Below are 229,772 nucleotides of genomic sequence, written 5' to 3'. Positions count from 1 at the left end.
TCATATTTCCAGAAAAATGAAATTCAAATTTTTTAGTACTGTTGTTCTCCCAGGACAACACAATTTGATTTTTGGGGGATATCACCTTTTCAGAAGAATGAAATTCACTTTTTTTTAGACCATTGTTCTGCCAGAATGACACCATTTGATTTTTGGGTGATATCATATTTCCACGAAAATGAAATTCAAATTTTTTAGGATGGCACAATTTGATTTTGGGGGATATCACTGACCCAGGATGAGTAGATTTGATTTTTGGGGGATTTCACATTTCCAAGGAAATGAAATTCAAATTTTTTAGGATGATTGTTCTGTCAGGATGGCACAATTTGATTTTTGGGGGATATCACATTTTCAGAAAAATGAAATTCACGGTTTTTAGGACCATTGTTCTGACAGAATGGCATTATTTGATTTTTGGGGGATATCATACTTCCAAAAAATTAAATTCAGATTTTTTAGGATGGGTGTTCTCCCAGGATAACATAATTTGATTTTTGGGGGATTTCACATTTCCAAGAAAATGAAATTCAGATTTTTAGGATGGTTGTTCTCCCAGGGTGACACAATTTGATTTTTGGGGATATCACTCATCCAGGATGAGATTTGATTTTTGTGGGGGCTCCCATCCTCCCAAAATGATACATTTTGGGTTTTTTGAGGGATATTGCCCTGCTGATGTGCTGTAATTTAAATTTGTGTGGGCAATATGAATTTCTGGGGAGAGCACCAGACAATTTGAATTCTGAGTGAGTCATAACCCACCCAGAACAATCAAATTCGATAATTTGGAGGGACAACACCCAGCCAGGCTTATAGAATTTGATTTTGGGGGGGTTCATTATCCTCCCAACATAATGCAATTCCGTTTTGGGGGGGCACCACCCATCCAGGATAATGGAATTTTAATTTTGGGGGATTATCCTCATTCCAGGACAATGCAAATTGATTTGGGTGTGGGCAGCATTGACCTCCCAATGGGATGAAGGGATGAATTTCAATTTTGGCAGGGATAGAACCCAACCAGAACAATCCAGTGGGATTTTTGGGGGTGTTATCATCACCCTTCCACAATGGTGAAAATTGAGTTTTGGGGAGGGGGTCTGGTGGATTTGCAGGACAATGGGATTTACTTTTGTGGGGATCATTGCCCTCCCAGGATGACGGAAATGGATTTTTTGGAGGGTTCCGTCCTCCCAGGACGATGCAATTGGACATTTTGGGGATCACCACCCTCCCAGGACAGCACAATTCACTTCTGTGAGGGGGTTTATCAGCATTACAGGGATTTTTTTTTTGGGAATGCAACTGGATTTTTGTGAGGTTCTCCCAACACCCTCCGCCTTCCCCAGCCCCACCCGCCCTCTCCATAACCCCATTGCCCAAACTCATGATTCAGCAATCCCAAAAAGCCCAGGGGGCAAGTGACAAACTCCTTTTTGAGTGGGAGAAGAAGAAAAGCCACGCCGACGGCTCGCTTCCAAAAAATCTCCAAACCTCCCCAAAAAATCTCCAAACCTCTCTAAAAAATCTCCAAGCTTCTCAAAAATATGTTTATTATAAATTTTAAAAAATCTCAAAACCTCCTCTTGTTATAAATAAAAAAAATCTCCAAACCTCCCCCCAAATATTTTTATTATAAATAAAAAAAAATCTCCAAACCTTCTTTTATTATAAATAAAAAAAAATCTCCAAACCTCCCCAAAAAATCTCCAAACCTCCCCCCAAATATTTTTATTATAAATAAAAATAAATCTCCAAACCTTCTTTTATTATAAATAAAAAAAAATCTCCAAACCTCCCCAAAAAATCTCCAAACCTCCTTTTATTATAAATAAAAAAAATCTCCAAACATCCCCAAAAAATCTCCAAACCTCCCCCCAAAATATTTTTATTATAAATTTTAAAAAAGTCTCAAAACCTCCAAACCCCCTTTTATTACAAATAAAAAAATCTCCAAACCTCCTTTACTTATAAATTGAAAAATCTCTAAACCTCCACAAAAAATCTCCAAACCTCCAAACCCCCTTTTATTAAAAATAAATAAAAAAATCTCCAACCCCCCAAAAATATTTTTGTTATAAATTTTAAAAATCTCCAAACCTCCTTTTATGATAAATAAAAAACCTCCAAACCTCCCCAAAAAATCTCCAAACTTCCCAAAAATATTTTTATTATAAATTAAAAATATGTCCAAACCTCCTTCAATTATAAATTTTAAAAAATCTCCAAATCTCCCAAAAAAATCTCCAAACGTCCCCCAAAATATTTTTATTATAAATTTAAAAAAATCTCCAAACCTCCTTTTATTATAAATAAAAGTCTCCAAACCTCCCCAAAAATATTTTTTATTATAAATAAATTTTGAAAAAACCTCCAAACCTCCAAATCTCCTTTAATTAAAAATAAGTTAAAAAATCTCCAAACCTCCCTAAAAATATTTTCATTATAAATTTTTAAAAAATCTCCAAACCTCCCCCAAAATATTTTTGATTATAAATAAATTTTTAAAAATCTCCAAACTTTCAAACCTTCTTTTATTAAAAATAAATAAAAAAAATCTCTAAACCTCCCCCCAAAAATTTTTGTTATAAATAATCTGCAATAAAAGGTTAGAGCATTATTATTATTATTATTATTATTTATTTTTATTTTTATTTTTATTTTTTATTTTTATTTTTATTTTATTTTTATTTTATTTTATTTTTATTTTTATTTTTATTTTTATTTTTATTTTTATTTTTATTTTTATTGCTGCTGTTGTTACCAGCATCAATGGGAGTGTCAACTGAGCTCCTGCAACCCTTTCCTCGTGGATTTGGGGATATTCTCCCTATTTTTGGGGGCGATACAGAGATTTTATGGAAAACCTTCCCAAAGCCTCTGCCCTGGGTGGATTTTCTGTCGGTGCTGGGTCACCATCCCCCTGCTCCTCCCAATTAAAAGAATTAAGGGGAGGAAATTGGAAATGCAGCTCCTGCTGCCCCTGGTCGGGAGCAATTAAATCCCGTGGGTTAATGAGCAGGATTTAATGAGGAGAAGGGAAAGGCTCCACTCATTATGTGGAAACGGAGACAGCAGAGTGGGAGGCTCAGACCCCCCAGAAATTTGGGTGACGGGAGGGTCTGGCTGTGGAAAAGGGGGATCAATGCCGGTTTTGCCATGAAATTCCCATTTTTGGGGTTTTCCCAAGGTATTTTCGTGCCATATCCCGGTATTCTGCAGGTTTAAGGGTTTGAAAGCCGAATTTGAGGCTCAGAGGGGTCCGGAATCCACTGATGGCCAAACTGGCTCCGGTATCTCTGCAGGTGGATTTTCCTTCCCCATTCCCAGGGATGCAGATGGGATGGGGGCAGGTGAAAGCCCTGGGGATGTGCCAAAGGGTGGCCAGCCCCATCCCAAACATCCCTGCTGGAATCTGAAATGCAAAGAGCTCTCAGAGCTTTAAACCCGTAAACCAAACCTTAGGGGTAAACAAAGGATTTAACCTGAAACCTGAGAAAATGCTTCCAAACTTAAGGGCCGAAAGGGAAAATGTAGGTTTGAACTTTAAAGTAGAGACATGTTAAGCTAAATAAAAGAAAGGTTAAAGTTTTAGGATTTAAAATATAGGAAAAAATAAAGTAGGCACAAAAGTAAAATAAGATATTAAAATCAGTACTGTAAGTTTATATGTCATAATTAACTAAGAAAACTTATACTATAAGTCCATAAAACAAAATATTTAAAGATTAAGTCAAAAATGTAATTTTCCTCATTAACTGTGCTTTATTAGTTGATAACTCCTTAGAGTCTTGTAACTTAAAGTCTTGTAACTTTCTAAACCATGCAGTAACAATGTAAACCAAACTCACCCTTCCCACCTCTGTAAAAAATGAGAAAATAAACCACATCATCAAAACCAGCTCAAAGCTCCACCTCTTACTCATTCAAAATTCCTTCAAAAATCCTCACGATCCCCCTGCACCTGATCCCACATCCTCCCACCCTCCACCCACCTGTGTGAGCCTCTCCTGCCCTGCTCCTGCTCCCAGGCTTCCCTTCCCACGCAGTCCTGCGCAATCCCAGTGGCATCCAGTGCAATCCCAGTGCAATCCCATGCAATCCCGTGCAGTCCTGTGGATTCACCTGATGAAATGCTGTGCAATCCTATCAATAATCCCATCCAGTCATCCCAAGGAATCCCATCCAGTCACCCCATGGAACCCCATGCAATTCCCATGCAATCCCATACAACCACCACAAGGAATCCCATGCAATCCCATTCAATCCCATGCAGCCACCCCATGCAATCCCATGTTGCTCCTGTGCAATTCCCATGCAACCCCATCCAATTACCCCATGGAATCCCATGCCATTCCATGCAATCCCATACAACCACCACAAGGAATCCCATTAAATAACTTTCGAGCATCCCATGTAACCATCCCATGCAATTCCCATGTCATCCACGCAACCCCACGCAATCCCCCCATGGAGTCCCGTTAAAGAACCTGCAACCATCCCATGCACTTCCCATGTTATCCACACCATCCCATGCAAGATGATGAAACTGCATCCAGCCATCCCATGCAATCCCGTATTGTTCCTGCGCAATTCCCATGCAATTCCATGCAATCACCCCATGCAATCCCACGCAATCCCATCCAATCACACCCTGGAATTCCATTAAATAACTTCCAACCATCCCATGCAATCATCCCATGTTATCCACGCCATCCCATGCAAGATGATGAAATTGCATCCAGCCATCTCATGCAATCCTGTGTTGCTCCTGTGCAATTCCCATGCAATTCCCATCCAATCACCCCATGGAATCCCTTTCAATCCCATCCAATCACCCCATGCAATCCCATTAAATAACTTGCAGCCATTCCATGAAACAATCCCATGCAATTCCCATGTCATCCATGCAATCCCACACAAGATGATGAAGTTGCATCCAGCCATCCCATGCAGTCCTGTGTTGCTCCTGTGCAATTCCCATGCAATTCCATGTAATGCCATGCAATCACCACAAGGAATCCCATTAAATAACCTGCAACCATCCCATGCAATTATCCCATGCAATTCCCATGTCATCCGCGCAATCCCAAGCAAAATGATGAAATTGCATTGAGTCATGCCATGCAATCCCGTGTTGCTCCTGTGCAATTCCCATGGAATCCCATGCAATCCCATACAACCACCACAAGGAATCCCATTAAATAACTTGGAACCATCCCATGCAATTTCCATGTCATCCACACAATCCATGCAAAATTATGAAATTGCATGCAATCCCATGCAATCCTGCGTCGTTCCTGTGCAATTCCCATGCAATCCCATTCAATGACCCCATGGAATTCCATGCAATCCCATACAACCACCCCATGGGTTGGAATGGAATCCCATTAAATAACTTGCAACCATCCCATAAAACCATCCCATGCAATTATCCCATGCATTTCCCATGTTATCCACGCAATCGCACGCAGGATGATGAAATCGCATGCAATCCCATGTTGCTCCCGTGCAATTCCCATGCAATTCCCATGCAATCCCAAAATCCAGCCCCCACGGGCAGCAGCTCTGCGGCACCCTGGGACGGAGCCCCCAGCACTTCTCAGCTGCATTTTAGCACCGAATTCCTTGCATAAGGAGGAGATAGGAAAATGCAGGAAAAGTGCTTCCCAGCACGTCCCGGCACGCCGGAGAACCGGCCCGGCTGCCGGCGTCCCAGCGGGATTGGGGGATGCTCAGAACATCCCAAAAGGTCTGAAACATCCCCCATCGGGGCTCCCTGGGGGCCTCAAGCCTCAGTTTTGGGAGTATTTTGAGCAGGGACAGCAGGATGGATCCACATTTTTGGGAATGTCAAAGGCAGGTCACCCCGGATCTTGTCGGGGCTCGCCCATTCCCACTCAGCCTCTTTGATCCCTTCCGCCCTTTTCAGGCTCTGAAATTCCTGTGGTTTCTGAATTTCGCTCTGTGCTCCCCAACCTGGGATTTCAGATGGATTTTTTTCCCCCTCTTTTCCACGTTTCCCGGTGCATTGAGTGGGATCAGCATTTTAGGGCTTCACCCCCCGATTCCCACGGACCTCCCAAAAAACGTGGGTCAGCCAAAAAAACTCTCCCCTCCCACAACCAAGGTCAAATCCTGGCAACACCCTCCCAAAACTGCTCCAGAGCTGCTGGGACCTGCCCTGCTTGGCCACCAGAGCCCCAAAATTTGTGGGGTGGGGTGGGGTCAGGTCAGGGCTTGTTGGCGCCTGCTGCAGGAGATGAGGCTGGCTCGGGAAGCGTCAAAGTGAGGGCTGAGTCCAGGGAAGATCATGACGTGGATATGGAATGTCATGACGTGGATATGGAATGTCATGACGTGGATATGGAAGATCATGACGTGGATATGGAATGTCATGACGTGGATATGGAATATCATGATGTGGATATAGAAGATTGTGGCATTTCCCAGTGGGAATGGGGCAGGGGCCATGGGGGATAAAGGAGATTGCAGGGTGAGGGATATCCATGGGGTGAAGGACACGCATGGAATGAAGGACGTCTCTGGGGTGGAGAACATCCATGGGGGTATGAAGGACATCCATGGGGTGAAGGAGACACACATGGAATGAAGGACACACACATGGAATGAAGGACACACATGGAACGAAGGACACACATGGAATGAAGGACACACATGGAATGAAGGACATCTCTGGGGTGGAGAACATTCATGGGGGAGATAAAGGACATCCATGGGGTGAAGGACGCATATGGGGTTAAAGACACATTTGGAATGAAGGACATGTCTGGGGTGAAGGACATCCATGGGGTGAAAGACACCCATGGGGTGAAGGACATCCATAGAATGAAGGACACATATGGAATGAAGGACATCTCTGGGGTGGAAAACATCCATAGGGGAATGAAGGACATTCATGGGGGAATGAAGGACATCCACGGGGTGAAGGACATCCATGGGGTGAAGGACATCCATGGAATGAAGGACATCCATGGGGTGAAGGACATCCATGGAATGAAGGACACACATGGAATGAAGGACATCCATGGGGTGAAGGACATCCATGGGGGGATAAAGGGCATCCATGGGATGAAGGACACATGTAATGAAGGACATCTCTGGGGTGAAGGACATCCATGGGGGGTTGAAAGACATCCATGGGATGAAGGACATAGGGTGAAGGACACACACATGGAATGAAGGACACACATGGAATGAAGGATGTCTCTGGGGTGGAGAGCATTCATGGGGGGATGAAGGACATCCGTGGGATGAAGGACACACACAGGGTGAAGCACACACATGGAATGAAGGACATCTCTGGGGTGGAGAACTCTCGTGGGGGAGATAAAGGACATCCATGGGGTGAAGGACATCTATGGGGTGAAGGACACCCATGGGGTGAAGGATATCTGTGGGATCAAGGACATCTGCAGAGTGAGGGGCATCCATGGTGCCAAGGACATTCACTGGGTGAACAACACCTGTGGAGTGAAGGAAGTTCAGAGAATGGAGAAGATCTGTAGGGTGAAGGACCCCCATGGGGTGAAGGGCGTGTGTGGGGAATGGAGGACATTCCATGGAGCAATGAAAGATGTTCCAGGGGGTGACAGTGGGCAGATGCCCTGGAGCAGGGTCCCACCCAGGGGTCCTGCACTGGGGACACCTGGGGATAGGTCACTGTGGGGTGGGGTTGGATTTTGGGTGAGGATTTTGGGTGAGGCCCCGGCCAGGGTCCAGCAGTGCTTCCAGGCTGTGGGAGCAGCAGGAGCAGGAGAAGCAGCAGGAGCAGCTTGGTCTTCATTGATGACCTGGATGAGGGGACTGAGTCCATCATTAACAAATCTGCAGATGACACCAAGCTGGGTGTGAGTGTGGATCTGCTGAAGGGTTGAGGGCTCTGCAGAGGGCCCTGGACAGGCTGGATCCGAGGATGAATCCATGGATGTGAGGTTGAACAAGTCCAAATCCCAGGTTCTGCACTTTGGCCACAACAACCCTGCAGTGCTACAGACTGAGGGGACAGCAGCCAGGCAGAAAGGGACCTGGGGACACTGGTGGGGACAGCAGGCTGGACATGAGGCAGCAGTGTGCCCAGGTGGCCAAGAAGGCAAACAGCTCCTGGCCTGGCTCAGGAATGGTGTGGCCAGCAGGAGCAGCAGCAGCAGGAGAAGCAGCAGAAGGAGCAGGAGCAGTAGCAGGAACAGGAGAAAGAGCAGGAGCACAAGGGGCAGCAGGAGCAGCAGGAGCAGCAGGAGCAGCAGGAGAAGGGGGAGAAGCAACAGGAGAAGGAGCAGAAGCAGGAGCAGCAGGAGCCAGAGCAGGAACAGGAGCAGAAGGAGCAGCAGGAGAAGCAGGAGAAGCAGCAGAAGGAAAAACAGAAGGAGCAGCAGGAAAAGCAGGAGAAGCAGGAGCAGGAGGAGCAGGAGCAGGAACAGGAGCACCAGGAGCAGAAGGAGCAGAAGCAGGAGCAGCAGGAGCCAGAGCAGGAGAAGCAGCAGCAGCAGCAGGAACAGGAGCAGGAACAGGAGAAGCAACAGGAGCAGCAGCAGAAGGAGCAGCAGGAGAAGCAGGAGAAGGAGAATCAGAAGGAGCAGGAGGAGAAGCAGCAGCAGCAGCAGCAGGAACGGGAGCACCAAGAACAGAAGGAGCAGCAGCAGCAGGATCAGGAGCAGCCGGAGCCAGAGCAGTTCCTTCCTCATTCCAAGCCCTTGCCCGGGGCGGGGTGGGCGTGTGCCGGCCTGACACAGCGCTGGGCACTGTCTTGCCCGGGAGCTGCCTCCTCCCTGCCTCCTCCCTGCCTCCTCATCCTCTCTTTGCCCATTTCTTGGGATGCTCCAGAGCTGGATCATAGAAAAATATCCCCCAGTACTGGCGAGCAGCAGCACGTCCCAGACCTTTCCCCAGGGTCACAACCACGGCTGGGGCTTCTCCCAGCTCCTGTGTCCCCCACATCCCACCTGCTTGCTCAGGAGCCAGATTTTAGGGAATTTGCTCCCAAAAACCCTCCCAGATGTTGCTGCCAGCCCCTAAGCCGTGGGTGGCAGTGCTGGGAGCTCACCCAGCCCCAGGCCCTTTTTGGGATTTGGAAGTTTCTTTCCCCACATCCCAGAATTGGGGTCCCTTTGGGGCCCCTCTGTTTTACAAGATGACCAAAGGAGAGTGGGAAACGCTGGGGGCTCCGGTGGGGGCTGGCACTGCATGGCTACACTCCCTTTGCACACTCACCCCTTTGTACACTCACCTCAGTCTGCTCTCACTCCCCTGGCACACTCACTGCCATTCCACACCTCTCCCCCTTGCACACTCATTCCCTTTTTCCACTCACTCTCCCTTTGTCCCTCTCTCTCCTTGCACACTCGTTCCCCTTCCACCCTCACTCCCTTGCTCATGCACACTCCCCTTGCACACTCAGGCCTTCTGCAGCTCGGTGCCCTTCCAGGATTGTTCCCCTTGCACACTCACTCTCTTCCACACTTGCTCCTTGTGCACACTCACTTCCCTTGCTCGGTTCTTTCCTTCACACATGGTCTCCCCTTGCACAGTCCCCATTCCCTCGCACACCCCCATTCCCTTCTCTCCCCATTCCCTTCTTCACTCCCATTCCCTCGCACACCCCCATTCCCTTGCACACCCCCATTCCCTTCTCTCCCCATTCCCTTCTTCACTCCCATTCCCTTGCACACCCCCATTCCCTCGCACACCCCCATTCTCTTGCACACCCCCATTCCCTTCTCTCCCCATTCCCTTCTTCACTCCCATTCCCTTGCACACCCCCATTCCCTTCTTCACTCCCATTCCCTTGCACACCCCCATTCCCTTGCACACCACCATTCCCTTGCACACCCCCATTCCCTTGCACACTCCCATTCCCTTCTCTCCCCATTCCCTTGCACACTCCCATTCCCTTCTCTCCCCATTCCCTTCTTCACTCCCATTCCCTTGCACACTCCATTCCCTTTCACACTCCCATTCCCTTGCACACTCCCCATTCCCTTGCACACTCCCATTCCCTTGCACACCCCCATTCCCTTGCACACTCCCTGCCTTGCACACCCGCCCTTCACAAGGAGCCACAAGGCCAAACAAACCCAGGGCAAGGTTCAATTCCCTTTGCCCCCAGAATTCCCAACCCTCCCCACCCCAAAGGCAGAACTGGGGGGCGCCCCCTGACCCCTGGGACCAGAGTTGGCTTTTGGAATTCCCAATTTGGGGTTCCTCTGACAAACCCCTGATTTAGGATCCCTTTGACAAATCCCCGATTTAGGGTGCCTCTGCCAAACCCCAGATTTGGGGTCCCTCTGAGAAATCCCTGATTTGGGGTCCCTGTGATAAACCCCAGATTTGGGGTCCCCTTTGGGGTCCTTCTGCCAAACCCCAGCTTTGAGGTCCCTCTGACACATTCCAGATTTGGGGTCCCTCTGACAAACCCCCAATTTAGGATCCTCCTGACATATCCCAGGTTTAGGATCCCTCTGACAAACCCCAAATTTGGGGTGCCTCTGACAAATCCCTGATTTGGGGTCCCTTTGACAAATCCAACACTTTGGGGTTCCTCTGCCAAACCCCACATTTGGGGTCCCTTTGGGGTCCCTCTGCCAAATCCCTGATTTAGGATCCCTCTTACAAACCCCAGATTTGGGGTCCCTTTGGGGTCCCTCCGACAAACCCCACGTTTGTGGTCCCTCTGCCAAACCCCGGGTTTGGGGACCCTTTGGGGTCCCTCTGTCCCACCCCACATTTGGGGTCCCAGGTTTGGGGTCCCTCTGACAAACCTCAGATTTTTGGTTCCTCTGACAAACCCCAGATTTAGGATCCCTCTGAAAAACCCCAGATTTGGGGTCTCTTTGGGTTTCCTCTTACAAATCCCACATTTGGGGTCCCTCTGCCAAACCCTAGATTTGGGGTCCTTCTGAGAAATCCCCGATTTGGATCTCTCTGATAAACCCCAGATTTGTGGTCCCTTTGACGAATTCCAGATTTGGGGTCCCTCTGACAAATCCCAATTTAGGATCCCTCTGATAAACCCCAGATTTGGGATCCCTCTTACAAATCCCACATTTGGGGTCCCTCTTACAAACCCCAGATTTGAGATCCCTCTGACACATCCTAGATTTGGGGTCCCTCTGCCAAGCCACACATTTGGGATCCCTCTGACAAATCCCAGATTTGGGGTCTCTTTGACAAATCTCCAATTTAGGATCCCTCTGACAAACCCCAGATTTGGGGTCTCTTTGACAAATCCCAGATTTGGGGTCACCCTGACAAATCTCCAATTTAGGATCCCTCTGACAATTCCCAGATTTGGGGTCCCTCTGCCAAACCACACATTTGGGATCCCTCTGACAAATCCCAGATTTGGGGTCCCCCTGACAAATCTCAATTTAGGATCCCTCTGACAAACCCCAGATTTGGGGTCCCTTTGGAGTTCCTCTTACAAACCCCAATTTAGGATCCCTCTGACAAACCCCAGATTTGGGGTCCCTCTGCCAAACCACACATTTGGGGTCCCTTTGGAGTTCCTCTCACAAACCCCAATTTAGGGTCCCTCTGACAAACCCCAGATTTGGGGTCCCCCTGACAAATCTCCAATTTAGGGTCCCTCTGACAAACCCCAGATTTGGGGTCTCTTTGACAAACCCCAGATTTGGGGTCCCTCTGCCAAACCACACATTTGGGATCCCTCTGACAAACCCCAGATTTGGGGTCTCTTTGACAAACCCCACATTTGGGGTCCCTTTGGAGTTCCTCTCACAAACCCCAATTTAGGGTCCCTCTGCCAAACCCCAGATTTGGGCTCCCCTCTGTCACGCCCCACATTTGGGGTCCCCGTTCCACTCCCCACATTTGGGGTCCCCCTGCCGGCTCCCGAGCCCCTTTCCCACGCTGCCCCCCAGGGTTATTTTCGCTGCCCCCCGCAGTGGGAGCTTTTCTCTCTCTTCCCTTCCCCTGCCCAAGGTTTCCTCCCGGCTTCCTGGCCCGCCTGTTTATTCCCAAATCCCAGATTTCTTTGTTTGCCCGGCAGTAATTTTCCACCGAGGCTCCAAACCTCTCCATTCCCACATTGCCCACCTGAAAAAACCCCCGTCCTGCTGAACAAAACTATAATTTCCGCGGGGTTTTCGCTTATTTTTCCCTCCGAGTCCTGAAAATTCAGTTCCCCGGGTGGGAAAATAAATTTGGGAGAAAAGAGCAAAAATATCAAGGTATAATACATGCATTTCTGCATGGAGGATCTTGCCCAAACAATCAAATTTTCCAAAAAAATTGGGAGAAATTATCATTTTGCGTCCATCAAGAATTGATTATTATCAGGATTTGGGGCAGCAGGGAACAGTGGAAGGGTAAAAGTAAAACAGTGGAAGGGTAAAAGGGTTGAAGTAAAGTATTTTATAAGTAAAATATTTATTGTGGATGAATGTATAGAAAGATTTGGGCAGGTTTGGCATTAAGAAGCTGCAAAATTTGATATAAATATATCTACTCTCATGTTAATTGGGATTTCTTCACAAGAAAGCCACAATAAAACACAATAAAAACTGAGTTTTTGGGGTCTTTTTTCACAATAAAAGGCTGAAAAAACATAAATATATATTTAAAAGTAAATGTAAGGTATAATACATACATTTCTGTATGGAGGATCTTGCCCAAACAATCAAATTTTCCAAAAAAATTGGGAGAAATTATCATTTTACATTAACCAAAAATTGCTTGATATCAGGATTTGGGGCAGGAGGGAACAGTGGAAGGGTTTTAAAGTAAAATAAGTAAAATTAATAAAATTATTAAGTAAAAATCTATTATAGATTAATGTCTAGGAGGATTTGGGTAGGTTTGGCATTAAGAAGCTGCAAAGTTGGATATAAATATATCAATTCTCTGGTTAACTGGGACTTTTTTTTTTCCCCAAGAAAGCCACAATAAAACACAATAAAAATTGATGTTTTGGGGTATTTTTTGAAATAAAAAGTTGAAAAATATAAATATATATATTTTAAAATACATATAAGGTATAATACATACATTTCTGCATGGAGGATCTTGCCCGATCGATCAAATTTTCCAAAAAATTTGGGAGAAATTATCATTTTGCATCCATCAAAAATGGATTGACATCAGGATTTGGGGCAGCAGGAAACCGTGGAAGGGTTTTAAAGTAAAATATTAATTATAGATGAATATATAGGAGGATTTGGGTAGGTTTGGCATTAAGAAGCTGCAAAATTTCATATAAATATATCAATTCTCTGGTTAATTGGGTTTTTTTCACAAGAAAGCCACAATAAAACACATAAAGCACAATAAAATAGAGGGGTTTGGGGTATTTTTTGAAATAAAAAGCTGAAAATACGTAAATATATTTAAAAATTCATATAAGGTGAGTTGAGGTCGTTTTTCTGCTATGGCATTGCAAGATTAGATAAAATCCATCTTTTGAGGGTATTTGTGTATTACAAAGCCATGAAAGTCAATATAAAAAAATATATAAGAGAGATATGAGGCTCCTTTTTGCACTAGAAAATTGTAAAATTAAATACAAATATAGAGAGGGTTTGTGGTGGACATGCAGCAGAAGGCCAAAAAATTACACATAAATTTAAATATATGGAGGGTCTGAGGTCTTTTTTTGTGTTAGGAAGACACAAAAATTATTCAAAAATAACGATTTATATAGGATTAGGGGCCTTTTTCACAAGAAAGTTGGAAATTTATGTCTGTATTTAATATATGAGATAAAAATAGCATTAATATGTCATATAAATATAGTATTAAACTGATAATACTATAGATAATACTATATAGTATAAATATAACATAATATAAGGTAATATAAGGTAATGTAATGTAATATAATATAAGGTAATGTAATGTAATGCAATATAATACAATATAATATAATTAATATAATATAATATAATATAATATAATATAATACAATATAATATAATAATGTTCTATATTATATTACAATATTCTATATTATATTCTATGACAATATTCAGGTTATATTACAATAAAATTCTTTGCAGTTGCGTGGAGTTGGCAGATTATATTACATATATTATATGTAATATAATATATAATTATATTACAGTATTCTATATTGTATTATATTACAATATTCTATATTATATTGCAATATTATATATTATATTATATTACATTATTCAGATTATATTACAATGGTTTATATTGTAGAATATTGCAATATAAAAATAATATAAAATTGTAATGTAAAATATCTGTCAAGTGCTTGGCAGATTCAGATATAATATAATATAATATAATATAATATAATATAATATAATATAATATAATATAATATAATATAATATAATACAATATAATATAATATGTAGTGTGATAAAATAATATCATATAGGATAATAAAGATAATAAAGATATAATAAATGTATAATAAGATATAATACAGAAGAATAGAATAGAATAGAATAGAATAGAATAGAATAGAATAGAATAGAATAGAATAGAATCATTATCCATATTTCCATATTAATATAATACTGCCTAAAGATGACTAAAACAAACAGAATTAACAACATTTACTCCATAAATACTCCCAAAACTCCACATTTTAATCTTTCAAATCCCATGGAAAAACCTCTCCATCCTTTGGTCTCTTTTCCCAAGGAAAAGTGGAACAAAACTCCCAGCTGGGAGAGGGGTGAGCCCATAACCCCAACAGCACCGGCTGCCACTGCAGGACGTGATTTTTGGGGTGGATTTTCCATCATTTTTCCAAAATTTCCCATCTAAGTCCCTGTGATAGGGGGAAAATCTGATTTATTTTTGGTGTATTTTCCATCATTTTTCCAAATTTTCACCCTTTGAATTCCACCAGTGTGGGGGTGTGGAAACCCAGGGCACAGGGAATATTTCTGTGTCTGCTTCCCCAGGGCAGCACTGACTCTGACCCTCATTCATGGAGAAAGTTTCCTAAACTCCAGAATAGACTGGAACCCACAAATGTGTCAAATAGATTACAGAGAGCAGTGTAGGTGTATCACTTGGTGAGAAATTGAGGTTTTGGGATTTTTAGTGTGTTGTGGATGGCAGCAAGGTGGAGGGCACAGGGTGCTGTCCTGGGTTTCTTCTTCATGCTTCTTCTTCCTCCTTCTCCGTGGGTTTGGGTGGCATTTTGTAATTGGGGCAGAAAAGTCCCCATTGCAGCTCTTTGGGATCAGTTATTGGGTTAAAAGGGAAAATAATCCAGGTGTCAGCTCTTAATTGATAAAAGATGAAATGATAAAATTGTCAGCTCTTAATTAATAAAAGCCCTTGTACCAAGAGATTGTTGGCCATTTTGTGCCTTCTAATGAAAACCTGCAGAACTGATAAGGAATAATGAACACCTGAGTGTGAACATGAGTTATTGTTTCAAGTGCTTTCAATCCAGACCCAGAGATGCTGATAGTTCCCCAGCCTGACTCATTCTCCCAGTTTAGGTTTTGGGATTTTTAGTGTGTTGTGGATGGCAGCAAGGTGGAGGGCACAGGGTGTTGTCCTGGGTTTCTTCTCCATGGGTTTGGGTGGCATTTTGTAATTGGGCAGAAAAGTCCTCATTGTGAGCTTTTGAAAATCAGTAATTGGGTTAAAAGGGAAAATAATCCAGGTGTCAGCTCTTAATTGATAAAAGATAAAATGATAAAATTGTCTGCTGTTAATTAATGAAAGACCTTATAACAAGAGATTGTTGGCCATTTTGTGCCTTCTAACGAAAAGCTGCCCAACTCACAGCAGTGAGACTGTTTCACTGACAAGAAATAATAAACAGCTGAGTGTGAACATAAAACTACTGTTTCAAGTGCCTTAAATTCAGACCCAAAGAAACTGATACTTCCCCAGCCTCATTTTCCCAGTTTAGGTTTTGGGATTTTTAGTGTGTTGTGGATGGCAGCAAGATGGAGGGCACAGGGTGTTGTCCTGGGTTTCTTCTTCATGCTTCTCTTTCCTCATGGGTTTGGGTGGCATTTTGTAATTGGGCAGAAAAGTCCCCATTGGGATCAGTTATTGGGTTAAAAGGGAAAATAATCCAGGTGTCAGCTCTTAATTGGACAGTTTATTCTGAAAAGCCCTTATACCAAGAGATTCTTGGCCATTTTGTGCCTCCTAATGAAAAGCTGCTGAGCTCACAGCAGTGAGACTGTTTCACTGATAAGAAACAATAAACATTATTTTGTGAACATGAACTGCTGTCTCAGTGCCTTCAATTCCAGAGAAACCCACAACTGGGGGAATTTGACTTTTTAATTTTGATTTTCCATGCCTTGGGGAAGTTTGATCCATGGGTTGCCCAGCCTGGAGAAGGGCTGGGACCTCGTGGCACTCATGGAACCTGCCCTGAGCGCTCAAATCCCACTGGAATTGGGACGTTTTTGGGAAAACTTTCCACATCTTTTCCACCATTTCCTCTTTAAATAGCACTGAGGAGGAAACTGGGAGTTTGAAGGTGAAGATTGTCCAAATTTTTTCTGAAACTTCCCCCTCAGATCCCACTGAGGAGGGCAATCGTGACCTTTTGAGTGGATTTCCCATCGTTTTTTCCAAAACTTCCTCTTAAATACCACAAAGAAGGGAAATTGCGACTTTTGGGGTCAGATTTTCAAACTTTCACCCAAATTTCCCTTTTGAGCCCCAACAAGAGGAGGAATTTGATTTCTGGAGGAGCATTTTCCACTATCTGGGAGAAATTTTTTTGGGGATGTTCCTCCAGCATCCCACCAGCTGTGGGTACCACAGATGACGTGGGCAGGGACACAGGAACCTCAGCATCATCTCAAATCCCAAATTCTGCCTTTTTTTTTTTTAGGGAAAAGCCTTTTCTAAGAGGTCGAATCCACGATGGAATTTTTTTCTCAGGTATTTTTGGGCTCTGATTCCCCGCCCAGGGCGACGCTCGGGGGCCTGCGTTGTTTTCCTCTTCCCGGAACAGCCGCAGAACAAACTCCATAAAAAAAAAAAAATAATTAATAAAAAATAAAAAATAATCAAATCAAACCCGTCAGGGGCCATTCCCGGGGCAGGAAAATTCCAGAAACCTTGAGGGGGGGAGGTGAAAAAAAAAAAAAAAATGTTTATTTAATTTAGGAAACTGCAAAAAAAAAAAACCCTCCCCGTGCTATTGAGGGCGGGATGTGGGGGGAACAAAGGGCCGGGAACCCCTGCGGGGAGGAGGAAGAGGAGGAGGAGGAGGAGAAGGAGGAAAAGAGGAGGAAGAAGAGGAGGAAGAAGAGCAGGAGGAGGTGTGGGAGCTCCTGGTCCCAGTCCTGCCCTCCCCGGAATTCCCTTGGCAGCAAAGGGAAAAGCGCAGAGGGGGGACGGGGAAACAAAAAAATGGAATTAATGGAATTCTCGTGCTGGGTTCTGGTCTGCAGCCTTGGAGTTTAATGGGGTTGGGATTGTTTTATTTCGGTTTTTATGGTTATTTATTTTCTATATTTTTATTTAAATTCAGAAATTTTTCATAGTTTTATTTAAATATTAATTTTTTCTATATTTTTATTTAAATATATTTCTATATTTTTTAAATGTTCGGTGTGCTTGGGTTTTTTTAGCTTTATATTTTTTAATTTCAGTCTTTTGCTTTTAATAATTTTTAATATTATTTTAATTTTTATTTGATTTCTTAATATTAGTTTATAATTAATTTTATCCTTTTTGTGGATTTTTACTCTTCCATAATTTTTCTATTATCATTTTATTCATTTTAATATTCCTTTATATTGTATAATGAGTCTTTACATTCTTTTGGGTTTAATTCATATTTTGTATTCTTTTATATTTCTATTCTTTTTCTTTTACATTTTATTCCTATATCTTCTCATTTTTATATTTTTCTCATTTTTATATTCTTTTTCACTTCCATTCTTTTCCCTTTTTATCCATTTTACTACCTTATGTGTCCATTTTTATTTGTAATTCATTTATTATCCATTTACTCTGCATTATTTTGGAGTTTTGTTATTTTATACTTTTTTTATTATTATTTTATATTATTTTTATTTTTCCTTTCATTTCTTTTTTTGCATTCACATGATTTTATCCGTCTTTTCCTGGCTTTATTTTCCCATTATTTTAATTTTCTATTCTTTATCTCCTTATTCCCATTTTTACCCTCCTGCATTTTCCCTACATTTTCTTCCATTATTTTCATTTCTCTTTATTGTCTTTTACACTCTTCGACTCCTATATAATTTTCCTTCTCTAGTCCTTTATTCAGATTATTTCTTATCTTTTCCCCTTTATTCTGCCACTAAAACATTAAATTTTGCCTTTTCCCAAACACTTTTCAGGATATCCAGATTTAAAGGAGCATTTTCCATCTGCCGCTTCCAATCCTTAGAGTGTTCAAGTTTAATAAAATAGGGGGGGAAATCCAGTTAAAAACCCATTTAAACCAGTAAAATAAACAGTTCCCAAATAATTTAAATTATCATTAATTGTAGTTGTTATTGTTGGTGGTGGTGGTGGTATTATTATTATTATTATTATTATTATTATTGTTATTATTATTATTATTACTCCTGCAGAGATGGAACTCAGTGGGGACCCTCCTCGGGGGGACAGGAAAAAAAATTATTTATTGGGTGGCACAGTGCTGTAAAAATTTGATTATTGGAGAAAATTGGGCTGGGAAAGTGAATTTTTGGACCACTCCAATGGTGCTGAATACACAAATCTGGTGGGGGGCTTGAGATGGACAATGGGGACTCCTGGAGGAGAAATTGGTTGCTAAAATGAGTATTTTTGGGGGTCCCAAGTCTCCAAATTAGGGTGATTTGATATTTCAGAGCTGCAAAATGGGAATTCTGGGGAGCCCCACAAAGCCAAAAACATTGGGGGGTGTGGGGGACCCCAGGAGGGCAAAATTGGCTCCCTGTGGAGATGCAGAAATCAGGAAAATGCTGCAAAAATTTGCACCTTTTGGGGAGGATCCCAAAGTCACAAAAAAGGGTCTTTTGGGGCACCCAAACTGGGATTCCTGGGGGGCTCTGTGCTGCAAAAATGGATTTTTCAGGGGAGATCCCAATGCTGTAAAATCAGATCTTGTTGGGGACCCCGTGCTGGAAAAATGGGAACTTTTGGGGAGATCCAGAAGTGCAAAAAAGGGGAACCCCAGAGTCCAACCCTGATCTGTTTGGCAGGGATCCCCCACTGTAAAAAGGGATTTTCTGGGGGTCTCAGGAGTGCAAAATTGGTGATTTTGGGGAATCCAATCCTACAGGGGACCCCCAATGGGGGATTGTGAGCTGCAAAACTTTGGGGGGAATCTCAATGCCACAAAAAAGGGTCTTTTTGGGGACCCCAGTAGTGAAAACTGGGATTCTTGGGGCACTCTGTGCTGCAAAAATGGATTTAGGAAAACGCCCTCCAAATTTGCCTGTCAGGGAAATCAGTAAAATGCTGAAAATCAGGAAAATGCTGCAAAAATTTTGCACCTCTTTGGGGGGATCCCAACACCACAAAAAAGGGTCTTTTGGGGGACCCAGACTGGGATTCTTGGGGGATTCTGAGCTGCAAAAATTTTTGGGGGGAATCCCAAAACTCATTTTCCTGTAAGACCCCACACAAAAAAAAAGAGTTAATTGAGGGATCCTGCCCTACAATCCCCCCTATTGCAATTTAATGTGGTTAACTCTTGGGAGGGAACCCCTAAATTCCAATTTTGGGGATCATCAAGCAGATTTTGGGGCATAACCCACCCTGACAAAACCTTTTTGCTCCAGATGGGGATTTTTGCTGCTTTTTTTGGCTGTGATCGGAGCTGGGGCTGAAGGAATCACAGGAATTGCAGGAATTACAGGATTATCCACCGAAATCTCAGCCCTGAGCCCCAGGGGGGGTTTGCCAGCTCCATCATTTCCCAAAATTCAGATTTGGAAAGGGCAATGTCCACTTGGGGCAATTCCCTCGTGTGACAGGGCGGGAATTCCTCCCAGGATCTGGGACCCTTCGGCCCCAAAAGGGAAATTTGGAGGGCGTTTTCCTAAATCCATTTTTGCAGCACAGAATCCCGGTTTTCACTCATGGGGTCCCCCAGAAAATCCTTTTTAGTGGCATTGGGATCTTCCCAAAAAGGTGAAAATTTTGCAGCATTTTACTCATTTGCAGCATTTTACTGGTTTCCCTGACAGGCACATTTGGAGGGCGTTTTCCTAAATCCATTTTTGCAGCACAGAGTGCCCCAACAATCCCAGTTTTCACTCTTGGGATACGCCAGAAAATCCTTTTTTGTGGCATTGGGATCTCCCAAAAAGGTGAAATTTTGCAGCTCACAATCCCCCATTGGGGGTCCCCTGTAGGATTGGATTCCCCAAAAACACCAATTTTGCGCTCCTGAGACCCCCAGAAAATCCCTTTTTACCCTCACAGATCCCTGCCAAGAAGATTTTTGGACTCTGGGGTTCCCCTTTTTTGCACTTCTGGATCTCCCCAAAAGTTCCCATTTTTCCAGCACGGGGTCCCCAACAAGATCTGATTTTACAGCATTGGGATCTCCCCTGAAAAATCCATTTTTGCAGCACAGAGCCCCCCAGGAATCCCAGTTTGGGTGCCCCAAAAGACCCTTTTTTGTGACTTTGGGATCCTCCCCAAAAGGTGCAAATTTTTGCAGCATTTTCCTGATTTCTGCATCTCCACAGGGAGCCAATTTTGCCCTCCTGGGGTCCCCCACACCCCCCAATGTTTTTGGCTTTGTGGGGCTCCCCAGAATTCCCATTTTGCAGCTCTGAAATATCAAATCACCCTAATTTGGAGACTTGGGACCCCCAAAAATACTCATTTTAGCAACCAGTTTCTCCTCCAGGAGTCCCCATTGTCCATCTCAAATCCCCCCACCAGATTTGTGTATTCAGCACCATTGGAGTGGTCCAAAAATTCACTTTCCCAGCCCAATTTTCCCCAATAAAGCAATTTTTACAGCACTGTGCCACCCAATAAATTAATTTTGTGGAAATTTGGGAACACTTTTGGAAACCAGGATGCCCTTGGTGCCAACCCTGAGCCCCATCCTGGGAATTTGGGGTCTTCCCTTGAATTTGGGGTTTTTTGCACATCTGGGACCCTTTTAGGGAATCTGGGATCCTTTTTAGGGAACATTTGGAAGATTTCTTAAGTTTTGGGGCACTTTTAATAAAACAGGGCTCCTTATTTTTAAACCCGGGACCCTTTTTAGAGACTCTGGTGTCCATTTTAGGGAACCTGAGGTGTCTTTTTTTCAACCCTGGAACCCCAATTTTTGGGCCTTTTCTCACATTTGGGGAGGAGAGTTGGGGATCAGGATTCATTTTGTTAAAATTCAGAGTTATTTTTGTTAAAATATAGTAAATAATAAATACAATATAATAAAATAAATATATAATTTTTGTTCGCAAACCTTGGACGCATTTTAGGGAACCTGCGGTGTCTTTTTGCAACCCTGGAACCTCATTTCCCAAATCAAAACCACTTTTTCCAACAATAATGCCCCATTTTGTGACCTTGGAGCAGCTTTTCTTAAACCTGAGGAGGTTTTTTTTTTTTCAATCAGGGCTCCTTTTCTGAAATTTTGGGGATTTTCTTAAACCTGGAACCTCGTTTTTCAAATCTGGGACCTCGTTTTTCAAATCTGGATTGAAAAAAAAATTTTCTTTTTACACCCCTGGTGTCCATTTCTGCAAATCGGGGACCCCTTTTTGCACACCTTGGACCCATTTTTGGGGATGGTTCTTAAATCTGGGAGGTGTTTTTGGAAATCAGGGCTCCTCCTCTCAAACCTGGGGGGATTTTTCTTATGCCTGAAGATCCCTTTTTATGAAATTGGGATCTCTTTTTGGGAACCTGAGGTGCCTTTTCTTAAATTGGGGTGGAGTTTTACAAGTCTGGGACCTCAATTTGCAAACCTGAGACCTCCTTTTCCAAATTTACCACTCCATTTTGCGAAATTGGGGTGCTTTTCCCCAAACATGGAGCCTCCTGCATCCAAACATGGAGGAGGGTCCCTGGTTATGAAAGAAATGGGATTTGGGGGGCACCTTAACAGATAAAACACGGATAAATTTATGTTTAATACTTTGGTTAAACTCAAAAGGCTGCGACTTCTCGTTATTTCTCTCTGTTTACCTTGGAAAATTAAAATTTGGATGGATTTTTTTGCTCAAATTCACCTTGGAAAATTAAAATTTGGATGGATTTTTTTTGCTCAAATTCACCTTGGAAAATTAAAATTTGGATGGATTTTTTTTGCTCAAATTCACCTTGGAAAATTAAAATCTGGATGGATTTTTTTGCTCAAATTTACCTTGGAAAATTAAAATTTGGATGGATTTTTTTTGCTCAAATTTACCTTGGAAAATTAAAATTTGGATGGATTTTTTTTGCTCAAATTCACCTTGGAAAATTAAAATTTGGATGGATTTTTTTTGCTCAAATTTACCTTGGAAAATTAAAATTTGGATGGATTTTTTTGCTCAAATTCACCTTGGAAAATTAAAATTTGGATGGATTTTTTTCGCTCAAATTCACCTTGGAAAATTAAAATTTGGATGGATTTTTTCGCTCAAATTCACCTTGGAAAATTAAAATTTGGATGGATTTTTTCGCTCAAATTTACCTTGGAAAATTAAAATTTGGATGGATTTTTTCGCTCAAATTCACCTTGGAAAATTAAAATTTGGACGGATTTTTAGCACTCACCCCCATTCAGGGACACACTTTCTCATTTCCAGGCAGGAGCAAACCCTGATTTCCCCTCAAGCCCCTTAAAACCAAGCCTAAAAGCTGCAGGGGGCTGATTGAGGGCAGCGCTGGGGATTGAAATTCCCATAAACCTGGCGCTGGGATTTGGGGGCACGTGCCCCAGCAGGAAATATTTTCGAGCATCTATAGCTGAATTTTACTGTTTAATTCATAATGGGGCCATTCTTTGTCAGGAGCTGCTGGGGGATTATGCAGGAGGCAGCTGAGCTTGGGGCTGGATTCTTCTTTTCCAATCAGCTCCTTTGCTGGGAAAAGGGCTTGCAAATTTATATATTTGTATTTATAAATATTATGTATTTTATATAAATATATATACTTAATTATATATTTAATTATATATATATTTAATTATATATTTAATAAATATATATTTGTATTTCATAGAAACATATATGTAACACTCCCTCTCTCTTTGTATATCTACTAATTATTAGTAGCATTATTAAAAGTAATATTAAAATATTACTATTAATAGATTACTATTATAAGTAGTAATATTAAAATATTATTAAAATAATATATTATTAGTTATATATATAATTATTATATCATTAGTTATATATTATATAATATAAAATATATTATTAGTAATATTAAAATATCACCATTAATATATTACTATTACTAGTGGTAATATTAAAATATTATTAAAATATAATATTATTAGTTATATAAAAATTACTATATTATTAGTTATATATTATATAATATCCAATATTATATTATTAGTAATAATAAAATATTGCTATTACTATATTACTATTATCAGTAGTAATATTAAAATGTTATCAAAATATTATATTATTAGGTATATATAATTATTCTATTATTAGCTATATATTATATAATATTAAATATTATTAGTAATATTAAAATATTACTATTAAAATATTACTATTATTAGTAGTAATATTAAAATATTATTTTAAATATTATATTATTAGTTATATATAATTATTATATTATTAGCTATATATTATGTAATATATTTTTCTTAAATATTATTAAAATATTACTATTAATATATTATTATTACTAGTAATAAAATATAAATATAATATATAATATATAAATATAAACATATATAAATATAAAATATAGAAATATAGAAATATAAAATATATAAATATATTTATATAAAAATATATATATAAATATATGAATATATAAATATATAAATATATAAAATATAAATGATCCCTTAATATATTTTTATATAAAATATTAATTCTACATTATGTATTATTTCTATTTCTATAATTTTATTCATAGAAAATTAATTTTTATTCATATAAAAATTAATATATAGAAAGAAAAAATTATATTTTTTCGCACAGAGATTATATGCATCATTTGCAATCACTGGGGGAATTTAAACCTCCCCTCCCCAGGAGTGCAAAAATCATAAATACCATAAAAATCTCCCTTTTTTTTTATAATTTCAAACACCAAAGTGAACCCAGTTCTTTGGGCATCTTCCCCCTGCACGCCCTCCCAGGCCGGGCTGTTAATCCGTGCTGAATTCCCTCTGCTGGGAAGGCTTTAGCAGCAGAACCCTCAGTGCCCACGTTGGTGTGGATTTTCATGCCAAGCCGGATTGGGAGGCGGGCACTGGGTGCTGCCCTGACCCTCACAGAGCCCGGACGTGCCATGGGATGGGAGGGGGGTTTATTTACATTAAATTTCTCCCGCTGGTGCAAGGGGCTGGAAAATCCAAGGCGACAGCTCCTCCGGCGCCTTGGCCCCGTTCCGACCTGTTGAGCCGAAATAATTCCCAGGGTTTTTGTCTGAGTGAAAGGCGAAGGAGGGAAGGAGGCTGGAAAAGGGGGGAATTTGGGGATCTCCAGGCAGTGTGTGGCTCGTGTTGTGGTGTTTTGGAGCGTGGAATTGAGGTAAATTTGGGTTTTCCTAGAATGGAATCCCACTCTGGTTTGGGTTGGGAGGGACCTTAAAGTTCCACTCCCTGCCATGGGCAGGGACACCCTGCACTATCCCAGGCTGCTCCAGCCTGGCCCTGGGCACTGCCAGGAATTTATCCCTGTGTTCCATGCCCAGCTGTAAATCTGGGAATGAAGAGAGGATTTGCTTCCATGCCCAGCTGTAAAATCTGGGAATGAAGAGAGGATTTGCTTCCATGCCCAGCTGTAAAATCTGGGAATGAAGAGAGGATTTGCCCCTGCGTTCCCATGCTCAGCTAAATTTGGGAATGAAAGGAGGATTTGCTCCCATGCCCAGCTGTAAAATCTGGGAATGAAGGGAGGATTTGCTCCCATGTTCTTGTACCAGGTGTAAATCTGGGAATGAAAGGAGGATTTGCTCCCACGTTCCTGTACCAGTGTAAAATCTGGGAATGAAGGGAGGATTTGGCCCCATGTTCCTGTACCAGCTGTAAATCTGGGAATGAAGGAAGGATTTGCCCCTGGGCTCCCATGCCCAGTTGTAAATCTGGGAATGGGGCACTTCCAGGTAGGGTTGTGTTTCACAGACATCTTTAATGAAAAATCCTTTCCTCAGGATTTTTCCTCCTGAGAAGCTGAGAGGGCTCAGGAACAAAATGCAAACAATGGTTATCTGCTGCTGTGGAATGCAACAGGTGCATCTGGGATTGGTCTCATGTGGTTGTTTCTAATTAATGGCTAATCACGGTCAGCTGGCTCAGACTCTCTCAGTCACAAGCCTTTGTTATCATTCTTTCTTTTTCTATTCTTAGCCAGCCTTCTGATGAAATCCTTTCTAGTATAGTTTTAATGTAATATATATCATAAAATAATAAATCAAGCCTTCTGAAACAAGGAGTCAGATCCTCGTCTCTTCCCTCATCCTCAGACCCCTGTGAACACGGACACAGAATTGGTTCTGTCCGGTTGGGAACACCCTCCTCTTCCTCACCACATCCCAGTCCAGCTCCCCCACATCTCCCAACCTGTGTTGCCCTGGGTGTCTTGGTGTCCCTGCTCTGCTCCTTCTCCCATTTCACCTGGCCTGGGAGGGTCCCTGCTTCCCACACTGTCCCGAGAATGTGACACCAACCCAAGGCCTGAAAGTCTTGATTGGCCACTCTGTTAACATCTCACTGCTCGAGGAGATCTGGAACCTTCCATGGTCATGGGGCTGTGGCTTCTCCTGGTCAGCCTGGTTGTTATCCCAGCTTCGCCTCTCCCATCCCTCTCCCCGGACCAGCGCAGTCCATCCAACCCTACATTACTCACCTCTTCCAGTGGAGAGAGCAGGAACTCCCGGATGACTTAAAAGGAAGCCAAAACCCTCTTTCAAAGGGTGGGAAAAGGAAGAAGCCAAGGGGTAGATAAATAATCACAGGCCAGGAAAGAAAAGAGGGAGGATGTGACCCCATGGGATGCGTGGTGGGAATAGGATCTCACCTGGCATCACATGGCCAACCTGGGCAGCTCCTGGTGGGAGCTGGAGGGGAAGGGCTGGGCTGTGACCGTGTTCACAGAGGTCTGAGGATGAGGGAGGAGATGAGGATCTCACTCCATGTTTCAGAAGGCTTGATTTATTATTTTATTATATATATTATATTAAAACTATACTAAAAGGATAGAAGAAAGGATTTCATCAGAAGGCTGGCTAAGGATAGAAAAGGAAGAATGATAACAGCTTCTGTCTCAGAGTCCGAGCCAGCTGACTGTGATTGGCCATTAATTAGAAACAACCAACATGAGACCAATCACAGATGCACCTGTTGCATTCCACAGCAGCAGATAACCATTGTTTACATTTTGTTCCTGAGGCCTCTCATCTTCCAGGAGGAAAAAATCTAAGGAAAGGATTTTCCATAAAAGATGTCAGTGACACTGGGTAGGGCAGGGGATGAAGGTCCTGCAAGAAAAGCAGCGAGGCTGGGCTGGAGAACCAGAGCTGTGAAAAGGAGCAAATGCTGAGGATGAGGCCAAGCTGGAGATGCCCATTCCTTTGGAACTTTGCACATTCCTGGCTCTTTTCTGCGCCCAACGTGAAGAGGGTGAGGAGGCTCTGTGGCCCATGTGGGCTTAACATCAGCCAGAAAGCAAAGCTGGAGGAGAAACTCCAGCAGGAGCAGGCCAGCTGTGGGCAAAGCAAAGGAGAAGAGTTGATGCCAGAGGAACCAAGGCAGGTGATCATGCCCAAATCATGGATGGATGAATCCCAGAGACTTTGGAGGTGATCATGTCCAAATCATGGATGGATGAATCCCAGAGACTTTGGAGGTGATCATGCCCAAATCATGGATGGATGAATCCCAGAGACTTTGGAGGTGATCATGTCCAAATCATGGATGGATGAATCCCAGAGACTTTGGAGGTGATCATGCCCAAATCATGGATGGATGAATCCCAGAGACTTTGGAGGTGATCTTGTCCAAATCATGGATGGATGAATCCCAGAGACTTTGGAGGCGATCATGCCCAAATCATGGATGGATAAACATGGGGATGGGGGTCTCCAGCATATCCCAAAAGCAAGATGGCCAAGCAAATTCCTGAGGTGCTTCAAGTGGTCCCAATTAATTGTTAATCATTAGCAGCACTTCATCTCCACTAAAGGAAATCGGATTTTTGCCAATTTTGGTGGTTTATTGAGGAAAACGCCTCAATAAACATTGAACTTTATTGAGGAAAGCACATCCTGAGATTCCCAGGATCTTGTTAAGGGCCTGGGAAGCATCTCCAGCAGCACCAAAGCACCATCACATGTCCCAAGCCATGGTGACGATGGTGGAGAAGGCCCCAGATCTCTGTTGCTGCTGGTGTGGAGGGATAAACACCCTGGCTCCACAGGAAAAAACCCACAGATCCATCTGCTTCCCAAAGAAATGCTGATCCACCAAAGATTTTGGGATTTCAGCTTTATATCCTCATTATAACATGAATACAAGGAGGACTTTGCTGTCAGAGAGGTTTCCCTGCACTTTCTCCTCCTGGGATTGGTTTGGGGGACGTTCCTGGCTGGAAGGGAGCTGCCCAGATGAGTTCCCCAGGATTCACCAATAACAACACCTTTCCTGCTCCTGGGAGAGCCCCAAACACCAGGAGCAGGTTTCTCCAGGACGTTTCTCCAGGACGTTTCTCCAAGGGCACAAACCCACGGCCAGAGGTTCCCACACACCCACGGGTGACTGGGCTGGTTGTGGGCTTGGGTGAATCATCAGCGTGGGTGAAAATCCTCTGACCCATCTCCTCTCCCCTTATTTTGGATCACAGGGGTGAAACCGAGAGGTTGGGAAGATTCTCAGACCAGTTTTTGTGCAGTTTTCCCAAACCCATCCCAGGGTTTTTTATCTCAGCGTCTTGCTCCAAGATTTGGGATTGCAAATATTTCCAGTGAAATGCATTTCCACATCCCTGATCCATTGCAATTTGGGCCTTGATATTTGTAATTTTTCAGGGGGTGATACTGAACATCTTCATTAGTGCAAAATGGGATCCAAAACCACCCTCAGGTCCCGCTGTAAATAGCAAAAAGCTCCAAAGGAAAGTGATATTCCAGCAGGAGTAGCCCCAGTAAGAGAAAGGAACACCAGAAATATGGAATATTTGCAGCTCTCCAACTCAAATCCATGTAAATTTGTTGGATTGCTTGTCCAACAAGGTGCAGGGTGGGTTTGTGTTGACATTTTCATGGAATAAACGTTGGGAATGGGATGATCTGGGCAGGTGTAGGGGCTGCTTTCCTCTCTCTGTGTTACAAACCTGTGACAGAGGCTGAAAGAAGCATCAAATTCACCCAAAACGGTAAAGATGCAAATAATCCCCTCCATTTATGTTCATATTTATTAATTCTTTAATTTCTGTCCCACCCCAATGCCAAGCCCGTTGTAAACCCATTGTAAGGCTATCACAAACCCGTTGCAAACCACTTGCTAACCTATTGCAAGCCCACTGTAAATCCATCACAAGCCCATTGTAAATCCCTTGCAAGCCCGCTTGTTGTAACCTCGTTGCAAGCTTATTGTAAACCTACTACAAGCCCCTTGCGAGCCTGTTGCAAGCCCCTTGTAAATGCATTTCAAGCCCATTGTACACTCATTGTAGGCAGTACTTGCAGGCAACCCCTGATGAAGGAGAGGAATATCATGCATCCGACTCCATCTTATCAGAAGGCTAATTAATTCCTTTATTATACCATATTATATTATATTATATTATATTATATTATATTATATTATATTATATTATATTATATTATATCATATCATATCATATCATATCATATCATATCATATCATTATTATATTATATTACATTACATTATATTACATTATATTACATTATATTATATCTAAACTGAATCTGCCAAGCGCTTAAATGTATTGTAATATAATATAGAATATTGTTATATTATCTGAATATTGTTATGGAATATTGTAATAGAATCTGAATATTGTAATATAGAATATTGTAATATAATCATATATAATATTACATATAATATATGTCATATAATCTGCCAACTCCACACAACTGCACAGAATTTTATTGTAATATAACCTGAATATTGTCATATAATATAATATAGAATATTGTAATGCAATATAGAACATTGTAATATAATCTGAATAATATAATATATTGTAATATAATACATTGTAATATAATCTGAATATTGTAATACAATCATATATTATACATAAAATATGTAATATAATCTGCCAACTCCACACAAGTGCACAGAATTTTGTGAATGTCACACACACACACACACACACTTGGCCCTGACAGGCCAAGGAATCAAAACCCCATCACTTTGGATAAACAATTCCATATTGCATTCTACTTTTGCACAAACACAGCCACAGTGAATGATACGAGAATATTCTTGGGAAGAATTGCGCCTTGCTTTTCTCTCTGGAGTTACACCCTTGCGGGCCCATTCCCAGCGCACTAGATCCCGTTGGGAGCAACCCCAGCAGCAGGGGAAGGAGCAGGGCTGGGATCAAAGGCTCCCCGCTGCTCCGGGCTCATTTCCCAGCCTGGGCTCCCCTCCCTGCCGGCTCCACTCACAGGAGGCTCCAGCGCTTCCGTCAGGCTCCGTCCCGCGTCACCAGCACAGCCCCAGAGCCCCCCGGAGCCCCCCGGGGATTTTCCACCCTCCCAGCGGGCTCTTTGATCCCCCACCAGGGCAGCTGCTCCTCCATAAACCGTGGAGAGGGAAGGCTGGGGTGGGAAAAGGAGATAAACCCTTCCTCTTCTCCTTGAACCATGGAGAGGGAAGGCTGGGGTGGGAAAAGGAGATAAACCTTTCCTCTTCTCCTTGAACCATGGAGAGGGAAGGCTGGGGTGGGACAGGGGGACAAATAAACTCTTTCCCTTCTCCTTAAACCATGGAGAGGGAAGGCATGGATGGGACAGGGGGACAAACCCTTCCTCTTCTCCTTAAACCATGGAGAGGGAAGGCAGGGGTGGGACAGGGGGATAAACCCTTTCTCTTCTCCTTAAACTGTGGAGAAGGAAGCCCAGGGTGGGACAAAGGGATAAACTCTTTCCCTTCTCCTTAAACCATGGAGAGGGAAGGCTGGGGTAGGATAAGGAGATAAACCTTTCCCATCTCTTTAAATCATGGAGAAGGAAGCTCAGGGTGGGATAAATAAACCCTTTCCTTTCTCCTTAAACCACGGAGGGTGAAGCCCAGGATGGGACAGGGGGATAAATAAACTCTTTCCCTTCTTAAATTATGGAGATGGAAGGGTGGGGCGGGACAGGGGGGTGAATAAACCCTTTCCCTTCTCCTTAAATCATGGAGGGTGAAGCAAAGGATGGGGTAGGGGGACAAATAAACCCTCTCTCTTCTCTTTAAATCATGGAGAGGGAAGGCTGGTGTGGGACAAGGAGATAAACCCTTCCCTTATCCTTAAACATGGAGAAGGAAGGCTGGAGTGGGACAGGGGGACAAATAAACTCTTTCCCTTCCCCTTAAACCATGGAGAGGGAAGGCATGGATTGGACAGGGGAATAAATAAACCCTTTCCCTTCCCCTTAGACCATGCCAGGGTGGGACAGGGGGATAAACCCTTTCTCTTCTCCTTAAATCATGGAGAAGGAAGCCCAGGGTGGGACAAAGGGATAAACTCTTTCCCTTCTCCTTAAACCATGGAGAGGGAAGTCCAGGGTGGGACAGGGGGATAAATAAACCCTTTCCCTTCTCCTAAAACCATAGAGAGGGAAACCTGGGGTGGGACAGGGGAATAAACCCTTTCCCTTCTCCTTAAATTGTGGAGAGGGAAGGCCGGGGTAGGACAAGGAGATAAACCCATTCTCTTCTCCTTAAACCATGGAGAGGGAAACCCAGGGTGGGACAAGGAGATGAACCCTTTCCCTTCTTAAATCATGGACTGGGAAGCCCAGGATGATACAGGGGGATAAATAAACCCTTTCCCTTCTCCTTAGATCATGGAGAAGGAAGCCCAGGCTGGGACTGGGGGATAAACCCTTTCCCTTCTCCTTAAATTATGCAGTGAGAAGGCTGGGGTGGGACAGGGGGATAAATAAACCCTTTCCCTTCTTAAATCATGGACTGGGAAGCCCAGAGTAGGACAGAGGGATAAATAAACCCTCTCCCTTCTCCTTAAACCATGGAGAGGTAAGCCCAAGGTGGAACAGGGGGATAAACCCATTCCCTTCTCCTTAAATTATGGAGAGGGAAACCCAGGATGGGACAGGGTATAAACCCTTTCCCTTCTCTTTAAACCATGGAGAAGGAAGCCTGAGGTGGGAGAGGGGGATTAATAAACCCTTTCCTGGGATGGGCTGAGCCCAGAGGCAGCCTTGGGAGAGCAGGAGCGGCCTGGAGGCTCCCAGGACAAGGGACAAACATCAGGACCAGGGTTTGGGTTCCTGGGATGGGCCCATGTGGAGAGAAGGCATTGCAAGCCCATTGCAAACCCGTTGCAAATCCTGTTGTAAGCTCCCTTTAAGCCCATTGTGGACCCATTGCAAACCCTTTGCAAGCTCTTTGCTGTTTCACTGGGGACCTTTGAAACCCTTTCCAAACCACTTGCAAACCCATTGCAAACCCATTGCAAACCTGTTTCTGTCCCATTGCAACCCCCTTGCGTAAATCCATTGCAAACCTGTTGCAAGCCTGTTGCAGGTGTATTGCAAGCTCACAGCAAGCCAAGCTCTCCTCTCTCTTTTTTCTCATGTCCCATTTGCAAGAAGCCCACCAAGCCCCCACTCCCCAATCCGAATCTCCCACTAAATTCTCTTTAATGATTTTTTCCCCCGCTGGAAGAACAACGGATGGAGGAAGATGTTGGGAAGGATGAAAGTTTGACAAGGAAGTCTCACAGATATGTGTGCTTGGCAGAAAGACTTTTAAATATAGAATCTGAAGAAGGAATAGAAATGAAAGCAATTTTGATATAGAAGAAAAGGATTGCTGAGCCATTCTTACTGGATAACCAAGGAGGCAAAGGGTGTGTTAGTTAGAAGGGGTTTTATGGCTTAGAGCAAAGGATAAACCCACCTCAAACAAGGAGATGTTTTTACCAAGCAGAAAGATACCACAGGCAAACAAGTCAGCAAAGTTGCAAACAGAAAAAAAAGTCTCAGAATTTTCCACTGAAAGAAAACTGAAAAACAACTTCTAGCTCAAACTGTAATGTACTGACTTTTATATGCAGGGGTTGACAGCTGGCTTGCAAGCAAAGCTGAGTTAATAGAAGAAATAACTATTGATGATTTTTAAGTGTATTTGTAGCAAAGAAGAAAATGCTGTTAGCATACCTATGTACACTTGCCTCAAGTTTCCATTAAGCCACAAAAGCTACAATTACTAAAGGCATTGCAAATAGATACTCGTGTATCTATGTTTTTATTCTTAGTTACATAAAAACACACATGAAAGAAGTTACATAAAAATGTACATGAAAACACATAGAACAAAACTTTTTTCTTCTTAGACCCTGATCACATGTGTAGGTCACGTCCAGCCTAACATTAACACTTTTAGTGACTGGAGAACAGTAACATGAATATGGTAATTATAGTAGTTATTATAGGCTATAGATAATAGTTAAGGTATAGATTGGTTCTACTGTATTAAGATGCTCAGCAAAGAAAAGTATAGAATGCATTGTAACCAAAAGAAAAAAGGTCTCAGAATTTTCCACTGCAAGAAAACTGAAAAACAACTTCTAGCTTAAATTGTAATGTACTAACTTTTAGTGATTGGAGAATAGTAACAAGAATATGGTAATTATAGTAGTTATGATAGGCTATAGATAAAAATTAAGGTATAGATTGGTTCTGCTGTATTTACATAGCACAGGCAAACAAGTCAGCAAATGCTGCAAATAGAAAAAGGATCTCAGAATTTTCCACTGCAAGAAAATTGAATAACAAGTTCTGGCTTAAACTGTAATGTACTAACTTTTAGTGATTGAAGAATAGTAACATGAATATGCTAATTATAGTAGTTATGATGGCCTATAGATAAAAGTTAAGATTGGTTCTACTGTATTGCACAAGTCAACAAATGTTGCAAGTAGTAAAAGGGTCTCAATTTTCCATTGCAAGAAAACCTAGCTTAAACTGTAACGTACTAACTTTTAGTGACTGGAGAATACTAACAAGAATATGGTAATTATAGTAATTGTTATAGGCTATCGGTAAAAATTAAGGTATAGATTAGTTCTTATGTATTAACATAGCACAGGCAAACAAGTCTGCCAATGTTGCAAGTAGAAAAAAGGTCTCAATTTTCCACTGCAAGAAAACTCTAGCTTAAACTGTAATGTACTAACTTTTAGTGATTGGAGAATAGTAACATGAATATGGTAATTATAGTAGTTATGATAGGCTATAGATAAAAATTAAAGTATAGATTAAGTATATATTATATACTTAATCTATTTTTATATATATAATCTATATATATATCTGTATATATATACACTAAGTATATATAACCATATATAAAGTATGGTTCTACTCTATTAAGATAGCACAGGCAAACAAGTCTGCCAATGTTGCAAGCAGAAAAAAGGTCCTTAATTTTCCACTGCAAGAAAACTGAAAAACATCTTTTAGCTTAAACTGTAATGTACTAACTTGAACTGTAATGTACTAACTTGTAGTGATTGGAGAATAGTAAGAAGAATATGGTAATGATAGCAGTTATTGTAGGTTATAGATAAAAATTAAGGTATATATTCGTTCTTATGTGTTAAGATGCTCAGCAAAGAAAAGACTATAATGCACTGGAACCAAAAGAAAAGTATATCATGCGTTTGTAACCAAAACCAAAGGGTCTCCAGGCCTAAAGGGTCTGACAGACCCTGTGCTGCTGTGACTCCGGCACACAATAAATTCCATTTTAGGAGCGCCCGCGTCCCGCATCCTCCCCAGCCGCCCCCCGCATCCCCCGGTGCTGCCGCCCCGCCGGCTCTGCCGCCGCCGCCGCCGCTCCCGCCGGGCCCCGGGGCCTCGTTAGGGCTCATTAGCGAAGATCCCGTCTCGCTTTTCCGGGCTGTCAGCGCCCATTACCGTCCGCGACCCCTGGGCCCGTCCCGCGGGCTGGGAACGGGACGGCAGCGGGAGGATCAAAAGCCGCGGGTGTCCCGCTCCAGCGGGGCAGAATAATTTAATAGAGAAGCTGATAATTTATTTGTACAAGGGGTTTTTTCTTGCTCTTACGAGGGTTTTTCTTATTTTATTTTCTTTGCAATTACCAGTCTCGATTCAGTCCGTAAATCTCTCTGCCAGCCCTGTCCGCTCCCATTCCACCTCCGCCGCCAGGAAAACTGGGGTGTTTTTTTTGTTTTTTTTTTTTTTTTAATTTTATTTTAATTAAGCCCCAAAGTTTTTTTGGCAAATTCCGCTTTTTCTCTTTCCAGGGAAATGAAGATTTACTGGAAAGGCCGGGATGGGCAGGATGCCGGTGTGTTACCACTGCTCTCTGCTGGAGCCGCTGCATTTCCCGCAATAGGAGCCAGGCACTTCCCGGCTGGAGCAGGGAGAAGGAGGAGGAGAAGAAGAAGAAAAAAACCATGGTGCTGATGCAACAGCCTCCCAAGCATGCCCAGCCATGGAAAATCAGGTGGTGGGGAGATCCATTATCCTGGGCACAACATTCAGTGTCCAGAGATGCCACCCTCTCCTGGCTCTGCCACCCTCTGCACGCCATTGCCAGCCTTTCCCCAGCACACTGCCCTCTCCCTGGCCTTGGCACTCCATCCCCCTCACCACAATTTCCATCCTCTCCTTGGCATTGCCACCTTCTCCTCGGCGCTGGCACCCCGTCCTTGGCATTGCCACCCTCTCCCTGCCACTGCCACCCTCTCCTTGGCAATGCCACCTTCTCCTCGGTGCTGGCACCCTCTCCTTGGCATTGCCACCTTCTCTTCAGCATTGCCACCCTCTCTGCAGCGCTGCCACCCTCTCCTTGGCATCATCACCCTCTCCCCAGCATCATCACCCTCTCCTGAGCATTCCCATCCTCTCCTCAGGATTCCCATCCTCTCCCTGGCATTCCCATACTTTCCCTGGCATTCCCATCTTCTCCAAGGCATTCCCACCCTCTCCATGGCACTGCCACCCTCTCCTCAGCATTCCCACCCTCTCCCCATCATCATCACCCTCTCCCCAGCATTCCCACCCTATCTCTGGCATTCCCACCCTCTCCTCAGCATCCTCACCCTCTCCTCAGCATCGTCATCCTTTCCTCAGCATTGCCACCCTCTCCCTGGCATCCTAACCCTCTCCTCACCATTCCCATCCTCTCTATGGCATTCTCACCCTCTCCCCAGCATTCCCATCCTCTCCTCAGCATTCCCATCCTCTCCCCAGCATCCTCACCCTCTCCCCAGAATCATCACCTTCTCCTCATCATTCCCACCCTCTCTCTGGCCTTCCCACCCTCCTCCTGGCATTGCCACCCTCTCCTCAGCATCATCACCCTCTCCTCAGCATCATCATCCTCTCCTCAGCATTCCCACCCTCTCCCTGGCACTGCCACTCCCTCCCCTGCATTCCCACCCTCTCCCTGGTTCCCTGTGTGCTCCCAGGCTCAGGTCCCACTGGGGAAGGTTTATTTGCCCTCAAAGGGCTGCACTGGGTGCACTGGGAGCAGCTCCACAGGGTGAGAGAGCCCAGCCCAGCCAGAGCTGGGATTCCTCTGCGAGTCTGGGTCCAAGCGAAAATCCTTCAAGGGAAAATCCCTCAAATGCAAATCCCTCACGGTCTGTGAACTCCTGGGGCCTCTCTGAGGCCTCACTGGGGCCTCAAGGGCTGCTCTGCGGTGCAAGGGAGCAACAGGACCTGCAAGGATATTAAATACACCAACATTTAATGCCCCAGCCCTAAATATCCCAGACTAAACACCCTCATGTTCAATGCCCCAGCCCTAAACACCCCAATGTTAAACACCCCAACAGCAAAAAAAAAAAAAAAAAAAAAAAAACCAAGCTAAACACCCTGACATTTAATGGGCCAGCCCTAAATGCCTGAATTTTTAATACCCTAACACTACGTACCCCAAAGTGAAATATCCTCATGTTTAATGACCCAGAGTTAAATACCCCAATGTTTAATGCCCCAAAACTAAATACCCCAGAGTTAAACACCCCTCACATTTAAAAACCGAAAGCTAAGTGTCAGATGTTTAATACCCTAGAGCTGAATTCCCCAATGTTCAATGCCCCAACCTTAAATATCCCTGAGCTAAACCCCCTGATTTTAATGCCCCAAAAATAAATACCCCAGAGCCAAACACATGCATGTTTAATGTCCCAATAATAAATACCCCAGAGCCAAACAACCTCATGTTTAATGCCCCAATAATAAATACCCCAGAGCCAAACAACCTCATGTTTAATGCCCCAGCCCTAAATACTCTAAGCTAAACACCCTGATATTCAACATCCAAAAGTTAAACAGCCAAGGGTTGACATCTCAGAGCTAAGCTCCCCAGTGTCAAATGCTCCAATCCTAAATAACCCACACCTAAACATGCCCATATTTAATGCCCCAGCACCAAGTGCCCCATAGCAAAATTGGTTAATGTTTTAAGCACTGATCTAAATGCCCCAACAATAAATGCCCCAAAGTTACTTGCCCCAAAGTTTAGCACCCCAACACTCAACGCCCTGATGTTAAATACCCCAGAGCTAAATTCCCCTTTATGCTTTGATCTAAATGCCCCAATGCTAAATGAGCTGCTGCTAATTACACCAACTCTTAATGGCTCAGTGCTAACTGCTCCAATATCTCATGTACTGATGTTTAATGTCACAGAACTAAACACTCTGATGTTTAATGTCCCAGAGCCAAGTGCCCCAGTGCAACATTCACCAGCATTCTAAACACTGAGGGTAAATACCCCAGGATTAAACACACCAGTGTTAATCACTGATGTTTTCATGCTGCAACACCGAGTTCCTGGGGCTAAATTCCCCCATTTTAATGCCCCAGAGCTCAATGCCCTATTGCTAATGCCCCAACTCCAAAAGCCCCAGGGCTGAATGCTCCAATGCTTCATATTCCAGTGCTAAAAGCCCCAACACCCAGAGCTAAACTGATGATTTCTGTGTTGATCAAAATGCCCCAGTGCTCAATATCTCTACCCCAAATGCCCCAGAGCTGATTGTCCCCTGTTTAATGCCCCAGGGCTCAGTGCCCTGATGGTAAATGTCCCGATCCTTAGTGCCCTTTTCCTGAATATCCCCATGACAAATTCCCCAGGCACTAAATTCCCCAAACATTAAATACCCCAGGGCTAAATGTCCCAGAGCCAAATGCCCCGATGACAAATTCCCAAGGCACTAAATTCCCTGGGTGCTCACTGTCCCAACAGTAAATACTCCACATTCAATGCCCCAGAGCTCAGTGTCCCAATGCCAAATTCTCCAGGGACTGAATTCCTCAGGCACCGAATTCCTCAGGCACCAAATTCCCCAGGTACTAAATTCCCCAGGCACTAAATTCCCCAAACACTAAATACTCCAATGCTAAATTCCCCAAGGACTAAGTGCCCCAGAGCTCAATGCACCGATGTTTAATGCACCAACATGAAATATCCCAGAGCCAAATTTCCTGATGCCAAATTCCCCAGGCACTAAATTCCCCGAAAACTAAATACCCCAATGCTAAACACCCCAGGGACTAAATTCCCCAAATCCTAAATACTCCAATGCTAAATTCCCCAAGGACTAAGTGCCCCAGAGCTCAAGGCACCCATGTTTAATACACCAATATTAAATATCCCGGGGGCAAATGTCTTGATGCCACATTCCCCAGGCACTTAATTCCTCAGGCACCAAATTCTCCAGACACTGAATTCCCCGGAGCTAAATGCCCTGGTCTTTAATGCACCGACACCAAATACTCTGGAGCTAAATGTCCCAGAGCCAAATGCCCCAATGCCAAATTCTCAAGGCAATAAATTCTCTGGTATTTACTGTATATTTACTGTCCCAACAGCAAATAGTCTGGAGTTCAATGCCCCAGAGCTCAATGCACCAAAGTTTAATGCACCAACATTAAATATCCCAGAGTCAAATGCTCTGAAGGCACTGAATTCCTCAGACACCAAATTCTCCAGACACTGAATTCCCCGGAGCTAAATTCCCTGGTGTTTAATGCGGCCGACACTGAATACCCTGGAGGCAAAAACCTGGTGCCAAATTCTCCAGGCACTAAATTCCCTGAACGCTAAATGCCTCGACATTAAATTCCCCGAAGTTAAACATCCAGGTGTTTAATGCCCCGGAGCTAAATACCCCAATGCTAAATTCCTTAGGCACTGAATTCCCAACGCTAAATTCCTCAGGCACCGAATTCCCAACACTAAATTCCTCGGGCACTGAATTCCCAATGCTAAATTTCTCAGGCTCTAAATATTACAGGCATTGAATTCCCAGCTCTAAATTCCTCAGGCACTGAATACTCCAGGCACTTGATTCCCAATGCTAAATTTCTCAGACACTGAATTTCCAACATTAAATTCCTCAGGCACTGAATTCCCAACTCTAAATTCCTCAGGCACTAAATATTCCAGAGATTGAAATCCCAATGCTAAATTTCTCAGGTACTGAATTCCCAACACTAAATTCCTCAGGCACTGAATTCCCAATGCTAAATTCCTCAGGCACTGAATATTCCAGGCACTGAATTCCCAACACTAAATTCCTCAGGATCTAAATATTCCAGGCACTGAATTCCCAACACTAAATCCCTCAGGATCTAAATATTCCAGGCACTGAATTCCCAATGCTAAATTCTTCAGGCTCTAAATATTACAGGCACTGAATTCCCAACTCTAAATTCCTCAGGCACTGAATTCCCAACACGAAATTCCTCGGGCACTGAATATTCCAGGCACTGAATTCCCAACACTAAATTCTTCAGGCACTGAATACTCCAGGCACTTGATTCCCAATGCTAAATTTCTCAGACACTGAATTTCCAACATTAAATTCCTCAGGCACTGAATTCCCAATGCTAAATTCCTCAGGCACTGAATTCCCAACTCTAAATTCCTCAGGATCTAAATATTCCAGGCACTGAATTCCCAATATTAAATTATTCAAGCTCTAAATATTCCAGGCACTGAATTCCCAATGCTAAATTCTTCAGGCTCTAAATATTCCAGGCACTGAATTCCAAATACTAAATTCTTCAGGCATTGAATACTCCAGGCACTGAATTTCCAACATTAAATTCCTCAGGCACTGAACATTCCAGGCACTGAATTCCCAACACCAAATTCCTCTGGTGCTAAACACTCCAGGCACTGAATTCCCAACGCTAAATTCCTCAGGCACTGAATATTCCAGGCACTGAATTCCCGATGCTAAATTCCTCAGACACTAAATATTCCAGGCATTGAATTCCCAATGCTAAATTCCTCAGGCACTGAATATTCCAGGCATTGAATTCCCAATGCTAAATTCCTCAGGCACTGAATTCCCAACGCTAAATTCCTCATGCACTGAATATTCCAGGCACTGAATTCAATGTCCCAGTAACTTTCTGCTCATCCTGCTTCAAACCAGTGAAAAAATTCCCAGCACAACCAAAAGCAGAGGCTCCGTTTTGGGATATCCCCCCTCATCCCAGAGTTTAATCAATTTTCAGATTAATTGGGGGTTTTAATTAAACCAATGATGGTTTGAAGCTGTACAAGGCAGTGCGTTCCCAGGGTTGGTTTGGAATCCAGTGGGATTTGGGCTGAATTCCTGGATGGAACCCACAGGATAATAATGAGCTGATAAATATAGCAAAAATAAAAATAATTTAAAATTATTATTATTATTATTAAATTAGAAATAATAATTTTTAATGCTGTTAAATCAAGGACTTCAGCTGCAGGGAAGTGAATGGATCCACCAGTGCTGGTGGGGCTGGGGTGGTTTGGGATGGATGGGATGGTGGGGCTGGAGCTGACACCAAGTGGATGGAAATTGTAATTCCTGATCTGGGAGCAGAAAATGGAAGATTTGGGGGGAAAAATTAGGGATAACCACAAAAAAAAAAAAAAAAGGGAAAAAAAGAAAAAAAAAAAAGGGACAAAAAAACCCACAACAACAACAAACAAACAAAACCAAACCAAACAAAACCAAACCAAAAAACTCTTCAGACCAGAAAAAAATTGTCCTAAAAATGCCAATTTTGAGCATCCAGAAGAATGAGGTGGAGGGTGAGAGGGGGCTGGGATGGGATGGGACGCAGAGCCCACGTCAGCACGAGATTTCCTTTGGAAAAGTACCCAAATCCACGGCAAATAAATGGAATAAACCCCCAATATTCCCTTGGAATATTTATGTAACCTTGGTCTTAAGAAGCCTTTTTTCCTGAAAAAAGGTATTTCTTTACAAAAAAGGCACTTTTTTCCCACCAGAAAATCACCTCTTCTTCCTCAAAGCACAAGTTTTATTCCAAAAAGCTCTATTCCTGCAAATAAAAGAACACTTTTTCCCCCCAAAAAATTACTTCTTACCCCAAAATTTGTTTTTTCTCAAAAACAATTTTATTTTTAAAAAAAATAAAGCACTTTTCCCCTCAGTTTTTCCCATTAAAACCTTTTTTGGCTTTATTTTTCCCACCAAACCCCATGTTTTTGTCTCCAGAAAGACCTTTTTTCACAAGAAGTTGTTTTAAAAAACAAACAAACAAAAAACCTACTTTTTCTTTTTAAAGCTTTTTTTTTTTTCTCAAAAAAGCACTTTTTTAGTCAAGAAAAAAGGGGTTTTGTCTCTCAAGAAAAGTGTCTTTTCCAAAAACCCCTCTTTAATTAAAAAAATGGCTTTTTTTCCCAAACCCATTTTTCCTTGTAGAACATAGAGAATTTCTTTGTGGAGCTCTAAACTCCATTTTCTGCATTTTCTTTTCCTGTAAAAAATTGGCTATTTTGGTTTTTTTAGAAGCAGTTTTTCTATCCAGAAATCTGTTTTTTCCAAGAAAAAAAGCCCCTTTTCCACCCAAAGCTTTTCCTTAAAGAAGTCCACTTAAAAAAAAAAAAAGACATTTTTTCCTCTCAAAAAAGTGCCTTTTTCTAAAAAAAAAAATTAAAAAAAATAAAGCTTTCTTTTTTAAAAAATAAAATCACCTTCTCTTTTTCCTAAACCCACATTTTTCCCTCAAAGGATTTATTTTTTAAGGTTTTCCCTCAAAGGATTTTTTTCTTTTTTAAGGTTTTCCCCTCAAAGGCTTTTTATTTTTTAAGGCACCTTATTTCAGAGAAAAAAAATCATCTTTTTTTCTACGAAACTCCTTTTCCCATAGGATAAAAAGCCTTTTTTTTCCCCAAAAAAGGAGGAAAATGAAAAAAAAAATTAATTTAAATTTAATGTAATTAATTTTGAAAATAAAAAAAAAATCTTTTTGCAGAAAAAGATTTTCTATAAAACTCCTTTTCCCAAGGAAAAAAGCCCCCCCTTTTTTTTTGTTTTTCCACAAAAAAAGGGGGAAATGAAAAAAAAATATAAATTAAATATAATTTAATTTAAATTTAATGTAATTAATTTTGCAAATTTAAAAAAAAATTATAGAAAATTCGACTTTTTTAATGGACTTTTGATAGAAAATCCGATTTTTTTCCTTTAATAAAAAAAGGGATTGGTGCTGTAGGGGCCGGGCAGGCCGGATATGATCCGGCTCCGCTCACATCAGAAAATATCCGGCCCCATTGTTCGGGGCAGCCGCGCCGCGTCCGTGCTTTGTCCCCTTGGGATCCACATAAATATTTGGAGAGCCCCAACGAGCGGGAAGAAGGACGAGAAATTTCATTTTTTTTTTTCCTCTCCGCCCACCCCCCTTCCCCCCTCCCCAAACTTTTTATTATTTTTTTTTTGGGGGGGGCCAAATGTGACTTTTTGTACCTTGGGACGGAAATTTCCGGCTGGAAACCCAACCCTGCTGCCTGGTGGGAGGCTGAATGGGAGTCCTGCTGGTTGGGAACAATATGGATTTGGGATGAAAAGGTTTTTCCAGGCCGGTTCCCCGGAGAGAAGCGGATCCGCCGTGGCGCGGTGCCCGCGGGATGCGCGGAGAGAGGCGCTCCCGGGATTTGGGGGTTCCATGGGGAGAAATGAGGGGTTCGCGTTGTGATTCGCACCCTCTGAACGTGGGAGAAGCAGGGAACTGAGATTCTTGATAATGAGGTTGGGACAGACATCTAAAGTCTTGATAATGAGGTTGGGACAGCGTGGAGCGAGGCGCTCCCGGGATTTGGGGGTTCCATGGGGAGAAATGTGGGGTTCGCGTTGTGATTCGCACCCTCTGAACGTGGGAGAAGCAGGGAACTGAGATTCTTGATAATGAGGTTGGGACAGACATCTAAAGTCTTGATAATGAGGTTGGGACAGCGTGGAGCGAGGCGCTCCCGGGATTTGGGGGTTCCATGGGGAGAAATGTGGGGTTCGCGTTGTGATTCGCACCTTCTGAACGTGGGAGAAGCAGGGAATTGGGATTCTTGATAATGAGGTTGGGACAGACCTCTAAAATCATCAATTCCTGTGCTCTAACACCTCACGGTCCCATAGCACCGCGTCCCATGTCCAGAATTTTTTTAAACACTTCCAGAGATGTGTTTAAACCTTCAAAATAATTCTTATCACATTTGCTGTGCCTGTGTTTGTTCACAAGTGGAATTGTTTACCTGGAGGGAATTGATCAGTTACCTGGAGGGAATTGATTAGTTACCTGAAAGGAATTGGCAATTGGATTCTGATTCCAGTTATCCAATGGATAATTGGATTCTGTGTGTTTTGATTCACTGACCAATTAAATCCAGGTTTGTGTGCGTGTTGGGACTGTCACTCACAGCCACAAGATTCTGGGCAGTTGAGTGCTTGGCAGATTCAGTTTAGATGTAATATAGTATAGAATAATATAATATAATATAATATAATATAATATAATATAATATAATATAATATAATATAATATAGTGATTAATTAGCCATGGAGTTCTCCTCGTCATTCCTCCCTTCCACACGGGGTGGCCTTGCTCCGATAGAGAGCTGCCCCCTGATGGGGCTGGGATGCAGGGCAGGGATAAACCCCATCCCAAAATATTCAGGATTCAGGGATGAGGGGACATGGAATGGGGGATCTATCCACCGAGGAGAGGGATGCAGGGGTGAGGGGGGGAATGGGAAATGGGGATCTATCCTGGGGAAATGGGGATTCAGCCCATCCAGGGGGAAATGTGAAACAGGGATCCATCCCAAAGGAATGTGAAATGGGGATCCATACAGGGGGAATGTGAAACAGGGATCCAGCCCATCCAGGGGAATGGGAAATGAGGATCCATCCTGGGGGAATGTGAAACTGGGATCTATCCAGGGGGAATGTGAAATGCAGATCCAATCCATCCAGGGGAATGTGAAATGAGGATCCAGCCCATCCAGGGGGAATGGGAAATAGGGATCCATCCCATCCAGGGGGAATGTGAAACAGGGATCCACTATCCCAAAGGAATGTGAAATGGGGATCCATCCAGGGGGAATGGGAAACAGGGATCCAGCCCATCCAGGGGAATGGGAAATGAGGATCCATCCTGGGGGAATGTAAAACTGGGATCCATCCAGGGGGAAGGTGAAATGGGGATCCATCCCATCCAGATCCATCTCATCCAGGGGGAATGTGAAACAAGGATCCAGCCCATTCTGGGGGATGTGAAACAGGGATCCATCCAGGGGGAATGTAAAACTGGGATTCATCCAGGGGGAAGGTGAAATGGGGATCCATCCCATACAGGGAGAATGGAAAATGTGGATCGATCCCGTCCCAAAGGAATGTGAAACAGGGATCCATCCAGGGGAATGTGATACAGGGATCCATCCCATCCAGAGGAATGTGAAATAGGGATCCAGCCCATCCAGGGGGAATAGGAATGGGGATCCATCCAGGGGAATGTGAAACAGGGATCTAGCCCATCCAGGGGGAATGGGAAATGGGGATCCATCCAGGGGAATGTGAAATGGGGATCCATCCCATCCAGGGAGAATGGAAAATGGGGATCCATCCCATCCAGAGGGACATGAAATGGGGATCAAGCCCATCCAGGGGGAATGGAAAACGGGGATCCATCCAGGGGAATGTGAAATAGGGATCCATCCCATCCCAAAGGAATGTGAAACAGGGATCCATCCAGGGGAATGTGAAACAGGGATCCATCCCAAAGGAATGTGAAACAGGGATCCATCCCATCCTGGGGGAATGGGAAATGAGGATCCAGCGCATCCAGGGAGAATGTGAAATGGGGATCCACCCCATAAAAGGGGAATATGAAATGGGGATCCCTCCCACCCCAAAGGAAGCCTCAGCTCCAGGATGAGGGATGCCAGTAGCCCGTGGCCTCCAACCACGGTGGCTCCCAAGCTCTGTCCCACGGTCACCAGATGTGGCTTTTTTGGGTTGGAAAAGGCAGGATTTGGGGCCATGCGCTGGTCTGAGGTGGTTGTGGGTGGTGGGGTGAGATCTGGGGCAGAAAAAGGGAAAAAAGGAAAAAAAAAAAAAGGTGGGGGAGGAACAGAAAACAAAGAGAGGAAGGGGGGAAAAAAAGGAAAAAGAGGGGAAATAGTGGGGAATGGGGGGAAAGGGGGAAAACGGGGGATAAAGGGAGGGGGAAAGGGAGAAGACATTTGAGGGAGAGAGGAAAAGAGGGAGGAAAGAAGGAAAATTGGGGAAATGGGAAAAGCAAGGGAGAAGGGGGAAGATGGGAAAACTGGATGTAAAACATGGGGAAGGGGAATAAAGGCAGGAAAATGGGGAGGAAGAGAGGAAAAACAGGGAAAAGTGGAGGAAAATTAAAAAAGGGGGCAGGGGATAAAAGGGTGGAAGAGGGGTAAAGCAGGAAAAGAGGAAAAATAAGAAACGAGGAAAGGAGATGGAAGGGAGAAAAAAAAGCAGGAGAAACAGAGGAAAAACAAGGGAAAGGAGGAAAAGGGGATGATAGGAAGGAAAAACGGGAGAAAACAGGGAAAACGGGGGAAAGGGGGGGGGAAGAAATGAAGCTGGGGAAAACAGAGAGAAACAGGAGAAAAAGAGAAAAAACAGAGTGAAGTAGAAGGGGAAAACGGGTAAATGGGGGGAAAGAGAGAAATCTGGAAGGAAATCCGGGGGGAACCAGGGGTAAAGAGGAAAAGCGGGGCCCGAGGGACCGGGAGGAGCCCCGGCGCCTCCTCGCGGCAGCGGCGGCGCGGCCCCCGAGGGGTCCGGACGGGCCCCAGAGCCCCCCCAGGGCCACCCCAGAGCCCCCGGTACCCCTGTAGTCCCCTAGTGCCCCTATAGCCCCCAGTGGCCTCATAACTGCACTCAGTGCCCCCATAGCTCCCCCCAGTACCCCCATATCCCCACATTACCCCCATGTCCCCCAATAGCCCGCCCAGCGCCCCCATAGCACCCCAGTGCCCCCATAGCCCCTCAATGGCCCCATAAGTCCTCTCGGTGCCCCCATAGGTCCCTACAGTACCCCCATATCCCCCCATAGCCCACCCAGTACCCTCACAGCCCCCCAGTGCCCCCATGGCCCCCCAGTGCAGCCCCTGAGTGCCCCCCTGATCCCTCCCAGTACGCTTCCCTGGGGTCCCCCCCCCACCTCAGTGCCCCCTATGGCCCCCCAACTCCTCTCCTTAGCCCTTACAGCCCCTCAGTCTGCCCCAGAGCCCTCACAGCCCCCTAACACACCTTAAAGCCCCCCCTGACTGCTCAGTGTCCCCCCATATCCCCCTCAGTGTTCCCAGCATGGCACACAGGGGAATGTCCCCCCACGTCCCCTCCCGGTGACCCCGGTGCCGGGAGCAGATCCTGTCCTTGCATGGCCAGCTGGGTTGGGGACACCCCGAGTGTCCTAGGGGGGCACGGACCCCAGCTCGGGGGGGCTTTGGTGGCCGCGAGTGACCCACGAGGGCATGGGCACCAGTGCCACCCTCTCCTGGCGGCGCCGACCCTGAGCATGCCCGGGACAACACGGGAAGCACCGGGGATCGGTGCCACCCCCTCCCCGCGGCAGCCATCGGTAACGACCATGGGCACCTCCGGGAATGCCAACCCCGACAGCTCCGGGGCCGGTGCTGCCCACCCGGTACCTCCTGCCGGTACCGGCCCCGGGAAACACCGGGCACGGGCGGCACCAGCCGGTGTGTGCCCTCAGCATCCCCGCAGGAAGCACCGGGCACGGGTGGCACTGATCGGTGTGTGCCCTCAGCATCCCCGCAGGAAGCACCGGGCACGGGTGGCACTGATCGGTGTGTGCCCTCAGCATCCCCGCAGGAAGCACCGGGCACGGGTGGCACTGATCGGTGTGTGCCCTCAGCATCCTCCGGGTGGCCCCGGGTGACCCCGGCGGCGGTGCCACCGTACCCAGGCAGCCGCATCCCGCCCGGGGCAGCGCCGGGCTGACTCGAGCGACCCCGTGCGACAGCGGTGACCGCTGCCATCAACTCCACGCTGCGTCTTGTCGCCCGAAACGGCTCTCAGCATCCTCCGGGTGACCCCGGGCGACCCCCGGTGACAGCAGGGACTGCCGCCAGCATCCCCAGGCCGCAGCGCCCCGCCGGGCCTGACTCGGGGCAGCCCCGGGATGGCTCCTGGAAGCACGGCCGGGCGGATCTCCGTGGTTCCCCGCTGCCGAGCCCCGCCGGTCCCGGTCCCGGCCCGCTCCCCTCGGGCCCATCCGCGCCCCCTCCTCTCCCCGTTGCCATGGCGACCCCGCTCCCCCCGCCCCCCCCAGCGGGGTTGCCATGGCGAGCGCGAGCAGCGGGCGCGCGGCGCGCGGTGGGCGGGGCGCGCGGGGCGGGCGGGGCGGCGATTGGCCGGGCGGCGCCACGTGACGCGCGCAGGAATGCAAATGAGCGATGGCCTCGCGCCGCCGCCGCGCCGCCGCCTGAGGGAGGGAGGAGGGAGCGGGCCCGGCCCGGCCCCGCCGGGACCCCCGGGATCCCCGCAACCCCCGCTCCGGGACCCCCCGGCGCCCCCCGGGCCATGGCACAGCCCGCCCGCCGCCTCCGCCTCGCCCGGCCCGGCCCGCAGGTACCGCGCGTGCCGCCGCTACCGGGCCCCGGCGGCTTTGTCTGGGCCGGGGAGGGGGGGGCTGGCTGAGGGGAGGGGGGGCCGCGCATGCGCACCCGCCGTGCCTCAGTTTCCCCAGCCGGGGCCGTGGCCCCCGCCGCTCCCCGCCCCCCGTGGAGCCCCCATTTCTCACCCCATCCGTGTCTCCCCTCCTTCCCTTTCTCCTGCCCCCTCCTCTGGTTCTGGACTCCCTTGTTATTATTATTATTACAGTTATTATTGCCCACCGCCCACCATCATATTCCAGTGCCCCCGTGTTATCTCTGGCCCCCTATACTATGTCTGACCCCCTTGCCATCATGTCCCACTCCCCATCTCCTACCCCCTTTTCTGATTTTGCACCGTTAGTATTATTCCCACTCCCCACCATCATGTTCCAGTCCCTGCTGTTTTATCTGACTCCCCCTTTATTAAATCTGACCCTCTCTTTTCTTTTCTATCCCACCCCAGTAGTGTTTTCCACCCCTCACCAGGATCTTGCATCCCCTCTCTTATTCTGCACCCCCTTATCATTCCCTATGTCATATCCTGCTGCTCCCTGTCCTGCACCCCTTTATTATTATTTTATCAATCATATTCCAGTGCTTGCTGTTACCTCTGCCCCCCAGTGTAATATCTGACCTCCCTCACTTCTATCCAACCCTGTCATTAGTGTTTTCCCCTTTTTCCCATTATTTTGCACCCCCTTCTCTGCTTTTGCTTCCTCTTATTATTTTTCCCACCCCATCATCATTTTCCAATCCCTGCTCTTTTATCTGACCCCTCTCTTTTCTATCCCACCTTCCCACCATATCCCACCCCTCACCAGTTCCTTGCATCCCCCCTTAATCTGAACCCCCATATTGCTCCATGCTGCTGCTCACCGTCCCATCTTCCCCCTCTAATCCCACAACCTCTCTGTGTCCCCATTCCCTACCCCCTCATCGTTTGTCCCCCCATTTTGGGCTCAGCTCAGGCAATTCCAGCTCTTCCTGTCCTGGCTGTGGGACCTCCCCATGTTCCCCCACCCCAGCAGTGCTGGGGTCCCAGCAGTGCTCAAAATCTTCCCTTTTTTTGTTATTTTGGGTGGGTGGAATGGTTTGGGGGTTTGACCTCTGGGTCAAAAGTGAGGTGACCCCCATGTGACACCCCAAATTCCCTGGTGGGGTTTGGTGTGGGTGGGAGCTGTGGGGGGCTTTGCCCACCCCTGGGGGATTGAGTCCAGGTGGGCCTGGTGTGGTCCCTCTGTGTCAGTCACTGCAGTGACCCCGTGTCACCTCGATGCCACCAGAGCAGGACAAGCAGGTGTGTGGCTGTTGGGTGGGAAAAGGTGCCCAGAGCCTCTCCAGCTGAGGGTGAGCGTGCCACGGATGCAGAGCTGAGGGTGGGCAGTGTCACAGGCCACATGGACACGTGGCTGTCCCACCCTGTGCTCTGCCACAGTGGCGTCTCAGGGGACAAGGCCAGGACATCACTGCTGCCACGTCCCTGCTGTGCCAGGCTGGCATGGCCTGATGGGGCCGTGCTTGGCATGGTGACCAAGGCCACCCTCAGTGGCTGCTGTCCATAGTCTGCAGTGTCACACACTCTTGTCCCTGGTCCCGCTGTGGTGGCACTGCAGGGGCTCAAACAGGTGACATGGGTGGAGTGTGGTGGCCGTGGGTGGCTGTTGGTGACCATGGAGTGTCATGGCCACCACAGTGGCCGTGGTGACAGAGGTGGCACCCACAAACCCCCCTCTCTGGCCCCCACAGCACTGTCCCCATCCTCCTCCTGTCCTGTCATGCTGTCTGTCCCACTCCTGCCATCCATTCATCCCTCATCCATTTCCTCTGTCCGTTCCTCCTTGCATCCCTGCATCCCTCTCCTGTGTCCATCCAGCCTTTTTTCCATCCCTTCCTCCCTTTTGTGTCTTTCCATCTGTCCATACTTCCTCCCTCCTGTTTGCTCTGTTCTTCCCTCCATCCCTCTGTCCATGACTTTCCTGCTTTTTTTCAGCATTTCCTTCCATCCTCGGATCCTTTCCTCATTCTGTCCATCTTTCTATCCATCCATCCATCATTCCTTCCTTCTGTTCTCAGAGCTGTCATTCTGTCTGTCATTTATTCTGTCTGTCCTCTTGTCCATCCTTCCTTCCATCCTTGACCCCTCCTTGTCCTTGCCTTCCATCCTTGACCTCTCCTTCCTTTTCTATTTCCTGTCCTTCTTGTCTCTTCTTCCTTACTTACTTCTCTCTGTCCTTATGTCCATCCTGCCTCCTCCCCTCTATGTTCCTTTTTGCCCATCCATCCTTCCATTTGTCACTTTCCTTCTCCTGTTTCATTCTCTCTGTCTTTCTGTCCTTCTACCCTTTCCTAGTTCCATAACTCCCTGGGTTTCTCTCTTTCCTTCCTCTCCTCCCCTCATTTCCTTCTCCCCATTCATCTCTTTCCTACTTCCCTCCATTCCTCATTTCCTTTCCTGTCTATCGCTTCATCCCTCTCTTCCTCCAGGCCATCCTTCTGTCCATCCCTACCTCCTCCCCTCCATCTCTCTGCCTTCCAGCCTTCCCTCTGTCCATACTTCCTCTGTTCTGTCCGTGCTCCCTTTCCCCTTTTTCCCTGGGGCACTGACCTTACTTTAGTGGAGGAGGATGAGCACAGGGTCTCCCATCATTCTTCCTCCTCCTCCTCTGTGCTTCCAGCACGATGGTTCCCCTCACTGTGTTCTCCTCCCCAGCTCTAGTCTGACCCCGTTGCACCGGCCCGGCCCGGCCCCGCCATGGAGAATGAGCAGCTCCCGGCCCCAGCCCCCGCCAGCAGCGCCGGCAGCGCGGCCCCGGCGCCCGCCAGCAGCGCGGCCGCGCGCCCCGCCGGGCCCCAGATCTCCGTCTACAGCGGCATCCCCGACCGCCAGACCGTGCAGGTACGGGGCTGGGGGCACCCGGGGGCTGGGGGGCACCGGGGGGGTCGTGGCCACATTTCCTCCCCAAAGGTGATCCAGCAGGCGCTGCACCGGCAGCCCAACACGGCGGCGCAGTACCTGCAGCAGATGTACGCGGCTCAGCAGCAGCACCTCATGCTGCAGACGGCCGCGCTCCAGCAGCAGCACCTCACCAGCGCCCAGCTCCAGAGCCTGGCCGCTGTGCAGCAGGTACGGGCGCCCCGTGGGCACGGGGGGTGGCTCGGGGCTGGCACAGCCCTCACCCTCGGCTCTCCCCCAAGGCGAGCCTGGCGGCGAACCGGCAAAGCAGCTCCTCGGGGGGCAACGGCACCCAGGCAGCCCCGGCGCAGCAGCCCACGGTGAGTCCCTCGGCCTCTGGCACCCGCCCAGCCACCGTGCCCACCCGTGCCAGCACCCCGACCTTGTCCTGGTGCCCGTTGCAGATCAACCTGGCGACGTCGCCGGCGGCGGCGCAGCTGCTGAACCGGGCGCAGAGCGTGGGGCCCGGCGCGTCGGGCATCGCTCAGCAGGCCGTGCTGCTGGGCAACACTGCCTCGCCCGCCCTCACCGCCAGCCAGGCCCAGATGTACCTGCGGGCACAGATGGTAAGGGTGGGGCTGCACCCAGGACCATTGGGGTGCCCATCATCCTGTTGTGGGGTGACGGGACCCACAAAGGGCACGTGGCTGTGACACTGGAGGGGTGCTCATTGCATGGCATGCCTGGGACCCATGGGGAATCCGTAGGGTGCTCAGAGTCTATGGGGTGCCCCCCACCCGACTGGGGGTCCAAGGACCCCACAGGGTGCCTGTCACCCTGCTGTGGGGCGTGTAGACTTCATGGGGTGCCTTCACTCAGCTGAGGGAATTCAGCCTCTATATAGGGTGAACCCCATCCCACTGGGATGCCCAGACCCCACAGGGCACCCAGAGCTCCATTGGGGGTACTCAAGCAGGTGCTCTTTGCCTTTGGGGGGACGTTGGGACCCTATAGGGTGCCCTCCCCCACACTGTTCCTACCCTACATAGATAGAGAGATACCCATGTGCCACCCTGTAGGGGCACAGAGGAGGGACACACACAGGGTGTGCCACCCCTGACACGGTGAGCCGTGCACCCACTCTCCCTGTCCCCAGCTCATCTTCACACCCACGGGCCCCGTCAGCGCTGTCCGGCCCGAGAGCCCTGCGCCGGCCCCTCCGCCGGCCCCGCCACCTGCCCCACCACCCAGCACCCCTCAGGTGAGTGTCCCCACCCCTGGCAGCCCCCAGAGCCTGCCCCGGCACCCCTGACCCGCTGCCGTTGCAGGTGCACAGCCTGGCCCTGCGCCCCGCCGGCCCCCACCTCCCTGCCCTGGCCATGAAGCCCCCCGGGGGTGCCCCTCCCCGGGCTTGCCCCCCCCGGGGGCCCCCGCCCGAGCCCCCCGCCGAGCACCTCAAAAAGGCCGAGGGGCACGAGGGCCGCGCCCATGGCCTGGCCCGCAGCGCCGCCCCCGCTGCCACCCACCCGCTCGTCACCCCAGGTAAGGGGCTGCTCCGGGGAGGGACACCCCGGGGTGCTGGGGAGTCACGGGCTGTTCGCTCTGACACCGGTGGTGGCCCACGCTGGTGTGTCCTGCAGCTGTCACTGTCTGTGTTTGGGACCTCCATCCCCTCACTGGGCCCCGCTCGGGAGGGTCTCAGCACCCATAGGATCCCAGGGGGCTGGGGCAGTCAGGGTGTGAGCCAGGGGACGCCGTGGAGTGCTGGAGCCTGGGGTGCTGCACTGCCATGGCTCCCAAAACTGGGGACACCTGAGTGCAGCTTCCCGCAAGAGCTGGCAGAGCTCATTGTCCGAGGGCACCAGAGGGAACAGACACAGAGTGAGCAGCAGCCTGCTGGGCGTGGGTCCCGTGGTGCTCAGGGGCATCTCTGTCCCCGTTGCTGTCCCCACAGCCTACGCCCCGCTGCAGCCCCCCCAGTTCCTGCAGCAGCCGCCGAAGCCGATGCAGCCGCAGCCACCGCAGCAGCAGCAGCAGCAGTTCGTCATCCAGCAGCAGCAGCAGCAGCAGCAGCTGGGCCCCCGTGGGCAGCCTCCCTCGGGCCCCCCCAGCACCCCCCAGCTCCAGCCCCTGCCCCCTGCCAGCCCCGGCCCGGGCCCCCAGCCCAAAACGGGGGTGCCCCAGGGGGCGGGGGGCGAGGGTGGCCCCCCCAACGGGCACCCCGGCTGCCACGCTGCCCCCCGCAAGTTCCAGCACGCCTCGGCTGTCATCCTGCAGCTGCAGCCCGCCGGCCCCACGGTGAGGGGCCCCCACATCTCCCCCCAAACCTTCATCATCAGGGGCCCCCACACAACCCCCAAAGCCTTCACAAGCCTCCCCCCAAACCCTCACAGTGAGGGGCCCCCAAACATCCCCCCAAACCTGCATCAGGAGGGATCCCCAAACCTTCATCAGGAGGGACCCCCAAACATCTCCCCCAAACCTTCATCAGGAGAGGCCCCCACATCTCCCCCAAACCTGCATCAGGAGGAGCCCCCACATCTCCCCCAAACCTGCATCAGGAGGGGTCCCCACACATCCCCCAAACCTGCATCAGGAGGGGTCCCCACACATCCCCCAAAGCCTCCCCCCAAACCCTCACAGTGAGGGTCCCCCAAGCCCCTTGGTGGAGGGAGGGAAGGAGGAATGGGGGCACGGGAGTGGGAGTGGGGGGTGCTGGGTGTCAGCTGTGTGCACACGCGTGTGGGTTGTGCAAGTGCACAGTCCCTGCACACGTGTGTGTTCCTGAAATGTGCATGGGGGCCCAGCTGTGACATCTGTGTGCAGGTGTACAGGTGTGCACGCTCGGGCCACGCTGCACATGTGTGCCTGCTCCATGCACACCTGTGCACAGCTTTGCCCCATCCGTGGCACTTTGGTGGCCGTGTGTACCTGGTGCTGTGACAGGAGGAGCATGTGGCTGATCCGTGTGTGTGTGCATGTGTTTGATCTTGTATGTGTGTCCTGGACCCACACACGTGTGTGTGCACAGCTTTGCCAGATGCATGCACGTGCATGTGTGCATATGTGCATGTGTCTGCTCCCTGCATGTGTGTGCACACGAGTGCAGATGTGCTTGCCTGGCGTGTGTGTGCACCTGTGCTTGACCCATGTGTGTCTGGCCTGTGCGTGTGTGTGACACTCATGTCAGCCCCGTGCACGTGTGTGTTTGTGGAGGTGTGTACAGGCTCCTCGCACACATGTGCAAATGCAGATCAGGTGTGTCTGTACACGCGTGCCCATCTGTGACACACGTGTTTGCATGTGCATGCCCGCTCTAGGCACATGCTTGTGTGACCCATGGACAGTGTGCACCCTCCAGTCGTGCAGGTGCATGGCCCCGTGCCACCCGCACCCACACCTGCCCCGAGCCCCGCACGTGTGTGTGCACACCTGACCCCGGCCCGCGCGTGTGCACACCTGACCCTGCCCCACGCGTGTCCGTGCCGCCACAGCCGTCCCTCGGGGTCCCCGAGGGCGCCCGCCGGGACCCGCTGCCCGTGCCGAGGAGCGCCGAGAGCCCGCCTGCCGCCCCGCCGCAGCCCCCCGCCCTCTCGCCGCCCGCCGCCCCCCCGGGCCCCGACACCCCCGAGGGCGAGCGGCCCCTCACGCACGGTAAGCGCCCGCCCCGCTCCCACGGGCACCCACTCGCGGGGTGCTGCACCCCGAGCCCGCATGCAGCGGGGGCCGGTGAGGCCGGGCAGAGCTGCGGGAGCTCGGGCGGGGCTGCGGGAGCCCTGAGGGGAGCTCGGGCAGCGCTGAGGGGCGCTCGCTGAGCCCGGGCCTGCGGGCCGGGTGCGGCGCCCGCCGCTGCCGCTAGGGGGCGCATGCGCGCCACGCTCATGCACAGAGCGCACCCGAGGGGCGGGGCTGTAGCCACGCCCCTTTCTGTAGGCGCGGCAGTGGCGCGCGGGCTGGGGGCGTGTCCACGTCTGGAGGCTCCCCCCGGCTGCGTCGGGGTGCAACCGATGTGGGGGCGTGTCCACGCCCGTGCAGTCCCGCCCCTTATGGAGCGAGGCCCCGCCCCCCGTGGCGGGGGCGCGGGAGGAGGCGCCTTGTTTGGGTGGGCGTGTCCGAGGCTCCGGGCGCGCGCGGCGGCAGCGCCCGCCAATGGGTGCGCGGGGGCGTGTCCGCGGCAGGCCCCGCCCCCGCCACCGCCTTTGTCCCCGCTCGGCCCTGGCCCCGCTCCCGGCGCCGCTCCCGCCGCAGCCCCGGCCCGGGCCCCCCGCCATGGCCCCCCCGACCCGCTGAGCGCCCGGTGAGTGAGCGCCGACCGCGGCGGCCAGGCCCGGCCCGGGGCGGCGGCGGCGGCGGCTCTGACCTCACTTCCGCATCCGCCCCCGGCCCCGGTCCGGCCCCGCGGCCCGGGCGAGGGAGGGGCGGGGGCAGCGGGAGCCGCCGCCGCCGCCGGACAAAGGTGATGGGGGTGCCGGGGTCCGCGCGGCCCGGGGCGGCCTGGAGAGGAGCGGGGCCGGGCGGGCTGGGCCGTGGCCAGCGGGCTCCGCGGGGCTGTGCTGGGATCTCACGGGCGCAGATCGGGCCCTGCCCGGCGGTACCGGGATGTGCCGCGGCCTGAGCGGGCGGTTCGGGCCTCTCTGGGCTGTGCTGGGGCAGATCGGCGCTTTCCGGGCCGGATCGAGCCCTGTTGGGGCCTTTCTGGGGCACATCGGGGCTTTCCGCCGCGCACCGAGCCCCGCCGGGGCAGCCGCGGCCTGGCCGGTGCCTCCCAGCGCCGCGCCGGGGCTGCCCCGCTCCTTCCGCGCTCTGCGGCTGTGCCCGGAGCCCCGCGGGTATTTTGGGGGCCCTTTCCCCCCTTTGGCACCCCCCGGGGCCGGCTGGGCGGCGCTGGGAGCGGCAGCAGCTGCTCCCCGTTCCAGCTGTATGGAAATCGCGGCCCCGCGTCAGCGGCGGCGTCAGCGCCCGCCCCTCGCCGCTCACCGCGTGTGCCCCGCTGTCCCCAGAGCCCCCCGAGCGCCTCCATGCGCAGCCCCGCATTCCCGGGATGACCTCGGGCTCCGGCAGCGCTGCCGCCACCGTCGCCGGCGCCGCCCCCCACAATGGTGAGAACAAACCGCCCCAGGCCATCGTGAAACCCCAGATCCTCACGCACGTCATCGAGGGCTTCGTCATCCAGGAGGGCGCCGAGCCCTTCCCGGTAACGTATCCCAATCTACCGGGACCGGGGCTGGCCTTTGGGGCGGGGGGAATGGGGTACACGGTTAGGCCTGAACCCCCAAATCCATCCCTGCTTCGTCATCCGGGAACGGGCTGAGCTGCTCCCGGTGCTCTCCGTGGTTTATCCCTGTGGTTTATTCCGTTACCGAGTGTTTTGTCATCTGGGAAAGGGCTGAGCTGCTCCCGGTGCTCTCCGTGATTTATCCCCGTGGCTTATCCCGTTACCGAGTGTTTGTCATTCGGGAAAGGGCTGAGCTGCTCCCGGTGCTCTCCGTGGTTTATCCCTGTGGTTTATTCCGTTACCGAGTGTTTGTCATTCGGGAAAGGGCTGAGCTGCTCCCGGTGCTCTCCATGGTTTATCCCTGTGGTTTATCCCGTTACCGAGTATTTTGTCATCTGGGAAGCGGCTGAGCCCTTCCCAGTAATGTATCCCGATGTCCCTGCCCTGGATTTGGGAGGTTTGGAATGGAGCACCCAGCACCGTGAAGCCCCAAATTCTCACCCATTTCATCGAGGACGTCATCCAGGAAGGGACAGAATCATTCCCAGTAATGAATATCTCTGTGCACCCTCATTCCTGAATTTGGGGTGTTGGGAATGGGGCATCCACATTGCTGTGAATCCCCAAATCTTCACATTTTTGAGTTCCTTATTGTGCAGGACGGGGCTGAGCCATTTCCAGTAATGCATCCCCTGCACCTGTCCTTGTTCCTGGATGTGGGAAATTGGGAAGAGGGATTGGGAATGGGATGCCCAGACAATCATGAGCCCCCAAATCCTCACCCATGTTATTGAGCATTGAGGAAGAGACGGAGCTGTTCCAGTAACATTCCTGGAGCTGAGAGACTGGGAAGGTGGGGTTGGGATTTGGGGGGCTGGGAATGGGATGCCCAGACAATTATGAGTCCCCAAATCCTCACCCATCTCATTGAGCATTTCCATCATCTGAGAAGAAACAGAGCTGTTCCAGTAACATTCCTGGAGCTGAGAGGTTGGGAAGGTGGGGTTGGGAATGGGATGCCCAATCCTGAGTCCCCAAATCCTCACCCATCTCATTGAGCATTTCCATCATCTGGGAGGAGACAGAGCTGTTCCAGTATCATACCTGGAGCTGAGGGATTGGGAAAGGGGCGTTGGGATTGGGGATTGGGAGTGGGTCACTTTGACAATGATGAACCCCCAAACCTTTGCCTGTGTTATTGAGCACTTCAGCAGCCAGGAAGGGGTAGAATCATTCTTGGTAATGTACCCTCCTCTCCTTATCCTTGCTCCTGGATTTGAGGGGTCAGGAATGGGTCACTCCAACAACAGCTGGACCCCAGATCCCCACCCTCGTCACCCAGGGAGGTGCAGAGCTGTCCCTGGTACCTGTCCTCACCCCATCCCTGGGTGTGAGGGGTGGGATGGGCCGTGCCAGCCCCGTGGGCACCCTCAGGGCTCCCTGGGGCACAGGTGCAGCCAGGTGTGTTGCACAGGTGGGCCGCTCCTCGCTGCTGGTGGGGGCCCTGCACAAGCAGTATGCACAGGAGCTGCTGCCAGACAAGCTGCCAGCACAGGACAACACCACCACCACCGACTCGGACATGGAGGAGCCGTACCTGCAAGGTAGCGCCCGGGCCCTGGGATCCCCCCTGAACCCCGAGATCCCCCCGAGTGCCCCCCCGGCTGAGCTGGCTGGTTTCTCTCTCTGGGTGTCCCTCCACGCCCCCCAGAATCCAAAGAGGAGGGGAACCCCCCCAAGCTGAAGTGTGAGCTCTGCGGCCGCGTTGACTTCGCCTACAAGTTCAAGCGCTCCAAGCGCTTCTGCTCCATGGCCTGTGCCAAGAGGTAACCCCAAAACCCACCCAAACCCTCCTTGTTAGGGTAGAAATAACCCTTAAAACCCACCCAATCCCTCCTTGCTGCATAGAGGTAACCCCAAAACCCACCCAACCCTAAATCCATGCCATCCCTCTTTGCTGGGGCAGAGGTAAGCCCAAAAGCCACACAACCCCTGCTTGCTGGAATAGAGGTAACCCCAAAACCCACCCCTGTTTGCTGGAGTAGAGGTAGCCCCAAAACCCACCCAACCCCTCCTTGATAGGGTAGAGGTAACCCCAAAACCCACCCAACAATCCCTCCTTGCTGGCGTAGAGGTAACCCCAAAATCCATGCTGTCCCTTCATGGCAGGGTAGAGGTAACCCCAAAATCTGCTCAGCCCCTCCACAACCGGATAGAGGTAGCCCCAAAATCCACTCAGCCAGGGTAGAGGCAACCCCAAAACTCACCTGACACAGCAGATGTAACCCCAAAACCCATCTATACCCTCTTCAGTGGAGTAGAGGTACCCCAAAACCCTTGACAAGAGTGGAGGTAGCCCCAGAAATTACCTGCCAGGGTAAAGGTAACCTGAAAATCCATTCAGCGTGGGAGAGGTAACCCCAAAATCCACCTGCTTGGGGTTGTGGTAACCCCAAAATCCAGCCTTCCCCTCCTCTTTGGTGGGGTAGAGGTACCCCCAGAGTTCCCCCAGTGGGGTGGGGACCCCTCATGCCCCTGCTCCGTGCAGGTACAACGTGGGCTGCACCAAGAGGGTGGGGCTGTTCCACCCCGACCGCAGCAAACTGCAGAAACCAGGAGGGCCCCCCCACGGGCGGCGCCGCAGCTGCAAGGGGACCCTGCCCCCCCTGAGCAAGGACAGCAAGAAACAGGTGAGGGGACACGGGATGGACACTGAGGGCAGGGCTTGGCCTTGGGGCTGGCATTTGTCCCCAGTTTTGGGTGGGCTCTGAGCCTTGGGTGTGTCCCTGACTTTGGGGGCACAGGGTGGGTGCTGAGGACAGGATTTACCCCCAGTTATGGGGACACAGGGTGGGCACTGAGGACAGGATTTACCCCCAGTTATGGGGACACAGGGTGGGCACTGAGGACAGGATTTACCCCCAGTTATGGGGACACAGGGTGGGCACTGAGGGCAGGGTTTGTCCCCTCTCAGGTTTGGCCTTGGGGCTGGCATTTGTCCCCAGTTTTGGGTGGGCTCTGAGCCTTGGGTGTGTCCCTGACTTTGGGGGCACAGGGTGGGTGCTGAGGACAGGATTTACCCCCAGTTATGGAGACACAGGGTGGGCAGTGAGGGCAGGGCTTGTCCCCAGCAGGGTTTGGCCTTGGGGCTGGCATTTGTCCCCAGTTTTGGGTGGGCTCCGAGCCTTGGGTTGTCCCTGGCTTTGGGGGTACAGGGTGGGCACTGAGGCCGGGTTTTGCCCTCAGCTGGGGGGACATGGGTGGGTTTGTCGCTGAGTTTTGGTGACGTGGGGCAGGTGCTGAGCCTGGGGTTTGTCCCTGAGTTTTGGGAACACAAGGAGGGCACTGAGGCTGGGATTTGTCCCTGAATTTTGGTGACATCGGGCAGGTGCTCAGCCTGGGGCTTGTCCCTAAATTTTGGGAGCACAGGGTGGGTGCTGAGGCTGGGGTTTGTCCCTGAGTGTTGGTGACACGGGGCTGGTGCTGAGGCCAGCACTGCCCCCGCAGCCCCCGGGGTCTGTCCCAGCGGGGTCGGTGACGGCGTCGTTGCAGCTCAACCACAGCCAGGAGGATTCCAGCCGCTGCTCGGACAACTCCAGCTACGAGGAGCCGCTGTCGCCCATCTCGGCCAGCTCCTCCACGTCGCGGCGCCGGCAGGGGGAGCGGGAGCTGGAGCTGCGGGACATGGAGCTGCCCGAGCGCGACCTGCCCGGCCTCGGCCACCGCTTCCTGCCCAGCGAGCCCAGCAAGTGGAACGTGGAGGACGTTTACGAGTTCATCCGCTCGCTGCCGGGTGAGGAATGCCCTGGCATGGGCGGGGATCTACCCACAGATACCCAGTTTTGGGAGGATTTGTGTTCGTCAGAATGTGTTCAAGGAGGGATCTGCTCAAGATTGAGGAATGTCCTGGGATGGGTGGGATCTACCCACAGATAGCCAGTGCTGAGGTTTTGAGTTCCTCGGGATGTGTTCATGGGGGAATCTGCTCAAGATTGAGGAATGTCCTGTGATGGGTGGGGATCTACCAGAGGTAGCCAGCGCTGTGGTTTTGGGAGGATTTGTGTCCCTCAGGATGTGTTGATCTACTCAAGGACAACCCCAAAGTTGGGGTTTTGGGGAGAGATTTATTCACAGAGAACCCCATATTTTAGAGTAGGATTTACAAACAGATAATCCCATAAATTTTTGGGGGATGATTTGCTGATTTTTTGTTTTTGGGGGATGATTTACTCACAGATAACCCCATAAATATTTGCGGGGGGTGATGGATTCTAGTTAGAAACCCATTCATATTTTGAGGGGAGCATGGGGACTTACAAATAAACCTAAAGGATAATTGGAGGAAGCTATTTACATACGGCTTCCTAAATAAGATTTTTTGGGGGATTCAAGCCCCTGAGTGTATTTTTTAGGATTATGAGGGGGATTCAAGCCCAGAGAAGCCTCTGGGTGTATTTTTGGGGGCTGTGAGGGGGGTTCAAGCCCAGAGAAGCCTCTGGGTGTATTTTTGAGGATTATGAGGGGGATTCAAGCCCAGAGAAGCCCCTGAGTGTATTTTTGGGGGCTGTGAGGGAGATTCAAGCTCAGAGAAGCCTCTGGGTGTATTTTTGGGGGCTGTGAGAGGCTTTGCTGACGCTGCCCCTCCCCACAGGCTGCCAGGAGATCGCCGAGGAGTTCAGGACGCAGGAGATCGACGGGCAGGCGCTGCTGCTGCTCAAGGAGGATCATCTCATGAGCACCATGAACATCAAGCTGGGCCCCGCCCTCAAGATCTACGCCCGCATCAACATGCTCAAGGACTCGTGAGGGGCGAGGGCACGGGACCCCAACTTCCCCCAGGGGACCCCTGACCCCCCAATGCGGCCCCGGGGAGGGGGCAAAGGGGGGGGAGACACTTGTGAGCACACCCCGCCCCCCCTGCCCCCCCGGGGGGTGTAAATAGCCCGTAGCTCTAGAGCCCCCCCACCCCTCACCCAGCTTTGGGGGGTCACCCCCCCTTCTCCAGCAGGGAGGGGGGGTCCCCACGTGTCCCCCCGTGTCCCCCCCAGGCGAGCAGAGCCAAGCAGGACGGTTGTTGCCTTAACGTGTGCTCCCTCCCCCAGCTGGGATTGGGGCCCCCGCAGGGAGGTTTGGACGCCCCCCAAAAGGGGTCAGGGAGAGGTGGGGGGCGCGGAGGAGGCGTCACCCCCCCGTTCACACACACCCCCCGCACTCTGGGCTGGGTTTGGGGGTGCCCAAGCAGAGGACAGTGGTGGGGGTCCCCCCCCAGGCAGGTAAGGACCCCCCCACTCCCCCCTCAGCCAGCACGATCTTTTTAAGAAAAGAAAAGGAAAAAAAAAATTTGAAAAAACCACACATGGTCCCACCCCCCCTTTCCTGTTTTTTGTTTTTGTTTTTAATAAACACTGAAAAAAAAAAATCAAACCTGGGACTCTCCCAGTTTTCTTCACTTCCCACCTCCAAATTTCTGTTCTAAACTAAGGGATGTGTCCAATGCCACCGAGGGGGGTGGGACTTCTGTGGGCAGTGGGGACATTTTGTGTGACCTGGGCATCCCTCCTGCCCCCAGCTGGGAGGTGGGGACATCACCGTGGTGACAGTGGCACCCTCCACACCTCCAGGTGACCCCCAGGGCTTAGGGGGACACAGGGTCCCCAGGTCACTGAGGTGGGAGGTGGTGGCCTGTCCCTGGAGATGTCCCGGGGCTGTGCCATCCCTGGAGCTCATCACTGGATGTAGCATCTGTACTGAGGTGTCCCCAGAGCTGGTGGCAGTGACACAGCCATGGTGCAGTGTCCCCAAGCACTGGTGTTGATAAGAGTGTCCCAACCACTGATTAGAACAATGGTGAGGTGTCCCAAAGCTGTGGCCACAGTGGTGACATATCCTTGGTGGCCATGGAGATGGTACCCACTGTGACATGTCCCTGAGGCTCTGTGGTGAGCCCAGAGCTGAGGCCACCATGAGGTGTCCCTGGAGGTGGTGACAGGGTCCTGGAGGGTCCCCAGGTGGCCACAGTGAGGTTTCACCAGAGCTGTCGCCATGGTGAAGTGTCCCAGGCTGCAGTGAAATGTCCCCAGCAGTGGTGGCAGAGTGACCTGTCCCCAGAGCTGTGGCCATGGTGAGGTGTCCCAGGCCAGTCTGTCCCCAGAGCTGGTGTCCCCACAGTGGGTGACCCACACCCCCAGCAGGACCAGGAGCCCTGTGCCACCTCTGTCCCTGTGGAAATTGGGGACAATTCCCCCACAGCTTCCCCCTCCCCTGCTGCAGCCCCACAGGGACCAGGCCCCCCCTGTGTCCCCAGATGTCCCCACAGGGGAGTCCCCTCCCCCCATCTTTCCCCACAACGCCCCAGTTTCATTAATTCCCGGTCTGGTCTTTTTTTTTGTTCTCTTTTATTCTCTTTTTTTGGAAAGGGGCTGGGCTGGGGGGGTTTCATTCCTTTTCCACACTGTGAGGCCGTGGCCTGCCCAGCTTCTCCAGGAACCACAATGCAGGATGGGGGCGGCAACAACAGGGGCAACTTTTTGTCCATTTTCTCCTCTTTTTCCTTTTTTTTTTTTCTTTTTTTTCCCTTTTTTAATAAGGTACCAACTAGCTCTAGGGAGGCCTGGCCTGGCTGGGCAGCGAGGAAAATAAAAAAGCCCCAAAATTTGGGGGAAGGGGAGAAAAAAGGGGGGGCTAAGTGTATAAGAGGCATATTTACACAGTATTAACATGCTGACAAAAAAGGTTACAATATTGATATCGTACAACATTGAGGGGAGAAATAATGGGGGGGTAAAAAATAAGGGGAAAAATAATAAGGGGGGGATAAAAAATAACAGAGGGGTTAAAAATTAATAAAAGGTAAATAAAACACCCTGAAAAAAAAAAAAAAAAACAACAAAAAAACCCCAAAGAAACGCTGAGTTAAGGCTTAAAAAGTGTATAAAAAATAACACAGTTAATATCCAAAATGAACCAAAAAGTACAGAATATAGATGAGTTTGGGGGGAGAGCCCCCCGGCTCTATACAGGGGGTATGTACAGGCAGGCACAAGGCAAAGCAGGGGGACCCCCAGACCCCCCAAAACTGGGGCTGCGGAATGGGGGGGCCGGCACCGGGGGGACGCAGCTCTGCCCGCGGCTTCGCCCTCGAAAGGGACCCCAAAAGAACACAAAAAACCCCCAAAATGGTTAAAAATCAACCCCAAATGGAGGTGCTTGGGCCCAGAGTCTGTGGGGGGGGTGGAGGTGGGATCTTCTCCCCCCCCACCCCAGCTGCTTTTTGCTCCATCCACGGTTCGTTTTTGGGGTGAATTTCTGGTCTTTTTAGCAGCACCAAGTTCTTGGCCAATAAATATATATATATATATATATATTTGTATCCAAAAAATGGGGGGTGGGGCCTGGCAGGGGGGACACCCCCAAACCCCACTGCCCCCGCTCCCCCAAAAAAGAAACCAAACCGCAGAGATTCAAAGTGCTCTGAAACCGTCTTTGGATGTCACCAAACCTGCGGGAGCCGGGCAGGAGCACGGCCCGGGCGCGGCCCGCGGCGCTGGGGGTCTCGTCCTCCTCCTCCTCGTCCTCCTCCTCCTCTTCCTCCTCCCTCTCCTCTTCCTCCTCCTCACGCTGGGGGGGTGCTGTCCCCTCCCTGCCTAGATGAGGGAGATCCGTACGGGAATGCCGGGTGACTCCGTCCGCTGCGGCGAGTGCTGGCTGACCAGGTGCTCCACCACCGTGTGTTTGGACATGTGCTTCATCAGATAGGTCTCCTGTGGGGGGCACACAGGGTGGGTGAGCGGGGGGCTGGGGGCTCTGGGCACCTTTGGGGGCATCCCCCGTGCTCACCGAGGTGTAGGCACGGCCGCACATGCTGCAGCAATAGGCCTTGGCGTGCTTGATGGCGTGCGCAGACAGGTGGATCTGCAGCGAGGCCGAGTCCGTGTACGCCCGGTAGCAGTTGGGGCACTTGTAGGGCTTGTCCTTGTTGTGCTGGCGCTGGTGGGACTGAGGGGACACAGGGAGTCAGGGGGGGACCACGGTGACCCCGTGCCCCCTGCCCTGGGTCCCCCCACACACCCACCTGGAGGTTGGAGAGCTGGGTGAAGGCCTTCTCGCAGCCGGGGTGCGGGCACTTGTAGGGTCTGTCGCCGGTGTGGATTCTGGGGACACACCATTGTCATTGTCACCTCCCCTTCCACCACCAGGGCCAATCCCACACTGGAGTGGGGGGTTACAGTGGGCACAGCGACATCTGTGCCCCAGCAGGTGACAGGGGAGAAGGGGGGGAGACATGGGGTGGGGGGTTATGTCACAGATATGTTTTATGAAAAATCCTTTCCTTAGAAGGAAGCTGAGAGGCCTCAGGAACAAATTGTAAACATTGATTATCTGCTACTGTGGAATGCAACAGGTGCATCTGGGATTGGTCTCATAAAGTTGTTTCTAATTAATGGCAAATCACAGTCAGCTGGCTCAGACTCTGAGCCACAAGCTTTTGTTATCATTCCTTCTTTTTCTATTCTTAGCCAGCCTTCTGAGGAAATCCTTTCTTCTATTCTTTTAGTATAGTTTTAATGTAATATATATCATAAAATAATAAATCAAGCCTTCTGAAACAAGGAGTCAGATCCTCTTCTCTTCCCTCATCCTAAGACCCCTGTGAACACCATCACAGGGTTACAGTGGCACAGTGACATCTGTGCCCCAGGAGGTGACAGGGGATAAGGGGGGAGACACGGGGCTGAGAGATGGGGATTGGGAGAGGATGGAAGAGCTGGAAACCGGTGAGTGTGGAGGAGATGGACTGGCATGTGTGGACAGATGACATGGTGGGGACAGCTGAAGGTGGTGGGGATGAAGAAAGTCGTGGGAAAAAGCACAGTGGAGATGGCTGAGCATGGTGGGGGCAATAAAGGTAATGCAGATGATGAGCATGGTGAATGTGGTTGGAAGGAAGGTAGTGGAGACAACGGAGGTGGTGGAAATGTTGAGCCCAGTGGGGATAATGAGGGCTGTGGTGTCAGACTGGCATGGTGGGGATGATGAAGGTAGTGGAGATGATGAGCATGGAAGTGCTGACAATGATGAGTGTGGTGGAGATGATAAAGGCAATGGGGACAGCCAGTGTGGGGGGGAATCCATGAGTGGGAGTGAGGAGTGTGGTGGAGACAAAGCGCTGGAGATGATGGGGGATGATGATGATGGAGATGATGGCAGCAGGACCAACAAGCAGAGCAGGGCCATAAAGGATGTCAGGAGAGATTGCTGGGTGTGGGTGCCCCTCCCTGGCAGCAGGACCGAGCGTCCCCAGCCCCTGGGCGGGGCGCTCACCGGGTGTGCTGCTGGAGGTGGGAGAGCTGGCGGAAGGACTTCTCACAGTAGGAGCAGTGGTAGGGTTTGACGCCCAGGTGGATGCGCAGGTGCTGGGCCAGGTAGGAGGCGTTGGCGAAGGACTTGGAGCAGTGGGGGCACTTGTGGGGCTTGGCCTCCGTGTGCGACTTGGAGTGGATCTGCATCTCCGACTTGGTGAAGAACGTCAAGGGGCAGACCTTACACCTGGAGGGTGTGGGGGAGAACCCCGCAGGGACCGGGCTGGGGTGGGGGGCTCCCCGCCACGGCCCCCGGCCCCCGCAGCGGGCGGGGGGGTGCCTACCTGTACGTCTTCCCCTCTTTGGCCGTCTCCCCCGAGGCCAGGATGGGGTAGGGCACCACCAGCACCGGCGGCCCCGAGGGGTTTTCCGCCTTGATCTTCTTGCGGCCCCGCTCGGCCTTGGGCGCCCCCAGCAAGCCGTGGCCCTGGATTGTCTTGATGGAGTCGAGGAGGGGGGGGCTGGTGATTCCTGAGATTAGGGTGGGCGAGGAGGCGATGAGGCGGCTCTGGCTGGTGGAGGTGGGGGTCGAGGGGGTGGTGGTCCCTGTTCCCGGGCTGGATTCCGAGGTGCTGACGGCCGGTGCACGGGACGCCAGCCCCAACCCTGGTGGGCAACGTGACAGAGCGTTAGTTCTGAGGGGACCCACACCACCCTCTGCCCCCCAGAGCGGCAGGAGCAGTGTCACAGTACCTGTGACGGTGCTGGTGGCCGGCCGGGCGTGCAGGGCCACGTCAGGCTGGGGCACGGCCTGGGGGTGCAGCCCTGGCACCTGCTGCAGCTTCGGCAGGGACATGATGGACTGGCTGCTCTCAGCAGGAGAGGGCGGCACCAGGAGGGGCTGCTGCGAGGCCACCGAGGTGGGAGGCAGGTGAGGGGGGCGGATCTTCTCCGCCATCAACTGCTCCTTGATTTTGTTGATCAGGACCAGGTTGTCCAGCTGAGGGGGGAGAAGGCACACGGGTGGGTGAGGGCAGAGGAACTGGGATCCCTGGCACTCCCAGCCTCCCCCTCAGCGTTCTCCACACCCATTCACCCTCCCTCCCCCCAGAATCCCAGTGCAGGGGTCCTACCTGGCTGGGCATGGTGGGCGGGGGCGGCCAGAAGTAGGGGTTGTTGAAGCGAGGCTCCGCCATCCTGGGGAGAGAGGGGGGCGGTTATGGGACATCATCCCCCTGCCCTTCCACCTTGAACCCCCAAAACAAACCATCACCCCCCAAGAAGCAAGACCCAGACTCTGAGCAAAAGCAGGGAGCTGGTGAGGGGGGCAGGACTGGGGAACCCCCCCCCGAGCATCTTCCCTGATGAAAATTCCTGTAGGATCAGGGGGACACCAAGCACCTGCCTGCCCAAAGACCACAAAACACTGGTGAGTGCACTAGGACACTACATGGAAAAGGAGGAAGCTGAAATTTGGGGAAAAGCCCCAAGTCTCCCAAGCTCTGGAAGCATTTGTCCCATCCAGGAAGGGATTGGAGGTGGATGGGACACTGCCATGGGAGAGAACAAGCACAGCAGCACACTAAACCCAACAGCAATCCCAGCTGAATCCCCCTAAAATCCCCCTCCAAAGCCAAGTGAAGTGCCCGTGACACCCAGAGCAGCTCAACAGGAACACCAGGAACCAGCAGGGCTGGGAGATTTATGGAGACACTTGAAGGTGTTGGGAAAACTCATCCTAAATCCATCTTTGGGTAATGGGAAACAGCTGGAAGGAGGCAGCAAGAGGATGATCCCATCAGAGCAGCCCATGGCATCACCAGGCATCACCATCCCAGCAAATCCCACTATGGGGCATGAGGGTAAGCATCTGTAGGATCCTGATGGGATGTATGGGAGAGGGTCCCACAGGAGCTCTGGCTCCAAAATAAACCAGGCCATGGCAAGGAATCCAGGAGAAACTAGAGCGATGCCTCCAGCAACGTGCATCCCCAGAAGCTCTGGGGGCTGGCAGGATTTGGGGATGATGAGCTTTCCTCCTCTTCCTCCTCACACTTGCTGCCCCAGGGTTCACACACACTCTGAGCTCCCCACAGGCAGGTGGGCAGCAGGCAGAGAAAGGAAATTCTGTTCCCACCAGAATGTAACATGCCAGCAGCTACCCTGAAGAAGCTGTGGGATGGACCATGCCCATTTTGGGGAGGAAACCAAGGCAGGGAGGGAGGAACCACCTGCCCCTTGTGCTACAGAGCAGCCTGGCACAGGACGAGCTGTGTTCCAGGCTATCAAGGAATGGGAGCAATTTCTCAACACCACAGACTGTCCAGGACACCACCCAGGCATCAGCTCTGGGAGTTCCCCTTCCCAAGTCTTGAACCACTCCAGGTCACCTCCCCCTGCTCAAGCACCAAATTTTAGGGTTTGGAAGTGATAGCAGGTCCAGATTCCAGCGGCACAGGGGGAGCCACAGAACAGGAATTCGCTGGGCATGTTAAATGCACCTTCCCAAGCATGGATGCAGCCACTGCCAGCTCCTTTGTGTAATTATATATGTACCCACAGGCCGCCCACAGCGTGCATTTACCCACTGGCTCCGTGTTGTGTGTGTATATATACACACATATAGATCTCTTGGGATGATGGGCACGGGATGAGGGATGCCAGTGCCAGCATGAGGGGCTGGACACCAGGGAGAAAAGCAGAGCTGGCAGCAGGGAATCCCTTGTACAGAGACAGGCAGGGAGCAGGAGGGCTCTGAGCCCCCCAGGCAGGACCAAGCACCCCGGCAGCAATCCCCCAGCCACCCCAGAGCAGCCGTGGGAAAACAGGAAACTGGAGCTATGATTAGAAAAGGGTTTTTTGGAGCTGATCCCCCATCTCAGCAGGTGCCCCGTGACCTCTGTCCTTCCCATCCGTCCATCTGTCCATCCCTCTCCCTGTCCCGACAGCACGCTGGGCTCCAGTGGAGCCAGCAGCAGCACCCAGACAGATCAAAGCCACCAGCGTGGCCCCCAAACCATCACCAGGACACAGCACCAACCCTACACCAGTCCCAAGATCCTTCCTGCAAAGCTGGAAAGGCACAAAGGGTATTTTGGGGAGAAAAGCACAAATATCACGTGTTTCCCCACCCCCACCTGAGGAGGGCTTACTAAAGAAATGAGAAATTATTTGCAAAACCACCACACTCGGAGCTGGATGAACAAGAGGGAAGAAATGGTCGGCGTTGCCAAAATAATTCTAAAAATCCCTGTTCCTGTCCCGATTTAATGTTACAAATTGTGCAGTGTTTCTCTGTCGGGAGCGGCGTCCCCTTCTCTGGGGCTGGGAAACGGAGTGGGAGGGGGAAGAAGGCAGATGGAAAAAAAAGTATATATATACATATATAAAAACTCCCTTTTTCTCTATTCTCAGCTAACTATGAAAAATGGAAGCTGACATGCAGCAAAGGTGGAAAAAAAAAGAAAATCCATTAAAATGGAAATGATGAAGGGTAGGGAATGCTGCGGCACGTCTCCTCCCAGCTCTGCAGGGCACAGGGGGTGGTAGGGCTCTCTGTGCCCCCCCAGTTTTTTGGCTGGGCATCTCTTGGGTAACATCTCCAGTGGCGTGGGGTCCTGTGGTCCAAACCATGGTGGGAAGAGCCCCTGACATCCTCCACAGGCACCAGATTTGGCTGCTGAGGGGTTGCCAAAGGTCATCCCCAGAGACAAGGTGGGTGCCCAAAGCATGGTGGAGACCCAAGCAGCCCAGCCAGAAGAGAGGGATGTGGGAAGAGCAAGCAGGAAAGATGCACAGAGCCCCAAAACCACGGGGCTGAAACCCAAACTCCCCAGAACAGCACAGCACCCGGCATCACCGCTCAGCCGGGCCAAGGAGGGGAAGCAGCAGCAGCAGCACCCTAAAAAGAGACCAAAATCCTCCTGGCCTGCACACCCACGGGGAGGGAAGAGCGGGAGAAGCCGGCAAGCCAGGGCTGGGGGTGGTGGCGAGGGGACAGCGGGGGCGGTGGCAGCAATGCCGGGGCCGTCGGGGTCGGTGGTTGGTACTCACAGGGTGGCCTCTGGAGCCAGGTGGGCGCAGCTGCCTGGGGAGACGTGTCGCTGAGGCTCCAGATTGATGGGAGGTAGATGATGGCACGGGTGGGCACGAGCTCACTAGAGCCTTCCAACTTCCTACCCAACTGCCGCTAAGTCAAGCTACAGTTCTCTAGGGAACGCCTCTACCTTGGCAGCCCTCTCTGTCTCGCCTTCGCTGAAATAAAAAGAAACAAGAGATTTCTTTTCACGCCACCGCCGGGAGAAAAGGGGCAGCTCCCAGGGACCGGTGAGCGACCACCAACCTGGTACAGCCTGAAAGTGAGGGGGGTCTGGGAGGAGAGGGGAGGGATTCGGGGTGATCAGAGCAGCACTTGGTAGCTAAATGTGTCCTCGACCGAGCAAGACAGCGAGTTTGGTGTCCCCAAGTGTCCCAGCAAGAGCATCAGGGCACAGGTCCCACCCCCCATGGCAAGCGGCGAGTGCAGGAGAGCGAGCCGGCGGCGGCCACGGACGGCGCACGGGGGAGAACCGAGCCGGGGCATGGATGTACCCTGAGCACTCCCCACCAAACCCCAGCACGCCCTTCCCAACACAGCCCACACACACCAGGGATGCTCCCTGGGCCGGGGAACCCAGCTCTGCCTTCCACCGTGCCTCAGTTTCCCCCCCAAAACACAAGGCCGTGGTCGCTGTCCCCTCTTAAGAACAAGTTTCCCTGGGGTTCACCTGGAGCAGGAGGAGTTTTGGAGGGAAAGCAAGTGCCCATCCACAAAACCTGCATCCCAAAGCCAACCAGCATCTAGCACCATGCTCAGGGAACACACATCCCTCCTGCCCAGAAGGACTCACCCCAAGGCGAAGGGGGCAGAGGCAGGCATGGCTGTGAAGCAGGAACGCCGGGCGAGCCCCCTGTGGCTCGGGGAGGGGGTGGCCTGCACGCCACAAGAATTCACCCAAGATGGAACCAATTAAACCCCCGGCTTCCGCCCCCCGAAGGGCCCTGGGCTGGGGCTTCTCCTTCTGCATTTCCAGCAAAACCAACCCAAAACGAGCCCCCAGCCTGGAGCGAGGGTCCCCGCGCAGGAAAAGGGGTGCACGGGGCAGGGTGAGGAACCAAGCACCAGTGGTAAGCGGGAGGGGAGGCAAAGCCACGCTGGAGACCCCAGCTCAGGGGTGGAGGAGGGGGAAACCAGGGTGGCAACACTCCCAAAAGATGGGGGCCAAGGCGGTGTGACCCCAAATCCACAGTTTGGGTCCAGTGACCCAGCAGAGGGGACATGGGGACAGCCCGCAGGGAGACCCAGAGCCCATGAGGTGACACACCAGACACAGGGCACACATGCCCCACAAAACACACCACTCCCCAGCCTGAGGGGGCCCTGCTCCCCCAAACCTCAAATACACCCACACCCCCCCAAAAGAGACCAGCCAGGCACCCTGCAAGGCAAAGGCAGCACCACAAATCAGCCAGGGGCGAATGCCCACCCCCAGCAGCACAGGGGGGTCACTCCTGGGTGACAGCACGCAGGGAAACCGAGGCACAGGCAGGGGATCACCCTGAGGAGGGAGTGAGAGCACCGAATCCAACATGCACTTGTCCTGACATCGTGCCCAACGACCAAAAATCCACATTTTTAAGGGAAAAAGCAGAAGGTGTGGGGGGGTTGAGGGTGAACATTATTATTTTATGCATATAAAGGCACATTGCTTAAAAGGGAAATATCAAGGGGGTCACACATAAGCTGGGAGTGGGGTCCCCTCTCTGCAGAGGGGGTAAACAAGGAGTCCCTCACACCCCCAAAACACCCCAAAAAAACACCATACCCCCACTTATATAGAAATATACACACACACATATAATACCTGCATTCTGGTGTGCACATACATATTATTTCCACAAGCACACGCACATAATCCCATGCATGCACACCGTTGCATTAGGCGCTATTTTAAGCTGCAAACGTATAAAAGCAGCGTTTTTTTGTTGGGTTTTTTTTTTTTTTTTCCTTTTTCCTCCCTGTGATCCCCCTCCATCCAGCCATCATGCCCACCTCTGCGAGTACTGGCGTTGCTTCCCCTTATCCGCGTCCATCTCCAGCTCTAGCTGAGACCGGGTGCTGCACGTGGGGCGTTTTTCTACGGGGGGACAAGGAGGAGGACAACTTCACACACCCCGAACCCCCCGCCAGCCCCCGGCGCGCGAGATCCCACAGCGGAGGAACAAAAGCGAAGCGGCTCCGACCTACCCGACCCGTGGGAACGTGGGGTTTTGCCTGAAAATAGAGAGAAAACAACAAAAAAAAAAAAAAAAAAGGAAAATAAAAACAAAACAAAAAAATAAAAATAAAAAATAGTGGTTTTTTTTTTTTTTTTTTTTTTTTTATAGCCCCGCTCGCCCCCTGAGCTGTTGGGAAAGCTGAGGGATGGGGAGCTGGCTGGAAAAGTGGGGGTGAAATCCATCCCCTTGCCCTGGACCCTCCGCCTCTCGGCAAATCGCACGCCGTGAGGGACTTAAAAAAACTTTTTTTACCTCTCTGCTAAAATATCACTTTATAATCTCAAAGGCCTCGGGCTCGAAGCCGCTTTCACCTGCTCCATCCTCCCCAGGTTAAAAAACCCGGCTGCTATCCGAAGGACCGCAGGCTTGGGGGGGGAAAAAATAACCCAACAAGGAGCATCCTCCAACCTTGAAGGGAGAAAAAGAAATCAAAATCATCGAATTCATCATTCCTGGGTTCAAATCCATCACTGTGGCCACGCCGGCTCTAAGCTCCCCCCCCAGGACCCCGACGTGGCCGGGAGATTATGGATGTATAAATAGTATATGGCTAAATATATGTTGGAGAGGGACAGACAGACCTCTGGGACACAGCCACAGAAATTTGGGTCCCTCGCTAAAGCTGCCGCATTCCTGCCAAAAACGCCATGAAAAAAATATCTCCCCCCCTCCATTAGACCTTCCAGCCAGCGAGACCACTTTTCTAGACAAAACCAGTTAATGCAGAAAACAGCGAAGAAAAGGAGGAGAAGAGGAAGGAGAAAAGGAATTAAAATGGTGAAAATTATAATAATGGTGATTATGATGATGGTAATGATAATATTCAGTCCCTGCGCTGCTTCTGCCACCTCCTGTAAGCAAAAAAAGTCAGAAAAAAAGCCAAGAATGCATTAAAAAAGCAACCCCCCCCCCTCCAAAAACATGCAACATCCACAAAAATAGGTACGTTCGGCTGCAATTAACTTTTCCATTAGACCATCCAGAGGGAAAGAAAAAGGGAAAATCCTGGTAAATGGGTATTTTCCTCGATGTCCCCCCCCTCTTTTCCCCGCTTTTTTTTCTCTCTCTTTTCCTTCTTCTTCCTGCTTGGAGGGGGGTTGGTGGAATAATGATGATAATAATGAAAAAAAAAAAAAAAAAAGAGGTGGAAAAAGGCGAAGTTTGGTTAAGTGAAGTTGAAATCCTCAACCTGGGAGGGGATTTGCGGAGGGGGGGGGGGGGTTGCCAGACAAAAAGGCCGGGGGATGGGGGTGGAAGGGGGGGTTTGGGGAAGGGGGGGTGGGCCGGCTGGGTGCTCCCCCCACCCCCCCTCCATCCGCCGCCTCTCCCACATTCTCAGACGTTTTTATTAAAATTCGCAGACAAAAGGCAAACAAAAATGGCAGCCCCGGCTTATTTTTAAAACGCTAGGACGGGGACGCCATGTTCTGCAGGGCTGAGGGGAGGGGGAAGGGGGGGCGGTGAGGGGGGAAAAAAAGGAGGGAAATTTTTTTAAAATATTGATTTAGATGAAAAATGAATAAAAAGCAGCGCGGGGGCGGGGGGGGGATGGGGGGAGTGTGTGAAGGTCCCCCTTTTCCCGCTTGCCCCCGGGGTGAGGGGGATTTCGGGGGGTTTTGAGGTGTTTTGGAGAGGGAACGGGGGGGTGGAAAGGGAGGGATGAGGGATATAAGAAAAAAAAATAAAGCGAGGGGGGGAAAGTAAAAAAAAAAAGACACTTCCTATACCGACAGCCATGGTGCCCCGCCGTCCCGCCGGCTCCGCCGCACGGAGGAAGATGGAGCCCCGCGCCGCCCCCCCGCCGCCGCCCCCGCCTCCGGCCCGCCCGGCCCCGCCGCCGCCACCGCCCGCCCAGGGACGGGCTGGGCTGAGCTGGGCTGGGGCACCCCGGCCCGAAGGGCTTCCCGGGGCCCGCAGCCCCCCGAAACCGCCGCAGCCCCCGGAGAGCTCCGCGAAGCTCCGCAGCCCCGGCTCCCTCAGCCCCGGGAGGGGTGCCCGGTGTCCGCAGCCCTGCAAGTCCTCTTGGCTGCCCAGGTCCCCTCAGCTCCCCTCAGCCCCCCAGGGCTCCCCAAAGCTCCGCAGCCCCCGATTCCCTCAGGCCCGGGAAGACGCCTCAGTACCCACAGCCCCCCAAAGCGCTATCGGGGCTCCTCAGCGCTATCGGGGCTCCCCGGTTCCCTCAGCCTCCAACACCTTCTCACCCGGTCATTCCCCTCGGCCCCGGCAGGGCTCCCCGAACCTCCGCAGCCCCCCAAGGCCCCTCAGCCCTGTCGGGGCTCTCCGGTTCCCTCAGCCTCCAACACCACTTCATCCAGCCGGTCCCCTCGGCTCCGGCAGGGCTCCCCGAACCTCCGCAGCCCCCTCAGCCCTGTCTGGGCTCCCTGGTTCCCTCAGGCCCCCAAATCTCCTCAGCCCTCTGGTTCCCTCAGCTGCCTCAAGTCTCCTCACCCCCCGGCTCCCCTTCCTTCTCAGCCTGCCCCACTCCTTCAGCATCGCTAGCCTACCCAAATTTTTGCAACCCTCAAATCTCAGCCCACTCAAATCTCCTCAGCCCACTCAGTTCACCTCAGTACCCCCAAAATCTCCACAATCACCCCTTTTCCCTCAGCCCACCCAAAGTTCCTCAATCCCCTGTATCTCCTCAGTTCTCTGACCCTGCCAAGTCTCAGATCCCTCAAATCTCAACCGCATGGTTCCCTCAGCGCCTTCAGGAATTCTCAGTGTCCTCACATCCCCAAATCTGCTCGGAATCCCCCAAAATCTCCTCAAAGCCTCCAAATCTCCTCAGCCCCCCAGTTCCTCTTATGCCACCCAAAGATCTTCAAATGCCCAGATCCCCCTAGATCCTCAATTTCACTCAGACCCCCAAATCTCAGAGACTCCCCAGATCTCCTCAGATCCTCCAGATCCCATCAGTTCCTTTCATTCTCCTCAGCCTCCTCCAGCCCCCCCAAATCTCCTCATCCCCCTAGTTTCCTTAGCATCTCCAGGACTCCTCAATGTCCCCAAATCCCTTCAGACCACCCCAAAATCTCCTCAGGCCTCCCAAATCTCCTCAGACTCCTCAAAATCTGCTCAGACTCTCCAAAATCTCCTTCTCTCCCCTAAAACTCTTCCACCCCATTCCCCTCAGCTCCTCCAAAAGCTCCTCATGCTCCCAATTCCTCTCAGCTCCCCACAAGCTGTCACCCCTCCATTTCCCACACAAATCTCCTCACAACTCCTGATTCTCTTCAGCCCCCTTGGTTTTCCTCAGCTCCTCTCAGTTCTCCTCAATCCCCCTGAACTCCCTTAGCCCCCCAAATCTCCTCAGCCCCCCACAGGTCCCAGCCCTTCTTAGTTCCCCTAATACCCCACGCACCCCAGTTCCTCTTATCCCCCAAATTCCCCTAAATTTCCCCCTCTCTGCCCCCCTCTCTGCCTCTGCCACCCTCAGCCCCTCTGTGAGGCTCCACAGCCCCATCAGGGACATCCCCAGTCCTCCTCATCACCCTGAGGATCCCCAACATTTCCCAGGGGTGTCCAGCCCCTCTCGGGGTCTCCCCCAAACTCAGGGTCCCCCCAGCTCCTCTGTGGGTCTCTTGCAGCTCCCTAAATCCACAGACACTGCACACAGGGGAAGGAAGAGTGGGGCAAATCCCATCCATTCCTCTTCTCCTAGGTCCAAGGGATTTACCCTAGAGCTTCTGAGTTTTCACTTTTAAAATTACTTTAAAAAAACAAACAAACAAAAAATTAAGGCTCTTTGTCATGTTTTCCCAAAATGTTCTGTTACAGAGGAGGATGGAGAGGAGAAGGATGTCCTGAAAGGAAATGGTGCCTCTGAGAGAGGTGGGAAATGGGAAAGGATTTGGGATGGGATGGGATGGGATGGGATGGGATGGCATGGGATGGGATGGGATGGCATGGGATGGCATGGGATGGCATGGGATGGCATGGGATAGGATGGGATGGGATGGGCACCCAAGACACGGAGTGGACATCCCTTTGCAGCTGCCTGGGGTGTCAGAACCCCTGGAACACGTTCTGGCCACAGCAATGGAGCTGGGACAGAGGCACCATCCCCCGTGGGACCTCTGGGCCTGTCCCTGGCTCTCCCCTCATTCTCTGTCACCCTCCAGCTGGGATCCCCCGTCTCCCATCACTTCCCCATCCTGGAAGGTCCCCAGATCCATTAATTATCCATAACTCAACCAAGAACCTAAGCCAGCAGCTCCAAAACTCCCTTTTTATCTGATTTTCGGATATTGACACCCAGAAGTTGCCACCCAAAAATGGAACACTGGGAGGGCCTGGATCCCCCCAGAGCTTCCCTAATGTCTGATTTCACCCTCTCTGGGTTAATTTCCATCAGGGCTTTCACTTCTGCTGTGGGATTTTTTTTCCCTGTGATGAAGAAACTGGTGGTTTTAAACCTCGGCACCAATTTAGGCATTTTCTGATTTTTTTTTTGCAGGGGCAGTGGAGTTATCCAATCCCAAATCTGCACTGGGAGGAGATGGCGTGGGTCACTGCTGAACTTGTGGGATCCACCAAGGATTGGCGAACATCTCCTGGGATTTTCCTTGTTGGGACTGGCTGGGAGAAGTGACACTCCAGGCTTTTTTTCCAACTCTACTTTGGGTGGATTAATCTTGGGTGTGGGAAAGGGGCCCCTTTCCTGGGAAGGTGGTTGGTATGCAAGGAAAGAAAAAAAAAAAAAAAGAAGAACAACAAAACCCATGCCCAGCTCCATCCCAGAGGCTGGAAAATGAAGGAAATTAGTGCTTGCCTGCTGAAAAAAAATATGATTCCAAGGCTGGTTTTGCTCCCAGGATAGATCCAACCACGATTAAAAGGAGCAGAAGGTGGGAGTGGAAGGAAATCATGCTGGAATCACCACCACAGGGTTTCTGCAAAGCCACAGGGCTGTTAGACCTCCACAGAGCAGTGTGTCCTTCCCATTCCACCAGCACCAGATCCATACAGGATCTTCGGCAGGCTCAGCAGAGAAAAGGAGATTTTTATGGGTTTCCATTCTATGGGTTTCAAACTGGGATTTTCTGGTGAGAAATGTGGTCCTTGAGTGGTGACACTGGGATCCTCTAGAACTTTTCCAGTGTTCCCAAAGCCTGTGGCACTCCCATGGAAAGGGAATTCTTTGGGAAACACCTTCATCCCACCCACCTACTTGTTTCCTTCCCCAAAAATCCCTTGTTTTACATAAAAACGTGGTTGAAAGCACCTACCAGAGTGGGCTCCCCTGGGATGGGTGGGCACAGCAGGCATTAGGGATGCCAGTATTCCCAGTGCCAGCTATCCACATGAGGGAAAAAGTTCATTCCAGGCTTCTTGGCATTAGCAACCCCAAAAAGTAGGTTTTTCTCCCTGGATTGGCAGCGATGGAGAGTACAAAGGGCACAGTCTGATGCTGGTGTGAAGCAAACATGGAGGTTTTGGGCTGGAAAAAAAAAAAATCCCCTGAGGTGCCAGAATTTCCCATCTCCCTGCAAAGGGGAGAGCCCTTGGGCTCTAATTAGGTAACGAGTTAATTAGGATTAATTAGTTACTGTTTGCAAAGCACTGCGGAGATGAGAACTGGCGGTGTGGGGCGGCTTCCTGCTTCCTCTATGGAGGAGTGCAGCATCCTCCTCAGGAAAGGGGGGTCCACCAACAAGGTTGGGATGAAACCCAGCGGGGTGGAGCACTCCAGGGTGCTCCCGGCACTCCAGCAGGGATGGATTTCCGTGCCAGGATGGACTCACACGCGCCAAGAGCCGGAGCAGGCACGTCCCGGCGTGCCCATGCCGCCGGCGGCCAGGGGGAACATTCCAGCACCGCCGGCTCCTCGGGGCCTCCCTCCCTTGCCACCGGCATTCCCGGCACACGCAGCACACGTGGGGAGCACAGACAGGTTTTTCCCTGCCCGCCGGCTTGGCCGCATCACCCAGGCTCTTGCCACATTGTGGGATCCTCCAGCCTGCTGGAACCGCAGCAGGGAAGGGCCGTGTATCCCGTAAAAAGATTGGGAATCAAGGCATGGTGCAGCCCCCCTGGCTCACACAGGGTTTACCAGGAGGTAACAAAGCCAATTTACTAATTAACTGGGATTAATTTCCCTGTTTGCCCAAACCACGCTGTGGTTTCCCTTCGTTGCCCAATGATCCGCCAGGGTGAGTGTTGGCAGTGCTGGCTGAGTGCCACGTGCTCCAGTTGGGATGATGCTCTCCATTGCCCCAAATTCCTGGAAATTTCACCCAAATGCTTAGGGTACAATTAAATAACTCATTAACTACATGGGATGGGATCCTCTAGCCCTGAATCTGAATCTGGGGTGAAAAAATGATTTTTCCTTCTTTCCATGGTTATTTGATACCATTCCAGCTGTTCCTCAGTCCCCAGAGGGTCCCAGAGGGGAGACATGACCTGAATTCCTAAAGCAGGAAAACAAGCAGGAAAAAAAACAACACCATGTGGGTTTGTTATATTTTTTTAGCTGTTTCCAAGCTTTTGGGGCCTAGCAGGAAGAGGAGCAGAGCGGATTCCCTGGAAGGGGATGGGGATAAATGGGATATGGGGTGTACCTGGGTTTGGGGGGAGGCAAGGGGGTGCCAGCAGTGGGAGGGGGTGATCCAGCAGTGAAAACCAAGCAGTTTGTTCCTGTTGGCTGTTGGCCAGGCAGTCACGCCTCTTCCCAAATATGCAGCTCAACTTGCCCTCAGGAACTGTGTCCCCTTCCCCACTGCTCCCTCCATCCTCCAGCCCCCCTTACCCCCACCCCAGGGCTCCTTCTTTGTCTCTCGGGTTCCTCAAGTGGGGAGTTAAGGATCCCTGGGGATCCCAGGGGGTAGAAATGTCATTATGGGGCAGGCAGTGCTGCCACTGGTCCCAACTGGTCCCACCATGGCCAAGCATGGTGATGACACAGCAGATATCTGCCACCCAAAACTCCTCTCTGCAATTTTTGACTAAATGGGTACATTTGGGGTGAAAGCGGTGTTCTCTCAGCAATAGGTTTGGGGAGAAAGCAATGTTCTCTCAGCAGTAGGTTTGGGGGGAAAGCAGTGTTGTCTCAGCAATAGGTTTGTCTGTGTCAGCTGTGGGGTCACCTGGCTCTGGTCACTGGTAGGTACAGAAAACTGGGAGGAAGAGAGGGATAGAGGGGCAGGAGTACAGGAAGGATAGACAGGATGGATAAACAAATGGAGAGACAGAGGAATAAGAGAAATGGGTGGATGGGAGAGCAAGCGATGGATGGATGGATGGATGGATGGATGGATGGATGGATGGATGGATGGATGGATGGATGGATGGATGAGAGTCCAGGGACATGGACAAATGGATGGATGAAGGTTTTAAGGACCGCATGGGGAAATGGGTGGACAGGATAACAAGGAGATCTGGAGGGATTGATGGAGGGCCAGAGGGAGGGAGGAGTGGGTAGAGGGATGCACAATGGGAGGCATGGATGATTGGACAGAGGGATGGACAGAGAGATGGGTGCATGGACAGATGGGTGGAGAGAGGGACAGGACAGATGAATGGATGGATAGAGAGATTAAGGTCTGGAAGGGAAGAAGGTTGGACAGGGGACCGAGAGCTAGGTGGAAGGATGGATGGAAAGATCAGAGGACAGAGGGACAGAACGACTGACGGACAAATGGATGGATCAAGGGCTGGACAGGGAAATAGCTGAGTAGAAGAGAAAGGGATGGACAGAGGGACAGACAGGGATAGAAAAAGGGCTTTAGATCAGGATGGGGAAGGGTCAGTGGCCGGCTGTCCGGACAGACGGACAGCACACGGCTGCCTTGGCCGTGGCCCCTTTAAGCGCCCCCCCGCGGGCGGCGATGGTACGCGCCGGCGAGGCCGCGCCGCGCGGGGGACAATGGGGTGGGGGCGGGCCCACTGTGGGCGCGGGGGGGGCGGGCAGGAAGTGCAGCGCGGCCGCGCCCCCTCTCGCTCGCCCACCCCCGGCCCGTCGCGGCGGGGCCGCTCTTGAGGCGGCGGCGGGACAGCGATCCCAGCGGCACCGGCACCGGAGCACGGCACCAGAGCAGCACCGGGCACCGGCTGGGTGAGGGCACCAGCGCCGGCGGCTGAGGGAGGCGCGGGTGGCATCGGACGGGGTTGGCGGGGACCGGTCTCGAACCCGGGCTCGGCCGCGAGCGGGGGGCGGCTCGAACGCGAGGCTCCGTTGCAACCCCAGCCCCGAGCCCCCCAAATCCACCCTCAGCCCCGAGCCCGCCTCGGGCAGCCTCGTCACGGCCCCCAAATCCGGCCTGAACCCGAGCAGCTCAAATCCAGCCTTAATCCTGACTGCCCAGAGCCAGCCTGAGCCCCGGACCCCCAACCCCAGACCCAGCCTCAGCCCCAGACCCCAACCCAGCCTCAGCCCCGGACCCCAACCCAGCCTCAGCCCCACCCGCCCCTGTGCCCCTCATTCAGCCCCATCCCTGCCCCCCAGCACTCTGCAGGCTCAGCCCCACTCCCCAATATCCCCGGTACCCCCGGTGCCCCTGTCAGACCATGCTCTGTATCTGATTCGCCCCCAGCTTCGCTCCTATTGCAACCCTATTGTGTCCTCTCCCAGCATTGCTCTGATCTATCCCAAATCCGCCCAACTACATCCTGATGCTCCCGTTATCCGCGTTGCATCCTAATCTCCTAATGTAACCCCTCCAGCCCCCCCACCCATTGTATCCTGACCCCCCAGTTCCCCCTCCCTGCACTGCAACCCTGTTGCAGCTTGGTCCCCCATTGTAACCCTACATCCTCCTGTTGTGGCCTGATCCATTCCCCACAGTGAGACCCTCTGAGCACCCCCAATTGCATCCTGACCCCCTCTGTTCCCCCCTTTGTAAATCCTCCAGCCCCTTATTGCCTCCTGACACTCCCATTTCCCCAACTGCAGCCCCTTCAGCCCCCCTTGCATCCTGACCCCCACCTTGCCCCCCATTACAAACCCTGCACCCCCCATTCCCACCTGATCCCCATCCCCCTTATTATCATTATCCTCTTCCCTACTCCCCCATTTCTCCCCACCCCAAGTCCCCCCACTTATGCCCTCCCCATCAATCCCCATTCACCCCCTCAAGCCCCCGCTCACTCTCTCACCCTTAACTTCCTCCCACCCCAAACCCTCATTGAGCCTTTCCCCCTACAACTTTTCCCCCAGCCTCTTCCCACCCCGAGCCCTCTGCTCACCCTCCCAAGCTCCCATTCTTCTCACCTTCATCCCAAGGCCTCCACTCACCCTCTCCACCTTCAACCTCCCCCCATCCCTTTTACCTTCCCACCTCAAACCCTCTCATTCACCCTTTCCCTATCAACCCGAGGCCTTCACTCACCCTCTCCCCCACAACTGCTTCTACCCCAAGCCCCCCTTTTACCCCCTCCCCTCATTCATCCTCTCTCCTCCACCCAAAGCCCCCCATTCACCTTGTTCCCCCATGGTCCCCCTCCCCACAATCCCCCATTCACCCTAACCCCATGTCCCTCTCCCCAGCCCCCCTAACCCCATCCCCCTCTTCCCAGCCCCCCCTGACCCGGTACCAGTCTTTCCAGGTCCCCTCACCCTGTGTCCCTCTCTGCAGCCCCCCCTGACTCCGTGCTCCTCTTCTTGGCCCCCCTGACCCCATGCTGTTGTCCCCAGCCCCCCCTGACCCCATGTCCCTAACCCTGCACCCTTGACTCTGTGTGCCTCTCTCCCCTTGACCCCGTGTGCCCCTCTCCCCAGTGCCCCCTTGACCCTGTTTGCCCCTCTCCCCAGCCCCCCGACCCTGTTTACCCTTTCCCCAGCCCCCCTGACCCCATGCTGTTATCCCCAGTGCCCTCCCGACCCCATGCCCCTCTCCCCAGCCCCCCCTGACTCTGTGCCCCTCTCCCTGGTCCCTCCTAGCCCTGTGCCCCTCTCTGCAGCCCCCCTAACCCCATGCCCCCTCTCCCTGGTCCCCCCCTGACCCTGTGCTGTTGTCCCCAGCTCCTCCTAACCCCGTGCCCCTCTCCCCTGACCCTGTGTGCCCCTCTCCCAGCTGCCCTAACCCCAGCCGCCCTCCCATCACCCCTGACCCCATGCCCCTCTCCTCAGCACCTCCTGACCCTTGCCCCTCTCCCCAGCCGCCCCTAACCCCATGCCCCTCTCCCCTGACCCCGTGTGCCCCTCTCCCAACACCCCCCGACCCTGTGTGCCCCTCTTCCCAGCCCCCCTGACCCCATGCCCCTCTCCCCTAACCCTGTGCCCCTCTCCCCAGTCCCCCTAACCCCGTGCCCCTCTTTTCTCACCCTGTGTACCCCTCTCCCAGCACCCACTAACATCATGCCCCTTACCCCGTGCCTCTCTCCCCTAACCCCGTACCCCTGTCCCCAGCCTCCCTGGCCCCCCCCTGACCCCATTTATCCTCTCCGCAGCCCCAGCCATGGCCTGCAGCCTCAAGGACGAGCTGCTGTGCTCCATCTGCCTGAGCATCTACCAGGACCCGGTGGGGCTGGGCTGCGAGCACTACTTCTGCCGCCGCTGCATCACGGAGCACTGGGTGCGCCAGGAGCCGCAGGGCACGCGCGACTGCCCCGAGTGCCGCCGCACCTTCCCCGAGCCCACGCTGGCGCCCAGCCTCAAGCTGGCCAACATCGTGGAGCGCTACAGCGCCTTCCCCCTGGACGCCATCCTGGGCGCCCAGCGCAGCCCCTTCCCCTGCAAGGACCACGAGAAGGTGAAGCTCTTCTGCCTCACCGACCGCGCCGTGGTTTGCTTCTTCTGCGACGAGCCGGCCGTGCACGAGCAGCACCAGGTCACCAACGTGGATGACGCCTTTGAGGAGCTGCAGGTGGGTCCCTGTCACAGACATCCTTTATGGAAAATCCTTTCCTTAGGGTTTGTCCTCCTGAGAATCTGAGAGGGCTCAGGAACCAAATGTAAACAATGGTTATCTGCTGCTGTGGAATGCAACAGGTGCATTTGTGATTGGCCCATGTTGGTTGTTTCTAATTAATGGCCAATCACAGCCCAGCCTTTGTTATGATTCTTTCCTGTTCTATTCTTAGCCAGCCTTCTGATGAAATCCTTTCTCCTATTCTTTTAGTACAGCTTTAATATAATATATATCATAAAATAATAAATCAAGCCTTCTGAAACATGGAGTCAGATCCTCGTCTCTTCCCTCATCCTCAGACCCCTGTGAACACCATCACAGGTCCCTGTGGGGTTCCCTGCCCCAGGTGGCTCCTTGGGGCTGCTGTGTCCACCTGGTCCCTCTCACATCTGTGGTTGTGCCCTTCCCTTTTGTCCCTGTGCCCATCCTGAGCCCATGGGCATCGGTCTTGTGGCTTCCTCCCATGTGCCTGTCCCTGCACCCTTTCTTCTGTCCTTGCACCCCTTCTTCCATCCCTGCACTCCTTTTCCCTATCAGGGGCAGCCCCGTGCCTTCTTTCTGTATGTCTATCTGTCCCTGCACCCCATCTGTCACCTTTAGGGTCACAGCACTGTGAGTGCTCTGAGGGTGACAGGGACAGCCCCAGCACCAGGACCACTGCTCCCACTGCCTGCCCTGAGACCCCACATGGTCCCTGGGGTCCCCTCCAGGCTGGTGTCACTCTGTGAGGCCACTGGTCCTGTCCCTGCTCCTGCCAGACACTCATTATGGAAGCAGAGGCTTCTTCCTGTGGCTTCTTCCAGTCCCTCTGTCCCTGTACTGCTTTTCCTTCTCAGGGTCAGCCCTGTGCCCACGTCCTGTCATTCTGTCTGTCCCTGAAACCCTCCTGTCCCTGTGGGGGTCATCCTTGTGCTGTTTTCCTGTCTGTCCCTGTGTCCCTGCACCAATTATTTTCTTGTCAGGGTCAGTCCCATGCATTTCCCCATCAGTCTGTCTGTGCACCCCTCCATGGGGGTCACTCCTGTGACTTCCTCCTGCCCACGTGTCCCTGAACCCTGTATTTCCCTGTATTCCTTCTTTTCCCTATTGGAGTCAGTGCCACGGCTCCCTTCTGTCTGTCTGTCTGTCACTCCCTCCTCCTCTCCTCACTGGGATCAGCTCCATGCCTTCCTCCAGTCTGTCTGTTCCCACAGTCCTTTTGTCTGTGTTGGGGTCAGCCCCATCCATCCATCCATCCCTCCCTCCATCCCTCCATCCATCCATCCATCCATCCATCCATCCATCCATCCATCCATCCATCCATCCATCCATCCATCCCTCCATCCATCCCTCCATCCCTCCATTCATCATCCATCCATCATCCATTCATCCCTCCATCCCTCCACACTGCTCCACACGTTATCCCCCTGGGATCCCCCTTCTCCATCCCCACTGGGAATCTTTGGGAACCCCCAAATCCCCCCATGGCTGAGCTGTCCCCCAATCCAGGACCTTCCAATCCAGGACCTGTCACCCCCACCCCAGGCAGGACCCTCATCCCACAGAGGCCACCCATAACCTGGCCATCCCACAGCCCCATAACCCCATGGCTGGTTTGGGTGGGAAAGCTCCCTGTGGGATCCCTTTTTTGCCCCAAATCACCAATTTCTGGGTTTTCCCTCCTGTCCCCAGCGGGAGCTGAAGGAGCAGCTCCAGGGGCTGCAGGAGAGCGAGCGTGGCCACACAGAAGCCCTGCAGCTCCTCAAGAAGCAGCTGGCTGAGACCAAGGTACGTGTGAGGACACCACTGTCACCCCTGGGAACCCTGGGGACCCTCTCTTTTCCCCCCAGCCCTTCACAGCCCCCCAAAGCAGAATTGGGGTCAACCTCATTGCCACCCCAATGACACCCCAACCCTGACCCTCACCAGCCTGCTTTTGGAGCTTCCAAACACTCCAAACTGGACAATTTCCTGGATTTCCCCCATTTTTTCCTTCTGTGGTCCCCCAATGGGGCTGCTCATCCCTCTGTAATTTCCTGCAGGGCTGCTTTGATTTATCTTTTTAATTAATTTAATTAATTATCTCTTCACTCAGGGGTTCAGTGTCCAGTGAGGTTCAATTTTCTCCCCGTCCCCACCAGCAAGTGAGGTGGGGCTTTTTAGGTTTTTGTTTTTTTTTTTTTTAGTTTTGGTTTCCGGGTTTTTTTTTTTTTTTTAAGGGGGTTTTAAGGTGTAATTTGAGGAATTTTAGAGGATTTTAGGGTTTTTTTTAGGCTTCCTAAAAGATCTCTTTAAAGGTTCTTTAAGAATTCTTTTAAGACCTCCATAAATTTTTGTGAGTTTTTTTCAGGGTTCTTTTGGAGATTGTTTTAAGGTTCTTTGGAAGGTTCTTGTAGGGTTCTTTTAGGTTTCTTGGGAAGATTCCTTAAGGTGCTTTTTTAGGATCTTTGGGAGGTTCTTTTAGGTTCTTCAGAAGGTTCTTTTAGGGTTACTTTAGGGTTCTTGAGGGGTTCTTTGTAAGGTTTTTTTTTTGAGAGGTTTCTTCTAAGGTTCTTTTAGGTTTTTTTGGGGAGGTTCTCCTAGGGTTCTTTTAGGGTTTTTTGGGAGATTCTCCTAGGGTTCTTTTATGGTTTTTTTTAGGGAGGTTTTCCTAGGGTTCTTTTAGTTTTTTTGGGGAGGTTCTCCTAGGGTTCTTTTAGGTTTTTTTGGGGAAGTTCTTCTAGAGTTCTTTTAGGTTTTTTGGGGAGGTTCTTCTAAGGTTCTTTTAGGTTTTTTTTGGGGAGGCCCTCCTAGGGTTCTTTTAGGTTTCTTGGGGAGATTCCTTAAGGCGCTTTTTTAGGATCTTTGGGAGGTTCTTTTAAGTTCTTGTGAAGGTTCTTTTAGTGTTTTGTTTGTTCTTTCAGGAGTTTTTTTTAGGGTTCTATTAAGTTTTTTTTCTGGGGAGGTTCTTGTAGGGTTCTTTCTGGTTTTTTTTGGGAGGTTCTCCTAAGCTTCTTTTAGGGTTTTTTTTGGGGAGGTTCTCCTAGGGTTCTTTTATGGTTTTTTGGGGAGGTTCTCCTAGGGGTTCTTTTAGGTTTCTTGGGGAGATTCCTTGAGGTGCTTTTTAGGTTCTTCAGAAGGTTCCTTTAGGGTTACTTTAGGGTTCTTTGTGAGGTTCTCCTAGGCTTCTTTTAGGGTTTTTTGGGGAGGTTCTCCTAGGCTTCTTTCAGTTTTTTTGAGGAGGTTCTCCTAGGGTTCTTTTAGGCTTTTTGGGAAAGTTCTCCTAGGCTTCTTTGAAAAGCTCTTTGGGTACTTCTTCCAGCATCCTCTCAGTCCATTCTTTAAGCACACACTCCCAAACCCACCCTTGCATCCCGTGGAACTCCCTGCTCCGATACCCTTGTAGACATTCACTTGGGGGATTAAGGACCTCCTGGCCTGACCAGCCGATCTTTGTGCACCCCTAACCCCCCTTTGCACCCCAAGTCCTCAGCCAAGAGCCTGCGGGGGACCATCGGGGAGGCGTTTGAGCGGCTGCACCGGCTGCTGCGCGAGCGGCAGAAGGCCATGCTGGAGGAGCTGGAGGCCGACACGGCGCGCACGCTCAGCGACATCGAGCACAAGATCCAGCGCTACAGCCAGCAGCTGCGCAAGGTCCAGGAGGGCACCCAGATCCTGCAGGAGCGCCTGGCCGAGGCCGACAAACACGTCTTCCTGGCCGGGGTGGCGTCCCTCTCCGAGAGGTGGGTGGTGGTGAGGGGGTGGCGGTGTCACCCGTGTCACCCCTGCCTCCGTACCGTGTGTTTTTATTGGAATTAATACCCATATGGCCAGGTGGAACGTGCCTGGGCTCGTCTGGCCCTTGCTGCTCAACCAAAGGTGGAAACTGTGGTGGTTTCACCTCAGAGACACCTTTGGCTAAGCTGGATGTGTGGTGTTTCACCTCAGAGACACTTTTGGCTAAGCTGGATGTGTTGTGTTTCACCTCAGAGATGCCTTTGGCTAGCTGGGTGTGTGGTGATTTCACCTCAGACGCCTTTGGCTAGCTGGGTGTGTGGTGTTTTCACCTCAGAGACACCTTTGGCTAGCTGGATGTGTGGTGGTTTCACCTCAGACGCCTTTGGCTAGCTGGATGTGTGGTGGTTTCACTTCAGAGACACCTTTGGCCAGCTGGCTATTGCAGCTGGGCACCTGGGACAAGTCCAGGCATGCAGGAGCTCTGGTGGTGGTGGGATAGAGCTTTTCCCCATAACAGGGTCTGGTCCTCAGGTTTACCTCTGGTGGAGAAGCTTTGAGGTGATGGTGAAGGAAAGGAGTCAGTTCTGATGGAGGGTTTGGATCCAGAGCTTCATTCTGGCCCACAGGCCTCTGAATGCAGCACCAGCTCCAACAGAACTCCCTGAGCCCGTGGTTGCTGCTCCTTTTAACCCTGGGGAGAGGGGCAGGGAAGGGATAGGGATCCCACCAACCAGGTAAGGGGGGCGAGTCTCAGGGGACAAATGACACCTGGATGGCCCAATGTCTCCCAGGGCTGAAAGGCATCTTTTGAACTCTGCCAATCCCTTCTGGAATGCCAGGATTGACAGACAGCACTCAGCAGGGGCAAGGGAGGGGGAAAGGAGAGGTGATTGGCACCTGGGGAAGGATTGGGAAACTGAGGCAAGCTCTGACATCACACAGCAGTGTTCTTCTCCACAGGCTGAAGGGGAAGATCCACGAGACCAACCTGACCTATGAGGACTTCCCCACCTCCAAGTACATGGGCCCACTGCAGTACACCATCTGGAAATCCCTCTTCCAGGACATCCATCCTGGTGAGGACATGGGGATGGGGGAGTGGAAAGGGATGGGGAGGTCACCGGGGACAGGAACACACCAGTGAGGGATGGGGAAGGGGACATCACATGTCACTGACAGGGGATGGGGACATTGCTGCTGAGGGTCCGGGGTGTCAGTGATGAGGAGCAGGGACACACCAGTGAGGGACAGGGAACATCACTGAGGAGCTGGGGTTGTTCAGCCTGGACAAGAGGCTTAGAGGTGACCGTATTGCTCTCTACAATTCCTGAAGGGAGGTTTGGGTTTTTTGGGGAGGTTCTTCCAAGATTCTTTGGAAAGCTCTTTGGGTAGTTCTTCTAGGATCCTTTCAGTCCATTCCTGAAGGGAGGTTGCAGACAGGTGGGGTTGGTCTCTTCCACCAGGCAGCACTGACAGAACCAGAGTCTTGAGCTACATCAGGGAAGGTGTAGGTTGGATATTAGGAAAAAATTTTCACCAAAAGAATAATAAAGCACTGGAATGCTCTTCCCAGGCAGGTGGTAGAATCACCATCTCTGGATGTGCTTAAAAAGGCTGGACATGGCACTTGGTGCTAGAGTCTGGTTGAGGTGTTAGGGCACAGGTTGGACTCAGTGATCTTGGAGGTCTCTTCCAACCTCATCATTGTGTGATTCTGAGACAAGGGATGAGCATGGGGACAGGACACCCCAGTGAGGGATGGGGAAGGGAATACCACCTGGGAGGGAATGGGATGTCACTGACAAGGGATGGAGACGAGGGTTAGTGCAGCCCTTGCAGCATTGCTGCCAAGGGTCTGGGACATCAGTGATGAGCAGGGACACACCAGTCAGGGACAGGGGACATCACTGACAAGGGATGAGCATGAGGACAGGAGACCCAGTGAAGGATGGGGAAGGGGACGTCGTCTGGGAGGGAGCAGGATGTCACTGACAAGGGATGGGGACATTGCTGCCAAGGGTCTGGGACATCAGTGGTGAAGAGCAGGGACACACCAGCGAGGGACAGGGGACATCACTGACAAGAGATGGGGACATTGCTGCCAAGGGTCTGGGGTATCAGTGATGAAGAGCAGGGACGTAGCAGTGAGGGACAGGGGACATCACTGACAAGGGATGAGCATGAAGATAGAACACCTCAGTGAGGGATGGGGAAGGGGACGTCATCTGGGAGGGAGCAGGATGTCACTGACAGGGGATGGGGACATTGCTACCAGGGGTCTGGGACATCAGTGATGAGGAGCAGACACACAGCAGTGAGGGACAGGGGACACCACTGAGGACAGTACACCCCAGTCAAGGATGAAGAAGGGGACATCACCTGAGAGGGAACAGGATGTCACTGACAAGGGATGGGGACATTGCTGCCAGGGGTCTGGGACATCAGTGATGAGGAGCAGGGACGGGAAACATCACTGACAAGGGATGGGGACATTGCTCCAAAGGGTCTGGGACATGAGTGATGAGGAGCAGGGATGGGGAACATCACTGACAAGGGATGAGCATGAGGACAGAACACCCCAGTGAGGGATGAGCACAAGACCACCCTGCTGACCTCCCCGTGCCGCTCGTCACCCCGGTGGCACCTGGGCTGTCTCCAGGGCTGCACTAACCCTCGTTCCCCCCCCGTCCCTGCTGTGGCAGTGCCAGCAGCGCTGACCCTGGACCCTGGCACTGCCCACCACCGCCTCATCCTGTCGGACGACTGCACCATCGTGGCCTACGGCAACCTGCACCCGCAGCCGCTGCAGGACTCGCCGCGCCGCTTCGACGTCGAGGTGTCGGTGCTGGGCGCCGAGGCCTTCGGGGCCGGCGTGCACTACTGGGAGGTGGTGGTGTCCGAAAAAACCCAGTGGATGATCGGCCTGGCCCACGAGGCCGTCACCCGCAAGGGCAGCATCCAGATCCAGCCCAGCCGCGGCTTCTACTGCATCGTGATGCACGACGGGAACCAGTACAGCGCCTGCACCGAGCCCTGGACGCGGCTCAACGTCAAGGGCAAGCTGGAGAAGGTGGGCGTCTTCCTGGACTACGACAAGGGGCTGCTCATCTTCTACAACGCCGACGACATGTCCTGGCTCTACACCTTCAGGGAGAGGTTTCCCGGCAAGCTGTGCTCCTATTTCAGCCCTGGCCAGAGCCACGCCAACGGCAAGAACGTGCAGCCGCTGCGGATCAACACCGTCCGTATCTAGGGGGGGTTTTGGGGTGTCCCCCCCGGCCCTGGCGGGTGTTCCCCCACTCCAGGAACTGGTGCCGGTGCTGGGCAGGGTCTGGCGTTGCGCCTGCTGCTCTCGGTCCTGTGCTTCCAGGGAATCCCAGTGCGGGGGGCTGGGATCGGCAATAAAGGATTTGGAGAGAAGGGGCTGGGTGGTGGAGAGCCCCAGGGTGGGGGGGCTGGGCTGGGGGCACCGTGGGGTGACATGGCAGGGGTGTGTCACCGTGCTGGGGTGCCACGCTGAGCTGGGGACATTGTGGCACTGTGCCATGGCAGGGGTGTGTCACCGTGCTGGGGTGCCACGCTGAGCTGGGGACATTGTGGCACTGTGCCATGGTAGGTTGTGCCAGGGCAGGGATCTGTCGCCATGATGGGAGTGCCACAGTACTGGGGGCATTGTGCCCTGCTCTGTGCCATGGCAGGGGTGTGTCACCATGCTAGGGGTGCCACACTGTGCTGGGGACATTGTGGCACTGTGCTGGGGACATTGTAGCACTGTGCCATGGCAAGAGTGTGTCACCATGCTGGGGGTGCCATGCTGGGGGCATTGTGGCACAGTGCCATGGCAGGGGTGTGTCACCATCATGGGGGTGCCACACTGTGCTGGGGGCACTGTGGCACTGTGCCATGGCAGGGGTGTGTCACTGTGCTGGGGTGCCACACTGTGCTGGGACATTGTGCCCGGCTCTGTGCCATGGCAGGGGTCTGTCACCATCATGGGGGTGCCATGGGTGTCACACCCATGTGTCAGGGATCACCATGCCGTGGGACATGTCCTGTGACACATGTGCCACATGTACAGCCCCGTGCTCTGCTGTGCCATGCCGTGGCCTGCTGTGCCATGCCATGCCATGCGTGCTGTGCTGTGCCAGGCTGTGCCAGCGCTGGCAGGGCTCTCTGTGTACTGCAATGTCCAGGGGCTGTGTGAGAGCTGGGCCGTGCAGGGTGGGCTGTACAGAGGGGCTGATCTGTGGGCAGTGGGCTGCACACAGGGGGTGCTGTGTGCCTGGATGTGGTACAGGGGGTGCTCTGTGGTGTTTTGGGGGGTCTCTGTAGGGATATGGTGTTTGGGGTTATGTGTAGGGGCTGGGCTGTCATATATGGACGTGGGTCCATAGGGGTGTGGTGTGTGGAGGGAGCTGTGTGGGGCGGTGGTAACGGGGTGGGCTGTACAGTAGGGTGATAGAAGGGGCTGATCTTTAGGGCCTGGGCTGTGCCAGGACTGTGGTGTAATAGGGGAGATGTGTGGCTGTGCAGGGGATGGGCTGTATATGGAGGGATGGGGATGTATAGGGGGGGGCTGTTTATAGGAACACGGGGTAGGGGGTGACGTGTAGGGAGTGGGGGGGATGTGTAGGGGGTGGCACACACCAGTAAAGGAGCACTGGGATGTGTGTAGGGAGTGTCACACACTAGTAAAGGAGCACTGGGAGGCTGTCACACACCAGTAAAGGACAGTGGGGCACTGGGGGGCTGTCACACACCAGTAAAGGAGCACTGGGGAGGATGTTTAGGGGGTGTCACACACCAGTAAAGGACAGTAGGGCACTGGGGGTTGCACACAACATTAAAGGAGCGCTGGGGATGTGTCCCACACCAGTAAAGGAGCGCTGGGGATGTGTCCCACACCAGTAAAGGAGCGCTGGGGATGTGTCCCACACCAGTAAAGGAGCGCTGGGGATGTGTCCCACACCAGTAAAGGAGCGCTGGGGATGTGTCCCAGTCCCACACCAGTAAAGGAGCGCTGGGGATGTGTCCCAGTCCCACACCAGTAAAGGAGCGCTGGGGATGTGTCCCACACCAGTAAAGGAGCGCTGGGGATGTGTCCCACACCAGTAAAGGAGCGCTGGGGATGTGTCTCACACCAGTAAAGGAGCGCTGGGGATGTGTCCCACACCAGTAAAGGAGCGCTGGGGATGTGTCCCACACCAGTAAAGGAGCGCTGGGGATGTGTCCCAGTCCCACACCAGTAAAGGAGCGCTGGGGATGTGTCCCAGTCCCACACCAGTAAAGGAGCGCTGGGGATGTGTCCCACACCAGTAAAGGAGCGCTGGGGATGTGTCCCAGTCCCACACCAGTAAAGGAGCGCTGGGGATGTGTCCCACACCAGTAAAGGAGCGCTGGGGATGTGTCCCACACCAGTAAAGGACAGTGGGGCACACTAGGAGCAGTTCCCTTCCCCGCCCGCCAGGCGGCGCTGCGGGGCCCGGCCCGTGCTCTCCGCGCGTGCGCCCAGGGTGGGCAATCGAGCACCGAAAAGCGGAAGGGGTGCCCTGCCATCTTGCCCCGGGCACAGCCCCTCCGGTACCGGGGAACGCGGGGGGGGGCACCGGGGGCTGAGGGAGCGAGGGGCGTGAGGGGCTCGGCTGCGGCAGCGACGGGGCACCGGGGCCTTGGAGGGGGCTGAGGGAGTCCGGGGGCTGAGGCGTCCCTGTGGGCCTGGGAAGGAGCTTGTTGGGTGCTGGGGGTTGCGGGACTGGGGGGGCTGTGGGCACTGAGGGTGGGGGGGTTCGGGCGGGTTGTGATTTATGAGGGGCTGGGGAGATGGAGAGGGCTGTGAGGGGCCTGGGGGCCTTCAGTGGTCTCGGTGGGCGATGGGGTGCAGGGGGCTGTGAGGGTGGAGAGGGGCTTTGGGATCGGGGTGTGTGTGAGCTTGGGGGTGCTCTGGGTGTTGTGGGGCGAGGTGTGAGGAGATGGGGCCGCTGAGGGGAATGGGGGGTGACGGGGAGAAGCCTTGGGGGGGCCCTGTGGGGCTCAGCATAACTGTGGGGTGGGTGTGAGGCACCCGAGAGGCTCCGGGTGGGGTTGAGTCTCTCCTGTGAGGCTTAGGATGCATTTGGGGTCACCCCGGGCCCTCAGGGTGGATGTGGGGAGTCCCCTTTGGGGATGCCATTGGGGCACCCCATGAGAGCCTCGGCTGTGTGGGGGTGTCAGGGCCGGGGGGTCCCTGTGGGTGGCTCCGGGACCTCCGGTGACCCCAGCCCGGGCCGCAGCCATGGATCCGGGCGCGGGGGCGCGGAAGGAGCGGCCGAAGCCGCGGGAGCCAGCGGCTCGCCTGGAGAAGGCCAAGCAGAGGTCGGCACAGCAGGAGCTGAAGCAGCGGCAGCGGGCGGAGGTGGGAGCGGGGAATGGGGAGGGACCCGGCCCAAGCCGCGGCCGAGCCCCCTTTGCCATCCTAACCCTTTCCCCACCCCAGATCTACGCCCTGAACCGGGTGATGACGGAGCTGGAGCAGCAGCAGTTCGACTCCTTCTGCAAGCAGATGCAGGGATCCGGGGAATGACAGCCAGCCCGGCCTCTGCCCTACCCCCCCTTTTCTAATCCCCCGGTATTTATTATCAAATCGCCCTTTTTGTATCAATAAAATCTCTGCTGGTTCTCTGTCTCCCGGCTCCTGCTTGCTCCGGGTGCGAATGGCCTGAGGCCAGAGCAGCTGCAGTGCCGGGTGCCGGCTCCAGGCACGGCCCCACCCCGCCATTCCCTGGTTCAGGGAAGGGTCCTGCCCTCCAAAAGCCGGGGGTTATCCCGAGGGGATCCAGCAGGGAAGGGTCCTGCCCTCCCGGAGCCGGGGTTTATCCCAATGGGATCCAGCAGGAGCCGCATCCCGCAGCTGCTGCAGCCGGCAGAGCCTCCCCGGGGATCCCGAGCGTTCCTGCAGCGCCAGGTTTGACCTTCGCTTCCTTCCTCCGCCCACACCCTCTGCTCCAGCCGCTGCTGTCCGGCGGTCTCCGGCTCTGCAGAGACTTTGGATCGAGTCCTGCTGCCCCCCTTTCCCTGCCCCAGCTGTGTCGCACTGAGAGGGTGAAAATAAACAACGTTTGGGATGTGGTGTTTCCCTGCAGCCACGGGTTAAGTGGTGAATTCCAAACCGCTCCCAGAGAATCCCGTGTTGGAAACCCTCTGAAAGTTTGATCAGCATCTTTCTCCTCCCAGCCAGGGACGGCCCTCCTTGTTTTTGGAGTGTGAACCTCCCTTTGTAATTAATTCCCACTCGGCCACAGTGTGAGGGATCCCTAAACTTCAGGTTTCTGTGCAGAGAAGGGCTTGGGGGTCTCTTGTCAGGATAAACTCTAAACTTCCCATTTCCCAAGGATTTGGAGCTCTCTGCTGTTGGGGGGATGTGGTTTCCCTCAATCCCTCCAAAATACAGGGATTTTGGGGCTTCCCTCAATCCCCACAAAGGAAAGGTGTAAAATTTGTGGGGGTTTTGGGGCTTCCCTTGATCCCCACAAAGGATTGGCATTTTGGGTGTTCCCTCAATCCCCACAAAGGAGTGGGATTTTGGGAGTTCCCTCAATCCCCACAAAGAAGAGGGATTTTGGGGCTTCCCTCAATCCCCACAAAGGATAGAGATTTTGGGGCTTCCTTTGTTCCCCACAAAGGACAGGGGTTTTGGGGCTTCCATCAATCTTCCAAAGGACTGGGATTTTGGGGCTTCCCTCAATCCCCACAAAGGATAGAGATTTTGGGGCTTCCTTTGATCCCCACAAAGGACAGGGGTTTTGGGGCTTCCCTCAATACCCACAAAGGACAGGGGTTTTGGGGCTTCCCTCAATACCCACAAAGGACAGGGGTTTTGGGGCTTCCATCAATCTTCCAAAGGACTGGGATTTTGGGGCTTTCCTCCATCCCCACAAAGGATTGGGATTTTGGGTTTTCCCTCGATCCCCATAAAGGACAGGGATTTTGGGGCTTCCATCAATCTCCCCAGAGGATTGGGATTTTGGGTTTTCCCTCGATCCTCACCAGGGACAGGGATTTTGGGAGTTCCCTCAATCCCCACAAAGGATTGGCGTTTTGGGGCTTCCCTTGATCCCCACAAGGGACAGGGATTTTGGGGCTTCGCATCAATCCTCACAAAGAACAGGGATTTTGGGATTTCCATCAATCCCCACAAAGGATTGGGATTTTGAGGTTTCCCTGCAGCTGAGCCTCTCTTTCTTTACCTTAGCAGCCACTCGGATTCAGCAGGAAGAGTGAAGGGAGGAAGCAGCACCCGAAACAAGGACGAGGATGAGGATGAGGAAGGCTTTACTAGGCTCTAGGGAGGGCTCAGGCCTTGCAGCTCCAGAGGGCGAAGGGGAAGACGATGTAGGACGTGGCCCAGGCCAGGCAATAAACCGCAGCCACCGCCGTCGGCGCCAGCAGCACGGCCGCCACCCCTGTGAGCAGGACAATCCTTGGCCATCCGCTCTCCCTGCCCTTTCACCCCCATCCCCAGAGCTCATCCCCGTCCTTACCTCCAGCATAAACCAGTTTCTTCCAGAGCTGTGACTCCAGCACCCTGTCGTGGGGGTAGCAGCCGCAGTCGGCCATGAACAGGGTCATGGCGGTGGCGGCCACGCGCAGCAGGGCCACGTGTCCCCCGGTCAGCAGGAAGGTGCTGGCCAGCAGCGCCGAGGCGTAGGGGCACGGCAGCCCTCGGTAGGTGAAGGGGATCCCTGGGGGGCGGCAGCACTTCAGTGTTGTTGTAGTTTTTATACTTTGTAATACTCTGTAATAGTTTTGGTTTTGTATCCCCGTATTTTTCCCAAATGGTTTACCCCGCATTGTACCCCTTCCTTTTACCTGTGTAATCCCTTTCCTTTGCTGAGATCATCCCCAAATCCCCACCCTGGCTCTCTATCAATCCCTCAGCATCCCATCCCCTCCATCCAGAACTTTCAGTCCAGGATGTTGAGTGATTATCCAGAGACCAGGAGTCAACCCCCAAGTGTTTCTCCATAGGCTGTTCTAATTATCCATTTCCCAGTATCCATTCCTTAATTTTTCTTATTGGTCAGTAAAATGTTATCTATAGTAAATTTCTTATTGGCTAGCAAAAAGTTATTTCTTTAGGTTTCCACCTCCCTTTAAATGTAATTTTGGCACCTCTCTAAGGCTCTCAGCAGGAGCCCCCTAAGGTGTAGGTGCTCCTTTGGATTAACCCCTGCTGAGAGTCAACCCCTTCATCTTCATGTTCCAGCATCTCTTGAGCTGCAGGTGATCAGCCTGGCTGCCTTTGGTACCCCCAGGGATCAGCCTGGCTGTCCTTCTGTCCTTCTGTACCCCCAGGTTCAGCCTGGCTGTCCTTCTGTCCTTCTGTACCCCCAGGGATCAGCCTGGCTGTCCTTCTGTCCTTCTGTACCCCCAGGTTCAGCCTGCCTGCCTTTGGTACCCCCGGATCTGGCCGGGGTCCCCTCAGTGGCACTCAGAGGGACTCAGTGGCACTCAGACAAACCAGAACACAATGTGGGGGCTCACAGCCCAATCCCCCCCCTTTTAGGGGCTCACTCACCGCTGGAGAAGAAGCAGAGGCGGGCAAACACAGCCAGCACATAGGCCAGGCTCAGCAGCCCGCCCAGCACGCCCTGGGGCTGCAGCAGCAGCGCCGTGCCCAGCCCGAACGTGGTGAAATCAGCAAAATCATCCAGCTTGGCACCTGTGGGGGCAGCGAGGGGCAGTGCCAGGTGGGCACCGGGCACAGGGGACGCCCATGGGGTCAGCCCTGGCCCCGGGGGGATGCACTCACCCAGTGCAGAGCAGGCGTCGAGCTGCCGGGCCACGGCCCCATCGGCCAGATCCAGCAGGAAACCCAGGAGCAGCAGCCAGCAGGAGTACTGGTATTGCCTAAGGGGGGACACCCCACTTCTCAGACCCTGCTCCCCTCTTTTTCACCCCATTTCCCCCTTGTTTGCCCCATCGTACAGGGTGGAGGTAAGCCCAGCCAGCAGGTTGGCCACAGAGAGAGCAAAACTGGGGTGATTTCCACTTTTCATCCTATCTTTGCCCTATTTGCCCTTTTTTTTCCAGCAGAAGCAGGGTGATCCCCACTTTTCAACCTGCATTTTCTTCTTTTCCCCTTTTCTGCCCTGCCCTCTTATTTTGGATGGAGGAGAACCTGACCTCCAAGGTTGGCCATAGAGGGAGCAGATCCAGGGTGACCCCCACTTCCCACCTCTTTTTCACCACATTTACACCTTTTTCACCATATTTCCTCCTTTTTCATCACATTTCCCCCATTTCCCAGAAAAACTGGGGTAATCCCCACTTCTCAACCCTCTTTTTCACCCCTTTTCAGCCCATTTCCTCCATTTTCCCCCCTCATCCTTTGATGCTGCAGAGGCCAAAGGTGAGGAGAGAGCCAAACCACAGTGTCCCCCACTTTGCATCCCCTTTTCCCCCATTCCCTTGTTTTTCCAGCAAAACCAGACTGGCTTTCACTTTTCTACCCAATTTTCACCCTATTTCCATCTTTTCTCCCCCTTTCCAGCAAACCATGGCAAACTGCACTTTTCTACCCAATTTTCACCCTATTTCCATCTTTCCTCCCCCTTTCTCCAGCAAACCATAGCAAACTGCACTTTTCTACCCGATTTTCACCCTATTTCCATATTTCCTCTCCCCTTTCCCCCTTTTTCCAGCAAACCATGGCAAACCACACTTTTCTACCCGATTTTCACCCTATTTCCATATTTCCTCTCCCCTTTCCCCCTTTTTCCAGCAAACCAGGACAAGCCACACTATTCTACCATCTTTGCCCTCTCATTTCCCCCTTTTGCAGAAAAACCAAGCTGACCCCCATTTCTGTGCATCTTTTTCACCACATTTCCCATTTTTTATCCCATTTTTTCCCCACCTATTGAAACTGTGGAGTCAGGAGAGGACCCTGCCCACCCGCTTGGCCACAAGGGGAGCGCATCCAGTGTGACCCCCATTCCCCAGCCCCGATTTTCCCCCCGTTTTTCCCAGTTTTTCCCCACCTGTTGACGCTGCAGAGGATGGAGGAGAGCCCCGCCAGCAGGTTGGCCACGGAGATGCCGTTGGCCGCGTTTTTCCGCAGGAATTCCAGCGCCCGGCCCCGTCCCGCCTGCTCGCTCAGCACCAGCTTCTTGGTGGACTGGAAAATACCTACAAACCCCCCAGCGTGTTCCAAACCACGGAGGGGCTGCAGCCCCCCCAAAAAAAACAAAACATAGCAGGGTCGGTGCAGGGGTTCCCCCTCCTCAAACCAAAATCCCCCAAAATCTCTTTAGGAAAGCAGCAGGGGATTGATTCGTGCAAGCTCTGCTGCTGAGCTCCCCACCGGCGGCCAAAAAAATGGAATAAAAGAGGCCAACAAAAAAAAAAAAAAAAAAAAAAAGCAAAGAAACGAATAAAAGAACTGTAAAAATATAATAAAATAAAGACAAAATCAAGCCAAACCCAAGCTTAGACTAAAAGCCAACCCCGGTTTAAGCTCTATGGATCTTATATACCTATCGGGCTAAGCTTTAGGGAAAGAATTTAAGGGTCCTGTCCTTTGCCCCCCGCCTTTGCCGTGTCCCAAAGCCAGGCAGATCCTTCATCTGAAAGAAAACAGCACGTCAGAGCAAGACAAACCCCCCCGAGCGCCCTCAGAGCCCCCCCAGAGCCGCTCCATCGCCGGAACGCCACCAGAAACAGCTCCCCAGGTGGGAAAAGCCCGGAAAAGCCGCGGCAGAGGAGCCCAGGAGGTGCCGGGGGTCGGCGGCTCCGAGCCGGGAGCGACCTTTGGACACCGCGCCCGGAGCGGGGCTGAGCCCGGGCTGAGCCGGGAAAATCCCCCCGGATTCCCGCACGGCCGCCGCGGATCTTTGGGGCCGCGCTCCCCGCCTTTGTCCCTCCATTCGGGGTGAGTTTGGGGATGTTGGAAAGTGGAATTTTAGGGATTCGCCGTCCCTTTCCCATTGCCGAGGAGCCGGGAATGTTCCGGAGCTGCGGCAGCGCCGGCTCCAGGCACCTGCGAGCGTCACAAAGCCGGGCACGGCCGGGGCCCCCCAGCTCGCCCGATCCTGGCGTTTGTCACCCCAAAATCTCCGTGCTGGGATGGGAGGGAATTCCTTAACCCTGCGCCGCTCCCGCTGCTTTTATCACTACTTTAGGTGGGGGAAACAAGGTGATTTTGGTTCTTCCCAGGTGCGTTAGGAGGCGCAAGGAAAAGGGGTTCAGCCACCACAAATTCGAAGTTAACCTATTTTGGGGGGGGCTATGCATGTATTTTACAATTTTCTGCCCCTATAACCCTAATTTTTCTCCTAACCCCTGCCAAATGATGATTTTTAGGGATGGGGGACACCTCGCCAAAGGGCCGAGCGGCATCCAGGTGACACTTACCGACCGGCGGTGACACCATCCACATGGCGGCGGCGGCTGCGGCAGCGGCGACAGTGACGCCCCGGCCCGGGGAAACTGAGGCAGGGGCCGCTCCGTGGGGCTCCGCGCGGTGCCGCGTTATATAAGGAAAAGCCTCTCGGGCTGAGTCACCCGGCGGGGGTGGGTCCGGCCAGAGGCCACGGACACGGACACGGGGGGTTCGCAGCCGCTTGGCACCACCGGCGAGGGAGGAGCTGCCCCGGGGGGCCGGGGGGCCATGCCAGGCTCGCCGTGCCCCTGCCAGCCTCCCAGCGCCCCTGCCAGCCTCCCGGTGCCCACGCCAGGCTCGCAGCACCGGTGCCAGGCTCGCAGCGCTTGTGCCAAGCCTGCGGCGCCCGTGCCAGGCTCGCAGCGCCCGTGCCAGGCTCGCAGCACCCACAACGGCAGGACCGGGCTGGCAGCACCCATGGGGCGCTGATAGCACCTGTGTCACACTCGCAGCTCGGGTGTCTCGCTGATAACACCTGTGCCAGGCTCACAGCGCCCTTGTCACTCTGCTGACACCTCTCACAGCGCCCATTCCAGGCTCACTCCTCGCCTTCTGCAGGTGTGGACCCCCCGTGCCACGCTCACGGCACCTCTGCCAGCTTTGCAGCCCCTTGGGCAGGCTCACGCCACCCACACCCAGCTCATGGCACCCATCCCACACTCCAGCACCCATCCCACACTCATGGAGCACATGCCAGGCTCTCAGGGCCCATCCCAGGATTGCACCATCCGTGCCAGGCTCACAGCACCCATATCCTGCTCACAGTACCCATGCCAGGCTCACAGCACCCCTGCCACACTCACAGCACCCCTGCCAGGCTCACAGCACCCATATCCTGCTAACAGCACCCTGGCAGGCTCACAGCACCCCTGCCACACTCACGGCACCCATGCCAGGCTCACAGTGCTCACACCATGCTTTGTATTGCCCATGCCAGGTTCAAGGCACCCACCCCACACTCACAGCACCCATGCCATGCCCACAGCACCCACGCCAGGTTTACAGCACCCATCCCACACTCACAGCACCCATGCCATACTCACAAAACCTCTGCCAAGTGTTCACCACCTGTATTTGTGTCCTGCTTGTAGCACCCATGGCAGCCTCACAGCCCCACACCAGTCCCAAACACCCACACCAGTGCCAGGACACCCACACCAGTGCCAGGACACCCACACCAGTCCCATGTCACCCACACCAGTGCCAGGACACCCACACCAGTCCCATGTCACCCACACCAGTGCCAGGAAACCCACACCAGTCCCAAACACCCACACCAGTCCCACAACACCCACACCAGTCCCAAACACCCACACCAGTCCCACAACACCCACACCAGTCCCACAGCCCCACATCAGTCCCACACCAGTCCCAAACCCCACACCAGTCCCACAGCCCCACAGCAGCCCCCTGGCACTGCCACACACCTGTCCCTGCACCCACTGCCACCACAGCATGACTGCACCCAAAAGGTGCCACCACCCCGTGCCACCCCACCCCAATTCCCACCAGTGGCACGGGGGTACAGCCGGTGCCCCCCACCCTCACCCCCTGCCCTGGGTCCCCTTTCCCGCCACCCTGGGCCTGTGCCAGGTGACCCCAACTTGTGCAAGGGTGTCACGAGCTGGGGGAGCCGAGCCTCCCCCTGGCCCCGAGCAAAGGGCCGGCGATAGCGAGGGGGCTGCGGGGCGGGCGACACCGCCAGGGCCACCAGCGGGGGAGCAAAGGTCCCCGAGGACACGGTGACAAGGAGCCCATAAAACTTATACAGCCCTGCAGCTGGAATTTTCCACCCAGACGGCAGCGGGAATCGGGGGTGCTGCAGAGCCCCGGGGTGGGGGGGATGGCCCCGGGGTGCCCCGTTGGGGGGTCCCAGGGTGCCGGTGGCAGCGGGGACACCGTGAAAGGGCTCTTTGTTCCCGGTCACGCGCCGGTGCCGGCCGTTGCGAGGAGACGGCCGGGCCAGGAGGGCCACGGCCATGGGCACCGGGCCCTGGGGCACCCCGAGGGGGCTGTGCCACTGCCTCGGGGGGGCACGGGATGGCACTGGGTGCCCCATAGGGGACATGCGGGTGTCCTCAGGGCACACAGAGCCACCGCGCCGGTGTGTGTTGGGGTGCCCATGGCAGCAGGTGCCCATGGCACAGGGCACTTTGGGGTGCTGTGTCACCTGAGTGCCACCCCTGTGGCACCCGGGTACCCATCCCTGTGGGATCTGGGTGTCTGAGGGTGCCATCTCGACGGCATCTGGGCACCTGTGGGTGTCTGGGCACTTCTCAGGGTCTGTCCCCATGGTGTCTGAGTATCTCTGGGTGCCCATCTCTGTGGCACTGGGGTGTCTCTTGGTGCCCATCCCTGTGGCACAGGAGTGTCCTGGGTGCCCATCCCTGGGAGAATGGGGTGTCTTTGGGTGTCCATGCCCATGACATTGGGGTGCTCCCAGCACTGTCTGCTGGCAATGGTGCAGCCCCTGCTGCCCCCAGACCCCTGCCCAGCACAAGGACCACAAGGACACACTGGTGCCAGCTGTTGGTGTTTATTGCTTTATTTGCCCGATGCCAGGCCAGGGGGAGTTGATGACAAGGACGCTGCCATGCTCAGTTGTTGTTCATGGTCTGGAAGGGAGAAGCTTCTAAGACAGGAGGACAGCGCCCCAACACCCTGACACCCCAACACTCTAATAACCCAAAACGCCAGCAGCCCATCACCTCAGCACCATGGCATCCCAGCACCCCAGCAGCCTGGCACACCAGTGCCCAGCACCTCACACCCCAGCACCACGGCTCCCCAGAACCCACAGTCCTGGTACCGCATTGCCCTGACACCCCACTTCCTTGGCACCCCAAAACCCAGAGCCCTGGTACCCCATCACCCCAGAGCTCTGGCAAACCTTTGTCCTGGCACCCCCGAAACCTGGTGCCATGGTGCCCTGGCATGCCAGCAGTTCAGAGCCCTTTTTCCTCAGCTCCATGACTCCCAAGCACCCCAGTGCTGTGGCACATCTGTGCCCTGGCACTCTGGCACCCCACTGCCCTGGCACCCAGCAGCCTGGTACCCTGGCACTCCAGCACCCCAGAGCACTCTTACCCTGGCACTGTGGCACTGACACCTGGCACCCTGGCAGTCCCATCCTCTGGTACCCCAGCATCAGAGCACCCCAGCAATTGGTACACCAATGACCTAGCACCATGGCAGACCAGCAGCCTGGCTCCTTTGCCCCCTGGTGCCCTGCTACCCTGGTACCCCATTGCCCTGGCACCTCAATTCCCTGGCACCCCAAAACCCAGCAACATGGTACTGGCATCCCAATTCCCCAGCCCCATGGTACCCAAGTTCCCTGGCATCCTGACACCATGATATCCCATTCTCTGGCACCCTTGCCCCCTGGCAGCCCAGGATCCCCTTCCCTGCGCCCACCTCAGCAATCCAGTCCTCGAAGGCGGACACGCGGGTGAACACCGTGGGTTTCTTGGCAGCGTTGCAGCCCAGGGCAGACACGAAGCTGGCGATGCCGTGCACCTCCCAGGTGCCATCCTCAGCCTGGCAGTTCAGGGGTCCCCCGGAGTCGCCCTGAGGGGTGGGGTGAGGCAGGGTCAGCACCACAGTGGGTCTGGGATGTGCCCCCTGCCCCCGGAGCGGTACCCACGTTGCATCCGGATTTCTCGGCGCCGCCGGCGCAGATCATGGTCTTGCGGATGGCCAGGGCGCCCCACCAGTCGGGCTGGGTGCAGTGCTCATAATCCACCACAGGCAGCTCGGCCTGCTGCAGCCGGTCCGGCAGAGTAGACCCCCCAGCTGTGGGATCAGAGCATCGGGGTGTGCACATGGCCATCCGTCTGTCCATCCATCATCCATGGATCCATGGATCCATCCATCATCCATCCATCCATCCATCCATCCATCCATCCATCATCCATCCATCCATCCATCCATCCATCCATCCATCCATCCATCCATCATCCATCCATCCATCATCCATCCATCATCCATCCATCCATCCATCCATCCATCCATTATTCATCCATCCATCCATCCATCCATCCATCCATCCATCCATCCATCCATTATCCATCCATCATCCATCCATCCATCCATCCATTATCCATCCATCCATCCATCCATCCATCCATCCATCCATCCATCCATCCATTATTCATCCATCCATCCATCCATCCATCCATCCATCCATCCATCCATTATCCATCCATCATCCATCCATCCATCCATCCATCCATCCATCCATCCATCCATTATCCATCCATCATCCATCCATCCATCCATTGTCCATCCATCATCCATCCATCCATCCATCCATCCATCCATCCATCCATCCATCCATCCATCCATCCATCCTCCATCCCTCCCTCCACCTTCCCATCCATTTCCCCACCTATCCCTCTGTCCGTCCCTCCTCCCCGCCCCCTGCCCTCCGTCCCGGCTGTCTGTCTGTCAGTCTGTCTGTCCGTACGCACTGGTGAGCAGTCCCCAGCCGCTGAGCACGCACGGGTACCCGTTGGGCAGCACGGAGCCGGCGGGCGGCAGCCGCCCCACCTGCACCTGCGCCGAGAGCACGGCCGGGCGCTGCAGCTTCATCAGGGCGATGTCATTGCTGCGGGGGGACAGAGGTCAGAGGGGCGGCCGGGGGTGGCACGGCCTCCCCAGCCCCCTCCGCAGGGACCCCGCTCACCCGCAGGCCGCGCAGAAGCTGAGCCACTTGGGGTGCACGAAGATGTCGTCGGAGTTGACGGGGATGCGCTGCTCGGAGCCCTCGCCGGTGCTCATGTCGTACTCGCCCAGCACCACCTGGTACGTGCGGGATTTACTGCGGGGAAAGGGGGAGTCAGGGCCTGCGGCGCTCCCTCGGCACCCGGGAGCCTTTCACGCACCCACACGCTCTGCCCTGCACCCTAAATCCCCTCCATGCGCCAAATCTGCACCCAAACTCACCTCACTGCACCTGAACCCCATCTCCTCGGCACCCTGAGCCTATTCCTGCACCAAACCCCAGCCCTGCGCCCAAACCCCAGCCCTGCACCCAAACCCCAGCCCTGCACCTCCCCGCGCACCCACCCCGCACCCAAACTCGCTTCCCTGCCCTCCGAGCCCCCTCCCTGCCCCCATCCTGCACTGCACCCATCTCTGCATCCACTTTACATTTCTCACCCCATCCCTGCACTCAACGCATGTGGCAGCTCCTCCCTGCGCCGGGAATGCCCTCCCTACTCCCAGAACTCCCGTCTTGCGCTCAGGACTCCCTCCCTGCACCCCTCCCGTACCCAGAAGCCCCCTGCACCCCCATGAGGCCTCTCCATGCACCCCTCCGTGCACCCCACATCCCCTCCTGCTCCCATCCCTGTGCCCTGCGCTCCTCCCGCAGCCCTTCTGCACTCCCTTCAGCCCAGACTCCCACCACACCCACCTCTCCAACCTGCACCCTTCCCTGCGCCCTTCCTGCACCATCCCCGCACCCCACACTCACCCCCCTATCCAACACACCCCCAACACCCAACTCTGCACCCCGCGCCTCTTCCATGCAGCTCTCTGCGCTCCTCCCTCCCTGCAGCCCCATCTCACAGCCCCCATCCCGCATCCTTCATCTCTGCAGCCCCATCCCGCAGCCCCACTCCCGGTGCCTCCATCCCTGTGCCCCATCCTTGCAGCTCCATCTCACAGCCCCCATGCCAAAGGCCAAAGCCCCGTCTCGGTGCCCCCATCCCGGTGCCCTCGCCCCGGTGCCCCCATCCCGCAGCTCCCATCCCTCAGCCCCCATCCCCATCCCTCAACCCCCATCTCCATCCCGGTGCCCCCATCCCGGTGCCCCCATCCCCATCCCGCAGCCCCATCCCCATCTCCCATCCCCATCCCGGTGCCCCCATCCCGGTGCCCCCATCCCGGTGCCCCCATCCCCATCCCCATCCCGCAGCCCCCATCCCGGTGCCCCCATCCCGCAGCCCCCATCCCTGTGCGCCCATCCCGCAGCTCCATTCCCCGCGCCCGGTCCCGGTGCCCCATCCCGCAGCCCCCATCCCGGTGCCCGGTGCCCTCACGAGATGCAGTGCGCGGCCGTCATCACCCAGTTGGCCGCGATCAGGGTGCCCCCGCAGGTGTGGCGGAAGGTCCCGTCCCGCTCGTACTGCAGCGAGATCTGGGGGGGCAGAGACACGGCTGGGTGCCACCGACCCACACGGGTCCCCCTGTCCCCCCGTCCCCCCTGTCCCGCTGTCCCCCTGTCCCCTCTGTCCCGCTGTCCCCCTGTCCCCCCGTCCCGCTGTCCCCCTGTCTGTCCCCCTGTCCCGCTGTCCCTCTGTCCTCCCATTCCCCCGTCTCCCTGTCCCCCTGTCTGTTCCCCTGTCTGTCCCCCTGTCCCCCCGTGCCCCTGTCCTTCTGTCCCCCCGTCCCGCTGTCCCCTGTCCCCCTCTCTGTCCCCCTGTCCCTCTGTCCCGCTGTCCTTCTATCCCCCCGTCTCCCCGTCCCCCTGTCTGTCCCCTGTCCCCCTGTCTGTCCCTCTGTCCCCTGTCCCCCTGTCCGTCCCTCACCTGCCAGGGCCAGCTGTAGGGCTCCGCATCCTGCCCGTTGACCACGCGGGACTCGGGCAGCACGGCGGCGCGGGCACCTGCGGGACACGGGGACACGGCGGCACCGTCACCCCCCGGCATCCCCCAGCCAGCCGAGCCTGGGGACACGGGGGGGCTCAGGGGACACCTCACCGCCGGCCACCAGCAGCAGGACAAGGCTCAGCAGGGCAGCCATGGCTCCGGTGTGGCTGTCCCGGGGCGCCCGCCCGCCTTAAATCCCCGCGGGCACCCAAGGGCACCGCTGGGAACGGGCACCCGGTGCCCAGCTGGGTCCCGGAGGGGTTAAACATTAACCTGGGCCTTGGGGGGACGTGGCACTGGCACCCGGCCAGCGGGGACCCTGCAGGTCCCGAACCCCCTGTCCCTGCTGCTGCCGCTGCCCCCGTGCCCCCTGTGTGCCCCCAGAGTGCCCCATGCCCACCCCATGCCCTCACAGCCCCTCTGAGCGCTCCCCCAGTGCACCCCTTAGCCCCAGTGACCCCCACAGTCCCCACAGCTCTCTGTGTGCCCCACAGTGCCCTCTGTGCCTCCCTGAGCCGCCAGGACCCCCCTGTACCCCCAGAGTCACCACAACCACCCCCTGTGCCCCTGGTGGCCTCCAGCGCTCCCCACCCCCTGGGCCCCACAACCATCCCTGTCCCCCCCATTCCCTGCACCCCTGGTGTGCCCATATGGCTCCCGTACCCTTCATGGGCTCAGTGCCCCTCACACCCTCCCCTCCTGCACCCCCAGGGCCCCCACAGCCATCCCAGGTGCCCTCCACAGTGCCCACATGGCCCCCATGGACTGTACGGCCCCATACGTCCCTCCTCCCACACCCCATAGCATTTCCATCTACCCCTGTGCCCCCACGGCCCCCCCGTCACCTCTGCTGCCCCCACAGCCCCCTCCAACCAGCCCCGTGCCCCCCATGTTCCCATAAACCCCCCATGGCCCCCACGTACCCCCCCTCCCACAGCCCATGGTCCCTGTGCCCCCCACATGCCCTGTGCCCTGACCCCCCTGGCCCCCTCCCAGAACCCACAGCCCTCACAATCACCCCCTAAACCCTTTAAACCCCTGTGCCCCCCAATATCTGCCATGCTTCTTGTGTTCCCCATGTACCCCCCGTGCTGTCCTGTGCCCCAATGACTCCCCCTGCACCCCTATAGCCCCCCTAAATCACTTTATGTCCCTGGTGTGCCCTATAGACCCTATAAAGCTCAGTGTCCCCATGGCCCTGAGCCCCTGGTACCCCCATAGCCCCTGTACCCCCCTGTGCCCCCATAGTGCCCTCTCCACACCCTGGTGCCCCCATAGATCCCCCCATGCCCCCTCACAGCCCCTATAATTCCCTGGTGCCCCCACAGCCCCCCATGGCCCCATTGCTCCCAGAGCCCCCCATGTCCCCCCATTGCCCCCAAACTCCCTCACACACCCGGGGGGGGTCCCCACGCACCCCAGAACCCTTGTGGAAGTTCCCACAGGAGTTCTCCGTGTCCCTGCAGTGTCCCCACACGCTCCCATGACCCTGTACGAGCCCCCAGAGGTGACACCTGTGGCCCTGTTAAAGTTCCCAGGGGTGTCCCAAGGTGTCCCCAAGGGCTCTCATGTCCTTGTGAATGTTCCCAGGGGTGTCCCTGCAGTGTCCCCACACGCTCCCATGACCCTGTACAAGTCCCCAGAGGTGACACCTGTGTCCCTGTTAAAGTTCCCAAGGTCCCCACACACTCCATGTCCTTGTAAAGTCCCCAGGGGTGTCCCCAGGTGCTCCCATGACCCAGTAGAAATCCCCAGAGGTGGCCCCTGTGTCCCTGTTAAAGTTCCCAGGGGTGTCCCAAGGTGTCCCCTGCACCCCTATATCCTTGTAAATGTTCCCAGGGGTGTCCCAAGGTGTCCCCAAGCATTTCCATGACCCTGTTAAAGTTCCCAGAGGTGACACCTGTGTCCCTATTAAAATTCCCAGGGGTGTCCCAAGGTGTCCCCATGCACACCAGAACCCTCATAGAAGTTCCCACAGGAGTTCTCCATGTCCCCTGCAGTGCTCCCATGACCCTGTACAAGTCCCCAGAGGTGACACCTGTGTCCCTGTTGAAGTTCCCAGGGTATCCCAACGCGTCCCCATGCGCTCCCACGTCCTTGTAAAAGTTCCCAGGGGTGACCCCCATGTCCCCTCATGTCCCCATAACAGTTCCTGCAGGTGCTCCACAGTGACACCCCCGTGTCACCCTGCAGCTGCCCAGAGGTGGCCCCCATGTCCCCACACACCCCTGTGTCCCCATAGATGTCCCCACAGGTGCTCCATGATGTCCTGCACCCCACGACCCTGAAAAAGTCCCCAGGGGTGTCCCCACACACCCCTTGTCCCCATAAAAGTTCCCAGGGGTGCCTCCCCATTCTCTCCCCACACTTGTGTCCCCATAAATCTCCCGGGAGTGTCCCCACGGTGTCCCCACGTGTCCCTGTGCCAGTTCCCACAGCTGCCCCACAGTGTCCCCATGCGCCTCCACGTCCAGGAGAAGTTCCCAGGAGCGTCCCACGGTGTCCCCAGGCACCCGTGTGTCCCAGCAGAGGTTTCCACAGGTGACCACCCCTGTACCCCCATGTCCCCCATGTCCCCACGCACCCTCGTGCCCTCCTGGAAGTCCCCAGGGATGTCCCCACACAGCCGGGTCCCAGTTTAAGCTCTCAGAATTGTCCCCTGTGTCCCCGCCATGTCCCTGCAAAAGTCTCCAGGGCTGTCCCCCACACCCAGTGCACGTTCCCAGGGGTGTCCCCATGTGTCCCCCCGTCCCCCTGGTGTCCCTGCAAGCGTTCCCAGGGGTGTCACCCCACGTCCCCACACACGCCAACATAAATTCTCAGAGTTTCTCCCCGTGTCCCTCCGTGTAAATGTTCCCGGGGTGTCCCCGTGTCACAGTCCTCAAACTCCGCGAGACCCCAGAGTTGTCCCCCGGTGTCCCTGCGCCCCTCCGTGTTCCCCGTGCCTCCCGTGTCCCTGCAGATGTTCCTGAGGGTGTCCCCGTGTCCCTGTACAAGCTCCTGGGGGTGTCCCCCTGTCCCTGTACAAGTTCCCAGCGGTGTCCGTGTGTCCCAGTGCCAGTTCCCGGGAGTGTCCCGGTGTCCCGGTGCCATTTCCCAGTGGTGTCCCCTTGTCCCAGTGCCAGTTCCCAGGGGTGTCCCCATTTCCCAGTGGTGTCCCCTTGTCCCAGTGCCAGTTCCCAGGGGTGTCCCCATTTCCCAGTGGTGTCCCCTTGTCCCAGTGCCAGTTCCCAGGGGTGTCCCCATTTCCCAGTGGTGTCCCCTTGTCCCAGTGCCAGTCGCCGAATATGTCCCGGTACAATCACTCGGGGCTGTCCCAAAATACAGTGCCAGTTTCCGGAGGTGTCCCCATGTCCCCGCACAAGTTCCCGGGGTGTCCCAGTGCCACTTCCCAGGGTTGTCCCGGTGCCCGTTCCCGGGGGTGTCCCAGTACAAGTTCCCGGGGTGTCCCCATGTCCCCGTGCCCGTTCCCAGCCGTGTCGCGGTGTCCCGGTGCCAGTTCTCGGGAGTGTCCCAGTGCCATTTCCCAGCTGTGACCCAGTGTCCCAGTGCCATTTCCCAGCTGTGACCCAGTGTCCCCGTGTCCCAGTGCCAGTTCCCAGGGGTGTCCCAGTGCCCCGGTACAAGTTCTCGGGGGTGTCCCTGTGCCAGTTCCTGGTAGAAGTTCCCAGAGGTGTCCCCGCGTCCCTGTGCCGGTTCCTGGGGGTGTCCCACGTGTCCGTGTCCCAGTGCCACTTCTCAGGGGTGTCCCTGTGTCCCAGTGCCAGTTCTCGGGAGTGTCCCCGTGTCCCTGTACAAGTTCCTGGGGGTGTCCCCCTGTCCTGGTGCCACTTCCCAGATGTGTCCCCCTGTCCCAGTGGCAGTTCTCAAGGGTGTCCCCGTGTCCCAGTGCTAGTTCTCGGGAATGTCCCTGTGTCCCTGTAGGAGTTCCCGGGGTGTTCCCGTGTCCCAGAGCTCGTTCCCGGGGGTGTCCCAGTGCCAGTTCCCGGGAGTGTCCCCATGTCCCTGTAGGAGTTCCCGGGGGTGTCCCCGTGTCCCGGTGCCATCCCCAGCCGTGTCCCGGTGTCCCGGAGCCATTCCCCAGTCGTGTCCCGCCGTGTCCCTGTACAAGTTCCCGGGAGTGTCCCTATGTCCCTGTAGGAGTTTCCGGGGATGTCCCGGTGTCATTCCCCAGCCGTGTCCCCGTGTCCCCGTGCCCGTTCCCGGATGTGTCCCGGTGTCCCAGTGCCATTCCCCAGCCGTGTCCCGGTGTCCCGGTACAAGTTCCCAGAGGTGTCCCGGTGCCATTTCCCCGGATGTGTCCCCATGTCCCGGTGCCATCCCCAGCCGTGTCCCCGTGTCCCCATGTCCCGGTGCCATTCCCAGCCGTGTCCCGCCGTGTTCCGGTACAAGTTCCCGGTGTCCCCGTGTCCCGGTGCCATCCCCCCAGCCGTGTCCCCGTGCCCGTTCCCGGATGTGTCCCCGTGTCCCGGTGCCATCCCCCAGCCGTGTCCCCGTGTCCCCGTGCCCGTTCCCGGATGTGTCCCCGTGTCCCGGTGCCATCCCCAGCCGTGTCCCGGTGTCCCCGTGTCCCGGTGCCATCCCCAGCCGTGTCCCCGTGTCCCCGTGTCCCGGTGCCATCCCCCAGCCGTGTCCCCGTGTCCCCGTGCCCGTTCCCGGATGTGTCCCCGTGTCCCGGTGCCATCCCCCAGCCGTGTCCCCGTGTCCCCGTGCCCGTTCCCGGATGTGTCCCCGTGTCCCGGTGCCATCCCCAGCCGTGTCCCGGTGTCCCCGTGTCCCGGTGCCATCCCCAGCCGTGTCCCGGTGTCCCCGTGTCCCGGTGCCATCCCCCAGCCGTGTCCCGCCGTGTCCCCTTCCCCCCCCCCCCCCCGGTGTCCCCCTCGGGCGCGCGCTGCGCGGCCCCGCCCCGCGGGCCGGGGGGGGTACCGGGGGGGGGCGGGGCGGTCCCGGGGCGGCGGCGCGGCCGGAGCGGAGCGGAGCGAGCGGGGCGAGCTCGGCGGGGCCGTGCGGCGATGGGGCGGCGGGGCCCGGCGGCGCTGCGGACCCTCCTGCTGCTGCTGCTGGGGAGCCTCGGGCCGGTGAGTGCGGCTGGGGGCGCCCGGGGACCCCGAACCGCGCTGGGGGGTCCCGGGAAGGAGCTGGGAGTTGGGGTCCCGCCGAGGAGTTGGGGAGATCTGAAGGATTTGGGGGGTGTGAAAGGAGCCGGGGGCTCTACCCGCGGATTTTGGGGGCTCTGAAAGGAGTTGGGGTCTCCCCCTACGGAGCTGGGATCCCCAAAGGAGTTGGGGGTTGGGGTCCTCAACAGGGTCCCGCCAAGGAGTTGGGGAGATCTGACGGATTTGGGGTGCCTGAAAGGAGCCGGGGTCTCCACCCGCGGATTTGGGGGCTCGGAAAGGAGCTGGGGGCTCTGAAAGGAGTTGGGGTCTCCTCACACGGAGCTAAGATCCCCAAAGGAGTTGGAGGTTGGGGTCCCGCCAAGGAGTTGGGGAGCTCTGACGGATTTGGGGTGCCTGAAAGGAGCCGGGGTCTCCACCCGCGGATTTGGGGGTTCTGAAAGGAGCTGAGGGCCCTTGCAGGAGCTGGAATGTCCCCATACAGAGCTGGGATCCCCAAAGGAGTCGGGGTCCCGAAAGCTGGAATTCCTATAGGAGTTGGGGTCCCCTACAGGAGTCGGGGTCCCCTACAGGAGTTGGGGTCCCCGGAGCGGGACTTCTATGGAGCAGTTGTGAGCCCCCTTTGGTTTTGGGGTGCCTTGAAGTATTTGGGGCCCTTATAGGAGTTGGGGTCCCGCCAAGGAGTTGGGGAGATCTAAAGGATTTGGGGTGCCTGAAGGGAGCCGGGGTCTCCACCCGCGGATTTGGGGGCTCTGAAAGGATCTGGGGGCCCTTGCAGGAGTTGGGGTCTCCTCACACGGAACTGGGATCCCCAAATGAGTCGGGGTCCTGGGAGCTGGAATTCCCGTCCCCTACAGGAGTTGGGGTCCCCGGAGTGGGAGTTCCATGGAGCAGTTGTGAGCCCCCTGTGGTTTTGGGGTGCCTTGAAGTATTTGGGGCCCTTAAAGGAGTTGGGGTCCCCACAGGATTTTGGGATCCCCTAAAGGATTTGGGTACCTCGGAGCTGAGGTCTCCTGCAGGAGTTGGGGTCCCCTGCAGGAGTTGGGGTCCCCTAGAGGAGTTAGGAACCCCTCTGGGAGTTGGGGATCCCTCTGGGAGTTGGGGTCCCTCACGGAGTTTGTGTCTCTCGAAGGACTTGAGGATCCTTGTGATCCCGGAATTGGGGTCCCCCAGGACACCAAGGAGATGTGGGGGTCCCTGTTCCTGAAGGGATTGGGGGGTCCCTCCTGTACCAGGGGGTCCCTGGCCTCCTGCCCCCCTCCCCAAGGGACTGGGGGTCCCCCCCTGTACCAGAGTCCCGTGGAGACCCCAGGGCCCCCCCTGGGAATTGCAGTGTCCCTCCAAAGTATCGGGGGGTCCCTCTCCCCATGCCCTGCCCCATCTGGGAATGGGGGATTTGGGGTCCCCCTGCCTGTCCTCTATGGGGCGTGAGGTCCCCCATGGACCGGGGGTGCATGGGGTCACCCACCCCATATCCCTATGGTACTGGGGTCCCCGTGACCCCCGTGTGAGGGCCCCAGTCTGGGGGGGGGGGCTCTGTCACCCCCCATTCCTTCAGGGAATTGGGGTCCCCCATGACCCCGGAGTGGGGATGGTTCCCATCACCCCACAAACCCCCCCGTGGCGGTCCAGCCCCCCTGTCCCCACCCCCTGCCCTGGGTAGGGGGGTCACCCATAGGGACACTCCTATCCTGCTTTTGGGGTCCCCCCCGTGCGCACCGCACCCCATCCCCCGCCCCGGCTAAATTTAAAGGGTGATGGTGGCGCCGCTCACCCTAAAAATAACCATCCCAAAATACCCGCCCGGGGGGGGGCGCCCCTGGGGGGCTCCCCACCGTGCTGGGGGCAGCGGGGCGGGGGTGGCACCTCGGGGTGGCACCGATGGGCGGGGGGGTCCCGGTGGGTGCGGGCTGGGGGGCCCGGGGGCGGTTTGGGGTTGGGCGGGTGCCCGGCGTGGAGAACAGAGGGGGCCTTGTGCTCGGGGCCGGGCTGCCAGCGCGGCCCCCCCGCTCTCCGTGGGGCTCCCACCCACGCCCGGGGGGGGACAGAGGGGGGGAGCCCCACTTTGCAACCCCCCACCCTTCATTCTGCTGAGAAACGGGGGGGGGGGGGGGATTTGGGGACGGAGCAGCCCCATGACCCCCCTGGCCGCGATGCTGGCCCTACATCCACGTGTGGGGGGGTGTTCCCATTCCCACGCGGCCCACGGAGGGTGGGCGCCACCTGCACGGGCTGCGAAGGGTTAATGCGGTGGGGGGGGGAAGGGGAGGGCGAAGCAGGAATGCGCGATAAGATCAGCGTGCCCCGGGGGGAAGGGCTGGGGAAGGGGGGGACACCCCACGCACGCTCTGCACACGCGTGTGCCCGGGGCACGCGCGGCCACGGCGCTGCTGGGGGGGCTCCTGGCACACCTGGGGGCGTTTGGGGACACCTGGGGGCATCTGGGGCCACCTGGGAGCGCTCGGGGCCACTCGGGGACCCTCCGGGCCCGCGGCTCACATGGCCTCTCGCCTCCGGCTCGTTCCCATCGCCAAAGATGGCCCGGCTATGGGATGAGGAGGAGGAGGAGGAAGGCGGGGAGGAAGGTCAGCTCAGACGCTGGGTCCTTGCCAGGACTCCTGGGTTTCCCCTCTTGCCATGAAAACCCGACACTGCCCCAAAAAGTCTTGTTATGTCACAAATGAACCTACTCCCCCCCAAAAAATCCCTCCTGAATATCTGCCTATACCCCTACCCCCAAAAACCCATCTCCCCCCATACCCACCTCCCCCCCACAAAAAAACCCCCATATCCCTTCCCCTAAAAATCCATTTCCCCCCCAAAAAACCCTGCCACTCATCTCCACCCTCCAAAAATCCATCTCCACTCTCCAAAACCCATCTCCCTGCCCAAAAACCCATCACTCCCCCTGCCCAAAATCCCATCTCCCCCCCAAAACATCCCCCCTAAAACCAAACTCTCCCCTCCAAACCCCATTCACCCCAAACCCTCCCGTTCCTCCCCCCGCTATCCCGAGCCGTCCCGGGATAAATTAGGCAATGCCAGCAGGGAGGAATGCAGGGGGGAGGGGGCAGGGCAGGCGCATATTTGGGGCCCCCCTTTCTGCCCGGCCGTGCCGGTGACCCCGCAGCTGTTTCACCCCCAAATCCCGGGGGCGGATGGGGGGGACGGGGGGGTCAGAGCAGCTGTTTCTGTCCCCCCCCCTTCCCCTCGGGACCAGCATCCCACAGCTGTGCTGGCAGCCCCCCCAAACCCTGGGGTGACCCCAATGCCCCCCAGCCCTTGGGGACCCCCGGCAGTGGGGAGAGGGGAATTTTTTCATGGGGGAAGCACCTTTGAGCATGACCTTGGGGGGAACAATAAGCCAGGGGGGGACTGCTATTAATAACCCCCCCCGGTTATTATTCTTGTGCTGCGTCACCTCCTCTTCCTCACCCGGATGAATTAACGGGGGGGGGCACATCCAGATTTGGGGGCCACTTGGACATTTGAGGGGCCACATCCAGATTTTAGTGCGGGAACACCCAAACTACCGGGGAACACCGAAATAAAGGGGGGGGGGAGGTGTGTGAGGTTTTCCCCCCCAATTTGGGGCGCACTTTGGAAGCGGGGGGTTGGCAGCGTGGTGCTTCCTCACCCTCCTCTTCCTCGCCCCCCTTCCCCGCCGAGTTTTCCCCAGGGTGCGGGGCAGGATTTGGGCCGGGGAGTGGAAAATGTGAGCGGCGGCGGCGGCGGGGCCGTGGCGTCCGGCCGGGCGCGGTGCCCCGGCGGCAGCGGGGGGGTCCCGGCTGCCGGGGGGGGCCCGGGCGCCCGGGGCTGCGGGGCCGGGGAGCGGGAGAGGCTTCCGGTAACCGGAGAGGGGGGATCGGCCCCGACCCTGCGCCGACCGCGCCGGACACCCGGCCCGCGGCTGCGCTTCCTGCGGCCGGGATGGGGCTGGGGAGCGGGGCTGGGCAGTGGGGCACGGGTGGGGAGCGGGGCTGGGCAGTGGGGCACGGGTGGGGAGCGGGGCTGGGCAGTGGGGCACGGGTGGGGAGCGGGGCCTGGCACCCACGGGCCCGGGGCACGGGTGGGGAGCGGGGCTGGGCAGTGGGGCACGGGTGGGGAGCGGGGCCTGGCACCCACGGGCCCGGGGCACGGGTGGGGAGCGGGGCTGGGCAGTGGGGCACGGGTGGGGAGCGGGGCCTGGCACCCACGGGCTCGGGGCACGGGTGGGGAGTAGGACCTGTGCACCCAGGGGCGCGGGGCACGAGTGGGGGAAATTCCAGGGCCTGGGGAGCAGGGGCTGGCACCCACAGGCTCAGGGCACGAGTGGGGGCGATTCCAGGGTAGCCAGGGGCTGAGGAACAGGGGTGGCACCCAGGAGCTCAGTGCACGAGTGGGGAGCGGGGCTGGGCAGTGGGGCACGAGTGGGGGACGATTCCAGGGCATCCACGGGCTGGGGAGCAAGGGTGGCACCCACGGGCTCGGGCCACGAGTGGGGGCAATTCCAGGACACAACCAGGGCAGGGGCTGGGCAGCCAGGGGCTCAGGGCACGAGTCGGGGGCGATTCCAGGGGCTGGCGAGCAATGGTGGCACCCACGGGTTTGGGGCACGAGTGGGGAGCAGTGACTGACACCCACGGGCTTGGTGCATGAGTGGGGAATGATTCCAGGAGCTGGGGAGCAGGGGTGGCACCCAGGGGCTTGGGGCACGAGTGGGGAGTGATTCCAGGGCATCCAGGGGCTGGGGAGCAGGGGCTGGACACTCACGGGCTTGGTGCACGCGTGGAGGGCAATTCCAGGGCACCCACGGGCTCGGGGCACGAGTGGGGAGTGATTGCAGGACACCCAGGGGCTGCGGCGCCCGGGCTGGGCACCCACGGCCTTTGTGCATGAGTGGGGGGAAATTCCAGGGGCTGGGGAGCAGGGGCTGGGCACCCACTGGCTCAGTGCACGAGTGGGGGTGATTCCAGGACACCCACGGGCTCGGGGCACGAGTGGGGGACACGGTGGCAGTGCCCCCGCACACTCCATGTGGGGACTGAGCAGCCACCCCCGTGGGGACAATGGCAGAGCCCCCACTCGCTGGGGACACGCGTGGGGATGTGGGGTGAGCACCCAATGCACATCTGGGGAGCGGCAGAGCCACCCCAAGCGCACACGGCCCCGTGCCTCAGTTTCCTCTTGCACGGGGGCCGGGCTGGCACCCACGAGGGACCCTTTGGGGTGTTGAGTCCTCCGGTCCGTGTGACAGCGTGGCCCCCCCGTGTCCCCCCGTGTTCCCCCCGTGTCCCGTCCCCCCCTCGTCCCGCCTAATCCCCCGGCGCTTGTTTGCACAGCAAAGTGCTGCAGCGACGGATTCCTGCCGGGGCCGGGGCGGGGGGCACCGGGCTGGGGCACACCCGGCTGGGGCACACGCGTGTGCATGGCCCCGGGGCACCGGGCACACCCGGGCACCGGGCTGGGGCACACCCGGCTGGGGCACACGAGTGTGCCAGGGCGCGGGTGTGGCAGTGCCAGCGTTCCCTGGCACCTGGAGGTGTTCACAGCCACCTTTGGGTGTGACTGTCGCCGTGTGTGTGCTGTCACACGCGTGGTGCTGCAAACACGCGCGTGTGCACGGCCGGCCGCGGGCGCGCCTCGGTGCTGGTGCAAACGCGCGTGCACGGCCACATGTCAGCGTGCACGCGCGTCCCCGTGTCAGCGCACACGTGGAGCAGTGCAAACACGTGTGCACACGCTTCCCGTGTGGCTGCACACCGGGCTCCGGGGCACTCTCCCCAGGGCCTGCACATGCACGTCCCGGTGCCGGCGGTCCCGGTGATCTCGGTGCAGTCCCGGTGATCCCGGTGATCCCGGTGATCCCGGTGCAGGCAGTCCCGGTGATCCCGGTGATCCCGGTGCCGGTGGGGGCAGGAATGCCGGGGGTGTGTGATGAGCTCATCCCGCTCCCTTCTCCCGGTGACGCCACCGCACAGCCACGCACCCCCACCCCCGTCCCCCCCGGGGTGACGTGTCGCATTCCATGGTGGCCCCGTCCCACGGTGGCCCCGTCCCACGGTGGCCCTGTCCCCAGGTCACCAGCAGTGCCCATGCCTGGGCCGACGCCTTCCCCGAGGACACGGTGGCCGATCACGTCGGGGACACGCAGGGACGGCGCTACTACCGACACCTGTCAGATGACGAGGACCTGGTGGCCTCTGGAGGTGAGGGGACAGCAGGGTGGGTGGGTGGGTCCTGATGCCACCCTGGGTGCCACTTGCACAGTGGATGGCACTGGGACCCTGTGGGAGTGGTAGTCACTTTGGCTGAATGTCACCGTGGATGGGTGTGACATACATGGGGGTTGTTACCATCAGCTGGTGCCACCACGGGTGCCACTCACTCACCTGTCCCCACTGCAGATGGGAAAGGGACCTGATGGCACCCAGCACTAAGGTGGCACTGGGTATGTGGGTGCCACCCTGGACGCTGCTTGCACTGTCCTCATTGTTCTTGATGCCACTGGGACTGGTGGCATCTGGTGATAAGGTGGCACTGGGTGGGTGGATGTCACAGCGAGCGAGTGCCGCTCGTGCTGCCCCAACAGAGATGCCACCAGAATTTGGTGGCAGACAGTGGCAGGGTGGCACTGAGGGGGTGAGCATCACCGTGGGTGTCACCGTGGGTAGAACCACCCTGGGTGCTCCCATGTTGTCCCCATGGTGGATGGCACTAGGACCTGGTGTCATGTGGCAGTAAAATGTCACCAGGTGGTGGCTACCATGGATGTGTGGATGACCACATGGTCCCCATTGTGGGTGGCACTGCGATCTGGTGGCATTTGGTGGCAGTGGGTGCTACCATGGGTGGGTGGATTTCATCGTGGGCGGGTGGGTGCCACCATGGGCAGGTGGGTGTCACCATGGGCAGGTGGGTGTCACCATGGGCGGGTGGATGTCACCGTGGGTGGGTGAGTGCCACCATGGGTGGGTGGATGTCATCGTGGGCGGGTGGGTGCCACCATGGGCAGGTGGGTGCCACCATGGGCAGGTGGATGTCACCATGGGTGGGTGGGTGAGTGCCACCATGGGCGGGTGGATGTCATCGTGGGCGGGTGGGTGCCACCATGGGCAGGTGGATGTCACCGTGGGTGGGTGGATGTCACCATGGGTGGGTGAGTGCCACCATGGGCGGGTGGATGTCATCGTGGGCGGGTGGGTGCCACCATGGGCAGGTGGATGTCACCGTGGGTGGGTGGATGTCACCATGGGTGGGTGGGTGTCACCATGGGCGGGTGGATGTCACCGTGGGTGGGTGAGTGCCACCATGGGCGGGTGGATGTCACCATGGGTGGATGGGTGTCACCGTGGGTGGGTGCCCACGCATGGGGACCCCGCGGGCGGGTGCCACCCTCACGCTGTGCCCGTGGCAGATGGCAGCGGGGAGGATGGCAGCGGTGTCCCCTGGCCACCAAGCGTCAAGGCCCCGCCTCACAGCAGCGGGCTGGCACCCACCGGTAAGGGGACACTGTGGATGGCACCTGGCCCCGGGCTGGGCCCCACTGCTGGCACCGCTCTCAACCTCTGTCTCCTCTTCATCCTCCTCCTCCTCTTCCTCCTCCTCCTCCTCCTCCTCCCCGGGGGCAGCGCCCGGGCCCCGCCCCGCGCCCGCGGGCATGGTGGTGGCCGAGCCCGAGGACGACCCCCCGATCAGTAAGTGACACTTTTTGGGGACCCCCCTTTTGCTGCACCCCCACTTTTCCTCCTCCTGTGCTTTACTGGGTGGGATCCCAAATCCCTGTGGGGATGGGGTGGACACAGCTGGGGATTACAAGGAACATCTGGACGGGGGGGTGTCACAGCTGGGTGGGGGTCACAGCTGGGCGAGGGGGATTTTTTGGGGGTGCAGGTGTCACCCCCAGAAGTTTTGACACCCCATCCCCAACTTTGGCACCCCCCACCCCCAGTTTATTTCCGGGCTCTGGTGAACTTCACCCGCAGCATCGACTACAGCCCGCGGCTGGAGGACCCTGACTCCGAGGAGTTCCGCGAGATTTCCGAGGCCGTGGTGGACACGGTGAGCGCTGGGGGGCACTCGGGGGGTGCAGGGGTGGGGGGCACCCGAGGGACCCTTTGGGGGAACCCGGGGGACCATCCTGAACCCTCATTTCCGACAGCTGGAGTCCGAGTATTACAAAGTGCCTGGGGACCAGGTGGTCAGCGTGGTCTTCATCAAGTGAGTGAGGGGGATTGGGGGGCTTTGGGGGGCTTGGGGGAGCCCAGGGGGGTTTAAGGGGTTTGGGACGTTGGGAAAAGGTGGGGCAGGGGGGCCTGGTGGAGCAAGGCATCATCTGGGGAGATTTTGGGGTGCAATGAGGAAGTTTTGGGGTGTAGAAGGAGCTTTTGGGCGTTTTGAGGATGATGGAGATGTTTGGGGGTGATGGGGCAGATTGGAGGTGAAGGGGATGTTTTGGGGTGCAATGAGGGGGTTTTGGGATGCAGTGAGGGCTTTTGGGGTGCAATGAGGAGATTTTGGGGTGCAATGAGGAAGTTTTGGGGTGTAGAAGGAGCTTTTGGGCGTTTTGGGGATGATGGAGATGTTTGGAGGCCATGGGGCAGAGTGGAGGTGAAGGAGATGTTTTGGGGTGCAATGAGGGTCTTTTGGGGTGCAACGAGGAAGTTTTGGGGGGCAGCAAGGAGCTTTGGGAGTGCAGGGATTTTTTGGGAGTGACTGATGCATTTGGAGGTGATGGGGCAGATTGGAGGTGAAGGGGATGTTTTGGGGTGCAATGAGGAGATTTTGGGGTGCAATGAGGGGCTTTTGGGGTGCAATGAGGGAGTTTTGGGGTGCAGCAATGAGCTTTTGGGAGTGCAGGGAGGTTTTGGGGATGATGGAGATGTTTGGGGGAGATGGGGCAGGTTGGAGGTGAAGGGGATGTTTTGGGATGCAATGAGGAGATTTTGAGGTGCAATGAGGAGGTTTTGGGGTGCAATGAGGAAGTTTTGGGGTGCTTTTGTGAGGACGGAGAGGTTTTGAGGGTGTTGGGGTGGATTGGCAGTGATGGGAATGTTTTGGGGGTGCAAAGAGGGGCTCTTGGGTTGCAGTGAGGACATTTCAGGGTGCAATGAAAAACTTTGGGGAGTGCAGGGATTTTTGGGGTGACTGATGCATTTGGAGGTGATGGGGTGGATTGGAGGTGAAGGGGGTGTTCTGGGATGCAATGAGGGGCTTTTGGGGTGCAATGAGGAGGTTTTGGGGTGCAATGAGGAAATTTTGGGGTATTTTTGTGAGGACAGAGAGGTTTTGAGGGTGTTGGGGTGGATTGGCAGTGATGGGAATGTTTTGGGGTGCAAAGAGGGGCTCTTGGGTTGCCGTGAGGACGTTTCAAGGCGCAGTGAAGAGCTGCTGGGATTTTTGGGCTGACTGAAGCATTTGGAGGTGCTGGGGTGCATTGGAGGTGACGAGCAGTTCTCGGGGTGCAGTGTGGGTGGTTTGGGGGCTCAGGGCCGGTTTGGGGGTGCAGTGAGGCCGCTCTGGGATGCTGACCCGCTGTCCCCCAGGCAGCTGGACGGGGACGTGTTCGTGGAGCTGGACGTGGGCTCGGAGGGCAACGGGGACGAGGCGCAGCTCGGGGGGGTCCTGCGGGACCTGCTGGCCGGGGGCTCCATCGCCTCCTACCTCACCTCCCCGCTGGGCTTCCAGTTCCGCCGCCTGGGAGCCGGTGAGACTGGGGGGCTCTGGGGGGGTTTTGGGGGGTTTTGGGGTGCTCTGGAGCAGTTTGGGGTTGGAAACCTCAGAGCAGCGCATCCCAACCTGCGTCGCTCTGCTGGCTGAATTATATGGGTGGGGGGGATGTTTTGGGGTGCCCCCCCTGACCCTGCGCCCCCTCCCTGGCCGCAGTGACGCCCCAGCCTCGCGCCTGCACCGCCGGGGAGTTCTCCTGTGGCAGCGGGGAGTGCGTGGCCCTGGAGTATCGCTGCGACCGCCGGCCCGACTGCCACGACGCTTCTGATGAGGAGGGATGTGGTGAGGCAATGGGGCACCCCAGAACCTCCTCTGTCCTCACCAACCCTCCCTGCCCTCATTGCCCACCCCATGGCTCTGATACTCCCCCTCTGCACCCCCCTTTCCTGCCTATAACCTTCCTATTGTCTCCTCCTGCACCCCCAGTTCCCCCTTAACCCCCTGCTCCTATTTTAGTCCTACACCCCCATAAACACTCCTCACACCCCTTTTTCCCCCCATATAACCCCTCTGCACGCCATTTTGCCCCTACACCCTCCCATAAGGCCACCCCTTGCACCCCTCGCATGCCCCTTTTGCTCTCTATGCCACTCTGCACCCTCATTTCTCACTTTGATCCCCCTGCATCCACATTTTACCCCTATGCCCCCATAAACATTCCTCACACCCCTTTTTTCCCCATATAACCCCATTTTACCCCTACACCCCCATAAGGCCCCCTTGCACCTCTCCCACACCCCTTTTGCCCCCTATATCCCTCTGCACCCCCATTTCTCACTCAATTCCCCCCGCACCCCCATTTTACCCCTATGCCCCCATAAACACTCCTCACAACCCTTTTTTCCCCCCATATAACCCCTCTGCACCCCATTTTGCCCCTACACCCTCCCATAAGGCCCCCCGTTGCACCCCTCGCACGCCCCTTTTGCCCAGAATACCACCCTGCACCCCAATTTCTCACTTCAACCCCCCTGCACCCCCATTTTATCCCTACACCCCCATACACATCCCCTGCAACCCCTTTTTCCCATATACCCCCTTATACTCTACTGCCCCCTCGTTTCCCCCCAAACCCCTGCACTCCATGAACATTCCCCACACCCCTTTTGCCCTCTGTAGCACTCTGCACCCCCATTTCTTACTTTAACACCCCTGCACCCCCATTTTACCCCTATGCCCCCATAAACATTCCTCACACCCCTTTTTTGCCCTTTATAACCCCTCTACAGCCCATTTTGCCCCTACACCCTCCCATAAGGACCCCCTTGCACCCCTCGCACACCCCTTTTGCCCTCTATGCCACTCTGCACCCCCATTTCTCACTTTGATCCCCCTGCACCCCCATTTTACCCCTATGCCCCCATAAACACTCCTCACACCCCTTTTTTTCCCTTTATAACCCCCCTGCACCCCATTTTTCCCCTAAACTCCCCCATAAGCCCCCCTTGCACCCCTCCAGCCCCGAGACCCCCCCTCTTCCCCCCTAAATCCCCCCTAACCCCCTGCACCCCATGAACACTTCCCACAGCCCTTTTGCCCTGTATACCCCTCCACACCGCTCTGCACCCCCATTTCTCACTTTAATCCCCCTGCACCCCCATTTTACCCCTATCACCTCCATAAACACTCCCCACACCCCTTTATTCCCCCATATAACCCCCCTGCACCCCGTTTTATCCCCATGCCCCCATAAACACTCCTCACACCCCTTTATTCCCCCATATAACCCCCCTGCACCCCGTTTTATCCCCATGCCCCCATAAACACTCCTCACACCCCTTTTCCCCCCATATAACCCCCCTGCACCCCGTTTTATCCCCATGCCCCCATGAACACTCCTCACACCCCTTTTCCCCCCATATAACCCCCCTGCACCACATTTTTCCCCTACAACCCCCCCCATAAACCCCCCTTGCGCCCCTCTCCTCCAGCCCTAAATCCCTCTTCCCCCCTAAATCCCCCGCTAACCCCCTTTTTCTGCCCCCAGAGCCGTCCCCACGGCCGCCCCCCAGCACCGCCCGCCCGGCCGCCACCACGCGCCCGCTGAGCACCACGCCCGTGGGCACCACCCCGGCGTCCCCCCTGCGCCCCTTCACCCCTCGGCCCCCCAGACCAGCGCCCGGGGGGTGCCAGGGGGGCGAGGCCGCCTGCAGGGACGGGCGCTGCGTGCCCAGGGATTACCTGTGCGACGGAGAGCGCGACTGCGCCGACGGCTCCGACGAGGACGCCTGCGGTGGGTCTGGGGGTGCGCAGGGGATTTGGGGGGCTCTAAATAGCTGGCAGGGCATGGCTTGGGCTGGTGGGCTCCGTGCCAGGCTGGGAAGGGCTGGTGGGGTGATGGGAGATGGGGCGGTCAGTGTTGGGTCACCAGATGTGTCCCCGTTGGGCCCAGTCGTGGTGAAGTAAAGTAAAAATCAGCTTTAATGATGGTCTGGGTGAGGGCATTGAGGTCCACACCAAGCTGGGTGTGAGTGTGGATCTGCTGGAGGGTTGAGGGCCCTGGACAGGCTGGATCCAAGGGATTAATCCATTGGTGTGAGGTTTAACAAGACCAAATCCCAGGTTCTGCACTTTGGCCACAACAACCCTGCAGTGTTACAGGCTGGGGACAGCAGCCAGGCAGAAAGGGACCTGGGGACACTGGTGGACAGCAGGCTGGACAGGAGCCAGCAGTGTGCCCAGGTGGCCAAGAAGGCCAATGGCTCCTGGCCTGGCTCAGGAATGGTGTGGCCAGCAGGAGCAGGGCAGGGATTCTTCCCCTGTGATGGGCAGCACCTCCAGTGCTGTGTCCAGTTCTGGGCCCCTCAATTTAAGGAGGACGTGGAGGGGCTGGAGCTTGTCCAGAGCAGGCCAACAAGGCTGGTGAGGGGTCTGGGACACAAGAGCTATGAGGAGCAGCTGAGTGAGCTGCTGGGCTCCTGACCCTGGAGAAAAGGAGGCTCAGGGGGGACCTTGTCACTCACTCTACAACTCCCTGAGAGGAAGGTGCAGCCCAGTGGGGATGAGCTCTACTCCCAGAGAATGAGGAACAGGAGGAGAGGACACAGCCCTGAGGTGTGCAGAGAGGTTTAGGCTGCACATTAGGAAGAAGCTCCACACAGAAAGGGTGGCTGGGCACTGGAAGGGGCTGCCCAGGGAGGTGGTGGAGTCACCATCCCTGGGAGTGTTTAAGGAAAGCCAGGATGTGGCACTTAGTGCCACGGTCTGGGTGACAAGGCGGTGTTGGGTCATCAGTGATCTCAAAGGTGTTTTCCACCCTGGGATTTTGGGGTTCTGGGTGCTGACCTGCCCCGTGCCCCCCCAGGCACCCCGTCCCCCTGCGAGCCCAACGAGTTCAAGTGTGCCAACGGGCACTGCGCCCTCAAGCTGTGGCGCTGCGACGGCGAGAACGACTGCGGCGACGGCTCCGACGAGAGCGACTGCCGTGAGTGCGGGGGCTCGGGGACACCGTGGGGACACTGTGGGGACACGGTTGACACCGTGTGTCACCCCCTGCAGCCACCAAGGCGCCCGGTGCGGCCTGTGGGCCGGCGGAATTCCGGTGTGTGTCCAGCGGGACCTGCATCCGAGCCAGCTACCAGTGCGACAGGGAGCCCGACTGCCCCGACCGCAGCGACGAGGTTGGATGTGGTGAGTGACACCAGAGGGGACATGGGGACCACGGCTGGGCTGGGGATGGTGTGCCAGTGATGCTGTGGCACCAGGATGGGGACACTGTGCCCGAGCTGTCCTCAGGGTACGGGGCTGTGTCTGAGCTGTGCTGGGGAGCCTCTGCTGTGACACCAGGCTGGGGACACTGTCCAGGGGCCTCGTGCCACTGTAGAGGGCTGGGGACATTGTGTCATGGTGTCAGGCTGGTGGCACTGTGTTTAGGGACATTGTGCCATGGCACTGGGCTGGGGACTCTATGCCCAAGCCAGTGCCACAGAACCATACTGGGGACACTGTGTTTGGTGGTGCCCGTGGTGGTGACAGTGACTGGGTGCCAGTGGCAGTGTCCCTGTCCCCCGTGGTGCCGTGGCGGTGACAATGACTGACTGGGTGGCGGTGGCAGTGTCCCTGTCCCCCAGGCGGTGACAATGACTGACTGGGCGGCGGTGGCAGTGCCCCCACAGGTGGTGACGCTGCCGCGGGAGTCGGTGAGGGCGGTGCCAGGCCAGACCGTCACCTTCACCTGTGTGGCCACCGGTGTCCCCACCCCCATCGTCACCTGGCGCCTGAACTGGGGACACACCCCCAGCAGCCACAGGTGGGCGGGGACGGGGGCGGGGCCTAAGGGGTGCCGGTTGCTGATTGAAGGAAGGGGCGTAGCTTGTCATGGGAGGAACTTGTGATTGGCTGCGGTCTGTGAAGGGAGGAGCTTCTTTTTGGGGTGGGGTCTGTGTGGGTGGGGTTTGTTTGGGGGCTGAGGTGCTGGGACCAGCCTGGGGGCGGGGCTTATGTGCAGGGCGTGGTCTGAGTGGGCGGGGTTTGGCAAATGAGCGTTGTAATTATGATGTGGGCGGGACTTTTGAGGTGGGAGGAGCTTGAGATAGGGGCGGGGTCGGGGTGTAATCCGGGGTCATGCGGTCGGAATAGGCTCCTGGGCTGGGGCTGGGCATGGGTGTACTGGGTATGTGGGGCACTGGGTGTGCGGGGCACTGGGTGTACTGGGTGTGCGGGGCACCAGATGTGCCCAGTATCAGGTGGTGTGGGTGTGCAGGGCACTGGGTGTACTGGGTATATGGGGCACCGGTTGTGCCCAGTATCAGGTGGTGTGGGTGTGCAGGCACTGGGTGTGCAGGGCACCGGTTGTGCCCAGTATCAGGTGGTGTGGGTGTGCAGGGCACTGGGTGTACTGGGTTTGTGGGGCCCTGGGTGTGCAGGGCACTGGGTGTCCAGGCTATTGGGTATACTGGGTGTGCAGAGCTCCAGCTGTGCCAGGTGCTGCGTGTGCCGGGCACAGGGTGTGTGTGGCTCCCGGCTGTGCCGGGCTCCGCTTGTGCCAGGCTCTGGGTACCAAACGTGCCCCACAGGGTGTCGATCGTGAGCGAGGCTGGGCAGGGCACCCTGACAATCCGGGACGTGAAGGAGGCTGATCAAGGCGCCTACACCTGCGAGGCCATCAACACCCTGGGCATGGTGTTCGGCATCCCTGACAGCATCCTCACCGTCACGCGCCCCGGTGAGCCACCCCTCCCTGCTCCGTGCCACCAACCCCACCGTGGCACTGTCACCATCACCCGCTGTCTCATCTCCCACAGGGCCGTGTCCCGAGGGCCACTTCCAGGTGACAGGGACATCCCGCTGCCTGCCCTGCTTCTGCTTCGGTGTCACCACCTCCTGCCGTGCCACCACCCGGCACCGCCACCCGCCTCCACCTGCGCTTCAACCGCCCCGACGACTTCAAGGGTGAGCTGTGGGGACAGGGGACAGGGGCTGGGCAAGGACAAGGGACGCAGCAGGGGCTGAGCGTTTTCCTTGCAGGTGTCAATGTGACGGTGCCAGCAGCGCCATCCGCACCGGTGCTCTCAGCCACCCAGCTCCACGTGGATGTGGGCACTGAGGAATTCCAGCTGCTGGACCTGTCTCGCCGCTTCCTGGCGCTGGACGCCTTCTGGGCACTGCCAGAGCCCTTCCTTGGGGACAAGGTGATGCCGGGGCAGGGGCAGGGCTGGGCACACCGGTGGCACGGCCGCTGACAGCCCGCTGTGCTGGCAGGTGGACGCCTACGGGGGAGCGCTCAGCTACGGGGTGCGGTACCGGCTGGGCCGGGGGCCCCCCGAGCCCACCGCCCACCCCGACGTGCTGCTGCGGGGCCACGGGCGGCAGCTGCGGGCACGGGCTGGGGACACCCGGCCTGACGTCCTCAACCGGCGGCACGTGCCCCTCACCGAGGTGGGTGTGAGAAGGGGTGGTGATGGTGGTGGTGGGGAGGTGGTGTGGGTGGTGATGGGTGGGTGATGATGATGGTGGTGCTGATGGGTGGGTGATGCTGGGGATGGGTGGGTGATGATGGTGGTGGTGGATGAGTGCTGCTGGGGATGGATGAGTGATGCTGGGGTTGGGTGGGTGATGCCAGTGGTGATGAGGAGGATGGGTGGGTGATGATGCTGGGGATGGGTGAGTGATGATGAGGATGGGTGGGTGATGATGCTGGGGATGGGTGGTGATGATGAGGATGAGTGGGTGATGATGGTGGCGGTGATGAATGAGCAATGGTGATGGTGGTGACGCAGAGAGGGGGTGGGTGACACTGGTTATACTGGTGGGTGGCTGAATCCAGGCATGGGAAGGAGATACTGATGAAGGGCGGGTGGTACTGGTGGCAAGTGGGTGATGCTGGTGGTGGTGACGGTGGTGATGAAGATAAAGGGTGGGTGGTGCTGGTTTTACTGGTGGGTGGGTGAATCTAGGGATAGGAAGGAGATATTGATGACAAGTGGGTGATGCTGGTGGCGAGTGAGTGATGCTGGTAGCAGTGATGTTGATGATGGGCACTGATGCCAGTGGTGGCAAGTGGATGATGCCAGCATTACCATCACCCTGCTGTGACACTGCTGTCACCATCCTGTCAGGATCACTGGGAGGACGAGCAGGGTGCCCCTGTGAGCCGGGAGCTGCTGCTGCTGGTGCTGCAGGGGCTGGAGGGCATCTTCATCCGGGCAGTGTATGACGGGCGCATGGCCAGCGTGGGGCTCAGCGACGTGGCCATGGACATCACCAGCACTGCAGACACCAGCCTGGGGCCGGCTGGGGACGTCGAGGAGTGCAGGTGAGCACTGGCAGCACGGTCAGGGGCTCAGTGCCACTGCTGCTGTGATGCCACTGTCACACTGCTCTGTCCCCAGGTGCCCCGTGGGCTACACAGGGCTGTCGTGCCAGCGCTGTGCCCCCCGTTTTGAGCGGGTGACAAGGGGACCCTACCTGGGGACTTGCTCTGGCTGTGGCTGCCACGGCCACTCCAGCACCTGTGACCCCGTTTTTGGGCACTGCTTGGTAAGGATGAGGGGTTGATGAGGTGACAAGGGCACAGGGACACAGCACAGGATCACCACTCCCCTCTGACCTGTGTCCCCCTCCCAGAACTGCCAGCACAACACGGAGGGTCCCCAGTGTGAGAAGTGCAAGCCTGGCTTCTTCGGCGATGCCACCAAGGGCACAGCCACCGCTTGTCACCCTTGTCCCTGTCCCTACACAGAGCCATCTCGCAGGTGGGTGCCAACCCCAGGGACCTGCCCCTGATGTCCCCGCCCTGGTGTCACCATCATTGTCACCCACAGGTTCTCGGAGTCCTGCTTTTTGGACACAGATGGCCAGGCCACCTGTGATGCCTGCGCCCCTGGATATGCTGGTCGCCGTTGTGAGAGGTGGGTGGGGGGGGGTCCCTCCCCGTCCCTCCCCATAACGCCCCCACCTGACACCCCCACCCATCACCCACCCATCACCCACCTATCACCCCACCCATCCACAGGTGCGCCCCAGGCTACGAGGGAGACCCCATCCAGCCGGGTGGCAAGTGCACCCCAATTGGTGAGTGGAGGGTGCTGGTTGGGGGTTCCCTGCACCCTTGGGTGCCCCCCATCCTCACCCTTGCTGCCTGCAGGCCAGGAGCTCGTCAAGTGTGATGCCCGCGGGGGCCAGGACGAGGCGGGTGGCACTTGTCGCTGCAAGGTGAGGGCAGGGGGCTGGGGGACAGTGGGGCAATATTGGTGGGGACAATGAGGGGGAAAACAGGGGGCTGGGTGTTGCCATCCCCCACTGCACCAGCCTGGTCCAAGGTACCCAGTCCCTGCCCTAGCAGCCATCTTAACTCTACCCCATGGCACCCAGATTCCCTGAGGCAACCAGTCCCACTCTCCCATGGTAGTGAGTCCCACCCCTATGGTGCCCAGTCCAATCCCTGTGGTGCCCAGTCCAATCCACCCAGCACCAATCCCATCCCCTGCCCCATGGCACCCAGCCCAACTTCCCCAGAAGGACCCTCTCCAATCCCCCATAACACCCAGTCCGATCCCTGGGGCACCCAGTCCAATCCCCCCAGCACCAATGACAATGACAACCCCCCCATGGCACCCAGTCCATCCCCCATGTGACCCACTCCAATCCCCCATAACACCCAGTGTGACCCCCATGGCACCCAGTCTGGTCCCTGGGGTACCCCATCCCACCAGCCCCCCCAATCCATCCCACCCGCTGCCATGCCATGTTGTGCCAGTCCCACCCATTTCCCTGCTCACCCGTGCCCATCCTGTGTCCCCAGTCCAACGTCCGTGGCCGGCTCTGTGACTCCTGTGCCGCTGGCACCTTCCACCTGAGCGCTGCCAACCCCGCGGGCTGCCTGCCCTGCTTCTGCATGGGGCTGTCCCGCTCCTGCGCCAGCTCCGCCTGGCACCGACACCAGGTACCCACGGGACAGGCCGGGACAGGCTGGGCCATCCTGGGCCATGGCCTGCCAGGTCTTGTCATTGTCTTGATGTGCCATTCCATGCCATGGCGTGTCTTGTCATTATCTTGATGTTCCATGCCAGGCTATCCTAAGCCTTGTCATTGTCTTGACACATCATTCCATGTATGCCATGTCTTGTCATTGTCTTGATGTGCCATGCCATGCCATGCCATGGTGTGTCTTGTCATTATCTTGATGTTCCATGCCATGCCATTCCATGTCTTGTCATTGTCTTGATGTTCCATGCCATGCCATGCCATGCCTTGTCATTGTCCTGACATTCCATGCCATGGCATGGCATGTCTTGTCATTGTCTTGCTGTGCCATTCCATGGCATGCCATGCCTTGTCATTGTCTTGATGTACCATGCCATAGTAGTGCCATGCCATGCCATGCCATGCCATGCCATGCCATGCCATGTTGTGCCATGTCTTGCCATGTCTTGCCATGTCTTGCTGTGTTGTGCAGTGACGTGCCATTATACGTTGCACCATGCCATGTGGTGCCGTGCCATGCCATGCCCACCACAATCCCTTTGCCAGGTGCTGCTCAGCTCTGAGGACTCGGCCCCGCTGCCCCTGGCCAACCTGTCGGGGTCGCGGCTGGCAGGGGCAGTGCCACACTTCGTGTCCCCGCGGGAGCTGCGCTTCGACGCCTTCCGAGAGCTGCCACGGGGCGCTCACTACTGGGTGCTGCCCGCACCCTTCACCGGGGACAAGGTGACACAGCCGCTCTGGGGACACCTCTGTGCCTCTCCGTGTCCCCACCATGCAGTTCAGGGAGTGGGTGGCCCCGAGCCATGCTGAGTGTCCCCACAGGTGACAGCGTACGGCGGGGAGCTGCGCTACACGGTGACACACCGGGCCCCAGCTGGCGCTCCTCTGCCCTCTCGGCACCCTGATGTGCTGCTCCAGGGCAATGGCATCCTCCTGGAGCACTTCTCCAGTGCCACCCCCCCGGCTGGTGTCCCCACCACTGTCACTGTGCCCATCCGTGAGGTGAGAGGGTCCCTGTGTGACACCCACAGAGGGGTCATGGAGGGGTGCTGGGGATGGGTGGTCTGGGGGCCCCAGGGTCAGACTGGCTGCCATGGGGAGGTCACCCTGGATGCCCCAGGGTGCAGTGGGGGATGGCAGCCCCCATGTCACCCCGGTGTGTGGCACAGGCCGCCTGGCGCCGCGCAGATGGGCACGATGCCACCCGCGAGCACCTCCTGATGGCCCTGGCCGACGTGGACCTGTTCATGATCCGGGCATCCTACTCAGAGCAGCCAGAGGAGAGCAGGTGAGCTCCTGGTGGGGACAGGAGGGGACACAGCAGGGTGGCAGGGCAGTGCTGACGGGACATCCCCTCTGGCCCCGCAGACTGGCCGATGTCACCCTGGACGTGGCAGTGCCACACGCCACCGGCCGCCCGCCCGCGCTGGAGGTGGAGGATTGTGCCTGCCCCCCTGGGTACCGCGGGGCCTCGTGCCAGGTGAGACCCTCGGGTCCCCTCACTGCCACTGCGGGGATGCTGAGCTGTGTCCCACCCCCTGCCACTGTCCCCTCTAGGACTGTGACACCGGCTACACCCGCAGCAGCGCCGGGCTCTACCTGGGCACCTGCGAGCCGTGCCAGTGCCACGGCCATGCCAGCGAGTGCCACCCTGACACCGGCGTCTGCCAGGTCAGCTGGGGACACCCAGGGGACTGCCCAGGAGCTCCCATGGCAGGGACACCAGTGCCATCACCCCCTTTCTTTACAGGGCTGCCGGGACCACACGGAGGGTCCCCAGTGTGACAAGTGCCAGCCTGGCTACTACGGTGATGCCACCCGCGGTGACTGCCAGCCCTGTCCTTGCTATGGACCCCACGGGGGCACCCAGTAGGTGCCATTCCCTGGTCTGTCCCATCCCTGAGGACACTGCCTGGGTGTCACCTGTCCCTTTGTCCCCTCCACAGGGTGACAAAGATCTGCTTTGAGGACACGGATGGGCAGCCCACGTGCAGTGCCTGCGCCCCAGGGCACAGCGGGCGCCTCTGCGAGAGGTGACAGGGACACTGGGCTGGGGCAGGGGGTGTTTTTGGGGTCACTGCTCCTCTCACTGCCTCATTTGGGTTTGTCCCCCCATAGGTGCTTGCCCGGGTACGTGGGGGACCCGCTGCGGGGAGAGCCGTGCCGAGGTGAGTGTCACAGGGCAGGACAAAGTGGTGGCACTGTGGTGGCACTAAGAGGGGTTGTGGCTGACTGTGTGTCACCCCTCAGTGCCAGGTGTCCCCGGTGCACAATGCCAGTGTGACCCACGAGGCAGCACCGGCGAGGGCTGCGATGCCAATGGGCAGTGTCACTGCAAGGTGAGCCTTGTGCGTGTGTCCCCAACCCCAGGCAGGGTGACAGGGCAATGTCACCGCGCTGTCTTCCCCCGCAGGCCAACGTGGAAGGTCCTCAGTGTGCCACGTGCCGTCCCCACCACTTCCACCTGAGCGGGGATGAGCCAGCGGGGTGCCTGCCCTGCTTCTGCATGGGCATCGTTCAGCACTGCACCAGCACTGCCTACGCCCGCGGCACTGTGAGCGAACCCTCCTGTCCCCACACGTCCCCAGGGTGTCCCCACCTGTCCCACACCCCTCTCACCCCTCGATCCCGCAGATCCGGACGTCCTTTGCCGCGGGGGATGCGCAGGGGTTCGCCCTGGTGAACCGCCAGCGCAGCACCCGCGTGGACAGCGGCTTTGGGGTGCAGCCGGGGCACCCCCAGCCCCACCTGAGCTACGAGCGCTTCGGGGAGCTGCCCCCTGACTCCTACTACTGGCAGCTGCCACCTCTGTACCAGGGGGACAAGGTAATAGGGTGAGCCCGGGAGGACAGGGGTGCCCATGGGAGCCATGGGAATGCCCCACCAGGGGCTGCACCCCCTCCCCATGGGCACCCCGGGCACTGTCAGGGAAGAGGTTGGGCACAGCCTCCTTGTCTCTGACCTTCTTTTTTTTCTTCCTTTTCCCCTTTCCCTTCCCTTTTTCCTATTTTTACCTTGTCTTTTTCCCCTTTGCCCCTTCTGTTTTCCCTTTTCCCATTTTGTCCTAATTTTTGCCTTTTTCATCCCTACCCTGTGCCATCCTCTGTTCCCATCATCATCCCCATTCTATTCTTTCTCCTCTTTCCCCATCCCCTCCCCTCCCCCATCCTCTTCCCTTCCTCATCCCTACCCTCTTTCTTTCCCTTTTCCCCTTCCACTTTCCCCTCTTTTCCTTCTCCTCTTCCTCATCCCTATTTCATCTCATCACTTTTCCCGTCCCCATCCCTGTCCCCATCATGCCCATTCTCTTCCCTTTGCCCATCCCATAATCCCATCCCATAATCCCATCCCATAATCCCATCCCATAATCCCACCCCATTATCCCATCCCATCCCATAATCCCATTATCCCATCCCATTTTCCCATCCCATTTTCCCATTATCCCATCCCATTTTCCCATCCTATCTTGTCTCATCCCATCCCCCCATCCTGTCTCATCCCATCCCATAATCCCACCCCATTATCCCATCCCATCCCATCCTACCCCATAATCCCATCCCATTTTCCCATCCCATTTTCCCATCTCATTTTCCCATCCCATCCCATCATCGCATCCTATTATCCCATCCCATTATTCCATCCCATTATCCTATAATCCCATAATCTATAATCCCACTATCCCACTACCCCGTTATCCCGTTATCCCATTATCCCTCTGTTCCCAGGTGGGCTCCTACGGCGGTCGGCTGCGCTACACCCTGACCTTCACCCCGGGGGGACAGGGAGCGCCCCTGCCCGACGCCGACGTGCAGATCACAGTAAGGGGGTGCTGGCTGGGGTGGCACAGGGGCACACCGGGTGACACCAGGACCCCCTGACCCCCTTGTCCCATTGTCCCCCTTGTCCACAGGGCAATGACATCACGCTGGTGGCCTACCAGCCTGACCTGTCCCCGCGGACCCCCCAGGCCTTCGAGATCATTTTTCGGGAGGTAGGAGGTGCTGGGCAGCCTTTGTGCCCAATGTCCCCCTTTGCCACAGCGTGTCCCCTGCTCACCCCCTGTTCCTGCAGCAATACTGGCAGCGGCCAGACGGGCAGCCAGCAACACGGGAGCACCTGCTGATGGCACTGGCTGACCTGGATGAGATCCTGATCCGAGCCACCTACTCCACGAGCACGGCCGCGGCCGCCATCGCCGACGTGGCCATGGACACGGCCGTGCCCCCCCAGCCTGGCCTGCCCCCCGCCCCCGAGGTGGAGGAATGTCGCTGTCCCCCCGGGTACCACGGGCTGTCCTGCCAGGTGAGCCCAGCCCAGCCTTCCCAGTGTCACCCCGACACCCCCATGACCTCCCTACCCTCCTCCCCACTAGCTCCTCATCATCCCCCAGCAGCCCTGGGTGACCCTCCATCACCACCATCACTCCTTTCATCACTGTCCCCATCATCAACCCCAGCATTCCCCGATCATGGCCGGTATCACCCTCCATCCCCCTATCCCTCCATCATCCCCCATCATCACACCCCATCATCATCCCTCTACCCTCTCATCCCCCATCAAACCCACCATCACCCCACCAGCCTCACCCCTGTGACCCCTCCATTCTCCCCACAGTATCACCCCCTCATCACCTTCCATCACCCTCCATCATCCCTCCATCATTGCACCATCATCATCACCAGCAATTCCATCATTGCCCATCAGCCCCCAGCATCCCCCCAGCACCCCCTATCACTCTCCCATCACCCCCCATATCACACCACATCATCACCCCCCATGACTCCACATCATCCCCAGCATCAACCCTACATACTCCCACCCAGCACCACCCCCAGCACCCTCCATCAACCCCCCCACCCAGCCCACCCATCATCATCCATCCATTCCCAGACCCCCCATCACCTCAGTATCACCCCCATCAGCCCCATCATCCCTTAATTCTCCCTTCAGCAGGGAGGATTTATCCCATCATTCTCCATCATCCCATCAGCCTCCCCCCATCATCACCATCACTCCCCCACCCTCCCCCCAGCATTGCTGCCATCACCCCCATCACTCTTCATCACCCCCAGCACCCCCACCATCATCCATCTGTCCCCCAAGCCCCCTCCCAGCCCTGCCCAGCCCCGTGCCCAGGCTGTGGGGGTGCCAGCTCTGTCCCTCCTGCAGGACTGTGCCCCCGGGTACACGCGCACGGGCGGGGGGCTCTACTTGGGCCACTGCGAGCTGTGCGAGTGCAACGGCCACTCCGAGAGCTGCCACCCCGAGAGTGGCGCCTGCTCCGTAAGTCCCCACGTCCCCAAACCTCCTGGGGGGAGCTGTGGTGTTGGCCCAGTCCTGACACCCCGATCTGTGCCCCCACTGTCCCCCAGGGATGCTTGCACAACACGGCAGGGGACTTCTGTGACCAGTGCGCCCCCGGCTTCTACGGGGACGCCACCGCCGGGACCCCCGAGGACTGCCAGCCCTGCGCCTGTCCCCTCCCGTACCCCGAGAACCAGTGGGTGCCTGCACTGGGCTGGGGGAGCTGGGTGCCAGGGAAGGGAACTGCCCTCACCTTGGTCTGTCCCCGCAGGTTTTCCAGGACCTGTGAGAGCCTGGGCGGCGGCGGGTACCGCTGCACCGCCTGCGAGCCGGGCTACACCGGGCAGTACTGCGAGCGGTGAGGCTGCTGGCACCCCAAAACCTGCCCCACAAACCCACCCCATGGGCTCACCCTCAAACTCCATCCCCATATACCCATTGCCAGAACCAACCCCAATATACCCCTCCAAAAACCACCCCGTGGGATCACCCCCAAACCCCATCCCAGTATACCCCTCACCAACCCAATATACCCCTCTATAAACCCACTCCATGGTCTCACCCCGATATACCCACCCCAAAAACCCATCCCAATATACCCCTTGCCAGAACCAACACCAATATACCTTCCAAAAACCCACTTCATGGGCTCACCCCCATATACCCACTCTGCTCTACCTGCCCTGATGTGTTCACCCCCATATATCCACCCCAAAACCTCACCCTGACTGAGTCACCCTTATATACCTATCCCCAAAGCCCACCTTCATTGGCTCACCTTCACATACCCTGATGGGCTCACTCCCATTTATCCACCCACACATTCCCACCCCAATACACTCCTACTGTACCCACCAATGTGCTCACCCCTATGAGCTCACCCCAATACATGCATCCTAAAGAACTTCTGTGTACTCACCCCGACATATGCACCCCAATTTATGCATCCCAATATACTCACCCTGACAGCCTTCCCCTTACAGACCCACCCCTAAGTGCTCCCCAATATACCCATCCTAATACACCCACCCCAATGTTCTCCTGCTTCACCTTCCCGATGTACTCACCCTTATGAGCTCACCCCAGATTTTTGCCTGACATAAGCACCCCAATACACAGTGCACCTACCCCGATGGCCTCACCCCAGTGGAGATGCCCCAAAGTGCCCACCCTTATACCCACCTTGATGCACCACCACCCTGCTATACCCATCTTGATGTGCTCACCATGATGTGCTCACAATGATGTGCTCACCCAAAATGCTCATCCCCATACACACCCCAAAGCACCCACCCCACCTTGAAGGCCTCACCCCAGTGGAGACACCCCAAGGTGTCCACTCTCATACCCACCTTGACACAGTCACCACCCCACTATTCTCATCCTGATGTGCTCACCGTGATGTGCTCATCCCGATATACCCACCCTGCGTACCCCAAAATGCTCATCCCCAAAGCACCCATGCCAGCCCACCCACCCCATCTTGGTGGCCTCACCCCAGTGGAGATACCCCAAAGTGCCCACCCTTATACCCACCTTGACACAGTCACCACCCCACTATTCTCATCCTGATGTGTTTGTGCTCACCGTAATGTGCTCACCCCAATCTACCCACCCTGCGTACCCCAAAATGCTCATCCCCAAAGCACCCGTGCCAGCCCACCCACCCCATCTTGGTGGCCTCACCCCAGTGGAGATACCCCAAAGTGCCCACCCTTATACCTGCCTTGACACAGTCACCACCCCACTATTCTCATCCTGATGTACTCACCGTGATGTGCTCACCCCAATATACCCGCCCAAAATGCTCACCCCGATATACCCACCCAAAATGCTCATCCCCATACACATACAAAAGCACCCATCCCAGCCCACCCACCCCACCTTGATGGCCTCACCCAAGTGGAGATACCCCAAAGTACCCACCCTCATACCCACCTTGACGCAGTCACCCACTATTCTCATCCTGATGTACTCACCTTGATGTGCTCATCCCATTATACCCACCCTGTGTACCCCAAAATGCCCATCCCCATACACCCCAAAGCGCCCACCCCAGCCCACCCACCCCACACTGATGGCCTCACCGCAGTGGAGATACCCCAAAGTGCCCACCCTTATACCTGCTATACTCATCCTGATGTACTCACCATGATGTGCTCACCCCAATAAACCCTGTGTACCCCAAAATGCTCATCCCCATACACACCCCAAAGCACCCGCCCCACGAGGCTCCCTCAAACCCCCATTGTTCCCCGCAGCTGCGCCCCCGGTTACACGGGTGACCCCACGGTGCGGGGCCAGGGCTGTGTCCCCGCGGGGCCGCCCCCGGCGCTGGCCGTGCGCGTTCACCCCCAGCGCACGGCGGTGCCGCAGGGCAGCGCTGTCACCCTGCGCTGCCACGCCGCCGGGGACCCGCCGCTCTACTACCACTGGGTGCGAGAGGACGGGCGGCCCCTGCCCGAGGGTGCCCAGAGCCGCCACCAAGGTACTGGGTGGCTCCGGGGGTGGGGGGACATCGGGGTGTCCCCAAGGTGTGAGGTGTCACCTGTGTGTCCCTCCAGGTGAGGAGCTGCACTTCCCCAGCATCCAGCCCTCTGAAGCCGGCGTCTACGTCTGCTCCTGCCGCAACCTCCGGCACAGCAATGCCAGCCGCGCCGAGGTCATTGTCACCGGTAGGTCGTTGTCACCGAGAGGGGGGGACATGCACGGAGGGGAGGCAGGAGTGGGGCTCACCTCTCTGTATGGGCGCAGAGACCCCTGACAAGCCCATCACCGTCACCGTGGAGGAGAAGCGGGTGCAGCGGGTGCAGCCTGGCGCCGATGTCACCTTCGTCTGCACCGCCAAGAGCAAGGTGAGGGGAAGGGGGCACAGCATGGCAGGGGGGCTGCAGGGCACCCCTGGGTGTGTGCAGGGATATTCAGGGTGTGGAGACACCCCTGGGTGTCCACCTGGTCCTACAGAGCAAAAGGACACCCAAGAATGTACTCATGGGGACATCCAGAGCACAGGAACCGCTATGCCCATATGGGCCCCTCAAGCCCTCTTGGGTCCTTATGTAGCTCCATTGGATATCGTCTTCCCTTTGCCCATCCCATCCCGTTATCCCATCCTCTTACCCCATCCCATTATCCCATCCCATTCCATCCCATCCCATCCTTTCCCTTTTGCCCATCCCATCCCATCCCATCCCATCCCATCCCATCCCATCCCATCCCATCCCATCCTCTTCCCTTTGCCTATCCCATCCCATTATCCCATCCCAGGTGCCACCTGTCCCACAGCTGGGCATGTGCCCTGCCATGTGCCCATCCCAGCAGCCTCAGACCTCCCCATCTTTGCCCCCCAGTCTCCTGCCTACACCCTGGTGTGGACTCGGCAGAACCATGGCACGCTGCCGGCGGGCGCCGTGGACTTCAACGGGATCCTGACGCTGCGCAATGTGCGGCCCCAGGACGCTGGGGTCTACGTCTGCACCGGCTCCAACATGCTGGACATGGACCAGGGCACCGCCACGCTCTACGTGCAGGGTGAGCCCCCACACTATGCCTCACCCCGTGCCCGTGGGGTGGTGGGCAGCACCAGGGTGATGGGTGCACACAGTGCCAAGGCAAGGTGTGGTGGTTGCACTTGACCCCCAGGTGCTGGGTTTGATGGGCACGCTTGCTGTTTGGAGGTTGATGCCCAGATGCCAGGGTGATGGACACAGTCAATGCCTGGATACCAGGCTGATGGGTTTGCTTGGTGCCCAGTCCTTCAGGTGATGGGCACACTCACCACCCTGGCTCTGTGGTGATGGTACCCAGATGCTGGGGTGATGGGGACATTGAATGCCCAGACACTGGAGTGGCGGGCACACTTGGCACCCAGACACTGGGGCAATGGGCAGGTTTGGTGCCTAGATGCCAATGTGATGGGTAGGTTTGGTGCCTGCACGCCAGGATGGTGGGCAGGTTTGGTGCCTGGACTCCAGGGTGATGGTCACACTCCCCTGAGACCCACTCCCTCCTGCAGCTGCCTCAAAGACTCAGATGTTCTATGGACCCGTTGAGTTCATGGAGGGGCACAGACCGGGTAAGTCACCAGGGGACAGTTCCTGGGGGTCCGCATGCTCCCTCACCCACTGCATGCCAGGGCTCCACGTGCACCCTGCTGCTGGCTGTGCCACGCCGCCCCGCTTCCAACCGCCTGGGGACAGCACTGGGGAGCCTGGCCAGCCCTAAGCCCCCAACCCGGGTCTCACCGCAGCTGGCACCGCCAGCGCTCCCACCGCCACCGTGGAGCCAGCCCAGCTGAGTGTGGCACCGGGGCAGCCGGCCGAGTTCCGCTGCGTGGGCACCGGCAGCCCCCAGCCCAGCCTTGAGTGGCTCGGTAGGTGCCCGCTGGGGACAGGGGGACACCGGGAGCGGGTGGGGGGACACAGCGAGCAGGGGTGATGGCAGGCCGTGTCCCTGCAGGTGCGCTGCCACCACAGGCCGTGGTTCAGGGCGGGACGCTGCGGTTCCCCGCGGTGGAACCCGCCAATGCCGGGCAGTACGAGTGCCGGGCACGGAGCAGCGCCGGGCAGCACACAGCACGAGCCTTCCTCCACGTGCAAGGTGAGTGGCATCACCATCGTCCCTTTTATCCCCATTATCTTCATCATCAGTCACCCCACTGTCCCCATCATCCCTGTCATCTCTGTCATCCTTGTCACCCCATTGTCCCCATCACCCCCATCCCCATCACTTCCATCATCTCCATTACCCCAATCATTCCCATCACTGCTGTCATATACATCACCCCTGTTGTCCCCATTGGCCCTGTCACCCCTCTTGCTCTCATCATCACCCACCATCTGTATCATCCCCATCATCCCCATTGTCCATCCACATTGTCTCCATGGCGTGCGTCATTCCTGTCATCCTCATCATCCCCATAACCCTCATCTCCCATTGTCCATCCCCACCATCCCATCATCTCATCACCCCATCATGACCACCATTGTCTGTGTCACCTCCCATTCACACCCTTCATTGTCCCCACCATCCCTGTCGCTCTCATTGTCCCCACTGTTCTCTTCTTCCCTTTCATCCCCATTGTCCCCTCATCTCCATCATCCCCCATCATCCCCCATCATCCTTCATCATTCCATTGTTCCCATCACCCCCATCATCTTCATCATCTCCATCATCTGTGTTCACCCCATTGTCCCCATTGCCCCCAACACCCCCATCACTCCCATAGTCTCTGTCATCACCATGATTCCACTGTTCCCATCACCCTTATCGTCCTCATCATCTCCACCATCTCCATCACTCTCATTGTCCCCCATCACCTCCATCATCCCCCGGTGCCCTTCACCCTCATCGTCTGCATCACTCATGTCACCCCCATTGTCCCCATCCCGCCACTGCCCCCAGCACCTCCCTGATCCCCCTCCCCACAGGAGCAGGCACCCCACAGGTGCAGGTGAGCCCGGAGCGGACGGAGGTGCAGGAGGGCTCCACAGTGCGTCTCTACTGCCGGGTCTCGGGGACCCCCACTGCCACCATCACCTGGGAGAAGCAGGGGGGCACTCTGCCGCCGCAGGTGAGCGGGGTGCTGCCACCCGTGGGTGCTCCAGGGGGTGTGGCTGCACCACAGGTGCCACTGACACCCACCCTCGTGCCACAGTCCCGCGCTGAGCACGGTGACATCGCCACGCTCGTCATCCCTGCTGTGACACCGGCTGATGGTGGCATCTACCTCTGCGTGGGCACCAGCGCTGCTGGCACGGCCCATGCTGCTATTGAGGTGGCTGTGGTGCCAGGTGAGGAGGGTGAGGGACACCAATGGTGTTTGGGGATGGTTTTTGGGGGCTACAACCCACCTTTGTTGCCCCTTTTGCTCCCCACAGGGGCGGCACCGCCTGTCCGCATCGAGTCCTCGTCCCCATCCGTCACCGAGGGGCAAACCCTGGACCTGGACTGTGTGGTGGCAGGACCCAGCTCTGCCACCGTGTCGTGGTACAAGCGTGGCGGCTCCCTGCCCGCTGGCCACCAGGTAGGGCACAGCAGGGTGGGCAGCACCCCAAACACTGCCCTGTCCCCTGCTGTGTGACACCAAAGCGTGATGTCGCCAACTGCAGGTTTCAGGGTCCCGGCTCCGTGTCCCCCACGTCACTGCAGCTGATTCAGGGGAGTATGTGTGCCGGGCCAGCTTGGGGACCGCTGTCCGGGAGGCATCTGTCATTGTCACTGTCGTGGCTGCATCAGGCGCATCCTATGGTGAGACTGGGCTCAGCAGCACTGCAGGGAGCAGCTGGTTCCCAACAGATGGTCACAGCTCTGTCCTCCCCTGCAGGACCACCTGCTTCAGGTGTCCCTGTCCGGATCGAGGCATCCTCATCCACCGTGGCTGAGGGACAGACCCTGGACCTCAACTGCGTCGTGGCCGGGCAGGGACAGGCCACTGTCACCTGGTACAAGCGCGGGGGGTCCCTCCCAGCCAAGCACCAGGTAGGGGACACAGAGGGTGATGATGTGAAGGGTGGCTGGGGTTGATGCAAGCTGTGTGCAAGCCCAGGTGTCTCTGGTGACCCCTGTGTCACCTCCCCACAGGTGTCTGGCTCCCGGCTGCGGCTGCTGCAGGTGACAGCGGCCGACTCGGGCGAGTATGTGTGCCGGGTGACCAGCGGGGCCACCAGCAAGGAGAGCGCGGTCATGGTGACCATCCAGCCCAGCAGTGCCAGCGCCTACTGTGAGTGGGGACAGGGGGTGGCAGTGCCAGCAGGAAGTCCTCATGTGTCACAGCACTGAGCCATGGCTCAGGTGCCCATACTGGTGAGGTCCTCATTGGTGTCACCTTCCTGTCTCCAGCCCCAGCCCCGGGCAACACGACTCCACTGCGCATCGACTCTCCATCCTCTGCCGTGGTTGAGGGACAGACTCTGGACCTCAACTGTGTCATTGCCAGCCCTGCACAGGCCACTGTCACCTGGTACAAGCGTGGGGGAACCCTCCCAGCCAAGCACCAGGTAGGGGACACGGAAAGGGGATGTCACCAAAGGGGGTGGATGCAGTTGACCAACAGCTCTGGGCAAGCCGAGGTGGCCCATCCAATTCCTGTTGGTCCATGCAAGGCCAGCTGGCCCTGAGCAAGCCTAGGTGACCTGTGCGAATGCAGATGGTCCTATGGAAGCCCAGATGGCCACTATAAGGCCAAGTGACCCCATACAAGACCAGGAAACCCCATGCAAGTCCTGGTGGTCCATGAAAAGTTAGGTGACCTATGGAAGCCCATGTAACTCATGCAAGTCCAAGTAGCCCATGAAAGGTTAGGTGTCCCCATTCAAGCCCTAGTGGTCTCATTCAAGCCCACATGGCCCTATGGAAGCCCAAGTGTCCCCTGTGACCCCCATGTCCCCTCCCCACAGGTGTCTGGCTCCCGGCTGCGGCTGCTGCAGGTGACAGCGGCTGACTCGGGCGAGTACGTGTGCCGGGTGACCACTGGGGCCACCAGCAAGGAAACCTCCATCATGGTGACCATCCAGCCCAGCAGTGCCAGTGCCTACTGTGAGTGGGGACAGGGAGCACGAGAGGTTACCCACGTGAGTGTGACACCGCTCCCAGTGTCCCTGGGAGGGTCACACACATGGTGGTGGTCACAATCTCTAACCCACCTCCTGTCCCCAGCCCCAGGCAGCACGACCCCACTGCGCATTGAGTCGTCATCCCTGTCATCCCCTGTGACTGAGGGACAGACCCTGGACCTCAACTGTGTCATTGCCAGCCCTGCACAGGCCACTGTCACCTGGTACAAGCGCGGGGGAACCCTCCCAGCCAAGCACCAGGTAGGGGACATGGCAAGGGGATGTCACCAAGTGGGGAAGATAGGGATGACATACAGCTCTGGGCAAGACCAAGTGGCCCATCCAAGTCCTGGGGACCCCATCCAAGTCCTGATGATCCCATGCAAGGTTGGCTGGTCCTGGGCAGGCCCAGACGGCCCCGTGACTATGGTAGCCTGAGTGACCCCATGAAAGACCAAGTGATGCCAAGGAAGCCCAAATGACCCCATATAAGCCCAGGTGGCCCGTGCAAGCCCAAAGTGGCCCTGTGCAATCCCAGATGACCCCTTGCCAGAGCTGATGGCCCCTGTGCCCCCTCCCCACAGGTGTCTGGCTCCCGGCTGCGGCTGCTGCAGGTGACAGCAGCTGACTCGGGTGAGTACGTGTGCCGGGTGACCAGTGGGACGGCCACCAAGGAGATCTCCATCATGGTGACCATCCAGCCTAGCAGTGCCAGCACCTACCGTGAGTGGGGACAGGAGGAGGTGACTGAGGACTGGGGGGCAGTGCTGCAGTCCTTGAGGTGACCCTGCTGTCTCTGTGTCCAGCTGTTGGTGTCACCCCTCCGGTGCGCATCGAGTCCTCGTCCTCCTCCGTGGCTGAGGGACAGACCCTGGACCTCAACTGCATCGTGGCCGGGCAGGGACAGGCCACTGTCACCTGGTACAAGCGCGGGGGAGCCCTCCCAGCCAAGCACCAGGTAGGGGACGCTGAGGAGCATTTTGGGGTGGAAAAGGGATTTTTGGTGGTGTTGAGGGGTTGATGTGCCCGTTCTCATGTGTGTCACCCCTCCAGGTGTCGGGCACCCGCCTGCGCATCCCCCAGGTGACAGCAGCTGATTCAGGGGAGTACGTGTGCCGGGTGACATCAGGCAGTGCCACACATGAGACATCCCTCATTGTCACCATCCAGACTGGAGCTGGCTCCTCTTATGGTACTGGGATGGGTGAGGGGTGACATAGGGACATGGTGAGAACACTGTGGTGACCCTATGGACCCCACTGCCACCCCCAGCTGTTGGTGTCACACCACCAGTGAGGATCGAGACCTCCTCTGCTGCTGTCACCGAGGGACAGACGCTGGACCTCAACTGCATGGTGGCAGGACAAGGTCACCCCCAAGTCACCTGGTACCGGCGTGGGGGGGCTCTGCCTCCAAACAGCCAGGTGGGACATGGGGGAGGTGGCTTTGCCCTGCAGGCCACAACCCTGCATCAGGTGCTGATGTGTCTCCAACTTGTCACGTCCCCAGGTGACAGGGACCCGCCTGCGCCTTGCCCAAGTGGCAGTGGCTGATTCAGGGGAGTATGTGTGCCGCGTGACCCTGGGGAGCGTCACCCAGGAGGCATCTGTCATTGTCACCGTGCCCAGCAGTGCCAACAGCTATTACAGTGAGTGTGAGAGAGGGCAGCGCTTGGGGACAGTCAGGTGTCACCTTGGTGATGAACATTCCCTTTCCCTGTCCTCCCCCAGCCTCTGGCATCTCCCAGCCCCTCCGCATCGAGTCCTTGTCCTCGGCCATCGCCGAGGGACAGACCCTGGACCTCAACTGCGTGGTGGCAGGGTCTGGCCCCACCACCGTGACGTGGTACAAGCGTGGTGGCTCCCTGCCTGTTGGCCACCAGGTAGGTGGCAGGGGAGGGTCACTCTGAATTTGTCCCATCTCCTGCTCTACGGTGCTGACTTGTCCCCTAACCATTCCCTCCAGGTGTCAGGCACTCGCCTGCGCATCCCCCAGGTGACAGCAGCCGACTCAGGGGAGTACGTGTGCCGGGTGACATCGGGTGGCATCACGCAGGAGACATCCCTCATTGTCACCATCGATGACGGAGACAACCCATCTCACTGTGAGTGCCACCCTCCTGGGGACAGGGTCCCACTGGTGTCAGGGACCACTGGGGCCATTCACCCTCAACCCTGCCCGTGCAGCCACCGGCATCACGCCACCCATCCGCATCGAGTCCTCGGCGTCCTCTGTCACCGAGGGACAGACTCTGGACCTGGACTGCATGGTGGCCGGCCAGGGACAGGCCACCATCACCTGGTACAAGCGTGGTGGGGCCCTGCCAGCCAAGCACCAGGTGGGTGGGGACACTGGTGGGGTGGGGGATGCTGGTTGCTGCGCGTTGCTGGGTGATGCCACCACCTTCTGCTATGATGTCCCCAGATCTCGGGGTCCTGGCTGCGGCTGTCCCAGCTCTCGGTGGCCGATTCAGGAGAGTACGTGTGCCGGGCTGACACGGGCAGTGTCTTCCGTGAGGCCAGTGTCTCTGTCACTGTCACCTCCCGTGACAGCTCCAGCTACCGTGAGTGCAGCCACAGGGTGAGGGAGGATGCAGAGGGGAGATGGGTGATGTGAGTGACCTCGTGGCCTCTCTGTGCCTTTGTCCCCCACAGGTTTGCAGAGCCCCATCATCTCCATCGACCCTCACAGCATGGCGGTGGCACCAGGTGAAGATGCCACCTTCAAGTGCCGCGTTCACGATGGCGCCCGGCCTGTCAACATCACCTGGCGTATGGGGCCTGGCCAACACCTCCAAGGTATGGCGGTCCCCAGGGTGGCCCTGGCGTGGTCCCCAGGGTGGCCCTGGTGCTGATGGCTCCTCCTTGCCCAGACAATGTGAAGATCAGTGCCAATGGCTCGGTCATCTCCATCAGCGGTGCCCATGTGGGCAACCAGGGCGCCTACCACTGCGTGGCCTCCAACCGCTTCGGCGTCGCCAGCAGTGTCGTCAACCTCGTGGTGCAAGGTATGAGGTGGCCAGGGTGGCCCTGTCCCTTTCTCCATGTGCTCCAGGTGTCCTCAGAGCACATGTGTCCCCATCCCCATGTCCTCCTTGTGCCCTCAGGGTGGTCTCCCTGTTACCATGCTGGTGTCCTCCATGTCATCCATGGTGTCCCTGTCCCCATCTCCTTTCCATGCTTCAGGTGCTCCTGGAGTGGTGGTGCCCATGTCCCCATGCTGGTGTCCTTCTAGGGGCCCCAGGAGTTGTGATGTCCCCATCCCCATGCAGATGTCCTCCATGGGCTTTGGAAGCTCCTGAGATGTTGTGTCCCCATCCCCACACACGTGCTCATGTCCTCCTATGCTCCCAATGCTCCCAGGGTGATGGGTGCCCCTATGGCCAGGCTCCTTCCAGCTGCCCTTCATGGTGGTGTCCCAGTCCCCACCCCAATGCCCTCCTCCTTCTCCAGGTGCCCCCACGGTGTCAGTGATGCCACCAGGCCCCGTGACAGTGAAGGAAGGCAAATCCCTGAGCCTGGAGTGCCTGGGCCGGGGCGAGCCACGGCCGCTGGTGCGCTGGAGCCGGCTGGGCTCCCGGCAGAAGGTGGAGCACCAGACGCTGCTGCACATGGACAGCCAGGCCATCCTGCAGGTGAGGGGGCACAGTGAGGCACTGTCTTGGTTTGGAGTCTGCTAAGGAAGGCAGGAGCCTCCCCTGAAATGGAGAATGTAAACCCTCCCCACCCCTCTGAATTGCTATAACTTCAATTAAGGGGCTCTCAGGCAAAAAATATGGGAGCAGGAAATAACAGTTTTTTAATAGGGAAAGGAAAAAAAAATAAAGGATAAAATAAACAATGCAGTAAACCAAAACAACACTGACAGAGTCAGAACCCAACCTGACACCCTGTGGGTCAGGGTGTTGGTGGCAGTCCCATTGGAAATGTGGCTGCAGCCCTCCTGCAGTGTCAGGGGTGGTTCTGCTGGAGCAAGGGGGTCCTGTAGAGAAGGATGTATTCTTCCTCTGAAAATCCAGTGGAAGAAGAGGCAGCTGCTGTTCCTCTGGGGAATCTTGTGGAGAAAGCTGTGCTGGTGTCTCAAAAACCTCTGGATTATATCTGGGTAGCAATGCTTGGCTCCTCCCTCTGGGCGGAGCATCTCCCAATGGGATGTTATAGTTCTTATCAGTCATGCAGTGACATTCAAGAGCTGTTATCAGCAATGTCCCCTCCAGGGGGAGGTGTGATTGTGGTCACTCAAAGAGAGAGATAAAGCAAACTGCCCACTTGACAAAGATAATCTGCCATACAGATGGTAATAGAAAACAACTTGCATTGCAATCTTCAACAGGCACCCAGGAGTGCCTGGTGCTCACCCCTACCCTGTTTCCCCCAGCTCTCACCAGCCAAGCCGGAGCACGCCGGCACCTACGTGTGCACAGCGCACAGTGCCCTGGGCTCAGCACAGGCACGGGTGGATGTCAGTGTGGAGTCAGCAGAGCGGCACCCCGGGGCCCCCGAGGTCACCGTGCCATCCGCCGTCACCGTGGTGGCCGGGGAGACCGCCACGCTGGTCTGCATTGCCAGAGGTATGGGGAGCCTGGAGGGAAATGTACAGACATCCCTGGAGAGGGGATGTTCTGAGCAGTACCTGGCACCACGGTGATGGGCACGGTGTGGTCGTAGGTGACCCAGCACCTCGGATCGAGTGGTCGAAGCTGCGGGCACCCCTGCCCTGGCAGCACCGCGTGGTGAATGGCAGCCTGGTCATCCCTCGTGCTGCACAGCAGGACTCGGGCCAGTACATCTGCAATGCCAGCAGCCCCCTCGGCTCCACCGAAGCCTTCGTCACTCTCGATGTGATGAGTAAGAAGGGGACAGTCAGGAGTTGGGGTGCTCCTGGGCTCCTGCTGCCACCTCCGCTGTGGCCATCACCTGTCCTTCCCCCGCTTGTGGCCACCTCCATCACCACCTTCACCCTTACATCCAGCCCTTCCTCGTGGGACCACGCTGCTCCATTGCAGCACTCATCCTTCTCCTCCTCTCAAGTTCCTCTCAAGCTCCATCACCAACCCTTCCCATGGGTGTGTCCACCTGCCTGTCCTATCCGTGTGCATGTCCCTCTCCACTTCTGCACTCTCATCCATCCATCTATCCATTCATCATGGATCCATCCATGGCTCATCCAAGCTCAAACCCATCTTTCTATCTTTGTTCATATCTCTTCTTCCGTCTTTTCCTCATGGATCCGTCTCATTCATCCCAGCACACACCCATCTCTCTGTCTCCTTACTCTAACATCCTTCCTTGTGGACTCACCCATCAGTCATCCATCACAGCTCATGTCCATCTCTCTATCTCTGCTCACACCTTTCCATCTATCTTTTTCTTGTGGATTCATCAATCCCAGCACACACCCATCTCCCCACATCCTTTCTTTTCCATCCATTTTTTCCTCGTGAATTCACCCATCCCTCATCTGTCATAGCTCACATCCATCTCTCCATCTCCTCTCACACCCTCCATCCATCCCTTCCTGGTGGACTCATCCGTTGCACACCCACTCCAGCTGACATTCCTCTCTCTGTTTCCTCTCACACCCCTCCATGCATCTCATCCTTGTGCATCCACCCATCTCTCATTCATCTTAGCGCGTGCCATCTCTCCATCTCCTCTCACACCCTTCCATCCATCCCTTCCTAGTGCATCATCCATCCCAGCACATGCCCAACTCACCATCTGCTCTCAAACTCTGCCAATCACTGACCCATCCACCCACATACCTGCCTCTTCCTTGTGGATTCATCCATCATTCAACCATCCCAGCTCACATCCATCTCCTGACTCTTCTACACATCTCTTCTTTGTGCATGCATCCATGTGATCCATCCCAGCATACACTAATTTCTCAATCTCCCCTCAAATTTATCCATCCTTCCTGGTGCATTCATCCATCATTCAATCCTTCCATCTCGCATCCAACTCTGCATTTCCTGACTCCTGCATCCATCTTTTCCTTGTGTATCATCTATCTCATCCATCTCAACACACACCCAACTTGCCATCTCCTCTCAAACTCTCGAATCATCCATCCATCCATCCATCCATGAATTCCATCCATGGTTTCCATCCATCCATCCATCCATCCATCCATCCATCCATCCATCCATCCCTTCCTTCCTGCTGATTTCATCCATCACTCCTGCCGATCCCACCCATCCATATCTCTGTCTCCTCTCACTCCTCTATCCACCCATTCCTCATGGGTCCATCCAGCTCTCATCCACCCCAACACACGCCCACCTCCACACCCCCTACACCCCTCACCACCACCCTCCTTGCACCCTTCCACCATGGCTGACATCTCCCCTCATCCTGCAGCACCTCCGTATGCCACCATCCTCCCGGAGGATGCGGTGGTGCGGGCCGGTGACGCGGTGCAGGTGCAGTGCCTGGCCCACGGCACGCCCCCACTACACTACACCTGGGACAAGGTGAATGGCAGCCTCTCAGCACGCGTGGCCCACCGTGCCGGCCTCCTCCGCCTCAGCCCCGCCGCCCCTGCCGATGCCGGCACCTACCGCTGCCTCGTCACCAACCACGTCGGCACCGCCGAGGCCTTCGCCCGCCTGGATGTTCATGGTGAGCCCATCCCAGCCTGGGTACTGGTTGTGCTCCACATTGGGTGCTGGCAATTGCTGATGGGTGCCCTTGGAGCTCTGCATCCTGCCCAGGTGATCCCAGTGCTCTCCGGTACCGCCGGGGCTCCACATACCCCTGGGTGCTGCCGTTGGGTCTGCATCCCACCCCAGTTATCCTGGTGTTGCTGGGTACCACTGGGATTCTGCACCCCACAGTGCTGCTGGGTACCACAGGGGCTCTGCATCCCTTCCAGGTGATGCTGGTGAAGGTGGGGACATTGCTGGTGGTCCCTTGGTGGTGCGAGTGACACCAGGGAGCCTCGTCAAGGGGGTGGGTGGCACTGCGGAATTCGCCTGCTCTGTCTCCGGGGACCCCCGTGCCCATGTGGAGTGGCTGAAGGAAGATGGGGAGCTGCCCCCCACCCACAGTGTGCGGGATGGAGTGTTGAGGTAAGGAACATGGGATAGGGAGGTGGGGCCCCCTCGCTGGTCCCTCGTGGGGTCCCTCACCCTGGTTGTGTCCCCGCAGGATGCCGGAGCTAGCGCCGGGGGCGCAGGGCGTGTACGTGTGCCGGGCCAGTGGCCCAGGCGGGCAGGCAGAGGACAGGGCCACCCTCACTGTCCAGGGTAGGAGCATCACCCCAGCACCAGGGGACACGTCTACCCCCTGATCTGCCCCACACCACCAAGGGCACCCCAGGACCCCCATGTCCCCCCACTGAGGGGCAACCCAGCACCTTCCATCTCTCTACACACACACAGGCACCCTGATAGCCCCCAATGCCCATGGTGACCTGAAATCTCTCCTCAAGCCTACAGGCACCCCAGTACTCCCACCCTTCCCCATGCCTGTGGACACCCTGACACAATCAGTCTCCCTCCACACCCAGGTACACCCCAGTGCCCCTTATCTCTTCCCACAGCCATGACCACCCTGGTACTCCCCAAGTCTCACATTCTTACAAGGACTCCCAACACCTCTGACCTCTCCCCATTCCCACAGCCACCCCAATTGTCCCACATCCCCTCAGGAACCCCTTTTCTCCCTATCTCCCACTCTGTTGCCAGACTGCAATGCTTCCCTGTGACGGAGGTTCACCCCAAATCCCCACTGTCCCCCAAGCTCTCCCCAGGGCCCTGATCAACATCCGGACCGCGGTGCAGACGGTGCTGGCAGGGACAACAGTGGAGCTGGAGTGCCTGGGCCTGGGGGAGCCCCGTCCCCACGTCACCTGGAGCAAAGTGGGGGGCCGCATCCGCCCCGGGGTGCTGATCCGTGCCGGCACCCTCACCATGGAGCAGGTGGAGCGGGCAGATGCGGGGCAGTACCGCTGCACCGCCACCAACGCCGTGGGCACCGTCCAGTCCCACGTCATCCTCCACGTGCAAGGTGAGCACGGGGACGCAGAGGTGGGGACACACAGCGTGTCCCTGCAGGTTGGTGACTCCTCTGTGTGTCCCCAGCCGCTCCTCAAATCGCCGGGCAGCCGGAGGTGAAGGAGGTGTCCCTTGGATCAGCAGCTGTTTTGCCGTGCTTGGCATCTGGCTTCCCAGTGCCGGAGATCACCTGGAGCAAGGTACGGTGGAGGGGTGGAGGGTGGGCCTGGCAGGGGTTGTGGGGGCTGTTTGGGGGTGCTGAACCCCTCTGTTGTGCCACAGCTGGATGGGGAGCTGCCAGCGGGTGCCAGGGTGCAGGGGAACGTGCTGACGCTGCCGGCCGTGCGCCCCGAGGACGCCGGTGTCTACACCTGTGTGGCTGCCAACCACCGCGGCCAGCAGACAGCCTACTACGTGTTGAAGGTCCAAGGTGAGGACAGAGGGATGGATGGATGTTGGATGATGGATGGATGGATGGATGGATGGATGGATGGATGGATGGATGGATGGATGATGGATGGATGGATGGATGTTGGATGATGGATGGATGGATGGATGGATGGATGGATGGATGGATGGATGGATGGATGGGGGCAGGGGTGGTGTGCCCCGTCCCTCCTTACCCTCCCATTCCTGCAGAGCACGTGGTCCCCTATTTTGGGCAGTCGCCCCGCTCCTTCCTCCCCCTGCCCACCATCAAGGACGCCTACAAGAGGTTTGAGATCCTCATCACCTTCCGACCTGATGCTGCTGATGGTGAGCCTGTGTGCCCCAAGTGTCCTCTGTGTCCTCCTTCATGTCCCCTCCATCATTTCCCCCTCCCTTCCCTGCCTTCATCCTCCCCTCCTCTCATGCTCCACTTGCCCTCCTTATCTCCCATTCTCCATTCATCTGAGAGCCTCCAGTTTATGGCGGATTTCTGCTCCATTCTGGGAGGATTTCGGGGTCCCCTAGGATGTGTCCCCCATCTCAGGATGGGGACTGTCCCATCTGACCCCCTGCCACCCCTCAGGTCTTCTCCTGTACAATGGGCAGCGGAAAAACAGCGGCGCCGACTTCATCTCCTTCGGGTTGGTGGGTGGACGCCCCGAATTCAGGTGAGACCTATGAGAGGGTGTAGGGGAGAGGTGGGAGATGGGTGCCAGCACATGCCCACACCCCTTGTACCCTCATAAAACCAGGTTTGATGCTGGTTCGGGCATGGCCACCATCCGGCACCCCACGGCGCTGCGGCTGGGCGAGTACCACACGGTGCGGCTGCTCCGCAACCTCACCTGGGGCTCGCTGGGCCTGGACGGGCACCCGGCTGTCAACGGCACCTCCCAGGTACCACTTTGGGCGGTGGGGAGGGGGTCAGGGGGCTGGAGCTGGTGCCCACCCTCGTGTGCCTGCAGGGGAAGTTCCAAGGGCTGGATCTGAACGAGGAGCTGTACCTGGGCGGGTACCCCGACATCGGCGCTGTGGCAAAGACGGGGCTCAGCCGGGGTTTCATGGGTGAGTGAGGGGTTTTGGGGGGCACCAGGCTGAGGGGGTGCTGGGCATCATGTGACAGTTCTGCCCATCTCCACCGCCCCACAGGCTGCGTGCGCCAGCTCCGCATCCAAGGCGAAGATGTGGCCTTTGGGGACATGGACCTGCAGGCACACGGTGTCACCAATTGTCCCACCTGCCAGGACCGGCCGTGCCAGGTGAGTTTGGAGGGGAGGAGGTGATGCCCACCCATCCCTGCCCATGCTGACACCCGTGTCACCCCTCACCCAGAACGGCGGCGTGTGCCAGGACGACGAGAGTGGCACCTACGTCTGCCGATGTCCCCACGGCTTCACTGGCAGCAACTGCGAGTACTCACAGGCCTTGCACTGTCACCCGGGTAGGTGACGCCACTCCCTCCACGGGGACATCATCCCAGGTCCCTTCAGGATGGGTGCTTATGGCTTCTCACCCCACAGAGGCGTGTGGGCCTGATGCCACCTGCGTCAACAGGCCGGACGGGCAGGGCTACACCTGCCGGTGCCACCTGGGCAAGACTGGAGAGAGGTGCACCGAGGGTGAGCGACACAGGGACACTGCTGGCACCATCCTGGGACATGGGGACATGGTGGGGACCACCCAGGGAAATGAGGACATGGCTAGGACCACCTTGGTGAAGTGGCTGTGGGATTGGGGACCACTCCAGGGAGATGGGGACATGGCTGGGATTGCCCTGATGACATGGGGATGGCATGGGGCTGGGTACCACCTTGGGGACACTGGCAAGAGGTAAGGACCAGCCAGGAAAATGGGCACCATGGGGATGGAGGCTGGGGTCCCATCCTGGGGATGTAAGTTGGGTCTCACCATGGGGTTGGACGTTGGGTGACACTGTGGGGTTGGAGGTTGGGGATAGAGGCTGGGGATGGATGGATGGATGGATGGATGGATGAATGGATGGATGAATGGATGGATGGATGGATGGATGGATGGATGGATGGATGGATGGATGATGGATGGATGGATGGATGGTGGATGGATGGTGGATGGATGGATGATGGATGGATGGATGGATGGATGGATGGTGGATGGATGGATGGATGGATGGATGGATGGATGGATGGATGGAGGATGGATGGATGGATGGATGGATGGATGATGGATGGATGGATGGATGGATGGATGGATGGAGGATGGATGGATGGATGGATGGATGGATGGATGGATGGATGGATGGATGTTGTCCCACCCTGGGGATGAAGGCTGTGGATGAGTGTTGCTCTGAAGATGGGGCTGGAGGTCTCACCCTGGGGATGGTGAGGTCCTACACTGGGCACTGACTGGGATGTGCAGGTGAGGTGGTGAACGTGCCATCGTTCGATGAGGAGGGAGCCTTCGTCTCGTACCCGCCCCTCACCAACGTGCACCACGAGCTGCGGCTGGAGGTTGAGTTCCTGCCCCTGGCTCCCGATGGGCTCCTGCTCTTCAGCGCTGGCAAAGCCGCCCCTGTCGAGGACTACGTGGCCTTGGCCATGATCGGTGGCCACCTCGAGTTCCGCTACGAGCTGGGCTCAGGTGGGTGGCACAGGGCAGGGGACACTGGGGACAGGTGGCACCGGGGACTGTGGGAGTGAGGGGGTGATGTGAACGTGTTCACAGGGGTCTTAGGATGAGGGAAGAGATGAGGATCTGACTCCATGTTTCAGAAGGCTTGATTTATTATTTTATGATATATATTGTATTAAAACTATACTAAAATAATAGAAGAAAGGATTTCATCAGCAGGCAGCTAAGAATAGAAAAAGAATTAATAACAAAGGCTTGTGGCTTGGACAGAAAGTCCAAGCCAGCTGACTGTGATTGGCCATTAATTAGAAACAATCATGAGACCAATCACAGATGCACCTGTTGCATTCCACAGCAGCAGATAACCATTGTTTACATTTTGTTGCTGAGGCCTCTCAGCTTCTCAGGAGGAAAAATCCTAAGGAAAGGATTTTCCATAAAACGTGTCTGTGACAGGGTGACACAGCATTACCAGGGTTCACTGGCATGAAAGAAGTTCCTGAGCCACAGCAGGGTCCCCGGGCACCATTGGGGTCCCCAAATGTCACTGGGGCCCTTGGGAGTCATTCTGGTCCCCAAGCATCACCCAGGGCACATCTCAGGTCCGTGAGTATCCCTTGTCACCCCCCATAACACTACCCCCTGTCCCCACAGGGCCGGCCGTGCTGCGGAGCACAGAGCCGGTGGCCCTGGGCCAGTGGCACTGGGTGACAGCTGAGCGGATCCACAAGGACGGGACACTGGTGGTGGACGATGCCGCCCCGGTGAAACGCTCCTCGCCCGGCAAGAGCCAGGGGCTCAACCTGCGCAGCCCCCTGTACCTGGGGGGCACCGAGCCCCCCCTGCGCCCCCCCACCAACGCCTCCTTCCGCGGCTGCATCGGAGAGGTGAGACCCCCTTGTGTCCCCTCGGAGGGCAGGGGAACCCTCAGGTGGGGAGGGGATTCCCCCATACTGGGGACATGGTGGAAAGGGAGGTGACCCCCACTGATGTCCCCTTGTTGGTGGGATGACCCCTCTTGGTGTCTCATGGGGAAGATGACCCCGTTGGCGGTGTCCCCTTGGTTGGGAGGTGACCCCATTAGAGAGGCGACTTCCCTTCACATCCCCTTGTTGCAGTTGCCTCACCGGGTTGGTGACGCCTCTCCTTGGTGTCCCCTTGGTTGGAAGTGGCTGGGTGACGGTGCCATTGGTGTCCCCTGTTGATGTCCCCTCATTGGAGTGGTGCCCCTCACTGGTGTCCCCGTTGGTGTCCCGGTCGGGCAGTGCCGCCGGCGGCAGGGCGGTGACAGTGACGGTGGCGGTGTCCCCGCGGTGTCCCCGCAGGTGTCGGTCAGCGGGAAGCGCCTGGAGCTGCGGGAGCGGTTCCTGCGCAGCCGGGGGGTGCGGCCCTGCGGCCACCGCGCCCCGTGCCGGCCGGGGAGCCGCGGTGAGAGCGGGGACACGGGGCTGGGCTGGGGGCGTTTGCACGTGGGTGTGCATTGCTGCGTGTGCATTACTGCATGTGCGTGCTGCACGTGTGTGTGCGTGCGCTGCATGTGCATTACTGTGTGAGCTGTGTGTGCATTACTGCATGTGCGTGCTGTGTGTGCATTACTGCGTGTGTGCATTACTGCATGTGTGTATGTGTCTGTGCAGTGTGTGTGCATTACTGCACATGTGTGTGTTGCACGTGTGTGTGCTGCACATGTGTGTATGTATGTGTTCAGTGTGTGTGCATTACTATGTGTGTGTGTGTGCACAGTGTGTGCATTACTGCGTGTGTGTTCTGCACGTGTGTATGTATGTGTGCAGTGTGTGCATTACTCTGTGTGTATGTGTGTGTGTGCATTACTGCATGTGTGTGCGTGTGTACGCTGTGTGTGTGTGCAGTGCGTGTGCATTACCGCGTGTGTGCTGCACATGTGTGTATGCGTGTGTGCACTGCATCTGCATTACTGCATGTGTGTATGCGTGTGTGCAGTGTGTGTGTACTGCATGTGCATTTGTATGTATGCACATGCACTGCACCTGTGTGTGTGTGCGCTGTGTGTGCATTTTGTGTGTGTGCACAGTTCACACCTGCTCACTGCACACACCTGGGCCATGTGCACATGCACATTTCACACTGCTCACTGCACACTCCTGTGCATTTGCACACACTCAGTTCACACCTGTTCACTGCACACACCTGTGCCATGTGTGTGCACACTCAGTTCGCACTGTTCAGTGCACACACCTGTGCCCGGCGTGCCCCACGGGCCGTGCCCATGTGTGCCGTGCACACTGACCTGTCACCTGCAGTGACCGTGTCCTGCTGTCCCCAGGCCCGCGCTGCGAGGATGAGGAGGAGGAGGAGGCCGAAGGCTGTCACCCGTCCCGGCCCTGCCTGCACGGTGGCTCCTGTGTCCATGGCTCCTGCCACTGCCCCCCGGGACACAGCGGGGCCCGCTGCCAGCACCGTGAGGGGACAGCACAGGGACATGGGGGGACAACTTGGGGACACCTGGGGACACAGGGAGCATGCAGGGACACTGCCAGCACAGCGAGGGGGAACACATGGAGGGGCATGGGGGGACACCTGGGGACTCTTGAAGACACAGTGGGACATCTCAGGTCACTGGAGGACATGGGGGTGACAAAGGAAAGACATGGGGACACCCAGAGACACAAGGGACACAAGGGACACACACACTTGGGGAATGCTTGGAAATATCTGGGGACGCTTGGAGATGGTTTGGGACATGTGGGGAAACTTGGGGACAGGGGAAGACATCTGGGGACATGAAGGAGGTCACTTAGGGACATACATGGGGACACATGACAACATTTGGAAACACCTGGGGACATGGGGGGGACACCTGGGGATACCTGGAGACCCTTGGGGATTGACTGGGGACACAGAGGGACACCTGGGCACATGGCAGGGACACACGCTTGGGGAGTACCTGGGAATAAGTGAAGCCACCTGGGGACATGGGGGACACCTGGGGACACTGTTGAGGATATACACTTGGGGGATACTTGGGGATGCCTGGAACAACTGGAGACACATGGGGACGTGTTGGGGGGACACTTGGGGACACCAAGGTGATTCATGTCCCCTCTTTACCCCTTTTTCTCCCGCAGGCTCGGCGCTGGCAGAGCTGGAGCAGGACTGGCAGGAGGGCAGCGGGGGTGGCGGTGGGTCCCTGCACCCATTTCCCCTTTTTCCCCCCAAAATGCAGGTGGGACCCCCTTCCTCCCATCCCCCTGACCCCCCATCTCTCCGCAGACGCCCCCGGACAGTTCAGCGCCGCATTCCAGGACGGCTCCTACCTGGCCCTCCCTGGGCACCTCTTCCCCCGTGGGTGAGTGACACAGGACACCCCGAGTGGGTGCTGCACCCCCCCCTCATAGCACCCCCATTTTTGGGGTGCTGCACTCCTCCCCACGGCAACACCCCCATTTTGGGTGCTGCCCCCCATCACCTCCTCCCCTTGCAGCCCCCCCGAGGCTCCCGAGACCATCGAGCTGGAGCTGCGGACGCGCAGCGCCCAGGGGCTGCTGCTGTGGCACGGCGTGGTGAGACAGGGGACAGGGGGACAGGGGGCACAACCTGTGGGACCCCTCGGGCTGGGGGTCCGTGTGCCCCCTGCTCACCCCCCTCTGTGCCCACAGGAGCCCGGTGAGGGCGGAAAAGCCAAAGATTTCCTTGGCCTAGGGCTGAAGGATGGGCACCTGGTGTTCAGGTGAGGGGGGACCATGGGGTGACGTGTGGCACCCCTGAGCCCACGGGGTGCCCCCCGAGGTGCCCTGCACACTGACACCGTGCACACTGACACCGTGCCACCCACAGCTACCAGCTGGGCAGCGGCGAGGCCACCATCACCTCTGAAGACCCCGTCAATGACGGCGAGTGGCACCGGGTTACGGTGACAAGGTGGGCAGGGGTCTGGGTGTGGCACGGGGTGGGGCAGGGGGTGCAGGTGCTGACGGTGACAAGGTGGGCAGGGTCTGGGGGTGGCACGGGGTGGGGCAGGGGGTGCAGGTGCTGACGGTGCCCCGCAGGGAGGGCCGGCGTGGGCAGCTCCAGGTGGATGGAGAGGAGCCGGTGAGCGGGGAATCACCCGGATCCAACGTCATGGCCAACACCGAGGGCAGCATCTACGTGGGTACGTGGGACTGGGGACACGGGGGGACATGGGGTGACATGGGTTGGGGCACAAATGGACACGGGGTGCGTGTGGGATGGACGTGGGATGGACATGGGGTGGATATGGGGTAGATGGGGTGAGGCGTGGGGTGGGACAGGGGATGGACATGGGGTGGGACACAGGATGGACATGAAGTGGGATATGGCATGAACACAGAATGGGACATGGGATAGACATGGGGTTGGACACGGGATGGGCATGGGGTGGGACACAGATACAGGGTGGGACACAGGATGGACACAGAATGGGACACAGGATGGACGTGGGGTGGGACACAGATACGGGGTGGATATGGCATGGACATGGAGTGGGACATGGGATGGACATGCGAGGGGACACAGAAACAAGGTGGGATGTGGCATGGACACAGAATGGGACATGGGATGGGCATGGGGTGGGACAGGGGCTGGACATGGGGTGGGACACAAATACAGGGTGGGACACAAGATGGACATGGGGTGGGACACAGATACGGGGTAGATGTGGCATGGGCATGGGGTGGGACACGGGAGGGACATGGAGTGGGACATGGGAAAGACGTGGGGTGGGACACAGATATGGGGTGGGATATGGGACACAGAATGGGACACGGTATGGACATGGGATGGGACATGGGATGGATGTGGGATAGATGGGGTGAGGCATGGGGTGGCACAGGGGATGGACATGCGATGACACTTGGGATAAGACACCAGTGGAACATGAGATGGGACACGGACTGGACACGGGGTGGAGCAGAGGATAGGGGGCAGGGAGAGGCTCAGGATGGGACACCTGGGTGGTGGCACATGGGGTGGGGACACCTGGCGGGACACAGGACAGACCTGGGCAGGTGTCCCGGCCCGGAGGGGGGCGGGCCCAGCCGTGCCTTCACCCATCGCCTCCTGTACCCCGCAGGCGGCGCCCCCGACCCCCGCGCCCTGACCGGCGGCAAGTTCAGCTCCGGCATCTCGGGCTGCGTGCGGGGACTGGCGCTGGAGTCCGCCGGCATCCCCCGACACCCCATCGACCTCCGGCACGGCGCCCTGGGGGGCTCCCCCGTGCCCCCCTGCCCCTCCTAACCCCCCCGAAACAGGGTTTGGGGGGAATTTGGCCAAGTTTATTCTTTTCCAAAAACAAACCACCAGGAGGAAACGGTGCTTCGCTGCCCCGGGGTGACTCTGGGGGAGGGGGCCGGGACCCCCAATAATGTTTACACCCCCCCTCCACCGGCCCCCCGAAACTGTGCCGGGGCGGCCGGGCCGCCTGGGTGCCCCCCGGGGTGGCGGCGGGGTGGGGGCGCGAGGGACAATCGGGGTGCTGCGGGGACCCCCCCGCGGGGACAGCTATTAAAGGAGAGACAACCAGTGCGGCTGCCGTGTTTGGGGGGGCTGTGGGGGCGGTGTGGGGGTACGGGAGTGATGGGATGGGAGCGTGAGGGGTGGGGATGTAGGGGGGGGCTGTAGGGGCGTGGTGTGAGCGGGATGGTTTGGGGGGGCTGTGGGGGTGCAGGAGAGGGGTGCAGTGGGAGGATTTAGGGAGTGCAGGGGTGTACGAGCCCGGGAGGTTCTGGTACAGGGAGGATTACGGTATTGGGGTGCGGTATGGGGTGTGGGATATGGTTTGGGGGTGTGGGAGCTCAGGGGGTCCGGGCTCCTATGGCGTGGGGGGCTGCGCGAGATGACACATGTGCAAAGGGGTCTGGCAGGGGTGCAGGGCTGGGGGGCTCAGAGGGGTCTGGGGGGGTGCAGGGGGCTGGGGAACTCTGGGGGGCTCTGGGGGCGCGGTGCGGGTGGTGGGACCCAGCGCGCCCCGCGTCACAGGCCCCACCCACATGACCACAGGCCCCGCCCACAATGAAGCGAGCTCCGCCCACTGTGCAATAGGCCACGCCCGTCTGGCCACAGGCCACGCCCACACCGCATCAGTTTCGCCCCATATCAAGCGAGCCCCGCCCCCTACGTGCACAGGCCACACCCCCTCCGGCTGCGCATGACAGCCACGCCCCCTAGGGCTCAAGCCCCGCCCCTGGCGCACAGGGGCCCGTACCTGGCGCGCCCAAGCCACGCCCCTATGGCGAGGCCCCGCCTCCAGCCCCGCGCGTCGCGGCCCGACACCGTCAGTGCCTCGCGCCGTCACCGCGTCGCGCTCGTGGCGTCAGCGGCCCTGACGGCGGCGGGAGGGGCCGGGCGGGACCGGGCCGGGACCGGGGCGAGGAGCGGGACGAGGAGCGGGACAAGGAGCGCGCCGGGCCGGGGCAGCCCCGGGGCGCCGGCGGGAGCGATGGCGCCGCGGCTGCAGCTGGAGAAGGCGGCGTGGCGCTGGACCGAGACGGTGCCGCCCGAGGCGGTGGCGCAGGAGCACATCGAGGCGGCCTATCGCGTCCGGCTGGAGCCGTGCCAGCGCGGAGCCTGCCGGTACCGCGGGGCCGGGCCGCGCACACAACCCTCCGAGCCCCTGCTCCCTCCCGCCATGAGGCGCGGGGCGGTCCCCAACCCTGCCGGGCTCCCGCGGGGTCGGTGGAGGCTCCCCCGTGTTCTCTTCTGGGGGATCCCATTCCCCGGGCTGGGCCCTCAGCGCCCTGTGTGTCCTTGTGGGGCTCCCTTGGCTGGGGGGTAACTTCTGTCTCTCTGCTCAGACACAGGGGTCCGACCCTCCCCGGGCTGTGGGGAACCCCTCTCCTTCCCTGGCTCCTCTGATGTAGGGGAACTCCCCTGGGGTGGTGGGAGACCCTCATGCCAACCTGGCTCCCAGGCAGATACAGGACACCACCCTGGTGTTGTGGGGTGGGTTCTTCAGATTTAGGGGAGCTCCTATAGGGTGCTTGCTAGTCCCGCTCCTTGCTTGTCCCTCCCCATTTTTAGGATAACCTTGAGGTTGTAGGGAATCCCTCTTCTTACCTGGCTTCTCAGATGTAAGGAAATATTCCCACCCCAGGGTTGTGGGGACCCCTCTATGCCTGGCTCCCCATTTATGGGGGATCCCTGTGGGCTGAAGGGAACCCATCTCCTTGCCTGGAGTTGGGGCAAGCCCTGTCCCTGCCTGACTTCCCTGATATAGCAGATCCCCTTGGTCCTGGCATCCCCTTTTTTTACCTAAAAACCCCTCTGGTTCTCCACCTCCTTCCTCACCCATGACCACTGGTTTTGGGGAGGGGGGTTTTCCGTGTCTCATCCCATTCAACATTACGTGCTTCCCCATATCCCCCCCACTGTCACCCTGCCAGCCCTTGGGGGACACGGGGGTGACAGCTGGGGTCTGTAGGAGACACGGGGGTGACAGCTGGCGTCTGTCTCCCCAGGAGGAACTGCCGGGGGAACCCCAACTGCCTGGTGGGCATCGGGGAGCACGCGTGGCTGGGCGAGATCGATGAGAACAGCTTCCACAACATCGACGACCCCAACTGCGAGCGCCGCAAGAAGGTACCCAACCCCGCCATGGGGCCAGGGACACGCTGGGGACAGGGCAGGTGACCTCAGCTGGCTCTTTCTCTGTCCCCCAGAACGCCTTTGTGGGCCTGACCAACCTGGGTGCCACGTGCTACGTCAACACCTTCCTGCAGATGTGGTTCCTGAACCTGGAGCTGCGGCAGGCGCTCTACCTGTGCCCCAGCGCCTGCGGGGACGGCGTGCCCAAGGACGCAGGTGAGTGGCACCTGTGAGGGGTTTGTTCCCGCCCTAAAACCCCACCTTGGCGTTAGGCTGGTCAGGTGAATTCATGGGGGAAGCTGTGGCTGTCCCTGCACTGTTGGTTTGGAGCTGTCATCTGGATTTTGGGGATGAACTGACCTTAATCCAGGTGATGTCCTGTGACCGTGTTCACAGGGGTCTGAGGATGAGGGAAGAGATGAGGATCTGACTCCATGTTTCAGAAGGCTTGATTTGTTATTTTATGATATATATTACGTTAAAACTATACTAAAAGAATAGAAGAAAGGATTTCATCAGAAGGCTGGCTAAGAATAGAATAATAAAAAATGATAGCAAAAGCTTCTGTCTCAGACAGTCTGAGCCAGCTGACTGTGATTGGCCATTAATTACAAACAACCAACATGAGACCAATCACAGATGCACCTGTTGCATTCCACAGCAGCAGATAATCAATGTTTACATTTTGTTCCTGAGGCCTCTCAGCTTCTCAGGAGGAAAAATCCTAAGGAAAGGATTTTCCATAAAAGATGTCTACGACAGTGTCCTAGGTCAGAGTGATCTGAGCTGGTTGAAAATGGTTTGGTTTGGTCTTGCTTGCCAAGGCTGGTGGTGGTGCTGGGGGTGGAATGTGTGGGTCAGGGTTGGTCTGTGCTGTGGCAGGGCTGAAATTTGGGCCCCACACAGGATTAAGTCTCCTAGATTTTTCTGCTCTTGGAGATCTGGGTCAGCACAGCCACCTCAGCTCTTTCATGGTGGTTGTAAATGATGTTTCACCTTCTGGGGTAAATAAGAAGCTGTTTTTGGGGTAGTTGGTGCATGCTGTGTAAACCCTTCACTCATAGCTCGTGCTGGGCACTGCAGGATGGAATCTTGGGGTCCCTAAGGTTGGAGAACTCCTCCAAGATTATCAGTCCAACCATTCCCTCAGCACTGCCAAGCCCACCATCAGCCCATCTACCCATTTGCCACACCCAGACAGGTTTTGAGCACTTCCAGGGATGGGAACTCCACCACTGCCCTGAGCAGCTTGTTCCAGTGCCTGACCATCCTTTCCATGGAGGAATTTTCCTTTAAATCCTACCTAGACCTCTCCTGGTGCAACTCAAGGTCATTTCCTCTCATCCTGTCCCTTGTTCCCTGGGAACAGAGCCTGGCTTCACCCTCCTATGTGAAAGTTGCAGAATGTAAATATTTACAGTTGGACTTGATGATCCTAAGGGTTTTTCCAACCTAAATTATTCTCTATTTAGCTTGTGCTGGGATGTGCTATCATCACCTACACGATCCACTTCAGTTTTCCTGACAACTCAAACTACTTTTCCTTCCAAGCCCATCACTTTTACAAGGTTGTGAAACACTTGGAGCGATCCCTTCTCCCCCTGAATTCCTGCTGTGCCTTGTGTTTTTCCCAGACTATGAGCCCCAGACCATCTGTGAGCACCTGCAGTACCTGTTTGCTCTGCTGCAGAACAGCAAGCGGCGCTACATCGACCCCTCAGCCTTTGTCAAGGCGCTGGGGCTGGACACGGGGCAGCAGCAGGTGTGTGTGTGTGTGGGGGGGGATTCCTGGCACTTCCAGAAACTGGGAATCACCCCTGGGTGCTCACTGGGCAGCTCCCAGCTGGATCTGGCTGCAAACATGAAGGGGGAGGTGGGGCTGTGGGCCCCTGATAGAGTGCAGGGGGAAACAGGAGGGGACCAGGACAGCAGGAGTGCCCAGGGAAGAGCCCAAGGAGGGATGGGATGGGGCCAGGGAGGTGAGGAGTCCAAGGGGTGATGTGATGGGGACAAGGAGATCAGGAGGAGAACAGGGAGCAGTGTGGGATCAGGAGGGTCCCAAGGAGGAATGGGATGAGGACAGGGAGACAAGGAATAGCCCTGGGAGTGATGGGATTAGGACATGGAACAATGGGATGATGATGCAGAGATAAGGAGGAGCCCAGGGGCAGTGGGATGGAGACAGGGAGATCAGGAGGAGTCCAAGGAGGGATGTGATGGTGGACAGGGAGATCAGGAGGAGAACAGGGAGCAATGGGATGGAGAGAGAGAGATCAGAAGGGTCCCAAGGAGGAATGGGATGAGGACAGGGAGATGAGGAGTCCGAGGAGGGATGTGATGGGGACAGGGAGATCAGGAGGAGAACAGGGAGCAATGGGATCAGGAGGGTCCCAAGGAGGGATGGGATGAGGACAGGGAGATAGGAGGAACCCATGGAATGATAGGATGGGGCTAAAGAGCCATGGAATGAGGCCAGGGAGATCAGGAGGAGTCCAGGGAGTGAGAATGGGGAGTGATGGGATGGGGCCAGGAAGACAAGGAGGATAACAGGGAGCAATGGGATGGAGAGAGGGAGATGAGGAAGATCCCAAGGGAGGGATGAGGACAGGGAGATAGGAGGAACCCATGGAATGATGGGATGGGGCTAAGGAGCAATGGAATGAGGCCAGGGAGATGAGGAGGAGTTCATGGAGTGAGGGAGTGAGAATGGGGAGTGATGGGATGAGGACAGGGAGATGAGGAGTCCAGAGAGTGATGTGATGGGGACAGGGAGATCAGGAGGAGAGCAGGGAGCAATGGGATGGAGAGAGGGAGATCAGAAGGGTCCCAAAGAGGAATGGGGTGAGGACAGGGAGTTAGGAGGAACCCAGGAATGATGGGATGGGGCTAAGGAGCAATGGAATGTGGCCAAGGAGATCAGGAGGAGTCCAGAGAGTGAGAATGGGGAGTGATGGGATGAGGCCAAAGAGACAAGGAAGAGCCCTGGGAGTGATGGGATCAGGACCTGGAACAATGGGATGATGATGCAGAGATAAGGAGGGACCCAGGGGCAATGGGGTGGAGACAGGGAGATCAGGAGGAGCCCAGGGAGTGATAGGATCACAACATGAAACAATGGGATGAATACAGGGATACAAGGAGGAGCCCAGGGAGCAATGGAATGAGGCTAGCAAGTGCTAAGTGCAGATCAGGAGGAGCCAGGGGAGTGGTGGGATGAACCCAGGAGGGATGGGATGGGGCCAGAGCTGCAGTGAGGGTCCCAGTGAGCTCCATGGGCTGCTCCTCCTGGGGCTTGGGTGGTGAGAGGGCCTCCCAAGGGTGAGGAGATCCTCAGGGGGAGGTGGATCACAGGAGCCAGCCAGGATTCCAGGGCAGCATGTGGGAGCTGAGAGCTGCAGGGCCCTGTGGGGCTGCAGCTGGAGAGAGCCTGGGAGAGGGGCAGGGCTGGGAAATCCACTTGGAGAGGTAATGGGAGGTTTTGGAGCAAGAGCAGAGCACTGGCAAGTGTTCCTTGGGAGGGTCAGGAGAGGAAGGAAGCTGACCAGGGACACCAAAGGGCAGCTGAGAGAGGCCAAAACGTGTTTATTTGTGGAAGAGAAGAACCAGGGCAGAAGAGAAAGGCCCTGAGCTGGGTGTGGGGAAGCTCAGGAGCATTGCTGGGATCACCCAAAGGACAGCTTCTCATTTTTGGGGTGTTTTTATTTCTCTTCTCAGCTCTGATCTGAGCAGGGACAGCTGCAAAGTGGAGGATCAAGGGGCTCGAAAGCTCCACAGGAGGGTTTTTATCCCTTCCAGAATCCTGGGAGGAGCAGGCCAGAAGTCAAAGCCCCCAGCAGGGCTGGCAGGGAGCCAGGGCAGCTCCTGCTGTGCTCCCACACCGAGGGCCTCACTCTCCTTTTGGCCAAATTCCTCTGTTTTCCTCAGTTCTCCTGCCTGTTCTTTATTTTCCATGCTGCTCACGGAGCCTCAGCTCAGCCTGTGTGGAGAGCTTGGGGTAATTAGCAGTGAATTAGTGACAGGGCTGGGATTGTGCTGTGGTGGATTGTTAATGAACTTGGTTTTCTCTTTCAGGATGCCCAGGAGTTTTCCAAGCTGTTCATGTCCCTGCTGGAAGATACTTTGTCCAAACAGAAAAACCCAGATGTCCGGAACATTGTGCAAAAGCAGTTCTGTGGAGAGTATGCCTATGTCACAGTGTAAGTAATAATTCTGGGAAGACCCTTTCTGTAAATATTTAAATTTTTAGAAGGATTTAGGAGGAGACTATCCCTCCTAGCAACAGGAGCAGGCAGTTAAGCTGCAGCAGAAACACTTTCTGGGAAATATTTACCTTTTCCTTTCCTGTTCCTGTGTGTGTGGTGTCACTGTGACAGTTCTGCAGCTGCTTTTACTCCTTTAATGAGAATTCACCAACTAAACCTGCAAGTGAGTTAATGGAATGGCAGGTCCTGCAGCCAGAAAACAGCATCATGGGTGTTGTATTTTCATTCCTGTCTTCTCAGAGCTGGGAATTTCACCTTAAAAATAAAATATAACGGTACATGCAAGTTGTGACAGGTCCTGGTAGGTGCTGTTAAGTTGTTTAAACCTTCTCCTGGCGTTTTTATGGTGTGGAGGTGTGAATCTCCTTAGCCCTGACTTCACTTTTTCTCCTGGTTTTACACAAGGAATATTTTATTAAAGGCTTGGGAGCCTCAATGCATAAGCCCTGACCTGTCCTCAGATATATTTTTGTCTTCTTTCCCATCCCAGCTGCAACCAGTGTGGCAGAGAATCTAAACTGGTGTCTAAATTTTACGAGCTGGAGTTAAACATCCAAGGACACAAGCAGTTGACAGACTGTATAACAGAATTCCTCAAGGTATGAGCTCGTTGGGGTTGGAGTCCTGCTATTTTTAGCAAGGAATTTCAGTTCCTTCCTCCAATTCACAGCCTTCGAGGTCAGTGTTGGGGTGAAGCCACTGACTTGGCTCAGGGAGCTCCATCCAAGTGAAAATGTTTTTTCCTGCAGACCTAAAAAATGAGGATTGAGGCACAGAGCAAGGAATAACTCTGTGATAGCACATGCTCCTGTTATGGCTTTAAAAAGCACTTGAAAATTGCATTTTTAGTTAAAATACTTTGCCAGGAAAGTTAGGGAAAAGTCTCTGCCTGCTTTGTCACGGATAGCACTGGGAGAACGGCTGCTTTCCATGTTTTCTGTGTCAGTGCTCATCTGCATAGCAACAGGAGACATTCCCTGCTGAAAAATGTGCTCTCAGAAGTACCAGGGAGTGCTGGGAATAGCTGCAGGAACAGCTGCAAGTGCCCTCGATTCAGCTTGAAAATTTCTCTGGATATGAAATTCAGCTCTGGCACACTAAGGTGTGGATTCCACTCCAACTATTTAGGACAGAACTGACCTGAACCCCTTCCTTGAGCTCCTTGCTTGCTCTGGTGCACTCAGCAAACCAGTTGCTCTGCCTGGGAGGTCTGCTATGAAAAAAAACTGGTTTGGGTGCACAGATTGAATTCCTGAATTGGAGAACTTGACATTTGTCTGCTCCTCCTTCACACAGAGCAACCCTGTGACGTTTTTAGAGGGGTTGGAATTTTCCTCTGGCCTAACCCTGCCCTTGGATCTGCTTAGGCAGTGAGTGACTCCTGCAGGGTGATTTTGGGTGGCTGAGCAGAGGGTTGTAGTTTCCAGGCTAAAATGTGGCTTTACATTAACTGGGTCCATGTGAACTCATAAAAGGGGTGATTTAATTATTTTCTTTGGTATAAACCAACTCAGCCAAGCAAGGAGCAAGAGTAAGAGATCTGAGAACTTGGAATGGGGCTTGATTCAGTCTAAACTTTGCCTTAAAGTGAGAGCAGCCTGCTGTGGCCATGCTGTAAAGTGCAGTCATTAGTGTGTCTTTAACTCAGAAAAATTCAGGCAGCAGCTGAGAAGAAACTTAAATAGTTAAAATAACTTTGGTGCTTCTCATTCTCCAGCTGTTGAGTAGCTCAATTGACTTTTCAGTGCTGACACGTTCTCAAGACCTTTCCCTCTGCCTCTCCACACTCAGGAGGAAAAATTAGAAGGGGACAATCGTTATTTTTGTGAGACTTGTCAGAGCAAGCAGAATGCCACGAGGAAGATCCGGCTGCTCAGCCTGCCCTGCACCCTCAACCTGCAGCTCATGCGCTTTGTGTTTGACAGGTGAGTGGGAACACCCTGGAAGCTCTTGGGGAAGTCACCACCCTGCTCTTCCTGCTTTAATTTGAGGTGTCTGAGCCTCTCAGGGTGGTGTTTTGGGATGGGAGCTGTTGTTGCTGTGCCCTGAGCCACAGCTTTGCCTCCACACAGACAAACTGGCCACAAGAAGAAGCTGAACACCTACATTGGCTTCTCAGAGCTGCTGGACATGGAGCCTTTCATGGAGCAAAAAAGTGAGTTTTTTGTTATCTTTGCCCATTGCCTCTTGACAGATCTCTAATTCTATTTAGAAGGAAATTCCCTGTGAGGGTGATGATGCACAGGGTGCCCAGAGAAGCTGTGGCTGCCCCTGGATCCCTGGAAGTGTCCAAGGCCAGGCTGGGCAGGGCTGGGAGCAGCCTGGGATAGTGGAAAATATCCCTGCCCATGGCAGAGAGGTGGAGCAAGATGAGCTTTAAAATCCCTTCCAATCCCAACCATTCTGGGATTCTGTGATTCCTCTGAATTTTGATGGAATTCCTCTCGAATTTTTGCTTAAATTCCTCTCGAATTTTGATTGAATTCCTCTCCAATTTTGATTGAATTCCTCTCCAATTTTGATTCAAAATTCTGTCCAGACTTGTTTGAAGCCCGTATTTCAAACAACATCCCTGTTATTGAACCACAACCTCTTAGCAATGTCCTGAAGCGCTGTGAGTTCAAGTGCAGGCTTTGCTGCCTGGTGAAAACAGGAGGTTTTAGGGCAGGAAGGATGAATTGTGTTGGCTGCAGAGCTGTGTGTAAGTGCTGCCTGCCTTGCAGACGGGGTGTACGTGTACGAGCTGAGCGCTGTGCTCATACACCGTGGAGTAAGCGCCTACTCCGGGCACTACATTGCCCACGTGAAGGACCCACAGACAGGAGAGTGGTACAAGTTCAACGATGAAGACATTGAGAAGATGGAGGGGAAGAAACTCCAGCTGGGAATTGAGGAAGATTTAGGTAAAACCTTTCAGTTGTGAGTGCCTTTTTAAAGTAACTCTTTCTACCACAAGCACTGGTGTCCTGCTCCTCCTAACAGCAATCCTGGTGATTACAGCCAGATTTGCTTGTTTCAGCCCCGTGTGAGTGTTTACACCTCATGATCAGCTGCTCTAGTATTTTTCTGGCTGCCACATGGCAGATAAAATGCTGATAACACGGGCAGAGGGTTCCTATCAGGGAGCAACAGGCGGCTGCCATTTCCTTGGAACAGATAAGGAGAATGCTTTCAGTTTTCCTTAACACATTATGGTTGTGTTTCCACTGAGGTGTTTTACTTGGAGGCAGTAAAAAAGGTTTTTGATCCAAACAACAACTTGGAAGCTAAAACTGCCTTTTTACTCTGAGCTTTTTCCTTGGTTCTTTTCTGTTTTACTAGCTCATTGTGTGCTGCCCATATCACTGTGTTCCTGAATTGGAGAATTTCTTGGAGATTCTTGGAAAGCTTGGGCTGAGGATGTGAATTTCTTACTCTGCAGTCAATAAATAAGAACAGCTCGTTTTGGAGTTGAAATGGTTTTGTAGTGGCTCAGTGTTCTCTAGTGCAGGTGCTCACAGCGGGGAAAGCCAGGGAAATGATGAAGAAATTCACTTGCAGTGCAAGCAATCCATTCCCAGGAATTGTTACCTACCAGGATGCTTTGCTGTGGTTAGAATTTATGGAATGTTGTTTTTCTTTAAGAGAAAAAAAAAAATCTGCAGATTTAAGTGCTCTCTTAAGCCTTCTCCCATTTCCTTGTTCTCACCTCCACGATGCTTCTTGAGGTGCTGGAATGTGTCCAGAGATGGACAGTGGAGCTGAGGAGGGGTCTGCAGCACAAGGAAAAGAGTCTGGAGAACTTCTGAGGAGCAGCTGGGGGAGCTGGGAAGGGGCTCAGCCTGGAGGAAAGGGGGATCGGGGGGACCTTGTGGCTCTGCACAGCTCCTGAGAGGAGGGGACAGCCCAGGGGTCGGGCTCTGCTCCAGGGAACAGGGACAGGAGGAGAGGGAACAGCCTCAGGCTGTGCCAGGGGAGATTTAGGTTGGACATTGGGAAAAATCCTTCATGGAAGATGCAGTCAGGCATTGGAGGAGGCAGGGCAGTGGTAGAGTCACAATTCCTGGAGGTGCTCAGGAAGTGTGTGACCATGGCACCTGGGGACAGGGTTAGTGGTGAGCCTGGCACTGCTGGGTTAATGGTTGGCTTTGATCATCTTGGAGGGCTTTTCCAGCCTTAGTGAGTCCCTGATCCTGCCTGTGCCACCACTCTGTCCCATTCCTCTTGGAATGAGGACATTCCTTCCTCTGCTCAGAGCTGGCCCAGGCTGGAGCTGGCTGGACATCTAGTGGTGCACAGGGAAACTGAGCCCTGAACAGCACCAGGGCAGCTCAGCCTTTGTTTTTACCCTCCCCACTCACCCAGTGCAACAAATGAGATGCAAGTAAACTGCTGTGCCCTCAATTTTATAAAGTTTCATGACCTCAGTTTTATTAAGGTTCATGCTTAACTGTAAATGTTCTTATTTCTCGTATTTCAATTCATGGCTGTTTAGAAAATAGAAGTAAAGTGTGTTTAGGAGCCTCTTTAAGCTTGGAGCTCAATATTTGTATCAAGTTTTGATGTAATTTGCCTGTTCTAGGCAAAACTGAGGCTTTTCTTTGTTACAAATACATGTAACAGCAGGAGAAGGTCAGTAACATAAACTGAAGGACTGTAGGGGGGAGAGTCTTGGCCATGCAGATGGGAACAATTTTGAAAATTCTTGGATAAAATGCAAATAAAGAGTCTGGGAAGTCCCCTAGATGGTGTTGGGGGAAAGGCACATGATTTTTTTCAGAATTTGGGGGAAAGAAACTTAATAATTCAATGGCCCACTTAGAGTTCAATTTATGGAATGTTGTCCCTTTAATTTATTTCTTTCTTTTGAATGGTTTGATTTTTGAAGCTGCAGCTGTAGATAAGTGTTTTCCTTGCCTCAGAATCCATCTGGAAAGAGCAGCTCTTGCAACACAACTTTACATCCCCCAGCAGCTGCTCAAAAACAACCCTTTCCACAGCTCTTGGCTTCCTAAAAGCTTTGCTGTGTTTTTTTTCATATGCACCATCACCTGTAAATACCATTTTCTTCCCTGAGGATTTGACTCTTTTCTTTGGAGTCAGGACAGCAGAACAAGAGGCAAAAGGGAGAAAGGATGTTTTTCCAAGAGTGGCTTTTGGCTCAGAGAAGTTCCACTGGGGAGAGAAGAAAGGCTCTTGAGAAGGGAGGTTCAGAACAGGCTCCTAAATTTAGTCCCTTTGATTTACCCAGAAAGGCTGGAGAGATTTGGGGCTTTCTTTGGGATACAATTTAGAGCCGTGCCAAGCCCAGTGCTTGGCACAGAGAAACTGGCTGGGTGGCACACTCATGCCGTTAATGGAGGGCCAGGGAAGGAGCTGGTGTGTTGCTGAGGCTGTGCCTTTTGTTCCCACAGCGGAGCCATCGAAATCCCAGACCCGCAAGCCCAAGTGCGGGAAGGGCACGCACTGCTCCCGCAACGCCTACATGCTGGTGTACAGGCTGCAGGCCCGGGAGAAATCCCTCACTGTGCAGGTGCCAGGTGAGTCCTGGGGTGCTGCTGCTCCATCCCTCACTGTGCAGGTGCCAGGTGAGTACTGGGGTGCTGCTGCTCCATCCCTCACTGTGCAGGTGCCAGGTGAGTCCTGGGGTGCTGCTGCTCCATCCCTCACTGTGCAGGTGCCAGGTGAGTCCTGGGGTGCTGCTGCTCCATCCCTCACTGTGCAGGTGCCAGGTGAGTACTGGGGTGCTGCTGCTCCATCCCTCACTGTGCAGGTGCCAGGTGAGTCCTGGGGTGCTGCTGCTCCATCCCTCACTGTGCAGGTGCCAGGTGAGTCCTGGGGTGCTGCTGCTCCATCCCTCACTGTGCAGGTGCCAGGTGAGTCCTGGGGTGCTGCTGCTCCATCCCTCACTGTGCAGGTGCCAGGTGAGTCCTGGGGTGCTGCTGCTCCATCCCTCACTGTGCAGTGCCAGGTGAGTCCTGGGGTGCTGCTCTTCCACCCCTCACAGTCCAGGTGAGTCCCTGGGGTCCTCCTCTTCCATCTCTCACTATCCAGGTGAGTCCTGGGGTGCTGCTTGTCCATCCCTCACTGTCCATGTGAGTCCCTGGGATCCTGCTCTTCCACCTCTCACTGTGCAGGTGCCAGGTGAGTCCTGGGGTCCTGCTCAGCCATCCCTCGCTGTTAGGTGAGTCCCTGGGGTGCTGCTCATCCATCCCTCACTGTCCAGGTGAGTCCTTGGGGTCCTGTTCAGCCATCTCTCGCTGTCCAGGTGCCACCTTAGTCCCTGGGATCCACAGGGTCCACCCCTCACAGTCCAGGTGCCAGGTGAGTCCTAGGGTCCTGCTCGGACATCCCTCACTGTGCAGGTGCCAGGTGAGTCCCCCAGGGGTCCTGCTCTTCTGTCCCCCAATGTCCAGGTGAGTCCCTGGGGTCCTGCTTGTCCATCCTTCACTGTCCAGGTGAGTCCTGGGGTCCTGCTCTTCCATCCCTCACTGTCCAGGTGAGTCCTGGGGTCCTGCTCTTCCATCCCTCACTGTCCAGGTGCCAGGTGAGTCCTGGGGTCCTGCTTGTCCATCCCTCACTGTCCAGGTGAGTCCCTGGGGTTCTGCTCTTCCATTCCTCACTGTCCAGGTGAGTCTTGAGGTCCTTGCTCAGCTATCCCCCACAGTCTAGGTGCCAGGTGAGTCCTGGGATGCTGCTCAGCCATCCCTCACTGTGCAGGTGCCAGGTGAGTCCTGGGGTCTTGTTTGTCCATCCCTCACTGTCCAGGTGAGTCCTGGGGTCCTGCTTGTCTTCCTGACAAGGACCCCAAGTCCTGAGGTCTTCCATCCCTCACTGTCCAGGTGCCAGGTGAGTCCCTGCAATGCTCTAGGTGGACCAGGAGGCAAAATTTTGCTTGAAGACCCCTTTAGAGCTAGGAAGGTCCTGGAGCCCCTCTGCTGTGGTTCCAGGCTGGAGAAGGCCCCAGGGAGAGCTCAGAGCCCTTTCCACTGCCTAAAGGGGCTCCAGGAGAGCTGGAGAGGGAACTGGGACAGGAGATGGAGTGCCAGGACAAGAGGGAATGGCTTCCCACTGCCAGAGAGCAGGGTCAGATGGGATATTGGGAAGGAATTCCTGGCTCTGGAGGTGGACAGGCCCTGGCACAGGGTGCCCAGAGAAGCTGTGGCTGCCCCTGGATCCCTGCAAGTGTCCAAGGCCAGGTTGGATGAGGCTTGAAACAACTGGGGATAGTGGAAGGTGTCCCTGGGTGAAAAAAAAAAACGATCTTCAAGGTCCCTCCCAACCCACTCCAGGATTCCATGATTTTTCACTGTTTGCCATGAGCCCCAAAGGTGTTGTCAGCACCTTGAGTGAAACCCCTGGATTTTCCAAGCACTTAATTAACATTAAACTGCCAATCCCTCCCATGTGCCCACTCAGACATTGCTTTGTTACCCAGCTGGTCAAGCTGGGAAGGGGTCAGGAGGAGATCGTCCCTCTGGGATTCACCATCCTGCCTTGATCCCAGAGGAGCAGGAGAGCAGTGTGGTTAAATGTCATCAGCAAGACACGAGGAGGTGAATAATCCTGACAGATGTCAGGTTCCCTCTGTGACTGCTTCAGCTTTGCCACATCAGGAATAAATGACATGAAAATAAAGAGGCTCTGAGCCCCCAGTGGGAATTTGGGCCAAGTGCCTTCGTGTTGTGCTGTGGAATTATGGGGGTGCCAGAGCTCCCTGTGGGCTTTGCCCTGTGGGTTTCATGTTTCCTGTTAGGCTGCTCCTTGATTAGAAATACTAATTAGGCCCCTGGTGCTGAGGTGTGTTCCCCCTTCCCTCATTTTCTGTGGAGTGGGGACAGCAGAGGTGGCAGGTCCCTTTGGGTCTCTGCAGAGGGGGTAAATCATACACCTAATTCCCCTCTAATAACACCCCAAACCTTTCCCAGGCCCCCCCGTTTAAAACACACCCTCCAAGACATAAAACTTCAGGAATTAGCACTAATTCCTGCCTGGATCTGTATTTTCAGCCTGTTTCCTGAGCTTTCTTGCTCTCCCTTTCCTCCTACCCCTCTGCCCAAAACAATAACTCAACAAAAACCTCCCCACCCAGCTCCAAATTCCTGCACAGCCCCGCGGTTGCCTTTGTTTCCCGTGGAATCCTGCCAGGGAACAGGGAGTGAAGGGCAGCAGTCGAGCTCTGTGGTTGTGGGGAGGTTTCATGGAACTGTAAATTTGAGGCATTTTGCTTTGATGCTGTTAAAAAGCTGCTTTTCCGGGACAGTGGAGAGACGTAACTTTGGCTCTGATCTCAAGGAGGTCAAGCTGGTTAGTTTGTAATATTGGATATTCTCCCAAGGTGGATATTTTGGTCAAGAATTAACCTTTTTGCAGCTATTTTAGCTCTTCAGAATAATTCTAAATAGGAAAAGGCCTCAGATAAGCAGAGCTTCCCTCACTGCTCCCTCACACCAGCCCTCTGAGGGAAGTGGTTTATCTTCTTTTTTCCTTGCTGAGGTTTGGTTTGTTTGGGGTTTTTCCATCAGTGGCAGCAAAAATCCCCATTCCCTTCACCTTTCTGTTGATCTGCCCTGGCTAATCTCCCATCTCCTGAGGGCTCTTTGCCCTTGGGTTTGCAGCATGCTGGATTGCAGGTTGTGACAGGCTTTGGGTGTATGCAGAGGGTGAAAATTTGTTTCCCTCTCAGAATGATGAGGAAGGACAGAGGAGCTGCACCTTAACATTGCAACCAACCCCAAGTAAATTATTTTCTTGGGTGCAAAACTTTGCTTTTAATAATTTGCAACCTTCAGTATCAGAGAGGGCAACATCCACGTGCTTGGCTTGGGGAAAGACCTCGCCCAGCAAGGCTGCGGGAGGGAATTTTTAGGTTTGTTGTCCCCAGATAACCCATGGTAATTAACATAGCTGGCATTTTCCCTTCAATTCCTGTTTTTCTTGGTTTTTTTTTCTTTCCCAGCTTTTCTGCAGGAGCTGGTAGAGCGGGATAACTGCAAGTTTGAGGAGTGGTGCAACGAAATGGCCGAGATGCGCAAACAGAGCGTGGCCAGAGGCAAGATCAAGCACGAGGAGGTGAAGGAGCTCTACCAAAGGTTACCCGCCGAAGCTGGTCTGTAAGACATTGTGGAGTATTGCTGTAGTAGAGCTGTTAAGCTTAGCAATGATTTGTGATTAACTCCCAACTCCTGTGGCCTTGCTGGAAGGCGTTCCCGCAGCCTTCTGCAAGGGGAGAGCTTCATGCATGCTTACATTTGTTTTCCTTTGCTTCTTTTCCTGCCTTAACCTATTTTTCTCCTTTCTTTGCTCATTCTCATGGCCTCTGGCATCGCTAATTCCCCTCCTGCTCCTTCCCCATCCGTCAGCCTCATGCTTTGTGACTCTTTTCTTCTGCCTGGTGAGCAGCTCAGCTCGTTAGGATCATCGAGGCGGAATAACTGCCTGCTCCCAAATTGCCAGCTCACAGCAGGTTTGGGAGCTGGTGAGCCCAATTCATCAGCAGGTAACAGGCTGAGAGAATGCCTGACCTCCAGCAGAAAATTACTGGATCCATCCCTGCCAGTGCTTCCCTGCTCCATGTCTCAGTTTTGTAGGGAGACTGGGGTTAAGCTTTTTCTCTTCTCCTTGTGTCTTGTTGCCTCAGCACACTGAGTTTTATTTCCCACTTTGTTTTTCTCACCCATCTCCCACAAAACTTGTTCTATCTATCCAGCCCTGAGAATTTGTCATCACTATATACCTCTCCTAAAAACTGCAGAATAATTACTATTGAAGACTTAAAAGTAGGTTTAATTGTGTGGCCTGTAAGAGAATTCACTGTTCAGCTTTTATTATTGGATGCTCAGAGTCCACCATGAGATTGGAGTAGCCCAGCAGCAACTCCTGTTCCTGTAAGCATCTGCCTCTCCAGTTTGGGAATGCAGGTGTCAGAAGGTGTCACAGCTCCTTGTGAGCCCGAGCAGCACTCAGATGTCACTGTGAGATCAGAGTTGTGCTGGAGGGATGAACCTGCCCTGAGTCACCCGTGAAAAGGAGCAGCAGCACAGTTCCCGTGTGCTTTTCCTCAGCAGGAACAAAAGAGTTTGCTCTCGGCAGTTCTGATGTGACAGAGGAATAAATCTCAAAAAAATATGATTTTTACAAGTGCAGGTGAAGCTCTTCTGCCCCAATTTGGAGATGACAAGACCTGAAACTTTGCCCTGAGGCACCCTCTGCCTGCTGCTGGCACGTCATGGGCACAGCACTTCCAGCACAGCTGGAGGCAGCGTCATTCCAGCACTGCTCCGGGTCCTATGTCTGTGGAGCTTGGGGCTGTCTCTGCAGCTGTGCAGACACGTTTTCTGCCAGCTTTGTGGAGCCTGCCCCAGAAAACCCTCCTTTCTGGGGGAGGCAGTTTCATCCCAAACTAGCAAACCGGTTCTGACAGCGACGCAATTCTCTGGAGGTCACGGCTGCGGCGGGCATTGCGTAAGATGAAAACACCATGGATTGAGGCTGTGGAGGAAAAGAGGCTTCACAAAGCTCCAGTGCAAGCTGCAGACACAGTGTTTTCCTGCCTTCTGTATTTTCCTCTTGCTTCTCTGTTGCTCCCTCCTAGGAAATATAAAGGATTTTTGCTCAGTTATAAATGTCACCGACGGGTGCATTTCCCCATGGTTTCAGAGCTGCCTTCATGGCAGCACAGAATGGGTTTGAAATCTTCCTAATTTCTTCCCAAATTCCCAGTCATCCACTGAAGAGTTAAGTAGTGATACTGTGCCTCAGTATTGAGATACAGGGGTTTCACCCCAACCTGCTCATACAAGCACTGACCTGCTCCTGAACCTCGGCTTTGTATTTCTTTTTCATCAAACAAGGGCAAACCTGCTGCACTGCTTCAGCAAAAAACCTAAGCAAGTTTCCATTTGCACTGTAAATTTTAGAATTTTCTCACCTAAAATTTTAAGAGACACTGAAAATTTGTATGCTGAAAAGACAGGGGGAACACTGATTTCGTCTCTGCTGTTGTTGCCTTTAATTTTCAAATTACCCCAGTGAACTGTCTCTGTTGTAGAAAAAGCCTGGAAAGTATGATCATGATTTAAATATTATATCAGTCCCTTGATGGATGATAGGAAAACCTTTCCCTTTCCTCAACTGCTCTCCAGTAATCCCCAAAAGGTTTGAAAGCACTCCCATTCCTCCTTGGAGGTGTTGCATATTGATTGCTGAATCCAAAATGATCTGCACATCTCAATCTCACGAAGCTCCTGTCTTCCAAGTCTGTGACACTGAGATCAGAATGGGGTGGGAGTAGCTAGATCAGACCTTTGAAAACTTGTACCTCAGAGATTTAATCCACAGTGATTGCCTGTTAATTTTTAAGAGTAATTATAAAATACCACCTGGTGTTGGAGCTGACATGTGTGGTCTTGTTTCTCTTTGTGTTTTCTCCCCTCCCAGGTTCTCCTTACGACTTCATCTCTCTGGAATGGCTGCAGAAGTGGCTGGATGAGTCCACTCCTCCCAAACCTATTGATAACACAGCCTGCCTGTGCTCCCATGGCAAACTGCATCCTGATAAGATATCCCTGATGAAGAGGATATCAGAATACGTGGCCGATTTCTTCTACCGCCGATATGGAGGAGGGCCCCGGCTCAACGGTAACATCTCCTCCCAGTCACCTCCTGCCTTGTGGTGTGGAGCCTTGTTATGCTCCCAGCCCTGTTTTGAGCCATCCTTCATCATCCTAACTTTATTTCAGTGCATGGCTTTAGTGCTGCCTTATTTCCAGGGGATTTTTTTAATGCCACGTAATTCTGTTACCATTTCCCAAACCTATTTAGGGTGATCACAGGGTCTGCTTTGGGCCTGGGCTGTTCCTGGAGGAATTGCTGTGGAGGAATGGGGCACTTGGCTTAGGAAACATAATACTTGGAAGATTTGAAGGCGATTCTAGAAAATAAAACTTGCACATGCAACACTCCAAACTCTTGACAATTATTTTCTGAGCACCCACAGCTCCTGTGTGTGGGCTGGGTTTTACGAAATATTAGGCCAAAAATATCCCTTCCTGTCTGTCACCTCATCCAAGGAAGCACTTACCTGTTAGCCTGCTCCTGCATCTACCACCCGTTCTGCATTTCAGGGTCAGCCCAGCCCCTCCAGGCTTTGGACATCCCCTCATCAAGCCCCAGGTTTCATTCCTTTTAGGAAGTTGCTCAGTAACTCCCACTGAGACCAAATTAGCTCAGCTCCTGCTGGGAGCTTGTAGGGAAGAAACTGCTTGTGACGCAGGCAGCCTTTGTGGGGAAAAACAGGGCAAGGTTTATTAGTCAAGTGGAAGGATTGCCTGAAGGGTTGTGCGTTGAGTATGGCTGGCAGGGAGGGAGGGATGGATAAAAGGATGGATGGACACGCTGCTTCACTTCTCCTCTTGCTCCAGGATGCAAATCTAAACCCACACCCAGCTAAGGGATTTCCACTCCCTTGGTCCTCCAGCCTTGCAGGAGGGTGGATTTTCTGGGTTGAGCTGTCAGAAGTGCCACAATGCAGATGTTTGTTTGTTTTCCTGGCATTTCCTGCCTCCTGTGGCTGGGTGCTGGGCTGCCCTGGCTCCCTGTGACTGCAGGAGCTGGGAGAGCAGATCTGTGAAGCAGTGGAACAGATCACAGCTCATTTGAAGTATTTTATGCTTCTTTAAGCTTCAAACGTGGCCTGATGGGGCTGTAACCCCCAGGATTTCCTCATTTACACATGAAATCACCCATCCTCAGGCAGGATAGTTGGTACACACCTATCTGAGGGCCTTCAAACCAGCAGGAAATGACCTGTGCAATAAACCATGCAATTAATAATGTAAAAACCTGTTTTTCTTTTCCCTCCCACCCAGTCAAAGCACTTTGCAAGGACTGTGTGGTGGAAAGGTGTCGAATCCTGAGGCTGAAGAACCAGCTGAACGAGGACTACAAAACAGTCACCAACCTGCTGAAGATGACAGTCAAAGGGTATGGAAGTCCCAATCATGCTTTTTAGAAGTGTTTAAACAGCTTTTTCCTAAAAAATTTCCCTGTTTGGGCTCTGAAGAAGGGAGCTGTGGTTTTGGGGTGCCACACATTTGCTTGTCTCCCTGCAGGACCGATGGGTTTTGGGTTGGAAAAGCCTCCTTGAGGAGCTGGCGTCAGCTGGCTCTGGAGCAATTAAATGAGCAAGATGAAGATGCAGAGCACAGTAATGGAAAAATGAATGGAAATGCACAAAACAAAGGTATTTACTCCTGATTTCCTCCTAATTTCTGCTGCTGTAGAGAGCTACCAGCTCTGCCTTATCCCTGCTAACAAAAAACACGTCAGAGGTTTCTGTAGCTGTTTTGTTCCCCTTGTATGAGTAGGGGGGAAATGATAATAAATAAAAAAAAGGCCTTCATTTAAGGAGCTTTTTCTTTGCTAATCTTGAAAACTGCGGGGTGATCTTCATGCTGGAGAGGGAGATGAGGTGATAAGTGGTTTTACAAAGCTGTGTGAAATTACCACCCCAGACACATGATCTTTTTATCCACTTTTCTCTTGAATGAGAGAGCACGGGGAAGGAAGAAACGTGAAAATTACCTTGGGGAAGGGATGATGATGTTTATTGTGAAGGTTGAGGGATAAAACAGCACAGCTGATGCAGCAGCACTGGGAAAACACAGCCTGGGATCAAAAATCATGAAGTGCACTCCATTCTGTGCCCATATCATGAGAGTAGATGGAGGTTTTATTTGCCTTCTGCTCTTTAAATGGTTGAAAATCGTATTTTCTTGAGCTCCTTTGAACTGGGTAAGAAGCTTGTTGGAATGGAAGTGGGAATGATGGCTCAGGGCATTGATCTTGGACTGGAGGGCACCTCAGCCCCCCTGATAAGGAGCACTCATGGAGAAAAGGGCATTTCTGAGTTACCACTCATCCTTCCTCGGGGTGACTTCGATTCACAACAGGTTGCAACTCCCAGTAGTGCATTTGAATTACTCACAAGCCAAGTTGCTCATTAGGCAGCTCGTTAGAGGCTCTTGCTGACACGTCATTGTCTCGATGATGCTCCATTCAGTGGCCAACGCTTGACTTTAACTAATTTAGAGACTGATGTAGGGCTTGTCAGCCCCCTGGCAGGCTCCCCCTCAGTTTGTCAGGCAGCATCTGGTTTAGATCAGGAATTTTGCCAGGAATTCTGCTCCTTTTGCTCTTACCTATGCTCCTGTTTAGGTTAAACTCGGAGATGTCTGGGAGCAGGGAACCCCTGCGGTGTTCCTGCCCTAACAAATGCATCCTTTGTAATCTCACAAAGGCCTGGCTTGTGCTCCGTGCACTTCAAAGCCCTCCTACGTGACCTGGGGGCTGTAATCCCGCCTGCCCACAGGCCAAGACATCGGAGAATAACAAATTTCCTTCCAAATTTTCCCTTGGGTGAGGGGGTTTGCTGTAATTTGAAAGGCAACCGTGCTCCTTTCCCTGTAAGAATTCTTTTCCTTGGGAGAGCAGCTCTGTGCAATCCTCTTGTATTCTTATTTTTTTTAATTAGATGAATCAAATGAAGAGAAGAGGGAGGAGGAAGAGGAGTTAAATTTTAATGAAGACATCGTTTGCCCTCATGGTGAGTCTCTCCGGGGGATGGAGCTGAATATCCCCGTTGTTGCCCACTGCTGCCCACATTGACCTTGTAGCCTTTGCTCCAGCTCTGGCCAGCTTGAGGAATCACTGCCCAAGAGTGCTTAATTCTCATTTTCCTGGTGTTTCTTGCCTCAAAAGTTTTCCTTGCAGGCAGACTCTGTAAGGACTCAGCCAAGCAGAGCTGTCAGATGCTGAGTTCCCATCCTTGCATGGGCAGCACCAAAGCTCTGCTGCAGCCATTTGGAAGCTCTAAAAACAGTAAGAGAAGAAGAGGTGATGTAAATCAGTGCAGGTGGGAGCTGAGAGTATCTGTTTAACATCCTGGTTTACATTAAATCGGGAGCACTCACCCAGCACCTGGGCCAGGACCACTCCTGGATATCGATTTCCCAACCTGCTGTGCTTTGGTGTTTGTTTACAGAAGGTTTTGACCTCCTGTAAGTTGTTTTGAAAGTGATGCCTCATTAGCTGCATCCTTGGCTACCCTGTTGTTTTAATCTCACTTTATTCCCAGCCATAAAACCCAGCTTTACTTAAACTCCTGTTTGCAGGCATCAGTTTGTGGGGAGGCTCCATCTTACCTCAGACTGAAGGAAAAATGGCATAAATTAGCCACACATCTCCTGTCATCAGAGGTAGTCAAGAACCTGGAGTAAGGCTTGAGAAATCTCATTTTCAAGCAGAGTGCTTGAGCACTTTGTCACGATTTTAGCTGTTACTCAGTGCCTTGAACGCTGCATTTCCCTTTGCCTCGGGGCTGCTGCTGTTCAATAAAAGCATGGAGCGTGGGGATGGAACATTTAGGGAGCCAGACACGATAAAAAAATAGGCCAACAGGCCTTTGGAAAATGTATGGTGTTAAATTGCTGGTTGATCTGTGACTTGGGGTCATAGCAGAATAAATAATACTAAATAAGGGGGCTGCTGGCAGGGCAGGATTTGTTGTCTTGAGTTAACCTCTGATTACTCATGGAAAACAAGCTTTCCACCTTGAAAAACTCCCTCTGCAGTGGATCAGCAAATCTCTAGTCTTGTTCCTATGGCCTTAATTTTGTGGTGGAGGAGGTTCCTGCCTCCATGGAGGCTTTGGAAAAGGCTGTGCTGGATCTGGGAGGGCTGGCTGGCCTCCAAGAATGCCACCCGGGCGTTCCCTTCACAGCTCCCTCTGCATCCCTGCTGCAATGCCTCGCTCTCCAGTAGCTGCCTGATCCCAGGGAATTTTTTCCAGATACCAAGTTAAGCCTTCTTTGATGTCAGTGCCCAAAACATGTCCCTGTGGGATGGTGGGAGTGGGAAGCAGGGTCAGCAGTGGTTGAGTTCATCTTCCAGATGGCAAAACACTTGTGCCCTGCAGACCCAGAGCTGATTTTTCCACCTCTTTCACTCACCATATCAATCTGTTTCCATTAATCATGTGGTGTCAAGGCTCTTATTTGTACAAGCTCCTTTCTTTGCCCATCCTTGCTGGCTCTGGGCAGCATCCTGGGCCAGCCTCTGGAGCCATTTGGCGTCGTTGGATGAAGCTCAAGTGGCCAAGTGCTGCACAGAGGCCTGACCTTTGTTTATTAGAGGAAAAGCAGGAGGGGAGCATTGCTATTTTCTCCTCCTCAGGGCTGGCCAAATTCCAGGCAAGGCTGGAGGGAGTCGTGGGCCTGAGGAGCTGCTTGTCATGTTAAAGAGCTGCCTGAGGGTGGGGAGGAAGGAGTTCCTCTCCTGTCTCTGCAGCTCTCCAGGCTATAGAAAAGCAGATAATAAGGGATTGTGCCCTTTGGACAGCACAGTTGCTGTTTTCCTTCCCTCTTCATTGATATTCCCAAATCCTCTTCACATCCCGGTGTCGCAATGGCTGCTCCCCGTGTTCCTCCCTGCACAGAGACTTCCCAGCTGCTGTCTCCAAGGGAGATGAGCTTGTGTTTTTTCCCCTTGGCCATCAGCAGCCCTGTGAGTGGGCAGCTGGTCAGATCCCAGAGCCTTCTCCCGTTTTTCCAAGCCTTGTTTATCCGGCCAGCACGTGTCGTCCTTGTGCACGTGGTGTCCCAGTGCCTGAGTGTGCCTTCTGCTCCCACCCCTGAGACTGCAGGCACAAATGGCTCCTGGAAATCCTTCTTGGGCTCTTGGAGCTGCCTGAGCAACAGGAAAGATAATCCTGATATCAGGATGGATAAATAAGTGTTCTGTGGGGGGTAGCTGGTAAATCTTGCTTGGTATCTTCACATCCGTTTATTCCCTAGAGCAGATTTAGGGTGCAAAATCTTCCCTTTTTGGGAATGTGCTTGGATAGGGCACATGGAACTGTGTTGAGGTTCTGCAGTGGCAGTTTGGGGTTCTCAAGGATGTGGAAGGCACCTGGTTTCATGGAACTCAGAGTTTTTATCCTGGGGATCAGCAATGGTGTCACCATGAGGATGTAGCTGTGGATAGCCAGGATCAGAAAACAGAAACCCTTTGCCTTTTCCCCACATCCCTCCTTGTGTTTGATCAGCTGCTTAGGCCATGGTCTTGGAAATCTAGAGAGCATTTTTGTAAATTAAAGTCATATTATTATTATTTTTTTTATTCTCTGTCTAAAGGAAGCAAGGAAGGAGTTGAAGGTGACTTTAGTGGTTTTTGCTGACGTGGTGTGGATTTCTTCCCCACATTTGTTCCTTGTAATCTCTTCAATCAAGGGCTGCAAAACATCCCTGAGCATGTTGTGATCAAAGCTTTTCCTTGATTCTCTCCCTGCAGGTGACCTGTGCATCTCTGAGAATGAACGGAGGGTGGTTTCCAAGGAAGCCTGGGAGAAACTCAAGCAATATTTTCCAAAAGCCCCTGAATTCCCAAACAACAAAGAGTGCTGTTCCCAGTGCAAGGTATTTGCCAAATACTCCCTTTTTGTTGACTGTAAATACTGCTTGTATTTCTGGTTTTCCTTTTTAACACAACCCTGTGCCATGGAGGAGGATAAAGTCACCTTTAGTGGGAGCTGGGGTGTAATTCACTGTTTCCTGCAGATTTTGGAGCGTGAAGGGGAGGAAAATGAAGCTCTGCATAAGATGATGGCCAGTGAGCAGAAGACTTCTCTGCAGAACCTGTTCCATGATAAATGCAGGCCTTGCCTGGGCAGCTGGCCTCAGGTAGGGATCAGGAGGGGGATCAGAGGATGCAGACAAGCTTGGGAGAGGTTTTTGTTGGCTTTAATCCCTCTCCTGCCCAGAGCAGCTGTGGCTGCCCCATCCCTGGAAGTGCCCAGGGCCAGGTTGGACGGGCTTTGAGCACCTGGGATGATGGAAGGAGATCCCAAACCAGGAGATCCCAAACCATTCCATAACCATTCACTCTGTGCATGCCAGCAGAGCTCTCAGGGGTGCTGTGCTGAGGTGTGACTTGCCTGGATTAGCTGTGCTGGCACAAAGCCCTGCAGAGCCAGGGGAATGAGGAGCTGTGGCTGGCCCACAGTCAGGGAGATATCAGTGACATGGTTGTGTCCATCCCTGGAAAGAGGAAACAGCACAGCCACTTCCTACAGCTTTCCATCAGCAGGAGGATGCTGGAACACACCTGAACTTCACCCCACCACCACCTTTTGCTGTTGCTTGGGCAAAATTCAGGTGTGCTCCAGCATCATCCTGTGTCCCAAAAGCTCAGGGAGCTTCCCAAAATGCTGAAGCCCTCCAAAGAGCAGCAATGGCTGTACAAACCCTCTCCTAGCAGCTTCTCCAGGAATTTTTGGAGGTTTGAGGTGCTCAGAATGAGCTGTTGGCTCCAGTCCTTGGCTCCTGGAGTGGTGCTGATTAATGGCTGACTCTAAAACCCTGCCAAGGTGCATTGGCAGGTGTCTGCCTCCATCCCTCACTGCTCCAGCTGGGAATAAAAACTGGGGCAACACAGATCCATGGCTCAAAACCAAGGAGACCCAAAATGGTTTAAAAGGAGTTTTCCTTTCATGCTGAGCTGGAGAGCTCCAGGTCCTGCCAGTGTAGGTGGTTGAGGTTGTATGTGATTGGATTTGCTTTTGGAGCTGGAGAAAGTTGGAGCTCATCACTGTGGGTCAGACATAGAAGGGTCTCCACAAGCAGGGTTAGATCCTCCTTTCCCTTTTTATCCTCCTTTCCCTTTTTATTCTCCTTTCCCTTTTTATTCTCCTTTCCCTTTTTATTCTCCTTTCCCTTTTAATTTCCCAAGGCAGCCTCATAGAAGAGAGCTGAGGATTTTCCCCTCAAGCCTTTGGAGTTCTCCTGATCCAAAGAAGTTGAGGTTTGGGGAGGAAAACCAGCAGAAATCACGAGATGAAGGGAAATTAAGAAGTGTATATATATGTTTGTGTGTATAAATATTCCTTGGATGTGCTGAGTTTTCCTACAGAAAGATGGAGCAAGTACTTAAATCTGCCTTTGGGAAAGGGGTGAGGATAAATTAGAGCATGGAAATAATTTTGTCACCCAGCTCTTGGGGGCAGGGTGCTTTCTTGTCCAGGAGCAAACAATTTAAAGAAAGATTGGGACAAAACCCCACAGATTACCACAAAAACGCTGTCTCATTTGGTGCACAGCTGTGATTTTGCACCCCTGCTGCTACCAAAAGGAAAAACTTGTGAATTTTGATGTTGGAAGCAATTGAGGGATGTTGGGGTGGACTCACCCTGTGGGAGTGAGGGGTTCACCAGCTCTGAACACTGAGCCCCCAGCAAGAGGAACCACACTGGGGAGTCCTGGCTGCTCCAGGGAAATGCCCTTTCCCACTGGGAATTGAAAGTAATTGGATCAAAAGCTCAAGTAACTTCATAATAAACACAAGATTAGCAATGGCAGTGCTTAGTACCTGATCCCAAGTTATTTTGCTTGGCTTTCTCAGCCCACTTGGATGGAGTTGTCATGGTAAAGCAGCACTGAGGTCTCGAAGGGAGCGAGCGCTGCCGAAAAACCCAACAGTCATTTTTGGGTTCATTAAAAAGATCCTTTTCCCTCCTCTTTTCCCCCAGGAGACGGATGAGCTGTATATTGTTTCGCAGTTCTTTGTAGAAGAATGGAGGAAATTTGTCAGGTAACTTGGCTGGAGGGTTTTGGTGCTTTTTATCTCTCATTTTGGGGGCTGTAGATGTTTTGCTTCTGACTGACAGCACAGTGAGCTCATGGAAAGAGTGAAGCTGGTTTTTGCAGGACTTGTATCAGTTGTAATGCAGTGTAAGACTCTGAATTTCCTTGTTTGCTGTGTGTTAACCAGATGGTCAGATAAGCTGGTAACCTGATTAGTTTTTTCATCTGTCTGGAGCTGTATCCCAGAGGTCACCGCTGGGGCTGGAGATGGAAATCTCTGCTGGTCAGAGTCATTCTGCACCACAGAGGAACGCAGATCTGATTTCCTCATCACTCATAGCTACTATTCCTTGTTGGAATGCCTTGTGTAAATACTCACCTGTGTTTTCTTCCTGTTTTCCTGAAGAACTGTTGGGGTTTTGGTGGGATAACCTGATCCAGCTTTCCAAACCTCCTCCCTTTTGCAGGAGGCCGACGCGCTGCAGCCCCGTGTCCTCCATAGCAAACAGTGTCCTGCTCTGTCCCCACGGGGGGCTCATGTTCACCTTTGCTTCCATGACCAAAGAAGACTCCAAACAGTGAGTTCCTTCCCTTCACACACTCTCCTTTTGGATAGGAATGAGCTCTTCCCCTCAGTCCTGGTGAGACAATGAACTTGGAGATGATTCTCAGGATCCCCTGAAGCTGTGAATTTTGCTTTTACTGGTCTTAAGTGTCAGGATCAGCTCTAGAACTGGTTTTCCAAGTACCCAAAGCTGGTTCTGTTAAACCCTCCTCTTTAGGGCTCTTAAGAAGGGAGCCAAGGGTGGGCAAGCTCAGATGAAAACAATCTCTGCACCTTTGGAGTGTGGGGTGGGTTTTTTTGACCTTTCCTTGAGCCTCGGGAGAACATTCCCAAAGGAACGCTCCTGCTGCTGAGGCACAGCAAGATGAGGAGTAATCCTTTCCCTCAAAATGAACACCAAGGCTTTTCTCAGAGCCACCCCAGCCTTCCTGCAAGGCAAGACTTGTCCAAGGATGCAGGGTCAGGAAAATAGAGCTTCCTTCAGCTTGGTTTGTTCCTGACAATAACCACTCTAGATTTGGCCAGGATGCAGAAACATTCTGCTTCCTTACAATTTGCTTTCCGTGAGCCTTTCCCCCCTGGAGCGCTGGCTGCAGGGCTGGACTTCATGCTCCACAGCTTTGCTTCTGCAGTGATGCAGCACTAAAAGTAGGAAATCTTCCACTCCTTTCCTCCTCCATCCCTCCCTCTGGCACGACAGGAGCACAGCAGTGTCACTAATCACAGGCTGCTGTTATCTGGCTGTGCAGCCCTCCCGTGGAGCTGCGTTTTTGGGCGGATTTTGCAGTTTTTCTTTCATTGACAGATCAACAAGCCAAAAGAGGGGAGGGATTTTTTTGTGAGTTTAGAGCTTGGCTTTTCCAATGTCATAAAGCACCTGCCTCTTCCTTTGCACAGTATAGCTCTGATATGGCCCAGTGAGTGGGAGAGGATCCAAAAGCTCTTTGTCGTGGATCACGTCATCAAAATCACCCGGAGCCAGACGGCCGAGGGCGCCCGCTACGCCTCCGAGCCCCGTGAGTGACCCCTGGCAAGGGCTCCCAGGGCTGGAAACTTCTGTCCCAGGGCGGCACTGGGACACACAGAGCTTGGCAGGGTCCCCCCTGCAATGCTGTGTCCAGTTCTGGAGTTTTAAGCACAGGAAGGATGTGGAGCCATTGGAGCAAGTCCACAGGCTGGAGCCTCTCTGCTCTGGAGCCAGGCTGGGAGAGCTGGGGGATGCTCAGTCTGGAGAAGAGAAGGCTCCAGGGAGGCCTCAGAGCCCCTTCCTGGGTGTAAAGGGGCTCCAGGAGAGCTGCAGAGGGATGTGGGATGAGGGCCTGGAGGGAGAGTACACAGGAAATGGCTTCCCACAGCCAGAGGATGGGGTTAGATGGGGTATTGCAGTGAAATTCTTTGCTGTGAGAGTGGGCAGGCCCTGGCACAGGGTGCCCAGAGCAGCTGTGGCTGCCCCTGCATCCCTGGAAGTGTCCAAGGCCTGGAGCAATCTGGGCTAGTGGAAGGTGTCCCTGCCCCTGGCAGGGGGTGAAGGAGATCCTAAAGGTCTCTCCCACCCCAACCACTCTGGGATTTGGTGTAGTTACTCTCAGTTAGCACTGAGGGCTCTGAGGAGCTGCAGCAGTGAGATGTTTTCTGTTTTCTCCTTGGTGTTTGCCCAGAGCTGTGCCCCGAGTGCCGGGAGGGGCTCCTGTGCCAGCAGCAGCGGGACCTGCGCGAGTACACCCAGGCCACCATCTACATCCACAAAGTGGTGGACAACAAAAAGGTAGGGAGGGATTGTCCCTCATCCCTGCTCAGCCAGGCTCCAGGAATGTCCCCAGGGGGCTGGCACAGCTCCCGTGTCCCCAGGGATGCTGCTGCTCTGTGGTGGTGGTGGTGAGGGCAGAATCTCCAGCTCTGCAGCTCCAGGCAGCTTTGGCAAAACCAGCAAACTGGGACATTGTGACTCTGAAAATTCCATCTCCTCGAGGCTGCCTTTTGCCAAACCAAATCCTTTGTGTTTTCAGGGATGCTCCCAGCTGTTTTCTCTGTCTTAGCTGTGTCCCCAAGCTGTACCTGCTCTCCTCCCCCTCCAATATTTGTCATTTCCTTTCTTCTTGCTCAAGTGACATTTTAATTCCTGGATAGAAATGAGCTCTTTCCCTTCAGTGCTGGTGAGACAATGAACTTGAAGATGATTCTCAGGATCCCCTGAAGCTGTAAATTTTGCTTTTACTGATCTTAAGTGTCAGGATCAGCTCTAGAACTGGTTTTCCAAGTACCCAAAGCTGGTTCTGGTAAACCCCATTCCTTAGGCCTCTTAAGAAGGGAGCCAAGGGTGGGCAAGCTCAGATGAAAACAATCTTTTTTACCTTTTCCTTGATTTCCCCCTCGCTGGCAATCCCAGGGAAGCACAGGGAGCTGGGGGCTGGATGAGCTCCTGCCTTGGATGTGAGATGTGGATCACGCAGCACCGTCTGGAGCCCTCAGCCGTGGGCTTTCAGCCTCAATCCCCAGCCTGAATCCTCTTGGCTCTGCTGCACAAGAGGGTTGGGTGTTGTATTTTTCTGGCACTGGACAGGACTGTGCTCACACGTGGGGCTGGCAGAAAAACAGGCAGCTATTCTTTATGGAGCAGCTGGAGCTGGAGAGAGGGGGTGAGAACGTGCCCACGAGATCCCCCAGTAACAGGGCAGCCTCAGCAGGATGGGAAGCAGCAGGAATGCTGGCCAGCATCACTCTCAGCAGCACTGGGAGCCACTGTGCCCTTCCTGCTGGCTTTGCAAAATCAGGGAGTGTTTCCCAGCCCCTCACCCCTTTTCCTCCCTCCTCTGCACCACCTGGTTCTTCCTTGGGGTGAATGGTGCTGCAGAGGGAAGCCTTATCCAGATCAAATCGTTGTAGGGTGGCACTTCTGGAATTCAGAGGGCTCTGGGGAATGTTTGGAACTGGAATTGCATCGTTAATTGCAAATACATTGATGGAGAAGAGAGCTCTTGGCATCCACATCTCCTGCAAAGCCCAGTTCCAGCTACAGCATAGCTGGGAATTTACATCCAGGCAAATCTATGCCTGGAGTGACTTTCACTGACCTGAGCAACCTTTTTATTTTTGTATTTGTGTAAATTATTTAGATTTCATTTACTTACAGCCTCCAGCCCCATAAGTAATGGTGCTGTGTGTCCCTGCCAGGCTGCTGCAGGAGCAGATAAATGTCTTAATTCACAGTAAATACTTTCTCCATGCTGAGGCTTTTGTAATACACTTGGATCAGGCAGCTGATGGGAAAGGAATCAGTCAGGGGCTCGGGAGAATTTGCTTTGCCTGGAAAGGAGGACAGGAAGCACCTGCAATTCCACAGAGGGGGATTCCTGAGCTGAATCCCCCTGAGCTTCCACACAGCTGGGGAGGGTGGAGGAGCCTCTGCAGAGCTCTTGGAGCAGCTCCCAGGGTTGTTCTGGGCTCTCTGGATGGAGGTGGCACCCAGAGGTGTCCAGGAGCTGTTTGCCAGGGTGGGACAGGCCATGTGGATGCTGTTGGTTGCTGTTGGAGAATGATTTTTGTGACTCCAGGTAATGAAGGACGCGGCTCCAGAGCTGAACGTGAGCAGCTCGGAAGCTGAAGAGGAAAGGGAGGAAAACAAGCCAGAGGGGGAGCAAGATCCTGATTTTAACCAGGTAGAGATGAAAAATCCCATCAGGTTCCTTGATTTTTGCATCATCCTCTTGAGTCAGCATGATGGGATCACCACCCTCCTCCTCTGCATCTCACTGGCAGTGAAAAAGTGTCTTAAAAAATGTCTTAAATTGTCATTTGAGTGGTCAAACCACACCAGTGCTGGGTTTGGAGAGATGAAATATGGATAAGGATTCATGTGCATGTGGAAGTCTGCCCCACACTGGCATCAGGACTAGGAACTGAGGTTTGAAAGCAAATCCTTTGGTCATCTCCACACTTGCACGCTTCAATTGGCTTTCAAGGGGTTTTCCATCGCTTCTGCCTTCCCTTGCATGACCAATTGGCCCAAAACTCCCTGGGATCTGGGAAGGTTCTGTTGATCCCCAAACACCTCAATCTTCTCATTTTTTGCCTCATCTCCAGGCCAATGGTGGCACAAAACGCCAGAAGCTCTCCCACCAGAGCTACATCACCTACCAAAAACAGGGAATCAGGAGAAGCACGCGGCACCGCAAGGTGCGGGGCGAGAAAGCGCTGCTCGTGTCGGCCAGCCAGACCCTGAAAGAGCTGAAAATCCAGGTGAGGCCAGCCCTCAGGGAGGCAAAAACACACAGGGAGGAGTGTGGGGGAGCAGGGAAGGGTCTGACTGCCCCAGGAGCTGGGCATGGCTCGGGTTTTGGTTGTTAATTGCTGCCCCGAGATGTGCAGGGTGTCTCTGAGGAACGAGTCTGGACTCTTCACTTTTCTGTCTTGAGGTTGTTTATTAATTCTTATCTATAAAATTTTCTTTCTGCTCAGCAGGGCAGCCACAGGCACTCTTTGTGTTGTCCTTTTATACTACAAACTACATATAACATATTTACACTTAATTCCCAATACCCATCACCTGTGTTAGACAGTGCACTTCTACTCTAAACCAATCCCAAAGTGCCAACATCACTGCAGAAAATGGAGAGCAAGAAGAAGAAGAAAGGCTGGACACACCCTAATTCCTCCATCTTAACCATAACCACCACACCAAAAATCCTAAAATCTACATTTTCACCCTGTGATAAATTTATTATTATAATATTTAAACTTCTGTGGCTTTCAGGTCCTCATACAAAGTTGGCCACTTGCTCCAGGGGTCAAAATCAAATCCCCAGGTGCTCTGGGCTGTGTGCCAGGGTCTCTGAGCTCCCCAGTGGGGTCCTTGGCAACTCTGGACACCCAGAGGGATGCACTGAGTCCTGACAGGGGTGGGAGGTGCAGCAGCTCCAGGGTGAGGTGTCCCTGTGTCCCCAGATCATGCACGCCTTCTCCGTGGCCCCCTTCGACCAGAACCTGTCCCTGGATGGGAAGATCCTGAGTGATGACACGGCCACGCTGGGCAGCCTGGGAGTCATCCCCGAGTCTGTCATCCTGCTCAAGGTACCACAGGGCTGTGGAAATGGGGACAAGGGAGCCAGCTCCTTGGAGGAGGAGGAGAATCCTTAATTTTTTTTGTCCTACGGGAGGAAAATCCCTATTGTTTTTTGTTTTAGAGAAGAAAAATCCTTATTTTGTTTTAGAGGAGAAATATCTTTGGGTGTTTGAGGAGTTTTTATTTTGGTTTTTTGTTCTGGAGGAGGAAGATCCTTAATTTTTTTGTTTTAGGGAAGGAAAATTCTTAAATTTTTTTTAACAATAAGGAAAATCCCTATTGGTTTTTGTTTTGGAGAAGAAAAATCATTATTTTGTTTCAGAGGAGGAATATCCTTTCAGAGCAGGAATATCCTTGTTTGAGGGTTTTTTGGTTTGGTTTTTTGTTCTGGAGGAGGAAGATCCTTAATTTTTTTTTTTGTTTTGTTTTGGAAGAGGAATATCCTTTTGTTTTGTTTTGGAGGAGGTGGAAAAGCCTTAATTTTTTTGAGTTAGGGGAGGAAAATCCTCATTATTCTTGTTTTGGAGGAGGAGTATCCTTAATTTCAATTGTTTTTGAGGAGGCAAATCCTTTTTATCTTTGTTTTGGAGGAGAAAACCCTCTTTCTTTTATTGCCAAGAGTACTTTGTAGCTGATACATCTGCTAAGCCCAAAACACAACTGAATTGGGGAGTGAGTCTTTGCATGGAGCTCCCAGTGTTTGGGCAGCAGAGCTGTTCCCTGCTCCTGTCCTGAGCAGAACTGTGATCCCCTGACTTCTGTGCTGGTTCATTCCCTGCTCCCTGTGCTGGTTCATGCCCTGTTTTCTGTTCTCATCCATTCCCTGATTTCTGTGTTGGTTCATTCCTTGGTTTCTGTGCTGGTTCATTCTCTGATTTCTGTCCTGGTTCATTCCCTGCCCCTGTCCTGAGCAGGGCTGTGATTCCCTGGATCCCAGTGCTGGTTCATTTCCTGCTCCCTGTGCTGGTTCATTCCCTGATTTCTGTCCTGGTTCATTCCCTGGTTCCTGTCCTGGTTCATTCCCTGCCCCTGTCCTGAGCAGGGCTGTGATTACCTGATTTCTGTCCCGGTTCATTCCCTGGTTCCTGTCCTGGTTCATTCCCTGGTTCCTGTCGTGGTTCATTCCTTGATTTCTGTGTGGGTTCATTCCCTGCTCCACTCCTGAGCAGGGCTGTAATTCCCTGGTTCATTCCCTCTCCCTGTCCTGAGCAGAACTGTGATTCCCTGCTCCCTGTCCTGGTTCATTCCCTGCCCCTGTGCTGGTCCATTCCCTGACCTGAGCAGAACTATGATTCCCTGATTTCTGTCCTGGTTCATTCCCTGATTTCTGTCCTGGTTCATTCCCTGCTCCCTGTCCTGGTTCATTCCCTGTCCTGGTCCATTCCCTGGTTCATTCCCTGTCCTGGTCCATTCCCTGGTTCATTCCTTGTCCTGGTTCATTCCCTGGTTCATTCCCTGTCCTGGTTCATTCCCTGCTCCCTGTCCTGGTTCATTCCCTGATTTCTGTCCTGGTCCATTCCCTGTCCCTGTCCTGGTTCATTCCCTGCTCCCTGTCCTGGTTCATTCCCTGATTTCTGTCCTGGTCCATTCCCTGTCCCTGTCCTGGTTCATTCCCTGCTCCCTGTCCTGGTTCATTCCCTGATTTCTGTCCTGGTCCATTCCCTGTCCCTGTCCTGGTTCATTCCCTGCTCCCTGTCCTGGTTCATTCCCTGTCCCTGTCCTTTCCTCCCCAGGCTGACGAGCCCATCGCGGATTACGCGGCCATGGACGACGTTATGCAAGGTGAGCGGGGTGGGGAAGGGCTGCCCAAGGACTGGGTTTGGGAAGGTGGAACGTGGGGATTGTGCCACTTCTAATGCCTTCCTTCCCTTTCCCTCCAGTTTGTATGCCTGAAGAGGGATTTAAAGGTGAGTCCAGGTGTTTTTTCCCCTTTGTGTCCCCTCACATAAATCTCACCCCATCCCCTTCCCCTCCTCACCTGCTGGTGCTGTCTTTCCTTCCCAGGGACTGGTTTACTTGGCCACTGATGGTTTTCCAAGAGGAGCCACCAGAAGGGAAGAGGATTTGTCACATGGTAGGGCATTAAAAGAATAAACCAGGTGGATACAGTACTTTTTGACTCTTCCAGAAGGCAAAAATCCATCGTGAGACGTTTGCTCCCCAAACAAAAAAAAACAAAACAAATGCCTTATGTCAAAGCAGATTGCACTGAAGGACATCCTGCTTCAGGACAACGTTCCCGGGTTTATTTAACAAAGAACAGGAAGGTTGGGAAGTTGAGCAGCAGCAGTTGGTGTGTGTGGCACAGGGATGGTGCTGCAGTAGCTCCAGCCCACCCTGATCCCTCTGCAGGAACTCTTTAGGATAATCCTGTCTTTGATCCACTCCCACCCTTTCAGTCCAGCATGGAAGTACAGGAATTGTGACTTCATGAGGAATGTCTAGAGAGCTCTCAGACAGCAAAACTTCATTTTCTTAACCCAGAATGGAAGCTGGGATCTGCCTCCCAAAGCCCTGCCAGGCCTGGGAGCCGCCCCCTCTCCGCATCCTTCGCTGTCACTTCCACGCCTTGGACAATCCAGTAACCACCTGGGCTCTGGGGACTGTGGGGTTTTTTTTAGAAATTTGGGATATTTTAAAGATTCTGGAGAACATTTTCCTCCAGTCTGGCGCTGCTGGGAGCGTTCTTGGCTCAGGGCAGTCAGAGCTGGCCAGGGGCTGCGGGTGGGTGCCGGGTTTCCCATGGGAAGAGGTTTTGTTACTCTTCTCTCCTCGTTTTTCAGCAATGCACTAATTTCTTTTCTTTTTTTTTTTTTTTTTTTTTTTCCTTTTTTTAACATCTCCCAGAAAACTTTTCTCCACATTAATATTTAGCAGGAAATAGTATCCCACTTCCAGACTGATCCACACTGGGCACTGCCAAGAGATCTCTTCATTAGAGATCCTCTTCCTTTCCAAGCTTTTCCTTTGTTTCTGCAGAAAAATACAATGCAGAGATCACATCAGCTTTATTTTTTCAAGGTTTGCAGGAATTTGGGCTGCAAGAAGAGGATGTGGGCCACAAATTCCATGCCCAAAACCCCACTAGCTTTGATTTCCAGTGTTCTATTTCCAGTGATATATGCAAAGAATTCCATCTGCTCTTTGCCCAGCGCCTTCCTCCCTTATCCCTGCTAGGTTTGAGGGTGAAACAGCAGCATTTGAGGGGCTCTAAATTTCCTAAAAAGTGCTATTTTGGGGCAGTTTGAACCCATGGATTCTTTCCCAAGCTACAGACATGGCAAATCCCATGCCAAAGCCACAGGAGGCTTTTCTTCCCAACCTGAAGCACTCGCTTGTGTACATATTCCTTGGAAATTCCATCTTTTCAAGTTGCTGTTAATTTTTTTAATGTTATATATAAAAAAGTCTCTTCCTTGAGCTTACTCTGTCGTGGGAAGGAGCCCCGTGGGGCGTTGAGGGCTGTGGCGGTTCCGGCAGCGCCGGATCCTGCAGAGGATGCAGGTGCAAGGTGTGAGCCAAGGCCCCATTCCTGGTTTGTCTGTTATTTGCAAATATTATCAGATTAAAGTTGTCATTGGAGCTGTGGCAGCCTCGTTGCAGTGCAGACACGTGGGCCCAGGGTGCCTGAGCAAGGTGGAGGTGATTAATCCCATAAATCCCACTTGGAGCTGCAAGAGGGACCCTGCTGGAGCAGGAATCCCCCCCCCGCCTCCTTTGCAATGGGTTTTATGGAGCTTGGGGACAGCATTTGGTGGCCCTGGCTGTGTCACATCAACCCCTGTCCCCACCTGGGGGGGGTCCCTGAGCCCCTGGGGGAGGCAAATGGGTGCTGGAGGTGGGGGGCAAAGAGAGGCCTGGGGTCTGGGGATGGGAATTAAGAAATGGGGTGGGAGTTGGGGGCTGTGGGTGTGGGGGGGTTATGGGTGGGGGTCCCAGGGAGGGATGGGGCCACCCTGCTTGTGGGAGAGGAGGGGTTAAGGTTGGGGGGTGCTCTGGGTGCTAGGAATGGGGAATTATGGATTGGGGGTGTTCTTGGGGTACCAGGGAGGGAGAGGAGGGGTTTGGGCCCCGGGGATGGACATGGGGGTCCCTGAGTCCCAGGGAGGGGGGTCCAGATGAGCGGGGTCAGGGCTGGGAAGAGGGAAAGGGGGGAAACCAACTCTGGGTGCTGGGGGGAGACGCGGGGGGAGCCCCATGAGCCGAATTTGGGGGGGGGATGTGGGTGATGCCAGAGCGGTACCCGGGTACCAACCGCGGGCGGGGGGATGGAGATGGATCCGGGGGGACAGGGACACGTTTGGGGGGGACAGGGACACGTTTGGGGGTCCCCCGGTGTGCGGGGCCCGGGGCGCTGGGGAAGGAGGGGACACCCCGGGGGTGACATCAGGGATGGAGCGGGGGATCCCCAGCTCCGGATCTCAGTTCCCGGTGCCGTTTTCCCGGTGCCCGTGGCCGGCGGTCCGTTCCCGGTGCCCGTAGCCGTTCCCCGGTGCGGTGCCGGTTCCCGGTACCGGCTCCCGGTCCCGCCGCCCCCGGAGGGGCCGCCCCGCCCCGCCGCACGTGACGCTGCGCGGTGGCAGCGAGCGCCGGGGCCCCGCTCGGCTCCGCTCGGTACCGGCCCCGCTCCGGGACCGCCCGGCCCCGCCGCCCCCGGTAAGTGCCGCCCTGCGGGGCGCGGGCAGCGCGGTGCCCCCGGGGATCCCCAATGGGGATGTCCCCCCATCCCCGCCGCGGCACCGGGGGCTCCGTCCGCCCGTGACCTTCAGCGCTGCCGGTACCGGGGGAGGGGATGGGGGGGAACGCTCCGGGCCTGGGGGAAAAGAGCCGGGCTGGGGGCGGGGGCGGCGGGAGGAGCCCCCCATTGAGCCCCCAAATGTCCCCTCCATAATTGCACCCCATAACTTGCCCCCCCCACCCAACCTGCCCCCCCTCCCGGGTACCCCAAATCCTGCCCCCCTCTTTGCCCCCCATCGCCTCCTCCCCCTGTTCCAGTCTCCCCGTTCTGACTCCTGTGTCCCCCCAAACCGAATCCCGCCCCCCCAGCCTGGCCCCCACATCTCGAACATCTCCCCCCCTCCTGCCGGGCCAGACCCCCCCGTGGGTGGGGGGGGAGCGATGGGGGAGCCCCCCAGGGTCGCCCCCAGCCCGGCGGGGTCACGCAGCGGCCCGGGGGGCGCACGGGGCCGGGTGGCGATGTCGCATTGGCACGGGGACAGCGGGTCACACCTTGCACGGGGCCGGGTCCCACCTGCGCCGGGCCGGGCTTGGCTGCGGGTGTGTTTGCACAGGGACGGGTCACACCTGCTGTGCTGGGGCTGGCTGGGGACGGGGACATTGGCACCGATGTCCTGTTTGCACGGGGACGGTGACAATTGCACCAATGTCCTGTTTGCACGGGGACGGTGACACTTGCACGAGGGTCCCTTTCGCACCAGGGACGCGCTTGCACGTCATTGTGTTTGCACAGGGCCGGGTCACACTTGCACCGGGGCTGTGTTTGATGGGGACAGTGCCATTTGCGATGGGGACAGTGCCATTTGCATGGGGCCGGTGGCGTTTGCACGAGAGCGGTCACATTGCCACGGGGACAGCGACATTTGCACGGGGCCGGTGACACCGGCACGGGAATGATCGCACCTGCACCGGGAGAGAGCCTGGGCAGGGGGTCGGTGGCACTGGCACGGCAATGACCGTGCTTGCACCGCGCCAGTGACAGTTCCACGAGGGCTGGTGGCACTGGCTCGGGGTCAGTGACACTGGCGCGGGCGTGATCACATCTCACGGGGTCGGTGCCACTATCGCGGGGTCAGTGCCACCTCCCGGGGTTGGTACCACCTCACGGTGTCGGTGCCACTGTCGCGGGGTCGGTGCCACCTCCAGGGGCCGGTGCCATCTCCTGGGGTCGGTGCCACTTTCTCGGGGTCGGGGCCATCTCACAGTGTCAGTACCGCTGTCGCGGTATCGGTGCCACCTCCTGGGGTCGGTGCCACTGTCGTGGGGTCAGTGCCACATTCCGGGGTTGGTGCCACCTCCCGGGCTCGGTGCCACTTTCTCGGTGTCGGTGCCACCCCCCGGTGTCGGTGCCACTGTCGCGGGGTCCCGGCGCTGTCCGTGGTGCTGCCCCGCGCCGCCGCCTCCCGCCGGCAGAGGGCGCCCTCCGGGGGTGGGGGGGTGGGGCTGGGGGTGTCCGGGGGTCCCCGCGGTCCCCACGCGGTGACCTCGCCCCGCCGCCCCCGCCCCGCTGGCCCCGGCACCCGCAGGGTGGCACTTGGCTCGCTGCCATCAGCAGTTGGCTCCAGGGGTAGCGCTGCTGGCCGGGCGTCCCGGAGAGGGGCTCTGGGGGAGCTCTCGTGTCCCCAGGAAGCGCCATGGGACCCCCTGGACGCCCTCACACCACCTAGACACGTCTCCAGCCAGCAGCACCTCCCGACCCCCAGGTAACACCCGAGGGTGCCCCCCACCCGTGGGTGCCCACCCAAGGTGGGCAGACAGGTACCCAGAGCCCCTCTCTCGGCAGGGCAGCAGGATGGCCCAGCAGCGCCATGCCATGCCCCCGCCTCTCAAGGTAGGTGTTGTTGGCATGGGGGGCACACAGCCAGCAGCACCCTGGGGTGCCACCATGGGCATCACCCATCCCAGTGCCCACGGTGGCCGTCACTGCTCCATGTCTTGCAGACGGAGGAGGATTACATCCCCTACCCCAGCGTGCACGAGGTAGGGCAGGGGCTGAGGGGCAGTGCCCGGCTGGGCTGGGCTGGTGGGGTGCCCAAAGCACCCACCACGGCTGTGGGCGCAGGTGCTGGGCCGGGAGGGGCCGTTCCCCCTCATCCTCCTGCCGCAGTTCGGGGGTTACTGGATTGAGGGCACCAACCACCAGCTGAGCGGGGCCCCCGACTCGCCCCCCACACCCGTGCCTGGCACCCGGGCAAAGCTGGAGGGCAACCACACGGCCAAGATCTACCGCAAGCACTTCCTGGGCAAGGTGAGGCCCTGGGGGCTGCAGGTGTGGGGCTGGGCTGGGGGATGGCCCATGGGTGTGGATGGGCAGGAGCTTGGAGACCCCGTAAGTTCGGGTGTTCCTGGACGTGGGTGTGGTGTCCACGGGGGTGGGAGCCCCGTGGGCCATGGACAGGGGGGCTCGTGGATGTGGGTATGGCAACGGTGCTTGGGGTGGGCTCTCCATGGGAATGGAAGGACATGGAGACCTCATGAACAAAGCAGCTTTGGCATATGGCTGCTTGTGGACATGGGTCCTCCATGGGGTGGATGGAAGGAGGTGAGCATTGGGTCTCCATGGGCGGGAGAGCCCCTGGCACAGGTGCCCATGGAATGGGTTCCCCACAGGTTTGCATGGGCATGGGGGCTCCATAAGTTTGTGTGTCCATAGGACCTGGATGCCCCAAGGGGTGTGAGGCTCACTGAGTGCAGGTGCCCCATAGGTGGTACCTGACCTGTGGGTACAGGTGCTCATGGACACAGTGCTCCATGGAGATGGGATGGGTGCTTTTGGGTGTGGGGATCCCGTGGACACGGGTGTCCTATGGGTGGACATGGATATGGGTGTCCCATGGGTGGACATGGGCCTGAGTGTCCCATGGGTGTTCATGGGCCTGGGTGTGCCATGGGTGTGGGTGCTCATGGACATGGGTGTCCCATGGGTGGTCATGGACATGGGTGTCCTACGGATTTGGATGCTTACGGACACGGATGGACACAGATGTCCCATAGGTGTGGGTGCTCATGGACATGGATGTCCCACAGATGTGGGTGCTCATGGGCATGGGTGTCCCAAGAATTTGGACGCTTATGGAAATAGATTTCCCACAGATTTGGGTGGTCGTGAACACGGCTGTCCTACAGATTTGGATACTCATGGACATGGGTATCCCATGGATGTGGGTGCTCATGGACACCTATGGTGCTCATGGATGTCCCACAGATGTGGGTGCTCATGGACACGGGTGTGCCATGGGTGTGGGTGCTCATGGACATGGGTATCCCACAGATGTGGGGGTCCCATGGCCAAGTGCCCCCATCCTAAGCACCCTTGGCTCCTTCCCCCAGGAGCACTTCAACTACTACTCCCTGGACCCGGCGCTGGGACACCTGGTGTTCTCGCTCAAGTACGATGAGCAGGAGCAGCTCCACCTGCTGCTGCGGTGAGCGGGGCTGGGGAGGCACCCATGGGAGCTGCCGGGCCTGGGGGCTGCCCTGACCCCCTCCTCGCCCCGCAGCACCCGTGCCCGCACCCTGCACGACGTGGTGCCCATCTCCTGCTTGGCCGAGTTCCCCAACGTGGTGCAGATGGCCAAGGTGGGTGCGCCCCTCCTGCCCCCCAAGGCAGCACCCATGGGTGCCCCCCAAGTGAGCTCCCCTCCCTCCTTCCCACAGCTGGTGTGCGAGGACGTCAACGTGGATCGCTTCTACCCCGTGCTCTATCCCAAGGTGAGCGGGCTGCAGGGAGGGGGCACCTGGGCACCCCTGGGTGCCCCTCCCCACCTTCTGACCCCTCCCCACCCCGCAGGCATCCCGCCTCATCCTCGCCTTCGATGAGCACGTGCTCAGCAACCACTTCAAATTTGGGGTCATCTACCAAAAACTGGGGCAGGTACGGGGCGGGGTGGGCGGGGGTCGGGGTGGGGGGAGTCCCTGGGTGGGTGCTGGCGCCCATCCCCACCCCTGCAGACCTCCGAGGAGGAGCTTTTCGGCACCACGGAGGAGAGCCCGGCCTTCGCCGAATTCCTGGACGTGCTGGGTCAGCGGGTGCAGCTGCGGGACTTCAAGGGGTGCGTGAGGGGATGCCAGGGGAAGGGAGGGACCCTCGGGGTCAGGGTGCTGTCTCACCCACCCACCCACTCACCCACGCAGGTTCCGAGGGGGGCTGGATGTGACCCACGGACAGACGGGCAGCGAGTCGGTCTATTGCCACTTCCGTGACAAGGAGATCATGTTCCACGTCTCCACCAAGCTGCCCTACACCGAGGGGGACGCCCAGCAGGTGGGCACCCATGGGGGGTGAAAGGAGGGGGGGACGCTTGGGTGCTTGAGAGCAGGGGTGGGAGGTGGTCCTGGGCACTTCCATGGGGTGGAGGGGACTCGTGGGTCACCATGGGTGGTGTGGGCATCTGTGGGGCTCAGGAGATGGCAGGGCACTCATGGGTGTGGGGAAACATCTTTGGGATGCAGAGGGCTGTTAAGGCACCCATGGGTGCCAGGGGGGAGCTGTGGGATGCAGGGGGCTGGTGGAGCATCCATGGGGGCTCGGGTGCATCTATGGGGCACAGGGGCTTTCATTCCTTTGATGCCCCCGGTGTGACCACCCTCTGTCCCTCCTGTCCTGCTGTGTCCCCCCGTGTCCCTCTGCACCCCACCTGTCCCCACAGCTGCAGCGGAAGCGCCACATCGGCAACGACATCGTGGCCATCGTCTTCCAGGACGAGAACACCCCGTTCGTCCCCGACATGATCGCCTCCAACTTCCTGCACGCCTTCGTGGTGGTGCAGCTGGAGCAGGGCGGCGCCCAGGGCACCTTCTACAAGGTACCCCCCGTGCCTCAGTGTCCCCGTGCCCGTGGGGGCCCGCGGGGTGTCCCCGTCACGCCCTCACCCGCCGCAGGTCTCCGTCACCGCCCGTGACGATGTGCCCTTCTTCGGCCCGCCGCTGCCCGACCCCGCTGTCTTCAGGAAGGTGAGAGCCCGTGGGTGCCACCGGGGAGCCCCTGGGGACCCCCACCCACGCACCCACCCACCCACGGACCCACGGTGCCCACGGCCTGCCCGCACCCCGCAGGGCCCCGAGTTCCAGGAGTTCCTGCTGACCAAGCTCATCAACGCCGAGTACGCCTGCTACCGCGCCGAGAAGTTCGCCAAGCTGGAGGTGCGGGCACAGGGTGCGGGCACGGGGCACAGGGCATGGGGATGCGGGCACGGGGCTGAGGGCATGGGGATGAGGGCACAGGGTGAGGGCACGGGGCTGCGGGCACGGGGTGCGGGCACGGGGCTGCGGGCACGGGGCTGAGGGCATGGGGATGAGGGCACTGGGGGCACCCAGAGGGGCTGGGCACGCCGTGGGGCAGCACGAGGCTGTGGATGTGGGTGCTGTGGGTGCCGTGCCCGCTGTGGGGCCCGCACACAGCGTGGGTGGGCAGGGGCTGGGTCCCCGTCTGGGCAGGACGGTGGTGCCCGGGTAGGGGGTGTCTCACGGGGGGCGGCAGAGAGGTGGGGAAGGGGTTGTGAGGGGCGGCCCCGCGTGGGTGCAGCGCTGGGCTGTGCGTGCCTGGCGTGGGTGCAGCCGTGCGGCGTGGGATGAGCTCGCGTGGGTGCAGCGGGCAGGGGTGGGTGGCAGCGGTGGGTGAGGGGCGCTGCGGGCGGCGTCGCGTGGGTGCAGCAGGGCGGGGGCTGGTCCTGCGTGGGTTGAGGCTGAGTGGTGCGGGGGTGGGTGTCTGGAACGACACAGCAGTGCGGGCTGGGTGTGGGCTGGGTACGGGTGTGGATGCGGGGCTGGGTGCGGGGATGGATGCGGGGCTGTGTGCGGAGTTGGATGCGTGGTGGATGCGTGGTGGGTGCGGGGCGGGGTGCGGGTCTGTGTGCGGGCCGGGTGGTCTCGCGTGGGCGCAGCAGTGCGGGGCTGGCGCGCAGGAGCGGACGCGGGCGGCGCTGCTGGAGACGCTGCACGAGGAGCTGCAGGCGCGCAGCCAGGCCATGCTGGGGCTCAGCCCCGACGATGAGCGCCCCGACAATGGCGGCACCGCCCCGGGCTTCTTCGAGTCCTTCAAGGTGGGGCGCGGGGGTCCCGCAGTCCCTCACGCAGCGCTGCGGGGCCGGGTTCCCTCCCCAGGACACGCCCCCGGCACTGACCACGCCCCTGCATTGACCACGCCTCTTTGCTGTGACCACGCCCTAGGCCTTGGCCCCGCCCCCTGCGCGCGCAGCCGATCTGCGGGGGTGTGGCTGCGGCCACGCCCACCCCGGGTCCCGCCCCCTCACGGACAAGAACGGCCCCGTGACCGCAAACCCCGCCCCGTTTCTGTAGAAACCACGCCCATGTGGACCACGCCCCTTCATCGGCACAAGCCCCGCCCAAATTGCTGATCGCGCCCCGCGTCTTAAGCCCCGCCCCTTACTACAGGCCCCTCCTATCTCGCCTTTGGCTCCGCCCCCCGGTACCCCGTTCCCCTGCCGGTACCCGGTTCCATCTCGGTACCCGGCTTCCCCCGGTGACTGATACCCCCCGGTGCTCAGTTTCCCCCAGTACCTGGTTCCCCTCCCGGTGCCCGGTTTTCCCCCGGTGCCCGATTCTCTCTTCCCGGTGCCCGGTTACCCCCCCGGTGCCCAGTGCCCCCCAGTACCCGGTTCCCCTCTCGGTACTCGGTTCAGTCCCTGGGTCCCGGGTGCCCCTCAGTACCCAGTTTCCCCTCCCGGTACCGGTTCCCCCCAGTACCCGGTTCCCCCCCCCCGGTACCCGGTTCCCCGCGCCCCGTGTCCCCGGTCTCTGACCCGCTGCCCCCTCAGTCGCTGCTGGTGCCCGGGAGCCGCCGGGGACGCCGCGGCAGCGCCATCGGGCTGGGCTCGGTGGAAGAGGTGGGTACCGGTACCTCGCTGTCCCCCCGCGGTGTCCCCCCGGTCCCCGGTGTCCCCCCGGCTAACGGCGCCCCGCAGGCGCTGCTGGTGCCCGGGAAGAGCCCGTCACGGCGGCGGCCCGGCCCCCTCGGCTCCCGCCGCTCCAGCGCCATCGGCATCGAGAGCATCCAGGAGGCGCCGGCCGGCAGGTGAGCCCGCTACCGGCCCCGCCGCTGTCCCCTCCCGATGTCCCCTCCCGGTGTCACCTCACTGCCGTCGCCTCCCCGCAGGGACGGCCCCGCAGCCGCCGACGGCTCCAGCTCCACACACAGCTCCCCCGAGAGCCGCCGGAACCCCGACAGGTCCCGCGGCTGGCACCGGGATGGGGACACGGGGACAGGAGGGCACTGGGGGGGGGAATGTTTGGGGACCGGAGGACACTGGGGTGGTGTGGCAACGGGACAGGGTGGCACCAGGATGGGGTGACTCCAGCACCAGGTGACATGGGGACTGGAGGACACTGGGATGGCGCAGCTCAAGGATAGGGTGGCACCAGGATGGGGTGGCACAGGGATGGGCACTGGGACAAGTGAAGGTGACACAGGGACCGGAGGGATGGGACAGCAAAGGAATGCAGAGGGACAGAGTGGCGGCGGGGTGGCACAGGGACAAGGTGGCACCAGGATGGCTGGCACATGGCAGCATGGAGACACCAGAGGGACAGGATGTCACAGGGACAGGCTCACCCAGAGGCTGAGTGGCACCGGGTCCGTATGTCCCAGGGGGCTGTGGGGTGGCACTTGGGTGGCTTGCATGCAGGTTGGCATGAAGGTGGGTGGCACAGGGACACATGGCACGGGGATAGCTTGGTGTGATGACAAGGGACATGGGAACAGGGTGGCACAGGACTGGGACCTCCCAGGGCTGGGATGGGCTGGGGTGGGGACAGGGTGCCACAGGGATGGGACATGCCGGGGCCAGGGTGACACGAGGATGCAGCGTCCCGGCCGGGGTGGTGTGGGGACAGGGTGTCCCGGGGCCAGCACAGCATCGCAGCGGGGCCACGGTGGTGGCCACGAGGCGCGGTGCCAGCCTGTTGTGGCCTTGGGGACCGTCCCTGGCCTTGGGGACTGTCCCTGGCAGGGCCGAGAAGCCGGAGCCGCCGGATTTCTCCCGCTCCTCCTCCAGCGCCAGCAGCTTCGGCAGCGCCGCGGAGGAGCCCGGCGAGCCGGGACGGGTACGGGGAGCCCGGGGTGGGGTCCTGGGGGGCACTTTGGGGTGGGCAGCGCCCCCTGACCCCCCTGTGCCCCCTCAGGAGAGCCGCTCGCCCTCGGGGAGCCACCGCGACGCCTTCACGGACACCCCCTGGCCGGATGAGCCCCCCGGGACCCCCCCAGGTAGCCCAGCACCCCCAGATCGGGGCACTGCAGGGCTGGGGGGCTCCTCGGGGTGCTCACGGTCCCCCCCTTTGCCCCAGGCCGCCGCCCGCCTGACTCCCCCTGCCCTGAGATCAAAATCCAGCTGGAGCAGCCCCCCCAGAACCCGGTGAGGCTTTGCCCCTCTCCACCAGCACAGAGTGGGGGTGCCCACCGTGGGGTGCCCCCACTGATGTCCCTCCCACAGGGCTCATAGTCACCCCCCGACCTGCGGGGGTGTCACTGCTTCACCCCCCTCTGTGTGCCACCCCCGTGCCAGGAGCTGAAGCCATCGTCCCCGGTGCAGGATTTGGGGGGGGGGAACCCCCAACAAAAATTGGGATGTGCCCCCCTTCCCCTCCAGACAATCTCTGTCACCCCAAAAACCCTTTGGGTGAGAGGGTGATGCACCACAAAGGGGCCTCCCCTCTGCCGTGACCCCAAAATGAGGAGTGGGTCCAACCCCAGCATCATCCCCTCCCCTAAAAAAAACAGAGGGGACTCAAATCCAGGGTAACCCCAAAGTGGAGCTCCCTCTCCCCCCCTTTATTTTAAGGGACAAAAGTTCCGGAATGTGCCGGAGGCTGGAACTGGGGGGGAGGGGGAGGAATATTTTTTCACACCCTCCCAAAACTGTGTTTGTGTTTCCCGTGAGTCCTGTATAAAATAAAGGTTTATTTATCGCTACACTGGGGGGTGTCACCAATATCCCCAAAACCCCAAACACCAACGGGGGCTGTAAAAACAATCATTTTGGGGAAAATGTTGGGGTTTCACTGAGCAAAGCCTTCCTTTGATGGTGCCCATTTTTGGGGTGCTGTGAGTACCCCAAAATGTGCCAGGCAGTGCCCTCAGCCCCCCTCCCCGGTGCCTCTTTCAGCTCTGCTGGGCAGCCCGGCGTCAGGAGCGGCTTTTGGCCACGGCCCCGTGGCCAGCGGCGCCCTGCCAACCCCCCGGCCAAGGCAGAGTGGTTCCCACCCCCCCGAACCCCCAAAAACCACGCGGCACCCCGGGAGTGGTTAAACATAGCCCGGGTTCTGGGAAGGGCCAGCAGCCGGCCCTGCTCGGGAGCTGGCACTGCCTGGGGGGCAAAGCGGGGATCAGAGCCCCCCAAATTCTGCCCTGATGGGGTTAGAGACCCCCAAATCCTGCCCTGATGGGGTCAGAGCCCCCCAAATCCTGCCCTGCTGAGGTGAGAGCCCCCCAAATCCTGTTCTGATGGGATCAGAGCCCCCCCCAAATCTTACCCTGCCAAGGTCAGAGCCCCCCAAATCCAGTCCTGACAAGGTCAGAGCCCCCCCAAATCCACCCCTGCTGGGATTAAAGCCCCCCAAATCCTGCCCTGCTGAGGTGAGAGCCCTCCAAATCCTGTTCTGATGGGGTTAGAGCCCCCCAAATCCAGCCCTACTGGGGTCAGAGCCCCCCAAATCCTGCCCTGCTGGGATCAGAGCCCCCCAAATGCAGTCTTGCCAAGGTCAGAGCCCCCCCAAATCCTGCCCTGCCGAGGTCAGTGCCCCCCAAATCCAGCCCTGCTGGGGTCAGCACCTCCACCCGCTCTGCAGGATCCTGGTTAATGAGGAACTGACCCTTTAATTATAAAACTGGTGAATGAATGAAAAAAGAGGGAGGGGTTCAGGGGCTTTGGGGGGATTTGGGGGAGGCAGGGCAGTGTTTTCCCAGCCATCTGCACAAGCACAGGAGCTCAGGGGCACCGCGGGACCTCTGCCCGTGCCAGGGGTCATTTGCACAAGCCCAGGGACTCGGGCACGTGTTTGCACTGCACATTTTCACTGTGTGTCACTCACAGTGACAGTCACACGTGCACGGTGCCTTTTGTACATGGTGACATCTGCACGTGTGCAGGGCACTACGCACAGTGACATCTCGGTGACATTTGCACACACAGGGCACCTTTTGCTCGGCTCAGGCAGTGTCTGCAAGCGCACAGTGGCACTGGCACAGGGACATTTGCGTGTGCAAGGCACTGTTACCCACTTGCACGGTGACATTGGCACAAGCACAGTGACATTTGCCCACTCCCAGCACCTCTCCAGCTGCACAAGCCCTTTCCCCTTGTGACCCCACCCACTAATTATCCCCCTAATTACCTCACCCCAAAGAAGAGGGCATGCCCAAGGGCGTCCCACCCCTCACATCCAGCTTTGCTGCTTTTACCCCCCTTTCCACAATCCCAGCCCCTCCCAAATCCCTCCCGGCGCAGCAAATTGCTTTAACCCGAAGAATTTTAAAACAAAATAAATCACTGAGCAGACAACAAAACCCAAGTTTAGGGACAAATTAACCCGATGAGTTAATTTTTTTTCCCATCTTCGTGTGGTCCCTGGCTCCTCCACGCATGTGACGAGTTGGGCACCAGGGTCAGTCCTCAGCCAAGGGACCACAGAGGCATTTTGGGACCCAGCCCCACAGCGTTTCGCTCAAAGAGGGGGTTTTATCCGCCGAGGCTCCGGCTGCCATCCCAAATCCCGCAGTGGGTTTGGGATAGGCCAGGGAACGCTGCTAATTATAGGGAAGGAACCATGTATTTACAGAGGCAGCTCCCAGCACCAAACCACCGGCGGCTGCTTTTGCTCCGCTGAGTCTCTCTGTTCTCTCTCTCTCCTCTTTCCCGGGCGCTGCTGTCCACAGAAAAAATAAAAAGGGGGGATGAATTAAAAATAAATCCCCCCTCGGTGATTTGCGAGAGGCACTTTAGCAGAGGAGGAGGAGGAGGAGGAGGCCGAGGAAGGGCAGGAGGAGCGGGGTGGCGGCGCGGGTGGCAGCGTTGCAGTGGCCTCGGTTGGAGCCGATGCAGGCGGCGTAGGCCATGGCGTGGGGGATGTAGTTCTGCTCGTGCACGCCATGCAGCAGGTGGGCCATGGGCCCGCGGGCGAACACGGCCACGTCCTCGCCGCCGTGGGTCTCCTGCCGCAGCGGCACGGCCGACTGCGCCTGGTAGTTGGCGTGGGCTGGGGGCAGAAGCGAGAATCGTTTAAGAACCCAGCAGAAGTGAGAATTGTTTAAGAACCCAGCTCGTTTTGGCCAAGCTGGGCTGATTTTCAAGGGGTTTTGGTCCAAAACGCACGCACCGAAATCCACGGCAGAGACGTTTTCTCGCTCGCCCGCCACGATTTTATAGCCGGGGCCGTTGCCGTAGAGGATGGAGGTGAAGGGTTTGCGATCCACGTCGCTCTGCATCGGGGCCAGACCTGGCGGTGGGGCACGGTCAGCAGGACGGGATCCCTCCATGATGTCCCTGAGCTGTCCCTAAGGTGTCCCCAGCCTGTCCCCAGGGTATCTCCAGGCTGCCCCCAGGGTCTTCCCAAGCTGTCCCCAGGGTGTCCCCCCCAGCTGTCTCTGGGCTGTCCCCACGCTGTCCCCATGGTGTCCCCAGGGTGTCCCTCAGGGTGTACCTGGGCTGTCCCTGGGGTGTCCCTGAGCAGTCCCCAGGGTGTCACCCAGCTGTCCCTGGCCTGTCCCCCAGCTATCCCCAGGGTGTCCCCAAGCTGTCCCTAGGCTGTCCCCACAGTGTCCCCAGGGTGTCCCCCGGCTGTCCCCAGGCTGTTCCCATGGTGTCTCCAGGCTGTCCCTCAGCTGTTCTGGGGTGTCCCCACGATGTCCTCAAGCTGTCTCTGGGCTGTCCCCCAGCTGTACCCATGGTGTCCCTGGGGTGGCCCCAGTCTGTCCCAGGGTGTCCCCGAGCTGTCCCCAGGGTGTCTCTGAGGTGTCCCCAGCCTGTCCCCAGGCTGTTCCCCAGCTGTCCCCAGGCTGTCCCCAGCTGTCCCCACGGTGTCCCTGAGCTGTCCCCCAGCCGTCCCCAGCACCCGGGCCGGGCAGGGCTCACCAAAGATGGGGTTCCCTCGGGGGGTGTAGCCTCCAAAGGTGAACACGTGCGAGTGGTCGGCGGTGACGACGCTGAGCGTGTCCTGGGTGGACGTGAGGCGCGTGGCCAGCCCGATGGCCCTGTCCAGCTCCACGGCCTCGTGCAGCGCCTGCTTCGCCTTCCCCTCGTGGTGCCCGTGGTCGATGCGGCCGCCTGCGGAACCCAGCACTGCTCGGCCTTGCCCTCCTCTTCCCAGCCTTGCAAACCCCTTTATTCCCTTCCTGTGTCCTCCCCTCACCCCATTTATCCCCCCCTTTTTACATCCCACATCCTCCCTCTTGCACCCCAGCCCCTTGATGCCTCCTTCTCATACCCCTACCCTCTATCTGTTTTAGCACTCCACCTTCACCCCTTTTATCCCTCCCTTTTTTGCACCTTCATTGCCCCCGTTACCCCTCTTTTTGCATCCCCCCATATCCCCTTTATCTGTCACTTGTGTATCCACCACCACCCCTTTATCCTTCCTCCCCGTCATCCCCTTTTTCTGCACTCTCATCTCGCCATTATCCTCCCTTTATGCACCATCACCTTAAATCCCTGTTTTTGTTCTTTCATCACGCCCTTTATCATCCTTGTCCATCTTCCCATCCTCACTTTTTGTACCTCCCCTTCATCCAATTCCCCACCTTTTTGCACCCTATTTTGCACCCCATCACCCCCTTTTTCCTCTCCTTTTTGTATCCCTATCACCCATTTTCTTCTCCTCTTGCACTCTTCTTTTATAGAATCCCTCCCTTTTTGCACCCCCATTGTGCCCCATTTCTGCACCGCCACGAACTCCCCCACCTTCAACCAGGAGGAAGAACCCTCGGGGGTTTTTCTGGAGCATCCTGATGGCCACGGACACCATCTCGCTGAGGGACGGGTCTGTATCATTGTTCCTGTCCAGCTCGTACATCATGTCCCCTGGCTCGAAGAGGCCTGGGGACAGGGACACTGCTGGAGACATCCTTTTCCACCAAAAGAAAAAGGAGGGGCCAAATCCTGCTCCTTGTGCTGACTCGAGTGTTTCACACACCGCTGGATCCAGGAAGATTAGATAGAAGCCGGACAATCCCAGCCCTTCCTTCCTCCTGCCCTGCTGGATTCCACATTCCAGTCGGGATGGGAATTTCACTGCTGACAAAAGAACTGCATCCCTAGGAGGGAGATGTGCCCCAGGGTGGGAGCAGCAGCATCCTTGGGGGTGTTACATTGTCCTTGGTGGGCAGCACATCCTTGAGGGCACACCAGGATGGGGCACCAGCATTTCCAGGGAAATTGCAGCCTCTTTGGGAGGTGGCAGCAGAAGCACCACCCTTGGGGGTGTAACAGCATCCCTTTGGGGTACCAGCATCCCCAGGGAGGTAACAGGATCGTTTGGGGGGTACCAGCATCCCCAAGGGAATAGAACCGTGTTTGGGAGCTACCAGCACATCCAGGACAGGGCACCACCATCCCTTGGAGGATAACTGGCCACTGCAGCTGCCCCAGCAGCCCAGGGCAGGATAGGGGTACCCATAAAGCACCCAGCTGATGCCAGGGCACCCATGGGTGCAGGGACTCACCCAGCAGGAAGTCAACACGGGTGAGGTTGAGCGCCAGCAGCCCTCGCCGGTGCCACACGTACTCAGCAACCTGGGGACAGGGGACAGGCATTGCCACCTCTCCATTGCTTCTGCCATCCCTGGTGTGCTCCCCAGGATATTCCAGCCCTAGGAATGGCTCTGCAGGGTTACAGGGGGGTGATGTGTGTGCACCCCAACCCCAGAACCCCTGTCACCTTGCCGCGGGGCTTGGCCTCCCGCCACGCCTGCACCAGGTTCCGGCCGTCCAGGCGGGTGCCCCGCTGCTTCTCCTCGTGGGGATACTCCACATCACTGGCATTTCTGGGGTACATATATTTCCGCCCTCCACCCAGGATCACCTGCAGAAGAGGGGTGGAAATGCAGTTTTAAATATTTTAAAATTATTTTTAATCTCCCCCTCCAGCTGGAGTTTAATAGAGGAAGACCCCAAAGGGGCGGAGCGGGATGTCCAGGAAAGCCCTGGAGTTGTGGGCAAAAACACCCGAGGAATTTCACCTCGCTCAAAATAACTCCGAATATCTCCCTATTAATTAAAACCCAGGACAAAAATAACCATTTCCAGCAGGGATTTGGCTTTTTGAATACTTTTTTCCCCAGTCTGTGGGAAGGATGCTCCACATCGGGATCCCCACATGAACCCGCTGGGATGGAGCCCCGTCCCGCGGCTCTCCCTGTTTGCTTTGGAGCCTGATTTATTTGGCCTCTGTTATTTATAACCAAGCAGAGATTTTATGGTTTTTTGTATTTTTTCCCCCTTTCTCTGTGTAGAAGGTGAATTATAAAGCTGCAAAACACCAACGCCAAAATTATTAACAAAAAAGAAGGGAAAAAAATTCTTTTCCCCACTATATAATTATTTCCAGGGACAGAGTTAAAATTATATTAAAGGGAAAAAAACACAGCAAAAGAGGCTATTAAAGAGCTAAATAACAGGCTGGGATGTTTTGCTTTGGGGCTATTTTGAAGGACAGAAGAAGATTTATTTACAGTGCTGAATTTCTGCATAAATCCACAGTAAGGAGCAGAACTTGGGGAAAAAGGAAGAATTTTGGGTCTGGGAAATACGGGAAGGGAGGAGGCTAAGATGGATTTGTGGGGCTTGATCCTACAGGTGCTTGTGTTCCAAGATCTGTGTTTGAATTTCCTGGTCCCATGTCCACCTGAAAGTGCTGGTACCTCACCTATGGTGGTCCTGGTCCCAGATTTGATGAGGGCCCCAACTCTGCACCCATGGGTGGTCCCAGCCCATCACTGCATTGGGGTCCCAACTCTGCACCCATTTGTGGTCCTGGCCCCATATCCACCCACAACCCTGGTTCTGCACCCGTGGCTGGTCTCAGCCTCACATTTGCAGGGGTGGTGCTTGTCTTGTACCCACTCACAGTCCTGACCCTGCACCCCTTGGTGGTTCCAGCCCAGCATCTCCTGGGAGTCCTGTCTCTTCAACCACTGATGGTTCCAGCCCAGCATCTCCTGGGAATCCTGACTCTTCAACCACTGATGGTTCCAGCCCAGCATCTCCTGGGAGTCCTGGCTCTTCAACCACTGGTGGTCCTGGTCCCCCATCTACCCACAGCCCTGTCCCCACCCTTGGGTGGCTCCAACCCGCACCCCAGGCTGTCCTGGTCCCATCCCCCTGCCTGTAGGGCACATTCCTGGTGTCCTGATCCCTACCTCGATGTCAGGGATGTTCTCCACCAGCTGCCGGGCGATGTCCTTGCAGCCCCCCTCCAGGGCGTCGGGGGGCATCTCCCCATCCGAGTACCAGTCGCGGTTGGCAGAGTGGGCGTAGGCGGCGCTGGGCGTGGCGTGGGTCACGCGCGTGGTGGTGACGATGCCCACGGCCTTGCCTGCGCCACCAGTTCAGGGGACAACGGTGAGAACACCCCCAAACCGCCTGCTGGAGCTGCTGCCCAGGAGTCTCTCCATCCCTCACCTGCCTCCTTGGCCCAGCGGAGGATGGAGGTCACCTCCTGGCCCTTGGTGGTGTTGCAGCGGTCCCGGGTGACGCCGGCGCTGACCCCCAGTGTCCCCTCGTTGGCTTTGACACCGCAGAGGTAGGCGGTGGCCGTGCCCGCGCTGTCGGGCACCTGGGCGTTGGTGTTGTAGGTCTGGAAGGTGGGAGATGGATAAACCCCATCGTTATCACCACCATCATTGTGTTCAACACCCCCAGTGCCACTGACAGCACCATTCCCACCCTGGGGCTTCCCTCCCTGAGCTGTTTGGCTGCACCAGACCCCCATCCCACCTGTGTCCCCTCTCTTTTGCCCTTTGCCCCCCATTTCACCCTCTGCTCCCTCCACCGTGGGGGCACATCCCTCCCTCACTGCATTTTGCTGCTTTTAGCCTTTTTTCAGTCCATCTTTTGGCAGGGAGACGGAAGCCACTGCCACGGGCATCCCCACGGGGTGAGCTGAGGTGGCTGCTGGCTTCCAATTTAATTATTATTTTAAAATGTTTTGTTCAGCAAAACGAGCCCGGCAAGAAGCAGGGGGGTCCCGTGGTGGCGCCCCGCAGCCGGCGGGCTCCTCCTGTCCCCTCCCCGTTCCCACGGCCGGCCCCTGGCACGGCCAGCGGGCACCAGAGCCAGCTGCCTTCGCCCGCCCCTGACCTAATTTCAGCTCGGTCGATGCCTCCCGCCCGTGGCCTTGCGGTGGGTGCCGCGTCCCCGTGGGGGCTCACCTTGGCCAGGGCCACGAAGGGGAACTTGTCCATCTCCAGCAGGCTCTCCTCGCCCTGCCCGTGCAGCTGCCCTTTGAGGATGCGGGCGGCCGTGACCGTGGAGACGCCCATTCCTGCGGGACAGTGTCAGCCGCGCCAACCCCGCACAAACCCCGCTCATCTCCACTTAGCCTGATGTCCAGTTTATCCCATCGCTCAGCTCATCGCAGCAACCAATTTTTGCAAGCCCAGTTTATTGTGCAGCCAGTTTATCCCAGCTCCCAGTTTATCCCAGTAGCCACTTGTCATTGCAAAGCAAGTTTATTCCAGCTCCCAGTTTATTGCAACACCCGACTTTTTGCAAATCCAATTCACTCCAGCACATGGTTTATCCCAGCACCCACTTCATTGCAATCCCAGTTTATGCCAGCATTCAAATGATGGCAAAACCAATTTACCTGAGCACCCAATTCTTTGCTAGTTCAGTTTATCCCTACACCAGGTTACTGCAATCCCAGTTCATTGCAGAACCCAATTTTTTGCAACCCAGTTCACCCTGGCACCCAATATTCATTGCAAACCCAACTTATTGCAGCACTCAACTTACTCTAAATCCAGTTCATACCAGCACCCAGTTTACCCCAGCACCCACCTTAACACGAACCCAAACTGATTGCAGCAACCAGTATTTTTTGCAAATCCAATTTCTCCACCACCCACAAAATAAATTGAGTTTACTGTAAACTCAATTTACCATAGCACCCATTTTTTTGTAAATCCAGTTCGTTGCAGCACCCAGTTTATCCCAGAACAGATCTTTTTGCAAACCCTGTTCACACCAGCACCCAACTTACTGGAACCCCAGTTTATCCCAGAACACAACTCACCACAGCACCGATTTTTACACAACACCCAATGTGTCAAAGCCCCAGTTTATCCCAGCACCCACTTTATCACCCCACTTCATGCACCGCTCCGGGGTGGGTGCTCCCTCCCATCTCACCGTCCCCCAGGAACAGGATGAGGTTCTTGGCCACGTTCTGGTTGAGGCGCTGGAGCCGCAGCGCGTTCCTCAGGGTCTCCTGCGCCTGCCGCCGCCAGTACTCGGGGTCCTTCTCCCTCTCTGTGGGGGAACGGGCTCATAGCACCCCACAGCACAGCTTTTGGGGGGCTGCCCCTCCAAACATCACCTACCCGGGACCAGCGATGCCGAGCAGAGCTGGGCGAGGAGGAGGAGGACGAGCAGAGCCTTCATCCTGCGGCGCTGAGCGGGTGCTGCCAGGAGAGAGCTGCAAAGAGGGTGGCACCTGCTCGTGCCTCAGTTTCCCCACTGAGAACTTTGCCCTGGGGTCAGCCAAGCGAGGACGGAAAGAAATGTCCCCTCCGATGTGACCCCCGTGGGGACATGCCAGCTCCCCCCCCCACCCTGCCTCCCTGGCCATCAGTCCCATGAGGCGTCACCTCACTGTCACCAACGGATGGCCCCTGTGGCACAGTGAGGTCCCCATCACATGGCCATGTCCCCATCACATGTGTGCTCCCCTTCCATGCCCATGTCCCCATCATGTGTTTGTGCACCTCTCGTGTGTCCCCATCATGTGTCCCTGTCACCCCTGTGTTCCCATCCCACATCCATGTCTCCACATCACATCTCCAGTCCCATCACACACCCGTGTCCCCACTACGTCCCCTGTGTGTGCAATGTCCCAAATGTCCCCACCACCCACCCCTGTCCCCATCCCTATCACACACCTGTGTCCCTGTTGCATTTCTGTCCCTGCTGTGCGCCCACGTCTCCACATGATCACATCCCATGACACATCCATGTCCTCGCTGCACGCCCGTGTCCCCAACCCGTGCCTGTGTGCCCGCCACACGCTCATGTCCCCACTGCATGTCTGTGTCCCTGTTGCGCACCCAGGTCCCTGTAGCATCTCCGTGTCCCCGTTGTCCCCACCACACTCCCGTGTCCCCTGGCACTCTCCTGTCCCCAACACCCGCACATCCCCTCCCCTCCGCCGCACGCCCCCTCCCCGGAGAGCCTCCCTGCGTGCCCCGGGATGGCAGCGGTGCCCCCGGGGGTCCTTACCGGGGGTGGGGGCTGTCACACTCGTAACCGCACTAACTTGGGTCCCTACACCCACGTCCCTCTGGGCGGCGGGAGGAGGCCGGGCCGGGGGGACCGCGAGCCCTTAAATCCCCCCGCACCCGGCCTTCGCCTCCTCCTCCTCCTCCCCTTCCTCCACCCTCCCCCTGCTGCCAGCGAGGGGGGGCGGGAGGAGAAAAGGCCACAACTGGGCTTGCTGGTGCCCTCTGCCGGGTTATACTGGGAGGACTGGGAGGACTGGGGAGCACCAAGCCTGGCTACAAGTGCTGAGCAACCCTCCCCCTCTTCACACGCGGGAGTTTGGGGTGCCTCTTGGCGGGGTAGATGTGTGTTTTGCCCGATTTTGCATTATTTTCACCCAAACTATGCTAGCTGCTCCAGCGAGGCGTTGGGGTGGGGGTGATGGAGATGAGTGGGGTCTCCCTGCCTCAGTTTCCCCGCACGGGCTCCTGCAGCAGCCCACGAGAGATCCCTGGTGGTATCCCGCGGCATTGCTGTCGGTCCCACAATAAACACGGCGTCGCGACGAGCGCGGGGGGACGGGGTGACCCCAGCCTTTCCTCAGTTTCCCCGTGCCGTGGGCCCGGGGGGCTCCGTGACCCGCGGAGCCGTCCGTGACCTCCCAGAAGGTGGCGGTCTCAGCCCAAAAATCCGCTCCCCGTGAGCCTCGGGGTGCAACCGGGGGAGCCCCAATACGGCCGCGATGCCAGGGGACGGGCACGGCGCCTTGCGGACCCTCTCTCCTTACCCCTTCCCACCCTCTCTTCACCCCTCAGCACCCCCCGGCCTTTTGGCAGCCCAGCAGAAGCGATTTGCAGCCCCGTGGGTGCGATGAGCGCGTCAGTGCTCAGCGCAGGGGGCGGAGGTGGCACCGCGTGTCCCCATCCCTGTCCCCACGGCCGGGCAGCCGCCGGTGCTTTTCGGCGTGGGGAAAGCTGCACCCACCCGTGCTTTCCAGCCGCGGGCGTGCACGAGTGGCTGCAGCTGCGGGCGTGCAAGCAGCACACGCGCGCTCTTGCACGACCGCGCGCGTGCCCGTCGGTGGCCCCGCTCGCTCGGCCACGCGCGTTCGCACGGGCGCGCTCCCGCGGCCGGAGCCCCGAGCGCTCTCCCCGCGGCCCCGAGCGCTCTTCCCGCGGCCCCACGTGCTTTCTTTCGCCCTTGCACAAGCGGCCGCCGCCGGGATCGCGCCTTGCACGCTCGCCCCAGGACGCCACATCCCCTCCGGCCATGGAGCCGGGGCTGCCTCTGGGGGATGCTGCCGGCAGCGCCGGGGCACGCGGGGCCCCCCAAACGGGGCTCGGGGCCCCCCGAAAGAGTTAAAGGAGGCGTGCGGGAAGCCCGTCCCTCCGCGGCCCCATTGGTTTCCCATCCCAGGTACATCCTTTGCTCGTCACCCTCGCCACCCTCGCTAGGCCGCGGCGGCGTCACGAGCGGTGCCGGGGCTCAACGGGCGCTCGCCCCATCGGGGCCGGGGCCGGCGGGAGTGGGGTGACGGCCATGGTGAGTGGGGGGGCCCAGCGACACCCCCAGATCTGGGGGTGGCTGAGTGGGGGCCGCTCGGCCGAAGCGGGGCGCCGGGTGATGCATCTCCCGTGAGATGCTCTTTGTAACCCCATAGGCTCCCCCCCCACTGCATCGCGGGGGACCCCCCGGCATCCCCGCGGGACCCCCTTTGGATCCCCGAGGGACTCCGTGAGACCTTCATTGGACCCCTAAGGGATCCCCCATTGCATCCCAAGGGACCCCCCCCAAGACACCCCCAGGGACCCCCGGTGCACCCCCGAACACCCCTGGGTGCCCCCCTCGGGCCCCCCCGCCGCTTTTTCTTTGTGGCCAGGGGGGTCACCAGTGGATGCCCCCCTCTGGGTGCCCCCTCAACTCCCCCGCCGCCCCCAAATCCACTCTTGACCCAAACTCGCGGGGGTTTGCTCCGTGTTTCCCTCTGCAAAGAGAGGGGGGCGCCCCCCACCCAACTGAACCCACTTTTGTGGGGCTGTTTGCGAACACCCCCAAACTGGGTTGTACTCCTCCCTATTTTTTTATTTTTTAAGTTTAACCCCTTATTTGCTGCTTTTTAAGCTTTTCTCAAAAAAAAAATTATTTTATCTGCACTCAGGGCTTCCTACAAAACAGGGGGCTCCTCCAAAACACTTTCCCAGCACCCCTGATTAACACCGACACCCCAGGAGTTGCTAATTACCCCCGGACATCCTAAGTAGCAAAGCTGAGCCTCGCTGGGCGCTGGCTGCGGGCTGCAAAGGTGCGGGGGCACCCATGGGTGCCGGGGGTGGGGCGGGTGGGCACCGCTTTGCCAGGCGGGGCTTTGGGGGCGCGGGGGTGGCTTGGGGGGCTCAGGGGGGAGTTGGGGAGCTGGAGGGGCTGGAAGGAGGCGAGGAATCGCCATGGCGATCGTGGCCGCGCTTGCTCCGAAATGGCGCCCGGACGGGAATTGAAAGCGGCCGGCGGAGGCTCGGGGTGCCCGGTACCGGAGCGGGGCTCCCCCGGCGGGGCAGAACCGGGCGCTGGGGGCCCCCCGGGCCTTCCTGGGGGTGTGCGGGCTCCGAGCACGTGGGGCTTATTGTTTATAGAGCGAAGGAGCGATCTGGGGTAAAACCATTATTTAATGCTGATTTTTATAAGATTTTTATAAGTTGTAAAGAGAGTGAAAATCCCTTGCGCGGGGGGTAAAGTGTGGGTGTCCCCCACCCTGTTGGAGAGGGGAGAATGGATTTTTATTCGGATTGAAGCAAATAAAAGCTTGGGGGGGGGGAGGTGTATGACAAAATCTACCCCACAAAAAGGGGTGCTCCTGCTTCACCTGCTGGAGAGGATGAGGAGCACCCCGAGGTGCTGCTATGGCCACAATATGAAGGATATGGGTGTTAAAAACACCTCCCGGGCCCGATTTCCCCTCAAATTAAGGATGCTGGGGGTCGACCCTAGTGTCTCCCGGGGGTGTTTTGGGGAACTCGGGCTCAGTTTTGATTCTCTGATGGCTGGTACAGGGTTGAGCCAGCACATCTCTTGTGAAAGAAGAACAGAAAGGGATTCTTGTTTTGGTCTTTTTCCTTGTTTTCAGGCTGGGGTAGGCGGGGTGGGGGATCGCTGAGGGGAAAAAAAGATTGCATTTCCTCAGGAAATGGAGTGAAAGCTGGGATTCCAGGAATTTGGTGTTGCAGAGCCGTGGGGGCTTCATGGATCCCCCCCCTCCTCTGCGTGAGCGGGGATTTGTGCCCGGAGCTGCCAATTCCAGCCATGTGCGAAGAACTAAAATAGGTGGAAAAAAGTGAAAGGGGTGGGAAAAAATAGGATCTAAACAGAGATTTTCCCCACGATAAAATCTTGCAGTTGAGGCTCTTTTGCCTCACGGTTCTCAGGCTCCAGGCGGGCGCCCAGGGGAGATTTTGGGGCTGCAAACGGAGATTTCCGTACAACCGAGGAGGGAAACCACCTCTTTGTTTTAACCCTTTTTCTTCCCCAGGTGGGTTTTGTGGTTAATTAAACTGAGGCTGGGATTTGGGATTCGGGGAGAGGATTAGACTTGTTATTAAGTGTGCAAAGGGAGGTTTGGGAATGCTGCTGTTGGAAACAAGGCTGAGAACCGGTGCTTTCATTCTGCCTGGAGAAACTGAGGCACGGCTGTGCGGGGTTTGGATCAGCTCATCCCTTTGGGATTGATGGCAGCGGGATGGGGACATCCAGATGGGTTTAAATCCCTTCCCTGCGCTGATTGCGGGTGAAGGGTTGTGAGTGGTGCCACTCGGGCTATCGGTGGCAGGGTCAGGGTGGATTTTGGGGTGCCCAGCGCCTCGGTGGGGAGTGGAGCGTTGTTTGCTCCATCGGGAGACAATCTGGCTGGATGGCAGGGCAGTGCCAGGGGGAAGGAAACAGCGGCGGCGGCACGATAAGGGCCGGCTGCCAACCCGTGAGGTTTTCCTTGTTTTTCTGCCGGGGATGAGATAAGAGCCGGGCACAGGCACAAGATAATGCCCGGGGGACACGGCGCCGGGAGGGAGCCAGTCCGCAGCTGAAATTCCTCGTGCTGTCGCTTTTGGGTGCTCGCAGGGACGTGTCCGGGTGTTTTACGGTGCGCGGGGTTCATAGAGCCGGGAGTGTCGGGGAGAAAAGCCATTTTCCCTGCTGCCAGCCTTGCCCAGGTGCCTGGCACTCCGGGGTGCCCTGGCACAGGGGGGTCGCGCTCCCCGCTGCAGGGCGGAGGTGGATCCGGATTTATTCCAGGCTGAAGGGGAGGTTGCACAACGCGGCCCCGGGGGAAAGTGAGGCGGGTTCGGGCTTTGCTCAGCTCTTGGCTCCGGCCCTCTTTGCTTTCCATAACCATCCTCCGGCGTTTGTGTAGTGCTTTACTACCTCTGAGCCATTCGGGATTTTGCTCCCTGAAGGAGGAGGTGGCTTTGGAAGGTGTGTAAACCTTCCTTCTCCTTCATCTTTTCCTCATTCCAAGGCCACTGAGCACCTCTGTTGCTGATCTCCTGTGCAGATGTCGACCTACAAGCGGGCAACGCTGGATGATGAGGACCCCCTGGAGTCTCTTGGTGACAGTGATGGATACCCCAATGGCTTTCAGGTATGGCTTCATGTGTCTTTTAGGGAGGAAAAAGGGGATTTTGTGTCCTGGCAAGCAGCAAAGGGGGTGCAGAAGGGTTTTCTACCTTTGACCAATATCTGGGGAGTAAAGTCCAGTGTGGGCAGAGCCATGTTGGCTCCTGCCACTGCTGCCCTTCGCTCTCCTTTTGGCACAGGGAGCCAGCAGGGCCATATCCTGCCTGCACTGTTTCAACACTCCACCTCCCAGCTTTTCTGCTGCCAAACCCCTTCCCAGTATGGCTGGGGTGAGCAATTATCCAAGCACTGGGAGTTTTGTCCCCACACAAAAGGGGATTAGGTTAATTCCTCCCTGAGCAGTGAGAAAGCAGCTTAAAGAGGGCTGAGGGTGGCAAGAAAAACTCCACCAGTGCCAGTGTCCAGCCTCACCAGGAAAGGTTCAGGTCTGGAGAGATCCTCTCTGTCCTGGCCCCAATCCCAGCTCCATCAGTCTCTAGAATGGTGGTTTCTGCCCCAAATGTGTTTTTAGTTTTCCCGGCGGGGCCGTCTCCGCTTGCCGTCACATCGAGATGTTTCCTGGGGATGTTTTTGGCTGAGTGGGAGTATCCTGTTGAGGCATTTTGTGATGCAGCCCCCACCCTGTCCCAGTGCTGGCAGCGGGGACGGGGACAGCCTTGGGGTTACGCTGTGCTCGAGGAGGGGTTCAGGGTGGCACGGGACAGCAGGTGAGCCCTCCAAAGCGCTCGTCCCGCTCCCTTTCCTGCCATTGTGCCGCCCTTCCTGCCCTGTTTCTGGAAGGCAGCTGCTGCCTTTCCCAGCCCAATCCATGACGGATCCCTCGCCGGGGCTAAATTTCTGCTGTGGGCTGTGGGGAGCAAAATGGGGGCTGCGTCAGCGAGTTTTTCTGCCAGCGGGGAGACGACGCTGCTGTTCCCGCAGGTGAACTTCCGCGGCTCGCGCGGCAGCCGGGGCTGCTGGGCCGAGCGCACGCGTACCGAGAAGCAGCTGCTGGTGCTGCTGGGGGTGCTGGCCGTGCTGCTCGTGGCCTGTCTGCTGGGACTCATCTTCCAGTACAGAGCCAGTAAGTCCTTTGCTCATTTTTGGGGGGCCAGAACGCCCAGAAAGGGAGGATCTTGGGTTCAGTCTCTGCCTGTGAACACCGAGGCAGAGCAGCTTGTCCGAGCAACAGCAGGGATGGTTTGTTCAAGCTTTGAGCAAACAGCTGTGCAGGGATCCTGCTTTCTTGACCAGAGTGGGTTGCTGGGGAGTTCCCAGAATATGTTATTTGGTGCAAAGGTGGGATGCTTAGCTGCACTCCTCAGCTCAGGACAGGATTCTTGGGTATCAAACAGGATGTTCAGGTGTGGGGTGGGATCTTTGGGCTCAAGACAGCATGGCATCACTTCACCCCAGGGCGAGATGCTGAGATGCAGGATAAGGTGTTTCTCTGATCCTTTATCCTGGAACTTGATGGCTGAGCACAGGATGGACTGTTTCTCTGTTGCTTTGATTTTTTAAGATTTTCTAAGCCTTCTGATGTTGACATCTTGTAGCAAACTTTCTCACACACTTTCTGTAAATAACGCACTGTTTTGCATTCCTTTATAAAAGAAGAGAAAGTTGACAGACTAACAGTCTGTCCAGTGTCATTGGAGAGGTGGCACTATCACCTTTCAATCCACTATCACTCTTGGGAAACTATAAATGTTAGTGTCAGAAAATAAACTTCCCTTTTTTCTTCATCTTGAGGACAGCAGTGTGCACTTGTGTTCTTTCATGTCCTATAACAATATTTCTCTGCATCCTTCACCCCAGGGTGGATGACTGGGCACTGGGCAGGATCTTTGGGCATAAGATGAGATGCTTGCCCTGGGATAGGATGATAGGGCAGGATGCTCAGACATAGATCAGCATGCTAGTCCATATTGCTTGCCATAGAGCATGGTGGTAAAGGTCCAAGGTGGGATGCTCAGGAACCAGGTGGGATATTTGCCTGCATCCTTCAGCTCAGGGCAGGATGCTCTGTGGTGCTGCTCATTTTGCTCAGCAGAGGAGCTGACCCTGTCCCTGTCCCCCAGGGCCACCTGCCATGTGCCTGTCAGAAGCCTGCATCTCCATCACCAGCTCCATCCTCAGCTCGCTGGACCGCACGGTGAATCCCTGCGAGGATTTCTTCAGCTATGCCTGCGGGGGCTGGATCAAGGCCAACCCCCTCCCTGATGGTCACTCACGCTGGGGCACCTTCAACAACCTCTGGGAGCACAACCAGGCCATCATGAAGCACCTGCTGGGTGAGTGTGTGGGAGCAGTGGGACCCCGCAATGCTAAGGGGCCTCAGTGGGTCCCGGGGAAGCCAAAAACATCTGCATGCAAATTCAAGTTTGGAACTGAACTCCAGCATCAAACCAGTCTGTGACATGTGTGCTGTGAGGACATTAAGAAAGGGATCCTGGCTGTGTTTGCTCTCCTAGATGGTCCTGAGATTTTTGACTGTGGTGTTGCTAGTCTGTGGTGCTGAGTAGGGAAAAGGCCTCTGTGCTATAAACCCCATGGTGGCATTCCCAGGAGCTCTGAAATTCAGGATGTGCATTCCAGACTGCGTCCAGAGGCTGTAGTGCCCCAGTATCACCCCAAGGATATGTGTTTTTCCTGTGCTATAACTTCCAGCCTTTGTGAGTAGCCTTTTAGGGGACTGGCTGCTAGTTTGGCCGTTTTGGGGGGCCAAAACTCCCCCAGCAAAAGGAGGGTCCTGGCTCAGGCTCTGCGTGCGAACGCCGAAGCAGAGCGGCTTATCCCAGCAACCGGCGGGGACGGTTTGTTCAAGCTTTGAGCAAACAACTGGCTCCTTATCAGCACTTTCCACTGCGCCAGGGCTGATTATCTGGAAAGAGAAGGTTTGGGAAGAGTGTTGTCTTTTGAGAGAAAGGGGGTGGCGCGGGAACAGCTTCGTCCCTGGCTTTTCCCGCAGAAATCTGGCGCTGGTTTTACCGGGAGAAGAGACTGGGCCTCCAGCCAAGTGGTCGCGGTCGGCATTTCCTTGAATTCCTTGGAGCTGAGGGACCTTTAGTTAATAAAACCACACAGCTGGGAAGCCAAAGGTGCAAGCTGTGTCATCAGGAAAATAAATTTAAAAAACCCCAAAATCCCTCTGGGAAAGTAGAATTTTAGCTGGGGAGATGAAAGGAAGGTTTTGGAGGCAGAGGAGAAAAATGGGTTTATTGTTCCTTTTTGCAGGAATAAATAATATAGGTCTGGGGGGCACCAGCACAGAGGCAAGGGCAGCACCCGGGGCTGGATGATGCTGGGAATATCAGAGCTGCTGGAAAAATAAAAATGCTCTTTGTTTTTTCTTTCTTTATCTTTTGTCCCCAAAGAGTTGGAGCAGTCACTGTGGGTGGGAAAGGAGAGGGGGGCAGGAGGCCAGGAAGGGATGGGGCCAATGGGATGCCTTGGGGGCATGGTGGGGACTACTGGGACAATCCTTGGCGATTTTCTGGAGCCTGGCCTTGCCCAGAATGGAGCTGAATCCTTCTGGGTCCAGCAGATGCCCATCCCTGGAGCCCCATGTGATTCTCCCTGGGTACCTCCCACAGAAAACACCACGGCCAATGTGTCCAGCGAGGCAGAGCGCAAGGCACAGCGCTATTACCAGGCCTGCATGAATGAGAGCAAGATTGAGGAGCTGCGTGCCACCCCGCTCATGGAACTCATCCAAAAGGTTTGTCCTTGTGGAAAAGCCATCTTCCCTCTGCAAAATGGGGGGGAAAGCTCAGTCATGGGCAGTCCCAGCACCCTCCATACTCCATTCTTGGTGCTTCCTGCAGAAGAGCATATCCAGGTCAGACAGGTGGAGATTTATAATCCTATAGTGGGGCTTTTTAGCCCCCTTGCAAGATGTTTCCCCCCAGGATGGAAATTGAAGCAATTTCAGGTGGTTGTTTCTTACTCAGAAGTCGTTTGCTGTCTGTCCCCAGCTGGGTGGCTGGAACATCACAGGTACCTGTGCTGGTGACAATTTCAACGAGACCCTGCGGGAGGTGACGGCGCACTATCGCACCTCGCCCTTCTTTTCCGTCTACGTCAGCGCCGACTCCAAGAACTCCAACAGCAACGTCATCCAGGTGGATCAGTCAGGGCTGGGCCTGCCATCACGGGATTACTACCTGAACAAGACTGAGAACGAGAAGGTGAGGGTGTCAGGGGAAACGTGGGTTGGCTGGGGGATGCCGTGGGTGGGTGAACCTGCTGTGCTGATCCCACCTGTCTGACCATGCAGGTGCTCGCCGGGTACCTGAACTACATGGTGCAGCTGGGGATGTTCCTGGGAGGCACCGATGAGGACTCAACACGGCAGCAGATGCAGCAGATCCTGGATTTTGAGACGGCCTTGGCCAACATCACCATCCCGCAGGAGAAGCACCGGGATGAGGAGGTCATCTACCATAAAATGACAGCAGGAGAACTAAAGGTAGGGATGGAGCTGGTGAGCTTCCCCATTCTGCTGTGGTTGTGTGGTTCCCCATTCTGGGGTGGATGGGTGGAGGTGACGCAGCTCCTCTGGGAATCCTGACACCAGCTGACACAGCCTGGGAAGCTCTTGTGCAATAGCTTGGCCCACGTCCTCCTTGGGGAAATCCTACCCTGAACCTTCCTCCCAGCCTCTGGACCACCCCTGGGGCCAGCAGCTGTCTTACTGCAGCACTTATGTCCTCCTGGGACTGCTGCCCTTGGACGTCAGCCTGGTCACCTCCCAGTGTCCCCAGAGGGGCTGTAACTTGTGTCAGCATCTCTGACACCCACCCCACTTTCTTTTCCTTCTTTGTGGGAGGAAATTGTTTACTCCCCTTCAACCTTTCAAGGATGCTGCTGTTATAGGAACTGACCTCTGCAAAATCAGCTGAATTCATCAAATGGGGATTGATGCAGCCACTTCCAGCTCAAGAAGCAGCTGCCACCCCCTGAGATGGTTTTTAGGTCCATAGCAGCGCTGTGGCTTTTGCAGGAGCTGGCACCAGCTGTGGATTGGATGCCCTTCCTCTCCACGGTCTTCTACCCTGTGGAGCTCAACGAGTCAGAGCCCGTTGTGGTCTATGCCAAGGAGTACCTGGAGCAGGTCTCTGACCTCATCCTGGCCACGGATAAGTGGTGAGAACCCCCAGCCTGTACAGAGACCTGGGTACCCAGGGTGGGCAGGAATGTGCTGCTGCCTACTCACCCCCTCTCACCATAGTCTCCTCAACAACTACATGATCTGGAACCTGGTGAGGAAAACCAGCCCTCTCCTTGACCAGCGCTTCCGGGACGCCGAGGAAAAATTCATGGAAGTGATGTATGGGACGAAGAAGGTGAGGGTGAAGTCCTCAGTGCCCCTGAATCACCATTAAAATGGTGATGGCTTTTTATCCCAAGGCCCTCTCATGTGGCATCCAAACAGTAGAGATGTGGGGCAGCTTTTGGGGTGGCAGAGGGTTGGATGGGCCAGGTGGTGCGAGGAGTGGGAATGTAGAGGACTTTGTTCCGTGCCACCGCTGATGACCACCTCCTGTCCCATGCAGAGCTGCCTCCCACGCTGGAAGTTTTGCATCAGTGACACGGACAACAACCTGGGCTTCGCTCTGGGGGCCATGTTTGTCAAGGCCACCTTTGCTGAGGACAGCAAGCAGGTGGTACGTCCCCAAGGCAGCAGCATGCGAGTCCCAGTGCTGGGAAGGTCTCTACAGTGGTGGAACTGTCGGGGCAGACAATGTTTCTCTGTCCACTGTGGGTGGGAAAGGAGTTTCTCTGTCCACTGTGTTGCATTCACTGTGCATCTCTGTGTGCCGGGCTTTTCACCATGTGTTGTCTTGGCCTCCCAGCCATTTCTTCCCTGTGGTGTGAAGGTCCTTGACCTCTCTGGGACAGGAAGCCAGCTCTTTGGACTGACGCTGTGCTGCCTTGTTTTGTCTAGGCGGAGGAAATGATCGCGGAGATTAAAACTGCCTTCGAGGAAAGCCTGGAGACCCTGCAGTGGATGGATGAGGAGACAAGGAAATCAGCCAAAGAGAAGGTGAGGCACTGGTGGCTGCGCTGGGGAGAGGATGAAGGTGGAGGATGGCATAACAGGGCGAGCCTGTCCTGCATCTTTGGCACTGAGAGCACTCTGGTCCTTGTCACCCTCCAGGCAGATGCCATCTACAACATGATTGGCTATCCGAAATTCATCATGGACCCCAAGGAGCTGGATAAAGTGTTTAATGACGTGAGTAGGTCAGATATGTCCCCTGGGTTTTCTGTAGGAGGTACAGGATGTGTCTGTATCACCATGGCCTCAGGGCAGCCTTGAACCCCAGGTTTCCTCCTGAAGAGTCTCGCTGATGTCCTTGGCCCTTCTCTTGGGATTTCTCAGAGAGCTGTGGGCCGGTCCTGGGGTGGCTGAGGCTCTTGGGATCCCTGCCTGGGAAAAGGAGGAGCTGTTTTCCGTAATGGTGATTCATTTCCCTCCAGAGACTCTACAGATGTAGAGAAACAGGAGAAGCCATAGCTCTGCTGGCTCTGGAGGCTCAGACATGACTGTGAAGGGAGGAGTGGGGCTGGGCGATCACCACACACCACTCACGCCTTGTTCTTTTGCAGTACGAGGCCGTGTCCGACCTCTATTTTGAGAATGTCATGCAGTTTTACAACTTCTCAGCCAGGGTCACGGCTGACCAGCTCCGGAAACCACCAAACCGGGACCAGTAAGTCCTCTGCTCCACTTCCCTGTTGTACTCAGTGGGGAATATCAGCATATCTGGAGCACTGGGATTTAGTGTCCACCAGCCTGTGCTGGTTTTGAGGAGATACATTTAGGACAATGGCTTTGCAACAAAAGTGGATGTTGTTGGAGCAAACACTGGTGATGGCTTGTGTTGCCATGTTGGCCATGTTTTGTTCCTGCAGGTGGAGCATGACACCTCCGACGGTCAACGCGTATTACTCTCCCACCAAGAATGAGATTGTCTTCCCTGCTGGCATCCTCCAGGCCCCCTTTTACACCCGTGCGTCCCCCAAGTAAGAGCCATGACAAAACAGAGAGGGCAGGATTCCCAGCTTTCCTCCTATATCCAAATCTCTGACTAAGTTTCATGGCTGTGGAGAGCAAAAGCTGCTCTCTTAATCTCTGCATTACCCTCCTGCAGGTCCCTGAACTTTGGTGGGATTGGCGTGGTGGTGGGCCATGAGTTGACACATGCCTTCGATGACCAAGGTATGACCACAGCCAGGTGGGTGGGCAGCTGGAGGGGTGGCCAATACGAGATGAAGGATCCACTGTGTTTTTGCAGGCCGGGAATATGACAAAGATGGCAACCTGCGTCCCTGGTGGAAGAATTCCTCCGTGGAGGCCTTCAAGCATCAGACAGCGTGCATGGTGGAGCAGTATGGCAACTACACTGTCAACGGTGAGGCGGTCAATGGCAAGCACACCCTCGGAGAGAACATCGCCGACAACGGGGGCCTCAAGGCTGCCTACCGGGTAGGACCACGGGGCTGGGGGAGATTCAAAGGGGGACATGGTGTGGTGGGATTTGTGCTGTCTCCTGAGCCCGCTGTGCTCCCTGGTTTTCAGGCATATCAGAACTGGCTGAAAAAGAATGGAGATGAAGAAACACTCCCAACTCTCGGCCTCACCAACTATCAGCTCTTCTTCGTTGGCTTTGCACAGGTACATGTGGTGGCCTTGGGAGGGTGATCACACAGATTTTTGGAGGTGGAGTATGCCCAGATGGGAGGAGGGTGTGATGGCAAAACAGAGTCCTTCATGTAGTGGATGGAGAATGAGATTGGGGTGGTGCTGGTTACAAAGGAAGAGAGAACTGCAGCTCGAGCTGCCTAGGCCCCTGTCACGCAGGCAGAGAGGTTGGATTCATCACCAGGTTGGCCCCATGGTGATGGTGTCAGTACTCAGCCCCCTTGCCCTCCATTTGCAGGTGTGGTGCTCAGTTCGCACCCCAGAGAGCTCGCACGAGGGGCTCATCACCGACCCCCACAGCCCCTCACGCTTCCGCGTCATCGGCACCGTCTCCAACTCGCGGGAGTTCGCCGAGCACTTCAGCTGCCCCCCGGGCTCCCCCATGAACCCCCTCAAGAAGTGTGAAGTCTGGTGATGGGCGAGTGCCCCAGGGAGCCGGCGGCTGGTTGCTTTGTCCTCTGCCAACAGCTGGGCTTCCCCCGTCCTTTGAGGCTCAAACCACTTCTCCATGCCACGGAGAGCCCGACTCTTCAGCCGGAGCAGTGTCTGTGCCCCGGCTTTGTCCGAGGTTCAACCCACTGTGAAAACTCCTCATCCCCTGCTTGTTGGTGACATGGCTTCGGTTTGGGGGTCTCTTCTTTGCCACCATGACCGGGCCAAGTGCCGAGGCACAGGCATCTGTGGGCACTGCCTGTATTTACACACACAGCGCTCCAGCCTGACCCACCACATGGAAAACCCCTCTGTTTTGGAGGTGATAAAGGGAACCCCCAGCAGTGGCAGGTTTGTCTGCGTGTCTAAATACACCTGCTGTACCACCTTCTCTCCAAAGATGCGCACACGAGGGTGGAAAGTATTTTAAGATGTATTTTTTTGGGGGAGGGGGGGAAATACATATATTTTTTTCATGTGTTGTGGAATACACTGGAAATTTTCAGGGAAAATGCATTTAAAAGCCTTTTTTTAGTAAAAGATTAGTATATTTATTAATTTTTTTTTACTTAGTGCAGTAGGTGCAGTACCCTGTGGTGACAGTCCCTTGGCAAGGGAAGCTGGGTAGGGCTGTGGATATCTTTCCAGTCTTGGATCCTGTGTTTCTCTGGGAGGGACTATCCTTAGAGGATGCTGATGGGAAAATTAGGGACAGCAGGCCTGGGGACAAGGCTGGAGGATGCTGCAAGTCAGAGAGGCTGTGCCGAGATGCTGCAGCTCCTGGGATTAGCTTTAATTTCAGAGCGTAAAGGGAAAAATTGACGTAACCAAAGATGTAACCAAGGTGGTGATGGGGTGGATGAAGCATCCTGTTCTCCCTCCTCTCTCCTCTGAAGCCAGGCCAGCCAGGATTTCCTGGCCCTAAAGCTTCCCAGACAAGTGCAGGCGGTTCCTGCCGCTGCTTCTCTCATGCCGAGCCTGCTCTCTGCCTGGGAAACTGCAAGCCCCAAAAGCACCACGTGCCCCCAGACCTCTGTCCCTCCACAGCTGCTTTGGCACCAGTGTGAGAAGTGATCAGGATGGGGCTGAGGGACTTTTTTAAGGGATGTTTTTAATACCTGTTTGAGGGGAAAGCACTGACAGGAGCTCAGGTGCTGTGTGTTGTCTTCTTGCTCTAGACAAAGCAGAGACCTAGAGGGATTTTTAATATTTATATGTAAAGGGAGGGATGGAAGGGGCTGGGTTTTTGTAACTATTTTTTCACCCTACGCGTGAGGCTTATTGTAATTGAAATAATAAATACTTTTTACTGGATATGGAGCTGATCATGACTTGAATTTTCTTATAGCAGGAGGGTCTGCATCCATTTATTTGTGCTCTTCTCCCTGTCTACACCACTGAGACTGTCCTGTGCTGACAAAACTGAGCCATTGAGCCTTTTCCTAGCCTGTGCTTGGTGACCTATGCCTCTCTTGGAGGCTAAATCCAGGGGATTTTTGCCCAAAAACCTCACTCTCACTGCAGGTGGCTCTTTGCTTTCCATCTCTATGGCATGGCCCCACACAGCTCCCTGGCAGGGAGGTCTTTCCCAGATGCTTTTCCTTCCTCCTGGGTGAGTTTTTGGCTGGCTGGGCTGCGGTTGGATCCAGCGGCACAGGCCCTGTGCAGGTTTTCCTCCAAACTCCCTTATTTATGGCTTGGTGATGCTGGTGGGATGCTGCCAGCTCCACAACAGGCCAACATTCACTCTGAACAGATGCTCCATGGCTTCAGCAGGCTTGCCCAAAAAATGCAAGGCAGGACCTGGACTGCAGGCTCCCTGCAAGCCTCACCCCTGGGCTGATGGTTATTACCACACCAAGTGCTGGGTACTCCTTTGCTGTTTAACCTAGGAGTTGTTGGTACTTTGGTACTGGTTATAGTTTATTTAGGGGGGATGTTGGTAGTGTTTGTTTATTCAGTGTCATTGGTGGTGAATCCTTATCTGGAAGCTTGGGGTAGGTGGGGTGTTGTTGGTTATGGTCTTGGGATAGGGCTGGTTGTGGTGGTGGGACTTGTTATGGGGGGGGTGTTGGGGTTATTAGCAGATGAGGGGACGGGTTTGTTATTGGGGGCTGGATTTGGGGCAAAACTAGGAGGCTGCAGCCCACTGGTAGCAAACTTTTGGGGCTACAGAGTGCTTCTGCTGCTGGCACGGGCAGGACTGAGCCAGCAGTGAGCTGGGGACATGGGTGTTGCACAAATAAGACATTAAAATACATCTCTGACTGTTTTTACCGTGTTTTCTCGCCCAGATGGAATGGAAATGTAGTAATAGCCCTCACTCTCTGCTTGCTCTGTCGGTGTGAGGCCCTGGGCTTCCTGCAGCGCTGAGAGCGGCCGTGGCCGCCGTTGTTTTCCCTGAGATCCGCCTGGAAATGGCGCAAACCCGCAGAGGGCGGTGGAGCCGAGAAAATCGCTGCTGCACATCCAGGGCTGGGCTGGCAGGAACCAGCGATGTTACCCGATCCCTGGTTGGGCCTGGATGTGGCCCCACGTGTTTGAATTGTGGTGGAATACCTGCATTCCTAGGGAAAGAGAGGAACAGCGTGGGTGTAAGGCAAAGAGGAATAGAGTGCGGCTGGGTGAGGGTGTTTTCCCAGCTGCAAAGCAGCAAGGAAGGGAGCACAGGCATCAGTCACATGGAGATGCTGTTAGAAGTGGTTTAACCATCCAAACAGGAAACACTTTGGCTCTCTGGGATTTAGTTGCAGGGAGGGACCAGGCAGGTGATGGTTCAGGGTTAGGAAGGACTTTGAGGGTGACCATGAGCTGTGTTGTGGTGGGGGACACCGTGGTCAGGGACAGCCCTAGGGCAGGAAGGGCTTCGAGGGTGACCATGAGCTGTGTTGTGGTGGGGGACACTGTGGTCAAGGCTGCCCGTGCTGGGTGCAGGTAGGAGGAGTTTTCCTCCCTGGGAGGCTGCGGGCACAGGGAGAGCGGGCAGGAGTGAATCATCCCGCTCTGTGCCAGCTCCTGGTGTGGGCTTGCCTGGTCCTGGGTGGTATTCGCTTTATTGTGCGCTCAGCTGTGCCCTGGAGGGCTGAGTCGTTGTTTGCCGAGGGCTGAGCCCGGGCAGGGGGAAGAATGGGGAAAGCTCCAAGCAGGACCTTTTTGTTTTTCTTTTTTTTTTTTTTTTTTTTTTTTTTTTTTTTTTTTTTTTTAATGTTGGGTGTTTTTTTTGTCTGGAGGGTGTTGGAAGAGGAACAGTGGGGGAAAATCAGGAGAAGTCAAAAGAGGGAGGTGCTGCTGTGCTGTGCTGGGTGAAAGCAGGCACCTGGAGCATGCTGGAGCCTACAAACAGAGCTGGAGATGAGGGCTGTTCATAGGTTCGGTGGGGCCAAGAAGGCTGGTGAGAGGCTGAACCCAGCCATCTGAACTGCCCCTCTCCTTCCTGCTTTGTTCCCTGCAGGTACGATCTGACCCCTGACACATCTCAACAGTACTGAGGTCACCTAGTGGAACAAACAGATTATACAGCCAAAATCTCCCCTGAACAAGCCATACCTTCCTGAAGGCAGGAGGATGGGGAGTGGGAGGTGGGGAGCAGGTTCTAAATCCCACCTTGCAGCTGGGACCTGCTCATTTCACTCAGAGCCAAGCTGAGTCAAGGCTGTATCTCCTCACTCCTCACTCACTCCCAGGACCATGGCTTTGTGCTTTTCTCACTTTATGCTCTGCTCTTCACGAGCATCCCTTCAGGGGATACCCCACTCCTGTGTTTTCTGAAGTTCACCAACAGCTCTGGCATTCCCACTGCACTCTGTGCTGTGGGGTTGTGTCTCTGCTGTGGCAGGTACAGGAGACACTGTGGGGCTGGAAAAAGGGCTGGTGGTGCTCTGAAACAGGAGCTCAGCACTGTAGGTTCCAGCTGCCCACGGTGACACATCAGTTCCCAGGTGCTAACAGAGCTAGCAGGAAAAAGAGGAGGAAAAACAAAATGGAGAGGCGGCAAGAAGGGTGTGAATCCAGCTGGAACTCGCTCAGGCTCCAAAATCTGCAGGATTTGTTGGCCAAATCATCCTACATAAGGTAGAAGGGAGACATATCTGCTTTTTCTTCTCAGGAAAAAATAAAAAGAAGGGGAAAACATGGCTGGGGAGAGACTTTGACTCTGGAAGGGCTTTAAGGCAGAACTGGGAGCATGGCTCCTTCCCCTGGCCAGCACATTTTGGGAGCTTCAGCAGACAATATGGTGAAAATGCCATTTTTTTCCTTTCTAAACAGGCAAAAAGTGTTAAATGCAAAGATCCTGGAGTTGGGAAGCTCTTTTGCAGCTGTGTTTACAGGCAGCTATTTCTGTAGAACAGAGGCAGCCATGGATGTCAATTTGCTTTTGAGATGAATTTCCTTCCATGCAAAGGGGGGTGGCTGGAGAGGGGCTGTGCCAGGAGGTGGTCATGGAATGGCACCAGCCCCCCAGAACACACAGCTCTGCTTGTACCCTCCAAATAATAACAGCCAAATCTTTACCAGAATTGTCTCCCCAGCAGGAGAGGTATTCTGTGAACACAGCAGCTCTCTGGGATGCTGGGAGATCTATTGGTACCTGGGCAAAGCCCATATCATGAGAGAAGTTCCTCCTTTGACTCCCATTTTTGGGGAGTGGAGGAGTATTTGGCCTTTCTTTTTGGTGCTCCTTATTTCTCTCTTCAGTTTTCCAGGTGGGGAATTATTTAATGTGGCAGGCTGAAGGCTGCTGAGGAAAACTGACTCAGAAAAAAACAGTCACAGCCCCCCTCTAAATATTTGTTCCTGGGTTCAGATAGAAATATTCTGAAGTCAGGATTTCTTTACAGGCTGGCAGGTCTTGGTTGGGCTCTTTCCCCTCAAAAAGAAATCTGAGTGTTTGCTATTTCCCCCCGTTTCCCACAGGCAGTGTGAGGTATGTATGAGCTCACTGCTCCCAGGTATTTCCCTTACCCCACGCTGAACAAAGAGCACAGAAAGGGACACAGAGCAGCACATCACCTTCCCCTGCTGCACTAATGCCTGCTGGCACTGCAGGAGGTGGCTGTGCCCTCCGGGTAGCTTGTGAGTAAATGATAAAGTATTCTAGT

The 229,772-nt window shown here is 55.7% G+C and overlaps 11 protein-coding genes across 21 annotated transcripts; 7 read left to right on the top strand and 4 right to left on the bottom strand.

Annotated features, from left to right (window-relative positions):
- The first annotated feature begins 47,097 nt into the window (after window positions 1-47,097).
- PHC2 (polyhomeotic homolog 2) lies at window positions 47,098-60,744 on the top strand. The gene is made up of 15 exons (XM_058818728.1): window positions 47,098-47,237; window positions 49,974-50,159; window positions 50,229-50,387; window positions 50,459-50,536; window positions 50,621-50,782; window positions 51,313-51,417; window positions 51,485-51,698; window positions 52,111-52,454; window positions 53,651-53,810; window positions 55,157-55,350; window positions 56,846-56,975; window positions 57,083-57,197; window positions 57,920-58,061; window positions 58,879-59,164; window positions 60,023-60,744. The coding sequence occupies exons 2-15, from the start codon at window positions 50,016-50,018 to the stop codon at window positions 60,175-60,177; spliced, it is 2,388 nt and encodes a 795-aa protein (XP_058674711.1). The 5' UTR covers window positions 47,098-47,237; window positions 49,974-50,015; the 3' UTR covers window positions 60,178-60,744.
- A 2,210-nt stretch (window positions 60,745-62,954) lies between these two features.
- ZNF362 (zinc finger protein 362) lies at window positions 62,955-70,980 on the bottom strand. The gene is made up of 9 exons (XM_058818871.1): window positions 70,762-70,980; window positions 68,724-68,924; window positions 65,804-65,867; window positions 65,424-65,670; window positions 65,015-65,336; window positions 64,693-64,917; window positions 63,443-63,521; window positions 63,208-63,366; window positions 62,955-63,131 (listed from the first exon to the last, which is right to left on the bottom strand). The coding sequence occupies exons 3-9, from the start codon at window positions 65,864-65,866 to the stop codon at window positions 63,015-63,017; spliced, it is 1,212 nt and encodes a 403-aa protein (XP_058674854.1). The 5' UTR covers window position 65,867; window positions 68,724-68,924; window positions 70,762-70,980; the 3' UTR covers window positions 62,955-63,014.
- An 8,008-nt stretch (window positions 70,981-78,988) lies between these two features.
- LOC131567286 (E3 ubiquitin-protein ligase TRIM62) lies at window positions 78,989-88,899 on the top strand. Its single transcript, XM_058818858.1, has 6 exons — window positions 78,989-79,044; window positions 81,378-81,793; window positions 83,510-83,605; window positions 85,283-85,539; window positions 86,495-86,610; window positions 88,237-88,899. Exons 2-6 carry the CDS (start codon window positions 81,386-81,388, stop codon window positions 88,785-88,787), a joined length of 1,428 nt encoding a protein of 475 aa, XP_058674841.1. The 5' UTR covers window positions 78,989-79,044; window positions 81,378-81,385; the 3' UTR covers window positions 88,788-88,899.
- Window positions 88,900-91,053: 2,154 nt separating this feature from the next.
- Window positions 91,054-92,195, top strand: SVBP (small vasohibin binding protein). Of its 2 annotated transcripts, none has more exons than XM_058818911.1 (3): window positions 91,054-91,114; window positions 91,804-91,925; window positions 92,007-92,195. In XM_058818911.1, exons 2-3 carry the CDS (start codon window positions 91,806-91,808, stop codon window positions 92,091-92,093), a joined length of 207 nt encoding a protein of 68 aa, XP_058674894.1. In that variant the 5' UTR covers window positions 91,054-91,114; window positions 91,804-91,805; the 3' UTR covers window positions 92,094-92,195. The 2 variants fall into 2 exon arrangements, with proteins under 2 accessions (XP_058674894.1, XP_058674893.1); XM_058818910.1 differs by having other exon boundaries at window positions 91,066-91,114; window positions 91,745-91,925.
- Window positions 92,196-93,827: 1,632 nt separating this feature from the next.
- TMEM269 (transmembrane protein 269) lies at window positions 93,828-97,949 on the bottom strand. Its single transcript, XM_058818898.1, has 7 exons — window positions 97,925-97,949; window positions 97,096-97,137; window positions 96,553-96,700; window positions 95,322-95,419; window positions 95,088-95,231; window positions 94,051-94,251; window positions 93,828-93,972 (listed from the first exon to the last, which is right to left on the bottom strand). Exons 1-7 carry the CDS (start codon window positions 97,947-97,949, stop codon window positions 93,863-93,865), a joined length of 768 nt encoding a protein of 255 aa, XP_058674881.1. The 3' UTR covers window positions 93,828-93,862.
- A 92-nt stretch (window positions 97,950-98,041) lies between these two features.
- On the bottom strand, window positions 98,042-104,702 carry LOC131567073 (chymotrypsin-like elastase family member 3B). Its single transcript, XM_058818543.1, has 9 exons — window positions 104,660-104,702; window positions 104,489-104,565; window positions 104,000-104,097; window positions 102,640-102,774; window positions 102,425-102,561; window positions 101,599-101,747; window positions 101,334-101,522; window positions 99,557-99,972; window positions 98,042-98,357 (listed from the first exon to the last, which is right to left on the bottom strand). The coding sequence occupies exons 1-9, from the start codon at window positions 104,700-104,702 to the stop codon at window positions 98,042-98,044; spliced, it is 1,560 nt and encodes a 519-aa protein (XP_058674526.1).
- Window positions 104,703-109,525: 4,823 nt separating this feature from the next.
- Window positions 109,526-157,193, top strand: HSPG2 (heparan sulfate proteoglycan 2). Its single transcript, XM_058818602.1, is given in 94 exon segments — window positions 109,526-109,626; window positions 115,721-115,850; window positions 117,059-117,142; window positions 117,593-117,702; window positions 117,803-117,861; window positions 119,187-119,347; window positions 119,527-119,652; window positions 121,358-121,603; window positions 122,675-122,794; window positions 122,869-123,000; window positions 123,475-123,619; window positions 124,386-124,534; window positions 124,614-124,717; window positions 124,719-124,761; window positions 124,837-125,000; window positions 125,071-125,247; window positions 125,928-126,124; window positions 126,201-126,348; window positions 126,436-126,563; window positions 126,633-126,719; window positions 126,824-126,882; window positions 126,956-127,023; window positions 127,613-127,753; window positions 128,341-128,517; window positions 128,617-128,796; window positions 128,964-129,082; window positions 129,163-129,274; window positions 129,352-129,465; window positions 129,545-129,663; window positions 129,741-129,827; window positions 129,913-129,962; window positions 130,045-130,133; window positions 130,208-130,348; window positions 130,429-130,620; window positions 131,520-131,612; window positions 131,705-131,785; window positions 131,866-132,096; window positions 132,964-133,077; window positions 133,167-133,294; window positions 133,370-133,456; window positions 135,360-135,586; window positions 135,663-135,773; window positions 135,853-135,953; window positions 136,449-136,629; window positions 137,114-137,173; window positions 137,348-137,470; window positions 137,557-137,697; window positions 138,528-138,670; window positions 138,755-138,890; window positions 138,978-139,123; window positions 139,209-139,347; window positions 139,424-139,578; window positions 139,681-139,819; window positions 139,939-140,096; window positions 140,496-140,634; window positions 140,755-140,912; window positions 141,236-141,374; window positions 141,458-141,609; window positions 141,705-141,843; window positions 141,924-142,075; window positions 142,161-142,299; window positions 142,382-142,533; window positions 142,617-142,755; window positions 142,838-142,989; window positions 143,076-143,214; window positions 143,306-143,449; window positions 143,524-143,658; window positions 144,104-144,285; window positions 145,029-145,221; window positions 145,319-145,498; window positions 147,014-147,274; window positions 147,528-147,723; window positions 147,803-147,900; window positions 148,397-148,663; window positions 148,738-148,850; window positions 148,933-149,080; window positions 149,290-149,406; window positions 149,663-149,747; window positions 149,832-149,976; window positions 150,045-150,144; window positions 150,229-150,338; window positions 150,412-150,520; window positions 150,600-150,698; window positions 151,474-151,695; window positions 152,341-152,573; window positions 153,012-153,114; window positions 153,992-154,126; window positions 154,794-154,847; window positions 154,939-155,014; window positions 155,150-155,228; window positions 155,325-155,395; window positions 155,503-155,586; window positions 155,715-155,818; window positions 156,758-157,193. Coding segments are annotated over 94 exon segments (12,525 nt in total). The 5' UTR covers window positions 109,526-109,560; the 3' UTR covers window positions 156,922-157,193.
- An 854-nt stretch (window positions 157,194-158,047) lies between these two features.
- USP48 (ubiquitin specific peptidase 48) lies at window positions 158,048-192,351 on the top strand. 3 transcript variants are annotated; one of them, XM_058818817.1, is made up of 27 exons: window positions 158,048-158,256; window positions 159,141-159,261; window positions 159,342-159,483; window positions 160,902-161,029; window positions 163,339-163,463; window positions 164,020-164,128; window positions 165,321-165,454; window positions 165,602-165,684; window positions 166,253-166,432; window positions 168,923-169,048; window positions 172,468-172,617; window positions 174,948-175,148; window positions 176,378-176,492; window positions 176,621-176,751; window positions 178,042-178,113; window positions 180,858-180,982; window positions 181,124-181,246; window positions 183,091-183,152; window positions 183,613-183,723; window positions 184,608-184,726; window positions 185,369-185,475; window positions 187,262-187,366; window positions 187,791-187,946; window positions 188,652-188,777; window positions 190,503-190,551; window positions 190,650-190,676; window positions 190,774-192,351. In XM_058818817.1, the coding sequence occupies exons 1-27, from the start codon at window positions 158,123-158,125 to the stop codon at window positions 190,794-190,796; spliced, it is 3,084 nt and encodes a 1,027-aa protein (XP_058674800.1). In that variant the 5' UTR covers window positions 158,048-158,122; the 3' UTR covers window positions 190,797-192,351. The 3 variants fall into 3 exon arrangements, with proteins under 3 accessions (XP_058674800.1, XP_058674801.1, XP_058674802.1); XM_058818818.1 differs by lacking the exon at window positions 187,262-187,366; XM_058818819.1 differs by lacking the exons at window positions 158,048-158,256; window positions 159,141-159,261; window positions 159,342-159,483; window positions 160,902-161,029 and adding an exon at window positions 163,180-163,261.
- A 2,757-nt stretch (window positions 192,352-195,108) lies between these two features.
- Window positions 195,109-202,434, top strand: RAP1GAP (RAP1 GTPase activating protein). Its single transcript, XM_058818820.1, has 21 exons — window positions 195,109-195,209; window positions 195,290-195,337; window positions 195,448-195,486; window positions 195,569-195,754; window positions 196,837-196,931; window positions 197,007-197,085; window positions 197,164-197,217; window positions 197,297-197,380; window positions 197,458-197,558; window positions 197,641-197,770; window positions 198,156-198,311; window positions 198,388-198,459; window positions 198,562-198,648; window positions 199,410-199,547; window positions 200,283-200,351; window positions 200,430-200,539; window positions 200,621-200,692; window positions 201,474-201,567; window positions 201,646-201,727; window positions 201,808-201,875; window positions 201,954-202,434. The coding sequence occupies exons 2-21, from the start codon at window positions 195,299-195,301 to the stop codon at window positions 201,960-201,962; spliced, it is 1,764 nt and encodes a 587-aa protein (XP_058674803.1). The 5' UTR covers window positions 195,109-195,209; window positions 195,290-195,298; the 3' UTR covers window positions 201,963-202,434.
- A 1,582-nt stretch (window positions 202,435-204,016) lies between these two features.
- ALPL (alkaline phosphatase, biomineralization associated) lies at window positions 204,017-212,104 on the bottom strand. The gene is made up of 12 exons (XM_058818762.1): window positions 211,950-212,104; window positions 211,055-211,149; window positions 210,864-210,983; window positions 209,882-209,994; window positions 209,133-209,307; window positions 208,871-209,046; window positions 207,391-207,534; window positions 207,176-207,245; window positions 206,415-206,549; window positions 205,590-205,781; window positions 204,835-204,954; window positions 204,017-204,714 (listed from the first exon to the last, which is right to left on the bottom strand). The coding sequence occupies exons 2-12, from the start codon at window positions 211,113-211,115 to the stop codon at window positions 204,458-204,460; spliced, it is 1,563 nt and encodes a 520-aa protein (XP_058674745.1). The 5' UTR covers window positions 211,116-211,149; window positions 211,950-212,104; the 3' UTR covers window positions 204,017-204,457.
- Window positions 212,105-213,380: 1,276 nt separating this feature from the next.
- On the top strand, window positions 213,381-225,977 carry ECE1 (endothelin converting enzyme 1). Of its 8 annotated transcripts, none has more exons than XM_058818612.1 (18): window positions 213,381-213,470; window positions 216,433-216,555; window positions 217,473-217,614; window positions 218,612-218,824; window positions 220,127-220,251; window positions 220,508-220,720; window positions 220,810-221,001; window positions 221,536-221,678; window positions 221,764-221,878; window positions 222,089-222,199; window positions 222,481-222,579; window positions 222,694-222,771; window positions 223,146-223,249; window positions 223,452-223,562; window positions 223,691-223,758; window positions 223,835-224,025; window positions 224,119-224,214; window positions 224,480-225,977. In XM_058818612.1, the coding sequence occupies exons 2-18, from the start codon at window positions 216,469-216,471 to the stop codon at window positions 224,654-224,656; spliced, it is 2,265 nt and encodes a 754-aa protein (XP_058674595.1). In that variant the 5' UTR covers window positions 213,381-213,470; window positions 216,433-216,468; the 3' UTR covers window positions 224,657-225,977. The 8 variants fall into 8 exon arrangements, with proteins under 8 accessions (XP_058674595.1, XP_058674590.1, XP_058674596.1 ...); XM_058818607.1 differs by having other exon boundaries at window positions 213,407-213,470; window positions 216,469-216,555; XM_058818613.1 differs by lacking the exon at window positions 213,381-213,470 and adding an exon at window positions 214,189-214,230 and having other exon boundaries at window positions 216,469-216,555.
- Window positions 225,978-229,772: the final 3,795 nt, after the last annotated feature.

Source organism: Ammospiza caudacuta, chromosome 22, assembly GCF_027887145.1.
Source record: "Ammospiza caudacuta isolate bAmmCau1 chromosome 22, bAmmCau1.pri, whole genome shotgun sequence".
Lineage (NCBI taxonomy): Eukaryota > Metazoa > Chordata > Aves > Passeriformes > Passerellidae > Ammospiza > Ammospiza caudacuta.
The sequence above is the reverse complement of the archived record's forward strand: the minus strand, read 5'-3'. Positions and strand labels throughout refer to the sequence as shown.

Excerpts from the sequence above, each read along its gene's own strand:
- PHC2 (XM_058818728.1), top strand. The coding sequence starts at position 50,016 with ATGGAGAATGAGCAGCTCCCGGCCCCAGCCCCCGCCAGCAGCGCCGGC. Across the intron at positions 50,537-50,620 it reads CCCCGGCGCAGCAGCCCACG|ATCAACCTGGCGACGTCGCC; the intron begins GTGAGTCCCTCG and ends TGCCCGTTGCAG. Across the intron at positions 56,976-57,082 it reads GGAGGAGCCGTACCTGCAAG|AATCCAAAGAGGAGGGGAAC; the intron begins GTAGCGCCCGGG and ends CACGCCCCCCAG.
- ZNF362 (XM_058818871.1), bottom strand. The coding sequence starts at position 65,866 with ATGGCGGAGCCTCGCTTCAACAACCCCTACTTCTGGCCGCCCCCGCCC. Across the intron at positions 64,918-65,014 it reads AAAGAGGGGAAGACGTACAG|GTGTAAGGTCTGCCCCTTGA; the intron begins GTAGGCACCCCC and ends CACACCCTCCAG. Across the intron at positions 63,132-63,207 it reads GCGGCCGTGCCTACACCTCG|GAGACCTATCTGATGAAGCA; the intron begins GTGAGCACGGGG and ends TGCCCCCCACAG.
- LOC131567286 (XM_058818858.1), top strand. The coding sequence starts at position 81,386 with ATGGCCTGCAGCCTCAAGGACGAGCTGCTGTGCTCCATCTGCCTGAGC. Across the intron at positions 81,794-83,509 it reads ACGCCTTTGAGGAGCTGCAG|CGGGAGCTGAAGGAGCAGCT; the intron begins GTGGGTCCCTGT and ends TCCTGTCCCCAG. Across the intron at positions 85,540-86,494 it reads GTGGCGTCCCTCTCCGAGAG|GCTGAAGGGGAAGATCCACG; the intron begins GTGGGTGGTGGT and ends TCTTCTCCACAG.
- SVBP (XM_058818911.1), top strand. The coding sequence starts at position 91,806 with ATGGATCCGGGCGCGGGGGCGCGGAAGGAGCGGCCGAAGCCGCGGGAG. Across the intron at positions 91,926-92,006 it reads AGCAGCGGCAGCGGGCGGAG|ATCTACGCCCTGAACCGGGT; the intron begins GTGGGAGCGGGG and ends TCCCCACCCCAG.
- TMEM269 (XM_058818898.1), bottom strand. The coding sequence starts at position 97,949 with ATGTGGATGGTGTCACCGCCGGTCG. Across the intron at positions 97,138-97,924 it reads GATGGTGTCACCGCCGGTCG|ATGAAGGATCTGCCTGGCTT; the intron begins GTAAGTGTCACC and ends GTTTTCTTTCAG. Across the intron at positions 96,701-97,095 it reads GGACACGGCAAAGGCGGGGG|GTATTTTCCAGTCCACCAAG; the intron begins GCAAAGGACAGG and ends GGGGGTTTGTAG.
- LOC131567073 (XM_058818543.1), bottom strand. The coding sequence starts at position 104,702 with ATGGCTGCCCTGCTGAGCCTTGTCCTGCTGCTGGTGGCCGGCG. Across the intron at positions 102,562-102,639 it reads AGCTTCTGCGCGGCCTGCGG|CAATGACATCGCCCTGATGA; the intron begins GTGAGCGGGGTC and ends GTCCCCCCGCAG. Across the intron at positions 101,748-102,424 it reads CGGCTGGGGACTGCTCACCA|CTGGGGGGTCTACTCTGCCG; the intron begins GTGCGTACGGAC and ends CTGATCCCACAG.
- USP48 (XM_058818817.1), top strand. The coding sequence starts at position 158,123 with ATGGCGCCGCGGCTGCAGCTGGAGAAGGCGGCGTGGCGCTGGACCGAG. Across the intron at positions 175,149-176,377 it reads AGGAGGGCCCCGGCTCAACG|TCAAAGCACTTTGCAAGGAC; the intron begins GTAACATCTCCT and ends CCTCCCACCCAG. Across the intron at positions 188,778-190,502 it reads AGTCTGTCATCCTGCTCAAG|GCTGACGAGCCCATCGCGGA; the intron begins GTACCACAGGGC and ends TTTCCTCCCCAG.
- RAP1GAP (XM_058818820.1), top strand. The coding sequence starts at position 195,299 with ATGGCCCAGCAGCGCCATGCCATGCCCCCGCCTCTCAAG. Across the intron at positions 196,932-197,006 it reads CAGCTCCACCTGCTGCTGCG|CACCCGTGCCCGCACCCTGC; the intron begins GTGAGCGGGGCT and ends CTCGCCCCGCAG. Across the intron at positions 198,312-198,387 it reads CCCAGGGCACCTTCTACAAG|GTCTCCGTCACCGCCCGTGA; the intron begins GTACCCCCCGTG and ends CACCCGCCGCAG.
- ALPL (XM_058818762.1), bottom strand. The coding sequence starts at position 211,115 with ATGAAGGCTCTGCTCGTCCTCCTCCTCCTCGCCCAGCTCTGCTCGGCA. Across the intron at positions 209,995-210,863 it reads CATCCTGTTCCTGGGGGACG|GAATGGGCGTCTCCACGGTC; the intron begins GTGAGATGGGAG and ends ACTGTCCCGCAG. Across the intron at positions 206,550-207,175 it reads CCGTGTTGACTTCCTGCTGG|GCCTCTTCGAGCCAGGGGAC; the intron begins GTGAGTCCCTGC and ends CCCTGTCCCCAG.
- ECE1 (XM_058818607.1), top strand. Across the intron at positions 221,879-222,088 it reads TGATGTATGGGACGAAGAAG|AGCTGCCTCCCACGCTGGAA; the intron begins GTGAGGGTGAAG and ends TGTCCCATGCAG. Across the intron at positions 223,759-223,834 it reads ACATGCCTTCGATGACCAAG|GCCGGGAATATGACAAAGAT; the intron begins GTATGACCACAG and ends GTGTTTTTGCAG.